Source organism: Zootoca vivipara, chromosome 11 (assembly GCF_965207765.1).
Source record: "Zootoca vivipara chromosome 11, rZooViv2.hap1.1, whole genome shotgun sequence".
Taxonomy (NCBI): Eukaryota; Metazoa; Chordata; class Lepidosauria; order Squamata; family Lacertidae; genus Zootoca; species Zootoca vivipara.
In genome coordinates this window covers 37,001,981-37,246,403 of record NC_142594.1, presented here as the reverse complement: position 1 = coordinate 37,246,403, position 244,423 = coordinate 37,001,981, and the positions used below count along the sequence as shown (strand labels likewise).

General features: G+C 43.4%; 4 protein-coding genes and 1 long non-coding RNA gene across 19 annotated transcripts; 1 reads left to right on the top strand and 4 right to left on the bottom strand.

Moving 5' to 3' along the window:
• Positions 1 to 13,569: 13,569 nt before the first annotated feature.
• Positions 13,570 to 16,405, bottom strand: PTF1A (pancreas associated transcription factor 1a). The gene is made up of 2 exons (XM_035129871.3): positions 15,564 to 16,405; positions 13,570 to 14,248 (listed from the first exon to the last, which is right to left on the bottom strand). The coding sequence occupies exons 1-2, from the start codon at positions 16,234 to 16,236 to the stop codon at positions 14,046 to 14,048; spliced, it is 876 nt and encodes a 291-aa protein (XP_034985762.2). The 5' UTR covers positions 16,237 to 16,405; the 3' UTR covers positions 13,570 to 14,045.
• A 25,919-nt stretch (positions 16,406 to 42,324) lies between these two features.
• MSRB2 (methionine sulfoxide reductase B2) lies at positions 42,325 to 55,816 on the bottom strand. Of its 2 annotated transcripts, none has more exons than XM_035129623.3 (5): positions 55,675 to 55,816; positions 52,100 to 52,212; positions 50,580 to 50,656; positions 46,323 to 46,470; positions 42,325 to 44,033 (listed from the first exon to the last, which is right to left on the bottom strand). In XM_035129623.3, the coding sequence occupies exons 1-5, from the start codon at positions 55,814 to 55,816 to the stop codon at positions 43,926 to 43,928; spliced, it is 588 nt and encodes a 195-aa protein (XP_034985514.1). In that variant the 3' UTR covers positions 42,325 to 43,925. The 2 variants fall into 2 exon arrangements, with proteins under 2 accessions (XP_034985514.1, XP_088510302.1); XM_088654176.1 differs by lacking the exon at positions 42,325 to 44,033 and adding an exon at positions 47,830 to 47,933 and having other exon boundaries at positions 46,331 to 46,470.
• Positions 55,817 to 55,962: 146 nt separating this feature from the next.
• On the top strand, positions 55,963 to 221,736 carry PIP4K2A (phosphatidylinositol-5-phosphate 4-kinase type 2 alpha). 3 transcript variants are annotated; one of them, XM_088654175.1, is made up of 13 exons: positions 55,963 to 56,472; positions 59,372 to 59,442; positions 60,030 to 60,199; positions 117,096 to 117,177; positions 177,108 to 177,205; positions 179,222 to 179,318; positions 193,173 to 193,325; positions 208,199 to 208,345; positions 210,079 to 210,117; positions 212,245 to 212,358; positions 215,353 to 215,593; positions 217,111 to 217,214; positions 218,447 to 221,736. In XM_088654175.1, the coding sequence occupies exons 5-13, from the start codon at positions 177,141 to 177,143 to the stop codon at positions 218,525 to 218,527; spliced, it is 1,041 nt and encodes a 346-aa protein (XP_088510301.1). In that variant the 5' UTR covers positions 55,963 to 56,472; positions 59,372 to 59,442; positions 60,030 to 60,199; positions 117,096 to 117,177; positions 177,108 to 177,140; the 3' UTR covers positions 218,528 to 221,736. The 3 variants fall into 3 exon arrangements, with proteins under 3 accessions (XP_088510301.1, XP_034985509.1, XP_034985504.1); XM_035129618.3 differs by lacking the exons at positions 55,963 to 56,472; positions 59,372 to 59,442 and having other exon boundaries at positions 60,058 to 60,195; XM_035129613.3 differs by lacking the exons at positions 55,963 to 56,472; positions 59,372 to 59,442; positions 60,030 to 60,199; positions 117,096 to 117,177 and adding an exon at positions 157,594 to 158,092.
• ARMC3 (armadillo repeat containing 3) lies at positions 66,792 to 124,485 on the bottom strand. 12 transcript variants are annotated; one of them, XM_088654169.1, is made up of 20 exons: positions 124,416 to 124,485; positions 117,036 to 117,124; positions 114,099 to 114,147; positions 106,159 to 106,276; positions 103,117 to 103,242; positions 101,709 to 101,777; positions 101,282 to 101,457; positions 99,169 to 99,363; positions 96,735 to 96,918; positions 92,752 to 92,904; positions 92,528 to 92,633; positions 80,964 to 81,213; positions 80,226 to 80,362; positions 79,348 to 79,516; positions 78,412 to 78,512; positions 76,106 to 76,222; positions 74,075 to 74,158; positions 69,521 to 69,721; positions 68,564 to 68,726; positions 66,792 to 67,289 (listed from the first exon to the last, which is right to left on the bottom strand). In XM_088654169.1, exons 3-20 carry the CDS (start codon positions 114,144 to 114,146, stop codon positions 67,080 to 67,082), a joined length of 2,607 nt encoding a protein of 868 aa, XP_088510295.1. In that variant the 5' UTR covers position 114,147; positions 117,036 to 117,124; positions 124,416 to 124,485; the 3' UTR covers positions 66,792 to 67,079. The 12 variants fall into 12 exon arrangements, with proteins under 12 accessions (XP_088510295.1, XP_088510292.1, XP_034985502.1 ...); XM_088654166.1 differs by having other exon boundaries at positions 124,301 to 124,467; XM_035129611.3 differs by having other exon boundaries at positions 101,288 to 101,457; positions 124,301 to 124,467.
• On the bottom strand, positions 138,235 to 148,011 carry LOC148684268 (uncharacterized). The gene is made up of 3 exons (XR_015946406.1): positions 147,877 to 148,011; positions 140,468 to 140,548; positions 138,235 to 138,481 (listed from the first exon to the last, which is right to left on the bottom strand). It is a non-coding gene; the product is annotated as an uncharacterized LOC148684268 (long non-coding RNA).
• Positions 221,737 to 244,423: the final 22,687 nt, after the last annotated feature.

Genomic DNA, 244,423 nt, shown 5'->3' with positions numbered 1-244,423 from the left:
AACATTTTAATGGCAGCCTGTTCAGAATCAAAGGTTTCTTTAATTATTACAAACATAGGAAAATAGACTCTGAACCAGACCATTGGTCTTTCTATCACATTATCCACACACTGACTGGCAGCAGTTTTCCAGGGATTTAGGTAGAACCCTTTCCCAGATCAACCTGGAGGTACCAGGAATTCCATGTGCCCAGCCAGGAAGCTACCATCCTTATTTCTTCCTAATACAGTACCTCTTACTGTTTTTAGCCTTGTACATTGCTTTAGCAAATGCTGAAAGCATGTCTGGTTTAATTTTGTTTTTACTTTATTTTGAAATAATAACATACAGATATCATTTCATCTTCACTCAAGTTGCATCAAGGCTAACTTAGTCAGGAATCTTCTTCCTAATGCAAATATATTTACCTTGAGCCTGTGAGGTTCATGTGGGAATGTTCAGGGTGGCAGGAGAGGATATATTGTTTATTAATATCCTTCCTAACTTGCGCTAGCAAGTTCCATTACTTAGCAGAGTTACACCCCCCTTTTTACATGCACAGCAGACAGCTGGTTGCAGGCTCGTGTGAGCCTCTCACTATTGTACAATTCAGTCTGTCTCAGATTGAATTGTACGTTCCTGGTTAAAAAAATTCCTTCCAGCCGCACCTTAGAGACCAACTAAGTTTGTCACTGGTATGAGCTTTCGTGTGCCTGCACACTTGGTATCTGAAGAAGTGTGCATGCACACGAAAAGCTCATACCAGTGACAAACTTAGTTGGTCTCTAAGGTGCTGCTGGAAGGATTTTTTTTATTTTGTTTCGACTACGTCAGACCAACACGGCTACCTATCTGTTCCTGGTAAGTTCCCTTAAATCCCTCTCAAAAGAATAAAGATGCCACATTCTTATTCAAAGTGAATAAAAGAAGTTTACTCACATCCGTTCACAGTTGGATTCCTGGAGGCAGACTTAGTTACAAATATGTACATGCGGATCTACCCCATATGGGGGAGGATAATCCCAGTGCTGCTGCTAGCTGAGAGTTAGCAGAGCAGTCCTAGCTAAAAGCTGTTCAAACGAAGAAGGAAGTCAAAAAGAGGGAAGTGTGCTGCATGACTCGTCCTTTTTTTACCTGGACAGGTTAGGTCACGCCTACCTCCTATTACATGCAAAGGGAAGGATGTTCGAGCCAGGAGGAACAGGAGGTTTTGACTGGCTGGACCAAACATTCCCTCGCATGTCTTCTCTAGCATTACAAGGAACATTGTACTTGACTGCCTCTCATGGATCACATCCCACAGTTCAAGTGGGTAAGGAGCTTTTACTGCCCCTCAAGCACAACCAACCATCCTTCACACACGAACAGAATGCCAACAAGAACCACCAGGTGAAACGGGAGGTGCTGCGCTCTTTTAAGAAGTCACTTCCTCCATCCCTTAAGCCAGGCATAGGCAACTTTGGCTCTCCCGATGTTTTGGAACTACAACTCCCATGATCCCTAGCTAACAGGGCTAGTGGTCAGGGATCATGGGAGTTGTAGTTCCAAAACATCTGAAGAGCCAAGGTTGCCTATGCCTGCTAAACCAGTGTTTCCCAACCTTGTGCCTCCAGATGTTTTGTGACTACAATTCCCATCATTCCTGACCACTGGTCTTGCTAGCTAGGGATGATGGGAGTTGTAGTCCAAAAACAGCTGGAGGCACAAGGTTGGGAAACACTGTGCTAAACCAACCTTTTGAGAGCCAAACAGTGGGTACAGCCACAGGAGGTAAAGGTGGTTAGAACAATTAATGTGATGCTTACTTTGCCTGGTAGGTGACATTCCACCCACATAAAAAGCATAGCTGCCAAGTTTTCCCTTTTCTCGCGAGGAAGCCTATTCAGCATAAGGGAATTTCCCTTTAAAAAAGGGATAACTTGGCAGCTATGATAAAAAGAGGTATGGTGAGGGTTTAAGGACTCGTTCCAGCCAGGTAAAAGCCCTGCAACAAGGACGGTGAGGGGTGTGGCTTGGGGAAAGGGGCGTGGTGCAGGGATAATCCCAAGAGCCCAATCAGAGGGATCTAGAGGGCCCATTTGACCACCACTGACCTCAGCATTTGAATCTACATTCAAAGCCAGTTGCACAATGTTAACAATTTTCACCTTTTTGAATTGTTGGGACTCCAAGTCCTCAGCTGAGGACCCCCTAATAATCAACCCTCAGCCTGGATGGTGGTGAATTGATTGGAGACTCCCTTGTGTTGGTGGGGAGGGAAGTGCTTCTCCCCCACGCCCGACCCACATAATGGCCCCTCTGCAGCAGCCCTTGCCATTCTTCAGGCATCGTTCCTTTTGCTGTGTGCCCCACAGGCGCTTCCAAAGGATTGTTGCCCTAGAAACTTGGTTTCAGCCTCCTGCTATATATCAACAAGCTTGTTTTAGCAGTCCCTTGGCTGAATTACAGTTACACAGTTTGGCGCTTCTTTCAAATTTCCTCCCATCACTTGGGCCAAAGAAAGGAATTTTTTCCTCCTTTAGAAATGAATTGGCTTAATTAGTAAGTAGATTAATGGCAATGGCTGGTGAGTTGGTTTCCAGCAGAGTTTCACCAGAGAGGGTTAATCGGAGTCAGGGCTGGAATCTTTCCCAGAACTGGCTGCCAGCCATTTTTCCACCAACCAATCAACCCCAGAAAACAAACGCTCTAGTCGCAATACCTACCCGAGAAATAGAGCTGGTGGTTTTTGCTTTGAGAGACACCAGCAGCAAAAAAATGCCCCAAAAAGCGACTTTGCCTAATGTTATTCCAAGGGTAGGGGGAAGGGGGGGGGGAAAACAGCACAAATGGGTTACAGTCTGAGAAATGGATAGCTGGAGGGTTGGACGCGGAAATGAACGTAAACCTCAGCTCGTTTGCAGCCTAGGTAGGGCAGGTCACTCTTTCTCCGTCGTCTTCCTCATTTGTAAAATGTGAATAGGGATTGCATGCGATTGTGAGGACTGATAGCATCAAGAGTCCGAAGCCTTGAATTGTACTTAGGGCGTGCATAACCGCGTCCTTCTAAGATAAAAACCTCGTCCTTTGATAAGTCCCACCGACTTTAAGCGTAGGGGCTGATTCACACATGCATGTACACGTCCCTCAGCACCATATAAATCAACGTGGGTATTTGCGTGAACGCCCTCTGTTGGAAAGCATTGCATTTGAAGTGGTGTCAGCTGATAAGAGCTATCTCTTAGGCGTGTTGACTTTTTGTGACGGCTGTTCCACACGTGCAAGTAATCCTCTCATGTATGCACTTGACCTTACTTTCAAGGCATCCCTACTTAGCACATTTCCTCAAGAGAAGGCTTGGAAACTGCATCCAAAGTGTGACAGTTTACAGATGGACGCAGCCAGTCACCCACGCCATCCCTTTGCTGTAGGCTTTTAGCAAGGCTTTTGAGTTTCGCTAACACTTGGTTAGAGAAATCACTATGTTGCATCCAGCTAACCTATGCTAAAAACAAATCACTCTGAGGAATGAACTAGTATAAAATGAAGCAGGATCCTTCCTTGTTAAACACACACACACCAAAATATGAATTGTTAAACTGGATCACATATATCCATTTCCCCTAAATATGGAACAACCACCACAAAACTCCTTAAAACTGAAGAGTGCACAATGAGAATAGGCAACATTCACTCTTATTTTTCCCATACTGATAAAAATGCATTCATAATTTAACTGGCAGCTGCAAAAAAAAGTCTTGCAAAAAGAAAAAAGAAAAAACCCTGCTGAGAAATGCATATAATAGGAAAAACAGGTCGCCTGGACAGCAGTGTAATTAATGCCAGAAAAGGCCAAGCCGGTTTCATAGATTCTCTTTTGAGGATATCAAGACGAGACCCAGTGAAAAATGACGCATGCTTTAGCATTTCAGAAAGCTGGCAACTGGCAGAGCTTCTCTTTCCTTACCCCCCTTCCCCACTCCTTTTTCTCCTCTTTAACTTTCTGCCTCCGAACAAAGGGGTCGGCAGAACTAGCTAGGTTGTAATGAGTTCTGTGTCCCTAGCCTATTAAGGGCATCATGGAAACATATTGTATCGAAATAGTTTGGAGGAGAATACTGGGGATGAAAGAGAATGGGTGCTTTGATCAGCTCGCTGGGGTCCTGAGTGCGCACAGACCGGCTTGCAAGGTCTTATTCAGCTCCAGCGAGACACACTTACAAGACCATTCAATGTGATTTGCATATCTGTAATTTATCACATTGGGTCCCCCGAACATTTTTTTTTTTTTTGCAAGGTAAAAAAAAAAGTTGGGTTGAATAACAAATATCAATCATCTCAGAGAGAGAGGGAGGGAGAGAGGGAGAAGGAACTGTCTGCGCAACCCACACTAACGCTGAAGAAGTCTGCAAAGAGAGGCAAAGAAAACGTTTAGCCCAGCAAATAGAAGTTCAAAGAGTCCGTTAGACAACAGGTTCAAGGCTAGTAAAAAAAAGGAGGAGGAGGAAGCTTTTGGCAACAGTTGCCATCCAGCACTGTCCTGCTACTAACAAAGCTTTGGGAACTGAACTCGTAAAAAGAAATCGCCCTCAGGCACCTAGGAGGGAAGACGATGCATGCGCCTTGCTCTGCAAAGCGAAAGATAAAAAGTTGGCACCTTGCTTTAGGGGGAGAAAGTGTATTGGGACACTCAGAGAACGCCCCTCGCCTCTTTCCATCTTCCCTAATTTCAGACGTCCCCTGTTAACTGCTTGTAAACTTTTATTGGAGACCAAGAGGAGAGCATTTCTTTTTTAAATCGCTCTTCCCTCCCCCGCCCAGCCCATAAGAGACATCAGTAAGAAAAGGCTTTTGGGGGGAAGATGATGAGATTCCTCTCCAAAACAAGAGGCAAGTTAACAGGCTGGCATTGTTTGGCGCTCTCACAAACTTCAGCGCAACAGCAAATAAGAATCTTCAACTTGACCTTGGAAAAGGGCTCCGCGCCTCCAGCTAATCTATCAAGCCACCCCCAGTGACAATGATGTATTTCCAAGTATTGTCAGATCATGAAAAGATTGATAAATTCGCCGTTGCACACCCAGACGGAGCGCTCCTCTTTGCAAGAAGGAGGCACGCTGGAAAAAGTGCGCCTCCTCGTCCGCAGGTCTTGGGGAGGGAAAGGGGCGAGGGGGGAGCAAGAGCCGAGAGGCGCTCAAGGGAAGAGAAACGAGCACCCTTGAAAGCAGACCGGTCATATTTCTTGGAGGAGCACGAGAAAGCTGGAGACAATCCTTCTCATATTAAACGCAATATTTCTTGGCTTTGGCGAGGAACAAAAGTCATAGCAAGACGTCTTTGTGACTAATTCAGTCAAAGGGCCGGCTCTGGTTCCCCCTGCAGAAAGGTCACTGTCGTTGTGTATGGTCCACCAAGGGGGGGATTTCACAGGGAAAACTGAGCCAGCTGTCCCTGTCACACTCTCCGCACTGGGGGAGCCCACACTGTGCATGGTTGTTAACGTCATTCTACACACCTGCAAAATCTACCCATTTCCAATACTTTTCAAGGGGCTTTTTTCTTCTTCTTTGGAACTCCCCTTTTTTGCCTTCTCCACTTTTGACAACAACTATTCAAGTTTTTCTTGAAAGCGCTGGGAGGGAAGGAAGAAGGGGGGCGCTTTCTCAGCTTCGGGTGGGTGCCCATTGAGCGCCTAGCCAAAGGAGCTGCCTTCCCACAAAGCGAAGTTTGACAAAGTCCCAAATAACTTTGCACCGACGTGGAAACGGCCTGTTGCTAACGGAAGTGCCAAAGCGCGAGCTGCAAATCGTGAAGGCTGCTGCCCTGGCAGGCGCTCTCCCGCTTCCCTTCACGCGCTCATTTCACTCTCGCCTCTTCGCATCGCTCCAGCGCCACAAACGCCATCACCTTTCACTCCCTTCTCCCTTCCTCGCTTCTGCACCTCAAAAAAAAGAAAAACACTCAGCAACCCTCCAGGGGCTTTTCAGATTCCGTCGGGGCTGAGAAAGCCTCAAGCTCCCCAGAAGCGATCGCTTTAATTGGAAAGGAATGTAATGCCCTGTCAGTGGGGCCACTCTCTTTCCCAACTTCGGTCTAGAGCAAAATGAGGAGCTTGGCAAGGGAAGGAGTCCTGACGGGGTTTCCAGTCATGGGAAATGGAGGCTGCTTTGAGTGCCTCCCGCGACCAACCTCTTGCCCTCACAGTCTCCGGGTTCTTCCCCTGGCCCCATTTACCCTCCTCGAAAGCAACGCTTTCGCCATAGACCTCGCTAGGCACTGGAGGCCCGTCAAGGCGCCATTGCGCCGAAGGCGACAAGAACAACCCACCTGCCTTAAGGAGAGGGGGAAACGGCTCCCCAAAAGGCCATTCCCCAGAAAAGGCGGGTAGAGGTGTGCCTTCGCCTGCCGCTGGCAAGCCCAGGCTGCCTCAGGGAAACTTTGCGCGGGACAGCAGCTCGCTGGCAGCGTGACAGGCGCTCCGCGCAAAAAGTTCCCTCAGAGCAGGTGCGCGGCGACGGGAGGGGAAAGGAGCTTCCGGCGCGATGAGCGAATGAGCCGGGAGGTTCAGAGAACCCCAACGGGGCTCTGGGGTGCGGGCCGAGGTCAGGAACAAGGCACCTTTTGTCTGGGCGCCTCTGGCCCGCGAGACGAGCGGCCTGAAGGCAGGAGTGGGCGCGGAGCTGGAAGCGAGCGCCAGCGACACAGCTCCTGTCAGGGGGGTCCGGTTCTTCTCCCTCTGACAGGCGCTTGGAGGGCGGGTCGCGGGGCCAAGGCGACGCTCGCCCCTTCGCCTTCGCCTCAGGGTGTCCGCAGCCGCCAAGCCGCCGGCTCCTCGCGAGTCCACGCCTCAGGCCGCCTCGCATTGCTGGGGGTCCCTCTTGGAGACCTCCATGCGCAACGAGGCTAGGGCAGGCGGACACCTCTTGTTGGAGGTCTCTTTGCCGTCTCCCAGGGCCTCGTGGGCAAAAGGAAGGGGGCTGGCTCTGCAGCAGGGGGTCCTCTGCTCTCTGGGGTGCCGCAAGCGGGCCTCTCCCTGGCTCCCCTGAGCCACAGGCACTGAGGGGAGAAGAGGGGCGCATGCGCGTCTCCAGCCGGGCACCCTCCCCAGGCGCTCGCTCCACAGTTTGGGGAAAGTTTGGCCAAGCTGCCCAGAAAGGCGCCTCGCCCTCGAGCGACTAACGTGAGGCGCCAGGGAGCTCGGCGGAGGCCTCCGGAGGCTCCCCAGCTCCTGCTGGGGGCGAAGTGGGGCCGGGGGGGGCGCTCGGGGGGGTGAGGAGCGAGGCTTTTAGGAGGCCCACCAAGGCCCCTGCGCACCAATCTGGCGGCGCGCTCGGCTGAGGAGGCTGCTCTCTTGTGCAGCCGCGCGCGCCTCATTCGCCGCGCCAGGCACTCAGGCGCCCCCCTCCCCCCGCCCCTTTGTTCGCCTTAAAAGTAATGCTGCGAATTAAAAGAAATGACAATGTTTTCCCCCTTCTCGCAAGTCCCGGAGAAGGGCCCTTGAGCTTGGCAAAAATCAGGCGAATCATTCAGCGTGCCACCCCGCACCTGTGATCTTGGCATTGAAAACCCCGCAGACCTATTCCCTATTAAACTTAATTATTCCCCCCAGGCACACAATGGTTGAAATGGAGCAGGTTGGAGTCTGTTTATTGGTCGTAAATGTTTTTCTGAAGATCTTCTGAATCTCATTGTTAGCTCGTTGTTTGAGTCTGCCCTCTTTCTTTCAGCCTAGAGTAGCCTTGGACTTTTCAATTTTCAATCGTAACATCTGCTTAATCGTACGGATCAAAATATGGAGACACAAAACATATGTAATGGTGGATTTGTTAAATCCTGGTAATGAGTTATTAACAAGGGAAAACAATAGGCCAGGATGGTGAGAGCCGTATGGTAACAGAGTCACTTTATGCAACGCCTGACGTTCCCCTTCTTGATAAATGGAACTAAGGTCTGAACGCCAGGTGATAGCAAGAAAATCAATGTCTTTAGAGGCCAGCACGGAGACTTTTTTTCTGTGTGAAAAATTAGGAGACATAAAATGTAATTGGCTGATCAAGGAGGGGGGAAAGTAGTGGTCTTAAGTTTAATTGCCAGTTGAAGGCTGAGCAAAGGCAGACAAAAAAAAAAGGGAAAAAAAGAAGCAAGACTCTGGGCCTGTTTGTTAGCTAGCATCTCAGCTCCCACTGCAAGTGCATCATTGAAAATGTGTTTTATTATAACACATGCCATGCTTTACAGTTCCCATATTGTGTCAAGACAATGCTTAATGGTACATTAAAGACAAGCAAACCATGCCAACACGTCTTGGAGACATTGTAAGGGCCTCTCTCTCCCTTTGCTTGTTTTAGGCAGCTGCAGCTCAGCACCCAGAAAAACACAAAAAGAACAAGTTTGAAATACCAGGTGCATCCGAGGGAAACCCGACAGGGATTGATATGTTATAGCCCAGGACATGAACCTAGCAATAAAGATATCATTTCGATTGTCTGCGGCTTCCACGCCATGTAAAAGGCAAGAGGCGCCCGGGCAGCCTGTTCTCCTGGCAGCAAAGCTTTCTCCCTTCCCCAGCCTCCTTTCCTATCTTCCTCGGCCAAATCCGAACACCTGTTGGCCAGACCTCACATCCCGTCGTGGGAATCGCTGCCTTCTAATGCTTCCAGGTCTCGAAAATGCAATTTGTTGTGGAATGAGCGCGGGCCCATTCCCACAGGCCTTGGGGAGGGGGAGAAAGGGGGTGGGGGTGGAAAGAAAGAGAAGGGGAGAGAGGGATAAAAAAGGGAGGAGGAGGAGGAGTGAGATTTACCAGGGACACTCAACTGGTGTTTGTTCATCCTGGCAGCTGGTCCTCGGTGCCACTGCAAAAGAGACCTTAATGAAAATGGGATGAGTTCATGCCTAGCCGAGGTTTCACACCCCATATATTATAGGGGCCTTAATCCTAATATTGGCGGATTAGAAGGCCTGGGAATCCCAAGGGAGCAGGTTCTCAAGTCTCCCTGCAACCCTGCCTTTGCGTGCAGGAGGAGAGCCACTTCTTTTCCCATACCTTTTCCCCAAAGAGATTGATGCTTCGAGGTTTTAATGGTCTCTCTGCGTCTGCTTTGTGTACGACGAAATGGCCTTTTCAGTGGGATTTAAGGGGCATCACAAATGCTGTTGGCCTCAAGGGCGAGGACAACTTGGCTGACAAGAAGCAGGAAAAGTTTAGGAGCTAACTTTAAAAAAAAAAAGCCTGCAGCTTTTGTGCCTGCTTTGGGTATTTAGAAATAGCAAAATAAATAAATAACCCGAGGCTGCGCCTTCGCACATTGGGGAGGGGAGGGGCATGCAAAGGCCACCCTGAGGCCAGTCCCGGAGCAGTCAGGGTTGGTCTGGGTCTCTCATAGGCAGCGACCAAGCAACATAATGGCCAGCATCGTTTTCATAATTCCATCATCAACGCCCCCCCCCCCAATTTGACTGGCAGGCAACTTTGAAAGGACTATTTCTAGTTGTAGATCAGGTATCGTGTGGTCAACCAGATCTCAATAATCTTCCTGGAAAACCTGCAACTGCATTATTTTAAAAGCTAGTTCGGTTTTCTCCCCACCCACCCTGCTTCAGCAACAATAAATAAATGCTGCTTACTTCCGATCAGGCAGCTGAGCGGTGTGTGTGATTGAGAGAGTTTGTGAGAGAGTGTGAATGTATAATTCATCTGAATACAAACCCACCAACCCAAGGGGAGGGGGGACATCTATGAATATTGTTATTGTTTTTTGGGGGGGCGAAGAGGCTAGGCTGATTTCAAAAGCTTGAATTGCTGTCAGTCATTCGAGCTCACACGCTGGTTCCTTCCAGTGCCAAGCAATATTCTCCACGCCCCCCCCTCAACCACCCACTGCTACGGCTCTTCCATATCTTGATAGTTTTCTGCTGCAACTTCCAAGCCAGTATGGCTTGTGGTGGGAGTTGGGAGGGGTTCTTAGGGGAGCAGACAGGGTCTGAAATGGAAGTTATGCAGTAATAATAATACAGTAATAATAATACAATAATAATAATAATAATAGCAATAGCAAAATTGCTGCAACTGGGCTGAATGGATTTATGAGCGAACGCCCAAGAACCTGTCAGCCTCTTTGAAGCCGGCCTTTTAAAGGGACTTGCCAAGTCAAGACGGGAGACTGACAAGATAGAGACCCTGGTGTTTTCCCCGCGCAGGCCGGCTCTTCCGCTTGATCTGCACCATACTAAAGGAGGGTGATGAGGCATTGAATGACAAAAACCACACACACAAGTGGCACGGCCGAAGAAAAGGTGCCCCTTAACAATGCGTGTAGTGTTTGAATTGTGCAGTGCCACAGCAGCACGTCCAATCGAGTACACACACACACACACACACACACACACACACACACACACACACACACACACAGCGCCAACGGGACCGGCCCTTCCCTAACTTAGATCCTCGACTACGCTGCAGTCCGAAGACCATTTGACTTTCTAATGAGTGTAACGCGATTACATGCCTCCTGGAAGCGTTTGTGCCAAGGCGACTTTCTGTGTTTAATGAGGACCTAATACAAGGCAAAATCGAATTAGAAGTTGGGCTGCTTCCCGCCCTCTTTCTCTCGCCCGCGCTGCAAGAGCCAGGGACGCTGCTGCTGCCTGTGCACGTCTCCAGCTCGTCCTCGTTTCTTCATCTTCTCCTTTTGCAGGGATTGAGGGAGGCGGGGAGCATACTGAGTGGGGAGGGGGCTTTGGCCCCATCTGATGTGGCCAAGTGGGGCTCGCGGGGGGTAATTGCTCTTGGAAGGGATCCACGAGGCCGGTCGGGCTGGCCTATCTAGGTTAATGCAATTAGGCGAGAGCCGGAGCGCAGGCCAGGCGATCATACTGCTCCCCATAACCCCAAGTTACCGGAGTGGCGGGGGGGGGCGATTATCCACCAGGGGACTCCGCGCGGTTCCCATCCGCTCGGCTGAGCAGCGCAGCCCGGGGCAGCTCGCAAAGGCTCCCGGCTCAAGCTGCAGGCCTGGGCTGGGCATCTGGGATCTTCTCCCCGGGGGGATCCATCCTGCCCACCCACCCGGCCCGCCAGGCCTCGCAAGCGGCGGGTACCACGGGAAAATCAGCACCTGCGGCCGGGGCAGCAGCAGCCCAGCGCAGCCAGAAGGCTCTCTCTCTCTCTCTCTCTCTCTCTCTCTCTCTCTCTCTCTCTCTCTCTCTCTCTCTCTCTCTCTCTCTCTCTCTCTCTCTCTCTCTCTCTCTCTCTCTCTCTCTCTCTCTCTCTCTCTCTCTCTCACACACACACACACACACACACGGCACACATTAATTCCCCCCACGCCAAGGTCCCACTCCTACAGGTGCAGAGAGGTCCTCTTAATTTTTTAATTTCTTCCTGGCCAGGGCGACACCATCATTCCCCGTTTTCATGGAATCATAGAATGGCAGAGTTGGAAGGGACCCCCGAGGGTCATCTAGTCCAACCCCCTGCAATGCAGGGATCTCAATTAAAGCAGCCGTACAACCTCTGCTTAGAAACCTCCAAGGAAGGTCTGAGAACGTTTTCCCCTTAAGTTGCTTCTTCGGGCAAGAGGTTTGCATCCCACCTCTTCCTCTATCTCTGCAAACACTGCCCACTGCTGCTTGGGTGGGAGGCGGGGTGGGGGTAAAATGCTTATTTAGGGTTATTTCCCGTCGGTTGATGTTCATTGCTCTGAATCGTGTTTTCGGTATGCACACTAATCTCGCCTCCACCTGGTGTTAAATCACGTTTATCCCTATTTTATAGATGAAAAACTGAGGCTGAAAGTAAATTGGTCTGCTGCTGCTGCAAATATTATTATTGCTAATAATGATGGTGGGCTTAAAACAAAAGTACTTTTGAAAAATGGTGCATTTTAATTGATTAATCCAAGATGTGCATAGTACAAAATATTAATGAAGGCATTCCTTAATTAACATGCCCTTTCAAAGGACAGTTAATTTTTAGAAGGAAATTATTCCCCACAAAAGGAATAATCTCTTGCAATAAGAACTTTTTAAAAATTCAATACCCATCAGTATTGTGAAAAAAAAATGGATATGAATGCATCCTCCCAAATTGCAGCTGACACAGCTAGAAAGGTTCTGCAGCCTCTATGCTGTTCAAGAGGTCTGTGTTTTTCCTTGCTCTCAGTCTCATAGATCCCTTGATGGGGAAGGGATTTTAATTTGCAGCACAGCCTTGTTTATCTACAGATTCAAACCTTTGTCTTTATTATTAAGAACATAAGTGGTGCTGATAATACCAAGGTTGCAAGTTCGACCCCCACGTGGGGAAACTGCACATTCCTGCATTGCAGTGGGTTGAACTAGATGATCCTCAGGGTCCCTTCTAACTCTATGACTCTATGATTCTAAGAAGAGCCACTGGATCTGGCCAGTGACCAATCCAGGCTAGAATCCTGTTCTTACAGTGGCTAACCTTACTCAGCATGCCCTGTTAGTGCTTTTTATCTCACTTCTTCCTAGTGCTATTTGTCCCAAATAGCATCCGATACCGTTTCTCCGAAAACAAGACACCGTCTTATATTTATTTTTCCTCAAAAAAGCACACGGTGGCTTATTTTCAGGGGATGTCTTATTTTTTAATTACATGTCTAGCCTAGCCTCTTCCTTGGCACCCTCCAGAACTTCGCCTATCACTATGTCTTATTTTCAGGGTATGGCTTATATTGTGCAAATGCTTAGAAATCCTGCTATGGCTTATTTTATGGGTATGTCTTATTTTTTTGGAGAAACAGGGTATATAGAGGCCCCATCTGCACTATATATTTAAAGCAGTATCATGCCACTTTAAAAAGTCATAGAATCCTGGGAACTGTAGTTTGTTAAGGGTGCTGTGAGTTGTTAAAAGGTCCTCGTTCCCCATCATAGAGCTTTTTATATGCATCTATATTGGTCCCAAGAGATATTTCTCATCTCACCTTGCCAAGGCCATTTATGAACTCATTTGAAATTCATGGTTCAGCAAAACTCATTAAAAATTATAACTAGGACTTTCTGCTGTCAGAAGAAAACAAATCTATAGGAAAAAGTATCATGGTAGAGAATAGAAATGTAAGACTGAAACACTAAAATTAATGTTACCCATTCTCTCCATGGTCTGTATATGTCGCCAAACTTTTTTTGAGTTGAACATTCACTGAAGAGGGCTTTGTGTGTCAGAGGGAGAGCCAGACCCATAGGAATTTTGTAGGTGAAGCTTTTGCCAGGATTCCCAGAAAAGGTTGCAACACAAGTGTAATCCTACCCAGATGAGCCACTCTACTCTAGAATAGGAGAAGGGGACGACAGAGGACGAGATGGTTGGACAGTGTTCTCAAAGCTACGAACATGAGTTTGACCAAACTGCGGGAGGCAGTGGAAGACAGGAGTGCCTGGCGTGCTATGGTCCATGGGGTCACGAAGAGTCGGACATGACTAAACGACTAAACAACAACAACAACAACTGTAGAATAAACTGGGATTAGGATTTTGCATCATAGACGTGGCCAGAAAACTACTGTTAGTAAATGCAGGGTAAGTCTTCTATTGCTAAATGCATAGGTACAGACCGATTCCCATCTCAAAGCAACTTCTCTTGGGATCAAGGGTTTTTTTGTCCAGTTTAAAGTTATAGCTGAACATTGATGCCCTCATACACATACATGCACCAACCATTCATGCACACACCCCTCCAAATAAAATCACCTTCAGATTTAATCAAAGTTTATTATTAATAAAATATAACTGGCATATTTGACAAATCATAATAAATTATGTTCACATTTTCTGGGATGTGTGTTTCTTTTTCCAACAAATAATTGTGCCCAAAAGGTGCTGGTGGAGAAATCTCAAATTAATTGCATATTTTTAAATTAGCATAAATTATATAAATTATACATTCAAAAGGACAGTTCTATTCCCGTAACTCCAAACAGTAATAAATAGATAAATAAAAAAAGTTGATTGCCATTAGAATACCTTTCTGTAAAGTACCTTTGAAAAATATATAAGTACAAATGTACACTGGTAATAAAGATTATTGATATTTACAACCCAGTAACTTTCACATTTCATGCTACAAAGTCAAAGGGGGGTTCATTTTCTATGTTGTTTAGGGAAGGCTTGCTGTTTAATTTTCTAGGGTCTTCAGGGGTCCACACTTTAGCAGTCCTAATAATGTTTTGTTCCTTCAGCTGTTTCTCGTCAGTCCAGGAGAGAGAATGCCCAGCCAAAGGAGGAAGTCCATAATCTGGGTCGCTTGGAGAAGGTGATCCTGGAGAAAAAGAGAGGAAGAGGGGTGACTCACAATTGCAATATTCTCACCGAATACAGGAAAGAATCAACACCTGCGCCAAAGCGCCCCGTTTTCTCTCTAGGGCTATTGTAGCGCAGGACAGCAGCAGGTGCTCTGCCTAACCTTGGCACTCAACGCCTGTTGCATGCAGCGGTAACTCACACCGCCCTACGGTTATCTATCTATCATCTATCTATCTATCTATCTATCTATCTATCTATCTATCTATCTATCTATCTATCTATCATCTATCAAATAAAAAGAGAACTCTTAATATCTGCATCCCAATTCCCCCCCAAAAAGGTATTTTTCTTCACCCGGACTGCTCCTGGGTGCTTGGAGGAAAACACCGACTAGGAAGCGCATCCCTTTAGAGTGCGAAAGGGGTCAGGATAGCACATAGGAGTCTCCCTAGAACCAGCCAGATTTCTAAATCTTTTCCTAACCACAATGAGGCGCCTTGTATTTGCGCAAAAGGCGCATATGCCTGTCCTACTCCGTAGGACGAGCCCTCCTGAAGCTAGGGCGCGCACACATGAATCGCTTGGCCGCGCGTGTGGTGAGAGAGAGAGAGAGAGAGAGAGAGAGAGAGAGAGAGAGAGAGAGAGAGAGAGAGAGAGAGAGAGAGAGAGAGAGAGAGAGAGAGAGAGAGAGAGAGAGAGAGAGAGAGAGAGAGAGAGAGAGAGAGAGAGAGAGAGGTGCCTAGTCGTGGCGGCGATTCCTTTCCAACCTCTGGTTGTCTAGACCTGAAGAGTTTGCGGGTGCGGATGAGAGGAGCGCACTTTAGAAACAGCGAGTGCCTGCTGTCTCCACGAGCGTGCGCTCCTTCACCTTTATCTTTCCGAGACTGCTTGCATTTGCGTCTGTGTGCAACAAACGTGCCTGTGTACGTGCGGGTGAGAATTTCTGCGCGAGCGTCTGCGGATCTCCCCGCGTGTGAAAACGCTGTCACCAACCATAAAAGTCCGAGAGTGGGTACTGTTGTTGTTGGGTATGTGTTTGCGTGCAGGGTTCGCTCGTGCGCCCTTGGCATGGGAGGGAGGAAAAAACGTGCGGCAGAGTGTAAGAGGGGCTTAAAGGGGAGTTTTCAGGGTGGGTGGGTGATGCCAGCGTGTACATGTCTCCCTGGGGGGTGGGGGAAGCGAGGCAAACACGAGCGCAGCGCCTTAACTAGACTGTGACGGCGCCTGCGTCTTGAGGCGCGCGCCTGAGCGGCTTTCCGAGAGAGCCACCTTAGCGCAGGAAGCGCCTTCCTTCCCCGGCCAGCCCGCCTCTCTTGGGTGCAGGCACTTACTTGTCCCCCGGTGGCAGATGATGACCTTCTTGGGCTGACAGGGGCTTTGGGTGCCGGCGCCGCGCAAGGGCAGGTCGGACTGGACCAGCTCGCTGAGGAAGTTGATGTAGCCGATGGCGAGGCGCAGCGTGTCCACCTTGGAGAGGCGCTTCTCGTAGGGCAGCGTGGGGATGTGCGAGCGCAGCCCCTCGAAGGCGTCGTTGATGGACTGCATCCGCCGCCGCTCGCGCACGTTGGCCGCCTGACGCAGCTGCTGCAGCTCGGTCTCGGAGCGCACCCGGCGCCGGCGTCTCGCCGCGGCCGCCGCGCTCAGCGCCTTTAGGCCCGCCCGGGGCGACGCCGCGCTGCCGCAGCACTCGGCCACGAAGCTGCTCGACGACGGCGACGAAGGCGGCGAGAAGGACGACGAGAAGCTGCCCGCCGCCTCCTCGCAGCAGAAGGCGCCCTCTGGCTCACCCCCGGGCCCGGCGCCAACGCAGGCCCCTCCGTCGCCGCCGCGGTAGCAGGCCTGGAACTGAGGCGTCAGAAAGTCCACGTCGGCCTCCAGCAGCTCGTCGCCTTCCAGGGGGTCGCGGGACGACTGGTCGGTGAAGAAGTCCTCGTCGTCGAAGTAAGGCGCTGAGGTAAAAGAGTCCAACCCCGCCGGGAAGTGCTCCAGCAACACCGCCTCCATGGCGGGCTTCTTTCCCGCCTCACGGGACACTGTCCAGCAGGGAGCAGGACGAGGCCAGGCGCCGCCGTCGCCTCCTTCTCCTTCTCCTCAGCCCCCTGCCTCGGGCTCCTGCGGCGCCTTGACTTGCCGCGACTCCTGCCTCGGGCTTTCGCGCGCGCTCTCTCCCCAGAGGGAGGCTGCGGACTTTCACGAGCTGAGGGCTGGCACGCGAGGATTCTTATAACTACAACCGCAGGCGCGTGCCATTAACCAACAGCGACAGCCAATCAGCGCTCGGCCAGGCGGAGGTGGAGGGGGGCAGTGGGGGACCCCGCGGTAAAGGAGGAGGAGGGGGTCGCGCACACCTAGACAGCTCCTGGACAGGAGGCGGGGCCAGCGGGGGAGGAGGCCGGCTCTCTCTCTCTCTACTGCCAGTCTCCAGTTAGCGCTGCCTGCCTGCCTGCCTACTACCCCGCTGCCTTCTCTTTGCGCAGCGGATGGCCAGCGGGGCGCTGCTGGTTTGTGTGAGTTACAGGTGCACGTCCGCCGCGCAGCGGGGAAGGCCACGGGACTGGCAGGCAGCGCGGTGCCGTTGTGCCTCCGCTTCTAGAGGGCAGCGAGGACAACGCTCAGCAAAAAGCCAACGCACTTAGCTAGCTCACCTTTCCTGGCCAACCAGCCCAACCAACAACGCCCCCTTGCCTCCCCTCCCCTCCGAAAGCAGGATCCTGCGTGGTGTCTGTATTAGCTGGTAGAAGCCAGACGACTGTGCGCCGCAAGCACGCAACTGAACACAAGGAAACCTTTGGGAATGTCATTAACGTGGGCGCAGATCACCAGTCCCATAAACCTAGACGCTGTGAATTCCGGTCCGGAGCATACACGAGGGAAAAGATCCTGACCATTCTGAGAGTGTTTTTTTTAAAAAAATATGTATGTTACTTTATTTGAATTAGTTTCTACTTAACCATGCGATCACACCTCATAAGAAAAGGAGGTTAAGAGGCAGCCCCCCCCCCTTTCACTTGCTTTGTGAAACTGGAGAGTCTTGCTGACTGTGAGTGTGGAGCCACCAAGAAAGGTTACTGCGAGTCAGTAATCGGGGTAAAAGATTACTGATGCCTGCGTTCTGGCTGGAAAGTAAGAGCAAGTGAAATTGGTGGGCATAGTTGAAGATGTGCATGTGTCTACTCAGAAATAACCCCGTTGGGGTCAAGGGGATATTTCTACTTAAATCAACAACAAAGAAGAACAGAGAATGAAGCAGGTGACGGAGAGTTAGGGCAGAGGGAGGGAGGAGCGAAACTGCGCAAGAAATGCGCTTAGGTTGCGATATGGGAGGGGGCATTTCCAAGCAGTGAGGCTGAGTTTCCAGGTCTATCGCCATAACTGCCTCCTCGATAATTTAATACAGAATGAATTTCTTCTGGCACACTGGTTTTGCACTGGCCTGCAATTTTGGACAATATCCAATTACTCAGCTGAAAACAGAGATCAAATAACTCGAGGCATACGTTTCAAAACGAGTTTCCTCCCGTTATTGTTGTTGTTGTTGTTGTTGTTGTTGTTGTTTTACAAAATGTAAATATTTCACCATGTGCACTCCATCACATCTCTACACGCCTGTTTGTTTGTTTGTTTGTTTGCTAACCTATCTTTCTCCCCAAGGGAGCCCAGGGTAGCATTAGAAATGAGATAAACATTAAAAAAACTATTTAAACCTTTAAAAAATGTTAATAATATGTGAAACATACACTCACACAGTTAATAGTTTCGAGGCTGCCAGAAACAGCAACTCCCAGTTACCACATGCCTGGGTGAACAAACACGTTTTAAAGTTATTAGTTAACATAGGAAGAGTCCCGCTGGATCCTTAGTCCAGCATCCTGTTCTCACAATAGCCAACCAGAAGCCTCAACGCGGAACCCGAAAGCAGGATCTGAGCGCAAGAGCACTTTCCCTCTCTGCGGTTTCCAGAGACAGCCACCGTGACTAGTAGCCACCCGAGAGCCTACCTACTCCGCCATGAATTTGTCTAATCTCTACCGTGTTTCTCATATTATAAGACATGTCTTATATTTATTTTTTCCTCAAAAAACACACTATGGCTTATTTTCAAGGGATGTCTTATTTTTTTCCTTCTTCTCCTGCCGTGGCCAGCATTGCTGCTGCGCCTATCACTATGTCTTATTTTCGGGGTATGGCTTATATTCCTTGAATGCTTAAAAATCCTGCTATGGCTTATTTTATGGGTATGTCTTAAAATATGAGAAACAGGGTAGGCAAAGCGACAGGGAAATTGTGGTCATCCGGATGCTTTGGACTCCATCATTCCTTATTATTTGCAATGGTGGAGGCGGCTGGTGGGAGTTTGAGTCCAACAAACAACAACAACAACAACTTGGAAGACCACAGCTTCCCCATCCCTGCTCCAGGACAATTCGTACCCTCCCTCCAAACACACCACAAGCACCAGGGAGGGCGTTCTCCAACCCTTGCGCTCGTGTCCCTACTAGGCTAATGGCGGCTGCTATAGTATTGGGGTTGGTTACTATCCGGGATTATCTACTGCGTTTGGCAAAGGATTTTGTGGCGGCGGCGGCGGCGGCATGTCTTGAAAACGAGGTAGTAGGAGAGTAAGTAACTTAATCCGCCTGAAGGTGACTTTGTGCAAGCACCTCTGCACCCACGGAACGCACAGATCTATATAGTTCTATATGCATTGGAGAGAGGCCAGTAAAGTTGAACCAAGATTTTGCCTGTCCTTTAACAAGAACAACCGAAGCGTGGGTTGATTGGCTTGCATTGTGAGCGTTTTCATGACACCCGAAGTTAAGGACATCTTTCCCCTAATACATCAGACCAAATTACATCAGCTCCTTGTGATTGGGTGTTTATCGATTTTTAGACATATCGGATTTTTACTCTCCCCACCCTTTGTCATCTGCCTTCTACTCCTCTTAAATTCAAACCCTAAATTGCAGCGACGTTTCCTAGCGCCACCCCCCGTGTCTGATGAAAGAATTGGGAATTCTGAACCTGGCCAAAATGTCATCTTACTACGGAGGAATGTTTTCTGCCCTTAAGGCCGTGCAATGTCTCCCACTCTAACCTTAAACACAGTTAACGCGGAAATAGAGAAGCAGGTGTCTGCATACAGCCTCTGTTGCCGAAGAATAAGTCCTTTCTCTCTCTCTCTCTCAGATTGGCAAGAGCTACCTCGTGTCGTGAGAACCATCGGGGCGATCGCTGTGCTGCGAGAGCGCTAGACAAATTGCGCCTGGTAATATTGAGTCTGTTTTGGATTCTGAGTAATACTACACTAAGACTTTTCCCCATTTTTGCTGAATTTTGTAGGACCTCCGAGTGGTTGTGTTTAGAATAGGGGCTCCAGGGTACTACTCCTGGAGGTGGATCATGCGCGCGCGCGCACACATACTTTTGAGAGAAGCGCATTTTGCACAGTGCAGAAATACAGATAAGAGGCAGCGGCTTCTCTCTCTCCATGCAGTGCAAACCTAAGGGCAGAAGGGTAATGAATGACAGACTTCAAAGCCCTTTCACAAACCGCGATAACACCGGGGGGGGGGGGCTCGGAAGAATAGACCGGGACGGCAGCGAACAAAGGCTTAATTCTTGGAACGTCCCTGGATTTTGCACTAATCCATTCGAAAAAGAGGAGAGGAAATCAAAAACATGGTAAGGGTGAAAGCGTTCGTGGATTGATCAGCGCTTTGAATCGATTCGTTCATTCATTCACAGATTATCAGTGTGAACTGCAATTGAGCTGCTCCCGTGGTTATATCGTTTAGTGAAGAATGCATGTGCCCCCTTCGACGGGGAGAATCCCCTTGGTGTGACTCACGAAGTCACAAGTTGCCTTCTGTCTCCACCCCCCCCCCCGCACCCCCGCACCGTCTAGCTTGGCTTGCTCTCTACACAGCTACCTACTTTGCATGTGTTACCTTGACCTTTTGGAACACTTACATTTAGTGTGGCTAATTTGTATGGACTCTCAAACCAGCCTGGAGGCTTACTCTGCCCTAGAGGTAGTTGCCCTTAATCCCAGCAGTGGAGATAAATTTGTGGCTCCTCAGTGTGGTGATGGGTCTAACCACTGGATAACATGGGAAAAAATATCACAAAGCATGTGTGCAATGAATGGACTGGGATCTTGGAGACCTGAGTTCATGCCCACTGCTGCTATTGGTGTGGTGCTGGGCAAGTGGTTTTTTTCCAGATGCAGGTTCCCATCTTTAAAAGTAGAATGATAGCTAGTTGTCCCTGTGGTGGTGAGCTATAAAAATAGTCAAGCACGTTATAAATGAAATATGCTTATATACATGTAATAAATTGTAGCATAAACACTTCCTGAATGCACACAACCTCCCTCATGCAATCCTGCTCCTTCTCTGTCTTTCTACCTGGCAAGTAGTAAGGTTTGGAGTCAGGAATGGGGAACCTGTACAGATTTTATTGGATTACAACTCCCTCTTGTCTGCCTCTTCAGCAGCCGCAGCATTTGTAGCTGAAATCAATCAGGGCCCTGCCCTCCCAGGCCATGTGGGAAAAGGCCGCAAGGCAGGGAACAGAACTCAGAGCCAAGATGGAGTTACAGAATACCAGAGAGAAACAGAAAATTATTCAATCCAGCTCCAAGCTGGACGTATCTGCAGGAATAACCCTTTAAATCTAGCCATGATTCCATTTCTGGCACTTCTTCACTGTGCTACTAGCCCTGGCAGACTCTAATGAAGAGGAGACATTAATTACCTCTCATATCCTTAGTGCAACCTTATCCTCTATCTATTCAGAAGTAAACCCATTGATGTTGAATGGAACTTATTCCCAATTAGGTGTGCCTTAATGTTGCAATCAAGGGACCTAGGTGGCACTGTGGGTTAAACCACTGAGCCTAGGGCTTGCTGATCAGAAGGTCAGTGGTTCGAATCCCTGTGATGGGGTGAGCTCCCGTTGCTTGGTCCCAGCTCCTGCCAACCTAGCAGTTCGAAAGCACATCAAAATGCAAGTAGATAAATAGGAACCGCTACAGCGGGAAGGTAAACGGCGTTTCCATGTGCTGCTCTGGTTTGCCAGAAGCGGCTTTGTCATGCTGGCCACATGACCTGGAAGCTATACGCCGGCTCCCTCGGCCAATAATGCGAGATGAGCGCGCAACCCCAGAGTCGGTCACGACTGGACCTAATGGTCAGGGGTCCCTTTACCTTTACCTTTTTAATGTTGCAATCACTGCAGATGGTGACAGCAGTCACGAAATTAAAATATGCCTGCTTCTTTGGAGAAAAGCAATGACAAACCTAACATAGTTAAAGCTATGGTTTTCCCAGTAGTGATGTATGGAAGTGAGAGCTGGACCATAAAGAAGGTTGATCGCCAAAGAATTGATGCTCTTGAATTATGGTGCTGGAGGAGACTCTTGAGAGTCCCATGGACTGCAAGAAGATCAAACCTATCCACTCTGAAGGAAATCAGCCCTGAGTGCTTACTGGAAGCTTCAACCTGAAGCTGAGGCTCCAATACTTTGGCCACCTCACGAGAAGAGAAGAATCCTTGGAAAAGACCCTGATGTTGGGAAAGATTGACGGCACAAGGAGAAGGGGACGACAGAGGACGAGATGGTTGGACAGTGTTCTCAAAGCCACCAACATGAGTCTGACCAAACTGTGGGAAGCAGTAGAAGACAGGAGTGCCTGGCGTGCTCTGGTCCATGGGGTCACAAAGAGTCGGACACGACTAAACAACAACAACAAATGTTGCAATCCTATGCACAATTGCATGGGAGTAAACTCAAATGAATTCAATGAGGCTTACTTCTTAGCAAGTAATGTGTAGGATTGGGCTGCATATGCCTATTCTTACACCTGGACTTGGATGTCTCACTGTAGAGATTAGCCTACAGTCAAGATAGCATTTCCATCTAAAGAGTGGATAGATGATGCACACAAATCCACACATACTTAGCTCTGATACTGTATTATTATATTCAGGATAATGGGTTGTTCTTATCCTGTCTGGCTCAGGATCCTTTTGCTTGCAGCTGAATCAGTTTAATAAATAGTAGCAAAGTTACAGAAGGGGTGGGGTGCAGCACTTAGGTATTTAGCTATGTTAGAGGTGACTTCCTAATATGCATCAGGTCATTCACTTTAAAATACAGCAGGCATCCCCAAACTTCGGCCCTCCAGATGTTTTGGACTGCAATTCCCATCATCCCTGACCACTGGTCCTCTTAGCTAGGGATCATGGGAGTTGTAGGCCAAAACATCTGGGGGGATGCCTGAAATACAGTAAGCCAGCCCTGCTGCATTTGAAGGCCCCTCAATTTTGCAGTGTGGGATCCTAGACTTTTACTCAGTCTGGGCACCACTGGGACAAGGACCAGCCCAGGATATCTTGCTGCATTAATTAGTGTCCTGCCCTCCTTCAAGTACAGCCAAGTTATTTTAGCACCTGGGGCAGCAATTTCCCCAAGTGCCTCTCCCCTTTTGTGGCACTAAAAATACTGTACAACAATAACACACTAAATAACTAACCATTTTGCTTTCACCAAAATCAGCTGTCTCAATTTGTCTCTTGGTAGAGTGGGCCCTGACTGGGATAGAGGAAGAGAGTCTTGTGATAGCCAGTGGATGTTTTGCCACCATGCACCAGACTCTTTTCTCTGCAGTTTAATTCTCTGTATCAGAGAAGTCACATAACTGTTTTCTAACCTACCCCAAGGGCTTATACTGTACATTATATTGATTTAATATGTCTTCCCACCCTCCTTGCCAGGGTAAGGTATTTTAGGTTTGCCCTCAGAATGGATAATTTGGTACACAGGAACATAGGCAGTTTCCTTATGCTGTCAGACCACTGGTTTACCTAACTCAGCACTGTCTACACTGACTGGCAGCTCTTCTTTCCAAGTTCTACTTGGACACACCAGGGAATTGAACCTGGGACCCTCTGCCAATGTAGCAGCTGCTCTAGTAGCTACCAAAGCCCTCCTAGCAGTGAAATCTATTGAACACAATCTACTTTTGAGTAGACATACATAGGATTGCATAGTAAGATATTTTGTGTTCAGTGCAACTCACCCTGTGCACTAGGACAATCAAGTAATGCTCTCTCCTTGAAAATATAAAAGAGGACAGTCATTGGAATCCTGCCTCTAGCACTGGAACTTGCTAGTAGGGCAAAGAGCAGAAGTAGAAAACCCACCCAAATATGGAAGTATTTACAGTAGCAAAGCTGAGATAAATTTTAAATGACACACTAGGTTCGCCTATGCAAAGTGCTGTCATTAGGAGGTAAAGCAAAATCTTCCTCTAGTAGTTCATTCGTGAGGAAATTGTAGCCCTCCTGATGTTGCTAAGCCTTAAGTCTTCAGAGCCAAATACAAAATGGAAAAAGTGGGGAAATAAGTGATTCCTTTATTTTAAAAAATCTTTTAAAATCCATTATTTTTAATTATTTGTAATATTAATACAAAAATGCATATAGAAGGTTCAATATAGATGTATTTGCTTTCCTTTCATACGCAAGATGGGGTCCTCTTCTAAGATTACACATTTGAAATCTATACAGGTGCAAAATAAAGTATGCACTTTCTTTAGAAGTTTTATGTTTGCTAGTCAATACAGTAAAATGCATAGGAGTAATTCCCATGTAACAAAGAAATGGGAACTTCTGATTAGACATGTGTATAGTATGAAATTTGTGATCAGGTGACAATAAGAAAATGTCTAAGTAAGATTAAACAACTGGAAAGGGTCACAGTTTTAGGAAAGTGTGAGTGTTCAGATTCCAGGTAATACAAGACAGACTACTGGCACCAGGCTCAGGAATTTGATTATCTCCTACATTTGAGGGGTGAATTTGTAGTTATAATCTTCTACCTGTATGGGGTGGACCTACACCAATTACGCTTTTATTCACATTGAAGGAAAATCTCAAAATGCTGCACTATGGGACTATGGAACAGTAGGTGACTCAACTTAATGAACCAGGGATAACTGTATATCTATTGCCCAGAAAAAACAGGGCATGGTACAGGTGTATACATTTATGCAATATTGTCGAGAAAGTGGATAGAGGGAGGTTCTATAATGCTGGAACACAGACTCATTCAGGAGATTTAGCAAAAGATATGAGCTAGAAAAAAAGAACGCATAAGAACATGAGAGGAGTCCTGCTGGATCATACTATAAACCTATCCAGACTAGCATCGTTTTCTAGAGGGACCTAACCTCTATGAGAAGCCCACAAGTAGGCTTGAGTTTCCCAGAAACTGGTAGTGTCATACTTCCTCCAATACAGGAGCTAATATACAACAGTCATAATTAGTAGTCATTAATAGCTTTTTCCTCCATGAACTTGTGTAATCCCCTTTTAAAGCCATCCAAGGTCACCAGATTCCATAGTCTGTCAATGCACAGTGTAAAGAACTACTGTACGTACTTCCTTTGTCTGTCACTGGGTCACCCAACATTCAGCTTTATTGGTCAACCCCAGGTTTCAGTATTATGATATAGCTATAGATATTCCTCCATCCACTTTCTCCAAGGCAGCATTTCTTAACTCGGTACACATTTTATAGAATTAACTGCACACATTGTGGTAACAATCACTTGCTTAGGTGGCTTTTAAAGGAGATTAATGTAAGACAGATCAATCGGTTACAGATACGACGACTAAATGTGGCCTTCAGACTCAAAGGCACTCTGCCACTGAATGGTGGCAGAAAACTAGTTTGCTGGGGGAAGTTCTTTTGCTTTCATTGCCATATCACAGGAAGCTGCCATATATTCAGACCATTGATCCATCTAGCTCAGTTTTGTCTACACTGACTGGCAACAGTTCTTCAGGATGTAATACAGGAGTCTCTCCCAGACCCACCTGAAGATGCCAAGGACCGAACCTGGAACATTCTGCATCCGAAGCAGATGCTCTACCACTGAGCTACAGCTGGCCTCTGTATGCAACAGGGCACTGTATACTAGATGATGGACCTTTGGTTTGACCCAGCAGGGGCTTTCTCATGGTCTTCTGACTCAGTGGGAGTAAGGCACACCGGTCCCCGTGGGACTTCTGTGTAGGCAGCTGCAGGCTAGCACTGTGTTGCCACTTACTTTCTTGATGGGCTCACATAGGAAAAAAGGCCACAAACTGTATAGTGAACACCCTGCGCAGCAGCATTCACAAGCTCATTTGCTGTGTGGGCATCTGCTGTGAAGTCAACCTATTTTTCTCCATCCCCAGTAGGTGTGCCCTTATTGTCGCATTATATATTTCTACATGCACAGACAGTTTCCACATTCTCCGCTGCCTCATGTTGGGAGAGGCCAGTGAAATATATACAGATATCAGGTCTGGTACACCTGCTGGAATCATATAAGCAGAATTAGTGAGAGAATATATTTATTTAGGCCCACCAGTAATCTAATAAGGCTCCAGAGTTCCACTGAGTTCTTCCTCAGATAAAGCTGACTGGTCTCTCTCCTCTCTATTGGGGGTGCTGGCAAACTCTCTGGGTGCCTTGACCCCCTTCTTCCCCCTGCCCCGACGCCTTGTAATCCTGGGGGCTGAGAAAAACGGGAGTCGGCCGGGCTAAGCTGGCTTCCATGCTGTTTCCCCCCATGGTCGCAGCTTCCTCTGAAAACAGTCAATGGGGCAGGCCAGAGGCCCATCCACAAAGCAGTATGGCGCCCCCAGCCCGGCGGCGCTAATGGGACAACAAGGCGGAGCGGCCTCTGAGGGAAGGAACACAAAAGCCCCTCGCGAATAAAAGCCCGCCACAAAAGGAGCCGAGGCGGCCACTTTGCTGGCGCACCTGCAAGCACGGGCCTAGAGCGTCGCGGCGCGCCCTCGGCGAGGAGCTGGTACCTGAGCAGCCCTCGGCTGGTAAATGCGCCATAAAAGAGCCTCTTTTCAAGGCCTTTCAAGCCGGGGGACGCCGTGTCTCCTCCTGCCCCCTCCCTCCCTCCCTCTCCCACCTCCCCAGGGCCAAGCTGCAGAGCAGGCCGCATCCATGGGAATCCCACCACTTGTGCGCCTGGAGACGAGGGAGGGAGGAAGGCAGGGCCTCCCCCCCCACACACACACCGCGCCCCGCTCTCTCCACGGAACCCTCAGAAGACTGTAACAAATGGGACGCCATCGATTTGTAGGCGCTGCTGAGGCAAATCAAATGACCGGGGGGGGGGGGGAGAGACGAACATGTGGGGCTACGGCTGAGGAGGGGCGAAGGGAGATGGGGGCGGGGCGGGTGAAATCGACGGTTAGAACTGTCTCTTGCTCTGCCGGGCCTGGAGCAGTTCTAAAATCTTCCCCTTAGCCCCCCCTCCCCCCCCAGCCTCAGGGTGTGCTGGCGCCTGTGAATGTGCAATGGAAAGTAACCCTCTGAGCATGTGGCGAAACTTCGCTCTTGTTTTGGAGAGTCGGGGAAGCCTTCCGGTATTCCACACGCCCCGAAACACGTCTTAAGCACGAAAGGGCTCGTTTTGAAGTAGGGTTTGGCCCCCGAATCAGTTTGGGTGGGTGTTTCCCTCCCCGCGGGAACCTCTCTGAGTAGGTTCAGGTTGTGCTTCGTGTGTGGGGCAATCTACATTCAGAATTATATGCATCTGGGCGATTAATGGGGCAAAGTGAAGTGCATTTCTTTTTCCCGACCCTCTTTGCGGGTTAATAAATATTGAGAGAACGATTCGTTCTTTCATTAGTGTATTTATCGCACTCACAGGGGCGATGAGCAGTGAGTGGCATGGCAGCAAAGCGGCTTAACGCAGGCGCACTGCTGCTGCCCTTATATACTGTACTGTCCCGTATAAGTATATGGCTTATCAACTCTTTTTATTTCCTTGCAGCCACTGGAAGGGGTAATTTCCCGCTTTTATGGGGGCAACCGAAACTTTTTTTTGTGCTGAACAATATCTAAGCCTTTCTCCAAGCCGAATAACTTATTGATTGGGGGGGGGGGTCTTCTTGAAATATTACAGCGTGTCGAACGCGGATTTGCATTTACGTTTGATAGTCAAGGTTGATCTCCTCCTCAAGTAGGTAGGAAGCACCATCCTGGATCGCCCGCCCTTCTCAAGCTAAGGCTTCCGATCTACCAGGTCGCTCTCGGATTCCTTCCTTCGGCAAACGGGACTGATCAAACCCCGGGAAGAAAGGCTGGGGAGATGCTCAGCAAGATCAACCGGGAGAGGGCTGCCCCCTCGCTCGGTAAGTTTGGTTTATGATCCAACAGATTCTCATCTCTTCCTAAAGCTGGAGACTCGATTCCAGGCGAGTTCAGGGCGCTTGCAAGAGGTTTCTTTCAGTCCCTAGGCTTCCAAGCCGCGAGCAGCGCGACACCTGTCGGCAGCTGCACGGCACTGCGCCCCTCACCTGAGCGATATAGAAGATGGAGTGGCTTTTGAGCTGCTGAGCACCTCGTGGCTCCGGGGATGCGTGCGTGTTCGCGCTCGCCCCCTTGAAGGATTTCCTTTGTTTGCATCCTGCAGATTAATCAGCCGCGGCTCTCCCTATAAATCCCACTTCTCCTAAGAAATGAGGAGCGTCCAGGGGCGGTGGGTGGCACTCTTCAAAAAGCAGCACCTGCAAAGGCAGCGGGTTGCCAAGGGCTGCAGGGAGGAGGAGGCGCGGCGGCGGATGCTCGTACCTGCGCGAGCTTCTTTCTCTGAGCTCTTGCTCGCTGCCCCCCGCCCGGCGGTCCCCCTCCCTCTCTCCCCCCCTCCCTGTCCAGCCGGCCTGGAGCTATTAACGCCTCCCTCGCCCCGCCCCTGCAAGAGCGCTTGGGAAAGCTTCGCAAAGCTGCAGACCGGGCTGGTCCATGGGAATCTGGCCACTTGTGCGCTCCGGAGCCGGGAGGGGGCTGTGCTTCCTTTACAAAAAGAGACACAATTAAGCAAAATGCTCAATGAACATTATAAATGATGGGCAATCGCTTCGCAGATTGCCTAGCAAATCAAATTATATATGGTTGCTCACGGGTGATTTCCAGGCCCTTTGCAAACCAAACAGGTATCTTTTTGTGCGTTTGTCCTTCTTCATCTCTCTGCTCCCACCCCCACCCCCTCTGCCTCGATTTTCAAAACAGGCTCTTTAAAAAAGAAGACAAAAATCATCCCCAGACGTGTTAGTGGGCTTGAAAAGCGGGTCTTTGAGTATTCACATTTCTTCCCCCCACCCACCCTACCCCTCACCACCACCTTTGTTAGCTACAGGATTTCACACTAGCACAGGAGGTAGGGAAAGGAGAAAGGGGGAGCCAACACTTTTACAGTGTCCTCTTGTGAGTTTGACCAATAGTTGGCTTCACAAACCCGTAGGCACCTGCTCACAAAGAGCAGAGAGGTCGCCTGGATTTCCATAAAGAAGGATGGTGCTAAATTTGAGCACACAATAAAACGTGATGGCAGCTTAAAAAAAAAAGTTTCAGTCAAAAGGACAGTGAAAGACCTCGAGGATCAATGTCTACAAAATAATAAAAAGCTGTGCAGGGTGAGGAAAGCAGCTTGTGGAATTAAGGAGACAACAGGCTGCCCTGGGGCTTTGTTGGTAAGCAACCTGCGCTTTGAGCCCTGCGCCCAGGCACCCAGACAAGAAGAAGAGTTTGGATTTGATAGCCCACTTTATCACTACCCGAAGGAGTCTCAAAGCGGCTAACATTCTCCTTTCCCTTCCTCCCCCACAACAAACACTCTGTGAGGTGAGTGGGGCTGAGAGACTTCAAAGAAGTGTGACTAGCGCAAGGTCACCCAGCAGCTGCATGTGGAGGAGTGGAGACTCAAACCTGGTACACCAGATTACAAGTCTACTGCTCTTAACCACTACACCACACAGGAAGCTCAGAGAGTGCCCTAGGGCACAGAAAGTTGGGTACACAGAGAAGGGGGTCAATCCTGAGTCCCAAACCCATGTTGTGGGGCTCGAGTCCTGTCCCCCCCATGGGAAAGCGGATGGGAAACTAATGCAAGACCATGGAATGGAAGAACAGCTCGGAGATTGTGGCTCTTCTTCACTGTATCATCATGATCAATTTGTTAAGATTTCTGTAGGCCTCCCTCAAAACAAAATGGGCATGTTATTGGCAGAATTCAAGAACTAGGGGCCGTGTGACGGAATGGCCTGGTGGGCAAAAGAACTCCAGGGTGCAGAGAGTTAAACCCCAACCTCCTGGATAAATGACACATTCCATTCCTGAGGGGCGGGACTGCCAGGGTTTTAAAAGGAATGGGAGGGAGTTAATTTGGAGAGAGAGGGTTGTGGGAGCGAGGGAGAGGTGGTTAGGCAGTTGGGAGTTAGGGAGTTGGTAGAGAGTAGAGTGTCAAAGAGGGATGCAAGAGCTGTATGAAGAAAACTGTGTTAAATAAAAAGAAGATAGGTGCTTTTAAGAACCAAAGAAACTCATGTTTATAGGTTAAATAATAAAGTTAATTGTGCTTAAACGTTCACTGACTCGGCAGTGTCTCAGTACCTTCAGAGGTGTGACAAAGAGGGGAGAACAAAGCTTTCCTGGGGAAGAGGAAACTGTTTGCTGTTTCTCCTGTCATACAAAGGGCTGGTTAGCGAAGCCGAAGGAGCCACATAGTTGCCTAAGGGAGAGGCACACTGTAGCAGTAGGGATCCCAGGGAGGGAGACCCCACTGGTGGCCATAGGTTTCGAACGCAGAGCCTGAGGTACTCTGGAGACAAGTCCTATTTGGACTCTGGAGGTTTTTTTTTCTCCTGTTTGTGGAGAAGCACAGGGAGAGCCTCTGAGGTTAAAGCAGTGAGGTGGGGGATCCATCACATTTTTGGTGGCAGCGTCGTGATCTGAATCCACAACCATAGTTGAAGTTTGTGGGAGTTTTAAAACGATATTTTCCAGAGAAGGAAAATGGCACATTTAAGAAAAGCAAGAGAGGCTAAAGGGGATGAGAGGACAGAAGGGGCTGAGGGGAGCCCAAATTCTGAATTAGAGCTTATGAGATTGAGAATTGAGATGTCTAGAATTGAAGCTGAGAGGGAAAAGGAAAAGATAGCGGCTGAGGAGAGAATGCAGTCTGAGAAATTAAAAACACAATTGGAGCAGGAGAGATTGCAAGCAGAAAAGGAGATGCAGCTGGGGAGAATGCGTTTGGAAGAGATTCAATTGAGAGGAGAGGTATCTCCAAATAGAGAAAATGTGGAGGTTACCTCAGCAAACCTCAAGAGATTCCCAAAATATGTAAATGGGGATGATGCTGAAAGCTTTCTATTCAGTTTCGAACGCATTTGTCAGGAATTAAAAATAGCTGAGGCGGACTGGATGATGTATCTGAGGCCTCAAATATGTGGCATCTTGAGTGAAATATACTCAGACTTAAGGGATACTGAACTATCCAGTTATGAGATATTTAAGCAGCGGGTGAGAGTACGCTGTGGGCTAACTGCTGACCAAAGCCGAAAAGCCTTTAGAGAACTAAAAAGAGGTCCCAAAGAGACATTTTCTCAGCTGGCAAGCAAGCTAGATCGTTTGCTGGACAGGTGGATTCAGGGGAGCGGGGTGACAAGCTTCCAAGAATTAAAACAGCTAATTTGTGTGGAACAGTTTTATAAACACGTCCCTATGAATCTACGCTGGTTTATTAAAGACAAAAGGCTGATGGATGTGGCCAAAATGGCTTTAATATTAGATGAGATTGAAGGAGATTGTCCTGAAATGCTGATTCCAAGGCAGTGGCCAAAGAACAGGCAGCTGAAGCCTTATGCAAAGGAGGAGAAAGCAGGGAGGGCTCCAAACACAGAAGACACTCCAGTAGTCAGAAAAATATCTTGCTATTTTTGTGGATTAGAAGGTCACATAAGATCAAGATGCCCGCAATTAGCAAAAAAACAAAATGCCAACACGGCTACCAAGTCAGTAAAGTTGCTAACCCAAGCTGAGGTAAAAAAATCACCTCATGAAAGTAACCCAGAATCAACTGTCAGTGCCTCAGAGACTGTGGCTAACATAAGGCAGGTCTGGAGAGCTGATCAGGGGATTAATAAAGACTTTATGGAGCCAGTGATTTTAAATAATCAAGAATATTTGGGTTTACGTGACACAGGTGCAGAAGTGAGTCTGGTTAGATCACACTGTGTGACACAGGATCAGTATCTTAAAGACCAAACTTTTAGTCTGAAGGGAATATGGGGTCCTGAGTTCGAGGTTCCGGTAGCAGAAGTGGATATAGGTTATAATGGCGTGAGGAGAAAATGGAAAGTGGGCGTCTGGGATAACATCGATACACCATTTCTGATAGGCAATGATGTGACCAAGCCTGAATTTAAGGTTCAAGTTATCACTAGAGCACAAACCTCCACAAAAGGGAATCCATTAACTGCAGTAGAAGAGGCCCAAGCCGATCCTGAGGGGAACGGAATGTTGGGGAGAATGTCAGTTATAACCACCATAACTGCCAACAGGGCCCAGTTACTAGCAGAACAAAGGGAGGATGAAACTCTGAAGGGACTGTGTGAAGAAGATAAAGGGCAGTACGGCACAGTGGTGTCAGTAGAAAGGCCCAGGGTTTCTTGTATAAAGGAGGAACCATTAATTAGTAAATCTGAGAGAGGCAAAACTGCAGCTGAGTGGAAAAGCAAAGAGCAATCGGTGTTGCCAAAGAAGATCAGTCTTCAAGTTCCGCAATTGGCACATGATACCCCCACAACAGCGCATTTTGAAATAAGCCAAAAGGAGAGAGTCCAAAACCAAATTTACTGGACTGCTATAAACAAAGACACCGGAGGTTCTAAAAGTGAGAACAGTTTTATTTTAGACCTCGGGGACAGAGCCCTAGGATTACCAGAGGAGATTCCTTTGAGAGAAAACATAAATAAGACTGTGTTAAAAGTCCATGGAAGTGATTTAACAAGACAGAGCTTACCTAAGGAGCTCATAGCCGACTTGGGTATGAAGGAGGTGTTGCCACTTGGCGGAGTTAGCTGTTTAGAGACTGCAAATAACTCTCTGCAAGCCGAGGAGCTTGGTAAAAAGGAGGGAACAGCAGCCTCGTCTGTAACACCTTACCCTTACCACCAACAGTACAGTGTGGATGAGTGGTGTCAACCTTTTGTGTTGAGTTTTGACTTAATTAGTCAGGAAAGCAAATATAGCCCTTCTGAGCTGGCTAATGGACAGCAAACTAGTACACTTTTACAACTATTACTGCCTGAAGGGAAGGAGGAAGAGAGCGTGGCATATCCAGTGATTATATCTAGCATATTGGAGATGCATCGCTATGTGCCAGAGACTAAAAGGCAAGCTGTTGGCCAGGCGCAAAGGGCACAGCAATGTTCGACATCAGGGGTTGTATACCTGATGATGAACGGGAATCCCGTGTGTGGCAAAGGAGCAGCTCGAATATGTAAACATGCTCCTCATTCGTCATCTTGTGATCCTGCTAAGGCTGAGTATGTTCCAGCGAGGAGTCGGAAACAGCGCGAGGCCCACAGGAAAAGGATCGCCCGAAAGCGAAAGCGGCTTGAGATTTGCTTGCGCCGGACTATTGCACTGAGAGGCATGTTCCAGTACCATCTGAAACTGTCTGCAGAGTCGTCAGTGCAAGGCAGAAGATCTGCTCAACGCATGGCCGGTGCAGCGCAAAGAAGGAAAAGCGATGCGGCAGGAGGAGGAAAAAGGGCGTGTTAAAGGCAACAGTTTTCTTCCAATGCAGAGACGTCAGGAGTCCCACTGACTAACGCAGCTAAGGACAATCTTATGCACCACTTATCGAGACTTATTCCTTCTAAAGTCATCATTGACTGGTGGGAGGAGGGTTTCTTTTTATTTATTAGGTGTCGCAAGAAGAATTGCTGAGAACAAGTGCCTTCATCGTTTGGGGAGGATCTACTGTACTTTTGTGGACGGTGATAACATGATCTTTTTAAAGACAGCAATGTATTTAAAGGTTGCTTGAATGTAGAAAATGTTTATTGTATAGTTTTTAGGAAATACCCCAAATTTTAATAGAAGGAAAGGTTTAACCTTGCTGTATATGTACATAGGTGGGTATTATTGGGAAAATGCATTCTATTTCTTTTGAAATGTTAAAGTGTATAGTGCATATGTAAGTGTGTATATCTGAAGTCTAGGTTAACTGCAGCTATAGGTATAAGTTTAGCAGGGGAATTGAGAGTTGCAACACAGGTTTGTGTAAACAGCGCACCTGGGGGGAAGGTAAGCCAGGGAATTCCCGACTCTATCTCCCTGCTTCGGCATTACTCTGATAATTTTGAGTATGCCTGCGCAAGGGTTTTCGGGGGAGGGGAGAAAATGTGACGGAATGGCCTGGTGGGCAAAAGAACTCCAGGGTGCAGAGAGTTAAACCCCAACCTCCTGGATAAATGACACATTCCATTCCTGAGGGGCGGGACTGCCAGGGTTTTAAAAGGAATGGGAGGGAGTTAATTTGGAGAGAGAGGGTTGTGGGAGCGAGGGAGAGGTGGTTAGGCAGTTGGGAGTTAGGGAGTTGGTAGAGAGTAGAGTGTCAAAGAGGGATGCAAGAGCTGTATGAAGAAAACTGTGTTAAATAAAAAGAAGATAGGTGCTTTTAAGAACCAAAGAAACTCATGTTTATAGGTTAAATAATAAAGTTAATTGTGCTTAAACGTTCACTGACTCGGCAGTGTCTCAGTACCTTCAGAGGTGTGACAAAGAGGGGAGAACAAAGCTTTCCTGGGGAAGAGGAAACTGTTTGCTGTTTCTCCTGTCATACAAAGGGCTGGTTAGCGAAGCCGAAGGAGCCACATAGTTGCCTAAGGGAGAGGCACACTGTAGCAGTAGGGATCCCAGGGAGGGAGACCCCACTGGTGGCCATAGGTTTCGAACGCAGAGCCTGACGTACTCTGGAGACAAGTCCTATTTGGACTCTGGAGGTTTTTTTTTCTCCTGTTTGTGGAGAAGCACAGGGAGAGCCTCTGAGGTTAAAGCAGTGAGGTGGGGGATCCATCACAGGCCGCTTTAAGTCAAAGAGGTTTGAACCCTGTAACCATACAATCCTAAATCCACTTCCTTGCAGGGCTGCAAGCCTAACCATGTCTACTAAGAAGCACATCTAATTGAATTCAATGGGTCTTAGTCCCAGGCAAGGCATCTCAGAGACAGGGGTGTACCTAGGGATTGGTTAGATTGGCCCCCGCCAAGGGTGCAGGCTAGAGGTGATATCATGAGGAGCCAGGTTGCAGAGCCGAACACCCTCTGAACAAAAAATAATAATAATGGGGAGGGGAAGTGCCTTGGCCCCGTAGCAACTGGCCCCTATGGTGCAGGCCCGGGGGGTGGGGGAGCAAAAGTTGTGTCTCTCCACTCTGGCTTGGAGTGGCTAGGAGCCCGTCTGACTGCTTTCTGGGCAGCAGCCCTCTAGGTGCCCCACCTAAACAAAAGGTGATGAAAAGCAAAGTTTTTGAGCTTCTAGGTCATGGTCTATCCTGGCTTTGGAGACGAGTGACTAATACATCTCCTTGTCAAGCGTGCAAGGGGGCCGAGATATGCCTCTGCTCAGAGGCCCAGGTAACTTCCAGCTTTTAACAGGGGCAAACTTATGTAATCTTAATATGGTGCCATGTGCAAGGCCAACATTTGGCGCCTCCAAATGGATCTTCTCAATTATGTATCTTGATTAGCGCCCTGTGCTGAAGAACTGCCTGCATTGGCCTAAATCTGGTGCTGCTTTAAAGACCCCTGCCCATAATAAAAATTAAAATCCAGCAGTCAACACACACAAAGTAAGGCAACCAAATTCAACAACCAAAAGCTGTTTCCTTAAGATTTAGCAATATCAAAAGCAACACGATGGCCAGAAACAATTGCAATGTGAAAAATTCAACCAATATTTTTTTTGAATAGATATAATATACATGTGAATGATACATAATCACATGAGCACTGTTCCAGAGGATTTTTCATTCACATGTATATTATATCTACTCGAAAAAAGATTGGTTAATGAAGAAATTACTTACGAGTGTTGAACTAATTGGCTGATGAAGAATTCAACGAAACAGTAGTTGTTATCCGGAAACACTGTTCAGCAGAGTTCAGAGTTTGACATCAGAACTGGACATTTGCTGAATATACGAAGCTTCACAGCTTTTTCTCCACCGGGTAAAGTCTGGCACCGTGATTCATTTAAGGACTTTCAGAGACTTTGGTTTGTTAGTTTTGATGTTTTGAATCATTCCATAAAGTTTTTCACATTGCAATTGTTTCTGGCCATCGTGTTGCTTTTGATATTGCTGACTCATATTGTGCAACACAAGGGTTTGTTTGTTTGTTTGTTTGTTTACTCCTTCAGATTTAGAGCAAGAAATAAAAATTATCCACATGAGAGCAAGTCTGAGAACTTAATGAATTTGCACAGTGGAAACTCCTCTGATTCTCAGATATTTAGGCTGCAATCCTATCCACACTTACCTGGGAGGAAAGTTCTATTAAATTCAACAGAACTTACTACTTCTTCCCACAAAAATATTTTTAAAGAATTTTCCAAAAAATACTTTTACAAAACAGTGAAAAAAACTTATCTCCTCTTGGAGATCTGTTCCCTGTTCTTCACTGTTGCTGTTTCCATATATTTCGGTTTGCCATGTTTCTTCTGCAGAGAACCAAGATCAAATCCATCTTGCAAAGCTACACAAAGATTTCATAGGAACCCATAAATATCCAGCCTTTCTTTTTGTAATGCTTATGCTTGTGTGTGTTTTCCAGAAGTGTGATCCATACAAAGTTGCTATTAGTTCAACATATGTTGAGTTTACTAAAATACCAATAGCTTTCGAGGTGTGTGGAGCCAATCTTCAGCAGGAAACAGCTGGCTACTAAGACAGAGAACTCAGTCCAAAGCTGTCTGCCTTTTGTAGGCAGCTGTAGGATTGCTGTGGTATCTGGCTTGTGGTACCCACGGGAACATGACTGAGCACCTGAAGACTGATGCAAATAATTGGCTTTCTTTGTAAAACAATTTTTTCCTGCCTCCCTTAAGCTTTATCACACATTTGTCAACCAAAGGACCTACTGCTTCTCTGGGTGGTTTTAAACACTGTATTTATATATTTTAAAATCTGTGTTCTGCCTTATTGTAAAGTCTCAAGTTGGGTAAAAACCATGTTACTATTACTTACTAGTGTTTATTCTTGAAATCTCTTATTGGCTTTCCGTACAGTTAACTAGTGGGGAATGCTGGCATTATTTGGGAATTCTAAGAAACCAACAGTAACCCTTTACTGGCAATCAGTGCAGTTTTGAAAGGTTCAGTCCACCATTTTGAATCAAAATGACATCCAATAATATCCACCTGTGGACCAAAACCTGCTGCTTGATCTGAAGAACCAATTTTTTTGTTGGAATACCTTAATAGTTGTCTTAATCAGTGCATTTTTGAAAGACTGAGCTTGTTATTTAGTTTCAAAATGGTGTCCAAATCTAGTCAGGAAACTGCTTATTGACCTTAGGGACCATTGTGCCAAATTTGGTTACAACGTATCTTAAGCAGGGTCTAAATCAATGCATTTTTATTTATTTATTTTAAAAAAAGGTTCAGGTTGTGTACTTTTTGACGTCGTGTTTATTGTTTATGGCTACTTTTGTAATGTTTGGACTTGCGTATTTTTTTTGTACGTTGTAAGCCGCCTTGAGCACAGTCTTAACTTTGGAAAGGCGGCATACAAATGAAATTATTTGTTTATTGTATTTGATATGCTGTGCCACATAACTTAGTAGTGACTGCAAGTAACATCAATTTAATAGCAGCTTATACCCTACCAATATGTGCAGCCAGGGGGTCCTGTGGCTGGCAGAATTAGCCAATGCCACCTGTCTCTGATTACTAGGATGAGTAGCACTGCGGTTGGATTTAATGCTTATTTGTTCTCCTTTGTCCTCTAATGTTGTTGTTTGGGTGGGGCTGCACCTGTTCATTCAGGCGATGTGGCTTTGGTCAGGGCAAGCCTTCTGAGCTGGCATATGAAGCCTCTGGGAATGGGTGAGAATCCAGTGCCCTCTTTGTATGGTGCCAGCATTCATTTTGGATGCTGTGCAGGTCTGTGCAGCTTGTGTCCTAATTTGCCATCCCTCTGCCGGTTATTTCTCACACTGGGTTTTCCTTTCCTCTTGGAACGATGCCATGGCTGCTTGGCGTCATTAGGATCAGATGCTTGGCATGTTTCAGTCCACTTCAGAGTGAATAGCTGTCATTAGAAAAATCTGGTCTGCTCCTCATCAACAGACACATCCTAGGCTGATGGGCCACTTGCGCAATTTTCTCTTCCTTTCAAACTACTTTCACTGTTTTAATAGTGAAATACTAAGCACACAAACATATGTATCGAATGGGATTTCCAAATTGATTGGTATGCACTTTAGACAAGAAAGCTTGATCCAGGCTGGAACTGTTCCAAGGACTGGCATGGATTCAGATTTTTAAGTAGGGATTAGGGCAGGCCAATCAGATGTAGATCTGGTTTCAAACTGACTAGCTCAGTCATATGCCCTGATGTACATCAACAGCATTAGGCTATCAGCTCTGGGCTAAGAGGACACTGTCCTCTAGCAGTCGCACTTAAAGCTGATTCTACCGACTGCTCAGGAGTAGAAACACAGTATCTTTGAAAGCAACAAAGAAATATTTTGTTCTTTGAATTCCAAATGTTGAAGCTGTGTAATATTTTTGGCAGGTTTCGATCACAGTAGCTTACACACCAAAGGAAAGTTGTCCCTTCTCAGCACTAATTATATGCACTACAATCCCTCTAATTAATGTATTTCACATTTGTAAGACCTGAAATGGGTTATCTGAACATTTCCCCATTGATTATTATTGACCTTTGCAAAAGTTGGACAACTAGACTGCTGCATGCTGATCTTTTGCAAAATTTTGTATACTCTTTAGTGATGCATTATTAGCAGTTTACCTTACTACTTTGTACTATTATGTCTTCATACATTTTGCACTTGTTTCTTCAGCTATTTGTAATATGTTCATTTATGATTGTATGATTCAGCCTTTTTAATTTCTGTTATTTGCACAGGCAGTTTCTCATTGGAAACATATAGACTGGACAAAAACCCCTCCCCTGTGCCCCAACTAAATCGACTCCAGAGGGTCCCCCAACCCCAGGATGCTGCAGGGGAGAGGAAAACAATTCTGTTCTGTTGGCATAGAGTGCCTCTCTTCAGCAGTCATCATTGGATCCCACCCATTATGGTTGGACAACTGTCTGTTTCTTGGAGTTGGGGCATGTCCAAACATGACTGGGGATGCTGCTAATTGAGCATAACAGCAGGGATCTGAGATTACAAAGCAAAACCACCAGTGCTTGCAAAAATTTAAACCAGCATTAGCTCACTTCCTCTATGCCAAAGAGCTCTGTACAGCATGAAAACTTATCTGTCAAGCTGGAACCAGGATGGCAATGATGACTGTTACTTAAACTGCTCTCAAACAGCACACGAACTCCTATAGGGCTAAAATGGTTCTTTGGTGCCATCTTGTGTGTTAAAATGGAATGAATTGCAGCTCTCAGACTTGGTCTTATTGCTGAGCCTGGGAGAGCAGCTCAGCTCTTCTGTTGCACCCAAATTGTAAGGCTGAATCCTGGGAAGAGTTGCTGGATTAGTTCAGATATGTCCAGCCTGATCCTTTTTATTGGGTGTTATCCCAACTTGAGCCACATTCACACCACACATTTGAAACACCTAATGATGCTGCTTTAAATTGCCATGGATGGCTCAGTCTCACACTCGTCTCGTAACAGGAGATTGCTTTTAACACATAAAGTCCTGGAAACAAAATATTACAGTGGTACCTTGGGTTAAGAACTTAATTCATTCTGGAGGTCCGTTCTTAACCTGAAACGGTTCTTAACCTGAGATACCACTTTAGCTAATGGGGCCTCCCGCTGCCGCCACATGATTTCTGTTCTCATCCTGAAGCAATAACCTGAGGTACTATTTCTGGGTTACAGGAGTCTGTACCCTGAAGCGTCTGTAACCTGAAGTGTCTGTAACCTGAAGTACCACTGTAATTAATGCTGTTTCATGGGCTTTTGAAATAGCTTTCATTATTCCAGTGGATGAAAATAAGGATGTGTTCCACTTGTGGTGCTGCCTTTGCAGTTGCTTGTTGGCTGGCACCATCCCAAACCCAATGGAGGCTATGCCACCTTTTGCTGGCATAATCCCTCTTTCAGCTGCTGGTATCAAGCCGGTACCAGTTGGCCAGACCAGGCAATATATACAAAATTGTACAATGAAAGCTTCCCTGTGAATAGACTGAAAAGGGCACTTACTTTGAAACCTGGGTAAATATTTCACCTAATTCAGAACATGGCACCTGTACAAAGCCCTCCTTTTTGCTGCCACCTCCCAAATCACATAGGCCTCTGCCGCCTTTGGTTCTGTACTGTATGTTTCATGCAAATTGAGGATCTGAAGCCTATACCTTCTTTGAACCTGTAAACTAATTGCTCAAAAAATAATCAGGGTTGAGAGCCAGCTGCAGGCGAGTTCAGATGACAAAATAAATGCAGATACAAGGTTGATAGCAATTAGATTGCCACCTGCTACGCAGCTTTAATCTGCACCCCTGAAGTCCAATTGTTTGCAGAGGTTGGCAAAGGAACAAGGGGGGGGGGAGAGAATGCTTCAAGTGCAGGAGGTACTATTAGGGTCTTATCTGAGGGAAGGGAAACAGGATGGAACTCGTGCCAACTTTGCGCTCAGGTCCCTATGGTGTCTGGGGTTCTTTGAGTCACCTTTTGAATTATTATTAATATTTTCTATAGCACTTTTAATTGCTGAGTGCTTCAGCCCTGCTGTGGGGAGAGTCAATATTATTACCATTTTAAAGGTGGGTAACTGAGGCTATATACCTTTAAAGCACATCAGAAGCACATTTCTGCTCTCAAGGAATTCTGGGCGCTGCAGTTTGTTAAGGTTTGCTGGGAAATGTAACTCTGAGGGGTGAACTACAGTGCCCAGAATTCTTTGAGGGAAAAGCATGTGCTTTGAATGTGCTACAAAGGTACAGTGTGTACAAAGCCTTAGTGACATTTACAAGAGGTGGTACAAACGCAGGTGGCTTCAAGCAGGAAAAGAGATATATTATTCAGGGCAGAAATTGTAAGTTTTGGTGGTCTAATCTTGGTTCAGATTGGCATGTCGGCATCCCAGTGGGCCAAGGAATAAAACAACCAGTGATGCAGACTTGACAAATTCTGGTTTCCAAAATCCACAGCTGGCGCCAACCAAATTGTCACACTGAGAGCCAGTGTGGTGTAATGGTTAGTGTTGGACCAGCCCAACCGAACTTCACAGGGTTGTTGGGAGGATGAAATGGCAAGGAGAACCATGTATACTACCTTGAGATTATTGGAAGACAAAGGCGGCATATAAATGTAATAAATAAATAGTGTGACAAGTTTTCAGCTTCTCCAGAACTTTTCATCAAGGATGTTACACAAAGTGGGGTGTAGGTGTGGGTGGGTGTGAGAGAAAGATTCTCTCTCTCCAAAAAAATAGGCTGATGCAGCTTATCAACAGTTTGCAGCCACAATGGCTTTGTTTTACCTCCTCTACATTCATAGACAGTAAGCCTCTAAACACCAGCGCTGGGAACAAGTGGGGAGAGAGCTACAGCACCAGGTTCTGCCTGTGGGTTCCCAACAGGCCGCTGGCTGACCATGAATTTGTCTGATCCTCTTTTAAAGCCATCCAAGTTAGTGGCCCTCACTACCTTTTGTGGCAGCAAATCCCTTGGTTTAAACCAGGGGTTCCCAACAAAATTTTCTCGAGGACCCCTCATTGAGCCGCTATTGTGACAAGGACCCCCATTAATTCCTAATCCTAAAATTAAAAAGTGAGAGCCAAATTAAGAGTCTTTTTATATTTTATATTTATACGTTTTTTACAGTTACAACAGAGTACTCCATCAGTATACAGTTAGTTTTAATTTTCAGTTCTTAATGAGATGAACCACTTTTTAACCAACGGTCCATTTTTAACTACGCGAACTGTAGCTTCCGCGAAAAACAACGCTTTGTTTACAAACACTACTGTTTTGTAAAGAGGCAGCGCGTGCCAGGGAGGAGGAAGGGGAATAGAGAAGACAGGGTACCTGCGCAGTAGCGCACAAATGAAGCCGACGCGCGCAAAGCATCTTGGGGAGGTGAGCGTTAGTAGAATGCGCGCGCTGCCTCTTTGCAAAACAGTAGTGTTTGTAAAGCGCCACCTAACGACATACAGCAGAACTACTGCCTCTATCTAATTCTAGTTTTGCGCTAGACTCTGCTCATGCAGGAAGCGGCCAAAACAAAAAATCTGTTATCATACGAAATATATTTAATATATTTTTTTATTCTAATAGCATCTTGAGGACCCCGCTGGCATAGCTCGCGGACCCCTGGGGGTCCCCGGACCACCTGTTGGGAACCATTGGTTTAAATAATGCAATGTGTGAAGAAATACATTCTTTTGTCTGTCCTAATCTTCCAGCTTCCAGCTTCCTTGGATGGTCTGGAGTTCTGGTACTCATGAGAAAAGCTTCTTCCTAGCCACTTTCTCTATGCACAATTCTATACACTGCTATCGCATCTTTCCTTACTTACCCATTTTTCTAAATTAAAAAGCTTGAAACGTAGTAACCTTTCCCATAAGGCCTTGTTCCAACCCCTTAAATCATTTTGATTTCCCTTTTCAGAACCTCATTCAGCTCTGCAGTATTCCTTTTGATGTCATGTCTTATTTATTCCCCGGCAACCTACAAAATCCTGAGACTGGTGCTGTTTCTAAAGCTGCATCGCCTCAAGAGGCTCATGGCAACCAAAGATTCAAGCCTAAGCGCAAATGAACTCTTCCATGCCAATGTCAGGATCTTATGAGAGCAGCACCTCCTAAGATTAAGCTGAAGGCCCAAATTCTGCAAAATTCCATTGCCGTATATTCTATTGGTGCTGCCCTCCAGGAAGCAAAATCCTGGTGCTTGAAGAAAAGACAGGGAAGTAGGGGTGGTGGTGGTTATGTTGACTCACTTGCCTACACACTGCACCACATCTGATCCTCCTTATGTTGTCTTTTAATAAGTGACTCGCATCAACAATGAATTAAAACCATCGTGAACAAAACATTTTATTCCAGCATTTACAACAGGAAGCAGTAAACACTCCTTTCATGTTTTGCATTATTTCTTTTGAGGGAGAAGGGAATAATTTTATAAATAAAAAAAAGTAATGATCACACACTATTTTATGAATTGCAATGCATCCCAACCCCCATTAATAAAATCTAAAATGCAGACTAGTAGGAAATAAAAACTGCTCCCAAAATTACCAGAGATCTACAAACAAAAGGTGCAGCAGCAGAATATGCCAGATGGGGAACTGCTGTTTTATATCAACATTTACATTTATATTTTTCAGAAAGTCCCCAGCATTCGGCAGAACAACGAAACAGCGGGAGAAGTGGCTTGTAGCCTTTAATTTGAATTTTCCTAAGGTGAAGTCGTCAGAAGGCAGGTGCTAATAGTGCCACAGCTTCGTTGGTTTCAAATATCATGCTTTCTAAATTCATCTCATGATTTTGGCCCCTACGCTTTTTAATTTTCACATTAATGATGTGGTTCCTCACTCCAGCAATTAGAATCAGGAAGGTGTGTTGTCTGATATATGCAGACGACATAGTGCTACTTATGCTTTCCCATCTGGGTCTTAAAAATCTACTTGTGGCTTTTGGTTTGTGCTGTAAACAGGAAAGCCTCATAGTAAACTACTAAAATAATTGTTTTTGGAAAACGCAGCTCTAGAAATAAATGGAGTTTGCACCAACATGAAGTAGAGAGCAAACTCACTCCTTCAGATGTCTTGGGAGTCCTCTTTAGCAAATCCTTGTCTTGGAAATGGCATAGTGAGTCGGTTGCGCCAATGTAACACAAAATGTGGCCTTTCTCTCCAACAATGAGCACTCATTTTAAAATTATTTTATAATTTAATTTACATTATACTCAAGAGGCACGTACAAGGCTCCTGTATTTCCTTTTTATAAATTGGTGCATGTGATCTGCATGTACAGTGGAACCTCGGAAATTGAATGTAATCCATTCTGGAAGGACGCTCGCTTTCTGAAACGTTCGAATTCTGAGGTGTGGCTTCCAGTTGGCTGACAGCTAGCTTTTTGCAGATCGGAAGCCATATCAGATGTTCGGGTTCCAAGGAATGTTCAAAAACTGGAACATTCTGGGTTTTTGACGTTTGGGAGCTGAAACATTCAGGAACGGAGAGGTTCAAGAACCGAGGTTCCACTGTAATTGATTGCTTCACTTATTAACAACTAGGAAATCAACTATTTTTTAAATAAAAAATGCAGCATGTAAATTAAATTTGTATGTATAGATATGCTGTCTGTGCTGGATTTAATGGAACTGCCTACATGCAGAAGAGCTCTGCATCCACATAAGCAGTGCACACAGGTCTCCAGACTAGCCTGGCCACCTTAGATGAGTCTATTCCATCACAGAATAAGAGCAGCACATCTCACATCAGTGGTTTGGCGTCCTTCCACATGCATTTTCATTAATTACCATCACTATGTATACACAAAATAGGCACAGGCACCTGGCTCCTGATACATTTTCAAAGTGGCCCTCTGCGGCAAAGGAGATCTGAGCATCAAAGTGGTATCAAATGCACAGGTTATAAAGAGGAAAGTCTCACTGCTTGGAGCTTGGTTTAAATGTTAATGCAACACTGTTGATGCAGAACCTCTGCCCAGATGGCTCGGGACCATCGTCGAACACATGGCCCAGATGGGCATCGCACTGCAAGAGAATAACAGACTTAGTTGCAGTTCCAGTTCCTTAAATTAAAGCGTATCTACATAAATTAAATAGTCTGATTTCATAGCCAAAGGGGCCAATTAAGTCTGCAACTGCCATATAAGCAATACCTTCTGTATTTAGAGCCAACTTCCAAAGCCCACTCATTTTAGTGTGCTTGTGTTTGCATGCATGTAAATGCCCCAGGTGTAAAGTGTGGCCTCTCCTGGGTAAGCTTTCTGTGGAAAAGATACCTTAGTGCTAATAAGATGGTTTTCTGTGCAAAAAAAACATTCTTACTGAGAACACCACTTTAAAATCAGTTGATAATATTGGGGGAGGGGAGGGGAAATGCCCTCATTCCAATCAGAATACAGTACCATTGTTAAATTTGTAAGTCAGTCAGGAAATCCACTGGGACTTCTGATGCAGATTCTATGAGTATAATCACCCAAAGGGCAGATCTATAAATTTTCCTTCAACTTTTGTAAGGTCAGCTTTCCCATCCACTCATCATACAACTGTCTCACATGTGCAGCCTGATCCTTTGCATATTTAAAGGTAAAGGGACCCCTGACCATTAGGTCCAGTCGTAACCGACTCTGGGGTTGCGCGCTCATCTTGCATTATTGGCCGAGGGAGCCAGCATATAGCTTCCAGGTCATGTGGCCAGCATGACAAAGCTGCTTCTGGCAAACCAGAGCAGCACACGGAAACGCCGTTTACCTTCCCGCTGTAGCGGTTCCTATTTATCTACTTGCATTTTGACGTGCTTTTGAACTGCTAGGTTGGCAGGAGCTGGGACCAAGCAACGAAAACTCACCCCGTCACAGGGATTCGAACCGCTGACCTTCTGATCAGCAAGCCCTAGGCTCAGTGGTTTAACCACAGCGCCACCTGGGTCCCTCTTTTGCATATTTACTCAGAGGTAAATATTCTTGTATTTAATTGGGCTTATTCCCATTGGAAATGTGCACCAGAGTGCGGCACAATCCTATGCATGTCAACTCAGAAGTAAGTCCTACTCAGTTCAATGAGACCACTAATGTTGTGTAGAGGAACAAGGTCCAGCCACTTTTGATTGACGGAATTTGTGTGGAGAGGGTAACAACGTTTAGATTTCTAGGCATTGAGTTACAGGAGGATCTGTCCTGGAGTGTTCATACAAGGGGGCTTGTGAAGAAGGCGCAACAGAGACTGTATTTTTTGAGAATTTTAAGGAAAAACCATCTTCCACAAAAGCTGCTGCTTGCCTTCTATCACTGTGCCATACAGAGCGTGCTCATGTATAGTTTATGTGTGTGGTACGGAAGCTGTACTTCTCAGGATAGAGCAGGGCTGTGCAGAATTATTAAAACAGCAGAGAGCATTATTGGCTGCTCACTCTCCACCTTAGAACAAGTCTACACCACCAGGTGCCATAGAAAAGCACTAGACATATCAAGAGATCCAATGCACCCTGGTCACCATTTCTTTGAGCTCCTGCCATCGGGACGGAGATATACAACAATGCAGGCAAGAACGAGCCGTCTCAGGAACAGTTTCTTCTCTAGAGTGATTTTGGCCTTAAATGGAAAGTCTGGACTTTGAAGTCATCTTATTTTACTTGTTATTTTGTATTATATTTACTGTTTTTAATTAGGTTTTGTAATTTTGGATTATGCGGAATGCTTTTTCTGAGTGGATGTAGCAACCGAGTAATTTCGTTGTTCCTGCAAGGGGACAATGACAATAAAGATATCTTATCTTATCTTATTGTGTTGTAGTGGTCTAAACCACTGAGTTTCTTGGGCTTGCCAATCAGAAGGTTGGCGGTTTGAATCCCCGCGACAGGGCGAGCTCCCGTTGCTCGGTCCCAGCTCCTACCCACCTAGCAGTTCGAAAGCATGCCAAAAAAAAGTGCATGTAGATAAATAGGTACCACTCTGGTGGGAAGGTAAACGGCGTTTCCGTGCGCTGCTCTGGTTTCGGTGTTCCATTGCGCCAGAAGCGGCTTAGTCATGACCCGGAAAGCTGTCTGTGGACAAATGCCAGCTCCCTTGGCCTGTAAAGCGAGATGAGTGCCGCAACCGCAGAGTCACCTGCGACTGGACTTATCTGTCAGGGGTCCTTTACCTTTTTAGATTTGCCCCAGAAGTTCATACATTAGGTCCACTACCTGGGGCTAATTTCATGATTCGTGAAAGTGTATTTAGTTGTATTAATGCGGCTACACTTCGCTTTTTGTGACACATATAGAATAACAGACTTGCATTTCAGGAACTTTATATGCTTTCTTTAAGGGAGGTGTACCTGTTTGCAGATGACTTCCGTGCTGCTTGTTCCTAGTGAATTATCAGGACGTCTCAATATATTAGTATTGCTTTCATCTGTGCCACGCGTCCCATATGCTTCTGAAAAGGATGGCCACCCTGTGCCAGAATCATATTTTGTTTCTGAGCTATAAAGGACAGCAAAGTTGCATATTAATGAAGGCTTGGGGTGCACATACACACATGCACGCTCGCACGCACGCGCACACACACAGGATGATATAGATAGATAGATAGATAGATAGATAGATAGATAGATAGATAGATAGGTGATAGATAGATAGATGAAGGGAATCTATCACTAAATTTATCTCTCACCTATAAGCAAGAAAGTAGCACAGCCTTTTTATCTTGTTCTTTTCTCCCCACCCCAAAGACGGCAGTAGCAGTGTTCAAAACTCCCATTGTTCTAAGCGTATTTTGTGACAGGGAATTTCATTAGCGCGAGCAGTTTCTGAGCTTGGCCCAGTACTGTGCCTAAGATTTCAGATTAAAACTGCAGAGTGGAAGGAAAGGAGGACCTTTTTCTGCCTCCCCACTTCCAGCTACTCTCTGAAGACTGGAGAAGAGACCCTCTTAAGAATATTAAGGGGGTGGGCAGGTGGATGAAAATGCTGACAACCGTAACTGCATTATTAAAAAGGCAATCTTGTATCACACGTGAATATCCTTCAATTGAAAGCTAAAAAGATGAAGTTTAGCTTTTAAATAGATGGATGTTCGGTTTGGAAATAATCAGGGCTGGATTTAGACACATCAAAGAAGTGTTTCTGTTTAAATCGTTGTAAATTTAGACAAGGGAAAACAGGTAGAGAAAAACGGGACTCCACATCGTCATCTGGTGGTACAATGTTATATCACATATAAATCACCTTTTCTTTACCAGTCTAGTTGAGTCCCAGGATTATTTATAGCCCATGGTTTTTTTTAAATAAAATAGATGAAGGAGGGAGAGGAATTCAACCAAAACCTAAGGACTTCTGAAGCCCATTGATTTCAGTGAGGACTTTAACCCTATGCTTGATTTCTCCATTAAAACCAGTGAACCACAGCATGAACTAAGCATAGTAACTCATAAGTAAGTACAAAAGATTTCTATTGGATGTATTTGTTAGTGAGTGAGTTTAGCACTATAGCCTTAAGCCTGTGCAGCTTTGACTGGACTGTGTCCAAAGTTTCTGAGGCTCCAATCCTGTACCCACTTGCATAGGAATAAGCACCACTGAGCTCAGTAAGACTTACACAAGGATATTCATGCTGTTGCCCAGATATGCCTTTAAGGAACAGAACACATGAAAAGTTCAAAGAAACAAACAAAACATGTCTATGTCTTCCAATTAAACATAGATGTTTACATTTTTAGCAACCGTGGTTTATCAAAATAAAAACTTTTTGTATTCATACTTTCAGAAATACGGATCTATCAAGAAACATTCAGGTGGGAAATTGCATCCTGTTTCAATCAGACAAATACATTTTTGGTGTACCCTGATTAAGTAGGAACTTTGTAAAAATGTCTGATATGCCTAGTCCAGCCACACTTGCAAACTCCTGAACGAAGGTGTAGAAACCAGGCAAAATCAGCACTGTTCTAAAACCAAAGAAAGAAAATCAGAGAAAGTAGACATTCACGTGAAAAGTGTCTCTTTCTCCATCTTCAGTTATTGAAAAACATTTATAAACTTCTTACTATTTTAAAAATGTATAAATACAGTGGTATCTCGGGTTACAGATGCTTCAGGTTACAGACACTTCAGGTTACAGACACTGCTAACCCAGAAATAGTACCTCGGGTTAAGAACTTTGCCTCAGGATGAGAACAGAAATTGTACGGTGGCAGCGGGAGGCCCTATTAGCTAAAGTGGTACCTCAGGTTAAGAACAGTTTCAGGTTAAGAACGGACCTCCAGAACGAATTAAGTTCCTAACCTGTCCCGAGGTACCACTGTAGTGTATAATATGAAAACAGACAATGCCATTACAACTAAAGCAGAACCTAAAACCAATAAAACAACAGTAAAAAGCATATAAAAACAAATCTTCTAAGAAAGGCGGACCTGGTCCAAAAAAACCCATACCCTATGCCACAGTAAATGTGTTAGTCTTTGAAAGTGCCACAAGAGGGACTCCTTGCCGTTTTTCCATCTTACAATGTAAAATGCAGGGGAGAGAAGCTCACAAGTCTGTCAGAGATCCACTTTGAACTACTGAAAGTGCAACAGCAGGGATCATTCAGTGTGCAATTTAAGGGTTAAACAGGGCCTGTGCACAAGAGCAGAGATTTCTTATGCAAAGGAAGTCAGGAGCAGTAATGTTTCTGAATGCCAGTTGTTGGAAACTGCAGGAGGGGAGAGTGTTGCTGCGCTCAGATCCTGCTTGTGGGTGTTCTGCATGTCGGCTGCTATGAGAACAGGTTGCAGGACTAGATGGGCCACTGGCCTGATCCAGCAGGCTCTTCTTATGTAAAGCAGTGGGAACAGCTCATTGCTGCATGAGAACTACCACTGGATTGGGACCAGTGCAATTGTACTCTCTCCATTAACTATGGCTTTTCAAACAGGTGTTTAAAATTGCCTTGTTCACTGTGTCTTCTACATCAGGTCTACATTTTCTCACTGTAAAAAAAAAAAACCCAACCCCAACAACCTTGCCAATTTTCTGCTCTATTAAAATAGCTCCCCGCCACAACTGTCCCTGTGCGTTTTATTCATAAGTACGCTGCTTAGTCTGCTAGAAACATGTTAGTAGCCACCAAAATGCTGCTGCTCAAAATTCTATTTGTTCTTTGAAGTAGTTCACCAGAGCATTTGTGGATGAATGGACATTCCCCAAACATGTGTGTTAGATTAGCCCTTAATACACCATTCCTTCAACATATGTTATTTACTTTGATCTGCGTTTTAGTTGTCCCAAATGTAGTTGAGATGATTTTAAGAAGTATGGCCCTTTTTATGACTGGACTGAGGTTTGATGTTCCATTTCAATCCTGTGATTTGCTATCTATAAAACCTGAGGCTTATGTTCCATGTATTCCTAATCCTTAGTGAATTCTTCACAGGAGAAAGCAGTAACCTACATACCCTGCAGAAACACTTGGCATGCTCAGAGATTAGGATGCTTCTCAAGGGGCAGCTCTTGCTTTTGCCCACAGTTCAGCAGTAAACACAATACAGCTAGGGAGGAGACTCCTTCCAATAATCTGAATGTGGGTCTTATTTCTACTTGCAGCAGGTTGTGAGAACAGGTAATAATATCCAGCAGCTCAGACCAGGCGCTCAAACACCTAAGCAGTCAGAGCCGATGGGAGATAGCAGTCTATTGTGCTTTATGCTGCTCCCTGCAGTCAAAAGGGAGAGTTCTGTACTAGTTAAAGGTTCCAGACTAGAAGGAGCCAACCTGGGGCTGTCCAGATGTTGTGGACTACAACTTCCATCATCCATGACTATTGCCTTTGCTGGTAGGGACTGTTTGGCAGTAGAGTCCAAGGCATTTGGAGAGTACCACTTTAGCTATCATTGTTTGAGACAGTTTCCAGGGTCTTATCCTACATAGATCACAGTACGATTATTATTATTATTTACTAAATTTTAATCAGCTTTCTATAAAAATAATCTCAAGGATCTTACAAAGAACGTACAAACGTATAAAAGAATTAGACAATGATACAACAATGTAAACGGTAAAATAAATAATAAAACTACTCACCAGACCAAAAAAAAGGTGCTTAGTCAACACTGACACAAAAACCAATCAACAGATGTTGAACTAAAACTTAATCCGCTAATAATATACAAAGTCAAATGCCTGGCAGTATAGGAATGTTTTAACCTGGCACTAAAATATATTAATGCTAGTGTCAGGTGAGCCCCATGGGGAAAAGTATTCTGTAAGTGGGGAGATGACTGAAAAGGCTCTCTCCCTGAATGGACAAATAGCAGTGTTGGGGGAATTTTAACTGGTAATATTCTGCAGTGGGGAAATGTCCTCCTCCAGTGTTGCAGCCCTGATCTGAATCATGGTCTCCTCACTGCTGCATGTAGATGCACCCTTAGAGCTGGGCAGCACAGGTTCAAATCCAGCCGTGAAGTTCAATAGGTGACTTTGGCCCAGTTGCTCTCTCTCAGCCTAACGTACCCTCACTAGTTTGTCATGAAGGGAAAGCATTATGTACCTGAGTCAGACAGATATACACATGTAAATTTGAAAAAAACTAAAGTATATTGCAATTAGACTCCTACCTGAACAGCGCAGCATTGCAGCATAGGCAGTGGTACATCCCAGGCTCTGTGTTAGTCAGATGGATTCCACTAAAAGGCTTCAAATATGCATTGTTAATATTTTAGTTCTTAGCCATCTTTCCCACCCACCTCCAACCCAAGTCAGCTTGAAAAACCAAACATCAAGCAGGCTCATATGAGGGAATTCCCAGTGTAACATGGATATTCAACCTGCATGTCTCTTTGTCACCCTGAGAAGTTTCATTCCCACCTTTTACTCTCCTGGGGGTAACCAAACTAAGGATCAGAATCTTAACAGGTTCAAGTATGTGGTCATCCTGCCACAATTTGTGATGATGCCTTTAAAAACGGAATTCGTCATGTAAGAAGAAGAGGTCTATCTATTTTATCTATTATGAAGTGGGGAAATTTCAGCCTGCAGGAAAAAATTAGGCCTGCCAGGCTGGCAAATTTGACTTGCATGGCTGTTTTCGGCCAGCCATGCCCACCTGTCACTCATCTGATGTCCTGGGACATCAAGTGCAGGAGAGGTAAAGCCCTAGCACTGCCAATGCAATTAGGAGTGCCCAGGTCAGGCGCGTAGCAAGGGAGGGGCGATGGGGGCGGGGCGCCCCAGGCAGCACTCTGGCAGGGGGCAGCAACCCTGGCCCCTCCCCACCCTCCACCAATGACGGCCGCCGCGGCGCGACCGCCATCGCGGAGACAGCCCGATGTTGTGCCGGCAACCTACTCTGTAGCGCGCTCTGCTTCTTCCTGCTCGGGCAGAAGCGAGGGGCGGGCCAGAGAGGGACGTCAGCGGCTACGGAGCAGGTTGTCGGGGAGTGGCAGCGCTGGCAAACCGCGAGCAAGCTGCAGAGCGAGGCTTTTTAAAAAAACCTCGCTCCGCGGCTTGCTTGTGGTTTGCTGGCACCGGTGGCGCCTGGCAACCCACTCCATAGTGTGCTCTCCTTCTTCCTGCTTGGGCAGAAGCAGAGCACGCCGGCCGAGCAGAGCAGCAGCGCCAACCCGGATGGACTGCGTATGTGCAGACATGTGCAGTCCATCTGGGCTGACGCTGCTGCTCCCGTGGCAACCTTACGAGTAGCAACTTGTAAGGCTGCCGCGTGCAAAAAGCAGCACGGACGGGGCAACCTTACACATGCTGTTGCCGCTTGCTCGGCGGATTGTAAGGTTGCCGCGGGAGCAGCAGCGCCAGCCTGGAAAGACTGTGCATGCACCGTTCATCCTGGCACGTGCATCGTGACATCATGACGCATGCGTGCTGTGGAGCGATGCCCCGCCCCAGGGGGTGCTGCTCCAGGCAGCCAAGCGGCACCGTTTGCCACTGGCTCAAGTGGCAGCAGGGCTTGCAGGCAGCACTGTTTACATCTGCTGCCTAATGCAAGCCACCCTGAGATTGATTCTACTTGGGGGTTGCTGGTTGAGATCCTGAACAGAGCCAAAAGGAATAGTTGTGCAATGTGTGTCTACATGTAATAGTTTCCAAGCAGGTAAAATGTATATTCAAACTCTTGGCTTACCAGTTCAGTTCCTTTTTCCCTGGTGGCATAAAACTGCTCAGGAGTCAACTTCTTTTGCCAGTCAGTAGTAACACTCGACTCATCGTATCTTGTCAAAGAGCCCACATCTTTATCTAGAAAGGTGGAAGAACAAGAAATGCAACCAACAGGTATAAGCCACTGTGCGCAGAACAAATTTCTATATGCCAGATTGCACCAGAAGGCTAACAGTAATTACATCCAGAGCCAAGAGAAGGCGATACATGAAGGCCTGCAATTACAGCTGACAAGTTGCTGAAATACAAGTCACTTAGAACAGCTGCTGAGAGAGAAGCGTCATTCCACAGCGGTGGCATTTACTAGGAAATGGTCAAAGGCTTATATTCATGGAGGAGTTGTTTAATGGAGCCTTGAGAACAATAACAAAGATATTGCATACAGTTAAAGGGGTGGGGAATCTTTGTAAAGAAAGTGGTTTCAAATAAACATCATATCACCCTTGACGAACTGACAGCTCTTCCATCTCCCAGAGGCCTCATCAATCCTGCAACACACAGGTTGCTTCTAAACCACCATTTTCCATCTTCCTGGTGCACACAATTTTACTTGAAAGCTCGCAAACTGACCTGCATTTGTTGCAGAGAATGACTACTGTGCCTGACTGGGTTAAGCATATTAAGCTGCCTGGCATGTTGCACACCAGCAGCATTTGGCAAAGCTAAGAGCACAATTCTAACTTGCCAGGATGATGTGTTGCACTGCTAGAAATAGATCCAGTGTGATGGATCCAGCTTAGCCCTGGTGGATGGGAAACTGTCTAGTGATGGCTAGTGTTTCAGGGCCAACAGATCCCCAAAGGGGTTAAATCCTCAGACCCCTAAGCTACGATAGCCTGGAACTGGCACAGTGAAAATGAGGGGGGGGGAATCTATTTAAAAACATTATTTAAATATATATATATATATATATACACACCATCTTGCTTGTCCTCATTAAAACACAATGAAGTATTTTACAGTTGCCTTCATTTTGCAAATGGAAAACATGAGTCCGAAATCTAGTTATTTGCCCAAGTGATTTAATGGGCAACCAAAAACAAGCAGAACTTGTCACTCCATGGTCCACATCCCAATATTCAGGAACTGGTGCCCATTCTGGCTCCCCCAGAATGTGAAAGGACAAAACTAGGCCCATTCCAGGGACTGTATCAGTGAAACAATGCAATTGTGTGACTAAACAGAGGCTTGATCTACACAAGCAGCAGAATGAGATGCTGGGATGATTTGAACTGCTCCGGGCTGCAAATGACAAGTGAAGTACTGGGTCTGAGTGCTCCCATACTTAAGAATAATAATAATCTGTGCAAGTAAATAAACGAACCAAAAACTTCTAATACACCAATGTAATATACCAAGGGACCCAGGTGGCGCTGTGGTTAAACCACTGAGCCTAGGGCTTGCTGATCAGAAGGTCGGCGGTTCGAATCCCTGTGACGGGGTGAGCTCCCGTTGCTTGGTCCCAGCTCCTGCCAACCTAGCAGTTCGAAAGCACGTCAAAATGCAAGTAGATAAATTGGAACCGCTATAGCGGGAAGGTAAACGGCGTTTCCATGTGCTGCTCTGGTTTGCCGGAAGCGGCTTTGTCATGCTGGCCACATGACCCGGAAGCTATACGCTGGCTCCCTCGGCCAATAGTGCGAGATGAGCGCGCAGCCCCAGAGTCGGTCACGACTGGACCTAATGGTCAGGGGTCCCTTTACCTTTTTAATATACCAGCTAGCCTCTCTGTGGCGCTAATTTTATACCTATAATTTGTTTAAAAACTGTGGTTTTTAAAATCACACTGGTATGACTTGTAGCCTCAAGTACCGTGTTTCCCCCTTTTTAAGTCGTAGCCATAATATAAGACATAGCAGGATTTCTAAGCAGTTGCGCGATATAAGCCATAACCCGAAAATAAGACATAGTGATAGACCCTTCCCCCCTCCCGCCAGCCAACTCTCCCCCATAAAAATCTCTCCCCATTTTACTGTCGCTCCAAAGACACGTATTTCTTTTAAAAGCTTGTAAAAATGCACCGTAGAGCCGTTCCTGCAGCCTCGTGATTCCCCCTCCTGTTTCTGTAAGCATTTTTTAAAATACCTGTAAAAGGATTCCAAAATATTTTTTTTTAGCTAGGCTGTGTGAGCTCTGCTTGCTTGGTGAAGAGGAGAAAAGTGGCATTTGCGGTGGGGAGAAGATGAAAGCACGAGGGAAAAAAGAGGGGCGATTGAAGACGCTGCCTTCCCCTTTAGGGAGAGACTCTGTGTGCGCGTCTCTCTCCCCCCCCCCCGCCTCTCTCTCTCTCTCTCTCACACACACAGCCCACCTCTCGCTTCCCCCCACCTTTCCCCCTTTTAATAGCCTTTTAAAAAGTGAGGATTCTTTTTTCTTTCCATTGCTTGTCTGTAGAGCTTCCCCTTTAAGGATTTGTACCGGTACCGGGATCGCTGCCGGTGGCGCAGTCCTTGCCTTGGGGATTAAGGACTTTCCCCTTCTCGCTGTTTAGGAGCTGCTAAACACTGCCCTACACCCTACACAAAAGTTAACATTTTGTGGGTAAGAGAAACACGGACGGGTTGTTAGGACCAGCAGATTATCTCACCCCGCTTTCTGCTGGCTCAATTGCTACTTAATTGCTACCATTTACCATCTTAATTGCTGCTCAGCTGGCTTCTTTGTTTTGTACAGTATCTCAGCCGGTAGCCTCTTTGCTATCAGTGCTACAAAGTGCTACATTGTTGGAACTTTCGCTCTTAAGTCTTGGGCAGTTGGCTGGCTGGTAGAGATCCTTATTTGCTTTAGTATAGGCTACTGCTACGACTGCATCACACAGATAGATTCCATTATACTGTACTGGTTTAAATTTAAGAAGCTCCAGTGTAGCAGATTGCTATTAAGTGAGTCCCCACCTGGGAGGGGAGAGAGAGAGAGCAGCCCTTCGGAGGAGCTCCTTTCCTCCCTCACGAACATCCCAGGGCCGGGGAGAGAGGGCTGGGCCAGCGATGCACACACCTCCCTTCCCTCAGACTCCCTCTCATGGAGCTTGGTGGTGGCTGTTGCCCGTCATTTTCTTTCAGTCAAGAGTCCTGCCCCGCAGGGAGACAGGGAGCAAGAGGGGCACTGCTCCTGATGTAATAAAAATACCGGTAAGACATTCCCTGAAAATAAGCCACCCAGTGTTTTTTTGAGGAAAAAAAGTGATAAGACGGTGTCTTAAAATGTGGGAAAGACGGTAGTATAGCCTATTCTACCACTTCAAGATGATATCACCCATTCCCACTTTGTTTTGCTCTGTGCACACGCACACGTTGTCCTTCCTTTGCACTGCAACTCGTCTCCCTAACGAATAAACCCGGGTAATTTACTGTTGCTATAATTAAATAAACTCTTAAGTCATGCATACGGAGCACCTGACCAATCGCCTCGAGCTGCCACTAAGCAGCAACCGAAGGAGCACCGCCCCCGCCCCCTCCCCGTGAGGCCGGGAAGCCCCGTAGGGAGACGCAACCCCCACCCCCGCACCCCTCTGCCGCCCAGCCAGCTCCGAGCAACTACCGCCGGTGTTGGTGTGCGCAGCTCGGGGGCCAAGGCAGACGCCGCTCCGGGCTGCCCCCTGCGAAGCGCGCAGAAACAGCGGCGGCGCCTGCACGACCGGTTGCAAGGCGCGAAGTCTCCCGAGGACTCGAGCGGCAGCCATGGTCGCCTCCGAGGAGCCCAGAGCGACGAAAGCGGCTGCGTCGCGCTGCTCCCGGGCTCCGCGCTTGGACTGAGGCCCCGCCCTGCCCTTTGGGCTCCCTCGGCGCGCGCGCGGCCTGGCGGCTTCTTCCTTCGCTCCTTGAGCGAGGCAGGCAGGCAGGCGGGGCCGCCGCTCCAGAGACTTTTAAGAAGCCGAGCGCAGGCGACTGTCTGACAGGAATCAAGGAGGCGCAAGTCGGAATCTGCTCAAAACGTTTCGCCGCCTAAGGTCCAGGCAGCAAACGAACGCCCTGCGTCAATGTGTTGTTTTGGCACCTGAGGAGGCAAATTCCTCCACAAATTCCTCCACAACTGCTTCTTCCCCCTCCTTGGCAGGAAAACTACTACTACTGCTACTACAGCACTACTACTGCAACATTAAATAATGAACCATTTGGATGAGCTTTTTTGGTGGCACCCCAAATCATCCGCCTGAGGCGATGGTTTCATTCTGTCTAATGGTGGGGCGGTCCGAATCTTCATACCGTTCCCGGCAAAATGAAGCGTAGCAAGGCAAAGATGAGAATGAAGCGTAGAATCGACACACTTCTTTCCTGACTCTGGTGGCACCAGAAAGAAAACTCAGGGGGGCACAGAAGGAGGAAAGTATATTTTCAGGTGGGCAAGTTGTGTCCCATATGTTAAGATCTCTTGGAAAAAGAAATGTTGAAGACTGTAGTTCAGCAGTGTGTGTGTGTGTGTGGCACAGCCCATGGTTCCCGACCCCAAATTTAGTTTGAGAGTTTCTCAGAATAGTAGAGTTGGAAGGGACGCTGAGGGCGATCTAGTCCAGGGGTCAGCAAACTTTTGCAGCCGGGGGCCGGTCCACTGTCCCTCAGACCTTGTGGGGGGCCGGACTATATTTTGAAAAAAAAAAATGAACAAATTCCTATGCCCCACAAATAACCCAGAGGTGCATTTTAAATAAAAGGACACATTCTGCTCATGTAAAAACACCAGGCAGGCTCCACAAATAACCCAGAGATGCATTTTAAATAAAAGTACACATTCTACTCATGCAAAAACATGCTGATTCCCGGACTGTCCACGGGCCGGATTTAGAAGGCGATTGGGCCGCATCCGGCCCCCGGGCCTTAGTTTGGGAGACCCCTGATCTAGTCCAATCCCCTCCAAGGCAGGAATTTCAACTAGATCATACATGACAGATAGCCCATTCAACCTCAGCTTAAAAACCTCCAAGGAATCACCTCTAGTGGAAGTTTGCTCCACTGTCAGAAGGTTACATTGCTTATACATGTCCTTACAGCTCAGCTCATCTGTAAGCTCCTTATGCAGCCACACCAGTTTCTTTAAGTTAAGGTTACCAGATTTTTTTCAGTGAATCTGGGGACACTTTTCAACTTCAGTTGAAGGGGATGGATTTTGTCAGGGGACTGATTTGTAAATCCAGGGACTGTCCCCAGGTAACGGGGGACGTCTGGTAACATTACTTTAAGTGCCTCCCACTTTTCTTGTTGGAATTGTCTGCCTTTGTGCCTTCAATATTTCAACTTGAAGACACTCCCATCCATCTTGGACTCCCTTCTTTTTTGAGTATTTCTGACCATGGGATTTCACTCAGTAGTTCCTTAACCTTTTTGAAATCAGCCTTCTTAAAGTCCAGAGTGCACATCCGACGACATTCAGCTTTCCTTTCCCTGTGTGTAATGAAACCCAATAGGACATAGTTACAGACACGATCACTTCCTCCCAAGGTTCCCTGTACTTTCACCTTGTTGATCAGTTCCTCCCTGTTGGTAAGGATCAGGTCTGGGAGAGATGCCCCCTGCCCTGTTGCTTCTTCTACCTTTGACCTGCCCTCTTAATAACAAAACAACTAAATTTTATGGCTCTTTGGAAAGCAATAAAAAAATTGAAAGGTAGAGTTTGCATTGGACTTTAAATTCTTAAACACCCTGTGCAGCTTTCCTTTTCAAATGTGCAAACTATACACAACTTTGATGAGGGCGGGGGAGACAGGATATTCTGATCATGGATCCCTCCCATCAGTGGTAACTTGGTTCTGAGATTGTTTAATTAGAGATACCAGGTATTCAACCTGCAACCCTTTGCATGCAAAACTTGCTGTTTACCACTGGCCCATGAAGACCTCATCCCATAAATGCTATCAACTATAAAACATTTTGCCCCCACCCAGCCAAAGCTCCATAACTGGCTTTCCAAAGCTTTCAATATTTCAGATATTGACTTTCCAATCTAACTTTTTTAGCAGACAGTATTACAAAGTATAATGGGAATCAATATTAATACTTACATTTTTATAGAGAGGATAACTATATTTTAGATGAGAAATGAATTATGAAGATAGCTATTGTCCTGACCAAATCTACATCTTCTCTTGGAGCAATTTAACCTATTTCTACTGCACCATTTGCACTCGACATAAATCACATGCACACTATGAGTAGGTGCTAAGTTCAGTGGAAGTTGAGGGCACTCAGGAGATCAAATTATAAGGCCCATCAATTGCTGTCTAATCTTGAGTCAAAGTTCATGAAAACTGCAGTGAAAGAGGCCCAGCACAAAGTTTAATTAATGATTAGATCAGTTCGCTTCAGCACTCGGAGCATGCTGTTAATTATATGGGTGTAATGATTTTACAGTATGTAGCAGGGGGTGGAATGAATCTATGCTCCACTTCCAGCAGTTACTTGAGAGGCATTGATTCAACAAAACATGAAATGGAACATAGAACAAAAGTGACAGGTTTGATGCCAGCCAGCATTTTAGGAATATTGCCACACATGTGTAAGAAAATGGGATTGTCTATTAATTTTGACATGGACTTAATGTTCCAATAATAGGTGCATTGGATCAGAGTTTGTGTGTTTATAGTTTGACATATAAAGGATTGCAATCAAGTTCAAAAGTATAAATAGAGTAATAAAACACCTCAAAGCCAGTAACACAGAGAAGAATGCAATACACCAGTAGCCTGCAAGGGCCTCTCTGTATCTGACTAACTAGCTAAGTTACCAGACGGCGGCAGCTAAAAACGAGGACCAGGGGGGACTTCTATTGGTAGGTTGTTCTAGATTAGGTGTAGCCAACATGGTGCCCTCCAGTTTTTGCTGGACAACAGCTTCAGTAAGCTCAACCAGCCTGACCAATAAGGATGATGGATGCTATTGTCTAGTAATATCTAGAAGGCATCACATTGGCTGTTCTAGATCAATAGTAATCAATCTTTTCATATTAAGGATCCAAGCCCAAACTTGCATTTGGGGATCCACTTTTTAATTTTGATATATTTGTAAGACAGTAGTATTGTTGCTGTGTTTTGCCTTAGGTCAGGCTGTGGCTTTCCTGTGAATAAGCACCACTGAAATCAAATGGGCTTACTTCTGAGCAGACATGCCAAATATTTTACTGTTAATTGTGCTATATACCTTCAGAAATGCAACCCAGATCACGGGGGGGGGGGGGAGAATCTAAAATTCCTATTAGGACAACATTATGTCAACCAAAATAATCTGCAAGCTTTCAACTTCTCTAGATCTCTTCATCAAGCTAAATGATAATCAGAGTGTGGAGAGGAGAAACATTAGCTGATGGTGAAGCAACCAGGTTTGTATATGGTCATAGTCTCAAGATGGAATGTAGGAAGAGATAGCAGACATTCAAGGCGCTATGCAGATTTCACATTCACCTAGAGCTGTAGGGAAGAAGAAACACACAATGATAAGATTCCTCATATTTTAAAACATAGAATCCAGTTGTTACCACTGTCTATCTCAATTTGTTTGAAGTATATTATATCATCTTGCTGACTATTGGGGCTGGGGAGCGTTCCGTCCCCCGTCCCCCCCCCCCGGATTCTGTCTTCTGGACAGTAGCAGGAAAAACAGCATGTGTGTGGGTGGATGTTTGAAAGAGTAGGTGGCAGCTAGTGAGAGTCCTCTCCATGTGGCGATTATATTTTTCTTGATTTAACTGCATCTTGGCACAGCCTGGCTGACAGGTTTGAAGGGAAACCTGGTCATCACACACATTTATGTCAGCAGATGCTGAGCTGCATCTTTTGTCCAGATGGGTGAGTCACTCAGACAGGCATCATCCCCATTACAAGCTATACTTTTTGGGGTTATGAACAAAGATTTTGAAGTTTGCAGAAATTTTTTATATTTTCCTTCAATATTACTTCTCTTTCCTAGGTATGCCAGGACCTCGCAAATTCAGGCAGTTGCCTGGGGAGCACAAATTTTATTAAGGATGTCTCTTTGAACCGAGTTTTCAACCTGCTGAGATCTTATCCATCCTCTCTGCTGCTCTTCCAGAACTTTGGAGACTGGTAGGGCAAATGAATCCAGGAGCTCAGAAGTGAGTAAGTGGTGTGCTTTTGCTGATCATTAAACAAGTCTCTTGAATTGTAGGTGGTGGTGAGGGCAAGGAGCTGCCCTTGATTTCCCCGGAGACTCCCAGAAACATATTGCCAGCCCATTATTACATTACTTTGTGTAGAGGTTTTACATATACAGAAGGCTTGGTATGTACCTGGTATGTAAGAATTCCACTTCTGCAAATGCTTGTAGTAATTCATGGCACATAGGCATTATGTTTACAGGGAGGTAGTCTTCTCTCCCCCTGCTCCCCATCCTTTCTTTCTGTTTGCACCAGTTACAAGACAGAAAGGAAACCAGTTTAAATAAAAGAAAATAAATCAGGGGATACAATACTGAGGGTGATCACTGTGGAATATAGGAGAGAGAACCAGATATGTGATTGGCAAATGGGAAGTGGCTTCATGCCAGCTGGATGTGAGTTCAAAGAGATGAGTGCCAGTGGCAAAACTGGGCCTGGATTAGAACATGACAGGAAACAGGTGTTAGGAATGAAATCGTCCAGAAGCACAGAGTACTTGCGGAGACCTCTGGTCAATTGGCTGGAAGCCACCTCCCTGCTCAGACATTTCCTGCTACATGCTGAGCTATTCTGCCCACCAACAGAGGTACATAAAATCCCAGACAGAAATGTGAAATCCCACATTGAAGTGACAGAAATCCGCTTGTTTTCCATATAAATCCACTATAGGCAGGGCTATGTAATCACACTATGAAAGCACAGAAGAAACAGGTTTGGAGCACAGAATTCAGTATCTTAAGAATCATACTCTTATTCTTTCTAAAAAGCAAAAATAAATATTCCAGTCCTTATATCTGTGAAGACAGAATGAAAATGTGCAGCTTTACCCCCCCCCCATTACCCCATATTGAAGGAGAGGTAGGAGGAGGCAGCTGAGTAGGACTCTCAATGGGCAGTGGATGTGGGACAATGCATAGTTCTTTGCTGCTCTCTATGAGCCAGACATCCTGGAGAGTGAAGTCAAATGGGCCACTGCTAATAAGGCCAGTGGAAGTGATGAAATTCCAGCTGAACTATTTAAAATTTTAAAAGATGATGCTGTTAAGGTGCTACACTCAATATGCCAGCAAGTTTGGAAAACTCAGCACTGGCCAGAGGATTGGAGAAGATCAGTCTACAATCCAATTCCAAAGAAGGGCAGTGCCAAAGAATGCTTCAACTACCGCACAATTGCGCTTATTTCACAAGCTAGCAAGGTTATGCTTAAAATTCTACAAGGCAGGCTTAAGCAGTATGTGGACTGAGAACTCCCAGAAGTGCAAGCTGGATTTCGAAGGGGCAGAGGAACTAGAGACCAAATTGCAAACATGCGCTGGATTATGGAGAAAGCTAGAGAGTTCCAGAAAAACATCTACTTCTGCTTCATTGACCTTGGAAAAGCATTTGACTGTGTTGACCACAGCAAACTATGGCAAGCTCTTAAAGAAATGGGAGTGCCTCATCACCTCATCTGTCTCCTGAGAAATCTCTATGTGGGACAAGAAGCTACAGTTAGAACTGGGTACGGAATAACTGATTGATTCAAAATTGGGAAAAGAGTACGACAAGGCTGTATATTGTCTCCCTGTTTATTTAACTTATATGCAGAATTCATCATGCGAAAGGCTGGACTGGATGAAATCCAAGCTGGAATTAAGATTGCTGGAAGAAATATCAACAACCTCAGATATGCAGATGACACAACCTTGATGGCAATCTTAAAAAGCAGAGACATCACCTTGCCAACAAAGGTCCGTATAGTTAAAGCTACCGTATGGTTTTCCCAGTAGTGATGTATGGAAGTGAGAGCTGGACCATAAAGAAGGCTGATCGCCGAAGAATTGATGCTTTTGAATTATGGTGCTGGAGAAGACTCTTGAGAGTCCCATGGACTGCAAGAAGATCAAACCTATCCATTCTTAAGGAAATCAGCCCTGAGTGCTCACTGGAAGGACAGATAGTGAAGAAGAAGAGTTTGGATTTGATATCCCGCTTTATCACTACCCGAAGGCGTCTCAAAGCAGCTCACAATCTCCTTTCCCTTCCTCCCCCACAACAAACACTCTGTGAGGTGAGTGGGGCTGAGACACTTCAGAGAAGTGTGACTAGCCCAAGGTCACCCACCAGCTACATGTGGAGGAGCGGAGACGCGAACCCGGTTCCCCAGATTACGAGTCTACCGCTCTTAACCACTACACCACACTGGCTCCAATACTTTGGCCACCTCATGAGAAGAGAAGACTCCCTGGAAAAGATCCTGATGTTGGGAAAGATTGAGGGCACAAGGAGAAGGGGACGACAGAGGACTAGATGGCTGGACAGTGTTCTCGAAGCTACGAACATGAGTCTGACCAAACTGCGGGAGGCAGTGCAAGATAGGAGTGCCTGGCGTGCTCTGTTCCATGGGGTCACGAGGAGTCGGACACGACTAAACAACTAAACAAACAAACAAAAAATGACTAGCCAAAACTAATTTATATATGTGCCTAGGATTATTCACATGTTTATGTTGTTCATCGTATTCAGCTTGGAGCAGAACTTTGAATATGTTGGTGTGTAATTTTGATTTGTTTTGTTAAGTGTGGTGAATACAAAGCTTAAGCTACAGGAAATCAGCAGGAAGCCTAACTATATAAGGACATTTTGAAGCCTTCACTCATATTTATACCTGACAAATCATCTCAGGCACTTCTATCTCAATAATGCATCTAGATGGCATTGGTTTTCTATACTTTATTTCCATTACCCAACAGGCTCTGTCTCTCTGTACACACACACACACACACACACACACACACACACACACTGTTATGGATGTGTCATTCCAGCATAAAGCCTAACTTTATGTAGATTAGCACTATGTATTTATTATTTTTTGAAATTACATTTTTATTTAGTTTTCATTCAGTTACACATTTTAACTATTTTTACATTACATTCAAGTTATAACCATTTTCAATATCGTATCTTTTCCTACCCCTGTGACTTCCCTCCACCACATTGCAGCTTCTTCTTTTTCCATTGTGTTGTGAATATTATTTTCATTTCCCCCCATAAAACGAGTGGCTTATCTATCCATATTTTAGCTTTGCGAAATTAAATGTGTATTTATTTACTAAGTTAAACATCTCTAAAAACAAGTATCCACAGAAATAAAAAACAATGTTCATTTAATCAAAACCTTAAAAATGCCATCCACCCATCAACTATGCTGCTGTATGTGTCTCTCCCCCCCCCCCCCGCCGCTTGTCTGTTGATTTGTCCAGTCTCTGTGCCAGACTATTTTATAATCATCCTTCCTAGCCAAAACTTCTTGAGTAACACAGATCTTGAACACCGCAGTGGACAAAGAATCATTTGTCCACAGTGGCTTCCTGTAGGTTATTTTAGTGGATTTATCACCCTGAACTAAGCCCAGGCCATCTGTTACACCCTCTAATTACAAATGCAGAAAGAGGTAATTCACAAAGGCATCATAAAGAAAGTAAAATATAAATGATTTAAGGGCAAGCGTATGTTATGTTTCATGCACCAATCAGGCATAAATGACTTTTAAAAAATCAAGATCTTCCTAACAGGGCAGGAATGGGAATGCACACTAAAGGAATGCTTTTCCTCAAATCACTCAGTCTTCTGGGGTGTCATCCATCCAAAAATGACATATCTGATTAATTAAAACACACACAAGATTATGTTGTTGCTGATTTATTAGTGGAGTTCAAGCTCTTTCATTAACGCAACATTTTTTTCTTTCCTCCTCCTGGGTCTTTTTCCCAGGAGGACAGATTGGGAAGGGGGAGCACAAAAATGCAAGGAGTATTTATGGCTCAAGCACACAGTGATATTTCAAAGCCCCATTTTCAAATCATGTTGAACTGACAATATTTGATCAAATAGAGATTGCAGTATTTTAGAAAGGATATGAGATTCCTATTTACATTTCGATTACTTCCCCCTCAATTCTGTGGGTTGATTAAGACTCATATGAATATTTAATCTAACTGCTTGTTCTGACTCTCTCTTGACATTCCATTATTGAGAACGCTGATACATCTGGAGAAGTTAAGCTTAGGGAGTAAACAGTCATTTCATGAAGGGTGAATTTTATCATAGTGTCTAAGAGTGGGTTGGAAAAATCCTGGTTCCCCAATTTGTCTTAGCCACAATGAGGACTCCTTGGGCAAGCCACTGTTCAGTATTTCTTTCTTCTCCCCTCTTAAGCGTCATATTTGTGCTGACCACTTTTTAAGCAATACCCTGGGGATGTAAGTGCTTAAGCGTAAGCCAAGGATCTCCTCCTCCTCCTAAGATGTCACTCAGCCGGTCCAGTAAATGGGTGGGGGATTTCGTTTTCCATTATGAGGTCCCGTTGACTTACAATCAGGGGCTACTTCTGAGCCAGAGCCAGAGCCAGTGGTGGGTGGAGGTTGTAGCACTGCAGGAATCTCTCTCTCTTTTTCTCCCTATGCCAGTCAATCTCTGTGTGTTGCATGAAATTAGGTTCCCCATCCCAGTGCTACAGATTTCCCAAAGCCCAAGTCTAGGTGTCTTCCAGGGGAAGTGGGAGACCTCGGTGCACAGAATCATCCACAGACTAGCAGGTCCTCTGCACAAGTTTACTACCTTGACATGGGGCGGAATATAAATAAATAAGATAAAATAAATAAAATAAATCAAGGCAAAAATGATTTATTTTGTGCTATGTGGTTGGGTGAATATTATCCATAACAGCCAGTAGGGATGGGTGAATCTCAACTTTGGTTTCTTATTTTTCCACTCTTAAGTTCACTTCTTCACATTTCCACATCAGTTTGTGAATTTTTAGAAAACAAGTCCTTATAAAAACTCAGCAGCAGTGTGAATTTCTTCTAATATGCACATTTGCATACAATTTACCCGAAGACAACACCTTTTGTATGTTATTTTTACCAATATGTATTTTTATGCACACTTTACTTTGATATATGCATTTTTTGTTCACCTTACTTTGCTAATTTCAAAGGATGGCTGTGTTTCAGTTCACACATTGTTTTAGAAAGTGCAAATTAGGTAGGTCCCCCTACAAATGTGAACTGAATCAAATTTGTCCCCCGCCCCCGTCCCTAGAGCTAGTAACCAGAATCCATGCAAACTAGTTTTTATGCCCATGGATCTACCCCACTCTGAGCTAAAGTTGGAGTTTCTGAACTGATAGCCATGTTTATTTTATGACTTTGTTCACACATTGTTTTAGAAAGTGCAAATTAGGTAGGTCCCCCTACAAATGTGAACTGAATCAAATTTGCCCCCCCCCCGAGCTAGTAACCAGAATCCATGCAAACTAGTTTTATGCCCATGGATCTACCCCACTCTGAGCTAAAGTTGGAGTTTCTGAACTGATAGCCATGTTTATTTTATGACTTTGTTCACACATTGTTTTAGAAAGTGCAAATTAGGTAGGTCCCCCTACAAATGTGAACTGAATCAAATTTGCCCCCCCCCCAGAGCTAGTAACCAGAATCCATGCAAACTAGTTTTATGCCCATGGATCTACCCCACTCTGAGCTAAAGTTGGAGTTTCTGAACTGATAGCCATGTTTATTTTATGACGTTGTCTGTCCCATTCACATATAAAATGGTAGGAGTGTGGGTCTATCTTTTAAAATATGAAAGGAAACATGGGGTGGGGGAGCTAAACCCTCCCCTCCTATACAGTGGTACCTCTACTTACCTCTACCCTCTTGTTATGTATCCTTTGGGATATGCAGGCGGCAAACCTGGAAGTATATTTCTGGGTTTCGCCCTGCGCACATGCACAGTAGTGCTCTATCGCACTGCGTGCACGTGCAGAACAGGCACCTCCGGTTGCGGAAACCTCAGGATCTGGCTGGAGCGCCGGAACGGATCCCGTCTGCAACCGGAGGTACCACTGTACTTAACTGGGCTCTACCATCCCCGCTGCCCCAGTTAGCTAACCTGCATTATGGGAACTATGCTGGGATAAAAGCACATCAAGCAGCAGAACACAGCTGAGTAAAATGGATGTATGGGGATAGTTTCAATTCTATGCCTTGCATGTTCCATAGGCTCTCCTTTTTACACATGAACAGGGAAGACATGTGAACACTCATGGCTGCTCCATCACATCTAGTTTGGCCTAGGATTGTCTATTTATTTATTATGCTTCAGTTTTATGTCATTATCGTTGATGGAAATTGCAAATTAAAAATATATGAGAGAAAACAGGTCTATTAATACATAAGAATAGCCTGTTGGATCCTGTTCTCACAGTGGCCAGCCAGATGCCTGTGGGAAACCAGGGAGCAGAACATGAGCACAAGAGCACTCTCCTCTCCCGTAGTTTCCAGAAACTAGTACTCAGAAGCATTTCTGCCTCCGACTGTGAAGGTAGGAGCATAACCACCATGGCTAGTAGCCACTGATAGCTTTCTCCCCCATGAATACATGGCAAAAATAAGATGTAATACAGGAACTGCTGTCCTGCCTACATTCAAATGGAAAAGTGACAGCAAATGTCCTTGTGAGCTGTAAAATTTTAAAACACAACTTATAAAGATTAAAAACCCCACTCCAAATTCCAGGTATCTGCATTTTATTCCAAAAGACTAAAATAAATAAAATATGATTAAATTATAAGCAAAACTTCTACTGAAATTCTGTGCAGTTCCCAAATATTTTTCTAAGACAGTCTCTCCACGTAGTAAAACAAAAGACCCAGCTCACCTATCTAGATTCATCAGTACATGTAAAGGTGCTGCAGTTGGCACCCAGCCCATCTTTGAAAATGAGCCCTACAAGCCTCTCTGTGTTAATTAGCTTTATGAACAAGCAGCTTTTGGTTTCAAAGAGCTCTGGAAATATAATTAAATACGTCCATAGTGATCTGCCTCTGGACTGCCTTCTTTCATTAGATTGCCTGGCTGGTACATGAGATCTACAATATATACTTGAGGGGGAAGCAGAAGTCCAGGTATTCCCAAGGGAGAATCATCAACCAATTTAACTTCATTCCATGCTCTGGTGTACTCTCCACGGACTAAGCTGCAGCTAACACCAATTCTGTCTGCTAGAACCTATGGGAGGAAGTAACCAGATGAGAGATATATTTTACTTTATTTTTATTACATTGACATACTGCCTTTTGGTCAGTGCACTGAAGGGCTTACAGTTTAAAATAGTGCTTTACCATTTGAAAGACATGCTACAAAAGGGACACTGTACACAGAGAGAAGAGGAAAGTCACCATTTCACTGCTCAAGCACAAGACCATTAAGTTTGCTGTTAGAATCATCTCTTGTAAGAAAAAGTAACCTTTTTAATGTTTAATATTTATCTTGTGCTTTTCCTAAGTGCTCAAAATACTTCACAGAAACTACCCTTACAATAACCCTGTAAGGTAGGTTTGTACTGTTATGTCCATGCTGCAAAGAGGGGTATAAAGGCAAGAAATAGTGTCTGGCTTCTCAGTGAAATAATAATAATAATAATAATAATAATAATAATAATAATACCACCTTTCATCTGAGAATCACAGGGGATTTACAGTATAAAAACACAGAAATACTTAACATAATAACATAGATTGTTTAAGTAGCCAAAGGCCTGGCCAAAGAAAAATGTTTTTGCCTGGTGCCTAAAGATATATAATGAATGTGACAGGTGAGCCTCCCTGGGGAAAGTATTCCACAAACAGGGAGCCACCACAGAAAAGACCTGTTCTTTTGTTGCTACCTTCTGGACCTGTCATGGAGCTGGCACATGGAGAAGGGCCTCAGATGATGATTACAGGTCAGTTCATATGGGGAGGGGCGGTCCTTGAGGTATTGCAGTCCTGAGCCATTTAAGGCTTTATAGGTCAAAAGCAGCAATTTGAATTGGGCCCAGACAGAAACTAATTGACCGCAGCCAATGCAGTTGGGCCAGGATTGGCATTATATGATCAAACATTCTTGCCCCAGTGAGCAACCTGGCCACTGAATTCCGAACTATCTTCAGAGGCAGCCCCACATATAACACTTTGCAGTAACTTATAGCTGAGATGATATTTGAACTCACAGCACTGCACGAGTCATCAACATGGCCATTTGTATTATTTTGCTTTCAATGCAGCATTGTATTAACATCACTCACACTTCCCTCCCAGTGATTTCAAATGGTGCTTACAGAAAAGACTGTGTGTCTTTGCTTGATGAGAAATCAATACTAACCAAACACAAAATGACTTAAGTACACAAATAAATAAGGTTTGGATAACACTACAGCAAATATATGTTGAAGTTGATGTACATTAGCATATGCTGTGTGCTATTAAAATGAAACTTGTATGTGGCTGAGTAATTGACTTTACCTTGAAAAGCAAGGCCCTATGGTAGAAGGTCCCTTTGTTGATCTTCCCAATAGGCACAACATTGCATTTCAGTTCATATTCAATTTCACTTATATGAAGTTCCCAGCTGAATTCATGCAATTTGTCTGTTTCGATTGGACCGCCCATCTTTTCTGCAACAAACCTGTTTTAAAATCCAATAGTGACCTAAATTAACAATTGTCATAATATTTAATCAGGTTTAATACTAGCACTGAAATATAAACATGTTATATTTCATTATCCATCTCAATATCTTTCAAAGATGCACACATTCCCCTTCCAGTTCTTATCTGGTTTGCTGACTCTACATGATCTCTCAAGGCTTGTGAGTAGGAGCTGATCTTTTTTCCTACAGCACCTAGATCCTTTTAAATAATAAAAAGGATGAGGAAGGAAAAAAAATCTACAGATATAAATAAGGGTATCTGTTCCCATATAAACCAGCTTGCTGCCCCAGAACCTCTGGGAACGTTCTTGCTCCACAAGCTGTCACAACTGGAGATTAAGCTGGCACTACAAGAAGTTCAGTCTTTCATGAAGTGATGCCTCAGTCTTGAAACTCCCTCAGCTGTGTCAATTTTGGGCAATTTCCAGGAAAGGCATAAAAATACATTTCTATTTTCAACCTTTAAAACCCTTTCTGAATGTTGGAACTTTTTTTTAAAAGCACCTTTGTATCGTTTAGGCTTTTAAAAGACTATTCCTTTTATTATTTATCAGTCCTATTTTACCTTTCAATTACATGAAATTGAAACCTGTCTTAAGTCTGTTCTGCAGAGAATGTGTAGGACCCACAATACTGAGTAAACAGAGATGAGCTCTTTGTAGGCTTGGTAAAGAAAAGCAGGTCAAAATCTACTATTCAGTAGATTTCTAAATCAATCCCTTAAAATATTTACTTTGAATTCACAGAAAAGACATTGTCCCGATACTCACTGCGCAAGGGCTACAACCTGTTCTTTTGTGGTCGGTAGTGGGAGAATTGTTTTGGAAACCTCAGTAATGTAGTCCACCAAGATGGAATCAACAGGGGGGTACCATAAGACCTTTACAGGAACTTCTTCGACTATTTTAGGCATCACTGGCTCCGGTTCTTCTTCTTTGGGTTTTTCTTCTTCCTTTTTCCCTTTCCCTTTTCTTTTGCAAAAAGCACAGGAGTATTAGGAATGCTTCCCACATGCTCTGATTTAAGTTAAAGTAAACAGGTATGTCAGCTTAGAGGAAAGAAAGAGATATTCTCTCTCTACCCAAGGTGTTTTAATCACCATTAGAATTCCCTGCCTCTTTCCAATGACACCACGTCTAGCCTTATGTTCAAATGGATGTGCCTTTTTGTGTGCTCCCACAAAGGTCCCCACCATCGCCCTTTTCTGGAAAGGCATCCCACCACCACCACCACCACTGCAAAACGGCTAAGATCCTATGTTATTTTCTTGATTGGCCTTTTCCAATATGAACCTGTCTACTTTCTAAGTATAGAAATGGCCCTATTTTGCATCCTACTACTGATGGTACTATGGGGCACGGGTGGTGCTGTGGTCTAAAGAGCCTAGGGCTTGCCAATCAGAAGGTCAGTGGTTCGAATCCTCATGACGGGGTGAGCTCCCATTGCTCGGTCCCAGCTCCTGCCAAGCTAGCAGTTCAAAAGCAAGTCAAATTGCAAGTAGATAAATCTGGCGGGAAGGTAAACGGCATTTCCGTGTGCAGCTCTGGTTCGCCAGAAGTGGCTTAGTCATGCTGACCACCTGACCTGGAAGCTGTATGCCGGCTCCCTCAGCCAGTAAAGCAAGATGAGCGCCGCAACCTCAGAGTTGTTCGCAACTGGACCTAATGGTCAGGGGTCCCTTTACCTTTACCTTTTACTGATGGTACTAGGATGGCATTAACACAGGGCAGTTTCATGTCACCAGAGACACCAAGACTGTGGAAATCCTTGTCACCTGAGGTTTGTATTACCTCCACAAAACAGGCTTTCCAGAATGCAGTTACTGTTCGTATGTGATTAGATGCTAGGAGGATATCTTTATTAGATATTATCCTTTCTTCCTCACATTTGTGAGTTCAGAAGAGTGCCTTCCCTTTGCAGCTTAAAAGGGAAGCTGAGATCAGCTAGTGTTAGCCTTTTTGTTTAAATAATCCAGGATGCTTTAAGGCAGACATAAGACAATATTTTATTTCATCAGAGCTCTGGCCTTGAGAGTTTATTTTTACTTGCTACTCTTTTTATATTTGATGGGCTGCTGTATTCGGTTTATTAATTTAATTTTACTGCTATGTATTTTTTATCGGTTTTAAACCATTTGTTAGCTGCTTTGAAGCCCTATGGGTATAAAAGGCATCTGTTAAAAATTAAAGAATTAAAGAGTCCGTTTGCAGAAACTAGCAAACATGAACCCACCAAATATGCAAGTAGTCCCAAGCCGTCTTTAGAACAAGATGCAGAAAGATCTCTGTTAGCTGGGTGATAGGCGGATAGAGCCACTAACTGCAGTTCCTAGGATTAAAGGGACCTGGAAAAACTGCAACCAAATTAACAAAAATTGCTGCCAGCTGTTTCCATTTATCCTATGAGTTTGCTATTCTGTGTGATCATGAGCACAAGTGTGGCCAGGTATGGTTTTAACCATCTGCATATATTGTTGACAAACGAGTAGAAAATGTGGGACCTCAATAATCGGGAGAAATACTGTGTGAATTACTGGTACTCCTGTGATAGTTGTATTATCGGTATCATAATTCAAAACAGCTGTTATACACTCTGTTCAACCACTTTCATAAATTTCTGAAAGATTACACTGGGGACGAAATGTGTGCATCATGTCCATTGTGGAAGCAGCCTTCACATCTGACGCAGAATTGACAAAAAATCATTTGTGATAGATACCCTGCCTGTTGGGAAATGCTAACATTTTGGAAATCCCAGAATATGAGGTTTTAACTAGTGAAGTCAGCTGCATAAGCTGCATAAAGGAGCTGAATTGTATAGACACTGATGTTTTAAAAACAATACTTCCATTAATCCAAAGGTTTTCCTTTTAAAAAGCAGGAAACTTAAAAGGAAGCAAAAAACCCAAAGTAACCTAAAATAAAAACAAGCCAAACAGCAGTGGAACAACAACAAAATAATCAATAAAGCTGTTTTGCTGGGTTGACACAAAGAAAGCTACTCTAAAGCCACCAAACACAAACATAGATCTGTTTCTCTGCACAGCCTGCATTCATCCTTCCTCCTAGATTTATGCTGCAATCCTTGACACACTTACCTGACAGTAAGTCTCATTGACATTTTATTAACTTACTTCTCTGAGTGGTCATCAATAGGATTGCACTGTTAGCGTCTGAATCTTGCTAGTGAGCTTAGGGAGGATTACCTACTTCTAGCCAAAATGAGGACTTAGTCCTATATAAACTTTGGGAATGCCCTGTGTTCATGGGAAGCTTTTAATGTTTGATGGATTTCTGTATTTTAATATTTTGTTGGAAGCCGCCCAGAGTGGCTGGGGGAACCTGGCCAGATGGGCGGGGTATTATTAATTATTATTATTATTATTATTATTATTATTATTATTATTATTATTATTATCATGCAACTGTGATCCCCATTAAAGGATGCACCATGACCTCAAATGCCAGGGCCATAGACATCAAAGACTTTTTATACAGTGCTGTTAGCCCACCCTGCCAGTCTAGCATGTGCTAAAATCAACCAATATGGTATCTTAGAATAAAAACAAAATTAGTACAAATGGAATCTGTATTTGGAAGAATCTGAAACAGCTGCCTGGATTTCTGAGTGATTGTGGAGTTTAGGGAAAAGGACTGAATACTAGGTCTGAGCATAGCTGCCAAGTTATCCCTTTTTTACAGGGATTTTCCCTTATGCTGAATAGGCTTCCTCGTGAGAAAAGGGAAAACTTGGCAGCTATGGGTCTGAGTAGCCAGACTACAACAAACTACTTCTCCATGTGATCCTGGCATCCTATAGCAATCTCTCAGTGTGGCTTGTGCAAGCACACAGCAATTGATATACTGCAACATTTTCCGGTTTTCTGAGACAAATGCATTAGAGACATTACATTGTGGACTACACAGAAGTGTGATGGAGAATAGCTCTCAACTTCCCCACCAATTCCCATCTTGCTAATGTGATTATTCCTGCTTATTGCTTGCAGCATCATGCCCTAGATGGCAATGGCCAACATCTTACATGAAAGCCAGACTAGCGGATGGTTGCCACATTTTGGCTCAGCTAATTCAAGAGATTTTATTGTGAAGCTTGTTTGGAATGGCTAATCAACTCAGCTGTAACTGGCAGACTCTGCGCCATTGCTAAATATCAGAGAGGCAAGAGTTCCCTAACTCAATCATGTATGACCTTTGTTGTAATAACTTCACAGAATGGCAGCTGTCTCCCTCAGAGCCCATGGTTACTTTCAAGGAAAGGGTATAGCAACCACCTAAAAATAATCCTGGATTATGCCTGAACAAAGTGTTCATCGTTATTAATAAGGCTCACTGTACAAGTGCCACTTTGCATATCAATTTCTGTACAGTTGTACCTTGGTTGTCGAATGCCCTGGAACTTTGATGTTTTGGTTCCCAAATGCAGCAAATGCAGTGATTGTTCCTGTTTGTGAATATTCTTTTGGAACCCGAAAGGCCGACAGGGCTTCCGCAGCTTCTGATTGGCTGCAGAAGCTTCCTGCAGCCAATCAGAAGCCATGATTTGGTTTTCGAATGTTTCGGAAGTCAAATGGACTTCTGGAACGGATTCCGTTCGACTTCCAAGGTATGACTGTACTTGCCATAAACATTCAAGGCACATCCTTAAGATAAACAGTATGGCATTCATTCAGTACATGATGACACTTTACTGGGCTGTCTTCACAAAATCAAATCAGTTAGCTTTCCTATTCTAACTTTGTAGATGGGTTTGGAGTTGAGGATCTACACAGCCATTTCAACTCTAGGACTACGTGAATCTAGAAAAGTCCAGAGGCTTCAAGGGATGTTTCAAACATTATGCATTTATTTTGTTGTGTATATATATGTGGTGGACACATGCTAGAAACTCAGATTTGGCTTCATGTGTACATACATATAGTACACCCCCCAAGCAAATGTGCTACCTATACAGGAAATTTCTCATGGCCCAAGGAACACAGGAAACTCTGGCCTCTGTGTGATATCAGAACGCTGCGAGGTAGCACCATAATACACTGAAGACTAATCATGGTACAGGCTTGATTTAGAAACTTGTTTTTATTATCTGTAATCATATATTTTACCCATGCTTATCCCTTGGCTCCATTTCTCTCCCCTTCCCTTTGTCTGTTTTTAGGTTGGAAACCCCTTGGGGTATAAACTTTATAAAGCACCATGTATATAGATGGTGTTATAGTATAACTAAATAGTAGTAGTAGTAGTAGTAGTAGTAGTAGTAATAGTTTCAAGCTTCTACACTTTAGCTCTTAATAAGAATAAAAGTACCTCGATCCTTTCTCTCTACCACCTCCTTTACTGATTGAAGAAGACCGTCCTGGAGATTCTGGCTTCTCCTTCTCCTCGACTGAGCTATAGAAATTACAAAGTAATTTCCCATTTCTCCTTGACTTCTACAAGGCATAGACATTCTTACGGTGTTGTGCACACATTACATAGAGAGGAGTGGCAGTGATGTTAAAAACCTCCGGTTATCCTCAGACAAAACCAAAGGCAAAATAAAAAGTATGTGGTTCATTGTGGAACACTAACACTAATACTAACAAAGATACTGCACCCACTAGCAGAGAAGAGGGGGGCGGGGGGAGCGTGCTGCCCCCGGCAGCGCAATCCCGGTGGGGTGCCATCGCAGCTGCCCCACACCCAGGCTGTGCGCCACGCCCCTGCAGGCAGCGTGCCACGCCCCCAGGACACACGTCACGCACCTGTGGGCTGCACGCCACGCCCCTGGGACACGCACCACGCACCTGCGAGTGGCGTGCCACGTCTCTGGGACACGCGCCAGCCATGCCCACACCTGCTCTCCGCCCCCCCCCGTGCCGGAGCATGAAGCTCCGCCACTGGTAGCACCTTCATAAGGAATGCATTCAAGGTGGCCAGCTGCTGGTAAATTAGCATGCTGGTTAATAAAAAGTTTCCTCCCTGCATTTAACCTTATTCCCCCATTTGTTAAATACTAAGCAAGCAAGCAAGCAAGCAAACAAACAAAAACAGAAAAAGCAGTAACTTATTACCAAGCACAATAGCAGAATAAATACTTATTTACAATGAACTGGATCCAGACTAATTTAGTTGCACTTAGGTCCTACTGAAATCAATATAAAAAGTTATTAATGATGAACATGTCCATTGATTTAAATGGGAGCTATTACATTGATTTCTCTGCAAAACAGTGCAACATTATACATGTCTACTCAGTAGTAAACTCCACTAAGTTCAATGGGATTTATTTCCAGGTAAGAGAGTATGGAACCTGTGGCCCTTCTAGGGTTGCTAACCTACAACTCACATCATCCCTAACTGTTGACTATGTTTGCTAGGGCTGATGGGAGTTGGAGTCCATTGTTATCTAGAAAGCCACAGATCTGCCACCCCTGTTGTATAGGATTGTGACCTTAGATTGGATCCAACCCTATTAATTCACTGGACATTTTAAATCAAATATAAAAATTAGAAGACTGGCTTATAGAAGCATATAGTCAGTAGCAATCAAAACCAGATGTTACTGGCAATAAGGAACAGAGATAAAGTTTTTGTAAGAATGGCGAAAAAATTTCATTTCATGCTTGAATGCAGATCTGCGTTGGGGGAAATATACATGACTGTTGATGGCATTGTTATTTCACACTTCTTTCATTATAATGTATATTATTATATATAAATCATGTTGTGCAGTTGTCTTAAGCGATTACATTAGAAGCGGGAAATCAGAAGGACTATATCTGCGGAATCAAGAATTCATGCAGGAAGCTACAGGGATTGTGAAATATTTATTGGTGGGTTGGATGTCATATATATATTGTCCTTATTACAAGTGGGTTGGTAGATCTCACTTACTGTTGCATACAATTTATAAGGGTTTCCTCTGCTTAGCACAGATTTTGTTTTTGTTTTTCAAATAATATTTATTAATTTTCAAACATTTCAATCACAAAAACAAAAAACAAGAAGCAGAAAATAAAAATAAAACATAAACAAAAGAGAAAAAGAAAGAAAAATATATCAATTCAGATTTTGGATAAATGGTGTTTAAATGTTGTATGATTAGTTTCAGTCCTTTAAAACTGCACACTGCCCTGCATACCTTGGCAGGAAGGTGGTATATAAATGCAATGAATGAATGAATTGAATGACTTTTCAAATTTTACTCTCTTGTTCTGGTTTCAAATGCTAACCAGGGAGATGCATGTTTAGTTGGTCTAAACATACTCATTTTCACCTAATTCAGAACAGTTTTCATCAAGTTTAGAATTTGTTACACCCAGAGGGAAACCGTGATTCCAAAGCTCAAATACATACCTAGCTCTTTCTCTACTAATTTTTCTGTTAGTACTACTGCTGGAGGGTCCAATTCGGCTGCTAAGACCCTCTTGTGGTGATTTTTCATCTGTTGCAACAGGAGGAGCTGTGAGTTCACTGGAACAATAAAGGACGCTACGCTGTTGCTGCACACCATCATATCAGACAAATAAGTATTTTTCCCACATAACAGAATAAAATATAATCTGTACAAAAAAGTAGAAGTGCGTATCACATGGGGTGCGAAGGAGCATGCCTGAAGACAGGGATGCCTACCCTTTTTCAATCAATGGGCCACACGCCTGCTGTAGATATGGCCAAAATGGCCAACAGCCACTGCTTTACACAGATGTGCATGTGCACCCAAACCCTTGCCACATTTACAGCACAGGTACAGACCACACACACATTGCACAGATAGGCAGGCAAGTACGCACACCACATTTAGATGGCCCCCTGCAAAGGTGCCAATTCTAAGGAGCTCAGATGCTTTCAGCCTCCCCCAAAATATTTTTGGGGGCCCCGCCCCAAAAACTGACTATGCTGATCCGCCCCAGCCTCCACCATCACCGTCATTGGAGAGCACATGTAAGACCCCCGACTGCCCACCCACCTCCCTCTGTCCTGGGGCCCCCTCCTTCCTTCCCTCCCCTCTGCATCCCCTGCCTAGAGCTAGCACCCCACGAGCCCCCACCATGGAGGGGACTTGGATACTGGCACCTGCTGGCATCTGGACGGGGAGAGGAGATTTAAGTGGTCATGAAAAATGGAGGAGTATTCCTTCCTGAGCTCTAAGCCCTATTTGCAACAGTTACTGTTGCAAGAAGGCCCTGGAGCACAAGAAAGAGGGAGTGGTGCTGTGAAAGAAGGAGAAGAAGCATCTTTCAAAGTAAATCAAGGTAGAGGCACCCAATTTTTTGATTGCTGAACAAATGCTGGGTTATCACCTGGGGACCCCTCAACAGAAGAGATTTTTTGTTTTGTTTTTAAAAGCAAAATTATTGGGGGTTACAAAAATACTCTTGGCAGTCAGCTCCAGCACACAGGCTAGCCAACCCCTATCCTAAGAGTAGACTAGGTGGTGTGTCAGCAGGAAAAAGCCTGTTGAAGTACATAGGACTGGACTGAGGATGTGTGTAACCTTCAAAGAGGGATGCAACTAGAGGCATTCCTTTCTTGTCATGGTCTGCACCCCTGCCATTCTATTCACTTTCCCCCTTTTTTAGGTTCTGTGTTTTCCCTCTTATCTTTTCCACTTCTATGTATTCCTGTTCCTATTTTCAGTCTTTCCTGGGACATTTTCTTCTGTTTGCAAGATGGCTTCAACTTAAACTGCAGGTGTTGAGAAAGTTGCTTAAAAACCCCCAATGCACAACAAGGCTTTGGCTAAAATGTGATGTTATTACAAATGTTCAGTAAGATAGAGGGCGGCAATCTTCAATACAATTGGACTGAGTATAGTGATGGAAAAATGCAATCTAAGTCACTCCATAAGTGCCAGGCCAGGATTGATGTGTACTTTGTTTGTTTGTTTGTTTATTGAATTTCTATGCTGCCCTTCAATTGAGGATTGCAGGTGGCTCACAATATTAAAATAGTAGAGAGCTGGTGGTTGCAGACATTGGAAGCCCCAAGGCTAATGACAGGAAAGAAGCTTCTGCCTAACTGGTTGTGTTGAATATTGTGCAAGAGACTACTAAGGGTTTGGTACATGTCTGGTGCCCCCACCCCAAGGCTATGGTCATCTCATTTGATGGAACTAGAATGGGGTACTCTCTTAAACATGTCATTTAGTGGCTGATGGTTAAGGTGCTGCAGTTGGTAATTGAATATTTTTAAACACCTGGATCTCAGAATGAAAATGTCATGAATATTATTGTACAACATAGCTAAGGGTGTGCACATGCCCCCAGTTCAACCTTTGGCATTTCCAATTAAAAGAATCAGGTAGCAGGTGATAAGAAAGACCTCTGCCTGAGATGCTGGAGAGATATTGTCTGCCAGAGTAAACAAAACTGGGCTAGATGGGCTAATAGCCTGAACTGATATAAAAGACAGCTTCCTAAATTCCTAGCATAATTAAAAGTTATAAAACCAAAATTTTCCACAAATTGTAGATAGTTGGTACCCTTCTGTGAGTGAAAAGGCTCTTGATCCAGATAGGTTTGCTAATGGAAGAGGAAGGAAGGGAATGTTTGCTGATTTCCCCTCCCTACAAAACAAACATCTCCCAGAAATCTTTTTCGCAGGGTCCTCAATCTCGTGTAACATGCAATACAGGTCACAGTAGTGTTTAACAGACTCACAGTTCTGGTGTTTTAGAATTTACTAAGATTATAGCCCGATGATCATTAAGCTCCTGAGCACTGAGTTCCTCCAGTGACAGTAGTTTTACACCTGGTTTTACCTATGTAGGAAGATTAGAATGAAGCACAAGATGTAAGTCAATGTAGGTTTCAAGGAAACTCAACTGCCTCTATGTGAGCCACCAAAACTGTTAATCTTGCCTGGCTGCTCAGAGCATAAGAGCATTGGCTCAGGGAGCGTGCGGACAGATGGGCTCCTAGCCACCCCAAGCCAGAGGGGGCCAACCTAACAAACCCCTAGGTATGACCCTGACTGGAGCAGGCATAGCAGACTTTAGGGTTTGTAAACTCTAATTTATATCTAAGGCCCACCAAGGTCAGAGCTAGAATGAGTATCAGTCCTGGAGTGGGTGTTTCTCAGCATACTGCCATGAATGGGCTGCCAACCAAGACTGACTGCCTCATGCATCCCCTCCCTACACCCTGTGCTGTCATTTGAGCTGCAATTGCCTGGAAGCCATTTGAAGCTGGGTAGTTGCCATTTTTTATGCCTCACTGCACTGCAACTTGCCAGCCCATCAGCTAATGGAAGTATAATGGGTTGTTTCATGTACCGTGTTTCTCCGAAAATAAGCCATACCCCGAAAATAATCCATACCCCGAAAATAAGCCATAGTGATAGGCAGTTTAACCTTGTAGGTTAAACTGTACCATACTTAATAATAATAATAAAGACATCCCCTGAAAATAAGCCACCGTGGGGTTTTTTTGAGGAAAAATAAATATAAGACGGTGTCTTATTTTTGGAGAAACATGGTATGTGAAGTCTTAGCTTGGAAAAAATTTGGGGCATTATTTATACATAGGGTTTATAAATAGAGCAAGAAGATGGGCAACAGCCCTCTGACGAGTTTAACATACTAAAAGTAAACTTACTTGTCCAAAGTCATAGAACCCATCTGTTATTATGTTGCTGGATGTTAAAAAACCCATTTGGCTATATTTCTGTGGAAGGTTGTGATCAAGTATTTTATCCAAAGCTGCATCACTGAAGTTGTTTTTGCGCCCAATGGACAAGTTAATTTCTTCAAGAATATCTAAAGCACTGTTCCAGAAACAGAAGTACACAATAAAAAGGGTTCTTTGTACTCTAACCCATTTAAAAACATCTTATTCTACTCTGATATAATGCCTATTAATATCTGATCTAGCCTGATCCGTTATGGCAAAGAGACTCATTCTGCAATTAGTTATGTCTGTTTGAGTTCTCTGTATAGTAGAACTAAGCCTTTTCTAGTTCTCTGTATAGTAAGACCACTGTATAACAGTTACAGTGGTGCAAAACTGTGCCTGAATAAGCTGTGAAATAATTTATCTCAAACAGAATTCAAGAAATTAAAAATACGTCTCTATGTACAATAGTGAAATTCTCAGAGCAGGGATCCTTATGTAGTCAAAACACCTGTACACATGGAGGTGGTTATCAGGAGGCTTGCAAAACTGCCAGGGTTTGCAGAAGTAAAAAAAAAAAGTATTCAGGAGGAAAAAAATCTGTGGGTATGTGGGTGTGAGAGAGGGGGGCATGCAGGCAGAATGAAAAACCATTAAGATTGAGCACGTTCAGGCACATAATGCTGGTTGTTGGTAGGAGGGAAATGTAAACTAAGGGAAGTGAGAATGTAATGGAGTATCCTGAAGAAGGGCATGGCCAGCTGACTAGAACCCTGAACAGGAGCATTACACACACTTGTAAATTCATTATTACAAGTTCTACAGTCACCATTAACAGTCACTCTGGGATTCCTACTACTCACCCTAGCCTGGTCATTGCAGCAGCGGTTGGATCATCAGCTGCACAAACCATAACAGCCCAACAGGCATTTCTTCGGACTTCATCATGTTTAGAATATAGGAGCTTAATAAGAGGGTCAAGCCCTCCTGAATTCCGTAACTAAAAAAGAAAAAAAAGATACATTGCTTGCTTGTCAAATGATACATTCTTTCAAGTAGGAATATTGTCCACTGTAGACAGCACTTGGCAACACTTTAGGCTGAAAAATGAAGCTTATGTTTGCACTGTGTTTGCTTCTCAGAACAAACTGAAGCAGAATAAATCCACCACCAGTACTGTATTAATTGTGTCAAGAGCATGCTGAAGAATACACTTGCAATAAAACACCAGTCCCTGGTGAGGCTCCATTGATATCCCTCATATGAAGAAACCAGAGATTGAAATGGGATCTTCTGTATACAAAAGCATAAGCTTCAATATGGAGCCATTAGCCCACCTCTAGTTTGCTTCATTCATATTCACACACCCCACACAAAAAACTTGCATAGTGCACCATGGTAAAATTTCCCTGCACAAATTTTATATACTGTAACAAAGACAGCACATATTTGGCTCCTAATTTTTATATAAGAACCACAAACTAGATCTTTTCTAGGAAGCATAATAAATGCACTGATTCAAGAAAGCCGCACAAAGCAAAAGGTACCAGAGTTCCCCCATCGTGATTTTCAAAGCAGATGCTGCATTGCATGTACCTCACCTCAGTCCTGGCATCAGCATCACAACCAACTGCAGCCACGGTAAGAGCTGCTCGGCTTTGCACTATGCTGTTGGTGGAATGCAGTGGTTCTACAATTGCCGTCATAATACCGTGGCTCTGGATGCTGACACGCAGAGGCTCCTGGGTGGCCAGGTTGGTGAGAACAGTAGCAGCACTTGCAACGACCCCATCTCTCTTAGAACTCAGAAGGTTGATCAGTGGCTCAATACCATCAGCTTCTGCCACTGCACTAGAAAAAGGGATAAAAAGGGGACATCCCCAAAGCTATTTTAATTTTTAAGCTGAGGAAAGAAAGCATCCTTAACGTATCTCTTTATAAGCCATGTCAATTGCTTATGCTAGCATTTAGAAATTAGCAAGATGCTCGTGTGTATTGAGGCTGAAACATTTACAGCACATACATACATGTTTCCTGAGATGTCCAATCGAGCTCAAGTAAGTGTGCACAGGATGTGCCATTTCCATTTCTAACACTACCCTTCATTCTGAACTTACCTATCAGTAGTGCAGTCTAAGCAGAGGAATTCTTTTTGCATGCATGTATATTATTATTTTTGTAAAGAACATAAGCCATATGCCCAACTGAGTATCATTTCATAGTCATTTTATAGTAGGCTCATCTGTTTGTTAAACAAAACTTGGCAGAAGTGTTAGCATAGGAAATATACAGATGGAAATCTCAGTTGTCCATGTGCTCTGCTATTTATATCGTTGCCGTTAAGCACCAACCTCTACATGCTTACTCTGAATTAAGCCATAGAAAGGGTGTTTAGGACTACAGTCTTACAGGGAAGGACTGGTAATTTTTAGTCAGAGGTAAGGATCACTGAGCACAATGGATTGGAGCCATAGGGCACAATTATATACTAAGCTTAAGTGAGCAATCCTATACTTCCTGGGTGGGTGGCTGAGGTGCCATAGGATGTTTCACTTTCTGTGGGTGAAGAGGGGAGGTTCACAGGCAGAAACCTCTGCAGTGCAACAGCTGTTGCTCTATTGGCTGGTGGTGCTTCAAAGGCAGTACAACCGTAAACAGGGCATTCTGGGGATAGATCAGGGCAAGACTCAGATCTACTGAATTCAAAGCCCCCTTGTTCCTCTGACATGGCCCTGAAAGGGGCAAATAGCACACCAGCTCTGGATCTTATTTTCTCAATTGGGGGGGAGGTATTAGAAGCATAGCTGCCAAGTTTTCCCTTTTCTCGCGAGGAAGCCTATTCAGTATAAGGGAATTTCCCTTTAAAAAAGGGATAACTTGGCAGCTATGATTAGAAGACCCAGTTGGTGTGTGTGGAAATTCCACCCTACAACTTCTGCCCTGGCCATTGTGAACCATCAGAGCTTAGGAAGTAGCAGTTTCTCCCTTTTAGGATTGCTCTGTTAATGAAATTTTAATCTTCAGCCATCAAATGAAAAAAAAACAGTCACTGGTCCATGGTTGCTATTAATATTCCCCCATTTCAAATCAAGTAAATTTGTTAAATTTACTTATAACACTTTTATCTGAAAATACTTTCCTGAATGGAGGCAGGGTAGAATTCCCACTTACAATGTGGACTCACTAGAAGTCTGTGAGTCATAGTGACTTTAGAAGGCATGATTTTGAAAAGAAAAAACCAGTAGTCCGTCTCAGATTAATTTTGACTACACTAGCCAGCAGAGGCTTTCTAGGATAGGGATATTTCCCAGTTCTATGTGGAGATGGCAAGTGTTGAACCTAAGACCTTTGCATACGGAACATGTGCTCCGCCACTCAATTACATCCTCAGTTTTTAGGATGCCCATACTCATGCTGATGCAACGAGGACTCGTATTTTAAAGATCCAAGGTCCTGATCCTGAATATTTGGAAATATGGATTAGGGTTAGGATATAAGACTGTTTCTTTTTCACAACTCTTTGGTAGTCCCACCTATAAGAATGTGGTCCTCTGGGTCAGAATAGTGGGATCTTCTAGAAGCTTGATGGGTCTTTTTCTTCTAGCTTTAATGAAAATTAAAATTTAGTCATTTTGAACCTCCCAATCTTCAGAGTCTTACAAAATTAAAGGAGGAATTCTGTGTCCAGTGTTTTGAGCCAAAAGTATAACTTGGCATTCTTTTATACAAAGACAATAAGCAAATATGTCCCACAGCAGCTGGTATTTGGCTGCTGCTGCTGATTAACACCTTATACCGTTTTTTAAATGTGTTTGTGGGAGGGGTAGGTGTATTATTGGTTTGTGGGGTTTTTGTTCTTGTTTTTTAACATATTTTTTGTTTTTATATTTTTATGTTGTGCACTGCCCTAAATGTATTCATTCGTATTTAGGGTGCCATCAGATTCTTCTTTATTGTTGCTGCGAGAGACTAACATAGCTTATCCCTCTGCGATATTGGCATACGCTTTGTGTTAAGTTCTGCAGGCTGTCACTAGGGGTCAGTGTTAAGTCACACATTACTACAACAGATACCGGTACTAGCTAGTAGTTTATTCCAGATCTCAAGCACAGAAGTATCACTTAAGGAACGGTAAGTTTATGGAGAAAACATAACATTATATATATAAAAAATCTCAAATTATCTTTTAAAAACAAGCTTCAGTAGAATATTCACAATTTAGATATAAACTCAACAAGAATGTTGTCTGCAGTAGCATTATCTCTGTTTTATCTGATTCAACAAGCCATATGCCACTTGTAGTCCTACTTGTGGGGGAAGAGTTTAATTTGCTGTTTGGTGGTTGCACTTGGCTGATGCTACTCATAAGGCATTTCCTGAAATCTCCAATGATGTTTGAGGCATTTCTGATGAACGCACAGTTTATATTTGCATTTTGGTACAAGGGGATAGCTTTATGACTGTGTGCTCAATAAATACTGAAGGTCTGAAATGAAATTGATAGCCTGTAGCTAAGGCTGAAGGAGAAGAGTTTGTATTACACCATTGATACCATCCAGTCTAATGACTTGATGACTCTTACACCAACAGGAATATCTTGTAAGAAACTGTCGTGAAAATTTATTCTGGTATGTCTTTGTTCTTCTGATAAAGTGGCATTCCTGTAAGTCCTCTTCCATTCTACATGTGCAAACAGCATGGGATTCCCAATAATTATGGTGATGTGGCTATTCTAGCTGCTGCATTCAAACAAAAGACAGTCCTCAGATCAATGGGACACCAAAAGATGATAGAATTTCATTTGTTTTGAAATAATTTCCGCTATGTTCGATCTGTGATAAACTGTATAAACAGATATATCCAGAATTGTCTATACTAAACTCTTGGCAAATTAAAGTCAGCTTTCTGTTACTTTTGCAGTAATGATTTCTGAAATGAAGTTTGGAATTTTAAACATGGAAAGACTAGGTAGGCTCCCATAAATGAGTTATGTGGGCATACTGAATGTTGCACATGATTCAGCTTATCAATTTGTGTTAGCCACTGAGCATAGCAATACCAAATATTGTGAATACAAATACAGTGAATTCAACTTGGCACAACATATTGTTGCATGCAACCCCAATCTCCAAGTGGTGCGATATTCCACAGGTTTCAGGTGCTTATCTAGGATCTGTGTTTCCTTTTGAGATAAGGCACAGTTGCCATACGTCCAAAATTTCCTGGACATAACCAGTATTCAGCCCTTGTAAACAGCGTCCAGGCAGAAATTGCTGAAATGTCTGTGAAAATCCACATGCATGGCAGCCCATGTGATTGTCATTTAAAATAGCTCAAAAACCTCAGGTTCTTGCGATTTTGCCTAAAAAGGCTAAAAAACATTTGTGTCTGGATTTTCACTTTTTGAAATATGGCAACCCTATACAGTGGGGACTTTGGTGTTTTTCTGGTATATGGTTTATTTACACAAAAGTACAACTTGATCCTATGATGGAGAGATTCACAGCATTAACACCCCCAAAGTATCTTGTTTCTCCCATAGCTGCAGCCTTGGATCCAGACATTGCTCTTTGACTCTGTAGCTTGCTGCTTTACTTCTAGGTCACATCACTCCAAACTGTCAACACTAAACTCTAGCTTCATCCGTCTAACTAACCATGAGTCCAGACTCTAAAATTAATTAACTGTATAAACCACTCATTCCTGTCCCTGTGTCAAAATTTATATAGTAAGCAGGAAATTGACTTTTTGCTAATGAAACACTGTTAAGCTCCATATCTAAAAGTGATACAAATAATACAACTTAAGAACTAATTCAGGTCAGTTCTTCCTTAATACTTATGTGACAGTCAGTGTTTTCTCAAAATATTTCAAAGAATTAAAACAAAAACAAAACCCTGACACAACAAACTAATGAAACAAAGTCATTTATTCCAGTATCCTTTGTGTAGTGAAGAGTGTACAGTGGTAACTTGTTACCAAGAATAATTAATATTTATGGCTGTAATTTAAATCCAGTATAATATTAACCTAATCTTTGTTTTACAGAAGCTGCTTATGTTGGCAGGTTTTGGGAGCTTGTTAAAATATAAATAGCACTTAGAAGGCAGCTACTTGCCTTATTTTACATTTAACAACTTGTATAATATATATATTGTGTATTAATAAATAAGTTAACATATGGTTCAACCTCAATAAAAGTGGGACCAGTAGAGCAGAATGACCAATAGATGGCAGTAATACTGTAAATTAATGTCCAGCCTATTAAACCAGTGGTTTGTTTCAATAGTGAACTGCTGGTACCATTTTGATTATTTTATAATTGGATTGATGGGAAATCAACCAGCACACACAAGTTTACTGAAGAGATGCTCATGGACTTTGCAGCAGTAACATGAGTGCCTCCTTGGGGTCAGATTTTCAGTCAAGCTTTTATCTGAAACAGAGATGGAAAACATGAGCCTAGCTCATGTTTTTCTACAGCCTAGCTCACATTTACCTTTTCCTTTCTTGGCTTTCTAAAAATCCACCTTTCATTTTAGAGGCTGAAATTTCTTTGAAAATGTGGCTCTGGACATTCAGGCTTATGTTTTCCTTTGCTTATGCTTGCTTTAGCTCAGGGGTTCCCAACAAAATTTTCTCGAGGACCCCTCATCGAGCCACTATTGTGACAAGGACCCCCATTAATTCCTAATCCTAAAATTAAAAAGTGAGAGCCAAATTAAGAGTCTTTTTATATTTTATATTTATACGTTTTTTACAGTTACAACAGAGTACTCCATCAGTATACTCCATCAGCCTACTGCCTTTGTCGTTTTAACGAACCACTTTTTAACCAACGGTCCATTTTTAACTACGCGAACTGTAGCTTCCGTGAAAAACAACGCTTTGTTTACAAACACTACTGTTTTGCATAGAGGCAGCGCGCGCCAGGGAGGAGGGAGGGGAATGGAGAAGACAGGGTACCTGCGCAGTAGCGCACAAATGAAGCCGACGCGCGCAAAGCATCTTGGGGAGGTGAGCGTTAGTAGAATGTGCGTGCTGCCTCTTTGCAAAACAGTAGTGTTTGTAAAGCGTCACCTAACGGCATACAGCAGAACTACTGCCTCTATCTAATTCTAGTTTTGCGCTAGACTCTGCTCATGTAGGAAGTGGCCAAAACAAAAAATCTGTTATCATACGAAATATATTTAATATATTTTTTATTCTAATAGCATCTTGCGGACCCCTCTGGCATAGCTCGTGGACCCCTGGGGGTCCCCGGACCACCTGTTGGGAACCACTGCTTTAGCTAATACATAGCAAGCCATGTTATGTTACTATAACCAAAGGAGCAACCTATGGTAGGCAAGTAGGACTGTACAAGTCCTTTGCATCCTGTACCGAAAACATTGTTCTATACACAGATCTGTGATACTTTAAACATGCTTGAAACAACAAAATAGGCATCTTCTTTAAAAAAAACAACCTGATACAGATTAGTCAGGAGAGAATATGATCTTAGGATGAAGTGACTTCTCTCCCAACAGACAAATGTTTAAGCTTGAAAACATTTTACCATCATTAATACATGGTTGTTTCCCTCAGGACAGGCAAAGTCTGGTTAGAGAGAGATGTTGTTAGCACACATTGGCCTGGTTCACACGCAACATGTAAGTCAAGGTGTGTTTAGTTTAACCAGCAAACCAAGATCTTAAGCCATTGTTTGTTGTTGGCTTATGAAACTTGCCTTGTTATAGTTATGGCTTTTTATTACAGGCAAACTCAGCATGGTTTGTTTGCTCACCCTGTGTCAGATGCCTGCCAAACAATGGCAAAAAGGTACCAAAAAAGGCCACTATTAAAGTGAAGCAGGTATCTCTGCCACTTTGTCCAAAGAACCCACTCCTAACTCTGCCTAGCAACAGGCATCTTTCCCTATCCTGCTTCTCCATTACAGCCCATTCTTCACAAGACAGACAGCTTTGTTTTGTAGCTGCTGTCCAATAGCAGAAAGTTTGAAATGACTACAACCCAGTACTCCCTACTAAATCTAAAGTGGGATGTAAGCAGCAAACTGAAATGTTCAGTACACACTGATACTCTGTTGTTGTTGTTTAGTTGTGTCCAACTCTTCGTGACCCCATGGACCAGAGCACGCCAGGCACTCCTGTCTTCCACTGCTTCCCGCAGTTTGGTCAGACTCATGTTGGTGGCTTCGAGAACACTGTCCAACCATCTCGTCCTCTGTCGTCCCCTTCTCCTTGTGCCCTCAATCTTTCCCAACATCAGGGTTTTTTCCAGGGAGTCTTCTCTTCTCATGAGGTGGCCAAAGTATTGGAGCCTCAGCTTCAGGTTTTGTCCTTCCAGTGAGCACTCAGGGCTGATTTCCTTCAGAATGGATAGGTTTGATCTTCTTGCAGTCCATGGGACTCTCAAGAGTCTCCTCCAGCACCATAATTCAAAAGCATCAATTCTTCGGCGATCAGCCTTCTTTATGGTCCAGCTCTCACTTCCATACATCACTACTGGGAAAACCATAGCTTTAACTATACGGACCTCTGTCAGCAAGGTGATGTCTCTGCTTTTTAAGATGCTGTCTAGGTTTGTCATTGGTTTTCACCCAAGAAGCAGGCATCTTTTAATTTTGTGACTCTAGTCTACCTTATTAACTTGTAGCAAACACACACACACCTGGGAAGGTTAAGAAAGTTCAAACTCCTTATGGCATCCTGATTTGCTATCCACATTGTGGCCTGAAGTCTCAGTTCTGTTTTCACAAACCCAGGAACAATATTCCCTGACTTTGGTGGCCTGGAGTTGTTACTTGCATTCGGTATATGCTTCTAGAGATAGGCTTGCCAGACTTCATATTGGGGTTTTGAGATATTGCTTCCCATGTTATCCATTTTCTGGCATAAAGCACAACCTAAAGGGTGGTTTGATCAACAGCAAAGACCCTACAGTATGGGCTGCAAATAGTTTTTAACACAGACTGCCTTCCTGACTGAGGAGCAATCACAAGATACCTAATACATGTACTGTAGTTGTTTGACTCTGAACAGATGGCCTCCCAGAGATTAAAGACTTAATTCTGGTCAGATGAGGAGTTGTGGTGTGCATATATTTGTGGATCTCATCTCCTGTACTCTCACATGAGAGGCACTCTCACACTGGTTTCAGAAAGATATTATTTTTACTTGGCTCTCTATGGAGATGCACCAGTGAAGCGACCACTATATTATCACCCAGTGCAAGGAGAAAATTAATGTCTTCAAGAAGTTCAATGATGTCACTACTCACCACCCAAGGTGATGCCTTTTTATGAAAAATTGGCAACCATCCTTTTCAATAGAAAATGTATGACTCCAGGCTACACTGTGAATAGTGGTATCAGTGTTCCAGAATAGACCCAAACCAACCAAAGAGGCTACATTTAAGCAAATCTCATCAGTCATGCTAAGAACACCTGGCCAGTAAAGGTGGATGCCTTCACCCGGTCCAGGAACAGGTGCCAACTCTGCCAAGGCCAAAACTTTCAAGCACCCCCCTCTTCCTTGGGCTGCCACAATGTCTTCAGGAATAATCTGTGCTTGCTTAGACCGGGGGTAGTCCCTGCATCCTCACCTCATCCTCATTTATAACATGTTCTGGCTGCTCTACAGCAGTGCTAAGTGGACAGAAGCAGCTTAGAATGACCACCTGTAGGCATCAAGCAGCACAAGGTCACCCCAAAATCCTTCACCAACTCTGATGAGTCACTGATACCAATAACAGAAGTCCAGTCCTCATGACACCTCCACTCTCTCTGTGTACAAAGGCCACTGATACCCATCAAGGTAACAACAGTCCTCCAAAATTAAGGATTTACTGCTCCTTTCATTTCCATCCAAGATGTCAGGGACGAGCCAGTGGTTTCCAGTTCCCCAGAAGGAGGGGGAGACCTGGGAGTGGAAGAGGAGGTGCGCAAGGGGGAGGGAGAGAATGAGGAAGAGGCAGGAAGGGTTAGAGAGCCAGGGAGTTCACAGGAAATGCAAGGGTTAAGCTCCAGCTCAGAATGGGGGGGAGTTCACCCCAGCCCTAGAGAGATGAGAGCGGAGAACGTGCAAGAAGAGGAGTGAAACTCCAGTTGTTGGAGGGGCAAGTGCAGTCCTCAACAGAGATCGAACTGAGTAACTCTGATGGGTGATTATTATGTGCTAATGACCTGTTGTAAATACTGTAAATAAAGCCATAAAAACGCCAGAAAAGTCTCTTGGTGATTGCTGTGAAGAGAGGAAGCCCCGGCAACCCCTGACACAAGAGGAAGACCAGGTTGAGGAGATGGTTTCTGCAGTGGGTACAATTAACAGAGAGAAGATTTATGTTCATCGAGAATGTGCAGAGAGAAGGCAGATTATAGTTCAAGCAGCTGTATGCTCCCTAAGAATAAGTGATTGTAGCTGAAGTGATGGCGACCTGCATGGAGAGGACACAGACATGAAGGAGAATTTGTTGACACCAAAGAAGTGCACTCTAGTGAAGGATAAAGAAGAAGCTACCTATGAGTTCCTATCACCACTATTCATTTCTGTACTGCTATTACAGTGCTTTTTATGCCTTTGGAAGTGCAACAGTGTACTGTACCCTGTTTCTCATATTTTAAGACATACCCATAAAATAAGCCATAGCAGGATTTTTAAGCATTCAAGGAATATAAGCCATACCCCGAAAATAAGACATAGTGATAGGCACAGCAGCAATGCCGGCCGCGGCAGGAGGAGGAGGAAAAAAATAAGACATCCCTTGAAAATAAGCCATAGTGTGTTTTTTTGAGGAAAAAATAAATATAAGACGTGTCTTATAATATGAGAAACACGGTACTATTAACTCCAGTTAGTGAATTCACAACCAGATAGCATGGGAGAAAGGAGACAACATGGAGAAGACATTGCTTCTTCTTAAAAGCAGGCTGAAAGTTATCATATCCTGCATATGACCAGAAAAAACTGCCACAGCTCCCATTCCTCACTGCCATAACCAAACTGCTACTACATTACTGCCCCTTTCCAGTTTCTGAGGCACACTGTACATGGGCCAGTAAATAAAAACTTCACACACATTTACAGCATGGCCACATACCACAATAAGAATGACTAGATGGGGAAAGGTGACATGCCCAGGACCTCAAGACTCTAGCAGCTGGATATCATTGAAGCCCAGCATCAAATCCTTCATCTTCCCCAAATGGGATTTGGGAGAGCATCTACATCAGCCCACCCTCTTGAGGGTTGGTTTTTACAGGACAGCATTGTACCAATCAACTTTACAATTGTTTTCCAACTTGAGAGCTGAGCAAAGCAATTCCAGCAGGCTTGGGCCTTAGAGGCCAATACCTGGGTTCTTTATATGTGAGCCTAGCTACAATTGACATTAACTGAAGAGCTACAAGAAAGGAGTATCAGAGTCAATATCTACTGCATTTTTTCAGAAAACAGAAAAGTGGGTTGATGACTACACATGATGAATGATGTTTCGTCTGGTAATGTTAAATTAATGTCAGTGGCTATTAGAGCCGAGTGAATAATTTGTGACATGAAATGTATCCGATGAATTATGTCTCTCTTCATGGAATATCTATGAGCCAATCACTTTCTCCATTTCATTCATTATTTGAGATACTCCAAGAAACGTTTCGCAAATTTCATTGCTTTAAGTCTTTTGACATTTGAACTACCTTGCTCATTTGCGATTGTTCATGTAAGGCACATATGGTTTTATTTCTGACTGAGTGAACACAGCCCTTATAATCTGGATACAGATGGAAATAAATGAAGGAGAAAAAATGTATATGTATGTGCCTATGTGAGTATGTATGCCTACAACTTTTTTTAAAATGAAATTTCATGCTTAACTCAAGATGAACACACCTAAAACAAGTTCAGTTCATAAATCCTGATCAACTGTTGACTGGTCAGTGTAATCAATGCTGTTAGTTTCTCATAAAATTCTCTAAACGACCATCCAAAATGCTGCTTTATAGGCACATTCAGTCAACCAAGGCAGCAATCCACACCATTTGACTCTGTTTCCCCCTTCTTTTGTGGAATAGCTTGCAATGAGGGACGGAAGAAGAGAAATAACTAGTTCTAAAAGGACTACCAAGTGGAAAGTTAGTATTGAATTGAACTTAATTCCCTAACTTTGTTATACACGGTTATGTGTATATGCACCATATATTACTCTGATTGACACCCTAGTATGAAACCAATAGCTTCAATAGAAACAGTCTGCACTGTCAACAAGATTCCTAAACAACAGAAGATGAACATCAATAGTATCTTCCCTCCTGCAGCAAAAAACTATTTAAGATAAAGTTAACCCATGCCCATGGTCTTCACCCTGTTTGGAGATCCCTGTGGCCAATTTTTTTATGACATTCAAGTTCAATTACACATTTTAATGCAACATAGCCCATTTTATTTATAACCCACCTTCCTTTCATCATTAAATCCAAGGTGGCAAACGTGGTTCCCAGGCAGTCACCTATCCAGGCACTGACTAGATGTCTACCTGCAAAGCTTCAGCAAGGTGATACCTTAATATATATTCAAACCATATTGTGTAATTCCATGTGGAAATAAATGTTTAGATATGGGGTTTGATCCAGACTTCTGGATGTGTCATGCCTGTGCACAGGGATTTCCCCTTATCCCTTGTCACATGTTCACAGCTGCATGTGCTACATCCCACACTAGCTCATTTCAGGGAATGGGGACCTCCCAATCTAGCCCACCAGCTTTATTCAGCCAAGAAATGCTTCAGTATCAGAAAGGAAATTCCTAAAGCACTGATCTTTAGGAGAGCTATAAAATGTTTCATGAACTCCCCCCCCCCATGTTTTTTTTAGCCTTGTTTTCTAAAAACTTCCCAGATCACTGATGCACATCAGGAAACATACATATTATTTCCAGGTTTCTTACAAAAACACCTAGCTGGTTTCACACACTACCCTGGAGTTGCATATAAATAGTCAAGAAAAATGATGGTAAAACTTTGACAATGGTCTATTCAGTGAATAGCACAGGAGCCAGGATGTAAAGCAAAATGGAGGTAACAGGACAATATGCCACCTAGAAATTTCACAGAGGTAAAATATATGTCCTGATAAATGTGTCGAATAATTCTTTATTCCTCTTGAGCTTACCTTGCATTGGCAGGGTGAGCTGTTGTCAGATTAACTAGAGCAGTAGCAGCAGCTTCCTTTACCTCTTCATTGTCGCTGCTTAGCAACTGAACTAGCTGGGGAATTCCTTTGGAAAAATAATAATAATTGTATGTATGCAGTCTCAAATTAGCCATGGCAAAACTGCAGATTGGTAAATATTTTCTTACGGATCATAAGTTCTACCTCCACCATAACCGATTTACCTAGAGTTCCAATGGTTTGTTTGCTAGCTAAATTCTCACACATAGCAGCGATTGCTTGAGAAGCAGCTATTTTAGTTCCATCGTTATCGGTTCCCAAAAGGGTGACTAGACATTTTTCAACTTCTTGTTCATTCAGGATTTTTCTGTTTTCAGCTGCGTATAAAGAAGAACAACAATATTAATAATCGGCAACGTCAAATATTAAATAGGAAGGGGAACAAAAGATCAAATTTTAATGCAGATTATGTTGCTAGCAAACGTTTCTTTCCATTCAGCACAACATCAAAACAGTGTATTAAAATGCACTAATAAAGTGTCATACCCTTAAGCAGCACACAGAACCACACACTAACTTGGTTAAGTTTGCTGAAATATCGGAGCTTTTAAAGCAGGCCAAAGAGATGCATTTCACTTACCAGCAATAAGCACGTGAGCTAATAACAATCCATTTTGTTCCCTTTAAAAACAACAACCCTGAATTTATGCGGAATCAGAACACGCATGTCCCACTTCCTGGCAATATATTCTCACTAAGGGGTGCTAATACGTAGGAGCTATGTACATGAAAAATTAAAGAAGTCAGTTTTTGAGTGGAGATGTATATCTGACAGTTGCTGTATAAATCAAATCAGCGCATACACTAGCTACCATGGGATGGTAGTTTAAAAAGTGCATCATGCCTTTTTCACCGATTCATACACTTAATTCCTATCTAGACCAACAGGAAGAAGACTGTGAATGCTCCCTGCTTCATCACTAGAGACAAAACACTGGGGTGAATGCTCCACAGTTTGACATCATTGCAATTCACATGTGGGTGTCACAGTGAGGACAAGCCCACAGATTCCCCCATTCAGGGCCCATTTGCAATTGAAGAAATGGTTACACTCTGAATGTTGCAGCATAACAGTTTGCCTTTTCAGTACAAAATTAAGGTTTTATTGAATGCTGCAGCTCTGCACAAGGCAAGGGGAAGCAAGATGTGGAAGTGTTCCGCTCACACACATAACATCATGCAGCTTATGAGAATTTATATAACCTAACTTATTCTTTTACCTTAATATGAGAAATATCCCCTGAATCATAGGTTTATCTTATAACCCTCACCTTGTTTGGTTAGCTTTCAACAGCCATACAAAATTAGTGCACTAAAGTGACAGACAAATATACTCCAAAGAAATATTATACTATGTGCCTCATAAAGCTGCCCAAAGCAAGAAAGCCCTTGTTGGCAGAGTTTTGTATATCTGAACTGCTCCCTTTCATGTTTATTCAAAGGAATACTTAAGCACTTACATAACCTTAAGCAGACAGCCGATGTGCTAAGTCCTATTGACAAGTAGCTAAAAGGATCAAGGCTTAGATTTAAATTTATACTTGTTCTATTTTGGAAACGGAGAAATGTCACCTAAAAGAGTTTTTATAGCAAAAAATGAACCTTTCCTTCAGCTTAAATATATTTACTTTATATAGTGTGTTTAATAATAAAAGTTAAGGAAGTTCAACATATTATTAAGCAGTCTGGTTACTTTTTTAAAGTCCAAAATGTACATATTTATATTTGATTAACTGTTCAGAACATTCATAGCAAAAGCTAGACTAGAAATAAAAGGCATTAGAAATCTAGCTGTTTCACTTTCTCAATTTTGCACCTTAAAAGGTGTGCCCTTTCATATGCAGTTTGATGGAGGAGATGTTTTGTGTTTGTGGTTTTTTTGCTTGTTTTGTTTTACAGGATTCAAATGTTTCTGGGAGAATTCTAAACAAAAGCAGACACAAGTTTTGCCACATCACTGACATGTAACCGCAAACACTCTAGAGATGGCATTAATTGGGATTACAAATTGGCTTGACACATAATGGACTTTGCCCCCGGCTTGATCCTTGCCAAACTTGTGTGTAATCCCTGGTAATGGTCTCTAGGGGGGGGTGTCTCCATACTTCAGTCATTTGTTTTTGATAAAGCGAGTTCGATGTCCCTTAGTACCTGGAACAAAAGTGTTTATTATTCTGACTATTTCCTAAAAAGAAGGTACAATCTAGTTTTAATAATAATAATAATAATAATAATAATAATAATAATAATAATAATAAACAACCACACATTAGATATAAAACATATTTAAATTCTGCATAAGGGGAAATAATGTTTGCTTTAATTGTTGAAAGAGAAAATGAAAACCATCAGAAAGACTAGAAATGTATTTCATATCCTATTACACTGGCAATGCAGCATTGGTTCTGCTGATGTAGGTTACTAGAGAGTAAGTCCCACTGAACATGGTGGGGCATACATCAACATCAGTAGGAATGGACTCCACACCTCTTAATAATGGAATCCTGTTGGAAGGACAAATTAATACCTTCCAACATTTCATAAATGAAAGTAGGCATCTTCTCTAACACCCAAGTTTTCATACCAAAGACCAATGTCAGAGGGCTCCCCCTGCCACCTTTACAAACTGCTGAAAGCTACACTTTATCTGTTGCTGTTCATTAACTGTGTAATAGCTTATCCTCTGCTAGGGATGTGGGAGAAATTTGATTCAGTTCACATCTAAAGGTGAACCAACCTAATTTGCACTTTCCAAAACGATACAAAACTGAAACATACCAATCCTTCTGCAGTTGCACTTCTCTGAATTTTGTGTTGCAGTTCTCCAGCCAATGAATATATTCAAAAATTCTATTGGTGTAATGTGTCCATAAAAACGCTTTCACTGGTGAAAATAACCTTTAAAATGCTCTGTTTTAAGGAAACTATGTATATTTTATGTATGTACATGTATAATATGTGTATAATGTATATACAGATATGTATATTAAATCAGTGTATAGCAACTGTGAAAAGGGCAAACGTTATGCAAAGGATCAGGACAAAAGCTAATCAGAACATGCTGAGTGCAAGCTATAAACCAGGCACCCCCAAACTTCGGCCCTCCAGATGTTTTGGACTACAATTCCCATGTTTCCTGACCACTGGTCCTGTTAGCTAGCGATCATGGGAGTTGTAGGCCAAAACATCTGGAGGGCCGCAGTTTGGGGATGCCTGCTATAAACATTCAGCCTGCTAACTTCAAAATTCCATAGTGAATTCAAAAGAAGCAAACTGTTTATATAAATAAATAATTACAGAATGAGTAATTATAAAAAGTAAAACGAAGTGGCTAATCCACTGGGGACATTAATCTGTATGTCATTTTCAAGGCTGCTATGCAAGAAAAATGTCTGCTCCCTAGCAGCCCAAGAGGGGAAATTCTAAGAATATGAGATGGAATTAATCTGGGGAATGAAAAGTATTTGGAGTGGGGAGGGGGGAACCCTTGAGATTATAATTGTTTAATTAAATAAATAAAAACAGGACAGAGACAACAGATCTTTTGTGAGGTATTTTTCTTATACACATGACGCATTTCATATTTCCATGAAAGATGTAGGGAAGGAAAGCTATGAAACAAGGCTCAAAGGCCTGGTCTTGGCTATATTCATGATATGCAATGTAATTCTATACAAGTCTACTCAAAAGTAATGTCCATTTGAGTAGACAAGCAGAGCAGTTATGCTGCAAGATGCAATCCTATGCACACTTTCCTGGGAGTTAGCCCCACTGGGACTTCCAAGCTAATTTCCATAGGATGAGGCTGCATATTTCACACACAAAAAAGAGCATTTAGTTTATTATTATATACCTCATAATAAACAGAGATATAGTTGCTCCTAAGAAATAATCATAGTGGGTCAATAACACAAGGGAGATGGAATGTGCCCACCCACCAGTCCTAAATAAGACTTTACCAGTAGCTGAACTAATTGGCAATATCTGTGTCAAATAATCACAGTTAGTAGGAACTAGAAGGAATCTTTCTACAAGGCAGGACATCCCCCATCAACATGGTCCAATATTACCTTCAACCATAAAAATATATGCCACAAATAGGCTCTAAGACCTTCCATTAGAAATATGTATTTTAGAAATGACATACGGTCATAAGCTGCTTTAGCAATAGCCTTTGCTGCATTCTTCTGAAAATCGGTGAGAGTGGAAACTTCAGTGAAGGCAAGTAGTTTTCTGAGGCCCCCTGTCTCCTGAAGCAATTGCATAGTATCCACATCCTCAAGACAATTTGCCACCACTCCGAGAGCTTCTACATGTAAATCATTAAATTCCTAAAAGTTAAACAAATAGAAACATTAAATGTAAACCACTTTGAGGTGTTTTTTTACAATCAAGTGGAATAAAAATTTCATCAAATGAACAAACAAACAAACAAACAAACAAATAAATGGTTTACAAAATGCCATGTGTTTAATGTAATGCCTGATCACATTTATATTTTAGCACAAAATGTGTCAGTCATTGGAATTTTCTTTAAAAAATTGTTAATAGTTTCCATAATGCTATATAAATACACTGCCCAACTGTACTACAAAATGCCTTGTTGCGATCTATTTAAAGTAAGCCCTAACAAGCTTTTTGTCTGAGGCCTATTCATATGTGCCAATGAATTTACAGGAAAAGGGCCCCTCTGCACACAACCTGAGTGGGTGTGGAGGCATTCCTCGTGCAACAGGCATGCAGCACATGGTGAAAAGGGATTGAAAAAGCTGCTATCATCCTCTTTAGGACAATTAAAAAGACAAGCAAAATTATTCAGTTGACACCAATAGAATCTGAATTCTTCTCTGCAGAAATACTGGCATTTTAAAATTTCCAATTGATATACAGCTAATTAAGCCTTGTGATTTCTCATTGAGACAAATTAATGGTGTATATCTTATCACAGAAATGGAAGGTTCTTACAAACCCAATCCCTGGTTAGCATTTGTATACTTTGAAACGAAACATTATTCTATACACCAAATCTTTAGTAATTTCAAATAAAATACCAGTGCAATAAGTATTCAACACATACACTGTGCTGGATAGTTGGTGGTTTTGGCTATATATTCAGCCAAATAAATGATTAACTCTGCCTTTGATGACAATGCCCAAAACTAGTCATCTGTTTTAGACTGTTCACAACCACACATTCACTAGTAACCAGTACTGTCCACCCGATCAATGGGGCTATCCTCTCTTTGGATTGAGGCCATTAAAAAAGTTTACAGTTCCATGCAATTATTAAGAATGAATTAAGGATTTTCGGTACATGTTTTGCATGAAAGAAGTTGCATTTTATTTACCATACAGATTGTTAAAGTTTAGTTTGAGTTGACCATATATTTCTAGTAATGTTTAAATACTTAATTGAATAATCAATTAGATCCATCAATTAAAAACAATTTGTTCTACTAAAAGTTTAACTAGTAAGATATTTAAATTAATAATTTTATAAGATAATAAGTACAATGGCACATGTATGCATTGTTGTTGTTGTTTAGTTGTTTAGTCGTGTCCGACTCTTCGTGACCCCATGGACCATAGCACGCCAGGCACTCCTGCCTTCCACTGCCTCCCGCAGTTTGGTCAAACTCATGCTGGTAGCTTCGAGAACACTGTCCAACCATCTCGTCCTCTGTTGTCCCCTTCTCCTAGTGCCCTCAATCTTTTCCAACATCAGGGTCTTTTCCAGGGAGTCTTCTCTTCTCATGAGGTGGCCAAAGTATTGGAGCCTCAGCTTCATGATCTGTCCTTCCAGTGAGCACTTGGGGCTGATTTTCTTCAGAATGGATAGGTTTGATCTTCTTGCAGTCCATGGGACTCTCAAGAGTCTCCTCCAGCACCATAATTCAAAAGCATCAATTCTTCGGCGATCAGCCTTCTTTATAGTCCAGCTCTCACTTCCATACATCACTACTGGGATAACCATAGCTTTAACTATACAGATCTTTGTCGGCAAGGTGATGTCTCTGCTTTTTAAGATGCTGTCTAGGTTTGTCATTGCTTTTCTCCCAAGAAGCAGGCGTCTTTTAATTTCGTGACTGCTGTCACCATCTGCAGTGATCAAGGAGCCCAAGAAAGTAAAATCTCTCACTGCCTCCATTTCTTCCCCTTCTATTTGCCAGGAGGTGATGGGACCAGTGGCCATGATCTTGGTTTTTTTGATGTTGAGCTTCAGACCACATTTTGCGCTCTCCTCTTTCACCCTCATTAAAAGGTTCTTTATTTCCTCCACACTTTCTGCCATCAAGGTTGTGTCATCTGCATATCTGAGGTTGTTGATATTTCTTCCGGCAATCTTAATTCCGGTTTGGGATTCATCTAGTCCAGCCTTTCGCATGATGAATTCTGCATATAAGTTAAATAAGCAGGGATCCACATAATGTATGCATTATCTAAGACAAATAATGCTTTTCTCTCTAACACAACTGTGAGTTTATTCAGATTGATTAACAATTAATGGCCTACAATTAATATGACTAACTGATTAAGATTTCTTCAAGCAAATGACAGCTCTGTATTTAAGTAAAAGGTACCTTAGTTTCAAGTATCTTGAAAAGATGATCTAGTCCTTGATGTTCTCTTAGCATAACTCTGGTTTCTCTATCAATGGAAATAGTACCTAAAGTTTTGAGAGCTAACAACTGAATAATTGGATAGTCAGACTTCAAAAGATCCAACAAAGGAGGAATCACATTTAGTTCACGAACTGCAGCACGACTCTGAAAATCCTGTAGTTAAGTACCAAACAGAAATGGTTAGATGGAAAAACACAATAATGTATAATGTTGTGGTTTTGCAAGATGATTATCACAAATGCAATTAAATTATATGTTATTTTGAAGCTGACAATTGTTAGGCTCCGAATATCACAAATTACACATTACACATAACAATACTCAGCAATCCTAGTTTGCAGGGCTTCTTTTCAGCCGGAACTCACTGGAACTCAGTTCCAGCACCTCTCATGCAGGTTCCGGCACCTCTCAGGTAGGTGCCATTGTCATTCTAAGAGAATGAGAATGGAGAGTTCTGGCACCTCTTTTTCTTGAAAAATAGCACTAGTTTGTATATAATTTAATGCATATTGCTTTCATTTTAAAGTACACATTTTAAAGTACTTTTCAAGAAGAAACTGACCTTTAAAATTTCTAGTGCATATGACTTTTACAAAAAGGATCACTCAAATTCAGTTTGATAATTTTATCTGAATGTGAAGGTCTCTGCACATTCACTGCTATTTTATTACTTCTCAAATAACTGAATATTAAAGAAGTTCTTGCAAAATATTCCAACCTTTGCTAGTAATAAAACCTTCTAAAAGGTTTATACTGCGTCCTAGGCAGTATAAAAATGGTATATTAAAAAAAGAGTTTTATTTTTTTTAAAAATAGCAGCTTATGCATGTTTTTGTGCAATTTCTATTATCAATCTAAGCAAGCACCAGGTGCAGTTGTCCAGATATATCTTACAACAAAGACAGCTAGATAGCAAAAGAAGGGAAACAGCAAAATGTGATTCAGAATAAAGACATGCTCTGATGCCCTAGAAAAGATTGAGCTGTGAATTGAATTCATTACCGAGTTGATTCACTTATAGCCCGATCCACAACACAGTTAAATTTAAGTGCTTGAACTTAAGCCAATTTGGTACCACTGAAGTCAATGGAACTAAATCCGCTTAAATCCTTGTGTTTTAGCTTCACTGGATTGTGGATCAAGCAATTAGACTCTGAAAAGAACTCCCATACACAAATGCACCATTCTTTTGCTAACCAGCATATGGTGACATTAACACTTGATTGTGAAAGTAACCAATTACAATAACCTTCCTTTCCTTATGAAAAGAAGCTGTCAAAAGCATTTACCAAGAGTTAAGAAGATGTGCAAAATCATGGTGTGTTATGCAGGAATAAGCCAGAACCCATTTCTTATTCCCTCCATCTCCCCCAAAGACAGACATTTTCATAACCCTCTCTGGAAGGGTCAAACCATTTTTTCCACACAATGAAGAGCCAATGGATTTTATGCATTCTAGTCTTAAAAAATGATTTCCTTTATATGATGCAAATGCAGTTTGTTCCAATTCATCCTAAACACATTTAATTGAAAGCACATTCCACTGAAATCATTAGGACTTGCCATCAAGTAAATCAACCCAGAGCAAGAGAGATCCACAGAGTATTGTTCATGGATCTCATCTCCTATCCCTCCTCACCCCTATGTCAATTACAAAAGGGTATTTAGGAGTGCAAAATAACTGCAAAGAGAACCTGGATCTCCATTAATACTGACAGTAGTAATCACCATCCCTTAGGCAGGGATAGAGAAGTGTATGTCAGACTCCTTTATAACGGTACCTCTTCTGCCTAACATGTGATCAGCACTGATAGAGATGACGGTGTTGACCATCTAATGGGGGCACTTAAGAGGGGAGTTCCCCAAGTTCAGCAGTAGGTAGACAGCTACTTCCTAGTTTATGGGATATGAGGAAGATGTATTGAAATGGGCTATTGGGAAAAACTGGTGTAAATTTAAAGATAACCATACGCCAACCAGTAATTAACTTTGAAGAACAAACTGAAGATGAGCATTACTTTCTAATTAAACAATATATTCCTTTATAATTAAAATAGTGAAAAATAATCACCTGTACCATGTTATAGATGCATTCAACACAATTCTTCTTAACATCAGGATCAGGACTTCCTAGCAGGCTGATAAGCGGTTCTAGTCCACCTTGCTCAAATATTTGCACTTTACTGTTGTATTCTGCTGCCATGTGTACCAAACAAAGGCTGGCAAACTCATGGGTGACTACATCTTCTATGGCATAAAAATGAAATAGTGCAATTAGCCATTAACTAGCATAGTAAATACTCTCATTTGTTGACGGCTAGCAAAATGTCATTAGAAAAACAGTGGCTCTTAATCCAGTCTCATCTCATTTTGCTATATGCAAGCAGTAAGTTAAAACAAGCACACTTTTAAAAGAAATATCCAAACCACAGTCCTTCAAAAAAATATTAAGTGACAGAAGCAAGCAACAATTTGCACAAAGGAGCAATACAAATTACCTTCCGGTGCCAGGCGAGCTATAAATGCACTTGTAACATCTAGCTGTCTTAATGATTTTTTCACATCATCTACAATGAAGCAAATGTAGATATGAAGCAATATATTTAGTCAATATTTTGAAGAAATACAGTGTGCAATTAGAACTGGTGATGTAATCTTAATATTACAGTTGTATTAAGTTCTACTAGGTGGTAGAAATTATATGGCTGCTCTATGAGTAACATCAAAGGTGGAGTGTACTTTGCTGGGAGTTGACAGGGGAAATATATTAGGAGAAATTAGAAAACTAAAAAGCAAGCCACTTCCAAAAGAGATCCTTATATTCTTTTGTGCCAAACAACATCAGATACACAATAACATTCAATTAAAGAATTAAGGAAAATGACAAACACTCCCACTCACTACTTTTGGCAACAATTCTGCAAAAGCTTTCATTCTAAACCTCTTTAAAACAGTTTTATTTTCATATTTAAGAACAGTCATAGTCCTCCGTCCTACCCCCAGTAGAGTTGGGTACATTTATCAAAGTTATATTGAAATGAAATGAAATGTTCTAGTTTTGGTGATGCTTTCAAAATGTTTGAAAGGCACAAGCAGACTTGGACATATTTGAAACCAGCAGCCTCATACCTAGTGTTGTTCTGGAATTCTAAGAAACCAAGACATGCGAGCAGACCATTTGAATGGCAATGCCCATCAACTTTGGGGGGCGGACCAGACCCCTCAAGCATTTAAGGGGGGCAAAGAGACCACGGCCCCTAGCAGTTGGCTCCTATGGTGCCACCTGACTTCCTAGGCCAGAATAATTATGGGTTGTTGTGGACATGCTGTAGCTGAAATGGCTTGTAGTACCCTCCCCTGATCAGAACCCCTGGTCTGTAGGGTTTTTGTTTCAAGCCCCATAGTGTCTGATGCAGGATTACAAAAGCTTTGTAGCAAACATCTTTTGATGAAGCACGCCTCTTTTGATAAAACAATGTGTGTCATTATTTGATGTCAAGTCTGCACAACTGGTGATATGTCAAGTCGAATGCAGAAGTCAAACATAGCCCATCATTTGCATATTGCAGCCTACCAGGTACTTGACAACCACACCTGCATTTGCAGTCTCAGGCAGGAAACAAAAAAGCCCTGGTGGGCTGCCATATTTGGCAGTGGTTGCAGTTGGATGGCTGAGTAACAAGCTGTATAGGCCCTTCTTCCTTGCACAGAGATTTGGTGGATAATGATGCTGCCTCCAGTTTAGTTGTTGGGGTTACTCCATCAGTGTGATGATATAGGAGCCCCAAGAATTCAGATGAATTATTCTACTGTCATTCTACTGGAGTATTATGATTTCATCAGTTGCACTTATTTAATATTGCTAGCAAATATAATTGTGCATGATTATAAAGTGAATACTCTTACTGTGAGAAGCCATCACCCCAACTACCATGGTGGCATTTCTGCGGACAATAGGGTCATCATGTGTAACTAATTTAAATAAAGGCTCCAAGGCTCCAAGGTCAAGAAGAGTCAGCTTATTTTCTTCACCTAAAAAGCAAATAAGAACATAAGAGCCTGCTGTGTATGGCCACTGACCCACCTAGTTTAGCATCCTGTTCTCACAGTAGCCAACCAGATGCCTATAGAAAGCCCATAAGCTTTTTTTGTCAGTGGTCTTTCTTTACTGTCAACACAAGATGAATAATATTAACAACTGGGACCTGCAGCAATAATGTTGCAACACAGAGTGTTGCTAATCACAATTCCAGCCACTCTGTTCTCTTCCCCCTCCCTCCCAGTTTTACCATCACAAGCCCCATCCAATCCATCTGAACAATCAGCAGCATTCTGTGGCCAATCAGAATCCGCAGTCCTGATGTGGCTGTTTTGGGATCTCCCTTCCACAGGGTTTTTCTTTAAAATGTATTTCATACTTCAGCAAATTTGGGATCCCCATAAGTCTTCTGATACCTCCCCCTGTCCCTGTTTTGTGAGTGAGTGGTACCATTTTGGTGACTAAACAATGGCATCCACAGTCTGAACCCCAGAAATTAAAGGAATAGCATAGTATTCCATTAACAGGGATGAATGAATCTATTTCCAGTCCATGCACTTTTTGTATGTGCTTACTCATAAATGCCGACAAAGGTCCGTATAGTTAAAGCTATGGTTTTCCCAGTAGTGATGTATGGAAGTGAGAGCTGGACCATAAAGAAGGCTGCTGATCGTCGAAGAATTGATGCTTTTGAATTATGGTGCTGGAGGAGACTCTTGAGAGTCCCATGGACTGCTAGAAGATCAAACCTATCCATTCTTAAGGAAATCAGCCCTGAGTGCTCCCTGGAAGGACAGATCGTGAAGCTGAGGCTCCAATACTTTGGCCACCTCATGAGAAGAGAAGAATCCTTGGAAAAGACCCTGATGTTGGGAAAGATGGAGGGCACTAGGAGAAGGGGACGACAGAGGACGAGATGGTTGGACAGTGTTCTCGAAGCTACGAACATGAGTTTGACCAAACTGCGGGAGGCAGTGCAAGACAGGAGTGCCTGGCGTGCTATGGTCCATGGGGTCACGAAGAGTCGGACACGACTAAACGACTAAACAACAACACTCATAAATCTGTTCTATCTTGATTCAGTGGAGTAGCATAGGTTACAAGCGCCCAGGGCAGGAAAAATAATGCGCTCCTTAAGGCAAGTGTTGTGCCTCCATGTGCTGCTGCTGCCAGACTGAACTTTGGAGCTGCAGCAGGACATTCGTGTGCGCCTCTTTGGGCTCAGGCACCGCCACCACCATGACACAAGTCTTGCCATCCGCCCGCCTTCCCCACCAGCAAGGGACACTGGGCAGCCAAGATATGCAAGAGTCCGTCCTCTCCCAGCTCCTGCTCAGTGTGCTGCTGAAGTGAGGCGGGTGGGTGGGATGGGGAGCGCCTCTGGTCAGGGTGGCAGCTGCAGAGGCGTGCCCATAATTTTTTTTGCACCAGGGCAATTGCCCAGCAGCCCCCCCATGCTCCGCCTCTGATCCAGTTTCCCCATTAATCTGTGAATTTTTTTTAAATCCTCACAAATTTGTATTTCAGTACTACTGTATTTTTCTCTTAGAATACATGTTTCAAGATTCATTTTGATACATTTTTGAGCCAAGTACTGTGTTGGAACATTTAGGAAGTCCAAAAGCAGGCAGATAACCAAGTGCTGACTCTCTCATTAGCATGGGAGGTACAGATAAGTCAGTTCACGTTAATGTGAATTCAAGTCAGAATTTGCAAAGATCAAAATATTCAAATGCTTCTAATAATAGTACTGGAGTCCTAGAGCACAAGATCTTCACTATATCATCATAAAGGTTTATTCTCCCACTTCAACTTTTCTATCTTAAGAAGGAACATGGGTAGATTCTTACACACCCATGTACATGTGTGATTCAACAACAGCAAAAGGTAAATATATGTTGTCTAGTGCTGACTTTGCTTATGGCTGCTTTTGAAAGTGAAGTTGCTTTCTTTACCCCACACAGAAACTAATGGGAAGATATTCTAGCACCTCAAAAACAGAAACAATGCCTTTGATGTTACAGCTAATTCAAACGGGCTTCTACTATTGTCTCTTGAGACTAAAACAACTCAGAATATATGTGGTGAATAACAAGAGAAAGTGTTGTGTTAAAAATCTTGCTGCAGCTAAAGAGCTAACACATGAGGTAGAAAGCATCTCACTTGCAAGGTTTTGTCTCAGCTAATTTTAAAGAAAAGATCCCTCACATCCTCTCTACAGTGATGCAATCCCATAAAACATGTGTCAGAAGCAGCTGTAAGTCTGACCTGGCTAAGAAATTTCCTCGTCTTCATCCTGCAGAGGCTGCTCATGAGTCATGACTAGAGATGGACAAAATCTCTGTTTTGTTTCACTCAGTTTCTTGTTTTTCCAATCATAATTTCAGTTCTCCACATTTCTATATCAGTTTGCAATTTAAAAAAAGGTGTTCATGAAAATTCACCTGCTTTTTTTAGTGCAAATGTATTCTAACACATACATTTTGTATGCATTTTTGATATATAAATTTTGCAAGCAATTTCCCCTCATGTTTTCACGTAAATATGCATTTTCATCCACACTTTCTCCCAATATACACATTTTTGTACACATGTGGGTGAAGAACTATATTTCAAAATGTAGTGTGAATTCTGAAGGGTAGCTCTACTTTGGTTCACATATTGGTTTTGCAATCCAAACTGAAGCAAATTTCTATCTCATTCCTAGCCATGGCCCAGCTAATCAAGAGAGGAACTATATCACTGCACTCTGGATATTATCCTGCATATATTTGTGACTTAAGAAATATTATGTAGCGGCAGCAATAATTACCGGTATTAATAGAAATTTTTTTGTACAGTACTAAGCAGATTTATTAATGAGAAGAAAGACAAGACATGTGGTAAGATTTGATAACTGAAACATTAACCTTTTGATGCAAATTTATAGATAGCTTCACATGCTTTAGACAAAACTTCCTCTTCAGGAGAACTGAGCATCAGCACCACAGTTGCGGCTTTCTTGCTTTCGACTGATAAAGGATCAAACTAGAAAGCAACATTATAAGATTATCAACAAATGTGAAACATACAGATCTCTAATGTCCATTCTGGAAATTTATCATGGACGATACAGACACTGGATATAATCTGATATTTCAAATTAGACTAGAAAGTCAGGATAGGGTTACTAACTCAAAGGCTTTTTTCAGTGGCTTGTTTCTTAGTTGCTTGGTTAGGAAGTCAGCAATTTAGAAAAGAGCCAAAATCACAATGGGGTTTGCCTGCAAATATTTTGAGCAGAAACATGTTGTTTTCAAATGAATGAAAAACTTCATTGGTCCAATCCACATGTAACTGTAAACTTTAAACCATGGCTTACATTGAACAAGCAGAAGCATGATGCTCATTTGGGACCGTCTTCTTCTCAAACCAGTCTTCATTTTGCCAAGTCTCCAAACTAATGAGTTTTCTTGATTTTCTTGATATATATATATATATTTGTAGACCACTTTGAGGTGTTTTTTCTTTGTTTTGCAATCAGGCAATGTATAAATTTTATGAAATGAATGAATGAATGGCTGCTAAGACAAGGCTATGAGAATTACATTTTTTACCACTAAGCTGAATCATAGAAAGAAATATTTGAGGCATTCTTTTTGTTTCTTTAATTATCTGTAGCTGTTCAGAACGGCCAGTAATACTTTGGTTTCTCTTCAGATCGTATAAATCTTTCGCCTTTTACAGAACGGCGAGTAATAAAACATTTTTCTTTGTCATCAGAAAGCACATAACAATTTCTGTTTTGTAAGATCACATTCCTAAAGATCCCAAACCACCTCCTAGAGAGAAGTTATATAAACAATTTCCCAAATCAATAAAACAATTTCAATAGCACCAACAAGCATCAACCTCACCCAGCAAAGCATGCATTTTCACTGATAGCTCTTGGTTCTCTTTGTCTTAGGGTTGAATAAAGTTCCATATTGATAGCAATTAACTGTTGTGAGCTGATAAACCTCGTCACATTTCCATTAAGATCAACAAAGTGTCCAACCGTATTGCCTCTTAACAGGGAGTTGCAGAAGTTCCTCTTGCTGCTCTGCATCTGGTTTCCAGGCTAGGATAGTCTCCAGACCAACCACAAGTCACAAACAAAGAACAAACCTTGGTTGGGGCTTACAGCTAGTATGGAGAGAGTTAAACCATGAGCCCTGAATTGGAGATCATGCTAAACCAAACCATGGCCTTATTTCAGTGTGTTGCAGCAGCAAACAACTGACAAGGAGCAAAGTGGCCAAGATCTTCTCCCTGAGAGCCAGCACACTCATGCTTATCTATGTTCCACCTCCCCAAAATCAGTTCCCCCAGCTTCTAATTTTGTATCATGCTCTAGCCCTGGAGTGAGGAACCTTTTGCAGCCCAAAGACCACATTCCATTCCAAGGACATGACTAGAGGTAAAAATGGGCAGCACAATGGATGCAAATCTTACCTTTGTACAATAGTCTACATTCTAACCATACAAACCATAGACCCTTCTACACACTCACACACATATCACTCTGTCCTCCATCCAGGCAAACAAAAGACAATCTAACAGTTCCAATGACCACATTTCAGCCTGGCAAAAGGACTCAAGGAAGAGTGTAGAGGAGGGCTGGCAAGGGATGTGACCTGTGAAGGTTGTGTGGTCTCAGAAGAGTCCTGAGGACTAGATAGAAAGGCCTGGAAGGTGTCATGTTTCCTAGTGAGTGACAAGGACAGAATGTTGGAAACTGGCTATATTACATATAAAATTTAGTGATCTTGAAAAGGAAAAAGCTGACAATGTGGTGCTGAATGGAATACTATGGGCTCTGTACAGACTTAATGAGTTCTTAGGTGAGATAACATTTATTGTTGATAGGCTATAATCACATATAAACAGGGTAGTGAAGAACCTACAGATATGACCAAACAGTGTGAACTCAAGATAGTGTCCACAGATAATTTGCAACATGAATTACACTTTTGTCACTCCTGTGTTCTTGCTCAACCAGCTCTCAAGGTCCTACACAAAAGGATTTGGAAAAGTATGAATGGAGATCATTGTAAACTGCTTAATGAAGAACTCTGTTCAGTGTGCAGGTGCAGTCGAAAAGCAAACAGGTTACTAGGGATACAAAAGGGGCGAAAAAGAAAGGGAGTATACAGATAAAACCATACAATTCAAATGCATCTGGAATTAGTACACAATGCTGGTTATGTCAACTCAGAAAGAATATTTTTAAATGGAAGTAAGGATATCAAGAGTGACAGCTTAGATTATTGAAACAGTCTTCTGAAGAACTGCTATCTGAGTCAGTAACACTAGCTTCAACACCAGTATAGAAAATAATGTAATGACACTGATATATATGCAGGACAGAATCTATTATTTTTTCCTTTTTTATGATACAAACAAAACGGAAATAAGCTGTAAGTGGGGAAAGTAGCTAATTCATTTCCCTCACAGAATGCAATTGAACAGTTGCAGAATCTTTTGCATCAGGATGTGTCAATGCCATGGAGACTCTTCATCTCAGGGTCATGGGTTCAATCCCCACAATGGACAAAAGATCCCTGCATTGCAGGGGTTGGACTAGATGACCCTCGTGGTCCCTTCCACGATTCTGTGAACAAAATGAGCTGAATAACATTAAATGAAATCCACATCTGTATGGACTCTAGCAAGTACATTTTATCTTTAGTACATTTGTAGCTGCAACAGTGGCATGTAAGCAAACATCGGCCAGGTTCACAGGCAACACTAAGCCAAACTATGGCTTAGTATGAACAAGCAAGCATGCTGGTACACAAAGCAAAAAACTCAGCTGATTTGCTCCTCCTCCAATCCTGCGACTGCACTATCCACAGTTTAATATTATGTGAACCTGGACTCATCGTTTTCTTGCTCCAAACAAATCATGTTCTTGGCTTACCATTTACAGTTTGCCTGGAGCAAGACAAATCTGGTAACACTAAGCCAAACCATGCAGTGGTGGCGGCGGCAGAATTGGTGTAGGAGCAAAGGGCATGCAAGGCATCAGCACACTTCTTCATTCACTCTTAGCCTTGTTTTGGCTTAATGTTATGTGGGAATGAGTCCATAGAATCAGTATTAAAATTTTAGCGGATCCCACATGTGAGCCACTCCACCCTTTTTTGCTATGTGAAAAAGTGAAGTACATCACAAAAAATATAATTCAAAGACTTAATATGTTAATATGGATGGACCCTCAGTGAATAGAGCATATGCTTTCCATGCAAACAGTGACAGGTTCAATCCTTGGCACCTCCAGGCAGGACTGTGAAAGACTCCTGTCTGAAACGCTGAAGAGCCACTGCCAGTCACTGCAGATAGTATTGACCAAGACCAATAGTCTGACTTGGGGTAAAGCAGCTCCCTGTGCCTTAGAGAGGTTTATAGAAAGCAGCAGAGTATAAAATAATATTACCAGATAGCTCTCTGGGTTCTTGATTCTTCTACAATCCATGAGACTCTGATTGCCCTTGAATGGCTGTATAAATCTTAGGATTCAGACAACTGCCCTTTTCTTCCTATTAAACTTCCAGTTCCCTATGGCCAATGGCTAAACCAAAGTGGAGCCTGTTATGAATTTACTATATGCATTGGCAGATCCATACTGGCCCTCTAAGGTGGAGCTGGATCCTGGGTGGCGGCCGCTATTCACAAGCACCAATTCTGCAAAGTTTCTTCCTCTTTCACAGCATTCCACACACGGCCAGCTATGCTAATTTCAACAGAAATTTTGCACATCTTCCCACACATGCCCCTTTAAACTAATAGAAGTTTTGTACAGCATAAGTGCTTGGCGGATTGCTCTCATAATGTCAAATGGAGATTTAAAATATTTTCCATACATTATGAATAAACCTGGAGAAATGTTGCCGCTCCCTTGTGGATCCAAAGCATTCTTTAGGCAACAGGAATGACTTAATTGTTTGATGCCAGGCAAGACTCCAAGAAGTTTTTGGCAACATCAGTTTGTTGTTCTGCTCACTGGAGAGCCAGCAAAGCACTCTCTAGAAAATAATCTGAGCAAAGCAATCTCTCTCCATACAGCTAAATGCATTCAAAGATAGTGACAGAATTTGGCCATAGATTGCATATTCTGCACTACTAACTATAGTGGATATTCTAGTCTATAGTGGATATTTTTAAATATATTATAAAAATAGAATGGCTCTTCTTGTGCTGCCTTCACATAAGTTTGTATCTCAAAGGCCAGCTCTCCATGATGCCCGACCGGTCAAAGCACTGTCATGATTCAGCCATCTGGAAGCGATGCAAAATGTTCATTTCCATTTCTGACCTTTCTCAAACAGAGAGAGCTCTGCAATGAAATCCAGCTGTTCCGACCCTATTTAATAGATTGCTTGAAACCAGCATAGTTTGAGAAAGGGCAAATCCTTCTAAAAGCCTTTCATTCTTCAGTTTAAATCAAACATTTTGGAATGCTTTACATTCAAACAAAATTAAGTACTTTTATCATGCTCAATTAAAACAGTATCTTGGATCTGGACCAACTATTTTTTGCCAAGCCTACACCATGTTGGGTCCCATCTACATTGTGGGAACAATTTTAAGAACATTAATATGGTTAGAAATGCCAGTCTTTCTAGTTCCTGGTTCAACAGTGCATCTAACAGACAGATACTATGCATGTTTGCTCAGCTGCAAAGGCCACTGCCCTCAATGGGACTTATTCTCAAGTAAGTACTGTATGCAGAGTATTGCATTCTAAGCCGCAATCTGAACAAATTTTATTTCTTAATAATAACATGAGAGCAATGAGCAAGACAGCAAAGTTTTTTTTAACAAAATCATAGAAGCCTTGGGTAGATTTCTTTGTACTGAAATAAGAGCAAGGTAAAATCAGTTCAGTTATTGAAGTTTTATGGAAATTTCTGTAAATATATTTTCTTTTAAATTTCACAGAAGACAAAAGTCTGGCTGAAACAAACAAAATGAGAGTATGAAACTATAGTGTATAGTGTTGGAAACTAATGACTCAAAACTCAAGACCTTGGTGTCAAAGGTGAGAAGTCTTTTTCACAGTGCATCCTATTCATGTTTACTCAGAAATATGAGTAAACCGCCCTGAGACCTCCAGGTATAGGGCGGTATATAAATTCAATAAATAATAATAAGTTCTACCGTGTTGAACAGAATTTGAGCAAGTGTGTAATGTAAACAGTTGAAGCCATTCTGGGAGATTTTGGAAGTAGTAGAGTCTCCTTATCTATATCACTGTTCATTCTAGTACTTCTCAAATTCTGATTACTGTAGTTCCAAGCCATACCTCTGAATTGGCTGAGAACTTTATATAAACTTCATATGTCTGGGAAACAAACTCCGACTAGGATGCAATTTAGCTGCCAGCCTTCGGTTCATACAAACAGATGCAGATCACAACACTTATGGATAATCTCTGAAGTTTAGCAAGGATGTCTATACTAGACTCAGAGAAATATAAACTTTGACACTGGACAGTCAACACACGTTTGTTGGAATATTTTACACAACATACCACCAAGCCTGTAAGGACTAAACATTATTAGGCTAGAAGAGTAGACTTTCATGGTTCAGCATGATAGGATAGCAACAAAATAATTTATGCCCACTATTTCCAAGAAAGATCCAAAAGAGTAACTTTAAAAATACAAGATACTGATGACCACTCACATTATAAAGAGCTTATAACCCACCTACTCTCAGCAGCCAGAAGCATCATAGCCAGACACTGGAGACTTCTGTCAGGAGTAAACATGGACCAATGGTATCAAATAGTATGGGAAGCAGCCTTACTAGAAAAACTAACCAATAAACTGAAACTGACAAGGGTACAAATAGAAGATGCCTTCACCCCGATATGGTTCCCCTTTATCACATACATAGCCCAACAAGATGACAACAAGAATCCACTGACAGCATGCAAACCAATCTGGCTAACCTAATCCAAAAATCCACACACACCCCACACACACATAAACAAATCTCAACCAAAGACTGCCAACCACACCCTAGGCCACCTCAAGCTCTCTCACCACCAAGGAAATACAACAAGCGAATAGTAGGAGAACCCATACAAGGGACACTGCCACAAAACCCCACACATACACTAGGTAGGAGAACAGAAGAATTATCACCTCACCCCACCCCACTCACCATCCCCCATCCCTCTCTTGCCCCTCTTTTCTTCCTAACCTAATACTGCATGCAATACTAATGTCTCACAACAAATGAAACTTATCTGTAGAAAACACAACTTGAAAAAAGAGTCAATGCATGTATTTTTGTAAACTAAGAAATCTTTAATAACAATATAAAAAAACATTCTTTGCTTCAACATTTTTTACTTTATGGGGGAAAGCAGAAATCCTCTTTATGAATGGTTTTATTGCAACAAAGGTAAAATAATGTTGGGATAATTCTTCTAAAATATCTTGAAAACAATCTTTTCAAACATCTTTTAATTTGTATAACAAGTTTAGAAATATAAACTGCAGTTTATAGTCCTTGTATTTTAACTACTCGTGATTTATTCTTCCAGTTTTATGAAACCTGAGAACAGTTCAATCACTTAAAAAAGAAACAGGATACCTGAACCTAGTTTCCACAAAAGGAAAAAGCCAGGTGTCCTTTGTAAATGAATGTACTCCTCTCCTTGATAGGAAAGCAGCATACAGTGGTGGGAAGCAGACTAGATCACCTAATACAGTATGCTTTTGATTTGGGTGGAAGTGAAATAATTACTCCCATACCAGATCCCTTCCTTCTGCTGCTTCTACTGAGGTTAAAAATGGAGCAGAAAGATTTGCACAAGTTGTGAAGGAAACAGTCAGGTGGCAGAAAAGAGGTATATTGGGCTAAGCTAGCACCCCCAAACTTGTACAGCTTTCTGGAACAATTTTATACATGACATTCCATACAGAAGAAGATGATGAAGAATTTGTTCCCACCATATTTTAATGTTCTCAGTTTTGAGCACTGAAGACTATTCTAAAATTTCATGAGATGATGGAAAGATGTGCTTCAGAACAATCAGGGAACAGATCAATTGCTGGAGTCCTATGTTTGAAAACTGAAACAACAATTTACATCTTGATCCTTAGCATAGCAGTAGATGTCAGTGGAACCTGTTTTTTCATGTAATGACATTGATTCGTTGAGCCCTTTTATATGTGACTTCATGCAAGCTGTAAATGTTTTATTTATTTAAATGTATATCCTAACCTTCACTATGTAGACTTAAGGTGGACTACTGGCAGCCTGAAACAACAAATAAGCCACATCGTGCACAACAACTCCAAGGCTCTAATCCTAACCCCGCTTCCCAGGAATAAGCCCCACTCAATTCTATAGGATTTGCTTCTAAGTAGACATTGATGAGCCCAGGGGTGCTATCTTTTAGGGGCCGAGCACTTTTGCTCCCTCCCCCTTTTTCATAGGGGTACACCTGCATACTGTTTTTTTCTAGACCGAGGACAAAGCTCACATATAATCAGACTTGAGATCCACCTTTATTCCACAGGTAGTGGTAACCCAATGTCCACAGTCGAAACCTTTCTTTTCTATTTTTCTACTTCTTCCAAGAAGAAAAAGGCCTACCGTAATATAATATTTTTCAGAAAATCAATGTGATTGGTCCCTCTGTTTACATACACAGTCCAACTGAAACAAAAATGTTATTATCTTTACAAGACATTTTTAGAAGCAGAAGGGGAAGTAAGTGGGAGTAAAGATTGAAGGCAGAGAGCAAACTTGAATGTTATAATTGTGAAACATTTTCATTTTTATAGTGAGGAGTGTTTTATAAACTTACCACATCCTTGGGAGGAGGCTCCACTTCCTTTTTTATTTTTTTACCCATTCTAAAAACAAACAAAAGAGCAGATGATGAACAGACGAGCAATGTTGCGTGGACACAGTTTACACAGGGTTTCAACCATAATTCAGTAGACTTCATGGAATGATTATTACTGGAGTGAGGAATGATTCTTAGATTTACTTTATCTGCTGAATACAAGCTGTTAGGAAAAGCCTTTTATCTCTTGGGCATCCTGATATAATCCATGGCTCTAGCAGTTGCTAAAGCAATAGCAGCTCAATTTCACTTGCTTCAAAAAGCTCTTATAATGCCACTCACTAGCTCTTAAGGATGCTTTCAAACTTCAGAAATAACCAGATTTTGGTTGTGATAAGTGAGACCATTTTCTGCACTTACTGGAGTTTAAAAAGTTTGGCTTTATTTTCAGATGCGTTTTAAGGCAGGCACATGTACATTTACGGACATTTGCTGGCACTTTTTGCATTCACAGAGCTGTATCATTTACACATACTGATCGTGCATTTGGCTAGCACTAAGCAAATCTGTTCATATGTGTTTAGTGGGAAAATAAAAAGGGGGTTGGTATTTATAGCAAAGCCCAAAGCAGATGAGGCCAGAATGCCAGCAATTATATTGTATATTTATATTAGATCTCAGCTAGAATATAAAGTACACAAAAATTCAATCAGAGGAAGAACCATGAACATGACATACAACTCTAGTTATAATTGGAATCTGTGGTTGCAATTTATGAGCTGACTTCACAATGTGTACTATTATGAAGTGTAACCACTAAAACTCAGCAGGAGGTCTGTCAATTCTCAGTACAATATACAAGTCAGCACAGCAATGGCATGAAGACAGATAGGAGCTTAGGAAACAGAGTGACTGTTATAAAAAAGGCTTCAATTGAAATCATTGGTTCTGCATAGGAATATACTTTCAGCTTTTCTCTACAACTAAGCTCAGCAGCGTGCCAAAAGTAGAAACGTATACAATGATAGCTTCTTGGAAAAAAGTTTAGATTGATAAATGTAATCGCTTCTTGAAAAAAAGTTTAGATTGATATAGTAAATGTAATCGCGATTCACTTCTGCAATCTTTGTGCATGGAACATTTTACAAGGGAGAGATGGGTTTCCCAACCCTGTGTTACAAGGCTGAAGGAGCGTGTTTAATCTTCCTCTGTTAATTCTCCTCTATAAAAGCCGTACATAAACACACACATGGTCATTTAAACACATACACACAGACTCTAAAACACAGAGCATGTATAACTGCAGAGGAAACACTGGAAAGGAGGACTTGTCAGCAGAACTTTGGCAGGAGAGCACAGGACGAGTTAAACCCATCCGTTTGCCAATTCTCCCTTCAGGGCTGTCTTAAGCCTATCCAGCACTGTGGTTCAGAGATCCCTCCGGCTCCCCGCCCCCCCTCCCAGCCGGAAAACCTCTGAGGCGCCGCTCCCCCTCCCCGATTCCGCCATGCTGTGGCTTCTGCTTTTCGCTCGCCGCGAGCAGGATCGGCCGGACTCACGCTCCGCCGGGCAGGGCCAGGCACGGCAGGCCACCGGAGGGGGCAGCCTGATGGGTGGGGACACTGCCAGCTGTTGTCCGCCTCCGCCTCCTCGGCCAAAGCGGCTGTGCGGTGCTGCCCTCCAGGCAGCTCTGGCTGCAGCGCCGACGGGAGGCTCGTGGACGGCTTCCCCGCAACGGCGCCCGCAACCCGAGAAGAGGCAGGCGAGGGCGATGCTGCCGGCGGGGATTGAATGCTGCTCCTCCGGCAGGGAGGAGGCTCCAGGCACAGCGCGGCATGGCGGAGGCGCCCTCCAAAGCGCCTCCAGAACTTGGTGCCATGGCGCCTTGTGCCAGTAGCCTCTATGGCTAATACTCCCTTGCAAGTGCCTTCTCCTTATCCCTACATTAATGTTAATGTTTCTGTTTGAGCAGCATACGTTTGCCAGGCTAGTATGTAGTTTTGCCCAAACCAACATAGCTAATGCATATATATGCCTATATATTTAATACCTAGATATATTAATTTAATATCTTCACTTTCTTTTCGCTGCAAATTAAAATATATAGGCTTCCCACAGAAAACTGATTACCATTTGATTTTCTCTGTGATCCTAAGCCAGGGGTCTCCAAACTAAGGCCCGGGGCCCGGATGCGGCCCAGACACCTTCTAAATCCGGCCCGCAGACAGTCCAGGAATCAGCATGTTTTTACATGAGTAGAATGTGTCCTTTTATTTAAAATGCATCTCTGGGTTATTTGTGGGGCATAGGAATGCGTTCATATTTTTTTCCAAAATATAGTCTGGCCCCCCACAAGGTCTGAGGGACAGTGGACTGGCCCCCTGCTGAAAAAGTTTGCTGACCCCTGTCCTAAGCACTGCCTCAACCTGATAGCACCAACTTCAAGTTTGCCAACCCACTTAAATGTATCACATAAATGTAGCTGAAAAGCATAATTCTGCCTGTAAGGGGAGCGGGGCAGGGAGAGCTTTGAATAGCTTCAAGAGCAGGAAGTGTACAATTATATAATAAGCACTTATTTAAATATGGTATTGATTCTCTGGAGTTCTTGACCCTGGGCTCTCATTTACACCTGTGCTAGCTGAAGATCTAACCTCAACATCTTGAACTAATAAGTGACGATATAACCTCATCATCTTGAATTCATGTGAGGTTTTGCTCTATACAAGGTGTAACTACACAAGCTCAGAGGTGAGGCTGCAGAATCAAATTTTCACCTTGGGATTTCATTTAGAGTGTTTTGAATTATATAATTTCCCTGCTTTGGTACATCTAAACTGCATTCACCTCACCCGCACCCCCTCTCCCAGTACAATAACAACATAAGAATGCACTAAGATTTGCAGGAAAAAATATTGCTATGAAACAACTATTCGTTTTCAGGAACTTAATTACCTTTTTTACCCCACGGCCTATAACCAGGATCCAAATTAATTGTCTTCTTTTCCTTGCTAGTTCACTGGATTCGTTCTATCTTCTGAAACCTGAAGCAACACAGAACAAGAAATGCTTTCATTTATTGGCAACTAAAAAATAGGTATGTTATAATTAAGTGGAATTATTTCTGTTAATCACACAAATGTACACAGATGTTGAAAAATTATGAACCAGGAGCACTTTCCCCCTCAGTTATGTAAATTCCTGGTTGATTAGCATCACGGTTGTATTGCTGATTACTTAGTCAATGTGCAGGCTTCTGTCTTTAGCAGAAACTTCCTGCAACAAATTCGAATACTTCTTGGCCTCATCCTTTTCCCAGCTGTGTTTACATGACCAAGGCAAATCATATTTAATGTGCAGCAACAGAACCTATTCCAAACCTAACTTCTGTACTATACACATATATTCCTAACTGAATGAAGAGGAATAGGAGGGTAACAGTATCCTCTTTGAGTGATACATATAAATGGTGGTAAACCACTTTTCCATGCGCTCTGGTTTCCATCATGGTGTTTCGTTGCGCCAGAAGCAGTTTAGTCATGCTGGCCATATGACCTGGAAAGCTGTCTGTGGACAACATAGGCTTTAACAATGCTTATCTCCAGCAGGGTAAATTTACACCAGAGAGTGGTAGGGTAGGAGAAGGAGACAAAACAATGCCACAGTCCACTCTCCATTCCGTAAACATGATTAAGGCAGGGGCGGAGGACGGGAGGTGCGGTAGGGGCGGGCCGCCCTGGTGTCACCACCGAGGAGGGTGACAAAATGCCGGGTGGCACTCACCGCGGGGCGTGCAACGCGCCCAATCCATGTGTCTCTCCTGGAAGAGACACGGTGGCTTCGGCATGCACAGGCTCCGCGCTGCCTATATGGTCCGCCCGCTGCATCCTCCCCAGCTGTAGGGCGGCTGAGTGGGAGGAGACAGGCAGACTCCGGAGGCCCCGTGATGTGCCCTGCCCCATGGGTGGAGTGCCTCGCCCCTGGATGCACCGCCCCAGGCGCCCAAGCGGCTTCCTCCGTCGCTGGATTAAGCGAGTGAGAATATTAAGAATGCATTGGTATGTAGTCTTATATATTGTCTGGGTCTTTGGTTCATTAAAAGTAATCATGCATGGCATGACATGAATGAGTAGCATGCTAGTACAGATAATGCATTTGCTCCCACTTCGCTCCTCCCTCTGTACAACAAGGTAAATAAACCAGAAATGAATATGACTGCTGAATCTGGGATTCCCATCAGTTGTTCTTCATCAAGACAAAATCATAAACCAATTTTAAACAAGGACTTGTTGTTGGTTTGCCAATTCTGGTTTGTTTAAGAATAATAAACCAGATTCCCGGGATCAAAAATCACGCAAAACTTTCCACTTATATGTGTTCATGCAAAGGGAGGAATAAAGAGGGAGGGAAGGGGCTGCCTATACCAGCACAGTACTCATTTACATTGTGGATTATTAAGCCATAACTCATGGCCTATCATTGTGTGCAAACACACACAGTCACTAGAAGATCCTGTCCCTAGCTGAAAACTCCAAAACCGAGTCTTGTAAGCTATTTCAAAAATCAAGCATTTTCACTGTGTGATGCAGTACTAAATATAGTCATTACTCATTCATGAAATAAAATTAATGGAGACAGATGACAACATTTGGCTCCATTAATTTAACTTTGTTTGGGATAAAATTTGTAAGGGTTTGTAAGGCAGAATCCAGATTTCTAGTGGATGTGACACTAGTAAACCACAGGGATCACACAAGCTGTGACAAACAATCGGAATAGAAAAATGATGTGTGAGATTTCCGATGTCTTGCTGAGATGCACAGCAAAATCCTTCTTCCCAAGAGGGAAAGACTTTAAGAAAAAGCGCTTTAATATAAACCTAAAATAAATGGAACATGGCAGCTATTCAATCACTTGCTTTAAATTAACAGCAGGGCAATTTCATGAAAAAGATGAGGGGGGCTTTCTCAAAAGCAAATCATATTAAAGGGTCACATAAACTAAAGAGCTTCTTAAAGAAGTGTCACTGTAATTAGATTAAGCCCTGCTTTCCATCTCTAAACCCAAAAATATATGGATGTTCCAGTTGTGTTATTTAATTCATGTTTGCTGAAGAAACAAGGAGAATGATACCTATTTCAGGTGCCGTTGAAAAGCAGGGTAATCCAACCACTCACATGTACCACTTAGTTGGTTTAAACTCTAATAGATATTTGCTTGATTAAAATAAAAAACTCACCCCCAGTGTTAGGTAACATGGAATTATATTTTGATGTTGTTGAATCAATAAATACATACAACTAGGAAGTGGCTGTTTTCACTCCTACTCCTTTCATCAAAGTGCAAGTCCATTACTTCAAATCTCTAACAAGCAAGCTTCCCTCCTGGTTGCTACATTTATCATTAGAACTCTTATGACCCCTTCCTTAACACCAGGTTCAGTGTATCTCCTGAAGAGTTAGAGGGATATCAAAGTTGTCCAAGACACAAGAGGAGGAAATTAATCAAAAGATATCAACCATGGAAGAATACTTAAGTGTAAGGCGGAACATGTCTCCTCTCGCTGAGAGAAGTCCGAAGAAAAAAAGAAGCAAACGGAAACTGAATACAGCAAACATCAGCTCCCGTGATTCCAACAATATTTGCTGGAATGCATAACACAGGCATGTGACCTGGACAGTGAGAGGAATAGAAACCTAACAGTTATTAAGGCCCATCTAACTTCTGTTAATAACATTAACAGGGATTGGACCCATACAGAACTCAGAGCAAGCATAGGGCAGCCACACTCCAGCTAAAATCTTTTCTGTGACGGGAGTGCCTTGTGGATCACTATCAGAGTGCCAGGGTGTATAAGGAACAATGAAGCACAATGGGTGAATAATAACTTTTTGGTGGCAACTGCCTTGTCAATCCTAATTGATTAGGCATTAGCAACCACCTAATTAAGATTGTGAGAAGATTTCATACCCTATTACAACTGCCCCTCCTTTTCCTTCCTCTGTTCTTGTCCAATGTTGTATTTAGTTTTTAAGCTATTTAGGACTGAGATCTGGCTTCTTGTATCTGGCACTTTACAGAGCAAAACATCAATGACACTATACAAGTACACACATGTATGTATTTGATACCATTCGGACAGATGCAAGGAAAAGGACGTTCCTGTTAACAGGGAAGGTTCTGGTAACCAAAGCAGTGGTGGTCTTTGTTTGCTCAGGCCTATGGCACAGCATATATTTTATATGTAAAAGATCCAATTTCAAGCCCTTCTTGTCTTGGGTTAAAATGATATCAGATTGCAGGATGGCAAAATACTTTTCTGTGCCTTGGAAAGTCTCTACTAATCAGAGTAGGCAGTGTTGAGTTAGATGGAGCAATGGTCAATTTCAGCATAAAGCAGTTCTCATTGTTTAGTCTCTTTCTTCCTCCACCCCTGCAAGTTCAGTGCTTGACAACAGGTAGCTTAAAACAACTGTTCAAATAATTAATTAACGTTCATGAATAAAATCTGAGAGCTACTCCCATGGGTGTAGGCAGGGGGGCAGGAGGGGGCAGCTGCCCCCCCCTAGAAGCAAAAATAATAATGTATTTTACAGACCATAACCAGCACTTTTCCCCTCCAAAAACTGAAGTGGAAAGGGCTTTGCTTTAGCAAGAGCAGCTAAGTCTCCGCTTGCTGGGGGGGGGGGGACAGCAGTAACAAAAACACATCAAATAAATAAAGCAAAGTGGCTACCAGTAGTTAAGCAGTTAAGACAATGGAGCATATATCCCCAGGCAAGATTCGATAGCTGACCATTTCACCCTATTGTTCTTAAGTGGGAGTTGTTAATGAGCATTCAGGAGCATTAAGAGTTCTATTGGCGATTTAATGAGGGTGCAGACTCAGAGGATTCAATTTGACTAAGGTGGCTCTGCAAGGCTAAAAGGAAGTGAATAAGAAAGGGGGGGCTGTAGCTTTGACAGACACAGTGATGTTTATAAAAAGCATTGGTGTTCCAGTCTGCCCCTCCTCCTGCATCTGTATACTGTAAATCAGGGGTGGCCACCTCCCAAGAGACTCTGATCTACTCAGAGTTTAAAACTGGGGGTGATCTACCCCCTTTTGGGGGGTTCAGGTCAAAGCTGTTGAGTTTTTTTAAAGGAAGGGAAGCCCTGTTTTTTGGGGTTTAGGTCAAACTTGTTGAGCTTCTTTTAGGAAGGAGGGAGGCCCATTTTTGTTTAGGGCTTCAGGTCATAGTTCAACTTTTTTGAGGGAGGAGGAAAATTTTGGGTGAGCTTTTTTTAGGGGTGCCAGTGACCTACCAGTGATCTACCACAGACATCCAGTGATCTACTGGTAGATCACGATCTACCTGTTGGACGTGCCTGCTGTAAATCAAGCAGAGAGAAAGCTGCTTACAAGGCTCCTGTACATGCAGAGTTCCAGCATCACAGCGTCACCCAGAGGCACCCACAAATATGAGTTATCCCTCTCTCTATTTCTTCCTTCCTTCCCTCCCTCTTCCATCGTTAATAAAATACGGGGGGGGGCAGATAAGCCCCACATAGAAAGCCCATCAACATGGGGGGATGACTCTTTCAAATACGGTATTTACCAGTAATTGGGGGGGGGAGAGGCACCTAGGCCTCTAGGAGTTGGCTGCTATGCCTAGGAGTAGGACAATTCAAGAAAGCAGAACGATGCATATGGTATGGTAATATATCAATAGAATCGTAGAATTGTAGTCGGAAGGGACCACAAGGGTCATCTAGTCCAACCCGCTGCAATGCAGGATTTTTTTCCTAAGGTGGGGCTTGAACCATGGTTGAAATATTATGCTGATATGCAGCAACGCCTCGGAGCCGTCGTGGCTGCGGCCATGCCTTGCCTCGCCCTCGCCCGCCCTGCCACCCCCTCTCGCCTGCCCGACCCTCCCGTCCTCTTGCTGCAGAGTTCCAGCATCACAGCGTCATCCAGAGACACCCACAAATATGAGTTATCTCTCTCTCTATTTCTTCCTTCCTTCCTTCCCTCCCTCTTCCATCCTTAATAAAATACGGGGGGAGGCAGATAAGCCCCACATAGAAAGCCCATCAACATGGGGGGATGACTCTTTCAAATACGGTATTTACCAGTAATTGGGGGGGCACCTAGGCCTCTAGGAGTTGGATGCTATGCCTAGGAGTAGGACAATTCAAGAAAGCAGAATGATGCATATGCTATGGTAATATATCAATAGAATCATAGAATTGTAGTCGGAAGGGACCACAAGGGTCATCTAGTCCAACCCCCTGCAATGCAGGATTTTTTTCCTAAGGTGGGGCTTGAACCATGGTTGAAATATTATGCTGATATGCAGCAACGCCTCGGAGCCGTCGTGGCTGCAGCCGTGTCTTGCCTCGCCCTTGCCCGCCCTGCCACCCCCTCTCGCCTGCCCGACCCTCCCGTCCTCTCCAGCCAAGCAGGGTAGCCGCCAACGCTACCAGCCCCAGAAGCACAAGGTGGCCGCTGCTGCCACCGCCACGATGTCATCAGGCCCGCTGGCCCTTTAGCCCCGCCCACTTCGTGGCCCCTCCCCTTCCATGCCTTGGCCCCGCCCCTGAACGACCATGGCTTGCCCCCCCCTAGTTTTGATCCTGGCTACGCCCCTGGCTACTCCAACAGATGCGGCATCCCTACCCAAGCAGGCAGTCAGTCACTCCTGTGTCAGTCCACATTACTAATGCCTGCACTGCATCACTCTTATTTTAAAACCTGTTTTTCCTGCCCTGGACATCCTTTTCAAATGCAGGGGCAACCTTGAGTGGCAAAGATGACAGCATGAAATTGTAACACAACTGACCTCAACTGATTTGTTAGGAACTGGAAAAATGTATACTTCAGAAATGAATTACTTTCTAAATCCTCTGAAATCCTCCTCCGTAAGTCGGTATATTCCCTGCTTCTTTCCTCATATAGTTTTGGTTAAGCTGCTCTTCATTAAAGCAAGGCTCATTATGCTGCTACAGTGGAGATGTTCCCAGAGAGACAGAACTCAACTATCCCTACCTACAATGTCGACAGGGAGAATATTAGCTCTCAAATATGGAAAAAGGGAAATACATATACGACAATAAAGTGCAAAGCAATTAAAGCACAAAATCCTCAGATGTGGCACAGTGAGCCTAGTGAAGTCAAGAAAAAAACCTAGTTGAGCTGCCCAAAGTATAATCAAAATTGTTCAAAGCTCATGTGGCCCCACTCATTCTTCCCCAGTAGCAGGTTTTAGTTTTAGTTTTAAATGGGTTTAGGGTCAAATGGGATGTGGAGATACAGGATCAAAGAAGTGGAGAAGCGGAACAGTCAATCCCTCTCACAGGAAACTCAGAATTGTAGCTCTGGGAAGGAAATAGGGGCCTCCAAACAACTGTCCGAATCCTTAACAACAGCTCCAATAATTCTTTGTGGGAAGCCATGGCTGTATAAAATGGTACCAAAGTGCTTTAAATGTGTCCAAAATGTGGAAAAAACACCTCCCTGATCATCTCTGTCCTGCCAGCACAAGCAGAGTTGCTGCTGCTATGTTCAGTTTGCACTCATATGGCTTCTGTGAAACCATGCCTGGGATTGGACTAAGCAGTTATTTGAAATATATTAAATAAAATCATAGAATTGTGGAGTTGGAACGTCCCTCAATGGTCATCTAGTCCACCCCCTGCAATGCAAGAATATGCAGGTGGCCCGTATGGGGATCGAACCTACAACTTGTTATTAATAGCACCATGCTCTAACCAACTGAGCTAACTGAAAATAGTCCATTCTATTTCTTCAGCTTTTATTGTTTCTTGACTTCATGCTTTTACATTGCCCTATGATTTGTATGACAGTTTGTGTGTTTGTATATTATTTTCATGTGGAGCGGTATATAAATTCTGAAACAAACATAAAACATTTGAATACTTGCAAAAAGGAAACCTTTCTTTAAAAAAGCAATTTCTTTCTACCTCCCCCCTCCCCCTCGCTCACACGTGGGGAACGCCTTTTCTGGAAGCGATTGCACGTTGTTGTGACACGTATGTGCGTGAATCTCTAAATGCAATGAATACCCCCATCCCGTTTAAAATCAATTTGTCTTATTCATATGCTTTGGGGGTTTTTTTTGGTTTTTTGTTTTGCAAAATTCATAAAACAGTTGCCAGTACAACCCACAGGATTCATCAACTGTTACCCGGGAACAAACACGCGTCCTTTTCCTTGCCTTAGACAGCTTCCCAGCCCAGCCTTGGTCCGGAAAGCCTCACCAGTTCGGCGAGATCTGTACACTACTCTTTACACGGGTAGCTGCGTTCCCAAGAACCCACAACGCCCGTCACCTCGCTCTTTTCCTAATGCGTCTGGCTTCTCCCGTTGCTAGGTTACACCACCAGACGAGAAACTTCAGGGCGCATGCGTAACAGGAGCTTCCCGGACCCGTAAAGCACAGAGAACAGTACTTATTGGCGGGAGGAAAGCAGAGGCTGCTGTAGCTAGTCATAGACTTGCTCAAGTAGACTAGCACACCACTTATAGATTCCGGGTTCGCTTTGAACGCCATCTTTATCTCCGCAGGGGCGGGACTAAAAGCTTCTTATAGAAAGCAATGAGAGGGGCAGGAATTTAACGTACCTGTGATTGAGCAGTAGCGCCTTCCCTCCACCATCCCAACAAAACGTGGCAGCAATGACAATTCTAATACCCTTTCCAACTCAGGTCTTATGTATGGATTTTTATTTTTATTTTAACTTTGAGACATTTAAAAGCACAACAATCTGCATACAAATTGTCAGATTAAGATTGCTTTTACGTGCGTGAATGAATGTATATGTATGGCTTTTATTTGTTACCCGTTCTGGTATTGCTTTTTGGTTTTGTTTTCCACCGGAGAGCGAGATAGAAGTGTTTCAAATAAATAAACTGAGCCCTGGATTTTCTGCTGGGACGTGTGACTTTCGTAGACTGGTCGTTTTATTTATTTATCCCCCCCCCTCCTTTTCCCCCGAGAGGAACTTATATTTACAGCAACCCGTAAATGTGTGTGTATGGGAGAGTTTTGGTTGGAAATCTAAACCAATCTCATCCTCAGCCGTCTCAGAATAATTGAATCGTAATTTTAAAGACTATCTCTATGTAGTCACTGTGCTGCTGCTGCTGCTGCTGCTGATGGCGGCGGAGCATGCTCAGTTACTAGCAGGGATCCGGAGTTTTGAAAGCTTCTCATAAGGAAGAGCCTCTGCCCCCCCCGTCCGCCTTATTTTCTTGGAAACCCTTTCCGTTATCTCACGCCCACGCCACATTACAGAGGTGGTGTGCAGGAGACATATGATCCAGTGTTAGTTCCTAAAACACCCACATTACCTCTGGTACAAAATAACGTAGTTCCCATTCGGAAATACAGTAATTCACACACAAACACATATTGCATTTTAATTTGCATATATGTGTGTGTGCATTTTAACCACACCTTCCATAATGTGCTCTCTCCTACACTTAGTCACATAGCTGTGAGCTCAAGATTAAACTGTCCAAATACAAATACCATCATGGACAGCAATAATGTGGAAGCCCTGCGGAATATCACAGAACAAACTTGAGCAGAATAAATCCACCACTAAAGCAGAATACACCAAACCATAAACGTTATCCATATTCTATTTCCTCATATCTGGGATTAAAACATAAGATTTCCAGGTCCAAAGGCAACACATAATCTTCCATACAGACATGGGACTCAGCATCTTTCTTTTGAGAATTTGACCACTGGGACTAAAGTCCCCTTCCACCATAACCGCCTTCACTCCCTTTAGCTATGGTGGGAGTGAGAAGAACCACCATCATTCTCTGCAAAATAAAACCAGTGCTTTTTCTATTAAAAATGTTTAGGGATACTCTCATTTTGACCCAAGAAAACCACCATTTTATAGTTCAAATAGGAAAAAAAAATACAGTAAATGGACAAAAGTACAAAGATTAAAAAAATGTTTAGGGGTATGCATACCCTTGCATCCTCCTAGAAAAAAAACACTGAATAAAACCTTAATAAGATTGTCCCCTGCCCCTTGTGGAGCTGATGAGACTTTGCCTTCACCACTCCATAAACACAACAGAAAAGTCATGTTATGTACTAAGCCTGGATCCTAGAACGATAGGCAAGTAGGATCCTAGAATGCAACAACTGATTGGCTTGCAGGAGAAGATCAATCAGGCTCCAGGAAGAAGTTAATCAGCCTATTAGACTGGTAGGGTCGTAGAATGCAACAATTGATTGGCCTGCAGGAAAAGACCAATCAGGCTCCAGGAGGGAAACAGAAACAGCCAATCAGACGGGACTCATTGTGTAAATAATGTATATAAAAGCCTGAGGTTTGGGGGGGGGGCATTTTCAATCACTGTTTTACAAGCTGCAATAAAGAGCATGAAGTCACTACAGGACTCTGAGTATATTTCAGGTTAGAACACAATTAAAAACATTTGCATTCTTCCCTTCCTCCAACTTGCTCAGACACTATATGTGGCAATTATCCAGATTTATTTACGACAATTTTGCAACATAGGAACATGCCATTGGTCCATCTAAGGGTTGGGAACCTGTGGCCCTGCGTACATTTGCTGAACTACAGTGCCCATCATCCCTGACCATTGGCCATACTAGCTGGGGCTGATGGGAGTTGGGGTCCAACAACACCTGGATAGTCATAGTTCCTCATCCCTTGTCTACATTGACTGGCAGCAGTTCTGCAGGGTTTCAAATGGGACATTTCCAGGCCTACCTGGAGATGCCAGATTGAACCTGGGACAGTCTGCATGCAAAGCGGATAGCTATTACCAAGTAACAGTTGTTCCCCTCTTAGCTGTGTCCCGTCTCCTTGTTCAAGGTAGGTTAGGATATGTGTGCTACTGGCCCAAGATCACCCAATAAGCCTCCTGGCCTGAAACCAGATCTCCTTTGTTCAAGTCCACAGTTCAAGTTCAAGGGGAGCACAACCAGTTCAGTTGCACTGGGTGCAGAGCCTCAGGGGTGCCACAGAGGGCCTCTCAGCTGTGATGTAGACTGGAAGGTGATGGGTGGGGGCTGAATTTTGGTGTCGCACAGGATGCTGCTGAAATTTGAGACTCCAGGGTCTGCCACTGAGTCCAACACCAGTGCTAACCATCAAACTGGGTGAAATTATCCCACAAGTTCACATGCTTATTGAGGCATTTTGTAACTGAAGTGCAGTGGGGATCGATTCTACTGATCTGAAAGATGTGATTACATCCAGGGTAATCATTTGTAGGAGCTAATTGGAAAACTGGAGTAATGTAGTCATAAAAAATATAGTCTCATGACATTGGGATATTGGTATCTTTCTGTTGGCAAGTGATATGAATACTATGCACTGGGAATGTTTGCTTCCATTCATGGTTTAATTGTGGACCTGTCACTCATCTCTATTTGTTCATTGTTGCCAATATAAACATTATTCTCATGGGACCATTAGCAAATTGGTATTTGGAATGAACTTTTTAGCCTTCTTTTATCAGAGAGCTTTGCTGTTCAAATTCCTCCTGTGAGAATCTCTTTCTCCACCTTTCTTTCAAATAAGTAAAATAACACACACACACACACACACACACACACACACACACACACACACTGTTTTATGAAATAGTCAGTCAACCCCCCTCCCACAAAAAATCTATTAGCTTTGTGAAAGAAAACATCCTGGTCCTCATCTCATTCTGCACTGACTATTCAGAACTTGAGTTTCATCTAATGCTATGAACAAATTAGTAGCATTTGGCAGTGTGTACTGGACACACACGGTAGCGCTGTGGGTTAAACCACAGAGCCTAGGGCTTGCCAATCAGAAGGTCGACGGTTTGAATCCCCGCGACGGGGTGAGCTCCCGTTGCTCAGTCCCAGCTCCTGCCCACCTAGCAGTCAAAGTGCAAGTATATAAATAGGCTGTAAACCTATGGTTTAGGACAGGCTTCCTTAACCTTAGTCCTCCAGATGTTTTGAGACTACAATTCCTATCACCCCAGACCACTGGTTCTGCTAGTTAGAGATCATGGAAGTTGTAGGCCAAAACCATCTGGAGGGCCGAGGTTGAGGAAACCTGGTTTAGGAGTTGGTATTAGGTGCTGCAGGAGAAAGCAGCTATTGTTTACTATTGCTTTGACATCCCCCCCTCAAATGGATCAAAGCCTCTCCTCTGAACTGAAGGGACCTTTCCTGAAACAGAAGGATTCCTTCCACTCACAGAAGAGTTAACTCTGCACACAACTCAATGTGGAACTTTATTTTCTTGTTTTTTTGTGTGTGCAAAACAAAGCATGTAATTTAAAGTTACATATAATTGGTTAGAAGAAGCATTACCATGACTGCCAAAAATCCTGTCCCGATTTATCGAGCCCACACTCATGTGAGACAAATCAAGTGTGAGTTTTCAGAAAGTTTGTAATCCATAATTATTTGGAACAGCATCTTTCATCTTCATCTTGCAAAGGCATTTAAAAGCAACATGGATTTGTTCATCAAAGCCCCACACATTTGAAAGATTTAAAGCTTCAGAAAAAAATTGTGTACTTTCTGGTTCCTGAAATAATCTTTCCAATGCACAGAAAGCACCCTGCTGAAGAAGACATTTTTCATTTCCTGAATGATCAGTCCTGGCGTTATTATTTGCCAGATTGCATACTTGAAAGAAGACTTGCTCACATTACTTTTTCCAGAGGCATCAATCACTTTATGTTTATGATCAGCTATGAGTTATGAATATGATCTACTGGCATATTGTACAAAGATTTCCTCATTCACCTTGCTTGATATAATAACCCTGAAAGGATTGGTAATAAAGAAGTTTTTTCCCTGTTGACTTGTGTAAGAACGAACGTACAACTCGTCATCAAGATTATTACTTCGCTGAAACAACCAATATCACTTTTCTTCCCACAAAAAAAATCCAGTATTAAATTTAACCATAGTTTGGCCATTGTTTTAATTGTACCTTAAGTATAAGAGTATCCAACACTAAGAATTATGTTGGGTTGTGATTCCATTGGAATCACTGAATGAGCTAGATGGTGTGGGGAGCACGAGATAAAGAATACAGCGGGAGACAGAATGTGGATCGGAAGGTCGCCCAGAATGAAAGCAGGCACCCCCTTTTATTGTAAAGTTTCAGAACTGTCAATGATTAACTAGAGGTGCATCCTTCATCCAATGACAAGTGGTCAACTCCAAAAGAGGTGGTGTCCTTGCATAGGGCACATCCTGCCAACACCCCAAAACTCCGCCATAGAGGAAGTGCCTGGTCCTCACATACTCCTCAGACCTCGCCCTGTCACATGCCTACTCCTTAAACATCCCCCTCCTCTCAATCTTGTGACTCTTGGGGTTTTTCCACCACTCTGCCATTTTCCCATTGTCTTCCTCCTAACCTGGGTCTGACCCTTCAGGCTTGGACCAGCCTCCCCTGTTCTAACCTGCTCTAACTGGTTCCATCAGGATCCTCCCAACTCTGGCCAGCCCAGTAGTGACCTGCTGCCCTCTAATGTCCCCCTGACCCAATTAGTGGATGCGTGTTTGTGCATACTGACGTACAGGAAGGTTTGCCAGCACTGTACATTGTGTTGATAGCTGAGGGTTTTGATAGCTAGCTTTTATCTGATGTGGTTTGCCAGCATCAATCTAAAATCACTGCTACAAGATGGCCTGACTCAGTATAAGGCAGCTTCCTATTTTCTTACTCAGCAGGCAAGGCTTCAGTTAACAACACAAAAAGAGCCTGCTGGATCAGGCCAATGGCCCATCTAGTCCGGTATCCTGCTCTCACCGTAGCCAACCAGATGCTCATGAGCCATTCCAGGCAAGCTGATTTTTGGATGCTTTGGAGTCACATGGTAAAGTGTTTCTATGCAAGTGCACATTGTAACACACACACACACACACACACACACACACACACACACACACACACACATGCTTCTCCATTATCATGTGACCACCTGCAAGTGGGTTCACTCTGTCCAAATCATAGGAAGCACATCTCAGCCTTTGGAAGCAATAACAAAAAAGCAGAGCAGCAGAAAAAAAGTTATACGCATTCAAGCAAAAAGGCACCAAATAGCATCTGGTCTAATGACAAAATTGTGCAGAGACTAATATGCTTTGTGGCTAACAAAAGAAGACTGCTACCTCCCTGTTCCACAAGAAGAGGAGGAACCCTATTTAGCTTTCTTCTCGCCAAGCAGCCAGGGGCCAGTGTCTCACAAATATGATAAAAACCAGGCTTTACTGTACTAATGTATGTGTGATTTATGCTTCTTTTTGTAAGCAGAGCCCATTACAAGCAGCTGAAGTAAACAAAGTGCTTGGGTTGTGTGCCGTTACGCCTTAATCTCCTTCTAAATTATATTGCTCATTTTTAAAATGTGCACTCATAAGCTCTAGAAAGTGTTGCTTATATGCATTTTTGCTGCTGATAATCAAGCTGATGTGTGTGCTTAAGAGAACCTTGGCTTAACCCTCTATATAATTTGCTATTATTGGAAGCCAGTTGAGATGATTACTAGGGCTTGTGGGTTTTTCCATTTATATTGTGCCAGAATCCAAAAAACAGCAGGTAGTCATACACATTGTGCTTTCCTTCTTCTATTTTGTGTGTGTTGTTACAAAAGCCTAATTGGATCAAGTATGGGTCATGTGTTGGATCTTTTATTTCTAAATATGTAAAATAACACCCCTCCTCATCTAAATGCCTGTCCTTGGTTTGTTGAGGCTATCTGTTCCATATTTCATAACTAGCTGGAATCACCTTTTTTTTGTAGAAGGAAAAGAATAGGCTGGGGGAGAGGGATGAGTAAGTATTAGTGCAGGGATGGGGAACATGTGGCCCTGCAGATGTTTTTGGACTCCCATCTCTCATTATCGCCAAATAGCTTGGCCTATAGCCAGGGAGGGTGGGGGCTATAATCCAGGTGTGGGGAACCTTTGGCTTTTGGATGTTGCTGAACTACAACCTACACCAACCCTGGCCATTGGCCATGCATGCAGGGGCTGTTGGGAGTTGTAGTTCAGCAACATCCAGAAAGCCAATGGTTTCCCCTACTGCTATAGTCCATTGACATCTGGAAGGCCACAAGTTAGCAATCCCTGTCTTAAGGAAATAGAATATTTCAGAACATGACAGGTCTTTAAAAACAAATGCTCTTTCCTTCGGAATACCCCATCTTTGTAGCTGAGCAGACCAGACAGTCCCTCCCCAGAGGGACTCTTATTTTTGTAATTGTGATCTGGCAATCTTACTGTGCTCATTACTCTGCTCCTTAGACCAAATCCTCTTTCAGTGTAAATTAGAATAACTAGCTTTGATGGAAACTGCAGTCGTTTACATTGTCTAAGGAGATGGTCCTGTGAAAATGACTCTGCTTTTTTTGCCAGCAGGAATTCAACTCAGCTCTTGTTCAATTTTCTGCTTCAAGATAATGGATAAAAATGGGGGGGGGGCATGTACACCACCTTGAGCTCATAGGAGTAGAGGTGAAATATAAATGTAACAAAAAATAAAAATGAATAACAAACAACAGGTTCTAGCAATAAATCCCATACAGGAACTCAGGGTGTTGTCATTTCTGCAAGCGTATCTACATAGGTAAATACAATTCTTGTATTAAAAAACAAAAAACAAATAAGCCTCTCTCCAGCACACATATTTTGCTCACTTTTTTCTGCGTAATTTGCAGTGCATACATCATAAGCAATATATTTCAGTGGCTTTGCACAGGTAACAAATATGGAAATGTGCTGATAAATTGCATCTTTTACAGCTGTAATTCTGTGTATTAGGAGCATTTAATGGAGGGATAGAGGCAATGACCCAGTTCCTCAGCTTGCGTTCTGCTTCCAGTGGTGTGGTAGCAACATTTGTATCATGTCACTTTGAGGTGCCTTGGTTCTTCCGCCTCCTTCAGGCCAGACAGTAAAAGGCCCCACACTACCCAGAGGTCTGCCAGACACAAGTGCAGATGCAGTGGAAGCAACAAAGCTATCCTTCTTTGCTGCCTTCGCTGCCACTAGGTAGGCTCAGTGTTTGATTGCACTCAACCAGAATTTTCCTCTGCTCACGTTTGAGCCACCCCCCAGCTTGTTTTCTCGCCCTAAGCTTTGGAGTATACCAAGAAGCCAAAGGGGTTCCACGAAGGAGGAGAACATGAGATATACTGTCACCATGCCATTCCCCTCCCATTGAGGTCAATAGAAGAGAAACTTCCTGTACCGCAATTCTGGAGCTGATGCACACCCGCCAATTGTCCTGATTTGACCTGGACATCGCTGACAAAAGCCGCAGGCAATGAGGTTGCCTGGTGGGGTAGCATGGTGGGGACGGGGGATGCCCTAGATTTAGGTTAGAAGAAGTTGGAGGGCATGCTGCTGTAAAGGTGTGCCATGGGTGGGGGTACGGTTGTGGCTTGAAGGCATAAGTATGCTTCTCCTCTGTGTTCTTAATTGCTGTGGCTGTCTCCCATGTTGTCCTCCACCTCCACTTTGCAATATATGAACACTGTGTTTTGTCTCAGCTATATTAGTCTATTGCTGTTCCCGTTCCACGTCCAAGGGGAGCAGCGTCTTGCACACTTGCAGGAGAGGCACTCACCACCCCTACACGCAGTTAAGCTCCCTGTTGGCAAAGGCTACAACTCTGTCCTTTGAAGCCACCTTTTGCCTTTTGGGCCCCTGTGGAGATTGGCGGCAACAAATAACCTTCTAGATTTGTTGTTTGGGCCTTAAACGCGTAATTAGAAGTGAATGTTCTTCTCTGTTTATCAATAATGCAGATTCAGCACAGCTCCTCCGCTGTTTGTGCAGCTATTATTATGCAGCACAATATGTTCACACTGACAACACAGCCCTGATTAATAATTTAGCGCTGATCTGGAGGAGTCTGTCACATTGAGCAACGGCTTTCGTCACCAAGTTTGTAGTTTGGCATTCACAGACAGGGCCAGATCAAGGCCTGTGTTAAACGTGCCATAGGCTTCATGCCCTGTAATGCAACAATGGGAGAGAGATACCATGTGAAGTGTGGACCTATGCCTCTCCTTGTGTTTGCTCAATTCATTTAAAGCCATCATGTAGCCAGTGGAGACTGGTGGAACCTACCGGTAGTGGGGCATCAAGGAGGTCCCATGGGGGGCACCTAGGTCTCCATCCTCCTCCCTTGTGAGGAGGATGTACAATGGTGCCTCGCTAGACGAAATTAATTCGTTCCACGGGTCTTTTCTTATAGCGAAAAATTCGTCTAGCGAATCCCATAGGAATGCATTGAAATCTTTTTGAAATTTTTTTGCCCATAGGAACACATTAATTGAATTTCAATGCATTCCTATGGGAAACCGCGATTCGCTAGACGAATTTTTCGTAAAACGCATTCGTCTAGCGAGGTAACCTCCGCTCGAAAAATTCTTTCGTTAAGCGGAAATTTCGTTAAGCAGGGCATTCGTTAAGCGAGGCACCACTGTAATACTATATCAACCACTCTGTGGCTTGCTTCCCTGTTCAATTAAGGGAGGAGCTTGATACAACTTACAGTCATACCTTGGGTTAAGTACGCTTCAGGTTGAGTACCTTCAAGTTAAGTACTCCGTGGACCCGTCTGGAACGGATTAATCCACTTTCCATTACTTTCAATGGGAAAGTTCGCTTCAGGTTAACTACGGACTTCCAGAAACAATTACGTACTTAACCTGAGGTACCACTGTATATTGATTACAGTGGTACCTCGGTTTACAAACACAATTGGTTCCGAAAGTCTGTACTTAACCTGAAGCGTACTTAACCTGAAGCGAACTTTCCCATTGAAAGTAATGGAAAGTGGATTAATCCGTTCCAGACAGGTCCACGGAGTACTTAAACTGAAAATACTCAAACCGAGGCGTACTTAAACCGAGGTATGACTGTATTGCCTTCATTTTATGGATCACTGGTCTCATTGGACAGTAAAATTCATGTTAAATTGTTGTTTTAGGGGGTGTTTTTCATCGTCTGGAATGGATTAATCCACTTTCCATTACTTTCAATGGGAAAGTTTGCTTCAGGTTAAGTACGCTTCAGGTTAAGTATGGACTTCTGGAACCAATTAAGTACTTAATCTGAGGTACCACTGTACTCTCATGTGAGTGGACAGAGGATTGCAGGTGGCACTCATCATCCTGGGTGACATATAGTGAGTTTCATTGCTGAGCGAGGTTTGGAACCCAGGTCTCCCATGCCCTAACTGAACAGTCTTACCACTGAACCTGTAGTAGGGTTTCCAACTGACCAAAAGAATGGCCTACCCTGCACTTGTGCAGCTTGATGCTCAGAAATCCACAGGTGTAAGCTGATTTATCCATGCAGATAAGCATCAGCAGAGAGTCATGTCAACCCCTGTTAAAACACAAAAGCAGGCCGGCTTGTTTCTCCCTATATGTTGGATGTTAAAATTTACTGTTGAAGTAATTATGCTAGTGCTTATTTTTGGGCTTCCACCCACACACTCCTGCTCAAAAGTCTGCAAATAAGCTATATCCAGGCACGCTATTCCACTTACATCGAAGCACCCGCAATATTGTTGGCCGACTACTTGAAAGCGCTAATCCACTTTCCATATTTCTTTACCTGCATCTTTCATTCTTTTGACTTCACCTTATCTTTAAGAGTACAAATTAAAGCGTAACACAGATGTTTCCAGAAAGGGAGCCCTGTTTATATTCCACAATCTGACAGTGTACGGTTTTGAATGGATAATAAAGCATTGAACATCCATCCAGAACTTCAAAGAATACAGACTCAAGCACCCTAGCCAGAAATGTATTTCGGAGGCGTAACCATGTTAGCCTATTGTGCCAATAAGAACAAAGAGTCCTCTTAGGCACCCCTGGCCAAGGAAGGCACATGTCTGATAGTGAATTCTTTATCGACAAAAGCATGCACTTACAGCAATTCCTATGGTGCCCCAGATACACCGGCAGCTGTCCCCAGGGTTGTGCCTTGCGATGCAGTTGCAGCAACAGTGGGGATTACACACCCCAACCAGCTTCTGTACCCTCACCTGACAGGGTGCATGCACACAACTTGAGGCTTTTCCTGCGTGGAAGGCATCACTGCTCTTCTCTCTTCAAGCCCCTCCTGGTTCTAGGAGGCAGCAGGGTGGGGGATGATGGGGATTCGATTGGCCCATCCCTTGCCTGAACAGCCTCTTCCTGCAACATACCCTGCCTGACCATCTCTGTCTCTGACAGCTCTGAGCATTCCTCTTCCCCCTGCCCAGGCTCCTGCCTCACGGGTGGCACCAAACCCCATATAACGTTGACCTGGGCCAATGTCACACACGTGTCAGGCACTAGCAGCTTCATACTGGCAAATATCTGGTAGTGTTACCATCTTCAGCTAATTGTTTTGATATTTTTTTATATGCTAACATTCAAATTTAACTGATAAAAGTGTACCATGTTTGGGGAAGGGCTGCAGCTCAGTGGTTAGAGCATTTGCTTAGCATGCAGAAGGTCCCAGGTTCAATCCTTGGCATCTCCCATGTTAGGCTGGGAGAGACTCTGAAACCCTAACAAGTCCCTGCCAGTCAGTGTAGATTATACTGAACTTGATGGACTGATAGTCTGACTTGGTATAAGGCAGCTTCATTAGTACGATACAGACAGTTTCTCCTGGTAGACATTGAATCAGTGTAGAGATTTTCTGCATCCTTCCTTACATGGATGGTGGCACCACCCAGGCTTGGTCTAATACAGAGAACCTGTTTAACGCCCTGGCTGGTCCAAGTCCCATTCCAGATAAAGTACCATAAGAAAGGAGGGCTTGAAGTTGCCAATCAACAGTTAGCATCTAGACAGCAGACAATACAGGAAGGCAGGTCACCTGGTCTTTGGTATGGCGAGATGTATTGTGTTTCTATTTAAATGACAGTCATGATTTCTAACTTTACATGTGCACATTTTATGCAAATCTGTACCTCCTTTTGTCCATGTTTTTGGTGATGCATTTCCTCTGCTCTCCTTTTTTTGCAAGGAGGGGATGAGCCAGGAGTGGCCAAATTCCACTCCCCATGAGTAGCTGGGGAGGGGAGTTTGGAGAGGTGAAATGGCAGGAAATGAATGAATTAGCCACCACCATCTTGCATTTGTGTCTTAGGATGTGTACACACTGTACATTTAAAACCCCATTAAAAACCCATAATCCCCAGAATTTGGGGGGACTCATGAGCAATTAAAGTATGTATTTCAGATTATTTATTTAGAATATTATGTGTGCTCTTTGCAAACTTCAGCCTGGCAGGAACCAGCTCCAAAGTATTGCATAGACTTTCTGCTGAGGGGTGGTTTGCCCTCCCCTGCTCCCTTCTCCTGGGAAGGGCAGGGTATAAATAAATAAATATATTATTATTATTATTATTATTATTATTATTATTATTATTATTAATTCCCCGGGCTCAGTGGTGGGAGGTAGCACAGAGGAAGAATAGCCAGGACCCCCTGCCATGACATCACCTGGGGCTGCCCTTAGGTCTCAGGTTTGGGTCCTGAAATTTCAGGATGCTTCTGACCTAGCAGACCTAACTTTTACAAGCTATTTTTGTTTCCTGAGCCAAAGGACAAGATGCAACCCCTACTACCGTATGTGCAGAAGGTGACCAGATGGGCCATCAAATTTTACTTCAAAAGTGGCAATGCAACAGCACTCCTCACCATGCCTCTTGGCACACACAATTGCCTCTCCCCATAGCTCCCGTTTTTGCCGGAAAACTCCCTTTTTTCCTACCGTTTCCCGGCGGTCTCCCATATTGGTTATTATCCCGTTATTCTCCCTTAAATCCGCTCCTGCTGGCGGCCATTTTTCTGGTGCCACTTTGCCCTTCTATGGGCACCAGAAAATGGTGGTGCCGGCGCCAGAAGTCGCTTCTACGCATGTCCGGAAACGCATAGACACAACTTCCGGTGGCGCTTTGCCCTTCTATGGGCACCAGAAAATGGCGTCACCGGTGCCGCAAGTCGCTTTACGCGTTTCCGGTCATGCGTAGAAGTGACTTCCAGCGCTGGCGTCATTTTCTGGTGCCCATAGAAGGGCAAAGCTCCACCAGATGGTCTATGCAACTTCCGGTGTCGCACAGCTGCCAACCCCAATTTTTTCCGTCCAGGACATGGCAGGTATGGGGACTCCCTACCTACCCACCCTCGGCATCTGCTGCCTGATATAGTCACATCACTTTACTTAACCTAACGGTAGGGCAACCCCCAACCTCACTTCAGATACTTCAGAATCTGGATTGAATGCCAGACCAAAAAGCATTTGCACTGGGCTGTGAGAAGTTCCCCATGTGAATTGTTATCTCAGAAGGACTATCATAGGACCAAAGGAAGCTGGAGTGGTGGCTTGTGCCCACTGAGACTAGTTGGGTAGAAAGGCAGGGAGATCAGCAGTAACTGGAGCCAAAGCCATTGACGGATGGAACCAGCCAATTCTAGTTTTGTCCCATGCTCCTCCCTTCTGAGTTCTACAAGGGCAGCACTGAGACTAAGGAGAAGAAGGAAGCTGGCAGCCACCGATGTCTTCTGTACTGATTGTAAGGGGCAGACTGGTGGGGCAGTGACTTATTTGCCCTAATGAACCAACCGCCATTGAGAAGCTGCCCTATGCCAGATAAGAGTATTTTGTCTATCTAGCTCAGTATTATCTACATAGCAGTGGTTCTCCGGGGTCTCAGGTGGAGATCATCCACCTCAATGACTACCTGATCTTTTAAACTGGAGGTGCCAAGAGGGATTGCACCTGCGACCTTCTATACACCACTGAGCTCTAACCCTCCAGGACACCATGTCACAGGAAGGAGAACATTTCTAGAGACCTCGGTTGCATAAACCAGCCCTTTGCATGCATTTTGCCGTGTAAACGAATAGCTGAGGTGTACAGCACAATTCGGTTGCGTGGAATCGCTCAATATCAAATTAACTTCAGATGTGCTCGGATTTATCTGTTGCAGGAGGCAAATGCCAGGCCAAGTAGAAGATAAATTTGATATGCTTGCAATGCAAAGGCCATTTTGTGAGTAGAATTATAAACGTCCTTTTAGAGGTATTAACTTCCCCCATGCTTACAAAAGGAAACCAAATATTTTTGCAGTTGGTCTGAGAAATGTTTGATCCAAAACTTATTTTTCACACTGGAATGTTTGAAGCATCCAACATATTTGGCCCATGATGAAAATGTCTGTCTCTGTTGCTCGGCTGCTGTTGTTTTTCTTCCTCTACATCATCTGCGCTGTGCACAAACAAGTGAGAGCAGTTCCATTCCACTCATTTTTCTTATGTTCTGTGGTGAGCAAAGGGAGAGTGTTTTCCTTTACATTCCCATTAGCTGCTGCAGCTTGAGACAATTAGGAATAGATTAAGAGAAAATTAGCTTGGTTGCAACACTCTTGGAGCCTGTTGGCATAAAACTACATTGTGCTTGACAGTGGGGATGGTGATATTTTTACTGCACCGACACTTTTTGGTCTAAAACGTAAATTTATAACATAAATAGCTTCTTTGGAAGAAACAATTACAGGTAGTTACTCAGCTGCAGGATTGCAGGAAGCAATGATCATACCTCTAAATCAGGCATAGGCAAACTCGGCCCTCCAGATGTTTTGGGACTACAGCTCCCATCATCCCTAGCTAACAGGACCACTGGTCAGGGTGATGGGAGTTGTAGTCCCAAAACATCTGGAGGGCCAAGTTTGCCTATGCCTGCTCTAAATCCATTATGCTACATGGCAGGGTTGGCTAACCTGTGGCCCCCCAGATGCTGCTACCCTGTTTCTCATATTTTAAGACATACCCATAAAATAAGCCATAGCAGGATTTTTAAGCATTCAAGGAATATAAGCCATACCCCGAAAATAAGACATAGTGATAGGCGCAGCAGCAATGCCGGCCGCGGCAGGAGGAGGAGGAAAAAAATAAGACATCCCTTGAAAATAAGCCATAGTGTGTTTTTTTGAGGAAAAAATAAATATAAGACATGTCTTATAATATGAGAAACACGGTATACTACAGCTCCCATCATCCCTGACTGTTGACCATGCTGGCTGGAGCTGATGGGAAACTCCTACTCTTTTTGCAACATATGGAATACAAAGAATTGTAAGGCCAGATTTCATCTAATCTTCACCATCCCTGGTATCCCTTACTTCTAAGATTAATCCTCATCATAACAAGCATTGGAAACTTCCTTATCCCAGGTTAGACTGTTTCCTCATCTAGCCCAGTAGTGTCAACTTCAACAGGCAGCAGTTATCTAGGGCCCACTGCACTATGCATTTAAAGCAATGGCATTCGCTTTAAACCGTCATGGCTTTTCCCAAAGGATCCTGGGAAATGCAGTCTATTTAAGGTGCTGTGAGGAAACCCCTGCTCCCCTCACAGAACTATAATTCCCAGAGTTCCCTGGGAAGAGGCACTGATTGGTAAACCACTCTAGGAATTGTAGCTTTGGGAGTCAATAGACCTCTTAAGTCGGAATCAGATTTCTGAAGACAGAAACTGCACCCTAAGCTTTTTCACCTCCTCCTCCTTTACTGGAGCCAATCACTCCAGATGCAGGCATGTCCATTCCAGCCTTTTTATTCTGCCTCTCTCTTTCTCTCCACTTCACTGGGTGCATGCTTTCTTTGAAATGTCAGAGTGAGTCTGGGCACACCCAGCACATACCCTACATGTATGTATGCTTGCTTTTAACATATAGTTGTATCTTTGATATTTCCCCAGTCTTTGACAGACTGATCCCTGATGTCTATGTGCAGCCCATTTGTTAAGTTCCTGGTCAACTTTCAAGGTAGTCAAAAACCATTGTTAACAGGCTCATTCTGAACCATAGTTTTCAGCAGGTGGCACCTCTTTATGAACACACACATTGTATCTCTGTATTTATTTAAAGGTACATTCTTCCATCTTATCAAATGGCACCTTATCAGCTGTATTCCATGGAGGCAAATTTAAGACTGTTGAATGTACTGTATGTAAAATATTTGTATAGCCTTTCGCCTCTGTTGGCTCTGCAAAGATAATGCAGAATACTTCCTCCTTATACATGAGTAACAGAACTGTTTACACAGGCCAGGCCAGATATATGCAAAAGGAAGACAGGTAAGTTGATAAATTGACTAGAGGGTTCCACAGATGCAATTTAAGCCTTTCTTGCCTTGCACCAATGCATATAATGAAATGAAAAGAGAATAAATAACCCTATCTCTATTGAAGGACAAATTTGTCTGAAGGGAGAAGAAGAAGAAAATGCAGAAGCCATTTTAATTAACCAAGGTGAAACATTTGTAATGTGTGTTTTGGATTTGTCTCAAAACAAGTATACCTGTAGTTGTTTCTCAGAGTTTGCAAGAGGGTGTGAAACCAGCTGTTTCCTGTGTGAGGCTTCCTCCAGTATAACCCATTCCTATGGGAGAGAAAAAGAAAGGATTCTCAGTGCTTTATATTTGTTTTCCCCTAACACGGCAGCTATTTGCCTTAGGCTGTGCAGTAGGGGAACAGGGCCAGCCCTAGACCAAATGGTGCTGCAGGCAAGGAGGGATTGCTTCAATTCACCTACTTTTCTAATAAGAAAATGTACTTGCACCCCATTTCATGATTTTGATGCACAGTTTGCATGCATGATTAATCCCTGCCATTTAAGATGATAAATTTGCACATCTGAATCTATAAATCTATACTTATTCATGCTATACGAACTGTTTGTACCTGCTTGTTTCAGCTACTGAGTGGACAATTGGGGAGATGATTCTGTAACAGATGCACCTACCTCCCTGGTCCAGAAGCCTCCAAACTTGCAGCCCCAGGGAATCAAATGGCACTTTGCTTGATTGCAGTGAATGAAGTATGGGCAAACTATTAAGATGTAGCCTGGCTGATTGCAGTATTTTTAGGCTGCTTTGCTGTGTTGCCCCTCCCAAGGCAACACACTGGAGTTTTAAAATGGCACTGGTGACAGAAAGCTGGGGGAGGGCTGATGTTCCCTGGCACTTAGCTGTGTTGCTTCTGCCTAACCTTTAGCTGTGATACTTATTTTAATTTCTCTGCGCAGTTTGTGTATGTATTTTTTGGCTGTCCTAAAATAATTATAGTCACAATTTATATAGTCACAATAAAATGCACCCTTTCTAATAACACTGCTGCAAGCTTTTAAGATGCAAGTTGTTATTCTGTTGGACTCTGTTTTGAACAACCGAAATGCAGCATTGATGTAAACGCAGAATGATCCATAGCAGTAGAGAGAATCCCAACATAATGATTTGAAATTTGTAAAATGCTTTGATATTGGCACTGCAGGCATATTTAAAAATTAAAATATATGTTATCGTTTACTTCCTCGGGTGCATTCTTAGAACGGTGTTACCAAATATCACACATCAGAATGATTCTTTTTAAGTACTGAGTCTAACTTTCCTACTTGTGTTTGAACAACTGAACACAATGGAGGTTCATGTGCCATAGCTAAGTAGATCTGTTCAAACAATTTGTAATGGTTGCACAACAATAACTGGGCAACAAAGGATTTGTCTTTGTGGGTGTTTTTTGTCCATCTAATTCTACTGAATAAAAAGCCCTCTCTAAAATGTAACGGAATAACAAATTGACAGGCTGGAGCAGAATATTACACCACCATCTGTTGTTGGCATTGAGATTGTGGTAAACATCTCAAGTGCAATTCAGAGAGCTCAGCAACAACACACCTGGGATTAAAACTCAAGCTGTGTTTTCCGGCAGTTGGGTTTCATCCACAATCTATATATAACTCACACTTTTCCTGCATCCTAACAAAACTTTGTTGTAGTTATCTGCTGGCCAAATTAATTGCCAAATGATCACAAGCACTCCATGACCACAGTTGGGTAATACATTAATTAAGACCAACCAAAAAGTTATTTAAAAATGGCAAACTTCCAAGTGTTCCAGAACTCTGCCAGGCAATCCCTCCCAGGTGCTGAGATATCAAGTTACACGCTTTGAATTCTGGGATGAAGTTGCAACAGCTGCCACCATATTGGGGGGTGGAGGTGAATGGTTGGCTTGAAACTCGGTTCTGTCCTGTCCCATACCTGAAACAAAACTCTTGTTTAATGTGTGGGGGACAGAGAACAGAAGTAAAACAAGACTCATGACAGTCTCCTTTTTTGGCAAAGCTAGGGGGTTAATATTGGAAGGTTTGCCAGGTAAGAGTCAATTTGGAAGTCCAATAGTGTAGCAGGAACACTGCCATGTTCCTCTTCATACCTGGAAAGGAGTTAGCCTTCAACTTGTATCTTAAAACTCAATCTATAAACAGACTTTATGGCTGTTACATCTACCCTGCCATTTCCCACCCCCCTAGTTTTCTGCTTTTTAAAAGTTTTCATCCTCCAGCCACCCCCCCTACCTTGTGTATCATCTTGCCTGGCAATGATTTAAAAAAAAACCTCAAAAGCTTGCCATTTTTTTCTTTATTACTAGATTTCTATCCCAGCTTTTCTCCAAGGAGCTCAAGGTGACAAACATGGTTCTCCACACACTCCATCCTACCCTCACAACAACCCTGTGAGGTAGGTTAGACTAAGAAATTGTGACCTGTCTGAGGTCACCACGTGAGCTTCCTAGCTGATGTGAGATTTAAACTCTGGTCTCTGGTGTCCGAGCCCAACATTTTGACAACTATGCCACAATGGCTCTTAATTTTAAATTGCTCAGCTGTAGACTTTGGAGGGTAGGAGGGGTTGTTATGGTGTTTTATATGACCTCCTGTGGTTCTCTTTATTGCAGTTATTGGCTTATCTAGGCTGTGCATACATTCCTGTTTGCTTTGCATCCTGTGTGCTCCCGCTGCTGTTTTGGGTAGCAATGTACACATGATATTAGCCACAATCTATACTGTATCTATCCTGTTCTTTCTTATGAAATACAGTTTTTGATGCATTTCCCCATAAACCAGCTTCGCTTCAAATTGAGAACAAAGGACAACTGAGCTGCATTTTATGCTAATAACAATGCAGGAGGCAGCAGTTATGAGTTACAAGTCTCTGTAGCCACAGCAGGCGCTGTGATTCTCCAGCAGTTTGACTTCACTCCTGGAGGCGCACTCCATTGCCTCTCCAGACAGATTGATGTCAACAAATACATTCTATAGGAATAGTTCTTTAACTTCCTGGGAGCTCTTTAAAACAAAGATGGGAAACTTGTGTCCCTCCAAGTGTTGTTGGTCTCTATAATTCCCATCAGCTCCAGCCAGCATAGCCAATGGACAGAGATGATGGAAGTTGTAGTCCAACAACTTGGGGGGGTGGGGCTCACATTCCCCTTCTCTGATTTAAGAACTTGTAGTCAAATGGATTTAGAATACGGCAGCTTGAACATTTTTTAAAATCTGACAATCTATATATATTAAAATGTAGGCATCACGCGTGCGGAGGTCACAGCCTTTCTCTGTAACTGCTGAACTGGAATGTAACAAATTTGGCCACAGCGTTCCATGCCCATCAGGGAGGGGTCTGGCATAAAAAAATCCAAAAAAACACACCTTTCACATCTAAAATAATGATTAAACACAAAAGTGGTGCCCAAATTCGACGTCACCACCAGAAGCTCTGAAGACTCCAGCAGCATCCAATAGAAAGGCAGATTGCACGCTGCCACCTCCAAAGCTGTGCCGCCAGATGACATCACAAAATTCCACAGCAACCAACTGAAAACAGTCCTTTGGCAGCAACAAGGCCCAGCTTTTTCAATAGGCCGCAGCATTGCCCAGCAGGGAAAACTGAGTAGGCCTCACCATTGCCCAGTAGGCCACAGGCAAAAACAAACAGAATATGGGCCTTTCACAGGGTGGGGGAATCACAGGGATGAAGCACAACAAAGGGAGGGGGGAATCCCATAGCCATGGGGGGGGAGGTAGGACCCTGAGTTAGCCAAAGCAGTGGGGGATGGGGACATTTTCAGGGACACGCGTGGGTGGGGGAGTCTTATTTTTGAAACTTACAGTAGGGGAGTCAGGGTTGGGACAGGGCAGGTGAAGAGACTCTGAAGGGAGACTCTGAAGGTCCATTTAACAGAAAAAGGTCCATTTAACACAAAAACCCACAGCAACGCGTTGCCGGGCCAGCTAGTTAGATATAAAACTTAATGCTTGGCCATCTCTATTTTACATTATTCTTCAGAATACCCAGGGGAAGTCTGGGAATCACTTTTTGATTCCCAAAAGGTGGGAATCAGGTGTAGGCTTTTATTTTTTCAGATTACAAATGTGTTTCTTTCTAAACTAAACAGCTTGATCTTATACCTGTTTACTCCAAAGCAAGTCCCACAGAGTTCCAACTAACTCCCTAGCCAAACTAACCAACACACAATGGGTGTTATTTTCCTCATATGAGAATTACTATTAAATTTTCCACATCCGAACAAACAGTGGTGATATTTTCACAGGAAATGGATTGTACACTGGAGACTACTGAGATCTTCCCCGTCTAATTAAAATATATTTGAAAATGAAAAGATAGGGCTTTTTGGACATAATTCTACAAACACTTACTCTCTAGTAAGTTCCTCATTGGGAAATTTAACAATCTTGAGACCAGGCTAAATAACGGTAAGCAAAGAGCAGGAATGATTCTAAGCTACTATGGACCACTCCTTAACTTACCCTGTTTCCCCTTTTTTAATACATAGTCATAAAGTAAGCCATGGCAGGGTTTTTAAGGATTTGAGAAATATAAGACATACCCCGAAAATAAGCCATACTTCCACGCCGCGGAAACCAACCCCCACAGGCACCTCCGCTCACAGAGTCACTCCATGCGGCCGGCACTGCAGGAGCGCGATCAGCTGTGAAGCGGCGCTCCAAGAGCGTCCCTACTGCTTCCGTGCTTGCCGCCACCGCTGGGCTCACTGCTTCTTCCTTGCCTGGCCCAGCCAAGGAGCTTGGAGCGCCCTGCAGCAGCGGGCGGAGCACCTGAGCCAGCGGCCTCCGCCTGGCCTGGTCAAGGACGCCTGCCGCCCCGCCACCCGGAACCAGTGGCTGCTGCAGCACCGAGCACTCAAGAGAGCCCAGCGGCGCCCTGAGCCATAAATACCATACCGGCAATAAAAAAATAAGACACCCCACCGAAAGTAAGCCACCCTGTGTTTTTTTGAGGAAAAAAAGTTATAAGACGGTGTCTTAAAAAAGGGGAAACACGGTATGCATTAACAAAAAGAAGCTAGCATTCAGCTTCCCATTCAGTTCTGGCACCTGAAGCTGATGTCTCTATGTCCATTGAGTGATATGGAACTGATTCACTGTAATGATTCTTTGGTTTGCAGTAACACTGCCTTTCTGTGAATCACCAGCAACACAGCAGTGACTCAAGCCCTGTGCTATTATTGTCAGATGCAGATTAATTAGGTGGAGAGTACCTGGGGTTGTCTCCAGTGCACAAGAAGGTTGGTGTGAAAATAGCAGCTATTATTTATTGGTGTGTGGAAAATCAAATGCCAATTCCCACATGAGCAGGAACATAAAGTATATCGGTGATAAAAATAAATCGAGTAGATGAATCTGACGGGGAGGTAGATTGGAAAGAATAGATTAAGAAACCTATAAGGAGAAAAAGAAGAAAAGGCAGAATGGAAGATGAATTTTAAAAGAAAAAGATAAGATAAAAAAATGGTAGGTGGAGAGAGAAAATAGAATGGTGATGATAGTTAGCCTTAATGAAGAAAAAATCTCAATGCCAGTTCTTGACTTGGGATGAAAGGATTGGTCAATTTTGGCTCTCTCAGTTTCTCCTTTTTCCAGTTTTTTCAGTTATGCAGAGTTTGCAGCAATTTGCAATTTTTGTAACAAAAAACCAAAAAAGCACCCTCATGAAATTTCATCACCATTTAATGCATATTTCCCTAACAAATACATTTTCAAATGCAGTTTGGGGTCGGACACAACTAAACAACAACAACACCACACATTCATGTAAGCAATTTCATTAATATAATGCATTTGCATATGCTACTTTAACCAATACATTCATTTTTATGCACACTTTCCCCTACCATACACATTTTTAAATATGGGTTGGTTGGTGAACTGCATAGCAAATCTCAAATAAGTGCAAATTGCATGTTTGATTTGCATACTGTTTTAGAAAGTGCAGATACGATAGATTTGGCTTCAAATTAGACCTAAATTGAATTTCTGTCCCATACCTAGTCTTGACCATAGTTCAGGATTGGGGAGTGTTCTGTGGCCCTCCTAATGTCTTTGGACTCAGCCTCCATCAACCCCAGACATAATGGCCAATGGTCAGGGGATGATGGGGAGACCACAAGTCCCCCATCGCAGAAATGAATTGAGTAATAACAAAGAGAGTGCATCTTTTGTGTCTTGTGGAGGAACTTCAAAACATTTCCCAAACTATCAGAGGCAGAAGGTTGTGGGTTGTATCAGGGCTTGCCTGGGAGCTAGCATGGGAGATGAGAGTGCTGAATATGTTTTGGAGTGGGGGGGGGAAACATGCTGGGTCCCCACCCCATCTGCATAGAGCCACGGACGGGCAGGGAGAATTGTGCTGACTGCAATGAATTTATTCTAGTCTTACTTGTTTTCAAGTAATATGTTTAGGATCAGGATGATAGAGCCTAAGATAAGGTCAAGTTCACATGAGGCTTTGTGAAATTTCTCCCATAAATCCCAAGCAGCACATTGTAAAAGGGAGAAGGATGGAAGCATGGGTAGCCTTGTGACAAGAAGATAGCTATGAGTATGTTCAAGACAATTTTCCCCCAGTCAGATGTGTACATTACTGAAGAAGCACACCACTTTCAATCTTTAAGTTTAGTTTAGTTTTTAAAATGAGAGATGTGCTCAGGAGGCCCATGTTGCGGTTTGCATTGTTTATTTTTGTTTGTTTTAAAATAGGGCATGGATGAGTGCTCTCATGCTGCAGTTGTACAGCAGAGGAGCACACAGTTCCTTAAAAAATCAAGACATGGAAATAATAATCTAAGATCTAGAAAATGGAGGAGGCACAGGTCCTAATTATATCACAAATAATATTCATCTGGTGCCTATGGTGATAAATTCCTCGGTGTGGCAATATTATTTGCTTGTTTAAACAATTTGTTTGCCACTTAGTTGCAAGTGGCTTCTAAGTGGTGCACAAGAAATAAAATACAGTACAGAAAATATAACAATCCCATTAGAATTATAAAATAAGACTTCAGTTCAAATGCCTGCTGGAGAAATCAATCAATCAATCGTTAATAAAAAGCAGTAAAAATAAGTACAGTAATCTTGGGAATGAGGATAGGAGCATTACTCTCTCCCTCTCAAAAATAAAATAAAAATAAAAAACACAATAGCAGAAGCACAGTCTTGTAGTAAGAAATTAGGATTATGCATAACAGTTAGTTACCCAAGCTGGTACCTTTTTCGGATTTTAAATTGATTCTATATACAAAATTCTTGTTGGTTTTTATATAGTTTTATATGTAGTTGGCTTTTTTTAAAAATTGATTTGATATAAGCAATTGTTTAACTGTTTTTATAAGTGTTTTTATACAAGTTTTTATTTTATGTTAAATCACTTTGAGATGCCTCAGAGGAAGTGATTAATTAATAACAACAAAAAATTAGAGACAACATAGTCATTCATCACACACACATGCATGGACCCCTGTTTAACCACTCTTAATCAGATTAGCATTACAGTGATGAATACCAGCTACCCTAGTCTTTTAATTTAGAATAAGGAAAGGCGTCCTTACCAAATCCTGATTTTTCCATCTGCCAGGGTGAGTTACTTGGATGCAATAGTGTGGAGACACTTGACTATTTGATCAAAAGTTTGGCGGTTGGCTTTATGAGATGATGCTAATGTGGGTATTTTTGTGAAGTGAGTCATTTGTTTTGGCTGATGCTTGCCTCTTTTGTGCTCACAGATTGTGTAACTCTGCATAGCAATTTCCTTGTCATACAGTAGGTGTGAAAGAAGGGAATGAAACACCCTCGGCCTTCCTCTTATTATTATTATTTTCCATGCTGTGTATTCTGTCTCTCATTCCTTCCCATAGTTGCTGTGTCCTGTCAACTCTTAACTTTGGCCTCGTTCCTCCGATACATCACCAGCACCAGCATTATAAATTAAGATTATTATGATGTTAGAATTCTTATACTGCCTTTCATCTCAAAAAGAAATACCAAGCCAGTTCAGAAACGAATAAAAACCAACAGCAACAAGGCAAGAAGAGAGAGCCAACTATGCATGGGCCTGTTTCTTCCTTGTGTGTGGTTGTGTATTTCTGCAATGTATACTTTGCAGTCTACATCCCAATTCCAAAGAAGGGCAGTGCCAAAGAATGCTCCAACTACCGCACAATTGCGCTCATTTCACACGCTAGCAAGGTTATGCTTAAAATTCTACAAGGCAGGCTTAGGCAGTATGTGAACCGAGAACTCCCAGAAGTGCAAGCTGGATTTCGAAGGGGCAGAGGAACTAGAGACCAAATTGCAAACATGCGCTGGATTATGGAGAAAGCTAGAGAGTTCCAGAAAAACGTCTACTTCTGCTTAATTGACTATGCAAAAGCCTTTGACTGTGTCGACCACAGCAAACTATGGCAAGTTCTTAAAGAAATGGGAGTGCCTGATCACCTCATCTGTCTCCTGAGAAATCTCTATGTGGGACAAGAAGCTACAGTTAGAACTGGATATGGAACAACTGACTGGTTCAAAATTGGGAAAGGAGTACGACAAGGTTGTATATTGTCTCCTTGCTTATTTAACTTATATGCAGAATTCATCATGCAAAAGGCTGGACTAGATGAATCCCAAGCCGGAATTAAGATTGCCGGAAGAAATATCAACAACCTCAGATATGCAGATGACACAACCTTGATGGCAGAAAGTGAGGAGGAATTAAAGAACCTTTTAATGAGGGTGAAAGAGGAGAGCGCAAAATATGGTCTGAAGCTCAACATCAAAAAAACCAAGATCATGGCCACTGGTCCCATCACCTCCTGGCAAATAGAAGGGGAAGAAATGGAGGCAGTGAGAGATTTTACTTTCTTGGGCTCCTTGATCACTGCAGACGGTGACAGCAGTCACGAAATTAAAAGACGCCTGCTTCTTGGGAGATAAGCAATGACAAACCTAGACAGCATCTTAAAAAGCAGAGACATCACCTTGCCGACAAAGGTCCGTATAGTTAAAGCTATGGTTTTCCCAGTAGTGATGTATGGAAGTGAGAGCTGGACCATAAAGAAGGCTGATCGCCGAAGAATTGATGCTTTTGAATTATGGTGCTGGAGGAGACTCTTGAGAGTCCCATGGACTGCAGGAAGATCAAACCTATCCATTCTTAAGGAAATCAGCCCTGAGTGCTCCCTGGAAGGACAGACCGTGAAGCTGAGGCTCCAATACTTTGGCCACCTCATGAGAAGAGAAGAATCCTTGGAAAAGACCTTGATGTTGGGAAAGATGGAGGGCACTAGGAGAAGGGGACGACAGAGGACGAGATGGTTGGACAGTGTTCTCGAAGCTACGAACATTAGTTTGACCAAACTGCGGGAGGCAGTGGAAGACAGGAGTGCCTGGCGTGCTATGGTCCATGGGGTCACGAAGAGTCGGACACGACTAAACGACTAAACAACAACAACAACATACTTTGCAGCTTCTAGGAGTGCATCATACGCCTCACTTCCAACACTACAAATATGGCTTTCTGGCAATGGAGTAATGGAGGAGGAACGCCATTAGAATGGCAATATCCATCAATTTGAGGGTCCTGGCCTCCTTAAATATTTTTTTTTTGGGGGGGGGGGAGGACCTTGGCACCTAGGAGTTGGCTACTATGACAGCCAGCATCCATCAGAAACAGGAAGAATGTGATGCTTTCTGAGCTCAGTTCTCTGAGGCAGGTTGTACATCTTGAGCAAAAAAATGGTGAGTTGGTTTATTATGCATACTTCTCTACCGTGTTTCTCATATTTTAAGGCATCCCCAAAAAATAAGCCATGACAGGATTTCTAAGGGTTGGTGAAAAATAAGACATACCCCGAAAATAAGCCATGTCGTGTAGCCCCGACCGAGCGAGAGGCGAAGGCGCGGGACCCAGCAGGAGCTCCCTGCCTGCTTCCCCGAGCCGTCGCGCATCGGGGGACAGAGCCGAAGATCGGCGGGCGCTCCTTGCTGGGCTTGACAAGCCCGGCAAACAGCGCCCGCCGATCTTCGGACCTGTCCTGTGTGACAGGCGGGGGTGGGGGGGGGAAGCGGAGATCGTTCTCCGCTCTCCCCCCACCCCCGCCTGTCACCGAAGATCGGCGGGCGCTGTTTGCTGGGCTTGACAAGCCCGGCAAACAGCGCCCGCCGATCTTCGGCCCTGTGCTGTGTGACAGGCGGGGGTGGGGGAGAAGCGGAGATCGTGCTCCGCTCTCCCCCCACCCCCGCCTGTCACCGAAGATCGGCGGGCGCTCCTAGCTGGGCTTGACAAGCCCGGCAAACAGCGCCCGCCGATCTTCGGACCTGTCCTGTGTGACAGGCGGGGGTGGGGGGGAAAGCGGAGATCGTTCTCCGCTCTCCCCCCACCCCCGCCTGTCACCAAAGATCGGCGGGCGCTCCTTGCTGGGCTTGACAAGCCCGGCAAACAGCGCCCGCCGATCTTCGGACCTGTCCTGTGTGACAGGCGGGGGTGGGGGGGGAAGCGGAGATCGTGCTCCGCTCTCCCCCCACCCCCGCCTGTCACCAAAGATCGACGGGCGCTGTTTGCTGGGCTTGACAAGCCCGGCAAACAGCGCCCGCCGATCTTCGGACCTGTCCTGTGTGACAGGCGGGGGTGGGGGGGAAGCGGAGATCGTGCTCCGCTCTCCCCCCACCCCCGCCTGTCACCAAAGATCGGCGGGCGCTGTTTGCTGGGCTTGACAAGCCCGGCAAACAGCGCCCGCCGACCTGTGCTGTGTGACAGGCGGGGGTGGGGGAGAAGCGGAGATCGTTCTCCGCTCTCCCCCCATCCCCGCCTGTCACCGAAGATCGGCGGGCGCTCCTAGCTGGGCTTGACAAGCCCGGCAAACAGCGCCCGCCGACCTGTGCTGTGTGACAGGCGGGGGTGGGGGGGAAGCGGAGATCGTTCTCCGCTCTCCCCCCACCCCCGCCTGTCACCAAAGATCGGCGGGCGCTGTTTGCTGGGCTTGACAAGCCCGGCAAACAGCGCCCGCCGATCTTCGGACCTGTCCTGTGTGACAGGCGGGGGTGGGGGGGAAGCGGAGATCGTTCTCCGCTCTCCGCCCACCCCCGCCTGTCACCGAAGATCGGCGGGCGCTGTTTGCTGGGCTTGACAAGCCCGGCAAACAGCGCCCGCCGATCTTCGGACCTGTCCTGTGTGACAGGCGGGGGTGGGGGAGAAGCGGAGATCGTTCTCCGCTCTCCCCCCATCCCCGCCTGTCACCGAAGATCGGCGAGCGCTCCTAGGTGGGCTTGACAAGCCCGGCAAACAGCGCCCGCCGACCTGTGCTGTGTGACAGGCGGGGGTGGGGTGGAAGCGGAGATCGTTCTCCGCTCTCCGCCCACCCCTGCCTGTCACCGAAGATCGGCGGGCGCTGTTTGCTGGGCTTGACAAGCCCGGCAAACAGCGCCCGCGTGCACTTTATTAAAAAATAAGACATCCCTCAAAAATAAGCCATGTCGTGTTTTTTTGAAGAAAAAATTAATATAAGACATGACTTATAATATGAGAAACACGGTATGCTACCATATAATTCACAAGCCTTTTTTTGCAAGCAATTTGCATGCTTTATTATCATGATATTACCTTCACAGGTATCTTCAGACACAGATATGATGATTCACCAGTGTGAATTCTCACCTTTGTATTTAAAAAATATAGTGAGAACCAACACTTAGCAAAGAGGAATGACTATTCCTACAAAGTAGAGAAATAAACATGCTTGATTCCTAAAACAATAAAAAATTATAACTCCTTATTGCGGATCATTCACTACCAAAGGAAGGAGGGGATTGTCTAAAATACATGTGGAACAATCATTCTTTCCGGGCCTGGCAATGCAATCCTATTCATGCCTTCTCAGAAGTAAGTCCAACTGAGTTCAAAGGGTACGCCTAGGTAAATAAGTGTTCTCGGGACCAATACCTGCCCTGCTCCTTCTGCAAGGAACTGTAAGTTCATGAGAATCTTGGATCTCAAACTATCTGCCCCCAACTCCCCTTGAGACTGAAAGAGTGCACATATGACAGCAGTGAAGAAAATTTCTACCTCTCACCCTCTTCCCTCTTTCTTTTTTTAAAACTACTGGACAAAGAAGAAAAGTACCTGGAAAGTGTTCTAGGGAAGTAAGCACTGAGTGTGGGCATTCTTTATGTATGTGCCCCATTTGCACTTCAAAGCAGACACCATCATCCATTTCTTAATGGATCAGGGTAGAACTGCCATCTTCACATCTAAGCCCCACCGGCTGAATTCAGATACAACACTAAACTGTGGCTTAACCTTACAAGAACAAGCTTCAGTGAGTCTTGAATGTGCATGTGTTCTCCAACACAGCTGCAAGGAGGAGATTGGAACCTTCTACTTCTGTTTTAGATAATCCACAGTTTTGAATGTTACCCTAAATTTATACTGTGGTTACTCTTAACTATGGTTAGTGAAAGCAAGCCAGTTTCATTACTCATGTTTTGAAGTTGGCTTGTTTGAGCTCACTATAATTAAGATTAGCCAAAGTTTGGGGTTAGAACAACATGCTAATCTGTGGTTAATCTAAAACAGGAGTGGAAGCTTGCAATCTCCTTATTGCAGCCAAAATGGAGCTGGTGGTGGTAGAGGAGGTATGTGTGAGCCTCACTGCAGCTTTTCCCCATAAAGATAAACCACAGCTCCCAGAGTTCACATGTGCAAATGTGCACATACGGTAGATGTGGGAGTAAGTCCTTTTTAACTTAATGGGACATGTTTCTTGGTATATACATATATAGGATAATGCCATCAGTGTCTTTTGCTCAGTGTCGTAGACATCACAGAACTGCAGTTGCATTGACTCGGCAGTTTCTTCAGCAACAAAAATGTACTTCCTCTGCAGTTTGCAAACCCTGACAGCTGACCTATTACTAGCTTGCAGAGGAAGTGTTGGCAGCAACATCATCTGCAAATGTAGGAAGGGATAGGGTGGGGGAAACCACACAAGAAGTATGCACATGCAAAATAGCAGCAGGGGTTTCCAACACTGTACTTTTACTTGCTGCAAATGCAAGATCCTCATTTGAAAGAAAAATAGGCGCATATAAAAGATTCTGCTGAAGAATATTCTTGGACACTGACCCATGCAATCCTATGCACACTGTGTACATGATCAGGCCCAAATCTCCTGGTTAGCTTCACCGCCAAACAGGTTTTCAGGCAGGGTCTGTCACATTCAAACTCAAACTTCTGCAGAGGTAGCACAATACTTTCTGAGCCTAAGATGGCACTGTGGAGGTACTAGATTAAAAACAGCCATGTGCTGTCCTTATTCTCTGATTTGTAAATAAATTGGAGGAATTAAAAATGCTGCTCTAGTTTCCATAGACAGTAAAGCACACACATAGGGCTGTGCATGCATTACTGACTTAAAATGCAGCTAGGTCATTCTTTTTCTCAATTTGGATTGAAGCTGACTGAAGACGAAAAATGCATCAAAATGCAGCATATCATCAGAAACAGCAGGAAAGACATGGATTGTGGCTAATGGAATGTGTACATCGCTTCCCAAACCAGTAATGGGAATGCACTGGATGTAGCATGAACGGGAGTATGTACACAGCCACACACCCGCATCCTAACCATGTTTACTTGAAAATATGTGCCACTGATTTCAATGGCATTTACTTCCTAGTAACATGTAGGATATGCAGCCATAGCAGATTTCTTAAAGATGGGAATTTGTAACAAGAAACAATAGTAACTAAAAACAGCCACGGCCTGGAATGCATTAGGTGTGGGAAGAACATCTCTGATGAACAATAAAAAGATTCCTCAAGATGAAAAATGCTTTTCTGGCCCAAACTGAGAAGCTGGCGCTGCATTCTCAAGACAAAGAGCAAGAAAACTAGCACCAGCATCAGAGGCCAAGCAAAATCTGAGACCAGGATGTGGGAGCTCATTTTTAACATGGGAAAGTGCACTGACCTAGCCAAATAAGGAGTTCTTCAGGACGGAATGCAAAGGTGATGCAATGATGAAGACCTAGCAAGTATTATTGGTTTCTTACGCTTTTATCCAGTGGGAAGAGCCAAGCAGCATGCAGCGATAACTGTGACAACCCAGTTAAACAAAGGGCAGCCTCGTTTTGGGGGGCATTGAGTGCGCCTGTGGGTAACCAATGCATTGATTCAACCTGCTAGATGTTCACAGACCAAATTTAGTGACTCAGACCATCATGCTGATTGGTAGCTCTTCCCACAAGGATGTTGGCATTGCTAAAAGCCAACCACAGTTGCTCCAAACCTGGGATAAAGTTTCTTCTTCTATGAGGTAGTGCCTGTTTCAGTTCCTTATCTGGCACTACTGCTGCAGCGGGTGGAGCTTTCTCAATGCATGCTACTTTTTTTTTTCCTTTTTCAAATATTGATCTAATGTTTCTGTTTGCTTCCTTATATGCTCTTATATGTTCAGTAACCTTAACAGGTGCAGAATGATCTCCACAATGGTTGAGGGCAAGTTTGGTTACATTAAGTGCATTTACCGACTGGTGTCATTGCTGAGCACTTGGGCCATCAGAGATGCAAGATACCCACACATTTCTCTCCATGCAAAGAAAAGTAGCTTGGGGCTGATCTCAGCAGTTCATCTCCCTTCTGCACCCCATTCCTTCTATCAGGTTATAAGATTCTCCATTAACTCCAATGGGAGTGTCTTTACTTACGACACCGGTTTCACAGATGTAACAGATCACACCATCATCACAGGGTGAGGGCCAAACTAAATGTGATTTGCACATTTCTCTCCTTACCAGTCACAATAATAACCTCATTTCTGAAGCTGCTCTTTGCATTTCAAAGGAAGCTCCCACTGGCATGAATAGAAGCTTCCCTTAAAGCAGGGAGGGGGAACTTGTGGTCCTCCAGATGTTGTTGGACTTCAACTCCCATAAGCCCCAGCCAACATGGCTAGTAGTTGGGAATGGTGAGAGCTATGGTCCAAACACCACCACAGGTTAGCCACCACTGCCCTAAAATGCAGGCAGAAGTTTCAGAGAGATGAGATAAAGAGCTAACCTTCCTAGTGGTCTCTGGGCTCAAAAGACCTGTATTTTAATTGCATCCACATACCTTAATTAATTAGTTTGGCCCTGACTCAAGCCAGCATGAGACTTGAACTAAATAAATGTGGCCCTTTCCCCACTACACCCACCTAACAAAATTTCCCCCTTGCCTTGGCAGAATCCCACCAGTGTGTAGAGAGCATGCTAGCAGCACTTGTAATGAATTTATATTAGAGTTGCAACACAACAGTGTAGCATCTCATTCCGCTGGCGCAGTGAAATTTAGTATCAATGTTATCGTTGCTCTAGCCAATTCTTCTATTAGGCATAGCAGCTGCCTCAGGGAACTGATTTTGAGTGTCAGGAGAGGGCAGTAAAGTGATAGTTATATAATTTATTATTATTGTATTTTTCTTGTCAAGTATCTGTGAGATGTGTTGCATGATCAGATGCCAAAAAGAACTTGACTGGCCTTGGGGACATGGGAGGCAGGAGGCACGAGTTGCTTCTCTGCCTCAGGCAGCAAAGCGTCAAGGACCAATCTTGTTCTGCCCAGTGTGCAGAACAGGAGCATAGCTGTCAACCCTTCCTTTCTTGCAGGAAACTCCCTTATTCCAAGCCACAGCTGTCAACCTTCCCTCTTTTTTTGCTGGAAATTCCCTTATTCCAGCGCCGTTTCCCGCTGCTATCCTGGATTGTTAGAGACTGTCCCCGGGACAGGTGAGGCTGCTGATCCCTTATTTTCAAATCCGAAAGTTGACAGAGGCTGTAATTTAAAAAGAAGATCCTCCAATTTTCATGCAATAGAAATAACTGTTTTTGTTAAGGATTCTCCAAAATAGGGTTGGATTGCAACTTAATATTTTTAAAGGCATTTTAATGAGATTTGTTAATGTGCTCACTTACATTACTTACGTACCCACCTGCCCTTTGCCCTAAAGTCCTAGGACGGGTTGCATTATAACACACAGGGCTGGCGTGTCCATTAACGCGAACTAGGCAGCTGCCTAGGGCGCCAAAATGGAGGGGGCGCTGGCCAGCCTGCCTGCAGCCCCCCTGGTGCTGCGGGCGAGGCGGCCCCAGGCTCGCTCTCCCCGCGTGCCTCTGGAGAGTGGCCTCAAGCCGCTCAACAGCTGAGAGGCGCAGTGGAGGCGGCCCCAGGCTCACGCTCTCCGCGCAAAGCTCTGGAGGCGCGCGAGCCTGGGGCTGCTTCCTCTGTGCCTCTCAGCGGCTTCAGGCCACTCTCCGGAGGTGCGTGGGGAGCGGGAGCCTGGGGCCCCCGCACCGCGCCTCTCAGCTGTTCAGTGGAGGCGGCCCCAGACCCGCGCTCCTCCGGAGAGCTGCCTGAAGCCACTGAGTTCGGCGCCCCTTCCGCGCCCGATGGCCAGGCGCCCGGGCCTAGGCAAGCAGGGGAAGGCCGCACCAGAAACAGGGAAGGCCGCTAGCTGACAAGGTAAAGAGACTGTTTTTTACCCCTTCCCCTCACCAACAACCAAGGAACTCTCTTTTTATTTTTTATTTTATTTTTTCTACTTTTTAATTTTTTTCTATTTCTATTTCTTCTATTTTCTATTCCTATTTATTTTATTTTTTATTCCACTTTTATTTTTTCTTAAAAAGGTCAACAACTCGGGGAAATTTTTTTTGGGGGGGGGCAGAAGGTGATCTTGCCTAGGGCGCAAAAGACCCTAGCACCGGCCCTGATAACACAATATTGAAAACAGTTTTCAAACAACTTAAAATTACATTTGTCTAATCTACTTGATGTGATAATCTGGACGAGAAGCAGAAGACGACCATTTATCCGATCATTTCCCCGGAGGATGCGCTTGGCAGCGTCTCCCATTAAAACAAAATCTCGAAAGAAGTTTACAACAGTCGTCAGAACAATTTAAAAACCGGGAGAACCCACCAACACCGGTTTTCCATTGCTCGCCAGGAGAGACTTTAACCAGCCACTGTCCCGCCACCTACAATCCAACCACCTTGTCTCAAGTTAGCAGCAGAACGGTCGGAACGAGGCGTCGGGCAAAAGGGGGAAAAGGAGTAAGTGAAAAAGGGTGGAAGGCGGCTTCGCGGTCGGCCGCCGCGCATGCCCACAACTGCCGCGCATGCTCCTTAGTAGGCAAGAAGCCTTGGCTCGGCTGCCCCTCGCCTCGCAACTCCGCCGCTGGGAGCGCGATACCTCTGTGGGCGGGGCCAAAGGAGCGGGCTGGAGGCGGCGGCCTCCCTCCCGTAGGAGGGTAGAGGGCGTGGCCTGAGGAGGCGGAGGCGGCGCGCGGGGCCATTTCAGCGAGCGGCGGCGGCGGCGCAGGCGGTCCGGCCAGGATGCGCTTGGCAGCGTCTCGCAGAGGTAGCAGCAGCTGCGGCACCAGCAGCAGCGCCAGGGACGAGCCCGCCGCTTCCCTCCTGCCGCAACCGCACTAGCGCCCGCCGCGCAGCCACAGCCGCGCTCCGTCTCTCCTCCTGGCCCTGCCGGTCTCTGCTCCTCCTCCACCACCTCCTGTGTCGGCGGCGGGAGGGTCCCGGGTGCTGAGCATCGCCGTCCCTCCTTCTTTGCCCTGCTGCTCTCGCGTCTGCTTCCTCGGCGTCTCCCATGGCGGCCCCGGGCAACATCGTGTCCGTTATGGCGAGCAAGACCAAGACCAAGAAGAAGCATTTCGTGGCCCAGAAAGTCAAGCTCTTCCGGGCCAGCGACCCGCTGCTCAGCGTCCTCATGTGGGGGGTGAACCACTCGGTAAGAGCCGGCGCTTCCTGGGGCGGGGAAGGGTTGCTTTGCTGGCCCGCCGGAGGCCCCTTCGTCTCCGCCGCAACCTCCGCCTCCTCCCTCCACCCCTCTCCTCCTCCTGTCAATGCGGGGCCTCTCTCTGTGACCCCCTCGCTTTCTCTTTTTAACCCACCCATCTCTCCCACCCCCTTTCTCTGTTTTATAGGGGGTTCCTGCCAGTAGCTCCGAGAGGTGAAGGGGACTGGCTAGTGCAGTTAGAGAGGGGAAAGATTAACTCTCTTCACCTGTGGGGTAGGCGATGTGTATCTCTGCCTGTGGGGTAGGAACGTGCCCTTGGGCACTTGAGTTCAGAGGCGTACTGTCCTTGGGGTGGCAAGAGCCATGGGTGTGCCGTACACCCTGCCTTATATTCTTTTCTCTTTGTACACCTTTCTCTGTCGCATGCACACACAACCTTGTGTATAGGGCTATGGGCACCCCAGTACAGTACTTGGTAGCTGCTATCGCTATTTGCTGTGGCGACTAAATGGACCTCAAAGCAATACCGTTCTTATATTCACTGTGCTAGCTGATTGTACTTCTTGCCCTGAAATGGGCTTGCGGGTGGGAATCTGCTAAACTTAAATCTGCTAAACTTATTTAAGTGCATCTTGGGGATGGTTGACAGTTGGGCAGCGTTAGATTAATGGTAGGAGCTGTGTGTGTTTTGCCACTGGGCTAATGGCTTTGCTGATGTCCAGGTTGGATGCATTTTGCTGAGTAGTGGTAAAAAAAAATGTCTGGCTGCAGAAGTGCTGGGATCTGTTATACATGCACAGCAAACCATCTCCCCCCCCCCCCAACCCCAAATATAATCGGTATTGTGTAGCTGGGAGGCAGGACGATTAATGATATCTGAGATAAAACACTGCTACGGTAGGGAAGCTAGAGGCATGCTGCTGCCTTGGAGTACTGCAGTGTTCTGCTTCTCTGTAGGTAGCAGCGCTTCTACCTGTGCCGTGTTGATCTGATCAGATCAAGGAGAATGGAAATGTGAGACTTGGCTATTGGCTTTTGGCAGAATTGTAGCATATCAGCTTGAATATTGGCAATGATAGGACCTTGTGACTTCAGCCAAATATTATTTATGAGCAAGCTTTGAAAATAACCATTTCTCATGGCTACACATCTCTGGTTTCAATGTTGGCTGTTCTAAGATGTACTTTGTAGTAGGACTTAAGATGCTTGAAGCTTGGATTGCACTATGTATAAAAGGCTTTAAAGAGGGGAAGGGGTGTTGAGTTGTCAAGTAAAAAACGTGCAATGTCTTACTTTGTTAGGGTTGTGTTCACCTGGTTAAAGAAGTGATACTTCAGTTATGCAAGTGTGTTCAGACCAGACCTGCCAGGTTTTCTGTTCAAGGTGCTGCTGCAAACTGCCCTTGAGCTTGGGGAAGGGGTGGAGGAGCACAACTGCACTACGTTCTGTGAACTGATATTTGCTGTCTGTTCCTACTTTGCTTGGACAGAAATCTTTGCTGTTACTTTCAGTTACTGCAGTTATTTAAAACAAACTGACCATGAATTTCTCCCACTGAACTTGTGTGCCTATATTGGCAGCTTTTACCAGAAGCTAAATCAGGCTGCCTTTTGATCTTCAAACCTAGCTACAGTACTTCCAAATCCTCTCTGTTGCCTACACACTTCCCCTCTCTTTCTTGAAAAGTGCATTGTTTTGCAAATACATTTGTGTTGAGAATTGTTTTGCAAATGCATTGTTGTACATATATGGAAAATATCCACCACTGCACAGGCACTGCACAAGTGCAGGTTTGTATGCAACTTTAAGATGTTAATGATAACTTTCATAGCTATTCACTCTCTTCTACGGTATTGCAGTGGTGCTAGGCTGCATCTTGAGGTAAGGTTTGTGGTTTGGTGACTAATCATCCTCTTTATCCAGAAACAGCATAATACTATCTTTCTTGGGAAACATATCTGTGTTAGGGAGAAGTTGGCTAACGAGACTCCAGAAGCAGAGTTACTAGACTTCTCATTTCTCAGACTTATTCTTGGCATCCAGATATGTTGGAAGTTGTGCTAAACTGTGTAATGGCTCTCCATCTTCATATTTCCCCAAACAGCAAGTGAAGATCATTTTAACTAGAGCTTTTCATCCAAGGAGAAGAGTGATTCTATGTGAAAGCTTTGTCTTAAAATATGAACACAAAGCACAGCACATGAGCATTGCATGTGGGTATATTTACACAAATGTGTCCATCTTCGGTCACTGTCCTAGGGCTCCTCACCCAAGAACCTCTTTTGTATACAAGAAATAATTCCACACTTCTGAGCCACAGACTCTTGGTAGCAATCTAGGCTTGGGCTTGTGGAACTGTGAAAGTCATGCATCACCTGTGGCATCGGTCTTATGATAAATGAGAGAGATGGGTGGTTGACGCTTCAATTCTCTTTTAACCTCTGATTTGTTTACATCTTCAAGAGATGAAGGCAAGTTCAGGGGTTATCTCAGAATAATTGATAATGTAATCAGACTTGTTTTCTATTGATTGCAGTAGTAAATGCCATGAGTTGATGACTTTGCTAGTAGTGCTTTGACATTAAAAGATTTGTAACAAATTTGTCTTGTAGGATGAGAAGCTGCAAGATATGTTGAATTGTAACTTTTAGTGCAGAGCTTTCACCATGTTTTTTAACTTCGTCTTGCAGCGGCAAAATAATTTTTCTAGATGCAGTACTTCTAAATACATAATAGACTACTTGGGACATGTAAAGTGTTAACTTAGAAGCAGCCTGATCTGGTAAGAATGGGGCCATAGGGCTAGACTTGTAAAAGATAAGGTAAGTTAATTTGAAAAAGGAATTTAAAAGTCATTTAAAAAGATTAGCAATGATCTGGCTGTCTCCCTCATAGCTTTAACTTCTTTTTAAACTCTACCAGACTGAGCAGCTTTTGTAAGATACTAATGTTGAAGTCATACTGAATACATTGAAACCATAGCTGCCAAGTTATCCCTTTTTTACAGGGATTTTCCCTTATGCTGAATAGGCTTCCTCGCGAGAAAAGCGAAAACTTGGCAGCTATGATTGAAACCACAAGTGAAAAGTGTAAAATCTGAAGAGAAACCAGAGTATGTGTAAAATTAAAGAAATTGCAGAAACATGTTCGTAACTAAACTTGCAGAAGAACTGAAAATATGGTTTTGAGTCCTCTTACTTTTGTAAGTGCATGTGTTGGGATGACGGTTCTTTTAAATGATCAAAGCGTTATAGGCAATGCTGGAAAAATATATTTCAAATTCCTAAGCCAGTTTGAGCTTTATATATTTTTAGATGCCATACTTGGGAAAATATGTTATGGCTCATCTCCCCACTCCTACAGATTCTATACCTTTTGTAGGTACAGTATTGTTAGATTCCTGCATCTTTGTCTAGTCCTGGGCATAAGGGAAAGTAAATACTAGGAGTAATAGAAAGGCATTCGCCATTTGTGTGTGTGTAGGCTTTGAACAGTGCATAACTGTGTTCTGTGTTTGTCTACAGCTTCATTGGAACCTGTGCAGAGTATCTTGGGTGGAGAGGAGTCCTCTCATTCATCCCATTAGGCACAGAAAATTGCTACTTGGAAAGTGGGTAGAGCAGAGTCTCTTCTGCCCTTGCTAAGAACTGATTGCAACATTTTTATAAACTCCATGATCTGTGGAATTATAAAAGTGTTTCAAACAAGCAGCTTTCCCCGTAGGTAAGGACCATATACCAGTAATAGAAAACTCTTCTTTGCCTTCATTTTCAAAAACAAAAACAAAAAACAGCTATTTATTAAAAATAAACATAGTGCTATTGTTCCTAGTCAATGAGTTTTTTTTTTTGTGTGTGTGTGTGTGTATAGCAATGGTATGATCACATTTTCATGCTATATTCTCTTGGGGGTAGAGCTAACTTTTCTGCTTAGAAATGCTTGACCAAATGGCTCGGAGCAGAAGTAATTTGTAATTTACCCACACACTCCAACACGTTGGCAGTGTGTGCTTAAAATAAGCTTCTGAGCTTTCACCATCAACTACTACTAGCTCATGGAGCACCTAGCCTGATAGATATGCAGATCATGCAAGTGCAGATTGGCACAAGGCCAAAACAATATTGACTTTCCATTTTGAGCAAGAAGAATTATTTCAGGGTGAGGATGCTTTCCTCAGAATACAGCTGGGCATTACAAGATAGATAATCTTTTGTTCCAAGCCCATTAATTTCAGATGCTGACAGCATCACTAATAGACTTTTATTTTTAGGAGACTATGAAAACAGCCTGGGCTTCAAACTTGAATATAAGAACGAAAAAGGTTAGAATTCATTTGTAACACAGTGTGGGTAGACCTAACTTTTAGGTTGGCTCTTTGCTTTGGTTTGAGGGTTTTATGTGGCCCCAGGTTTGTAATGCTGGAGAATGGACCATATTCCTGTTCTACCTCTCCCAGTAATGCTATGTCTTAAGCCCTTTGTAAGGACGTGGGTGGCACTGTGGTCTAAACCACAGAGCCTAGGGCTTGCCGATCAGAAGGTCAAATCCCCGCAACGGGGTGAGCTCCCATTGCTCAGTCCCTGCTCCTGCCAACCTAGCAGTTCAAAAGCACATCAAAGTGCAAGTAGATAAATAGGTACTGCTCCAGCAGGAAGTTAAACGTCGTTTCCATGCACTGCTCTGGTTCGCCAGAAGCGGCTTAGTCATGCTGGCCATATGACCTGGAAGCTGTCTGCGGACAAATGCCGGCTCCCTCGGCCAGTAAAGTCAAATGAGCGCCACAACCCCAGATTCGTCTGCGACTGGACTTAACGGTCAGGGGTCCCTTTACCTTTAAGCCCTTTGTAGGCCTCACTCCCCATCTTGGTGGTATGGGGAATGGAGCCACCTATAAAGTGAAATATTATGTAACACATAGACTGTCCCTGCTATTCGAGACCAAGGCCTTAGAGTACTTCGTGCAGCTCTAGCACAATGTGACTTACCTGCTGCTCTCCTATAATACCTCAGTCAGCTAACTAACTTTGGGTTGACTAACTTTGGGTTTAGCCCTGAAAATGTGAGGACATGCAAGCACCCTACAATTTTCAAAGTGCTCTGACTTAACTGAGTGAGAAAACGGATCAAGGGGGTGGAACAGCTGCCCTGTGAGGGGAGGTGGCAGCATTTGGTCATTTCAGTTTAGAGGAAAGGCAATTAAGAAGTGATATGATAGAGGTATATAAAATTATGCCTGGTGTGCGGAAAGTAGATAGAGGGAACTTTTACTCTCTCTCATAACATTAGAATTCATGGACATGAAAAAATGCAGCACATAGTTAAACTTTGGAATTTGCTCCCACAGGAGGCAGTGATGGCAACCAACTTGGATGGCTTTAAAAGAGGATTAGACAAATTCATGAAGGATTAGGCTATTGCTGGCTACTACCTACCCATAATGGCTATGCTCTGCCTCCATGGTTGAAAGTTATAAGCTTCTGAACGCAAATTGCAGGAACCCACAGGAGGGGAGAATGCTCTTGCACTCAGAGCCTGCTTGCCAGCGTCCCTTAGGAATCTGGTTGGCCACTGTGACAACATGATGCAGCTGGTTGAGATGAGCCACTGGCCTGATCCAGAAGGCTCTTTTTACATTCTTAATGGGGGGGGGGGAATACGTCTTTCAGGCCAAACTGTAGGAAGATCTTCTCTTGTGCTGTGCCATGTTGGCTAGATTACAGGGCTATAGATCTGGTTTGCATTCTTCTCAATGGAAATCCGATGTGTAGAACTCCAGGATTGGCTTGTTCTGAATTTCTAAAAGCTATTTCAGGGACTGCCAATATCATAAAAGCTGGGCCATCCAAAACAGGATTGAAATCATTCGATGCATTATGTGGATACATTTAGTAATGCTAACCGTCAGTCATAATAGTTGAAGACACAGTTAAGATGTCAGGTAAGATATAATGTTAATGCATTCTACAATACCTGCCAATTTATTGCCCAATTCACTCAGTTTGCCGAGAGCTCCGAAAAGGAGCTCTTGAATCCATTTCTGCAGCCTCTTTGAATAATTGGGTGGTGTTTGCAAACTTGGGTCATGAGATACAAGTTATCAATCTGTAGGAGGACTTGTTCTCTTATCCTATGAATGTTTCCTCAGGAGCCTTTGAGAGCTTCTCTCAAAAGCTTTTGAACATTTAAGTATACAATGTCCACTGGCTCACACCTGTCCATATGCTTGGCACACTCCCCACAAATGCTAAAATGTTCATAAGACAGGACTTACCTTTGCAGACGCCATGTTGATTCTTTTCCGTTAAGATTATGTAGGCTTGGCTATATCACAATTCATGTTACCGGTATCTTTAACATATTCCCCAATCTACCCGAAACAGATATCAAGCAAATTGACTTGCACCTTCCTGGATTCTGGTCCCCTAATCTTTAAAAACTAGTGTTACATTTGTGTTATCCAGTCCTCTGGTACAAAGACCAATCTTTGATGAGTGGTAACCACCTGCTTGATTAAGTTTGATTAAGTCGGGACGTGGGTGGCGCTGTGGGTTAAACCACTGAGTCTAGGGCTTGCTGATCAGAAGGTCGGCGGTTCAAATCCCCGTGACGGGGTGAGCTCCCGTTGCTCGGTCCTAGCTCCTGCCAACCACATGACCTGGAAGCTGTACGCCGGCTCGCTCGGCCAATAACGCGAGATGAGTGCCACAACCCCAGAGTCGGTCACGACTGGACCTAATGGTCAGGGGGTCACTTTACCTTTAACTACCTGCTTGATTAAGATGGCTTGGCATTACATAAATGGGCTTCATGTTTGAGGGAAAGCTACAGCACTAAAGGTTACACATTTTATACTAAGAGTAGATAACATGATGGGCAAAGTTGAAAGATTGCACTTTAAACATTTAACACAAACTATTCAAACCAGCAGTTGCTATAGTTACTGTGGTAGCATCTGCAAACCCATAGGACATCTTAAGTAGGCAGATCAGACCATTTCTCTTTCTAAAATGTGACTCATTTACAAGAACCAGATCCACTCTTCTTAATAAGTAAAGGAACTTGCAAGATGTGTGACCTTATAGTAGAATAACACAAATTCCTAACTAAAATATTAATGCAGAGCAGTGATTCTTTAAATATAGAATGAGTCCATATGGGTACAGGGCATCTTGGAGGGATGGTGGTGCAAAGATAATATCATGAGCCCTGTGGTGCCTGCCTTCCTATGTTGTCCAACTCCTTGTCTATATTGGATCTCTGGGATAACTTTCTTTCTACCTCTATCTTCCAACCTGATAGAGAAGAGGAGCTGTTTGTTCTCTTCTAATGATACTGCTCTGTATGGCTTTAGATAGTTAATGCCTTGCACTTCTTTAGCGCAGGTGATATATATACATGGCAGCTTTAGGATATAGTTGCACCACTGTATTCAAGATGTTCTGGACTTTCACCTGCAGAGCTGATGGTTAACTTGCCACCCCCCTTCTATGTGTATCTTTACTTTTTGCCCTCCCCAACCCAGTATTAGCAAACTTTGAAAAAACACTGAGCTGACGTCTAGTAACCCTGTTACTGTTGGAAGATGTTTCGTGAGATGTTTCTTTGAAGACCATATTTTTCCATGTATAAGATGCTCCCATGTATAAGACGACCCCTATTTCTTTTTAACTCAAATTTAATAAATTAAGTTGTTTAGCTTTTGGGGGCGGGGTGGGAGGTCACTGCTGCCAATCGCTCACCCGCCTGCCCGCCACTGATGATCTCTTGCAACAGCCACATCCGATCGCACACCTCGCTGCAGCCGCCAATTGTCTGCCCACTCGCCGCCACCAACAGCCCACCTGCCCACTTGCCGCAGCCACAGCCAATCAGCAGCAGGCCTTGCCGCAGCCACCAATCACCCGCCCAATTGCCACTGCCAATCTCCTGCTTGCTGCTGCCATTAATCACATGTCCCCCCTCTGCATTCACTATCCGTGTATAAGATGACGCCCAATTTTTGCCTAATATTTTTTAATAGCAAAAAGCGTCATACACGGAAAAATATGGTACTTCTCTTGGGGAGGCCAGCGTGAGGAAATGAAACTGTATTAATTACACCAAAGCAGGCAGAGTTACTTAAGTTGCAAAACCCCAGTTGGGCATAGAGTTAGACAGTAAATCTTAACATAGTTGAAGGCATTGGGAAAAGGGAAGAAGAATCTTGCTGGAGGCTTTTAGTTTGTAAAACTCTGAAATACTGGAAACCTATGTAATTTCATTGTTCAGACTGTGAGTTCTGGTGCTTATGCAGCCAAAGTGGCACTGCCCAAGCAACAAGAGGGAGGTATTAGCAGTCTCGGGAACTTCAAAATTTGCAGAAGTGAATTGTATCTTTAGAAAATCCCTAAGGAGAATGTCCAGAACAGCCCAGTGCAGACTGAGCATGCTCAGTGAGCATAGAATGTTGACAAACTCCAGTGGGGGTGGGGGAGGATGGAATGCAGTGGTTGGAATTCTGAATACCAGCGATGGACTTTGCAGAATTTGGTTGCAGATCTCACTTGTATCTGGTGAAATTCCATGGTATAGACTTTTCTAATAAGGTTCAAACAGAATAGTTTGGACTACTGGAATTAAAAATCAATGGGCATATTAGTGTGTGCTGGTTCCTATAACTTCAGTTGTAAATATAAAGGTAATATTTTCCATATCACCAACATAGTACATTTGCTAGACAACTGCTACTTCATTAATAGTATCAAGATTCCCACCCCTTTTCGTGGGGTAAAACAGTATCTACATCTGCTTCCTTTGGGGCAACATCAGGTTCAGTTAATATTATTTTCTCTAGTAGGCAGTCATTTCTCTTTTTGGAATTGCTGTATCTTCTCTGAAACTGTTCAGGTTTTTTTTTGGGGGGGGGGTGTTTTCTGGAACTGTAAGTGCAACAATCTCAGAAGTGGAGTCTGTATAATTAGCCACAGGCTGGCTTGATCTGAGCATTCTCTTGGTGGCACTCATGATACTGTATGGGTACTCCTAAAATCTGTTGACACTTGGCTTGTATCCAGACATAAGCTATAGATTTGCCAATAAAACCATGTAATGCACCTTGTGATGACCAAAGAAAATCCAAAGACCACCCCGTCACTGTCAGTGACAGTGGCCCCATTGACACACCACAGTAAACCTTTTGTTAGCTGTTCACTATGCATGTGCCTAAAAGGGCTCTTTTGCTCCTCCCCACTCACACTGGGAAGGAAACAAAGCATGATCCCCGGCTTAGCATTTCCACCCAGATTGTTTTGTACCCAACAAACCATGAACTGTAGCCAATGTTTGCTCTTGGCTTTACTGATCAGGGTTTGTTGGGTGCAAAACAATCCACTATCCATGTTTCGGGTATAAATGCTAAGTCAACGGATCACGTTTTGTTTCCTCCCAGCATAAGGTGAGAGGGGCAAAGATTTTGCTCATGCATTGTAAGACATTGGTTTTCGAGGTACCATGAAGTGCACATGCAACCATTAATTTGTGCATTTGTTATTGTTTAAGCTGAGCTGCAAGTTGTGTTTCTATGCTGATTTTATTATTGTAAATCTTGTATCACCATTGTTGAGTGGTGATGTTGGAACTGGTGCCAAAGCACATATAAAAAGGTTGTCCTGTGTGTTGCCATAGAGCACATAACTCTGGAGTAAGTTAGCATGGTATTAAAGCATATGGCAAGCCCCCCAACTTAATTCATTTATTAACATGTTAATACTTTTTTCACTTTATGATTTTCTTTCTGGTTAGAGGTATGCAGTCTTCCATTGCCCCCCACCCCTATTCTATCACTGAATCATCTGCTTTTTCTTGGCAAACTTTCTCAAGACTCTTTGCAGTAGCATCAGCAGCAGAATTATTAGGACTGATGGGCTTGCTAGATAATATGCAGTCACTTCCCCAAAATGCTTTTCAGTTGAGCCGATTGAATGCAGGCAAGATGAAAGTAATCAACATGCCTTTAAGTTAACTTCAGTCTTGGAGACTCGGGACCCTTTGTATGTTGGTTTAGTGTTATAGCAATCAGGCCCCATGACTGTGAGCTGGTTCATATGTAAAGCTAGAGCCAGGATACAATTCAACAAAATAGGTTCTTAACTTCAAAACTATTAACGGAGATAGGATCTTACAGGTTGAAGAATCAAGCTTATTTTCCATCCCTTATATTCTACAACTTCGGCATAAATTTATATTCCCAGAGTAGCTAAGTAGTAAAGCAGTAGGAATCTGAAATAAAAATGGCTGTCTTAATAGCTAATGCTGCTGATTTGTAGCACATGATTGAAGTAGATGCATTAGTATGTAAAATGCCATATGTACACATGCCTTAGCTATCATTAGCTATAGTTGGTGTGTGCTATTAGCCCAGGAAATCTGTCTTTTGGCTGCATTCTCTAATGCGCTGTAGAATGTATTTTTTGGTAATACCTCCCATTAATATGAAAAGTATGGATCTGGTGGTAGTGGTTCTGCAAGAGGAAAAATGTAATACCAAGTTGTGAGAGCAGCCCAAGCAAGTCCCTTCACTTAACCATTGCTTCCTCTTATTGTTGCTCTGTTTTTTCAGTGGTGAGTGTTTTCACTTGTTAAATATCACCTGCATGTGGCAGGTCTCTTTGCATTTCGGCATACCGTAATGGAAGAAACTCAGGAGCTTCTAGGTTTTAGTCCACAGAGGCAAGTAATTTATCTTGAAGGAATTAAAAACCTGTGGTCTTCCAGGTGTTGCTGGACCCCAGCTCCACAGTTGGCCATAGCCAGGAAGGCCCAATGGTCAGGGAGGGATAACGGGACAGCTGCCACCTGCTATAAGGTGCTGAGAAGCACTTGAAATGGATATCTATAAATGAGAACTTGAGTGTTCCTTTTTATTCAGGAAAAACAAATTCAGTAGCAAGCCCAAGTCTCTTATATGAAAAAGTCTCCATTTGCTGGTTTGATATGAAACACCCAGTACTATTTTCCTAGAAAAAGAGGTGCTGGAACTCACCATCAATGCCTCCCTTGTTTTTGTATAATGCCAATGGCACCCACCTGAGAGGGACCGGACCTGAATTCCAGTGAGTTCTGGCTGAAAGAAAGACCTAAACATACCTATGTCAAAGTTGGTCCGTTAAACATTTAATCTATGTTAAACAGATGTATGAACTTGGGTAGATGAATAGATGAAACGCTGCTCTTCGTGATTTATTTTTTAAAAAACTTGGGATTAATTCCCAACTTGCATGCATTCTTTATATTATGTTGAAGTGGTGGGGGGACGCAGGTTGCGCTGTGGTCTAAACCACTGAGCCTCTTTGGCTTGCCAGTCCAAAGGTCAGTGGTTCAAATCCGTGTGATGGGGTGAGCTCCTGTTGCTCTGTCCCAGCTTCTGCCAACCTAGAAGTTTGAAAGCATACCATTGTGAGTAGATAGGTACGGCTGCGGCAGGAAGGTAAAACGGTGTTTCCGTGCGCTCTGGTTTCTGTCACGGTGTTCCATTGCGCCAGAAGGGGTTTAGCCATGCTGGCCACATGACATGGAAAAGCTGTCTGTGGATGAACGCTGGCTCCCTCAGTCTGAAAAATAAGATGAGCGCTGCACCACATAGTCACCTTTGACTGGACTTAACTGTTCAGGGGTCCTTTACATTTTACCTTTACTTATGTGGAAGTGATAGAAAATGCATGATGATTGAAGTTGTCTTTACTAGCAGTTAGAGCTGAACAGCACTGAGAAACCTACTGAATATAAACTCATTTTCATTTGGCTTTGCTTTGTGCTTCAGTATACAACAACAAGTTTAAGATCTGAAGCACTGAGTCATTTGATGAGAGCTTACAGAGGAAAGCATACTGCTATTGGTGCTTTCATCTATTTTGTGAGGGGAGGGGGGGGGAAGCTCTTATTTTTATTGATCCAAGTTTGGTATAATTTCTTTACTTATTCTGTGTGTTCTGTATATGTTTTCCTAAACACATGGATGTTTGTTGCAATTGTTGCTACAAATCCTAAGCATATGCAAAGATTTGGTTTCAGTTCAAATTCCATTACAGTATTAGTCATTGTTCTGCCTCCTAACCCATTTTTAGGGTTCTAAACGGCCTCTCCAAGCAACATAATTGCCAGCAAACTACCTGTACTCGATTTATGCTTGCCTGATAACCCTATTATGCCATTCTATCTGTCTTGTTTTCTGAGGTGTAGGTTCTTGGAGAGGTTTGATCATGCTTGGCTCATTAGTTCACAGCTGTCAGCATTTGCTATTGCTAGCATTTAATTCAAGTGTGCTTCAGGGGTCAAACATATATAAAGACTGTTGAGCCACTCCGCCACACTGAGTTTCTGAAATCATAGTTTTGAGAATCACCTTCACTTTTTCAATCTGAATGCTAAGTTAGGTGATGTACTTAAAAGTGGAGTTCTGCAAGTATCCCTTTGTATTTTAATGGTCTAGAGATGGCAGGCTTTCCAATGCTTATTTTAAAGAGGAAGATAAAATTAAGCAGTTTCCTTTGTGCACTGTTACGGAGATGACAACATTCTCCTTGCTCAGTTGGATACTACATGTTTCACTTTTGGTGTTCTTCTCGTTCTAGCTTGTGTTGGAGAATTTGATTTTTGTCTGTCTGGTTCTTGCCAAAAGGATGTGTATTGATTGCCATCCTTTTTATATAACCCTAAGAACTGGAGTTGGCATGTTTACTTTGCAGTCTTCTTCAATGAGTTCTGCAGTGCTACAGCTACATGGATTATTAAAGCCTAGTTGCACACAACTACACATTTGTTCATTGACAAAAAATGATGTTGTGTGTGCCGTTATTAACCAGCTGTCTTCAACAACTATGAGTGACTGGATGGCTGGAATACAGTCACAGTGCTAGCAATCAGAGCAGTGCACACACGGATGCCATTCCTGCTATATATAGGTCTTCAGGGATTGTTCTGTCTACCCACCAGAAATCTTTCTGGACTGATCTGTGCTCACAACTGTCCAGTTGGGGTGCTGCTGGGACACCAGCCAAAGCTGGTAGAAGGCACTCTGTGCTACTGAGGTCACCTGAACCTTAAGGGACATCAGTTGGATCTGTTCACTCCAATCTTTGACCTGGTCAACTTAAAACTGTAGACCTTTGTTAGCTAGTATGAGCACTATTAGCAAGATCTAGTAATAGATAAGTCTGGAAAGAATATATATATTAAGGCTGAACTTCTAGACACATGTTTTGCTGGTTTGGTGGGATTTCCTGATTCCCTCTCCTCTTTTTGCCAAGACTGGCAACAATGACTGTTTATAATTAGCAAATTGTTGGGCCACTGATTACATAATACTATTCTACATAAAATATGGTACCTGGAATGCATAGTCATTTCTTTGTTCTGGAAGACCAGGATTCATATCCCATGTCTACAGTGGACTTGGAGTGACCTGCTTCCTGTGGTCAGTGAAGTAGGAACAAAACAAATGTATTGGAAGTAAAACAAGCTTCTTAAATATGAGTAGTTCAAACTTCAAAAGTTGCTTCTTCTAGATATATATACTTCAGATGGTATTTGGATCAGTTCCATGAACTCTGAGTAGTAATAGCCTAGTTCTTTGATCTTAACAGCTGTTTGACAAAGGCTTGTCTTGTCAGTGGTGCAGAGTGACCTGATACTCAAATTAGACATGTCATGTAGGTCAAAGAGGATTCATTATTACTTTGGCCTAACTGCATCATACTTCAGACTCAGCATTGTGTTTATTTAGCTGACAAGAAGATCAAATACCAATCCAGAAAAACAATTTTGTTAACTTCTGTGCATGTTCTCTTTGCAGATTTTGTTTCTGCTGCTCTTTGTCTCTCTCCCATTTCTGTTAAAGGAGAAGAAGAAGAAAAGCCAATAATATTGCAGCTGCCATCCGCAAGGCACTTAATTCAGATTAGTTGCACTGTATATGTTGGGTTGTTTCTGAAATAAGTGGTTTGAGGATTGTAGTCTCCATTACATTCCCCATGGCACAGACACCATCTGTTCCATTTGCTTCTTGTGGCGGCTTGAGCATAATACATGGATTGCAGCTCTTTTTTTCTTATCTTGAGCTTCTAGTGAAGAATACATTGTTTAGTTACTAGTCCTTATTCATAGTATACTTTCTTCAATTTGTTGGTGAGTAAAAATCTTCTTGGTCTCCTAGCTAGAAAGAATGAAAGGTTTAAAAGGATGTTGACATTCGTGGTTGGAGATGGGACACCATGTAACCTCTTAGTTTCTAAGAGCACTTAAATAAACAACTTTTGTGTTTTTGCTCTTGCATGCTATGGCAGAACCCCAGTGGAACTGCTAATGTGATCCCTGGAGGATTAATAAACATCAAAGCAGGAAATGTTTACTAGATGCTTTAGAAGTTTTGCATGTTGAAACTCTTGGTTAAAAGCACATTTGGTCAGTGATGAAGCCTTAGTTTACTAATTTGGAATGACTTGAATGACTTAAAAAGTGGGATACTAATATACAGTACATACAGGGAATTTTTGAAAAGCCTTCTATCCATGGGAATGGTGGCAGCAGTGGTTACTTGAGCAATATCTTGTTATAAACTAAGGTTGTTATCCATAGAACTGGGGGAAGTCCTATAGTCATAATAGCTTCTCTCTGTGTTCTCGGCAAGCGATGGAATCTGTGGTTCAACGCCAACCGCTGTGTGCTTGACAACAATTTCTAATTAGGTCTAGTACAAAACCATTGTAATGGCTATTTAGGTTATTTTCACTCTGTCTTGCAACTTAAAAAAAAATCCTCAGGGTACCTTATGAAATACAATATACACAACACAGATCTGTGCTGCTTTCTTCTCCTGCAAACAGTGAGGGGTGGACCCAGGTGGGAAGTTGGTTCCAGGCAGGGTGACTGCCACTGTGGGAAGCTATAAACCATGGTTTTCCCTAAGCTCCATCACCAGAGGCTGCTTCCTTTCTTTTCCTCCTCTTCACCTGCCCCCCTCCCAGCATTCTAGTCCACAAAGACATTTCTGAACATGGGGGTTGGGGGGGGGCGGGTCTTGGATAGACACTGCACTGGATTGCTTCCAGTCTTGTAACTCTCTCTAGCCATATTAACACAGCTTTGTTAATATACACCCAAAGATGGCTAACCTGTGGCCCTCTAGATGGTGTTAGACTATAATTCCTATTACCCTGGCCCACTGACTCTGCTGGGCCACAGGAAGCTGGTGTCCCAACGGCATTCAGAGAGCCACAGGCTAACTGCTAATTTGGAACGACATTTACAAGCAGGAGTAAGCCACAGCAAGCCTTGAACTTGTATACTTCCATTCTCCGTATCCTCCAGGAAGAGGCGTTTGGATGATTCAGTGTTAACCATGGTTAAGATGAACCCCCACAAGTAAACTTGTGGTTTGTCTGGAGTGAGATACCACAGGGTCAAGGTCTGGACACTAAAGCCAAACCATGACTTATCTCCTGGCCGCATGGCGACGGCAGCAGTAACGAAGCAGCTGTGATTTTTGCCCCAATCATGTTTCACTCTTGCTTGCTCACACTTCGCCGTGGTTTGAATTGTCCAGTGAAACTCAGCAGAATTCACTTCCAAGGTTTTGATCATCTTCACAAATCATCACCTGAACTGTCACTTATGTCAGTTTATATTTTGTATTTTAGAGTTACACCCTACATTGACAATTGTATATGGGGTTGAAACACAGATAGCTAAGAGCGTATAAAAGATAATAGTTAAAAAGTAATTAAACTACAGTGGTGCCTCGCTTAACGAATGCCCTGCTTAACGAAATTTCCGCTTAACGAAAGGATTTTTCGAGCGGAGCTTGCCTCGCTAGATGAATGCGTTTTACGAAAAATTCATCTAGTGAATCGCGGTTTCCCATAGGAATGCATTGAAATTCAATTAATGCGTTCCTATGGGCAAAAAAAAAGTCGAAAAAAACCCAGTGCATTCCTATGGGATTCGCTAGACGAATATTTCGCTATAAGAAAAGACCCGTGGAACGAATTAATTTCGTCTAGCGAGGCACCACTGTATAATAGAATTAAAACAACCTAAAAACAAATCTGTTGAAATGCAGGCAGTAAAAACAACAATTGCACAGTACTATTAAAAGCCCTTTCCTTAAAAGGAGTCAATTCCCCAAAAGGACAACAAGAAGGGAGCCAGACTAGCCTCTCCATTAAGAGAATTCCAAAGTCTGGGAGTAGACACTGCGAAGGCCCTACTAAATGTGCCTACAAGGGTGACGGGACTGAGAGAAGGTCCTCACCCAAAGATCTCAGACCCTGTGGTAGGCTCATAAGGGAGAATATGGTCTTTCAGATAGCCTGGGCCTAAGCCATATGGAAATAGAATTGCTGACCACAAGATGTACCATATATTCCTGCGTATAAGACAACTGGGCGTATAAGACAACCCCCAACTTTTCCAGTTAAAATATAGAGTTTGGGATATACTGTACTCGCCGTATAAGAAATGTGACCCAGCGTGTAAGACAACCCCCGACTTTTGAGAATATTTTCCTGGAGTCTTATACGCAGGAATATACTGTAGCAATGGCCAACCCATTAGATGGTGGATGGGAGAGACTGGTGGTAGAGGTGTGTGGAAACCTCTGGCTTGTAATGTCTACTGAATGTAGCCTACTGTACAAAGTTATGAGTTGCATCTGTTGCTGTCCTCACTTTTGCCTCTGGCCTTGCCAACTTGCCTCTGGGGGCACCCACCACTGTCATGTGACACACACCCAACTATTGCTTGTGCATGAATTCAACCCTTGGGCTGGAAAATGCTCCCAACCCCTTGTATTGAAAAGCAAAGACAATGTGTGTGTGAGTGCGCGCGCGCATGTACACATGCACTCTTCTTGGAACCAGACTGTAATTTGCTTGTTTTAAAAATGAGGAGTTACACTTCCCTACAAAGGACAGTCAGATTAACTATAGCTATTATAGATCTGTTAGATGTCTTGCACGAACTGCTAGGCCTGCTCTGACTTTGAAGTAGAAATAAGATTTCCCTTGCTCAGTGTGCATTTGCTTAATACAAAGGGCTCAGGGCAACAATAAATGTTACAGTCTTCTCATCCTAGAAGCTATGTTCTGAATTTTACAAAATAGGGTTTACTTAACATCTGGACATATGTTATCTAAACATGGAAAAACTTTCCAGACAGTATGCCCAAATTAGATCCTCGAACAGCTGGAGAGTGGTTGCATCTGGATGCCTCAAAAGATTTTAGATTGAAGTAAGAACACAGATTTAGCATTTTGGCACACTTCAGATAGCTTGGATTCTAAAAGGGATCCCAAAGCATGTGAACTGTAAATTTTTGAATACAGTTCATAGAACTTACTTTGTACACTAATAGTTATTATGGTATGTTACAGTTCTTAATTTATCACACATGCAGACTACATTCACCCTTTTCTGGTGTATCATCCTCAGATGCTGCTGTGGTTCTTGTGGGCAATGGAGACCTGAAAATGTTTACCAGGTTGGTTAGTCTGGCCAGGGCTTTTGCACAAATGAAGTTGTCTAAGGCAGAGTTGGGCCATTTGCAAAGGTATTTCTCAGTCCTGCTACCTTGAGATCCTTTTAATTAAAAATCCTGGGATGGGAACCTGGAGCTTTCAGCACACAAAACATTAGCTTTGCCTCTGAACGAATCATTCTTCCCTAACATACCAAAATTTACCTTTATCATATTCAAGACCATTTCCTTAGGATATAGGAGGCTCCCATCCTTTATCAAAGTACAGTACTCTTTCTGATTTGTAGCAACATAGTACACAGTAACCCTTGTTTTTCATGCAAATTGCACTTCACCGGATAAGACAAAACCATCCTTCTCACTACGGCACAGAATGGTTCAGCTTTGTCTGGCTCCTCCCAGTCTTCAAAGCCAGGCACCGAAGACCTTGAAACAATAGATTCTTCTTCAGTTTCTGTTGACCATCTCTTTAATTGAAGATGTGGTTTTGAGCAAGGCCTGAGAACAAAGGCTTCTGAAAGCTTGCCTCGCTGTGCCTGTCTCCATTGTGTTCAGTTCCAAGCTATCTGTATGCAGTTAGGCAAGCTTCTGTGGCATTCATACCTTCTGTAACCGAGTGAGTCTGCTGGGAGCGGGGGGGGGGGGGAATGTCAGTTGCGTGTGTGATGTAAAATGTCACTTTAGTAGTAAGGAGGAAAAGTTGGAGGTATGCTGAACAGACATAAAGCGATATGAAAAAAGTTTATTCAGAAAAGGGAAATCATTTTTAAGTTGGGGGGGGGAGTGCTAGATCTCCAAATTGCATCTTGGAATTACCGAGCTGCAGGAATAACTGTTGTTAACAGTACAGTGGTACCTCTACTTTCGAATAAGTCTACTTACGAATGTTTCTACTTACGAACGGAACTCCGTCCGCCATCTTGGATGCGGTTTAGATAGGATTTTTTTTCTACTTACAAATTTTTAGATAACGTTGCTTCGACTTATGAATTTTTTCTCCCAATGCATTCCTATGGGATTCGACTTACATTTTTTTTCGACTTACGAATGTGCGTTCAGAACGCATTAAATTCATAAGTAGAGGTACCACTGTACCTCATTCTGTTTTTAAACACAACAATCATAAATTCCCCTGCTTATAAAATTGGTTCTACTGCTATGGATTTTGGAATAAAGGCTCTCCTGGGTTGGGAATGCCGTCTGGCTTACCATTTTATTTTAAGCATTAATATGCTGCTCAATTATTTGCATTCTAAGCTACATGCATAAAAACAATCCATAGACAATAAACAATTAATGCAACACTACCTTAAAATGCCTGCTGCAAGCCTTAGTCGCCCACCTGCACTTCAGCAAGGAGGTTACCTGTCTAATCTCAGCTGGGAGGGAGCTTCATAGACTTGGTCCCACCACTGAAACTATTTTGCTATATCCTGCTCTGCTATTGGTTTGCCTCGACGAATCTGCTAATTCAAATTATCTCCTCCCCTCACATAGATCAATGAACTAAGCCATGTTCAGATCCCTGTTATGTTGATGCCTGATGACTTCAAAGCATATTCAAAGATAAAAGTGGACAATCACCTTTTCAACAAGTAAGTGAAGCAATTCATTGTTTTTAGTTTGGTTTATAATATGGATTCTGTGATTCAGTCACTAAGACAGTATAAGACCTACTACATTTTTTTGTTTTTATTTTTTTGGTCATATGGCAAACAGTTTTCTCTAAGTATCATATGTTGAACTGTGACTACAAACTTACTGGAACATCTGCATGTCAAAAAGTGGTATTTGTTAATGCAGGGATAGCCAACACGGTGCCCTCTAGATATTGTCGTCTTAACACGCTGCAGAGGCCGACGGGACTGAAGCGATGGCCCATGGGAACTGCAGCCTCCTTGGCAACAGCGAAGTCAGGAACATAATTGCACTTTCAGTCCTGACATGCTCTGCAGTGCATCAGGACAACAGAATGGATGAGGGAGGAAAAGATCCTTTCTTGCTCCTTCACATCCTGCTTAAAGGAAGGTGATTCAAGAGGAGAGGAGGGTTAGGGTCATTTGCCTCTAGAGTTTTATAAGGCAAGGCTAGCACAGGTCTCTTCTGGAAGTAAATGGGCAACTGGAGCAGTAGCATAATGTGTGTCTGGTGAAATGCCATCAGGTGATGAACTGCATCTTCTGTGAAGAGCAGCCCCCATTACATTACATTACAGTGCAGTACACTAGACTTGTCTCACCAGGCATGAAGGCATGAATGTCTCTTTCCGAGTCCTGCAAATGAGGTTGGTGCTCTGTCTGAAGTTGCAGGCTCACCGATGGATCCAGGTTCTGCCCCCAGGCTGAGAACCTGCTTAACCAGGGGAAGCGGATGCTGTCAGTGGAAATCCTTTCCCTTCCTGCATATCAGGGCCTGCCAACAGCTACTAATGCAGGCTTGCCTGGATTAATCTTCAAGCAGTTTGCCCGTCACCAACCATGGTGAGGCACTGGTAAGCACTGGCACCTTAGGACCTTGGTTTCATTAAAGAGGCTTGCAAGTCTAGCTAGATGAGCTTAAAGCTATCATAACACTCTAGATTTCCATATGAGCTTACCCGCTGGCCCTGCATAATTCCCTGCAGAGGTTGGATTGGAATGGGTGTTTTTGAGATACTAACAGCAAATATCTCTGGCCTTTTGTGCCCGCAAATAGCAGAAGAATGCACTTTAATTTTGCAGGCATTCATTAGCAGCTGCATCCTCCTCATTTTTCCTCTTATAAGCAACGGTACTAGAAGCTGCCAAAAGAGTTAGTGCAGTAAACAGCATCCTAATCACTTAGACTACGGGTATTGAACTTGCAACCTTGGCGTTATCAGCATCACGCAGTAACCAACTGAGCTATCCATGTCGTTAAGCTTCTCTAGTTCTGCACTGACTGACAGCAGCTCTCTAGATCTGAAAGCAGGAGTTTTCCCTAGCTCCACCAGGAGATACCAGTGATTGAATGTGGCACCATTTTTAAAAAAAATTTTTTTGTATGCAGAGCATGTGTTCTGCCACTGATCTATGAATCCCCCCCCCCCCGGCCAATGCAAGTTCAGTTTTTTTTGGCATATCCTCTTAAATCAGCCTTCCTGATGTTGCTGGAATACAACTTCCATGATCCCTGATTATTCGGCATGCTGGCTGGGGCTGATGGAAGTTGGGAGGGCACTGGATTAGATGGGCTAAAAAAGGCAATTTCTGGAGACTTTGGATTGCTTTTCTCAAAGTAGACAACATTAGGCTAGATGGACCAAATGTTTGGCACCGTTGTGCTAGGTTGTTTTTTTTTTTATTGCACATGATACAGGCCTCACTTTATCTAGCTAGTTTGGAGCTTCTAGGGGAATTCTTGGGCAAAATATAACACATTCAGTTCTTGAGCAAAATATGATGTTCAGTTCAGAGGTTTGTTACAGTTTTGTTTAATGCATTTTGATGTAAATTTACAGTGTTCTGTATTATAGTAACTGTTGCTGTTTTGGAAAGTACTTGGTCTTGTAGGAGAGAAAGCTTACTTCTGCAGGTTTATCTTTATAAATTCTTAGCAAGTTCGTGTCCCCCCCCCCCAATCTTCTGTTTCAGAGAAAACATGCCAAGCCATTTCAAATTCAAAGAATATTGTCCAATGGTTTTTCGTAATCTGCGAGAGAGGTTTGCAATTGATGATCAGGATTTTCAGGTAGGCTTTCTACCTTGATAAACAATATTGATGATTTCCAGCTTTACAGGCTGCAAGCAGGAGGGGGAAAGTCCAGGGCGAAGACCTGATTTGGGATCATTATTTGATGGTAATTAAGTGCCCATATTTCATGAACGTGTTCTGTTACTACGTGTGGTTGGGACTGGCTGATCCACACTTGATACTCGTACATTTAAATTGTGTTGCAGCTGCTATTCCTCCATCAGACCTCTTGCTCATCTTCCTTCCATGCCTGTGGTGATCAGCAGGCCTGACTTTGCCCCACAGCAGGAGGGATAACCCTAGGCAACAGCTGATGGAGGAATGAGGATGAAGACCTGAAGAGCAATATCTACAGTTTCTGTGCCTTAGCAAAACTTTATTCGAGAGATATAAGGAAAGCCCTAATGGCAGTTTTATCGTCGGAAGTAGGTACACTATGTTCATATATCATCAGAAATTTTTGTTGTGTTCCACAAGCTTGTTTAGTGTGGGCTTCCTCAGAAGTCTTCTGAAATCCTAAGTGGGTAACAAATGCTGGCATTGATTCCTTGCCTCATTGTGGAAACGTTCTGCCTTGCTGGCATATTTTTACACTTTTCAGTTTGTTTAACTTTCCTTCCATTTGTTTCCTCTGTTATTTAATATGGTCCGTGTACAAATACCTGCAGTGATAGACACCGAGAGCTAGTAAAATATAGCTTAAACTACAAGGTTAAGCTAAAAAAAAAAACCCCACCAAAACACTAATGTTTTATAAGTGCGATGAAGAATCTTCCAATAAGCTCCTATATGGATCTGCTTGATTGCCAAGGTCATCTTCAGAGAACCTGCTCAGGTTGCCCACTTTCTGGGGTGAAGGGGGGCAGCAACAAGAAGCAGGACGGAGCCACTTCTGACGTCTTGCCCCTGGAACCTCCCTCCCTCCCTCGGAACATCTGCCAGGCTCCCTCTTTATTTTTAGAAGACCATGGAAAACACTTTCCCCCCCCCTAACATTCAACAGGGTGTGGTCCTTACTGCTGTTTATGCTACTGTGTCATATCTGTTGGCTTCTTGTAGGTGGTTGTTTTTTTTTACTGATAAGTCTTATGCTATTAGATTGAGAAATCGTTGTGGCTGAGAGGCAGGATACAAATGTGTGGAGAAGGGGTACAGAGTGGCCATTTCGTTAGCTTTTGCCTGGGAGAGTTCCAAAGCATATATCAGCAACAAAACCTGTCAAGGTATTGGAAAATGACTCCCAAAGGCAGTGTGTCTAGACTCAGCAACACATTATGAGAGAAGGCAGTAGCTGGGGAGTCTTTTCTCACGGTGGCAAAGCAGGTGATTTTGGGGAGCATAAGTGAGGGATCATTGGGTTACTTGAATGCTTTAACACTGACCAACTGCTGATATTACGGTAAGGAACTTAAACATCATGTCTGCCATCAGTGATGAGTCATCCTTGAAATAACAAAGGGGGTTGATATTTGATGTTTCTCCAGTTGCCTAAGAGGTTGGTGTTTTAATTTAAAGTACTGTATTGCAAAAAGTGCCTTCTAGCTAAAGTTTCCCCAGAGGCAACTTGCAAGTGACTTAGACCGATGGGGTTGGACTCATGTATTTAAATAATCTATGTACATTTTGTCTTAAGAGCTAAGCAATAAGATGTTCCTACACCGTTTCCAACCAGTAGTTCATTACTAGCCCCTCCTGGTTCTATGCAATTGGCATTGCTTATACAGTGGTACCTCTGGTTACGAACTTAATTCGTTCCGGAGGTCCGTTCTTAACCTGAAACCGTTCTTAACCTGAGGTACCACTTTAGCTAATGGGGCCTCCCGCTGCTGACGCCGCACGATTTCTATTCTCATCCTGAGGGTAAAGTTCTTAACCCGAGGTACTACTTCCGGATTAACCTGGAGTGTTTGTAACCCGAGGTACCACTGTATTAATTAATTAAGTAATGGCTGTTTCCCTCCTTTGTTGCAGGTTGCAGTATTAGGAATTTCTGCTTCCAAGTAACATTCAGAGAAACATTCTCCTCAATAGGGGAAATAATGTTTCATCCGAAAACATCAAGCTAAAATTTTAACAGCTGTAACTTAAATAGGAGCCTTTTCTTCTTGAGAAATGTGTTATTCAGCCAGAAGGGAAATGCAAGCACATGCTTGCAACTTCTGCTTTGCACCTCCCCCCCCCTTCTGAAATTACCACTTCCTTTTGTTTCACAGTCAGCTGAAGTGCTCTGATAACCACTGCCATTCTAACACACAATATAGTATGGCTATGGTAGCATTGCATATTAAAAAAGGGGAGTGCTTGCAAAGGTGCATGCAAGTCAATTTGCTCCATTTGTCCTTTTTGAAGCACTGAATGGTAACTTTTTCTACATATTAAAATATTTTGAGGTGGGGGGAGAAGCTGGATTTGTTTCTAGCCCAATGATGTGCACAGATGGCTTTTGTTAAGGCAGCAGAGATGGTTTACAGAGATGGGAAGTAAGATTGTCTAACCAGGATATATGCAGCTTCTTTTAACCAGAGCCAGGCTATTTGTCCAGCATTGGCCACTCTGTGACTGGTCCATAGAAAGCCAGACCATTGGTCCATCTAGGCTAGTCTTTCCTTCAACCTTTTCAGACTCAGGCCCCAGTTCTAACCCAAACATGCAATTGGGGACCCATTTCTCAATCTTTTACCATATATTTGCATGGTGTGGCGCTCCTCTTGCATTGCAACCCACCTCGGAGTCAGGCAATAACCCACTTGTGGGTCCCAATCCACTACTTGAAGACTAGTGGTCCTCCTGACTAGCAGTGACTCTCCAGTGTTTTAGCCACAAGGGACATTTTCAGCCCCATGCAAAGATAAGTGTTTAAACCTGTGTATCACTTCTTGACCTTTGGGCTAAGATCAAGTGTAGTGTGTAGTTTAAACCTGTGATCTTCTTCTTCTACATGTAAGGCTGATGGTCATACGACAGAGCTTTGGTGGCGAATGGATTCTCTCTACACCCAAAATTTATAGTAACTCTAATTTCAATTACTTGAAAAATATGGCCAAATGCCAACCAGAATTCATTCTCGGCTATTATCGCTGTTATTGCTGAGCAGTGTGGCAGATGAACATGGGTAAAATGGCACACTTCCTGGTTTGTTTAATAGGGCATGTTGGTGTAATTAAAACGACTGTTCTCCCCAAATGTATTTGCTTGGAATCTACAGTAGATGTCCTTGATAAATTGTTCCAGAGGCTAGACATAATGTGTTTGTAACATGAACTTTTCAGAATTAGGACTGCGTGCAAGTTGTAGCTATTGCACTCAGATCTGAAATCCATTTTATGGAACGCTTGCAAGCACTGAAATTTTGGAATTGCCTCCTGCACTTAAAGAAATGAATTGGTGTCTTATTTCTTAACCAGCAGCTCAAATGGTGTGAATTGTTGTGCTTAATCTCTGTATAAGAACAGGGGCACCTGGCTCCAGTTACTCTAAATAGTTTAAGCCCAAATTCACAAATATCCCAAACTCACTCTCTCACTTGAAATCAAGACGTTCTGGTCTCAGTGGTGTTTCTTACAAGTAAGCATGCTTAGGGTTGCTTCCTGAATGGTTTTTGAAGGTGCTGCAAAATGTTTGTTTATTGAAAAGTTTATATAACGGGAGAGGGCTAAATGGTCTTGATTTTTAGAATGTGCTTGTTAATGTTCTTCACTCCAGTGAGAGACCTAATCAATAGCTGTCAGACCACTGCCATAAAAGTAGGACAGTCATTAGCAGATGACTTTGACCTTTATCAGGCAAAAGGCTTACTGGGTTTAATCAGTTTGCTCACAAAGAAATAGCAAAACATCTGTTTGTTTTTTAAAAAATCAGCAGCTTCACAAAACATATTGTGAGTTTCCTGTCTCCATTAAGATACCAGCAAAGGTTTCTTATGGTATAAGAGGGTTCTATCATTTTAATCTAGGGACCATATTTTTATCTCTCAAAAGCAAGAGTTCACTTATATACTTGAAATAGTTTTGCACTCTCAGCGAACTTGTTCAGGGAGCAGAAATCTAAGATGGCCACCTTCTCCCCCACATACTTGTAAGAGAGATGGAACAAACTGCTGATCTCTACCTTAATACTACGGTACCTTTGTGAAATCAGATACTCATATGATGTCCAGCACTTTTCATATTCCAAATACAGGGGTACCTCGGGTTACAAACAGTTTGGGCTACAGACTCCGTTAACCCAGAAGTAGTATCTTGAGTTAAGAACTTTACCTCAGGATGAGAATAGAAATCGCGCGACGGCAGCAGCGGGAGGCCCCATTAGCTAAAGTGCTACCTCAGGTTAAGAACGGTTTCTGGTTGAGAATGGACCTCCGGAACGAATTAGGTTCCTAACCAGAGGTACCAGTGTATGCAAGGTCATTTCTTCAGAGTTGTTGATTTTCTATTTGAGAGTAGAGACCTCTCATTTTAGTACCAAACTTCCTGAGATGTTGTGCATTGGGCTCTTAGTGTCTTTGATTAGAAAAGGCACTATGTGGGCTTTTAACAATTTTATTACAAAATGCCCATTGATGCCTTGCCATCTATGACATCTTCCATCCATTGTGTAGACTGGGATAGTGCCCGTCAGCATCTCTGCTCCCGAGAACACCAAGCTGTGGTCTCCCTTCTGATGATAAACCCACAGTTCTATGATTCATGTTTTGTGCTCGTAGTTTTCCTTGATAATCATATTTTTCAGAGAAAAAGGTAGCAGCCCTTACATTATGGAAAACTTGTTTTAAGATTCCCTTTGGAGGATGTGCACTGAAGTTATTTAAAACGGCTGTTGTAAAGATGGCAATGTAAGATCAGAGCATCTACAGTACCAAGAATTTTATCCCAGATTTTACCCTGATGCATCTCACCTCTTGTCAGATACATAATTCTGTATTTAAATTACAAATAATTACTGGTTTGACTTGTATCTGTCATTTCTACTTAACCCTAACCTTTCTAAAAAGTTTCTTAAAAAATATATATCCAGTTTTACCATCCATTTCTTCACCTCTGAAGAAAAAGATTTCCTCCACTGCATTTTTGTCTAACTCCCCTTTTAGGATCACATTTGACATACTCGGTATGTAGATTAAATATATTGCATAAATAATCTTTAGTCTTGTGAAAAGAGCAATTATAATTTAATGATATTAATATGCCAACGAGAGTATAAAATATTGGAGATTAGAGTGGGCTAATTAAATTGACCTTTAAATCCTTCCTACCCTCTTGGAGTCTGTTGCTAATCCCTAAACTCCCATAGTGCAGATAAACATCAAAGGGAAATGAGGTGGCTTTTCCTCTGTCCCCATGCTGCTCCTGCTGCTTGAAATTTTCATTGAGAAATGTTAAGATAGCACATGTCACAGGTCGGAAGGCATTTTATAATGCCTCTCTGAGTAACCAGCTTGTGCAGGGAAACGCTAAGACTTTCTACCAGCTGTGGGGCTTACGTAGTAAAGGATTCTCCCTGCTCCCCCCGCCGCTCCCTCCCCACACTATAGGAAAATCGCTAATGTCAGAACTGCAGTTTTTGCTCAGCTCCCAAGCTATATTTCTATCCTGCTTCTTGAGTTTGTTGCTTTTTGCTAGAAACGTGGTTGCTTTCTTCATACCCTTTTCTTCTCTTTTGCATAGCTCATGCCAAATCTTAACCCACCTGTCTCCCAGTACCCAGCTCGCCTTCTCTGCCTCTATTACTGTTGTTTCACTGCCCTCCTACCCTGGTAGTGATGGCTGGCCAGCTGAATTATCTAGACCAGTTGGTGGGAACATTTTCCAGGCTGAGCTCCACATTCCCTTCTGGATGACCTCCTGAGAGCCAGCCACATGCCAATAGCAGCCAGAGCCAAAAGTGGGCTGTCCAACGAATCTGAATTTTACCTTTATACAATAGGCTAGTTTCCACACAGGTTCACACACCTCTCTATCCTCCAAGCAAACAAGAGGCATTATCAGAGTTCAAAAGCACACTTCAGCCTGGCAAGAATCTTAGCGTGCAGAATCGGGCCATTGAGGGATGTGGAGGGCTGTTGAAGGACTGTATGTGGCCTCTGGGCCTCAGTTTCACCACCCCTAATCTAGACCCATTTTAATCCGGCTTCAGGCCTGGGTATGGCACTGAAACAGCCTTGGTTGTCCTGATTGACCACCTGTATTGGGAGAGATATGTAGAGAATGCTTTCCCATTGATTTTTCTTAAGGAAGTAGCATTGGGGGGCTTCTGCAAGCTGCATGAAGATTCTTCATGGCAGTTCTTTAGGGCCCTGCTAGGCTCCACCTTGTCTCTAAATCACTGCTGAGGAGTCATCTTGGGTATTGAGTGCAGTGCCACCCATATGCAGGTGGTTTCAAGTGCACTTTACTCACTCTGAATCATGGGAAGTTGTGCAATTGCTGGATCACTGTCTTGAGTAGGTGATGGAATGGGTGAGGGCTGAATCTGAATCTTGTTAAGGTGGGTGTTGCGGGTTGAATCATAGAGTTGGAAGAGACCACAAGGGCCATCCAGTCCAACCCCCTGTGAGTAGTTCCTGGGTGCAGGAATTGAGTAGACAATAAGTTCCGGATGGGGTAGGACTCCATGTGAAGGAACAGGTGATATTCCTCTATTTCAAATAGTTGCCTGATATCCAAGTGGCCTCAGTGACTGCATTCTCATGCACACCTCTACCTGGCTTGCCAACTAATGATGTTCCTGGTCTGGGATAACCTGACACCAGTGATTCATGATCTGATAATTTCCTGGAGGACTATGTCACTCTACTACACCTTGCATCGTTGTTGTTGTTGTTGTTGTTGTTATATCGAAGTTGTTAGTCACCTTATCTTGCTTGGAGCAACCCACAGTGCCTTACAACCAACCAAAGTGTCATTATATATGGGATGAAATGGGGTTTTATGTCATCAATCCTTAAAGCACTACACTGCTGATATGAGAGATCGAGCCCACTTCAAGGTGTTGGTATTAGCTTGCAAAGCCCTGAGTGTCTTGGGATCCAGTATCTAAAAGAGCACCTTGCAATTTTTACTGGCCTTGCAATTGGCATGGGAAAACCTGCTCCTGGTCACCCCGTAAGACCTGGCCCATGGGATGGTGGCACAGAGCTGGGCCTTTTCTGTGGCAGCTCCCCAGTTCTTGGTTTTCCCCGCAGTGTTTGGGCCCTTAACACAAAGGACATAGAATTGAACAGAACAATTGCCATCGCATCCAACACTAACCTTTCTGTTATGTTGATTTTAAGACCGTCATTTTGCCTGGACTCTTGAGAGAGGAAGAGTCCTCTCTCAATTTTCTTACAAGAAAATTACTAAATAATAATAATAAATAATAATAATGAAAAACAAATTGGTTAAAAAAACTGTTGGAAAGAAGCTGTAAATTTCTTTGGGGGGAAATATGCTGGGCCTTTTTGGCTTCATCAGGCATATAATGCATTGGATCTAACAAGTGCCTGTACAGCCTCTGGCATGGGACATCTGTTTTGGTTTGTTTGAAGTTGTAAGTGTTAAAGGTCAGTTTAAATTTCATGACCTTCAGCAAATGCTTTTGCTTGACTGTTCTCAGTGCACATGGAAAATCTTTTTATTGACTTCTGCAAATACATCGTGACATTTTCAAGCAAAGGTTGCTAAGAAGGTTGCAGCCATTGGATAGATATACGGTAGTTGTGGGTTTGAAATAAGCTGGCATGTCTCTCAACTACATTCAATATCTGCAAGTAGTCCCCATTATGAGGGGGCAGGGTAGGTCTTGTCCCCTTACCTTTTATGGTGGCCCCACTACTTAATGAGTTAGTGCCAGAGACGGGTGCCAGGAGAAGGTCAGCAATACTCACATGGCTTCAGTGAAATTAACTCTTCATTCAAAGAAGCCCGGCAATTCTTCCCAGTAGAACTTGCCCCTATGAGGCAGTTGTGGAGGACTGAAGGTCCTCGCCTTCCCATAGCTCCCTAAGTCTCCTCCCCTGGTTCCTTCTCAAGCAATCTGAAGCTCTGTCATCTTGCCTACCTTTGCTGCACCCTTTTCATACCTCTTTGGGCCCTGGGAGACCAGGTGGGAGGGGAGCTGGTTGCAGCAGGAGGTGGAGACTTCTTGGTTTCTTCAGCAGTCTGTTTCATCCCTGCCTCTTGCCCCCCTCTCCAGCTTCTGCTTCTGTCCCTGATTCTGCACTGCTCACTGCCACAGTCTCTTCCTTCTCACTAAATCCTGTTCCCTCTTCTGCTTCTGACACACACACACACACACACACACACACAGAGAGAGAGAGAGAGAGAGAGAGAGAGAGAGAGAGAGAGAAGTAGTGAAGTAGTGAAAACCTGCAAAAGAGGAGAGCCAGGTCTGAACTTTGTGTGGGTTGAACTGGGCTGGTAATGCATTTGCAGGTGATGATGATGATGTTCTCTTAGGAATCATAGAATTGTTGAGTTGGAAGGGATCCAGGGGGTCATCTAGTCCAGCCCCCTGTGATGCAGAAATCTCAACACATGGTCCCACTATTCTAAGTCCCCCCAACAAAGCTTGCCTTCAATACCTTACATACTTTTTTTCTTAACCAGTTTTGGCCATTGTTCTCCCCCCCCCAATTTTGCATCATATCTAAGACCAGTGACCTGTTCTGGAAACTACCCTCTCCCTTCTCTCCCCACCCCCTTTAAAAGTTAATCTGAGAAGAAATTCCCCTGTTCTAGACAATATCTCGATTGCTCTGCCCAGCCTGGCCTTAGAACAGATGTGTCAGGATATGGTTGCTTGTAGGCCCAACTGTCTTGGCAGATAGTGAAGGCCTTTCCTTTGAAAAGCTGAGACCCCAGAATTTTCAGAGCATGGCTTCCAATTTGACTTCAGATAAAACGTCCTGCAATGGAACAAAATGCCCACCTAGGGTTTCTTTGTTCTGGCTAAGATGTGCTTGGGCAGCAGGGGAAGGCATTTTCTACCGTAGAACTTGTGGAAATGGATTCTGAGATACTATGCAATGCAAAGTCAGGATAAATGTTATCCTTATAGATCTCATGTGGCATAAGATATGTCCCCCTCCCCCCAGATTTTGAAATGCCTTGTTTTTCTAGTGAAAATGCCTAGGGACCAATTTCTTTTAAAATTGCATTACTGTACATTTATAGGTTGTGCAGAATTGCTGTCGCGATCGACTTTACTGCTAATGAACCAACTTATTGAGACTTTTATAAGAAAAGTTAAGTGGCCTTAACTGCCTAGAAAAGTTGAAGTGTCAACTTTGGTTTTCTTTTTTTGGGGGGGGGGTTTCAGGTTGTTTAAGTGAAACTGATGGATTAAGCAAGGTGTCTAGTTCTCTCTCTTTTTTAAGGTGTTTGGCCACCAAGTTGCTGCCACAATATGCTGTATCTTGTCTAGATGCTTTACACAATATGCTGTATCTTGTCTAGATGCTTTTTCCTGTGCCTGTACCAAGCCTTCAATTGGATATGCTCAAGCCTTCAAATTTGTAGAATAATTTTTGTTTCCAAGGTGGTGTTATGAAAGATGACATTTTGATCTAGATGTCAAAACCTTCATATATAGAAGGCACAAATGGATTTTTGTAGTGGTTTGATGTACACCAGAATATTAGTTTCAACATGAATTAGGAAAAAGAACTTATTAGATGTGTTGGCCAAACTTGGCAAGATCATAAGTATATTTAATAGAAAACTCATTGGAATATGCTCATGACAGTTCACATGCTGGGCCTGTTTAACTGAATGTACCATATGGTCAGTTTAAGACATGGGTAAGCAAATTAAGGCCCATGGACGGTCCAGAATCAGTGTGCTTTTACATGAGTAGAATGTGTCCTTTTCTTTAAAATGCATCTCTGGGTTATTTGTGGGGCATATGAATTGGTTCATTCCCCCACCCCCAAAAAATATAGTCTGGCCCCCCACAAGGTCTGAGGGACAGTGGACCGGCCCCCTTCTGACCCCTGGTTTAAGAGTTTCAATGAGACACTTCATCTTCTTTTGATTTTTCTGTAGGGAATAATTTCAATTAGCTATAATTTGAGGACTAAAGCAATCCCGAATGACATATTGAAATCAGCATGGCGGAAAAGAACATAATACAGGGGGGTTTTGGGGTGGGTGTTTTTTTTTTAAAAAAAGAACTGGATTTCCAGGATTCCTGTAGTTAATACATCATGACTATTTGTGGAATTGGTAACATTATATACTCTTGTGATTTGCTGTTCTGTGCTTTTTGGAATATGTTATTAAATGGTTCTGTATTATAGGCATTGATCTTTAGAGATTGATTCCTAGTTTATTGATCTAGAAATTGCCTAATTCAGGGGTTCCCAACAAAATTTTCTCGAGGACCCCTCATTGAGCCGCTATTGTGACAAGGACCCCCATTAATTCCTAATCCTAAAATTAAAAAGTGAGAGCCAAATTAAGAGTCTTTTTATATTTTATATTTTATATTTATACGTTTTTACAGTTACAACAGAGTACTCCATCAGTATACAGTTAGTTTTAATTTTCAGTTCTTAATGAGATGAGTTAAATCTGTCCTTTGAGTCCATTATTTCTGAAATATTGGGTTCCAAACTTGAAACTTTCACTCTGAAATCCGACAGCATGTCGAGCCGATTTCTATACAGTTGTACCTCAGTTTATGAACACAATTGGTTCCGGATGTCTGTTCATAAACCGAAGCGTTCATAAACTGAAGCGAACTTTCCCATTGAAAGTAATGGAAAATGGATTAATCTGTTCCAGACGGTCCGCGGAGTACTTAAACTGAAGTGTTCATAAACTGAAGCAAACTTTCCCATTGAAAGTAATGGAAAGCGGATTAATCTGTTCCAGACGGGTCCACGGAGTACTCAACCTGAAGCGTACTTAACCCGAAGCATGGGTGTAATTGGTTCTGGAAGTCTGTTCATAAACTGAAGCGTTCATAAACTGAAGCGAAGTTTCCCATTGAAAGTAATGGAAAGTGAATTAATCCGTTCCAGATGGGTCCGCTGCGTTCGTAAACCGAAAATTCGTAAACCGAGGTGTTCATAAACCGAGGTTCCACTGTATTTGTTTTTCATGAAACACATGGAAGAAAATGCTTGCTCACACCGATATGTGGTTGCAAATGGAAGGATCTTTTTCATTACCTTATCTCCAAGTTTCTTGTAGTCCTTGCGGCATACAGCAGAACTACTGCCTCTATCTAATTCTAGTTTTGCGCTAGACTCTGCTTATGCAGGAAGCGGCCAAAACAAAAAATCTGTTATCATACGAAATATATTTAATATATTTTTTATTCTATTAGGATCTTGAGGACCCCTCTGGCATAGCTCGCGGACCCCTGGGGGTCCCCGGACCACCTGTTGGGAACCACTGGCCTAATTGGAAAGTGCTTCCATGGGGCCTGCATGTCTTTAATCATCAGCTGTCATCCCCACTTCTGATCTCCCTGACTTTGAAGCCAAAGAGCTGCAGGATTTCCTGAAAGTAGGGAAGTGGAGCTTCTCAAACCCCACAGGTCTCAGTTGTTCTGTTCTTGTTCTCTCCTTCCAAACCTGTAACATGGACCCAAGCTGGTTAGGCACATGGGTGAGACAGATCCTGATCTGGATCCAAGTTAATCAACCAGAAGCTTTCAATCCAGGATATTTTATTATTTGTTGTCCAAGGGTAAAGCAAGTGAGAAATAACCCCTGAAATGAATTGAACCATATATTCTAACTCAATCCAACACTTGCTGTAGATCCTAGAATTAGTTGTCCTATTGGCAGATGAAAGCACAATAATACTAATTTTTTATTATACCCCGCACATCTGGACGGGTTTCCCCGGCCACTCTTGGCGGCTCCCAGCAGAATATTAAAAACACGATAAAATATCAAACATTAAAAGCTTCCCTTAACAGGACTGCCTTCAGATGTCTTCTAAAAGTCAGATAGTTGTTTATTTCCTTGACATCTGATGGGAGGGCGTTCCAGAGGGCAGACGCCGCTACCAAGAAGGCCCTCTGCCTGGTTCCCTGTAACCTCACTCCTTGCAGTTGGAGCTGGACCTCAGTGCCCTGGCTGAATGGTGGGGTTGGAAGACACTCCTTCAGGTATACTGAATCGAGACCGTTTAGGGCTTGAAAGGTGAGCAACAACACTTTGAATTGTGCTCGGAAATGTACTAAAGGCCGGTGGTGTGGTGGGTTTTTCCCCCCTGGAGCTTCTCAAGGCAAAAGCTAAGGCAGAAGCATGAACCATTTATGTACTGTCTTCCAGGGAGTGGAGGTGGGGACAGTAAGTGACCCATCAGCTGGGGTCCTAGGCTTCCTCAGGTGTCATATGTACACAGGATGGTGATACTGAATATAAATAGTAGATAATTTTGCCAGCTAGCCACATTGATCTTAGATGACTACTATCCTCGAGTACACACACACACACACACACACGGTTCTTACTGGTGGTTGTGATTGTTTTTGGGGTGGGCGCCAGAACAATTTTCAGGCTTGTGGCTCTTGCTACCTAATAAAATATATAAGAGTGTTTGTTAGCGGCTTCTATAGTAAATTATTAGTTGATACTGATAGCCTTTTTTGCTGTGCCTATCAATTATTTTTTATTGTTTCATGTTGCTTACTTAAGCCATTCCGACTCCTTCCTGGAATGCAGATTATTGCATATTTAATGATAACAGCACCACTGAAGGGATCTACATGTAAATAAAGATTCGGTTTTTTAGAAAAACTCTGAGCCTACACTCTTGGCACCATGTTGTGATGGAATAAACCTCCTTTTTCAACACGTCCTCATTCTTTCAGAATGACGCTGCTTTGGACAAAGTGATGTATCGAGAAAATAAAATGCATGTGCTGTGCTGCTGTTGTAATTCTTGCTCTTAAAATATACCAAGATGAGATACTTGCTGAGGCTAGCACCATTTGACTAGCACAGTATTAAATTGCAAAGCTCGAACCTGTATTGTATTGTATTGAAAATGACTGTCTTGCAGGAAAACCAGCGCGTTTGTTTATCCAATGCTTGCTTTTGTGCTTTTTAAAAAGCATATATTAAATTTCAGCTTGCACTATATATGACGAGAGGGGTAGATATCTGTTCATTGCCGGTCATGTAGCAGGCAGGTGGCAGTGGGTAAATTTCAGAAACGCTTAAACTTTTTTTCATTCTCACCGCTGGGATTGATTACATAGTGTTGTCTTGGAAGAAAATTCGAGAAACAAATCTTGTTTGGATGCGGCAATGCAGAACAAAAGGCACTTCAGATCACTTAACTCTTGGCATGTAGGTCATGGCATTAACTAGTGAATTTAAACTGGAGTTGAGGCAAAAAATGCATTTTGTCAACACTCTCTGCACTGCAAAATAAAGCCCCCTTTGGCAACTTTTCTGGAGTGGCACAAAAACAGAGAAAGTGTTTGTGTAGCTGGTATATACCCTTGATGCCACCCATTAGAGCCTTCTTCCCCTCCCCACCATCCCAGTATCGTTCTGGAGCACCAGTTGCTTTGCTAATTTTTTGCTGACAAACTGGCACAAAAGTAAACTTCTGGAGGTCTTTTATGGAAACATTTCTCTCCCCCGCCCCCTGCCAGCAAAGTCCTTTCTGAATATTCAGTGCAGCCCTGATTTAAAACTGCTGCTAGTAAACCACCTTCCCAAGGGTTTTTTTGTACCATAATAGTTATGCTTTAAAGATATTACAGTACTGCTAAATTGATTCCCCACCTTAACCTTTTCCCCAGGTGCCCATGTTTTGACAATGGTATGATCCAGATAGATATGTTATGTTTTAATTAACATCTTGTTCTGATTCTCTCCCCCCCCCTTTTTCAACGTGACAGAACTCTCTGACAAGAAGTTGTCCCCTTGCTAATGATTCCCAAGCTCGGAGTGGTGCCCGATTTCACACCTCTTACGACAAAAGATACGTCATCAAAACCATAACAAGTGAAGATGTAGCAGAAATGCACAATATACTGAAGAAATATCACCAGGTAAATTAATTGCGTGTTTTAAGAGGGTGGGCTTGTGAGGAGAAACACATTGAAGTTTATATAATGCAGGAAACAGTAGCTTTAAACTAGAGTTGGCCTGCCACTGTATTTTCAGTTGAATCAACACTTTGGTACATAATTTTTAAACATTATTAGTGGCAGGGACTAGCAGTTCGAAAGCACATCAAAGTGCAAGTAGATAAATAGGTACCGCTCTGGCAGGAAGGTAAACGGCATTTCTGTGCACTGCTCTGGTTTGGCCAGAAGCAGCTTAGTCTGGCTGGCCACATGACCCGGAAAAAGAGTCCCATCTAGTTTTTCACCACCAGAGGAAAACTTTAAGTGGTGGTACCAAGATTTTGGTGGCGATGCCTCAATTATGGAATTCTTCCCCTCGGAAGTACAGCTGGCACCAACATTGATAGTGCCAACATTTTGGTGCCAGTTTAACACTTGTCTGTTTACCCAGTCATTTATGGGGTGTTAACCAGCTGCTGTAGGGACCCAGGTGGCGCTGTGGGTTAAACCACAGAGTCTAGGGCTTGCTGATCAGAAGGTCGGCGGTTCGAATCCCTGCAACGGGGTGAGCTCCTGTTGCTCGGTCCCAGCTCCTGCCCACCTAGCAGTTTGAAAGCACATCAAGGTGCAAGTAGATAAATAGGGACCGCTCCGGCGGCAAGGTAAACGCCGTTTCCGTGCGCTGCTCTGGTTTGCCAGAAGCAGCTTTGTCATGCTGGCCACATGACCCGGAAGCTGTCTGCGGACAAATGCCGGCTCCCTCGGCCTATAGAGCGAGATGAGCGCCACAACCCCAGAGTCGGACACGACTGGACCTGATGGTCAGGGGCCCCTTTACCTTTACCTTAACCAGCTGTTGTAATGGGTATGTTGGAGTATTTCATTTATATTACAATCTGCTCTTATTTTGTTTGGGTTGTTTTAAAATTGTTTTAAATGTTAATTTAGCCTACCTTGGAACCAAGTGATGGGGCTGGGTATAAAATGGCTTTAATAAAATCAGTAGTGGTAGCTGGCTTGCTATAGTTGGGAAGATTCCCCTAATAATAGCATCAAAATTTATTTGCTTGAGTATTTTGTCTTTCAACCTCCTCTGTCCAATTTTTTTCTGTGCCTACAAGATACACTTTAGCTTTCACCCTAATACCATGAGTTGCTGTCAATATGGCTGATGTCAACTCCTTACCCATATGAATTTGGTTAAGCAGTGCAGGCTAATGTTAGACCTACCACGTACCCTAGAAAATATCAAATTCAACATTACTATTTTAGTTAAAATGAATATATGTGTATCACATTACAATCAGAACAATTAAAAGTTGACAATTACAGAAATAGTGTCTGATATTAACTTGAAACAACTATTTGTGACTCAGTTGTTGATGTATGAAATATACCTATTTCTGCTATAGTAGAGGCAAAATGATAGGAATCATTGACCATTTTGTATATGTATCTATGGCACACTAATTTAGCACCATATCTTGCAGAAACATGTCAGGCAGCTAGAAGTGTGGCTGGTTCCCCGAAATGTGTACATAGGATAAAGCAGACACATATTTGACTCTGCAGTTCCATGTAAATGAGTCCTTAGTGATCACAGCTACATCTGGGATTAAACGTCACGGCTTTAGATAAGAGAGCATGACTCTTGTATTCCATTCTATTCCAAAAAGCAACTATATGTCAATTATTAGGGTCACACACAATGAATTAGCCATACAGGAAGCAGTGATTTTATTGCAATCCGAAATATCTACAGAATGTGGTACACACAAGGAATGCCTGTTTTTGAAGCACTATGTAAGGCAATTTTTACCCTCTTCTGAAGAAAAGGCTCATAGAGCAGCTTAAAAGGTAAAGGTAAAGGGACCCCTGACCATTAGGTCCAGTCGTGACCGACTCTAGGGTTGCGCGCTCATCTCGCATTATTGGCCGAGGGAGCCGGCGTATAGCTTCCAGGTCATGTGGCCAGCATGACAAAGCCGCTTCTGGCAAACCAGAGCTGCACATGGAAACGCCGTTTACCTTCCCGCTGTAGCGGTTCCTATTTATCTACTTGCATTTTGACATGCTTTCGAACTGCTAGGTTGGCAGGAGCTGGGACCAAGCAACGGGAGCTCACCCCGTCACAGGGATTCGAACCGCCGACCTTCTGATCAGCAAGCCCTAGGCTCAGTGGTTTAACCACAGCGCCACCTGGGTTAAAGCTTACAGATCAATAAAAAACACGCTGGGTTTTGCCTTCAGGCTTGCAATCTAAAATACACGACACAAAAGAAAATAGGAATGGTGAAGGAGGAGGAACAGCAAAAGTGCCAATTCTTAAGGTTACTCTTCTTATCAGTTCGGGTAGCCAATCCAAGGGAGCCTGAGGACAGATACCAGTCCATAACTGAGATGCAGTTGATTCATCCCAAACACATAATTGCCTGACCTGGACTTGTTCTCCTAAAACAAGTAAACCCACGCCTTCTGAAAGGCAAGACAGAGCAAATGTCAATCTCTTCATCCCAACGGCTAAGAAACAGGGCCAGAAAGATGCTTCCCTCCGTTTCATTTTTTTGAATTGCCTCTAAAAGTGGTGATTGTCCCTTCTTTTGGAGGAGGCGTGTTTTGGGGAGGGCAGGAAAGCATAAACAGTGTTTATCATGTCTTTCTTCTTTCTTTCCGTCAAATCTCTGCTTCAGTAAGCATTGCCCAACTGAGGAATAGGAAACACTTGAACATACTGAATGCATTCTGTTTTTAGTTCCGTTTCAGGCATATACAAGTTTACCAATAAATATGCTAAAGGGCACTATGCTTGCCTTGTAGATTTAATTGTCCCAGGAGCCCTGATAGCTGCATTAAAAGCCTATTTATGTTAAACAATCCACATTTTAAACTTAATTGCAGTGTATTTCTTTTATTTTAAAAAAACCTGTGGTTTATATCTGCAGACTAAAAATAAAATATAGTTCTAATCCATCTGCTGCTGCAGCCAACTTCAGTTGACTCTCTTCTCTTTTTCTTCTACTATGCACATCTGTTAATAACTTTGCAGCATTTTCTTTCCATTGCATCCTTTTTTTCTGTAGGACAGCTTCTTTTTTAGCTTGTTATACTTCACTAGTGTATTTCAGCCCGTTCAATAACGGGCTCTAGAAAATTCTGGGGTTCGGAGAAGCGCTTGCGCAGCGCTTCTCCGAACCCTGGGACCTGTCATTGCTGTTGGCGGCAGGGGGACAGGAACGGAGGAGGAGAAAGCGCTGCTTTCTCCTCCTCCGTTCCTCTCCCGCAGCCGCCGACAGCAAGGAGACCTCCCAGGGTTCGGAGAAGCGCTTGCGCAGCGCTTCTCCGAACCCTGGGACCTGTCATTGCTGTCGGCGGCAGGGGGACAGGAACGGAGGAGGAGAAAGCGCTGCTTTCTCCTCCTCCGTTCCTCTCCCGCAGCCGCCGACAGCAAGGAGACCTCCCAGGGTTCGGAGAAGCGCTTGCGCAGCGCTTCTCCGAACCCTGGGACCTGTCATTGCTGTCGGCGGCAGGGGGACAGGAACGGAGGAGGAGAAAGCGCTGCTTTCTCCTCCTCCGTTCCTCTCCCGCAGCCGCCGACAGCAAGGAGACCTCCCAGGGTTCGGAGAAGCGCTTGCGCAGCGCTTCTCCGAACCCTGGGACCTGTCATTGCTGTCGGCGGCAGGGGGACAGGAACGGAGGAGGAGAAAGCGCTGCTTTCTCCTCCTCCGTTCCTCTCCCGCAGCCGCCGACAGCAAGGAGACCTCCCAGGGTTCGGAGAAGCGCTTGCGCAGCGCTTCTCCGAACCCTGGGACCTGTCCTTGCTGTCGGCGGCAGGGGGACAGGAACGGAGGAGCGCTTTCTCCTCCTTCCTTCCTCTCCCCCAGCCGCCGACAGGAAGGACGCGTGCACTCTCTCCCCCCCCCACCTCCAACCGCCGCTCCTCTCACGGGCCAGGGAGGGTTGTGAGGAGGCCTTCGCCGGCCTCCACCCTCGCTTCCCTGACGTGCCCTGCAGTGAGGCAGTGTCCGGCGGGAGCGGCGGTTGGAGGAGGCAGAGGGGGGGGGAGAGTGCGCGCGCGCAGTCTCTGCTGTCCAATCCCTGTATCCCTGGGGCACATGCGCAGTACCCCAGGGACACACGGGACAGCTTGGACGCAGGGACATCTTGGACATTATTATATAGGATTCCTGACCAAATGTAAGTGGTGCTGATTTCAGTTGAATTTTAAGGTGGAGTTGCCCCACATTCCTTTTTCAGCTTCATGCTTGTGTTTCCCTTCCACCACTTCCCCCTGCCCCCAAGTCAGCATGCATAGGAAACATGGCAGGACTTTGGGGCGGGGTGTGTGTCTAAATTTACCGTTATTGTGTGACTATTCTTTATTCATTGAATACTAGAATTCCAGAGGAGGGGCATGCAACTGTTTTTCTACAAACAGGTTTTGCTGGTTAATCTTGCTTACAAGTGACCCAGTTCACTTTTCACGGAGCAAACTGCTACTCACTGTATGTTTTGACGTAGGTGGGCTGCATTCTTAGCATGTACATCTTCTTTAAAAATATAGGGGAGTCTGTTTTTCTCTTGTTTCTTCCTGGTAAGATTTGGCGAGTTTTGTCTTTTGACCTGGGTGTTGTGAAAACCCTTTTCTGCTGTTGGACCTAAACTGTAGTTGCTAAAAATGAGAATTTGAATCTTTTTAAAGTACATATATGCCTTCCATACATATCAAGCTTTTAAACTGATGATCTTATGAAATATTGAGGGGTTGTGAAATGTTTTACAATGGTTTATGTCACCATTGTAGCTACAGTAGAAGTACTTTACTAGCATGTATATATAGAAACATGGGACGCAGGTGGCGCTGTGGGTTAAACCACAGAGCCTAGGCCCTAGGGCTTGCTGATCAGAAGGTCGGCGGTTCGAATCCCTGCGACGGGGTGAGCTCCCGTTGCTCGGTCCCAGCTCCTGCCAACCTAGCAGTTCGAAAGCACGTCAAAGTACAAGTAGATAAATACAGCGGGAAGGTAAACGGTGTTTCCGTGTGCTGCTCTGGTTCGCCAGAAGCGGCTTTGTCATGCTGGCCACATGACCTAGAAGCTGTATGTCGGCTCCCTCGGCCAATAATGCGAGATGAGCGCGCAACCCCAGAGTCGGTCACGACTGGACCTAATGGTCAGGGGTCCCTTTACCTTTATATATAGAAACAGCTTTGTAGATGCAGTCAGAAAACACAAGACTGTATGGCCTCTGCTTCGTTAACGTAATGTACAAATGGACTTTAATCTTCTTTAAGGCAGGGTTAGAATGCAACCCTCCCGGCTGTGGTCAGAGGTAGCAATCCTTCTGAATACCAGTTGCAGGAAAGGGCTCTTGTGCTCAGGTCCTCCTTGAGGTTTTTCCCATAGGCACCTGGTGAGCCAGTGTGAGAACGGGATGCTGGACTAGATGAGACCCTGGCCTGATCCAGAAGGGATCTTTTGATGTTCTTATATTCTCTGTCTTTGGAATTCTCTCCAGGCCTTTCCTTGCACCCTGAGGTTTTCTGTTTATTTGACTAGAATGCGTCCTTGAACTCTGCTAATGCCTCGCTTGGCTGGATGGAGGATGGAGACAGGGTGTGTGTAGAAACAGGCCTATTTGTATAGAGGTGAAATATTGTAACTCTACCCACTTTGGTCTGTGGCCAGTATTTCCATGTGGCCCTTGGAGAGGTTGCCCAGAATGTAATGTGGACCTTGGGTTGAAAAGAGTTCCCCCATCTCTGGTTTAAGGTGTTGACACTATACCCTTCAACAGGGGTTGCAATGGTGACTAGGATTGGGCGGCAAGCAACTCCCCACTCAAGCCTTACTTGTGCAGGGGTGTGGATGGGGTTGTTGCTCAGTTCCTGTTCATCCCATCAGCCAAGTTGGCTTCCAGAAGTGCTGGGTTACAGCTTCTGATCTTGCTCTGTCTGCAATGGCTGAGCTGTGGGCAGCAGAACAGCTAGCAGACTTTTGCAATTAGTGTTGTGGTAGAGCCAAGTTTATTGAGATTTCTGTACCCCCCTGGCTACAACCTGTAACATCACAAAATGATTTGCTTCTTCACACCTGACAGATCACTGTCTTCTTGCCAAAAGTATCTTCTTGGGGCTGATCTAGAAATAATTTAATGAGGCCCTCTATACGCCAAGCTCAAACTGAGTAGGAGATAACTCTCTGAATTGGCTTCACAGCACAGAAACTCTCTTTTACCAGACATTTGGCATAAGTTGACCACCCTTTAAAACAATGGAAACCCATTCTGTTCAGGCTAGCTGGGATTAGAGAAGAATTTTTGTCTAGCACATCTGTATTTGAACTTTTACTTGTCAAAGCCTTGTTGTTAAATGTATAGTTCTCACCTTGAATATTTTTAGGGCAGAGTATTAATGAAGAATCATTCAGACTTGCATCTCTTTTTGTAGAATAGCTTTTATTTACACTGTGTGAAGCAGTGCAACTTTAAAAATATATAGGCCCTTTAATCTCAAAGGAAAATGCATGTCTTTTTGTCAAAATGTATGCTGAAATGCTCTGGAGGAATTATCCTGGAATATATTGAAATGATCAAAGCACCGGCAAACCAAAGAACAAAGTCGGAAACGATTGCTGTTGCCAAGTAAGAGTTTCACAGAAGCAGTGACAACTGTAGAACTCTTGATAGACATCTCTGTGCAAAGGAGATCAATGTAAAAATATGAAGGTTTAAATTATAAATACCTGATACGGATAAGAGTTGGCTTCTTTTTATTTCAAGAAGGTTCCCAGGGGCTACTCATACATCAGATGATAATGATGGATTTCACTTCTGTGGAATGAGTTGTGGTTACTGATGATTTTTCAAGGGAAAAACTTATTGTCTTTGTTAGCTCCAGCTCCTTTACAACCCACCCACCAAACTGGCAAAATGCCTCAATTTTTTTTATTCTTTCCACAATACACAATAACAGGGTTGTACTTGTCAGGGCATCCCCAATATGGAGCCTCCTGCCATCTCTGAAGTTTGCAAACCTTTCTCACGCTCCGCAGCATTAAGTTATTGTGCTCCAGACTACAGAACCTCACTCAGAGTGTAAGGAATGTTTTTACACACTCCTGGTAATAATGTTCACTTTCTTCATAAACAGTCTGCTAGAAACTATAGAATGAACCATTGCTCATAGATCACATAGGGACTTCTGCATTGTCACAGTGAGGTGTACTCTGAAGAAGGTCCCTTATGGTGCCAGAATTGTGCCCTATATATGAGAGGAAGAAACTGATGGTAAAATGTTCTTCATTTCACTATGGAGAGTCAGGGATTTTATTTTTTTCTTGTTGGCTTGGAACTTTGCATTCTGTTGTTCATGCTCTGGAGCTTGAACATAATGGGCCACTACCTCTGGAATTTTACAGGGATAGGGTCTCCTAGATAAGTGAAATCAATGTAATTGATTTGTAGGAAGGATAAATCTTTTTTTGTGGGGGACATACACACATAGATAAGGACACACACCCATAGTTCCCTAAGACATGGAAACACGCCTTCAAACATACATTACTGAAGATACATTGGAACAGCCAAGTTGTGCTGGGGGAGGAGTCCATAGCTCAGAAAACAGTCTGGTCACTATTAAGTCAAGGATATGGAGTCCATGGTTCTCCATTTGTTGGACTACAATTCCCGTCACCCACAGCATTGCTTGCTGGGACTGATGGGAGTTGGAGTCCAATAACACCTAGATCCCAGATGGCAAACCTATGACATGCGTGTCAGCACTGACACGCATAGCCATTTTCAGTGACACACGGCGGGACTCAGCGCTCCCACAATGTCAGTAGGTTCGCCAGCAACAAAACAAGCACTGTCAGGACTTCCGGTCGAGGTGGCATGGCGGACGCCACGGCAGCGGGCAGCTCCTCAGGCCAGCCAGAACTTACAAGGCTACCTGGCTGGCCCCCGGGCCGCTGGAACCGCCGCCGCCGCAACCCCAACCAAAACCAAGACCAGGGGTGCCCGGAGCGAGGCCCCCCCTCCCCGTGACCTTGACCGGGCCAGACCCGAGGGCACCTGGCCATCTGGAGCTCCAGGGCCGGGAAGACCTCAGAGCCAGCGCGGAGGTGGAGGGAAAAAAACGGGGGCTCAGCCGCATGTCCTCACGCGGCCTCGTTTGTCCACCCAGTGTTTTACCTCTTCTCTTCTCCATCGGTGGGGGCGTCGACAACAGTAAGGCTGGGGTTCTTCTTTCCTCTCCTTTCTCTCTCTCTCTCTCTCCTCTTTTTTCTCCTTCCCCCTTTCTCCTTCCCCCTCTTCTTTGCTGGCTCCCTAGGCCTCGGGAGCTTCACGGGGGGGGGGCTGCGGGTCCCTCTGTGAGCACGCCGGGCACCCCTATTCTCCTTCAGCGGCCCGCAGCCACCCCCCCATGAAGCTCCGGGTGGACAAAGGAGGCCGCGTGAGGACACGCGGCTGAGCCCGACCCGGGCCTACCCCTCCGGCAGCTAGTGCGCCGAGATCGGGCCCCAGAGGAAGCAAGAGAAGGCCACGCCAGAAACAGGTAAGGCCGCGCGACAAGGGAGATTGCAAAAGATAGAGACTGCTTTTTGCCCCTTCCCCTCACCACCACCAAAACAAAACACCCCCCTTTTTTTACGAAGAAGAAGAAGGGGGAGAATTAATTTAAAAAAAAAAAATTATAACATTTTTTATTTTCTTTATATGTATATATTTTATCTTTTATTTAAAAAAAAAACAAAAGAGGTCTCCCTCGCCCCAATTTCCCCCTTTTTTCAAACATTTTTCTTTTTAAGAGGGGCGCTGCCATTGCAGCCACCTCTTCCCCATAACTTTGCTTTTTAAATCTCATTTTTGCTTTTGTCTCTTATTTTTTATATTTTTCATTTTTATTTTTAGTTTCATATTACTTTTATAAAGGGAGAACAAAAAAAATTCATGCATCCTTTTCTATTTTATTTTAATTTACTTTTGTTTGTTTTTTGTTACCTGTTCTACTATTATTATTGTTATTTTAACCCGTTTTTATCCTTACCCTTTTATTTGTTTTAAATCCCCTTTTAAAATCCCCTTTGCTCTTTTTTCCCTCCCCCCATATCAACACCTTTATAGTAATATCACCCCATCCCCCACTCTTAATACAGAGGACCCCCCCTTCGTTACACACTATCAACTTTACCCATTTACCCATCTCTTCCCTATCATTGCCACCTACCCCACTTTTCACCCCTCATCCTCACTTTTGCTAAAACAAGCACGGTCAGACCTCTGGATTTTGCCTTATTTTTTCCCCCATTTTTTAAAAAATTTAATTTTTTAATTTTTTTCCCTCCCCCTTTCCCCCTTTTTTTAAAAGGGGAAACAATAGGCCTGAGCCCAGAGTTCCAATGGGAAAGTCCTCTGGGTTTTGCCTTCTTTTCCCCCATTTAAAATATTATATATGTATGTATGTATGTATGTATATATGTATATATGTTAAATAAATAGTTTTTGGATTATTAAATACAGTTATATATTACAATTGTACATTTTTGTTATCTAAACTATAAATATCGTGAAATTATGGGTTTTTCTCTTGAAGTGACACACAACCCGAGTTATCCTCGTTTTTTTGGTGAATTTTGACACACCAATCTCAAAAGGTTGCCCATCACTGACCTAGATAGTCCTAGGTTCCCCATCCCTACTCTGAAAATGCAGTGCCAGTAAGTTAAAGGAAGTGCCCAGTCTTTGAAATTACGTCTTTGGAGGATGTACAAGGACAGGGAGAAAGGATAGATAACTTTTCCCTCCCCCCCCCCAACTTTGTCAGCAAGCTTGTGGAACATGCTGCTTTTTCCTGGTCATCATATTTTGTAGGAGCATATACTTCATATAGTAGGAACACGCACCAGATAAACAGAACTTTTTATTTTAAAGGAAACCCTACTTGGTGTGTTTTGTTTCTGGTTTCCTACTACAGTCAAACCTCGGTTTACGCCTACCTCGGTGAGTGACCACTGCGGACCCGGAAGTGTTTACATCCGGGTTCCGCAGCGTCGGATGCACAGACGCGATCTGCGCAGCTCGTGCATGCGCAGAAGCAATCTGCGCAGCATGTGTGTGAGCAGAAGCGCTCTATCGGCGCTTTGCGCACGCACAGAGGCATGGCTTCAGTGAGTGACCGCTTTGGCGAGCGACCGCCTCCGCAGAACGGATTGTGGTCACAAACTGAGGTACCACTGTACCGGACAGTGCTTAAATTATTATGCTACAGTTAAGAAAGGTGTGGCAAGAGAAGAGACCCTTCTGAACTGTTCTGTGTTCCAGCCTTAAGGAACCTCAAGGAATTGGGTTTTGGGGCCATAGTTAAGTAGGGCTAAAAAGTCCCAAGTATGCGACCGAGAAGAAGCACCACACAGCATAATATCTCAATGTATAAGATAATTGACCCAATGGCTTGGACGTCTGATGGTGGCAGTAAGACAACAACCTGTCTGAAATCACCCTTCCTGAGTAAATCTGTTAGCAGTCATTTTAGCAATGAGTTATTTCGTGTAATTGTATGTGCAATCATGCAGGTCCGTGTTTACATTTGGAAGGTGTATGTACTCCTTAAATGCTTAGTCGTTACACTGCTAAGCATCTTCAGAAAGTATCATTAGCTTGACACTGTGCATGTCTTACAAATCATGAATTTAAAAGCTTTCTACTTGGTATATGCCTAGCATGTAGTGGGTGCCTAACTACACAAATGGGGCAACTGATAATGTATGCTATATTCCCCCCCCTCACTTAGCATAGATGTCTTCTTTTAAAAGGCATTCTCCAAATCACATTGTGCTTATTAGCAATTTGAGTGGAAAGAGTGCAATTGCATTTCTCTTCCTATGTGTGTGTGTGTGTGAGAGAGAGACACTGGAGATCCTCTTTCAAGATTTATTGTAAATGCAACACAAGAGTGCAGATAATTGCTGCCGTGATAATTCATTGCTTTTTGTGTCTGTAACACAGCTATATTAATATTTTCATCAGGGGAGTGGCATGACTGGCGAAATAGTTTTGGGATCAAATAGTTGGTGAGGGGGACTTAAACTGTGCAGAAGCCTGATAAAACCATAGAACCAAAAGACTGTGCACAATGAGTTGGGCAAAGACTACACACAATGGAATTAATTTGGTGAATGTAGACAGAAGTGGCTCAGGTTTGTAATGCCAACTTTCAAAGGACAAGTGGCACATCTTAGGACACACACACACAGAGAAAAGAATTAGTGACTAATAAGAGTTGTTGGATTTAGTTTTAATAATCAGGATAAATTTTAAGTATATGAATTCTGGAATATACTGTGTTAAACAGAGACGGAATTACACATTGTCAGTACACTATGCAGAAGTCTTTGTCTGCTGGTGTCTAAGAATAAGCAGTATGTGAGGCCTTTGTTTAAAATGCTACAGTACACTCTCTGAATGTGTTTAGGAAAATTAATGTTTTTCCTTTCCTTTGCTTCCCATAGGGCTCAATTTGTCTTTTATTTATAGATTTGTTTTTAAGTAGTGAAAGCTTTAGACAGTTTTTTTTTTAAAAAAAATAAAGAACCCTGAATACTTGGAATGTATCAAACGAAGACTTGATTGTGACTAGATTTGTACTTAATGTGTAGGCAAAACTGAAACTGCCAGTTAATGGGCACCAATGAAAATCCTGTAGCCCTCTTTCCGAACAATTAATTTTGTTTGCCTACTTTCCAACAGAAATAGCAGGAATAAATAGGTTTTAAAGGGGGAAAAGGTAGGAAGCTTTAGATTAATTTATTAGGCTTTTGGATGGAAAACTTATTTGCCCCTCACTACACCTTTTTTCTGTGTTTACATTAAACTTTGAGGTAATCAACATAGTTTTATTAATTGTCACAGACAATTCCCATTTCTCTCCATAACGTATCGGGGAAAAAGGCTAGAGCTCTAACTATGGTAGTATATATGAAAAAACCTGATACAGTCAAACCAAATGCCTCCGTTTTGGAATGTTTCGGCTCCTGAACCCTGAAAACCCAGAAGTAAGTGTTACGGTTTTCGAATGTTTTTCGGAAGCTGAACGTTCCGACGCGGCTTCCGTTTGAGTGCAGGAAGTTCCTGCAGCCAACAAGAAGCCGTGGCTCTGTTGTTGAACATTTTAGAAGCCAGGTGAGCTTCTGGAATGGATTACGTTCGACAACCGAGGTTTGACTGTACTGTAAAACCCCAGAGAGCTGCTGCCAGTCAGTGTAGAACTGAGCTAGGTGGACCAGTGGTCTGACTTGGTATAAGGCAGCTTCCTTGAGGTATGTGAGTTGTGAAGAGCCTGCCATTTATCACTTCTTTCCCTGAGGGAGCAGGGTGCCTGTCAAGGATTAGATGACCCACAGGGGTTTCCTTCCTCCTTATCTCCTCCAGCTGTGCGCCTGCTGTTTTCTTATCCTGCCAGCATGCCAGCATATATAAACCTTAAATTAGAATACCTGTTTTATTCACCGCTTTCCAGTCCAACTGCCATCATTTATTTTAATCTTTATTTACCTTCTAGCCTTTGCATGTTTGGTAGTGGGGTATTATCACTGGTCCAAGGAGACAAGGGACACTTACTTTTAAAAATTGGACAAATATACTTATGATTCATGAAATAGTAATATAACGGTATGTTTACTTTCAGGTACAGTGAAAGGGGAAAGTATTTGATCCCCTGCTAAATTTGCCCGTCCAGTCCATAATTTTAATGGTAGGTTTATTGTAGCTGTGAGAGACAGAATAACGACAGGGAAAACCCCAGAAACCCAGAAGACAAAAGTAACTGTAAGTTCCGTAATAAAGCTGGGTTTAATATTTGACACAAAGTATTGCTGTTACGGGTCGTACAGCTATTTTAAAGCATGAGCTTTAGTGTTACTCGTGGTTTAAAAAGATAGCAAAGGGTTTGTTCGAGTTCTTTTCCCTATACAGTAACCAGAGTCAAGTTATACTCCCTAAGCCCACCTCTGTTTAATTCTCAAACTTATTAAGAGGGCATTCCTTGTGTGAACTTAATTTGATAAATAGAAACTAAAATCATAGTTGGATGGAAAGCCATCTCCTTCATCAGTCTGGGAACATAGAATATATAGGCCTGCCGAAGTAGCACAGTACAGCAAATATGGTTTGAAAAAGAAACATCTATATTGTAGAACATTCTTGTTTTTAAGATAGGGGAAATGAAACAAATACATTTTAATGCTATGTGTGTGTGTTTTTTTTCTTGGAAGAAAAGTCATGTTGAGTGAAATTCAAAATAGTTGCTATCTTTGGATATGAAGAAAAGGCTTATTTCACTTCATATTTATGTCACAAATGTAGTGTTTTATATGTCCCATGAGATTAACCCCCAGTCTGTCTGTATACTATTATAGATGTTGCTAGCAACCTGAAAAGCTGTTTGATTACAGCTAAGAACTGTCTCCAGATATGGTTAACTTTGTTCATTGTATTTTTCTAAATACATTTCCATTTAATGTTAAAGTCACTAAACTAGGTATTTACAGAACTGCAAAAAAAATGTGTAAATTGTTAACTTTTGCACTTAAGAATTTGACTTACTCTGCTGGGGGGGGGAGGAGTACTTTTTATTTTTGAAAAAAATCCTTTATGGCATTGTACTATGCAAGTAAAGTCAATACCATCAATCCTCCAATATCCATGTTATTGTATTCTCAATAGTAATACAATTCTAGGTGTCTTCTGCTTGGGAGAGTTCGGACTTTGCACTAAACCATAGTTTAGTGTGATGAGAATGATTCTCAGGGAGCTTCAGGCTCATTAGCTTCCCTGTCCCTTGTCCACCAGTGTAGCCACAAGGATATGTTAGAAGTTTTTGCTTCTGTTTTCCATTAGCTACAGTCTAGCATTCCATTTGCATCTAAACTATGGTTGATGTTAACAGTAGGTCTCTGGAAACAACAGTTAGGTAGGTAACTTCTATTTAGTATAAATGGAAGTAACTGCTGGGTCATAGGCATGGACTGAAATCCAGAGAGGAATGCCTACAGAAAAAGGATATATCACTTGGGGTGCTGCTCACTGACTTTCAGGAAGGTTAGGGTGATACTACTAGGAGGAGGAGATGATAAGCCCCTATGAACCTGCTGAACATAGAATATGGTGTTGTGGATCTAGGCCCTTTTCTGGTTACTCATAAATTCTTCCTTCCATTAACTGAAATAACAGAAGTTTTAAAGAATACTTGGATTAATCTAACGAAAACACGTCCTTCCCCCCCCCCAAAGAACACAACCCAAAAAGTATTTTTGATGCATACTGTGTTTATATCTGCTAGTTGAACGGGGCATGATATCTATTTTGATAGCTCCCATATATCTGCAGGTGGCAGGCTCCAAGGCGGACATCCTTTTTTGTGAGGGAATGCTGAGATCTTAGAAGTGAAAGTACATAGTTTCTACCTGCTGGAAGTGAACTGTGTAATCATGAGGTGCAGATTTGAGGTGAGAACTAGTAGAGAAGGGAATTGCTAGGTTTTGTGAATTCTGACTGTTTGTGAGAGACGAGGATTAGTGAAACACCTTGAAGAGATTCCTAACCAAATGGAAAAAAAAAGTGTGTTCACTTTTCATATCTGTGTGGAAGAACCTTTTCAAATTCTGCAGTTACCCTATAGCGTGACCCACCAACAGTTAAGGAATGTGGGCATTCTAGAATTATTATTTTTCTAATTGTTTGCATTGTGGTATAACTTTTCTCATTAAATCCATATATCTGAATCTTTATTTGTTATTTCTGTGTATCTCTGCAACAGATATCCAGTATGTGTCAAGTTCTAATATTAATTTTTTTTCTAGTTTATAGTTGAGTGTCATGGCAACACACTACTTCCTCAGTTTTTGGGAATGTACCGGCTTACTGTTGATGGAGTCGAAGTATATATGATTGTTACAAGGAATGTATTCAGCCACCGTTTATCTGTTTATAGAAAATACGATTTAAAGGTGAGCACTGAGCAGCTTCTGTTATGAATATTGCAGTAGCTGCCTTGATAGTCCCCTCCCCGCTAAATGGTACAGAATTCTGTGGGTTCTTAGAGGCTATCGGTAGCAGTACACCAGAAAGCGTCTAGGAAACTCTTTCGTTAAGCCATTATTACTGAAATAGTTTGCGGCTTATCTAATGCCCAAACCTTTTATGGAAGTAAGATAATGTTGAGTTGTATTGTGTGCTGTAAAGGAAGTGGCTTAGCAGAAGTATGCTCGCTAAAAGTGGATAAGTGCTAATGGTTGCAGTGAAAACCATTTAAGGGGTAAAAAAATAAATAGCTGAAGCAGCTCTCATGTCCTTAATGCATTCTGTTGGCTGCTACAAAGCAGATTTAAAATAAAAATTAATAGAACCATTTTAATGGAGTTAGGAAGAATGTGTTAAAAGTTGAGCTAATATTTGTAGATTCAAAAACCCTAGTAAGCAACTTCTATTTTCTGTTACCATGACCAAATATATTAGGCTGCAGTCCCACTTAGCAAGGGAGTAAGCCCCAATGTACTTAATGAGGTTTCTGAGTGGACAAATATAGGATTGCAACTGTTGGTGTGTTTAAAGCTGTCAAACTGGCTCAGATTAGCTTATTCATATCCTGTCTTGTTTCCTTAGCAAGGAACGTGGTGAGCTGAAAAAAAGATATGTTTCAATTGGAAACTGGCCTCTCAGGAAGACTGACTGACCTCCAGTGCACTTTATTTTAAGCCAGCTGGTGCATGCTCTTTTAGCAAAAGAAACTGGTGTATACCTTCCCATATGATTTGCACCTTTGCATTTGCTTACATACTGAAATGTAACTGTAGGGTGGCCTTGAGAGCTCAAAACCCAGAATGCAAACAATCTACATTCTATTGGCTTAAATAGACGTGTTTGCTGGCCTAGCTTATTTTGAATGACAACATAATTCTTTCACCCCCTTTTGGCTGTAGCGTACCCAATGCCTTCTCCCTTACGTTAGTATAAATGGTTTTCTGGAGACAACAAAATTACTGCCTGTCAGTTCTGCTACCTGCCAAGAGTGGCGTGCAGCTAACAATAATATGCCCAAATGTCAGGCCTCCTCGGTTCCTACAAATTCAATTATATGTACATTGTACACCAATTCAAAATTTTAAACTTGTCTCACTAGCAGCAAAAGTTGGTATTTGGCAGGGCTGATGTGCCCGTCAATTGACAAGTCCAATCATAGATTCATAGAATTGCAGAGTTGGAAGGGGCTTCAAGGGTCATCTATTGCAACCTCCTGCAGTGCAGGAATCTCAACTACAGCATCCATGACTGCTTAAAAACCTCCAGTGAATGAGAGTCCACAACCTCCCAAGGGAGACCATTCCCCTGTCAAACAGCTCAAATCAAAGATGGTCAACTGCCTGGTTTTTTTTTTCATAGTGTTGCAATTGGGCATGTTGTCCTCAAAGTTTCAGTCACTGTATCCGTTTTTAAAATTGCAGACATTTCCAGATGGAAACACATCAGGGGTAGGGGCCTCTGCTTAACCTACTGCTATGCCAGAATGTTTTAATTGCTTTTGAATGTTGCATTTACTGTAATCTGAGTGTGTGTACCTTTGCATCAGGGCTACGGTGAAAAACCTTACAGTGAATCTACTGGGGGAATTCTGCATAAAAGAACACCTATGCCCTTCAGTTTTATCCCCAGTAGCTATTTAAATACAGTATTTCTGTTTCAGGGGTCTACAGTTGCAAGAGAAGCCAGCGACAAGGAAAAGGTATGGCAAAGGTTATCTTTCCTTAAGTTGCCTAACTTCAGCTTTAAAGAAACAGTGATAATCATGCACCATGATTCTGCTATCACTCTGCCTGTAAATAACAGATGCTTGTTTCAAAATAATTACAAACATTTATTTATACAATGAGAAGCATAGGAAATCAGACAGCATACACACATTCTGAATTACAAGCATTTAAAAAAGCATACAGTACTGTTGAGTTAAAAGGATCTCAGTAGTCATTTCTAGGCTACTGCTTGGAGAAGCAGATCTGATTGGTTACCAGTTTGCTTCTGGGCATAATTCAGAGTTTGGCCTCAAAGAAAAATGGTGGTTGGGTATTTGCATGTCATCCCCCTCTGCCACTGATGTATTTTCTGCACCAGTGCATAGGTACTAATGGGGAATTTTATGTCCCGAGTCAGTTGGTGCCCCAAAGCCTGGATTAGGGTTTCTGGCAGTGTGTGTAGACTTGCACCACCAGGCCTGAAATGCTCACCTTACCTTCTTGTGCTGCCATTTTCTCTTCTCCTTTGACAATGCATCTTCACCTTCCTTTACTGCTGCCTCTGCCTTTGTGCTAAGGACCAATTTACACATATTCCTGTACAGAAGTGGGAAGAAATAAGCGTGTGCTGCACTCTACCCAGTCACCCTTCTAGAAGTTTTAGCTAAAAATACCTTGCGCAAAAATGCTTTGTCTTTGTTACAGTGACCTGGTTCACATAAACATTGGCTACAGCTTGTGGTTCAGTGAGGAGAGCTTCACCACAAAGCCATTTTTGGCTGAAACACTAAGCCAAATCTGGGCTTAGCTCAGCACAGCATGGGAATAAATAAAAAAAGGCCCAGGAGGAGCAAAGCAGTGAACCAGGCCACTGAAGCTTCACATAAACTTGTATGTATGTCTTACATTGGCATACTTAGAGAACAAGTTGGAAAGCTACCTACCATGCCCTTAACTTTTTTAATAACCTTGGGCATAGCACAGCTATTCAATCCAACATGCTTTAGCCGGATACCTCTCAGGGCAGGGGTCAGCAAACTTTTCTAGCAGGGGGCTGGTCCAGTGTCCCTCAGACCTTGTGGGGTGGCTGGACTATATTGGGGGGGGGAATGAACGAATTCCTATGCCCCACAAATAACCCAGAGATGCATTTTAAATAAAAGTACACATTCTACTCATGTAAAAACATGCTGATTCCCGGACTGTCCGTGGGCCGGATTTAGAAGGTGATTGGGCTGGATCCAGCCTCCACGCCTTAGTTTGCCTACCCATGTCTTCGGGCTTCTGAGATCAGGGGTGGAAATGTGGCTTCTCCCAGTGCTGTGTGTGGTGACAGTGGTGAGGAAGCACATGATTCATGACACCTGCTCCTGATCTCCCGATACCAGGGCCGGATTTAGGTTTGATGAGGCCCTAAGTTACTGAAGGTAATGGGGCCCTTTATATAGCAGGCGGGGCCCATTACCTACATCATAGAAGCCTACACAACACAAAACACTGTAGGTTTTATTTTATTTGTTTTTTATCTTTTATTTTGGAAATGTATATCCAGATTTTTTTCCCTGTAAATTTTTTGGAGGCTCCCAAGAGAGTGGGACCCTAAGCTATAGCTTGTTTAGCTTATATGTAAATCCAGCACTGCCCTATACCATAGTTAATTGGGGAGCAGAGTATCAGAATTGGGCCTTTTGGGTGTGCAGCATTTGTGGGGCGTTTTGATGGGTAGTGCAGCTGAGCCCAGCACCTATTCTTGTGCTAGACTTCTGACAAAACAGATGTGTCTGCAATGACTCTTGACAAGGTGAAGCCTGGTCTTGCAGATGAGCAACACGTTTCCTTTTTTACTGTAAATACTCTAAAACGCCTTAACTTAATCAAATCAGTCATAAAAGCAAACGAGGCCTCAATTAAATGGGAACATCCTTACATTTAGAATCATTACTTGTGTGCACTGGAGCCGTAGCTCATTTGTGCCCCCTTGTGGCTATTCACATTTTGGATACCTCTGAACTATTCCCTTGCGCTTTTGATCAGGAAATTCCTTGTTTTCACCTCCTGCTTCACTGGGCTCATTGTTTCGAAACTGCTTTTATGAGCTAGCTTTCTCTTGTCCGTTTCAGGCCAAAGAACTGCCGACATTCAAAGACAACGACTTCATCAACGATGGCCAGAAGATTTATATTGATGAAACGAACAAAAAGATGTTCCTTGAAAAGCTTAAAAAGGATGTTGAGGTAAGGGTGGTTGCCTGGTCAGCTCTGAAGCTCGACCGCACTTAGCAAATGCCATGGTGCCTCTTGTAGTGAGACCTCCTAGGCAGCTTTACCCCACCAATTTAATAATGCAACATGTTGCAAATAAATGTTACAGTGACCTGTAAATTATTTGTCCTCCCAATTTGTAACTGGGATTTTGCTGTTGTTTTTTTCATGAGAACAATATGTTATGGAGGGCACCCATCTAATGCTCATGGTACCCACAAAAGCTATCAGTGAAAATTCCTGATACAGGTGCCTTCCCCACCCCCCTTTGATGGGGTGGCATGCCTGCACCATTTTATGATTCAGTCTCTTTTTCTGCTCTCTTAGATGTGGCAACCATTGCACGAAAGCCCCACAGCAGTCATTTTATGGTGTGCCATGACTCTGCAGTGCCATTTCATGACTGGTGCTCATGGCACTGTCTCGAAGTTCAAAATACATCCACTGGGTCTATTATTATTATTATTATTATTATTATTATTTATACCCCGCCCATCTGGCTGGGTTTCCCCAGCCACTCTGGGCGGCTTCCAACAGAAATATTAAAACACAATAAACAGGGCTGCCTTCAGATGTCCTCTAAAAGTCTGGTAGTTGTTTTTCTCTTTGACATCTGGTGGGAGGGCATTCCACAGGGCGGGTGCCACTACCGAGAAGGCCCTCTGCCTGGTTCCCCGCAACTTGGCTTCTCACAGCAAGGGAACTGCCAGAAGTCCCTCGGCACTGGACCTCAGTGTCCGGGCAGAACGATGGGGGTGGAGATGCTCCTTCAGGTACACTGGACTGAGGCCATTTAGGGCTTTAAAGGTCAGCACCAACACTTTGAATTGTGCTCGGAAACGTACTGGGAGCCAATGCAGGTCTTTCAAGACCGATGTTAAGGTTGGAAACCCCTGAAATGAGGAGATAAAGGGGGGTTGGAGCCGTGGTCTATTTACAGGAGGAATGCTGAGGCTGGGGCAGGCTACTACTTCCCTTAAGCTGGTGGTGTAAACTAGCATCAGGGGGGAAAGCACAAGTGTTGCTTCTGTTGCTTTTAATATTCATGGCACTGCATCTTGAACTGTTAAAATGCTCCATAAACACTTGATGTGCCTCTGAAATATGGGTAAAATTGCATTTTCTGCTATTTTAAGTATGACAGATTCTTGGAAGGTCAGTCATGTAATTGTGTTTGGAGTGGCTTCTATGGCATTGATTAGAATTCATATTGAAGGATCATTAAATTTTGTATGTAGGCAATTATTGTGTAGTGGTTTGGGATGCCACGGAGATAATGGAAAACTAGAATTGAATCTTGGTTTTATCTTTCACATTTTTATTTTTTGGGGGGAGGGCATACTAAGAGCTGTAGCTATGCTCACAAAAATACTTAAATTTACCCCAATATATTTAGTTGAATGTAATTCAGTTTCAAATCAGTTTTATTCTTTGATTTATGTTCATAGCAGGGACTCTCTGGATCATGGCTTTGCTTCCTTAAGAGTCCAGTTCTTCTGGAAACTCTGCACTCAGCTTCTGAGTTTGCTTGATTATTCAGTGTGGCTTTTCAGTTGCATGCAGCTGGGATGGGGCTAAGATGCTCAACAAGCCTTCATGGCAGCCATCTAATGTATATAAAATTATTAAACCATCTAATGTCAAATTATTGCACTGCTGCAGTCTTGTCTTTAAGACCGATCTTCAGGATCAAACTAGTTGCAACATGGCAAATTGAAAGGGGGGGGGTGATTCAAATCAGGACAGTGGCAGGAGCAAAGGGTTAAAAGCCCCCTTCTGGCACCCCCTCATCTTACCTATTAGTTTTGGGTTTGTTTTTTTAATTAATTCAAGCAACGCGCATGATGAACATTACATAGACTTGGGAGTGTACTCTCCACGCTGACCGGCCAAATCTGTTTTCCTTGCAGCTTGCATTCTTTTATTGAAAGTTTTCATGTAACAAAGCATTTCTTAAAGCAGCATAAAGTTGGCTCTTCTGCCTTGCTTCACCAGTTCAATTTTGCCCCCACCCAGTCCCTGTTCATGCACATGGTCTAGGTAGAATGTACTCTTGGAGCGGAATATATAGGCTTTGAGTGCATGATCTAGTTGCAGGGTACAGATCATGTGTTAAGAGCCTTGGGCACACTAGGATGCAGTTTTGCAGACTCCTGTACAGAAGCTGTGGTCACTATATGGTATTCCTCTTCCTTGTGTACATATGCAAACAGTGGGGTCATTGGAGCTGGTGGGAAATGAAGCCATGTGTCTCACCGACATTTAGGTACAAATACAATAGTTCCATACTATTTTGCTTTTAAACAATGGTTAGTGAATTCTGAAAGTTTCAGATGTGGTGATTACAATAAGTTTCCCACTAGATAATATTGAAGTCCTGTCAGCCAGAGCATTCAGTATCCCATAGAGACAAACCAATAGCCTGCTGAAAAGCCTACAGAAAGCATGGAGGAAACAGTCTTCTCCACTGCTGTGACTGCTTCTGGATAGGGGGGTTCCATTTAGCCATCAATTGATGGATTTTACCTGAGCTAGTGACCATCCACACATTCATTCTGTCACTAAATTGTGTGAAGAAGTATTTCCTTTCATCTGTCCGGAATCTGCTGCTAGTCAATTTCATTGGCTGACTTCCTAGTTCTAGCGATATGTAAGAGGTAGAAAGGTCTCTTAAGCAATGTTCTGATCAACTTTTCAAAGCAAAAAATAAAACCCCAAATCCAAATTATAGCTAGGGAAACTGTCGTGTTTCTCCTTTCATGCCATGCATAAAATATACCAGACTTGAAGAATCCCACTTGTTTTCCATTGAAGCATACTTCTTTGGCTTTCATTTGAGTAAGCCTGTTGCAGTAGAAAATAACATTTGCTGTGCAGAAAAGTTACTTTTTCCCACCCCCACCCCAACTGGATCTTGGGATTTTCTACCCCTTGGTAACTGGCCTCCTTTTATTGTTGCCTTCAAAGTTCCTTGCTCAGTTGAAACTCATGGACTACAGCTTGCTGGTTGGAATTCATGATGTTGAGAGAGCAGAACAGGAGGAGGTTGAATATGAAGAGAACGATGAAGAGGAAGGAGAAAGCGATGGGGCTCATCCTGTTGGAACGCCTCCAGATAGCCCAGGAAATACACTCAACAGCTTGCAGCCTTTAGCTCCAGGAGAATTCGATCCAACCATTGATGTTTATGGAATAAAATGCCATGAAAGTAAGTATATTTAGACATGGGAGATGTTTCAATTCTTGCATCAGTCTCTAGAACAGGCATAGGCAACCTTGGCTCTCCAGATGTTTTGGAACTACAACTCACATGATCCATGACCACTGGCCCTGTTAGCTAGGGATCATGAGAGTTGTAGTTCCAAAACATCTGGAGAGCCAAGGTTGCCTACACCTGCTCCAGAAGGAAAGAAAACTCCACCAAGGCAAAAAAGCATGATGCCCAATTATCAATTGCTCGTCTATAGTGGGATTTTAAAAACTTGGGGGGGGTGTGTGTTAAGGGATCTGCAATGCATGGCTCTGATTTTAACATGTCATTATTAGGTACTGTCTGAATACTGTACAGTAAAAGCAGTTCACTTATACAGTCATACCTCGGTTTAAGTATGCTTCGGTTTGAGTACTCTGCGGACCCGTCTGGAACGGATTAATCCACTTTCCATTACTTTCAATGGGAAAGTTCGCTTCAGGTTAAGTACAGACTTCCGGAACCAATTGTGTACTTAAACCGAGGTACCACTGTAAATGACTACAATACTGCATTAGCCAGCTATATTGCTAAATGCTACAGAAAGATAAGAGATTCTGAGCTGGTGTCTTGGATAACTCCTTTTTGCTTTCATTGGAAAGTCTACTGACTGCACAGACATTGGACAGTTCTTTACACTGCCAAATACACCTTGCTTGACAAAAGAAACAGGTGATTGTTTTGGCATGTTCCAGAGGTTCTCTGTTTAGATTTTTACATTGTGCTGTGGGCAATATAACTACCAAAGCTGATATAGAACAACAGTTAAAACATTTTAAACAAGTTGAAGTCTTACTACACACTTAAAATCCCCACCAAACAACCCACAGCACTTACTACAAATAAAATTGCAAAAGTGTGGGAGTGAGAATTCAGCCAAACGACTGGGTGAAAAGATGAGGTTTTAAGTGGTGGCAAAAACTCATCATGGTACTACAATTTTTTTTCTTGTAGTCTATATACTTGGAAGATTAAAAAATGAGGATTTTATCTCATTTTTAAAATATTCTTGTAGGTCACTTTGATGACCTCAGGCTATGAAGTGATTTATAAATGTGTTTTAAAAAACCTTCAAAAGCAAATCTAAAATATTTAAGCAAAGTTTTAAGGTCCTTACAGTTTACAAATTCACTCGTTCATCAAAAAACTTGTAAGTTATGGTGTGGAAGTTTTAATTCTGCAGTCACTTTAATTGTGCTTGCTTGCAATTGCAGCAAAGTGCACCCACACTTTCCTCTCTCTCTCTCTCTCTCCACTGTAAAGTGTTATCTATCTATCTTACCCCTTTATCAATTATCAAAGAGTGAAAAGATTTCTAGGACTCACATAAGTCCTTTGACATACGGTTTTTAAGACACTATTAGAGGGGCAAAGGTCTACCACCAGAATAACTTCCAACTTGCTTCTGCAGAGTTGTTTAATCTCTTGGCTACAAATATGTGTATTATTTTCAGTACTATGAATTTCTTTCACAGATGCACCCAGGAAGGAGGTATACTTTATGGCAATCATTGATATTCTTACTCATTACGATGCAAAAAAGAAAGCTGCCCATGCTGCAAAAACCGTCAAACACGGCGTAAGTTTCATTGATGTATATATTCCAACTTTGTCAGTTATGTTCACATAAGGGCTTGGCGATACCTGGTTTTCAACTTCGCGATATATCACCAGCTAAACATTGTGATATATATACAGTGGTGCCTCGCTAGATGAATTTAATTCATTCTGTGAGTCAATTCGTTTTGCGAAAAATTCGTCTAGCGAATCCCATAGGAATGCATTGAATTTTTATTTATTTGGTTTTTTTGCCCATAGGAATGCATTAATTGAATTTCAATGCATTCCTATGGGAAACCACAATTCGCTAGACGAAGTTTTCGCAAAACGAATTCGTCTTGCGAGGCAACCTCCGCTCGAAAAATCTCTTCGTTAAGCGAAAAATTTGTCTTACAGGGCATTCGTCTAGCGAGGCACCAGTGTACTGCTATATCACAATGTCTGAAATAAGGATGGAGCTATGTAGAGGCATTGGCTGGCTTCATGGTTTTCCCCACATTGTGATTTTTGCGTAGCGTGCACACACACACATCATGATTTGTGATATATTGCCGGGTCAAAAATTATAAAGCCAATACCATGATATGGGCTTCAAAACCAGTTTTGGATCATATACCAAGATATCGCCAAGCCTTAGTTCAACATTAGAGATCACCAGCGTTTTTAGACAGGTGACCGCATTTCGAATTTTGAGTTCATGCTGGAGGAGCCAGTCACACCTGCGGCATTTCTCAGATAACACGAAATTAGAGATACAGCCGCCCACTGCCACCATCGCCCCCCCGCCGCCTTATGCTTACAATGAGAAGTCAGTCACGACTTGCTGGTACTGATTGGGGAGATCACACAAGCATACACTGCTGCTAAGGGGCGCCACTTTGAAGAAAATATTGGGAGGGGCAGACAAGGATGCTGATATGGAAGGGAGGGTGGGAGGAAGAAGGGATGGCAGAAGAGAAACCTGAAAACGAAGCTCTGGACAAAGATAATTATGAATCAAGCTGGAAAGAGTCAGAGAGCTAGGAGGGGCCTGGATGATTGGGTAGCACAACTTCGAGTCATCACATGCAAGGCAACTGGCACTCCCACAGTGTGCTTTGTTTTAGGGCAATGTCTGGATTTTTACTTATGCTGTCCTCCTCCTCAATACCATGGTTACCATAGTGTGTGTTTTGTGACATGGACACCATTAACGCATCTCCTGCCACAACAAGCCAATTGTTCTCTTAAGTTGCGTCTTGCTTTTTTCAGGCTGGTGCAGAGATTTCAACGGTGAATCCCGAACAGTATTCAAAGCGGTTCTTGGACTTTATTGCCAACATCTTGACGTAACCTAATGTTCCATTGGACAGATACAAGATCTGGGAACAGCAGCAATGTCTACAAGTGTGTAAGGGATAAAAAAAGCTTCTTTTAAAAGGAACTCTCAAAGTGCTATCTTGCAGAAGGCAGCCCCCTTGTTTACATCTGCTGGCAAAGATGACTGACCGGGGTGAAATACTCGCTTTAACAGCTGCCTGATTTATGCCCAGCATAGTTCTAGCTATTTCTGATGCGTGTGTGCGTGCGTGTGAGTGTGTGCAGAAACAAATATAAATTAACTAATAATAACTAAAATAGATCAGCTTCTTACTCGGTGTGCATTGCAACAACACTCCGTGAATACTAGCTGAGATGGAATGAATGGTTAAAGGTGGGTGGGGAGGAAGGCATTATATGCATGTTAAGTTCTACAATATTGGTGTCGAAACTAAACTGTGGATCGGTTTATGTTTTGAGCTGAGAGGTGCAAGACAGTATTTGGTGGTGATGATGACGACTATGATCTTTCTGCAAATGTTACACTTAACTACCCTGCTTGTTGGCACTCTTTGAAAATAGAAACATCATAAGCTCCGTATGCCGGAAGCTTTCCTGTTGGCACCTTTTTCATTTAATTAAATTGGCCCATTGCAACAGGAAATAAGTCTTCCAGCAGTTCAGAGGTTTGGCTCTTGTTTTACCAAAATCTAATGTCATAATCATGCTGTTCTTTGCCAAGGGTAGACATATTTTGAGGGAGGTGGAGCAGGAACATTAAGACTGTTTAATTGTCATGTTACATGAAGATTTTACACTGTATGTTTACCATATAGGAGCTGAGTGTACTACAAAGGAAATCAATGATGCTTTTTTTGGAAGAAATTAATCATTTTGGGCAATAATAGCATTTTCCACCACATGAACAAAGGAATAGGAAAGTCTGTTCACTGTAACTGATCAAAACCGAAACATTTAAATGCTTACATTGTGCTGTTTTTAATATTTTATTAAAATATTCTTTTTTTTAAGCCCTAAATTTTACTGTTTACATTAATAGGAAAACAGGGATGCTTTGAGTATGTCACAGTATGTGAATCTAAAGTTTACATGTAAAGTTATTTTGCAGTACGGATGAGGTAATTTCTTGAAGTATAATATGCAGTAATGTACCCAAGTAGATATTCAATTCACCTCCATGATAGAAAATATTTTTGCAATCAATGGTGACAGGTTGTTTTGAGGTTATTTTATATGGCATTTTTATTACCTAATTAGCTCTGTTGCTCCAAACGATGCTGTGTTAACTGATTTGCCTAAAATTATGTTGTCGCCTATAACCTGTTTTGAAAAACCTCAGATCACCCGGGGGAGGTTCCAAACTTTGAGGACGACAGAATTAGATATGCTTAAAACTACTATTCTCTACTTAATACACTGTGCTAAAATTGTGCCTTTAAAAAATTATATGTTGAAACAGACATTCATGGGCAACTCAAAAAATAAACCACACTCTCTCTCCCACTCTGCAACGTAAATGCCAGGTTGCCTTTTTCACTTACTTAATGCCAGTTCTGTTAAGGTTGCAGCTGAGCATAAATATGTATAATTGGCTTCAGACAACTCTGATAAAAGATAAGCTGATCTTGCTCTCATGCAGCCAAAGGCAATATATCCTTATTACACTGTACAATATTTCAACAGAGCTGTGATCATAGAATTAGAAGGGACTGCAAGACCAACCCCCTGAAATGCAGGAATCTTTTGCCCAACATAGGATTTGACCCCCCCCAAACCCTGAGATTAAGAGTCTCATTGCTCTACCAACTGAACTATCCCAGGCTGTGTTACCTTTTTAAAAAACGTATCTAGTTCGGTTTTATTTCCCCACCAAAGATAATGAAACTTAAAGAGTGATGGGATTCTCAGTTATTAAAAGCAATCACCTTCACCCTTGCTTTTAACCCACAACATTCTTGGACGCTTTAAAAGGCCCTGTTTCTATGTGAAAACAGATGGATGTTGAGATTTACACTTGACAATTTAAGACCCTCCATCCACAATAAGTTAACCCAAATTGCTGATCCTTATTGGCAGTGAGTCTCTTGCAACTCTCCCTTGGGGGGGGGTCCATAACTAAGTGTTGGAACACCCACTCTGCACACAAAAGGTCCTCAGTCCCATCCCTACCATCTCTGGGAAAGATGTCTGAAACCCTGGAGAGTGTCTACCAGTCAGTGTAGACAGTACTGAGCTAGATGGACCAGTGGCCTGGCTCAATATAAGACAGCTTCCTATGTTGCATCTCATCAGTGCTGTTGTCTCCTTTCCCTCCTGCTGTTTGGACATACTTCCCAGCCAAGCTATTAGTGACTGTGAGGCAAAAGGCCACAAGAGTTTCTCACCACCTGAGTTCTCCTTCCCCTTTGATATATTTATAATGTTAATGACCAACTTGTTACTATTATAGTGGGGTAGGAGAGCTGAAAATAATGCCCATAAGCCGCCTAGTGCAAAATATATACAGCAAACTTTGTGTCCTGGGCTTTTTAGACTCATCTACCCTGTGTACTATCTGATACCAAAGGGGCGCATTGGTTGCCAAATGTGACCTATGTTGGAATTATTTTCAGCTCTTCTGCCCCACGACACTGTTGCTCAATGCAGATGACTGTACCCCCTCTTTAAAAGTCAGCTGTTGCAAATCTGGGTGGTAAATTTCTTTAGTAACCATAGTTTGTCCAACAGCTTGGAATAGCTGTAGCTTCTGTCTTACTGAGGCGCATGATACTCATAACTGCATTCTCTCCAGTTTGGGATAGATTACAAAAACACTTTTCAGGTTGATGCAAGGAATGGTTGTCAAGTCGTTGACAAGGGGTAGGTCATGCACTTTCCACACACGCCCTACTACCCTTGAGAGACATTACTTTGAACAAATCTTTTGGGAGGTTCCATTTTCTGTTTTGTGACATAATAGCCTCTGAAATTCCCAGTCATTGCAAACGTACCCCCAAATGGACGGTGCACCGTTGTAAGTTTATAGAGCTCCACCTAGCTGAAAAGCCTAGGGAAAATGCTTCACCAAATAAATGGCCATCTCTTTTCTCACCTGAATCTCTATTGGTACGATTGGATGTATTATATATACTGTATACTTGGGTGGACTGTCACAACAAATGCTACCACCAGTGACTTTTCAGGATTATAAATAAACTTAACTAATTTCTACTGTGCCGCTAGATGTGTCTCTTCCCTTGTTGTGCTATTACACATAATTCTCACCACCCTAACCCTGTACTAGCAGGTTTCCCAGCAGATCTTCTCTAATGACTTGCATTGCAATTTGCTGTCTTGTATCCTGTGCCTGAGTGTGCAGCTAGGGCAGTAGAGGTACCTCACTAGTCTTAACAGCATGTTGCTTTTCTCCCGGGTGCCACAAGCAACACAAGTGTTACTTAGTTGCTTCCAAACGTGGTAAACATTGTGTAGCATCCTTGTTTGCACACCACACTAAACCAAACTATGATTTGTCAGGCATGTGCAAATATGCTGGCTTCCGGAGGGGACCTTGCACCCCTTTTGCTGCTTCTCAGTCCGTTTTGCTTGGGGTAACAACTAAACTAAGATTTGGCTTAGGCCCCATCCTCACTATGCAATTAAATTCTGAGTTTACTGGGAAGGGGGGATTGACTGTTAAATGACTGAGAACTGCAGCTCGATGAGCGGACTAGGGGGGGTCTCCTAACAACTCTCTGCACCCACAACAAACTACACTTCCCAGGATTCTTTGGGGGGGGAGCCACAGCCGTTTAAAGTGGTATCATACTGTCTTAAGCAGGCACCCCCAAACTCAGCCTTCCAGCTGTTTTGGGACTACAACTCCCATTATCCCTAGCCAGCAGAACCAGTGGTCAGGGATGTAGTTCCAAAACAGCTGGAGGGCTGAGTTTGGGGGTGCCTGGTCTTAAGTATATCTTAGAGATGGGATCTTAATTTGTTGTCTGAACCTAGAATCATGGTCAAGATAACTCTTCCTTAACGATGGCCTATAGTAACAGGTTGTCTATGGTTAGAGATCATTCAATGTGGTCTGGAGCCTCTGAATGTCACACTAAGCCAAAAGTATTTATTTGCTTCTGTGCCACACTGTGCCGAAAGGACTGAGAAAGGAGCAAAGTGGGTGTCAGCTCCTCTCTGAGGCGCAGCATCTTTGTGTGCTCCCAGTTAGTCATAGTTTGGCTTACCATGATGTGTGAACCAGGCCAATGTATTTCCTTTTTTTTAAACTAATTCATATTCACAAAGCTTTGTATTTCCCCCCCCCCTTGCTGGCCCAAACATGAGCATATTGGTCTCATCTCTTGCCACTTCCTTGCTTTGTCTTTCTGCCATTTTCTACAACTTGCCCACTTCTGCCTAGGCTACTCTCTTGCTTAATTTTCTCCAATTTTAAATACAGATCAAGTTTGGAGCCATTCCTCTGGAGTCATTCTTTTGCTAGTCTTTGACCGTATTAAAGTTTATTTACTGGAGTCATTCATTTGCCAACTATTCTGTAAATGAGTACATTGTTCATTCCATCTAACTGATAAATCAGTTCTAGGTCAATGTCTGTTTATGGGTAAAGGTTGTATCTTGGCCTGACTCCACCATTTCTAGATCTATACACTGATTTCTTTAGACGTTGTTACCCTGACACTCTCAAAACATGTTCTTGCTCTACCAAGTGCCTCTTTCTATAATAATTGTTCCTAGTTTCATTGATAGGTTGCACCAGTATTTGCTTAACCTCATCTGTGGCACAGCTGGATTCTCCAAAGACTAGCCTTCTCCATCCAGATGTTCTCCAGATGTTTTGGGTTATAACCAGTGCTTTTTCTGGGGGTACTTAAAGGTACACGGTACAGTTGTACCTTGGTTTTCGAACAGAATGCGTTCCGGAAGTCCGTTCAACTTCCAAAACATTCGGAAACCAAGGCACAGCTTCCAATTGCGCAGGCGTGCCAGAAACAATAGTGGAAGCCGCATCGGACGTTTGGCTTCCCAAAAAACTTTTGAAACCGGAACAATCCCTTCTGGGTTTCGATTGTTCGGGAGCCAAAACATACAAGTACCAAGGCGTTCGACAACCAAGGTATGACTGTACCAGCACTTTCCCCCCCAAATGTTAAAAGTGTGGCACTTACTGTAACAACTTCATGGTGAGTATCGGCATCCTTTTTCTACAAAAAAAAACACTGGTTATAACTCCCATTATCCCTGACCATTGGACCTACTTGAATGGGGCGGATGGCAGTTATGGCCCAAAATGCACTCCTTTATTTTCAATCCATTGCTGTAACAAGCAGGATTGTAACTTTGCCATTCATTCTGCCAGAAGTAATGTACTTTCTGAAACTAGGTTGCAATCTTAGTGCTGTCTGGTTAGTCCATAATTATTTACATAAAATGCGCAACCAATTTCCCTTCTTGATGTTCCTCTACTCCTTGTTCAGTCTCTACTTGGGCAAGATGTTATCTGCTCCCATGCTCAAAGATAAATATTTTGCCCTTATAGCATCTGGGCATAGGATGGAGGAAAATGCTAAGAAGAGTGAAAGTTGAATATAAAACCTGTCTTCCACCACCACACCCCAACCTCTCTCTACGTACTTCTTTGTGCAAACACAGCACATAAATTTACTTTGGTCTCTACAGCTTCAGCTCGTCTGTTTTTTTGCCCTATGCATTTACACTGGTTCCCATGTTTGTCTCTGCTCACACGGTATTTTTGCAAATACTATACAGTGGACGCTCGGGTTGTGAACGTGATCCATGTGGGAGGCACATTCGCAACCCGCTTCTGCGCACACGCGGGTCACAATTTGGCGCTTCTGCACAAAGCACGATTTAGCGCTTTTGCACATGCGCTCCAAAACCCGGAAGTAACCCATTCCAGTACTTAAGGGTTCAGCACGGAGCACAACCCGAAAAGACGCAACCTGAAGCGGTTGTAACTCGAGGTATGACTGTACTTTGCTATTCACTCTCTTGGTAGTCTTAAAGATGCAGACTAGTGTTTGCTGCAGTAGCACACTCTGTCCTCCAGACCTAGCTTAACAATTTCAGTAGCCTTAACACACCGTTATAGACAGACATGAAAAACTTATTGCAAGACTTACCAAACCTAGAGTTCTTCCTGCGGCAAAGGTGTTCAGGATTTCAGGATAACCTGAGAAGATACACAGGGCTGCATGCAACTCCTAAGGATGGCCCAGTCCTTTTTATGCCTGTTTTGGACAGAAACAAATGCGAGAGTTATACTCCGTATGTGATTAGTTACATCCATATGGTAGAATGCCATGTTATCAAATATGTTGACCTGTCTGCAAGTTTTATTCAAAATGCTGGTAAGGGACTGAGGAGCCCAAATAAAGCTTAGGGTTGATCTACCCTGGCACTTGAGGTCTTCATGGGCAATGGGAGCTTAACTCCCTTCCTAAGGGAATGTGGTGGTCCACAATTCTGCCACCTTAGTTATCTGACAAGGTAACAGGCTGATTAGAAGTCAGAGCAGACCCAAGTCTCACTCCTAGCAGGCAGAAGCATGTCTATGAGAAGTATAGGTCAGGTTTTACTCATACCCACCCCATCATGTCTGCCCAGTTCCTGTAGCCCATCTCCAGGATCCAATACTATCCTGAATGCTTCTGCCATGCCCCTTCAAATGATGCTAAAAGTTTTGTGCTAGTACGCAAACTACCTTGCATTTTATGTACAGTGGAACCTTGGTTTAGGAACACCTCGGTTTATGAATTTTCGGTTTACGAACGACACGGACCCATCTGGAACGGATTAATTCACTTTCCATTACTTTCAATGGGAAAGTTCACTTCAGTTTATGAACGCTTCAGTTTATGAGCAGACTTCCGGAACCAATTGTGTTCATAAACCGAGGTACCACTGTATTTAAATTGATAACTGTGGCTTAGCTTGATTTACAGTGGTAACTCTACTTACGAATGTTTCTACTTACGAACGGAGCTCTGTCCACCATCTTGGATGCAGTTTAGATTGGATTTTTTCTACTTACAAATTTTTAGATAGGGTTGCTTCGACTTACGAATTTTTTCTCCCAATGCATTCCTATGGGATTCGACTTACAATTTTTTTCGTTCGGAACGCATTAAATTCGTAAGTAGAGCTACCACTGTATTTCTTCCTTCATACATGCACACATTCTCTGGCACAACATGAATGTTTTATTTCATACGATAAACAGTGGTTTCTAAGGTACGGTGAGAATGTAAAGGAACTAATAGAAGGGAACTAATAGGAGGTACATGTTACAATAAAAGAGTATATATTCCATTGTGGCAAATTAATATGCTTTTTTAAAAAACGTTAATTACAGTACATCTTTCCCCCCCTGTAACAGTCTTCATCACTCATTACTGTTAAACTGCTCAGAGAGGGTAAGGACAACTCACTTTGTACCACCTAGTTCTAAAAGCACATTCCAGACATGAGTAAGGCTTTATAAGATAAAGTACTCGTGATTTGCTAGGAAAACCCCTTGTCCTCTTTTCTTTCGTCTCTACCATGTGTTCAGTCATTTCTGCAATTTAATTTTGGGTGGTTTTAATTGGCAAACATGTTAACTTACTCTCAAAATCAGAAGGCTGCTTTTTATTAAATTTGACCTTGACACCTATATTTGTTTTGTAACACTTCTGTGGGATGACATAAGGCGGGAGACAAACTTGATCCCCACTGCAAGTTCCTAAAGAGAAGCTTAAGAGAAGACCTCCACCCATTAGGCCAGCTATAGAAGAGCTTTGTGTTCATAGAAGCTGGATGCATTGTATTGCTGCTTTGCAGAGAGTGGGGGCATAACTTTCTGGCTATACTGACATTAAACCTTGGTGGTGGTGGTGCTCCATTGATGCCATTCTGCTTCTGGAGCTAAGTAGGCCCGGCCCCTGTAAGTTTGCCTGAGTGGGAAACCCAGTGGGAATCACATAGAAGCTGCCAAGTATAACAAACATAAACAGCTAAAACTGCAGAGACATGCTTCTTCAGTATCCAACAGATGGAGCACGACACTCAAGAGAAGGAAATCTTATTTTAAAACTCACAACTTTTTTTTTTTTTGCAAAAGTAGTGGGATGCTGCGGCAAGAAGTCATGGCAAATCATGCAATGATCTAAATGAGCAGTTGGCACTTGAGCGCCGCAGCCTGTAAATGTTTATATGTTTAGAAAAGCTAAGCACAATGCCTTACCGCACACATTTTCCCATACTAGCCTGCCCATAAGAACATAAGAGGCGGCTGTGCAGTCGGGCCAGTGTCCTAGCCAGTCCGGCATCCTGTTGTTAACAGTGGCCAACCAGGTGCCTGTGTGAAGCCTCCAAGCTGGACATGAGCACAGCAGCACTTGGTCCACCTGTGATTCCCTGCATGATGCCACCGTGGCTAGCAGCTGTTGGTGGGCTCGTCCTCTGTGAATTTGTCTAATTCTCTTTTAAGGACACTGAAGTTGGTGGCCATCACCAAGTATGGAAGTGAGTTCCATACTTTAACTACACACTTCATAGAACTGTATATTTGGAAAGGACCATCTAATCCAACCCCCGCTGCAATGTGGGAATCTTTTGCCCAACGTGGGACTTGAACCCATGACCCTGAGGTTAAGAGTCTCGGGCTCTACTGACTGAGCTATCCCAAATGCATAAGTACAGTACCTTTATTTTATCTGCCATGAATCTACAGCATTCAGCTTCATTGGATTGTCCACAACTTCTAGTGTTACAAGAGACGGTGGGGGGAGGAACTTCCCCCTATCCACTTTCTCTACGCCATGCATAACTTTATAACTATATCATGCCATCTCTTACTTGCCATATCTCTATACTAAAAAGTCCCAAAGACAGCAACCTTTCCTTAAGGGGAGCTGCTCTGTCCCCAGCTCTACAGAACCCTTTTGAGTTGCGATGGCCAGAACCACAGGCAATATGTTCCAAGTATGGTCGCAGCTTAGATTAGCATTGACAATTCAAAACACTACCAAACCCTTTGTCACGTAAATGCAAAACTGATAACAACACAAACAACATAACAGGCTGTATGTAAATATATGAATTCTTTTTCAGTGCGATTCAACATATCATATCAAAATATATGTTTCGTTTATATGATAAGTTGGTCTATAGAACCATATATTTTGATATATGTTGAATTACATTTAAAAAGAATACATATGGTTACGTACAGCCTGTTACGTTGTTTGTGTTGTTATTAGATTAGCATAGAAGCACTACTACAAGTATTTCCCCCACCCTTGTAAAGTAAAATATCTGGAGGAGTACACTAGATCTTGTCAGCTGGACTTCAACAGTGCTGTGAAATAAAGGTTTGTTTTGGTTTCATGCAGGTAGATACTGCGCCTTTCAATCAAATGGTTTCCAAAGAAGCTCTCATCAAAAAGAAACACTAATCAAAATTAGCACAGATCCTTACAAAATCAGACATAACTCAGAACAAGTAGGATCAGCAGTTAAAAGCAGCAGGTTAAAGCATTTAAAAAAAAAAACCCTGGAAGAATTGAAAAAGGGTTAGACATCAGCTTCTTGGGGGTAAGCTACCGTTGTCAAAAACAGGATACTGAAGTTGATGAAATGCAGAGTTGGTTTGGTAACACATTTGCTTCTGCCACCCAAATGATAAGACATAAAACAGACCCTGTCAGGACTGCAACAAATTGCAGACAGACAGCTACTCCCGCCTGCCTATGTATTCCTTGGAGATGCCTCTTTCCCGTTTGCAGGCAAAGCTTATGTCTCTCTTACGCCACAGATACCGGGCCGAAATTATTCCATGAATAGATGTTCTCACCTTGCATTGTCCTAATGGACAAATTTAGGTCACAGCTATTTTAGGGGGAAGGTCGTGGCCCAAGGACACAATGCCTTCTGTACATGTAGAAGGGTCCTGTGTTCAATACTTTACAGTTGCAGCTTCAAGTGGCCCTGGTAACAGCAGGGCTGGGAAATAGCTTTTGCCCTGCCAGCCAAGGATGACTTTTTGTAGGCTAGAGGGAGCAGTGGTCTGATAAGCTAAGCTAGCTTCGTGGGAGCTTCTACCAAAAAAAGAAAAGGACTGAGGACGACGAATTGGGGAAAGGCCCCAGGCTAGATCCTTTGGCATAACCAGACATAACTAGGAAAGAGCTGTGGAACCTTGGAGAGCAGCTGCCAATCTGTGATGACAATGCTGAACTAAATATCCCAAATTGACTCAGTTATTTGATTGATATTAAGCAGCTCTTAAGGAAAGGGAATATACTGCTGTATTTTATTTTATTTACTTTTTGCTTTTTTACTTTAATTTTAATGCATCATTTTTCCTCAAAGTTCTTCTGAGTCCCCCCCCCCTCCAATCCCATTAGTGTTATTTTTTACAGTGTTGGGAAGATATCCCATTGAGAACAAATATTTAATCTCTTCTACTGCTGGGTGGCACTGTGGGTTAAACCACAGAGCCTAGGGCTTGCTGATCAGAAGGTCGGCGGTTCGAATCCCTGTGATGGGGTGAGCTCCCGTTGCTTGGTCCCTGCTCCTGCCAACCTAGCAGTTCGAAACCACATCAAAGTGCAAGTAGATAAATACCGGTGGGAAGGTAAATGGTGTTTCCGTGCGCTGCTCTGGTTCCCCAGAAGCGGCTTTGTCATGCTGGCCACATGACCCGGAAGCTGTACGCCGGTTCCCTCAGCCAGTAAAGCGAGATGAGCACCACAACCCCAGAGTCGTCCGCGGCTGGACCTAACAGACAGGGGTCCCTTTACCTTTACTGTTCCATTACTTGCTTATTCACCCACCCACTTCTGAAAGAGGTTTACAGAGCACTTTTAAAGTAAACCTTAGCATGTTACAACCCTCAGTACTGTGGTAACTTGCTAAACCTGACTGACTGCCATAGCCACAGATGCTCTAGGAAAGGCGAAAAAGATCTGGGGGTGGGAGAGAAAGTGAAACAGAGCTCTGATGCTGGACGCGAAACCTCAAGACTGCCCTTCCTCCCCAAACAATGCTGACACTGAGCTGCAAAGGAAGCGATTTCAACTGACTTAATGTTCTTGTGCTTCTTACCAAAATGAGACCTGACGGATGGGCTATGACTCAGTGGTAGAACACACGCCTTATAAGCCGATGGTCCTGGGGTTCAATCCCTGGCGCCTCCCCTTATAAGGGTCAATGAGTAGGTAATGGGGAAAACCTCTGCTTTAGAGGCTGAAAAGTAACCCAGCATGGCTGGGTTGTACGCCAGCACCTGGTGAAGGGCACCGGAAAGCCTAGAGTAAATAATACTGATCTAGGTAAACTAATACTGAGCCAGGCTGCCAGCCACAATGGCTATGCCCTGCCTAGAAAATTGGAGGCAGTAATGCTTCTGAATACCAGTTGCTGGAAAGTGTGATTGTGCTTTAACCCTGCTTGCTGGTTTCCCATTAGGGCATCTGGTTGGCCATTGTGAAGAGGATGCTGGACTAGTTGGGCCATTGTCCTGATCTACCCTGTGTCCTTGTGAGCAATGGCCTGGCTTAGTAGGAGACAGCTTCTTTTTTGCTGTTCCTGTTTTGTAATCTGTACATCCTCTGCACAAGTTTACTCTGATACGAATCTTTAACCTTCACTTTTATTGTGGCAATTTAGGGTGGAGCCCCTAAGGGGAGCTTGCATAACTTGACAAGAAAGATTTGCTTTTGCTGCAAAAGCTCACAAAAGTGAAATATCCTATCCTCTTGGTGGGTCTGGGCTTGAAAACTTGGATCACTCTCTTTTGTGCAGTCCAAGCCTTTGATCCATTGTTCACTCGAGCCATATATCTGAACTGGTGCACGCAGAGCCAGAGAGGCCTGGAGGCTTTTCCAGTCATTGATATGCTTTAAAAGGAGAGCAGCCAGGATGCTTAGCTTCGTTCATTTCCAAAACAACAGCTATCACAACAAATGGCTGGCCTGCTCCAAGAGCTGTTAAGTCAGTTAAAAGGGTTCTGTTAATAACTCTTTCTTCTCCCACCATACAAACTGAAGCACACAGCCAGGAGGACAGGTCTTTTGACAGGTCAACTTCATCTGCTGCAATTAATGCAAAATAATTCAGTACAGTGGAACCTTAGTTCTCAAACTTAATCCGTTCCGGAAGTCCGTTCCAAAACCAAAGCGTTCCAAAACCAAGGCATGCTTTCCCATCGAGAGTAATGCAAAACGTATTAATCCGTTCCCGACTTTTAAAAACAACCCCTAAAACAGCCATTTAACATGAATTTTACTATCTAACGAGACCATTGATCCATAAAATGAAAGCAATAAATAATGCACTGCAGTCACACAGTCAATCAGTAGCTGAACTAGGTCCCACATAGTAACACACAAAAAAGAGCTGCAAAAACAAACAGAGCTCAGCGTAACACTCAAAAGGGAAGCGTGGCACCCAAAACAGAAGTTTTAGCACTCAAATCGGAAGCATAACACTCAAAACGGAGCACGTTTGGCTTCCAAAAAAAGTTCTCAAACTGGAACACACTGCAGTGTTTGGGTTCCAAGTTGTTTGAGTACCAAGGCGTTTGAGAACCAAGGTACCACTGTATAGGGGGAATGTACATCTGGAGTGGTTTTGGCCTTACCATCAGCTTGACAAATACCAACATCCTGGGTCAGAACATCCCCCGCACTCTACACATCAACATTGGTGACCACATGCTTGAGGTGGTAGATGGTTTCGACTGCCTGGATTCCAGCATAACCAACAACCTTTACATTGATGCTGAGCTAGGCCAAGTGTATTGGCAAGGCAGCTACAGCAATTGCTCACTTCTCTGAAAGCGTATGGGAGAATGTGATTCTAATGTCCAATACCAAGATTAAGGTCTACCAGGTTCGTGTGTTGAGCACGCTGCTTTATGGAAGTGAGTCGTGGGCAACTTAAACCTGCCAGGAGCAATGCCTGAATGCGTCAGGACGATTTTGGGCATCACATAGCAGGACAAGGTCTCAAACAAAGATGTGTTCTCCCAAGTCCACATTCCCAGCATGATTGCACTTCTGTCTCAGTGATGCTTATGCTGGCTTGGTCATGTACACAGAATGGAAGGTGGCAGGATCCGCAAGGATGTGCTCTATGGGGAGATGGCTACAGGCACCAGGTCTGTTGGCAAACCAACTCTATGTTACAGAGATGTCTGCAAATGTGACATGAAGGCTGCCAACATCAACCCCGCTGTGTGGGAATCCCATTCAGATGACCTCAGAGCCTGGGGACAATCACTCAGGTGATGTACCCACAGCAGTGTCCAGGGGTGGAATGACTGCTGGGAGGAGTGCAGAAGGAAGAAACACATGGTGCAGCTGCATCAGCACAACTGGACACCCTCATCTGCCCCAGCTGCAACAAAACATGTCTCTCCATATCAGTCTCTACAGCCACAGCAGGTGCTGCAACCTTCCAACAGTTTGACTCTCATCTCCAAACGCACACTCTTCCATCGTCTCCCAAGACAGATGGATGCCAATGACAAATTGTGGGGGGGGGGACCGGGACCCAGTCATTAACTATGTAACAAAGTTGATGAAAGCAATAGAGATGGTTTTCTTGCTCTAAACAAGCTGGTGGCTTAGAAAACAAGAAGATAGATAGATAGATAGATAGATAGATAGATAGATAGATAGATAGATAGATAGATAGATAGATGATAGATAGATAGTGTGTGTGTGTGTGTGTGTGTGTGTGTTCAAGACAAACATACCCATTCATTAGAGATCCTCCAAAAAAGCAATCTTTGCTGACACTTTCTTGCAATAGATAAAAACAATCTACTCAGCAGTTAAGAGAGAGGCAGTTAATAGGTGCCATCTTTTGAGTGAGTCTCAGACTCAGATTTAAAACGGTTCATTTTACAGCAGGAAGCTAATCAGGAAGGAAATAGCTGGCTCATGGCAATGGCGGCAATGCCACCATCCAGCAGTGCGATGTCCCCAGTATGACAGCACAGATTGAGCTTTGGTAGGAGATGGCTACCAGCTATTGTGTTTCAGTCAGCTCTAGCAGCAGTGTCAAGACTGTCAGAGTTTGTTCTGCCACATGGGGCCATCTTTCTGCTCCCTTGCATTCCGTTTGCACTTCAAACCAGTAATTAGTGCCAATCTTCTATGGTACGTTGCTCAGAATCCCTCTTTCCGTCTCATCTCCTTGGCAGGCAGTATGGCTCCTTATGACCTTCAGCCCGTGTTGGGAGATGGTACACTAATGTGTGAAGTGGTATATGTCACTGTATTCAAAAGCCTTGCCCCCATCATGCAGCCCACGCCTATTGTTTTAGCATCTTTGTAAGCCAAACATGAGAGGAGTTCAGAGGGATCAACAATTCAAACTGTAAGAGGCACCCTGGGAAGCGCTTCTTCAATCAATATGCATGGTAACTTCTTTATTTGGGGGGGTTGTTATACTGCCAGTCCGGCGACTCAACACTGCCACTAAACTTGTAATAAATTATCCATCACCCAGTGCTTTCAAAAGACATTTTAGAATTGTTCCCACCATTTTCTACATAGGCCCATAGCCAGAATGCTTGTGATGAGCAGGCAAAGGGTGGGAAGGAATCCTTGCAGAAGAGCCAAAACATAAAAACAGAAGGCCTCAATTATTGCATTAAATATTAATACGGTAACATTTAATTTTATAATCCTTTTTTTAAAAACAACAACAACAAGGGCCTGTTGCTTGTCAGTCAGGAGAGATGAGCATCCCTTTGCTCACCCTGTGAACACTCACAAATGCTTGAGGGATTTGCACACATTCCGTATGAATGCACACGAAACACTCACCTTTGCCCCTGCCCGTTCCCTTGCTGCCACCCCCTCCAAACAAACAAAAATAATATGGAGGCTCATCTGAGGCAGGTGAAAGTAGAGGTTAAGAATGTCAAATCCCAGTGGAGCATCTTTTTCCAAGTAGCGGTATCATGGTACTTTAAATGTATAGTGTGAATGTGGCCTTGGACTGGTACTGTTTTTAACCCACCTTCACTTAACTACCTTGATTGATCCAGGGCAGCAGTAAATTCTACACAGGAGCTTTCCGAGGCCAGATGCAAAGGCAGGTGACTGCTTGGGATACTAGGGACCGCTATCAAGATTTCGCATGCCTGACCAACTTGCCGCAAATGCTTAGACCCCTATACTTCCATCTGATAAATGATTTGAGACTAATTTTAAATGCAAGTGGTTTGGCTTGTGGCTCCTGGTTTACAGCCATGATTTTCAGTCTTCACGCCACAAATTTGAGAGATCTGGCAATAATCCAACTGAATCAATTAAATGTTCCAGAAGGATGCCTGGGGGGAACCCGGTGTCAAGCAAATTTCACCGCATTCAATACAAATTAATTCTGGAGTAAGTGTCTTCAGTATATTCAGAGACCTAGTACAAAAAACACAAGTTAAGAAAACCCGAGGTTAGGACCCCTTTGTACTTAAAAGTCCTTCCTGACTCTCTTGGTATAACACAGCTGACAGTCCTGCACAATACTCTCTGCGCAGTTTCAGTGTGTGTGGTTTATTTTAAAGTCCTTATTTTGTCTCCCAACAGAGCGAGAGGGCTCAATGCTGATCAGCCTTTAGGGAGAAATGTTGAATGCAACCTTTTTAATAGAAGGATCATCAGTATGGATCACACAGCTTTTCAGCTTACTTTTCTGTGAGATTCCATATTGCTGATGGAGTTTATCCCGGTGTCATCAAAACAGCATCCAGGTTTATCTCCTCATATCTTGCTTCTAAAGCACTATATTTGTATTGATTTTTTTTTCAAGGAGTTCCATATAGCATTTCATCTTACAAGTTCTTGTAAGCATGTATGTAACCCTCCCCTCTTTCCCCCCCTAGTTTTCTTGTGGGTAGCCAGTCCACAAGATTTGCCAGCTAAAAGGATGAGGTGAGCTCTGAATTAAGGACACTGTCTCCTCTCCTGTCAGGACTTGCAGTAACACATCCTTCACCAGCCTGGTGCCCTCCAGATGTTTGGGACTACAACTCCCATCAGCCCTTGCTAGTACAGGATTGCACCAGGCTGGGGAAAGCTGTAGCAGCATAGGTATGCTGCAGGACATCACAAGCCAAAGAAAAGGGGGGTGTTTTTCTACCCCCCCCCCCACCTTTCTATCCAGGTCCTCATCGTGGCATGCACCCTAAATCTTGGAGGGGTTGATGGGACACTATCCACAAGGGGACTGCTGGATATAGAGACAGGTAATCTCAAGCTCAAGGGCTGAGTGTGTGTGTGTGTGTGTGTGTGTGTGTGTGTGTCGCTCTTTGGCCCTCAGGATGCTGGCCTTCCTCTGCGCCCTCCTCAAATGATTTTACCTGGCCCGGCTATTATCATTAAACTGTTATAATATGGAGAAATGTGTGTTTATAGAAACCTATGACTTCTGCTCGGCTGCGGTGTTTACCATGGTAAAATGGTCACATCCATTGTTCCACTCATTTTTGCCTCTGGCTCTGCCTGTCACTCACATGTAGCCACTGGACAGTATGGCCCTCAACCTGGAAAAAGTTCCTCACCCCTGCTTTGCAGGGAGAATCTATTACTGCTGGTTGCCCAGGGCAGGAATAAATCAAACAAATATTGTCCTCCTTAGCAACTTCCTTTCATCAACACTGATGATGCCAAGACTGCCTACATCCATTCTCCTCTCTTTCTCTCTCATACACATACCTATTGCCATTGCTCTGCTCTTCTGTTGCCCTGTAGGCAAGTCTATCCTGCGCATGGTCCTCAAATGCATCACAGTATTATCTGCCCAGTCTCCACCAATTTTGTAACATATTATAACTTCCTTTTTGTATTCCCCACCCCACCTCAGGTCCTGTAAACCAGCAAAGTTCCAATGTCTACAAAGACACCAGTCAGTTAGCCTGCAGGGAAAATACTGCTACGCTCTTCTCGTCCTAGGCTGCAAAGGACTTTTATGGGAATGAGACTGAAAACCGCAAACCATCTACAAGGACCTAATTACAAAACTGCAATTGACATACAACAATTTTCTAAAACTAACTTTAAATACAGTGGTTTCCCACATGCTGATCTATGGCCTTTTGCAGACAAGTGAAACCTACAATTAATGATCTTTTGTTCTTCTTCCTTTACTGCTAAAGCACTTGGAACAAATTATTTGATCTCTAAGGTATCCTGCAAATGACTGTTAAATCATCTGCTTTTTTTCTCCTGTTGCCATCTGGTTTTCTTTATAAAAACTGGAACCCAAAGGAGCTATGTGGTCCACTGCAAACATCTCAGCATATTTTTTGCTCCAGTTTTATCAAACTTGCTTCAGGTTTTGCTGCAAATGTTAGCAGCAAAATTATTCCAACGTACCACCTCTAACAGTATATACTGCAAAGTTTAAGCAAAATCCCTGCAACACACAAATAACCTCATTGCTTGCGGAATTGCACGATGGATGAAGACCATGATTTGTAGACCATGTCTGCACTGCTGATCATTCTTGGCCCCCAGAATCTGTACCACTTCAGAAGGCAGGCCGGGAGTTCATTACCCAATACTTCCCCATGTTGTAAGTTAGCCTGGCAGGCAATCCTTGTCTGGTCTTCTCCCTGCTACTTTTCTACCTTTTCATTTTTTACACTGGGAACCATTCAATCATGCATTCTTCACCTGAAGTGGTGCAATCCCAAGACAGCTACACCTTGCTTAGGTACAGAAGTTAGTAATCAGAATTTTGTTTCAGGGCTCACTTTCCCATTATAATATCCAATAAAGGTTGTCCACACACACCTGTGGGATAGATCTGGACCACTGTAAACTATGGTATACAGATATTAAAGGAGAAAAGTTACTGCTTTTTAAAGGACATATTTAAAGAAAAGTTACTGCTTTTTAAAGGCGTGCTATGGTCCATGGGGTCACGAAGAGTCGGACACGACTAAACGACTAAACAACAAAGGACATATTCGGGGCTCTCTGCACAAAGCCAAGAAGAGGGCAGATAGAAAAGACAAATCTTTTGGTGTCGTCCAAATTTCATTGAAATCAATGGTTAAATTACTGTGGGCTTCAGTTTTTTTCTGGAATGTACCCTTTTGCTTTCCTGTTTTATAAAATACTTAGAATAATTAGACCAGTAAACAGTGTGTTATGCTGCTGAGGCTAGCTTTTCTTTACTAACTTTAATTGGGGAACAAAATAAAAAAATTCCTTCCAGTAGCACCTTAGAGACCAACTAAGTTTGTCATTGGTATGAGCTTTCGTGTTGTGTGAGGTATATTTGTGAATATGGCATTGCCTCCATTTCTTTGTCATGGGACCTAAAATATGCAATTGAGCATGCAACAAATAGCACCAGGGAAATGAGCGCTTCTCTTCCTCTGGTCCGATAAAGATCACTTCCCATCCCAGAGAGAAAGGACACATTTGCATTTATCACTTACAGTTCATTGTCCAGGAAAATGCTGTCACAAACTAAACAAAAGCCATCTCACCCAGTCCAAATGTGCCTGGCTTTAGATTTGCCTTATCTAATTGCATATAGCGAGATCTCTAGCCTGTGTCATGGCAAAAGACACGACTGTCAGTTGAGGCAGGTTTGGGGAACCATAAATGTCAATGCCTAGCTTCTCTTCTTTCTGCTGTTTTAAAGGAATCTCCTTCTACCACTCCGAACAAAGAGGCTACAATCCACCCACCCACGCAAATCCACTGAGTTGAATGGGGCTGGAGCGAGGTTCCTCTTTGCCCAACCCAAAACAGCTCCACTCAGATCCACCCAAAAAGTGGTCCTGGCATCACTCCTCCACAGTGCAGCTCCCTGTTCTACTGACCAACAGGATTCTCACCAGCAGCCTGCAGAAAGTGTGGAAATTGGGTCTTCAGGGGGCTGAGCCAGGCTGGGATCCACTGGATCCCAAGCCGCCCCCCAGTGCCACCGACTGATGGCACTGTGCCCCATTACTATGCTAGCTCCAGGCTGGCATAATGCAGATCAGGGTTTTGCCAGTCTTCTAGCTTGGCTGGCACGAGCAGAAGAGCTGCAGATGAGGCAGCAGCTGGACCCTGCCTGTCAAGAAATGCACACCAGAGCAAAAAAAAAAACAACCCAAAAATAGCAGTAACCTCTGCCTCTTTGCAAATTAGTGCTTGGCTAGAGGCCAAATATTCTTAGGGCCTATTAAGAGTGCTCAGATTTAATACACCCCAGAAGTACAGGTGTCTGATCTCCCTTTATTATTTCTGTATAGGTATTTGTTCTGAGGTTTGTGCTTTTTTACATGTAAATAAAACCTTTTTTTTTTAAGGCTCATGCTTCCCTCTGGAGAAAATAAGCAGTATATGTGCAGTTGGAAAATAAACTCGGGACTGGGAACATTCTCACAATTTCCGTTACTCTCAGTTTCTCATTTTTCCAATCTATAAAGTTCAGTTCTCCACATTTCCACATCAGTTTGGCAATTTTTTATAAAAAAATTCATCGGCATTTTAGTTTGACTTTCCCCTAATTTACATATATTTGCAAAGCAATTTCCCCAAATCGAATGCATTTTTGTATGCTGTTTTCACTAAGGGCTCGTCCACACTTCTGCTTGACCTGTGCCTGGGATCCAAGCAGTTTTGCCTTTGCCCCACCACTGGAAACCCCACTCTTTAGTGCTAAATCAGAACAAACGGCAAACCAAGGAAAATCCATTGCCATTTGTTCCGATTCAGCGCTAAACCGTGGGTTCTCCTGGGGAAAAGCGGCAGGGCAAAAGGAAGTGTAGATAAACCCCAATACATACACATTACATGTACAGTTTAACCCTAGTATTAGAATTTTTGTGGAGCTTCCGGTCCGTCGCGCCGGCAAGGAGACGCAGGGGCCGCGAGCTGCGCGGTCCCTGGCATCGTGGAGGGGGGGGGAATTCCGTGGGGCGCGCGGATTCCCCGCAAGAACCTCGGGAAGAGCGTCCCGAGGGCTTAGAGACCAACGGGCTCCGTTTTCGGGCGATTCCTCTGCTGCCCGGAGACACAGTAGAGTCTCCGAGAGCCAGCGGAGTTTGAGTCGCGGGAGCCATTTTGGTCGACGTCGTCACCTCCGAAGAAGCGAAGCCCCGAGTCTCCTGCCTGGTTGCGGCGGATTCTTTCAAGGAAAATTAAGATTGCAACAAAGTAAGTGGAATCTCTATTGGAACTCTAAAGTAAATTCGGAACTTTTTATTGGAAAACTGGGAAGATATACAAAAAAACGGAAGTCGATCTCTTCCTAATGGGTAATTAGGAAGCGCAATTAATAATTCCAAAGTCGAAAGGAACTGTTTGAGTGTGGAACCCGAGAGAAAGTAAGACTTTGCTAACCCTTTTCAGCCCTCGGAGCCGGCACCCCTTGAGGCTCAGCAAGAATATAAAGGTGAAAAGTGCACTGACAGCTGTCAGAAGCTGTCAAAGCTGTCGAAAGACTAGAAGGATTTACAAAATTACTGTTAACGGACACAATTTGTTTCAAGAAGAAGTCAAGTTAAGTTATTTCGAATTATGATTGGTGTATGGGAAAATTAAAGTCAATGAGAAGAAACAGCCAAGATGGAGGCGAGCGTTAGACAGAAAGGAAATTTCCAATGCCTTTTGTCTCCTAATCTCATGTCTGCTTGTGGTCAAGAGAAAAAATGAAAACAACAAAATATTCACCAGCCTTCCAGGAGGCGGTGCTGAACTATTTGCAAGTGCTGGAAGACATCAACAAGAGACTGTTACATCCCAGTTCACCATGTCCAGAAATTGGGATTCAAGATCAGGATTTAGAAGATAATTCTAAATGTGAGATTACGACTAAGGAAAAAGATAAAAAAGACAATGTCGAAATTGATTTGGATTACAAAAAATATGACTTGGATGATGTACAACAAGGAGCTGAAAAGACAGAAGATGGGACGATTGATCTACCAAGTGAAAGGAAGATTCCAGACAAGGAGGAGCCTGGAGGGACAGAAACTTTGAGTTGTTTGGCAGAGGGAGGGGGAATGCAAAAGGACGGGGAGACAGAGGCCTGGATTTGGAAATGGGAAAGATGTGGTGTGGGTTAAAATTTTAGTTAAGAGATATTTAGTGGTTGAATAACGGTTTCTGAAATCTTGGCCTGATAAAGGAAATGTTGATCCAATCAGGGGAATGGCATTGAGGGAGGGGAAGGAAAGTGTTCTAAAGTATTAAGTTATGATTTTGATTAGGGAAAGGAGTATATTTAAAAATTGAATTTTCTGGAGGGGGAAAAATAATGATTGAGGAAGGAAATTTTAGATTTGTATTAAATATGTTGTGTTTAGATAGGTGTTTGGGCAGAGAGCCACCTTTATTCCTCTCTGTGCTCAGTAACACCTGGTGGCAGGGGGTGTGCTGAGGGGGGAGGAAGGGGTGGAAGGAAACCCAGACGCAAAAATGGAATCCTTCGGAATGCTGCACCTTGCGGGTTCATCCAGTGGCAGGGGGGGACTCATGGAGGACTCGTGGAGGAAGAAGGAGGAGGATTAAGTGAAAAAAAATAAGAATAAGATTTTGAATTAGAATAGAAAAACCGCTATTAATCTATAGAAAAATTAAGAAAACCAGGAAGAAGAGAATCGAGGAAGTCACAAAGACAATGTTTAGAAAATAAGAATTGGATTTTTCTTTTTTCTTTTTGTTCTATTTTTGTTTTTTTGCTTTATTGCTTGTTTTTAGGTTGTCCTAAAGGAGCAGCTGGGAGAAAACCAAGCCTCTGTGCTCCTCCGTCCCTGTCCTTTCAGTGGCAGGGGAGGGATGAGGGGGGAGGGGGGAGGTTAAACCCAGCTTTAAAGTGGACCCCTTTGACTCTCTCCACACGCGGGTACCACTGGTGGCAGAAGTGGACTTGTGGGTGGGGGGAGAATGGAGGGAAAGAGTTTTTATACTGTCTGTTTTGTTTGTTTTAAAATCAATAAAAAATTATTTTTTAAAAAAAAGAATTTTTGTACACATACGTTGCCAGAGAACTGCATTGCAAAATTCAAGCACAAATTTCAAAGGATGGCTGTGTTTTTGCATTGTATATTGTTTTGGAAGGTGCAAATTAGGTAGGTTTGATTTTAAAGGCAAACTGAATCAAATTTATTCCCCATCCCTCATGAATGCTGGACCCAGCTCCTTATAAAACCTTGTCCAGCATTCTGCTCTGCTGATTATGTGACAGTGCAGAGAGCAAATGTAACCCTTTGGGGAACTTGGCCTCTTCTCTATAGCTATAGGTACCAAAATGGAAGTGGCACCTGAAAGAGCCTCTGGGATTGGTTCAGGCAAACAGAAATATGGGTTATCATCACTTGGTAATGCAGATACTGCAAATAATACAAGTTAACTTTACTTAGTACTGCAAGTGGAAGACTGCACGTTTAAATAAGTCCCCACCCTTGAAAGGAAAAGAAGAGTTCTATACAATACATAGAAAATCAGTATGTCATACCTTCTCCCTGGCATTTAGTTTTCTATGTGGGAGATTTTATTTTCATTTTTTTTTTAAAAAAGAAAGTATAGGGCGTGTTCAGACAACATTCCCTCTACTATCTCAAATGGTATGGCCCACAGACAGTCACTCAGACATACAATTTAGATTAGACGGGGTGGAGTTGCCATACTGGGGGGCGAGGGCAGCGGCGGAGCTTCATGCTCCGCCACTGGTGGCAGAGAGCAGACACGCTGCCCCCAGTGATGTGCGCGCGTTCTGGGGCGGGGCGCGCCGTGCGCGGTGATGTGGCGTGTGTTTTGGGGTGGGGTGCGCCTTGCGAAGTGGCGGGGCACACGTTTTGGGGCAGGGCGGGCAGCGGTGATGGCACCCCTGGGATCACGTCGCTCAGGGTGCACCGCCCCCACCATCCTATGCCCATGGGCAGGGGGGCGGAATTAAGTGCACATAGAAAACTAGACTCCATGGAGAACAATTCTCTATCCTAGAAAATATAAAACAGGGTCCCCAAACTAAGGCCCGGGGGCCGGATGCGGCCCAATCGCCTTCTAAATCCGGCCCGTGGACGGTCCAGGAATCAGCATGTTTTTACATGAGTAGAATGTGTTCTTTTATTTAAAATGCATCTCTGGGTTATTTGTGGGGCCTGCCTGGTGTTTTTACATGAGTAGAATGTGTCCTTTTATTTAAAATGCATCTCTGGGTTATTTGTGGGGCATAGGAATTCATTCATATATTTTTTTCAAAATATAGTCCAGCCCCCCACAAGGTCTGAGGGACAGTGGACCGGCCCCCTGCTGAAAAAGTTTGCTGACCCCTGGTATAAAACATGATGAGCTGTTTGCCAGGACTGGGCTGCAATGAGATTTTTTCCTCCTTCAATTGGCTAAACACCGGAAGTTGTGGGAGTTCAACCTCAGTTCTCCATCGAGATACGCTTTGTTTTTTGCTGCTTTTTTTTTGTTCAACACTTCATCCACAGATTTGGGCAAACTACAACAACCTGCCCCCAATCACTCAAACCAATGAAATATCATCAACAGAAATGCTTAACAACAGGGAAGCTGGACAAAAGCCTATTCCTTCAGATCTAGATCCGGATAAACATTCCCGCTGCAAAACTCTGCAGCTGACAAATCCAATCCCTGATTTAAAATATGTTGTCCAAAGGACACAAATATATCCTGTAATTTATCAGTTTCATGCCTTTTCAGCTATATTAAATATATGAAACACAGATTAATCTGGCATTTAATCAACATGATGCAATCATTTGTACATCCTCTATGAAACAGAAAATCAAGGAACAGATTTGGATATGGCAGGCCACAGGGACAAACAATAACTCATCTTCCTGATGGCAGCATTGTACTTACAAAGTGATCAAATAATATCCCATTGTAATTGCATTGATTTTCATGAGACTTTAGAACAGGGCTCCCCAAACTTCGGCCCTCCAGATGTTTTGGACTACAATTCCCATCTTCCCTGACCACTGGTCTTGTTAGCTAGGGATCATGGGAGTTGTAGGCCAAAACCATCTGGAGGGCCGCAGTTTGGGGATGCCTGCTTTTGAGGCTACTTCTGGTTACAAAATATCTCCCGATGCTGAAGCTTCTTTTGCTGCTCCAGTCTTTACAAGCTGAGATTATGCAAATAATACTTTGAATTAAAACAATAGAACATTGTGTGAATGAGAGTTCTATCAAAATAGAAAATCATGGGACTTCATTTCAGTTGAATTTTCAGTGCCATTTTTGTTATTAAATTAAAAACCACACGAGATTTTAATACCGGTATGTGGTTGAGTGCCTATCAAATTGGAACAAAATTGGAAACACTCCAAAACAAGGTAGTGACTTCTGCATACTCACAGAAGTGCTTAAGTTTGTGAATAAGATGAAAAACAAAATTGCCTAAAAGGAACCTGCAAACTTGTATAATATGCACATACTGTAACTAGTCCAGCATCCTGTTCTCATAGTAGCCACCAGGGAAGCCTGCAAGCCAGAACAAGAGCTCTCTTCCAACCTCCAGAGGATCCCAGCAACTGCTCTTCAGAAGTATTACTGTCTGCAGCTGCAAAGGCAGAACATAACCACCATAACTAGCAGGCACTGATAGCCTCCATAAATTTGTCCAATCATCTTTTAAAGCCAGCTGGTGACAATATGTTAATGGCAGATGAGCCTACAGAGTGGAGTAGGGAGGGGCAAGGTCTAAGGAACCAGAAGTCAGGCAGAGGGCGAATTTACTAATCAAACTTTGTGCCTATTTGAGACATTGACTGTTTGGGTGTCAAAAGGCTTAAAAGAAAAGTGGAGGGCAGAGAATGAAAGGGAACTAACCTACTTAAGACCCTGATGTCTTATAATAAATATCCTAGAGCAAGAGAGAAATTAGGAGGAGGATACAGTATGCCTTTATAATTTCCAGAACTGCATGCCCCCATTCTCTACTTAATTATAATATACTCAGGCACATGGGCGGAGCCAGAGGGGACAATAAAATCAATAAAATTCAAGACAACTCTGAGGTTCTGCCCCCCCCAACAAAAGCCTACCCCCTTAAAAAAGCCTGCTCCCCCCCAACAAAAATCCTGCGCAGGCAGCCTTCCATTCAAAAGGTAACAATTCTAAATATGCTTATTGGGCAATAAGCTCCAGCGAACACAATGGGACATGAGTAAAAATGCATAGGATAGTACTGTACATATGTATTATACAGCCAGAGAAGACAAGTATTGGACAAGCAACCCCCTTTTCCTTCTCCCCACTTCTGAAACACACACTCTCACACTTACCTCCCCAAGGACCTGAGCACTACTACAAGGTAGGTTGGCCAGATGCACAAGAAGGCAGGGCTCCTGCGTCTTAGCAGTTCTGCATAAGAGGGATTTTCCACAGGTGCAAAACAAGGCACATGGGCGGGAACTATGCAACTATTAAAGGTATAGGAACCTTCTCTCCCCCCCCCTTCCTCCCGGGCCCACACACCTTTTTAAAAAAATAAGTTTTGCATATAAAAACATAGATTCATAAAGGAACAGCAGTTTGTCACCAATACAGTCAGCCCTGTGCATGTACCATAAGGAAGTGTGTGAAGTCAATGGCTGATGTCTGGTTGATCCACATAGCTGTCAAGTTTTCCCTTTTCTCGCAAGGAAGCCTATTCAGCATAAGGGAATTTCCCTTTTAAAAAGTGAGAACTTGACAGCTATGTTGATCCACCATTCATATTTGTGATGAATGGAAACTCTGTATCCAGGAAATTGTCTCTGTTTCAGTTACTATTGTTGATCCAACCACTAACCCTGGAGCCGACTTTTGTGCTGCTGCAAGCATGAAGATTATTAAATGTTTTAAGAAAAAGTTTGGTTTTGATTATCTGGAAATAAAGACAACGAACAAATTAAAATTCTGGAGT

Excerpts from the sequence above, each read along its gene's own strand:
- PTF1A (XM_035129871.3), bottom strand. The coding sequence starts at position 16,236 with ATGGAGGCGGTGTTGCTGGAGCACTTCCCGGCGGGGTTGGACTCTTTT. Across the intron at positions 14,249-15,563 it reads CATCTGCCACCGGGGGACAA|GATCACCTTCTCCAAGCGAC; the intron begins GTAAGTGCCTGC and ends CTTTTTCTCCAG.
- MSRB2 (XM_035129623.3), bottom strand. The coding sequence starts at position 55,816 with ATGGCTGCCGCTCGAGTCCTCGGGAGACTTCGCGCCTTGCAACCGGTC. Across the intron at positions 50,657-52,099 it reads GGGAAAAAGGAACTGAACTG|CCTTTTAGTGGAATCCATCT; the intron begins GTAAGCCAAGAG and ends GCATATTTGAAG. Across the intron at positions 44,034-46,322 it reads CGGAAGTCATCTGCAAACAG|TGCGATGCCCATCTGGGCCA; the intron begins GTACACCTCCCT and ends ATTCTCTTGCAG.
- ARMC3 (XM_088654169.1), bottom strand. The coding sequence starts at position 114,146 with ATGGGTAAAAAAATAAAAAAGGAAGTGGAGCCTCCTCCCAAGGATGTG. Across the intron at positions 103,243-106,158 it reads CTATAAATTTGCATCAAAAG|GTGAAGAAAATAAGCTGACT; the intron begins GTTAATGTTTCA and ends TTTGCTTTTTAG. Across the intron at positions 92,905-96,734 it reads TGCTAAAGCAGCTTATGACC|CTGAAAACAGAAAAATCCTG; the intron begins GTATGTCATTTC and ends CTTTATACGCAG.
- PIP4K2A (XM_035129613.3), top strand. The coding sequence starts at position 157,952 with ATGGCGGCCCCGGGCAACATCGTGTCCGTTATGGCGAGCAAGACCAAG. Across the intron at positions 193,326-208,198 it reads TACTGAAGAAATATCACCAG|TTTATAGTTGAGTGTCATGG; the intron begins GTAAATTAATTG and ends TTTTTTTTCTAG. Across the intron at positions 208,346-210,078 it reads ATAGAAAATACGATTTAAAG|GGGTCTACAGTTGCAAGAGA; the intron begins GTGAGCACTGAG and ends TTTCTGTTTCAG.